General features: G+C 38.5%; 1 protein-coding gene and 1 non-coding gene across 2 annotated transcripts; one reads left to right on the plus strand and one right to left on the minus strand.

Annotated features, from left to right (window-relative positions):
• Positions 1 to 67,522: 67,522 nt before the first annotated feature.
• Positions 67,523 to 232,735, minus strand: LPAR1 (lysophosphatidic acid receptor 1). Its single transcript, XM_031014750.3, has 6 exons — positions 232,632 to 232,735; positions 230,587 to 230,666; positions 167,646 to 167,723; positions 166,246 to 166,393; positions 135,437 to 136,184; positions 67,523 to 69,982 (listed from the first exon to the last, which is right to left on the minus strand). The coding sequence occupies exons 4-6, from the start codon at positions 166,288 to 166,290 to the stop codon at positions 69,681 to 69,683; spliced, it is 1,095 nt and encodes a 364-aa protein (XP_030870610.1). The 5' UTR covers positions 166,291 to 166,393; positions 167,646 to 167,723; positions 230,587 to 230,666; positions 232,632 to 232,735; the 3' UTR covers positions 67,523 to 69,680.
• On the plus strand, positions 97,561 to 97,669 carry LOC115935961 (U6 spliceosomal RNA). The gene has a single exon (XR_004071544.2). It is a non-coding gene; the product is annotated as a U6 spliceosomal RNA (small nuclear RNA).
• Positions 232,736 to 288,358: the final 55,623 nt, after the last annotated feature.

Here is a 288,358-nt window from a genome sequence, read left to right on the forward strand (position 1 = left end):
ACTCCCAGGGAGAGCTACTTGCTATTCCTTCACTGCTTCCATTACCCAAAAGGGTATGATATTCTCCCCATTTTCTGTATTGCCTCACACCTAGGACCCTTCAAACCCACACCAATGACCTCTCAGGCAAATTGATCTATTCAGATAGCAGTTTACAGGGATAGACATGAGGCCTCTTGGCCCACCTGCTCTATACACAATCTTCTAGTCGACCATCCTGATTGACAACCCACAGTCCACCCCTGTCTCTGTATTTGCTGACTCAGAGCATGGAAACTTTATACATGTGAAATCACATCTCCCCTCCCCTCACGCTTGGCTTGTGTGTATTGCAAAAGCTGCAATTTAGTTTTTCCTGCACCTTGTCTTATCCATGGATAAGAACACTAAGATACTTTCCGCTTTTTGAATATTTGTCAAAGTGATGGCACTTGGATTGGTTTCAGCATGTACATAGATTGATTCTTATTCATATACATTTACTGTCATATTGGGGAAATCTTGAGGGGAAAAGAAAAGGCTCTTACTACCATGTTCATCAAGAGTCCTCTCTGGAATAGTTGAAATAGTTTAGGAGTTATCGGTTCACTCCTTCTTTGTCTTGCTTGCCTCCAGATTTCTTTCTTCCTTCTTTTCCTGTTTCTTAATGTTGGAACAGCCCACACCTCAATCCTTGGATGACATCTCCCTTTTATCTGTATTCATCCCTAGTGATCTCTTCTGGTTGCAAGGCTATAAATGCCATCTGTATGCTGAGATTTTTTTATTTTTAGTTCAAACCTCTCTCCCCAACTTTACACTCACATTTCTGACTGTATGTTATAGATGATAGCTTTAGATTCTCCTCCTCAGGACTAGGCTTTCTGCTTGATCTAGGAGCAAAGCTGAAAACTGCTATGGAGCTTGGTGTTGCCTTGATACCAAGGAGGAGTCTCAGAGCCTCTCCAATGCAAATACACACTTGCAGTGTCCTAGTGCTGCTGACTTACGTACTCATTCTAAAGAGGGTAGATTGTATCCATTTTAATAGCTCTCAATACCATTGCCCATTCCCATTACAGCTGGCAGAAATTCCCCAGCTGCAAATGGGTTGCATTTATCTGTTACCCATTCCTGATTTGCAGCACGATTGACTGTTTCCTTTTCTGCATGGTCTATGTGTCACTCCATGAGAATCCGGGAGAGGAGAACTCGATATGGTGCTCATTCCATCATTTTAACCAAAGTGTTCTTTACTGTGAAGAGGTATCCCTGTTAGAGTGGAGTCAAAGCTTTATAGCAAGTGTATTTCAGGTAACTATTCTTTTACTTGTTTCAGATCTATTTCAGTAGCACAGCCACCAAGATAGAACACTTATAAGCCCTTATTTTGGTATAGATCACCAGAGAAACCACTCACCACTCGCACATGGCCTTCAGTACTGAGTCATTACATATTGGAAGGTCAGGAACTACATCAACAGGAAAGACCCATTTTGGTGTGGGGGTCTGATATATTTGCCAGTACATTTCTTATCAGTACAAACAAAGATTTATGTGTGTCTAGATGTTTACCTTGCCTTCTAAGAGGTCGTGTCCTCTGAATGAAGCAAAATCAAGGTAAGCCTTTACATGTAAGCCGTTACATGTCTTCTTTACAGAATCCCTCTTAATTAAAAACTTCTAAGAGATTCAACAGGGTTAGTTTTTCTTACAACCTTCATCGTCAGACCTGTAATTATGCAACTGGCCAGCATTGCTCTTTCAAACCACGGTCTCTGGAAAGTACACACCGTATATAGCATTTTGCCCATAAGAAGAGAAACCACCTGTAGTATCTAAGGTTACGTCAGAGAGATGTTAACCACAAAAAAACCCAGACTTAGATACACACTATCATTTTCTGGGTGTGTTCTTGACCATTTAGAGCTGTGATTAAAATTAGAAGTGTTGGCACGACACTGCTTTCTGACTTACTTTTTTAGCCATGTTGACACCGTGGTGGTTAGTGTGATGCTCCTTCTTATTTCAATTGATGCTTTACTCAAGTATGGATGAAACATAATTTAAAGTCACCTCCACTTCTGCTATCTTGATTTTTAAAATTATTGGGATGCATTATATTTAAGAATCTTAAGACAGTCCATGAGTATTATGTATTTATCTTCTCTTCACTCGTTTAAGTCACTTTCTGACTCAGATCACCTTCTCAGGAGACTCTCAGCATCATTCTGTCTGACATCACTCAGTTGCTTTGTTTATGGCAACGTAAAAAAGCAGCCGCCCTAATTTCAGCCCATTCCCAGAGTACCCTCAGAAGTGACAGGTAAGAAAGAATAAACTGATCAAAGATGAGAGAAAGACTTACAGAGGGGTGACACTGAGAGAGCAAAAAAACACAAATAAATTTCATTTCTAAGAACAAAGCAAAGATGACCAGGAAATGCCTGAGGAAACACATTTTTTTTTTTTTTTTGGAGGCAGAGGGTGTTATATTCCTTTTTTTTCTTCAACTTTCATTCTAGATTCAGGGAGTACATGGGCAAGTGTGTTATGTGGACATATTGTGTAGTGCTGATGTTTTCAGTACAACTAAACCTGTCACCCAGGTTGTAAGCATAGTACCCAATAGATAGTTTTTCAACCCTTGCCTCCCTTCTTCAGACACCTCCCCCTTCTTGTATTCCCCAGTGTCTTTTGTTCCCATCTTTATGTCCATGTGTACTCAATGTTTAACTCCCACTTATACTTGAGGACATTTAGTATTTACTTTTCTGTTTCTGTGTCCATTTTGCTGCAAAGGACATGATTTTGTTCTTTTTGGCTGCATAGTATTCCATGGTGTATATGTATCACATTTACTTTATCCAATCAACCATTGATAGGCAACTGTGTTGATTCCACATCATTGCTATTGTGGATAGTGCTGCAATGAACGTATGGGTACAATGTGCCTCTTGGCAGAATGATTGATTTTCCTTTAAGTGTATACCAAAGGAAATGGGATTGCTGTATCAAATGGTAGATCAACTCTTATTTATTTCTCATTCATTTCTCAAATAATTTCTCAATTATTTGAGAAATCAAGGAGACACTTTTTTTTTTTGTTTTGTTTTGTTTTGAGACAGAGTCTTGCTCTGTTGCCTGGGCTGGAGCGCAGTGGCGTAATCTTGGCTCACCAGAACTCTGCCTCCCAGGTTCAAGCAATTTGGAGACATAATTTTTAAGACATTTTTAAATAATAAACCTCAAATATTTTAGGGAAAACAACTTTATCTCTGTTTCTATAACTGTCAACCTGTTTCTAATAAGCTTTGCAAAGCTATATGAAACTAGTTTTTAATTTTTGTATACTTGAGACAATTTTGGAAGAAAGTAGGTATCTACTCATCCAATTTCAGAGAACTCTGAGAAAATTTAGTTATTCTTATGAAAGATCTATTTTCTTATTGCAATAACTGTGAATTTATCTGGCACTTGCCCAAACTTAGCATTAACAGGTAATACATTATATTCATAACAGAACCTAGAAGATGATTCCAGAACAACACAGCCCTAAAGGAAAAATCATTAATTGTTTGACATAAATATTCTACACTTCAAAAATCTACACTTAGATTTTTTTCTAAGATTGTTTTGTATTATTTACTAACCTAACAGCTTTCCATTAACAATAAATTTAGAACTTTTTTATATTTTAAATATCAACGTGTGCATTATTTTGGTGATGACATCATAAATCATTAGATGTTGCATACATGTTATCAAGTGGATGTTGCGTAAGTGTTATCAAGACAGGCAGCAGATGGAGTGTTGAAATATATGGACTCAGGGCTGAGTTTGCTGCCTGTCAAATCCTAGCAATTTACTTAACCCCTTTGTGTTCAATTTTCCTCATTTATGAAATGAGAATGAGAATAGCACCAAGCTCATAGGTTATTGGAAAGATTAAATGATTTAATAAGTAGAAAAGGCTTAGAAAGGTACCTAATACGCAGTAAATACTTCCAAGGACTTTGCTAATATAATTGTGTCTAATTTTTTGCAATTATATAGAAAACTGACATACTATAGCTAAATCATTACACAGATCTTTTTACTATTTCCTGCAGATACAGTAATAGAACTAACATAATTAGGTCAGATGCAATAAACCTTTTTAGGAATTTTAATATATGTTACAAAATTACCCTCCAGAAATCTTGCAACAATTTACACAACCAATAGCAATGTTTGAAAGTGCTTATTTCTGATACTTCAGCTAATTTAGCATGTCATCAAATTCAATTCTTAGCCAGTTTGATAACTGAGAAACTTTAGCTCCCTGTTTAAATTTGATTTTTCTTTTAAATTCCCACAGATATTGTTTGCTTTTCAGATTTTTTACCAGCTATTTTTGGGCATTTTGTGAATTGTCAAGTATGTTCTACTGTTTGTCTTCTACTGATTGTCCTCCACCTGGACTGAGTGTGGATCCTGGAACAGTCTAGCTTTTCTTGGGAATCCTGTTACAATGTATGTTCTAGATCTACCCTCCATATTTATTATCTTTAGCCTCATTGTATACATTTTATATCAATTTCTTCTGAGATACGTAAATGTCTTAATCCGATTTTGTAACTCATTACATCTCCTATCTGCTTTTTACTGTTTTCATTGCATTATTTTTTATTTAATTATTTTTAATAGTAATACATTCACTTGGGTCAACATTCAAAGATATAAAAATCTACACAGTAGACTTCTACTTATAAGAAGAGGGGGTGGATGTGCTTTTTCCTCTTCCTTCCACTAAATACAACTAAAAACCCGAACATCACATAGAAAACCAACGTGGAAAAGTGGAGAGAAGTAGACAGTTCATCTAGGAAGAAGACAGAGTCAAGGAATGACATTCTGGTGAGCTCTCTAGGTTTTCTTTGGGCCTCAGCTATTTCAAACTTGAAGCTGAAGAAGCCAGCAACACAGAAACGCCAGCGGGCATATACCAAACACAAACAAACAAACAAACAAAAAGCCCCAACTAAAGCCTGCTATCTTTAGACAAAACACCAGGAAAAGGGCACCTAACAAGACAGAAACCTTTTAGACAATAATTGCTCTCTTCTAGCCAAACACTATGCGCACACACACACAACAAACAAAAAAAATGGCCTCACCTCCACCCACGCCAGCAAAGACCGAGTGTGGATCCTAGACTTCTCCCTCACCAGGTGTAATAAGGAGCTCAAACTTCCCACAGGTGTGAGTCAGAAAAGTCCTCTTCCACAACTCAGACTTTCACGCCTCTGAGCTCTAAATGCATATAGAGGAAATATTTAAGGCAATATATTATAAACATAGGAGGCTAAAGCGATATAAAAGGAGGTCCTTTCTACACTTTGTTTGAACTGGTAAAATGTCGACACTTGTAACTGTGATAAGTTACATACATACTGTATAATGCATGTATAATGTAATCCCTAGAGCAACCATAACAAAACTCCACAAAAAGATATACTTCAAAACACTATTGGTCAGGTGCGGTGGCTCACACCTGTAATTTCAGCACTTTGGGAGGCCAAGGCAGGTGGATCACCTGAGGTCAGGAGTTCAATACCAACCTGGCCAACATGGCAAAACCCTGTCTCTACTAAAAATACAAAAATTAGCTGGGTGTGGTGGCACATGCCTCCCAGATACCTGGGAGGCTGAGGCAGGAGAAAAGCTTGAACTCGGGAGGCAGAAGTTGCAATGAGCCGAGATCACACCACTGCCCTCCAGCCTGGGTGACAGAGCAAGACTGTGTCTCAAAAACAAACAAACAAACAAAACCCACTATAGATATATCAAGACAGAATTCTAAGAAATATTCAAGTAACCCACAAGAAGGCAAGAACAAGAAAACAGAAAAAAAAAAAAAAACAGAGCAAATAAAAAGCAACAAATAAAATGGCAGACTTAAGCCTTGACATAGTAATAATTACATTAAGTATAATTATCGTAGAATTTTAAATGTTTAGATGGGCTTCCAGTCCAAGATGGAGAGAGAGCATGTGTTTGCCTCACCACCTGGAGTCTCAATGGACTACGGATTTGGATAAATTTCTGCAAAATGGAAAACACATGGCGTCATGCTAACAGACAAGACTCACAGGAAACAAGAGTGATACAATAGAGGTAGAAACCATCTGTTTGGTTCTATCCTTGAGAGGCTAAATAGAGACTATTTCCCTAGATTTACTAACTAAAATACTATCACCTGGCAGGAAGCAGTGGGGGTTGGGAGGAGGGGCGGCAGTGAACTCAAAATAGATGATTACCTTTCTGGTGTCAGTGCCTGGTCCATACCCCTCACTCCTAGCAACAGTTCTTCTCTCCGTTTCCTTCCTTAAAATCCTCCATTAATTTTTTATTCATTCATTTGACCAATACTTAGTGATTAGCTACTAAATGCTAGGCACTCTCACAGATGCTGGGGAAATACTAGTGAACAAGATAAGTCTGATTTGGGGGAGTTTTAATTCTACTAATGAACAAATAATAAATATGAAAACAAAAATATAAACAGATCATTTTAAATAGCAATGAGTTCTATGAAAGCAGAGACATTGCAGGAATTAGTGTATATCCTTCCACCTGCTCATCACAAATAAATTCATTAGTAACTGCACTGCTACGACATTTCAAAGGCTGTTGAAATTCCACGTCTCCAAGGGCTGGAGTTCTCATTGCTATCAGCAAATGATCTGACTCCAGAATCCCAACCTTAGGGTATGCTTCCTAGGACTACTCTTAGCATACAGGGTTAGGTCATGTATTAGTCCATTCTCATGCTGCTAATAAAGACATACCCAAGCCTGGGTAATTTATAAAGGAAAGAGATTTAATTGACTCACAGTTCAGCACTGCTGGGGAGGCTTGAGGAAACTTACAAACATGGCAGAAGGGGAAGCAAGCATGTCCTTCTTCACATGGTGGCAACAAGAAGTACGGAGCAAAAGGGGAAAAGACCACACCATCAGATCTCATGAGGACTCATTCACTATCAGGAGAACAGCAAGGAAGTAACTGCCCCCATGATTCAATTACCTCCCACCAGGTCTCTCCCACAACACATGGGGATTATGGGAACTACAATTCAAGATGAGATTTGGGTGGGGACACAGCAAAACCATATCAGGTCAGGTTCTTGAAAAACCAAGCCTGAGATAAAGATTCCAGTGCAAGTGGTTTATGGAGGGAGTGCTCTCAGAGGAAATGCCTCCGGGAGTGATAGAAGGAAGTTTGGTTAGTGAAGGAGCTGGGCAAAGGTGTGTTATCAGCTGAAGTGTGACCTCAGCTTGCACTCACAGAGAGCTCTGGAGTATGAGTTATACCGCAAAGATTGTCCTACCCAGAGGCAAAGAAGACTGAACTGTTATACTCCTGCTTTGGCCTTTGGATATGAGCCACCCTGGGGCAAGGGCCAGAAGTGGGTAACCTCTCATGCATCTCCACATGAGACAGTTCCTATTGTTCAAAGGCAATCCTTTCAAGAAGGGTTTCTTAACTTCCCAACTTTCAATTTGGGAAGATTTCTTACTGTCTAGCTTATTTTTATAGACACAGTCATCTTATTAAATGATAGTGACACACTAGCCTTATATGTTGAAGACTTCCCTTAAAACTGCTAACAGATGTGGCATAAATCATTGTAACAAAATCAATTCTTTTTGGTTGATCCAAGATTCCATTTTCCTTCTCGTTGAAGAAGCAGGTGAACTTCAAAGGAAAGAACTAACTTTCCAAATTCAACTTGAGCTAGTTACAAAATAAATAAAACAGAAACTGCCCATTCTACCATTTTTAGGCAATAATAACAATACACACTTAGTCCACTAATTAAGTCTTCCCTTCAAGAAAGATTAGTAATTTATTTAGTAATTAATTACTAAATATTAAAAAATAATAATAATAAAAAATGTAATAAAATTAGTAATAAAATATGTGTGCCAGGTGCAGTGGCTCATGCTTATAATCCCAGCACTTTGGGATGCCAAGGCAGAAGGATCATTTGAACCCAGGAGTTTGATACCGGCCTGGGCAACATAGTATGACCCCATCACTACAAAAAAAAATTTTTTTAATTAAAAATTAGCTGGACATGGTGGTGTGCACCTGGAGTCCCAGCCACTCAGGAGGCTGAAGCAGGGAGATACCTTGAGCCCAGGAGGTCAAGGCTGCAGCAAGCCAAGATCATGCCACTGTACTCCAGTCTAGGTGACAGAGTGAGACCCTGTCTCAAAAAAGAAAAAAGATTTCTCCCAGGCTTTTGGAGTTCTCAGAGCGTCACAAATGCTAAGAACAGACAAGGAAAGAGGAAGAAAAAGTACAGAGAAACAATCTTCTATCCCCTTTAGTATTTGCAAACTATAGTGTGTCCCTTATTTGTTTCATTGTTATAATCTGGATTCTTGGCATTTAAGAAGAAACTGAGATTTTTCTGTAACTCTGATGAAGAACATTCCCGGAGGCCAATGTCTCTATGTGCTGGAAACCAGAAAGGGGAAGTGTCCCAGCTAGAGTCTGGTAAACCATAATTCTTCCTATTGTCAAGGATTTCACATCTTTGCTCACACATGGGAAAGTTCTCAAAGTAGATTTGACAATATTTCACAAATACCACAAAAGGACCATGCTCAGCAAAGACAATTCCAGGCTTGGCACTAAACAATGTAATCTATCAACTGGCACCAGTGAGTCTCACTTGGTGTGAATGTTCCACAGCACAGACCAGTACCACTCTTAGACTTGGGCAAGAGGAGACTAACTTGGGCACTGTGATTAAGAGGATTTCACTCTGGTCTTTCTCCAGGCACCATCCTTCTCATAGGGTGAGGGTCCCAGGGGCCAAAGGGCTATGCCTACCTAGAAACTGACTCACCTCTTTTAAACCATATTTCAGATATGAGGGGCCCCAGAATTTCAGCTCTGGCACTGGCCCTTTTCTAAGTCCCTCTACCCTTGAGTGGACAGTGCCTCTGGCAGTCATATCTTTAGGCTGGGGGTTGTCCAGGGAGCAGCCATTATAAGAAGAATGAACACAGATGTGTGCACAAGACCTTTCATGTGTTGGGCAAACTCAGGGTGGGAAAAGAGAGTAGAAGGGCTGTGATCCAGGGCCTAGCTCTTCCCACACCACCACACTTCAGCAGAGACCTCAGAAGAGTCGTAAAACTCTCTATATAAGTAGTATTCAGTTTAGGTAATAATTGAGTTACTATGTGGCAGGCACAATCAGGACTGGCAGGCACTATTCTCAGTATCATATATGTATATACAAATATATATATATAATATGAATTATAATATATTATATATAAATATATTCACTTAATTTTCACAATAACCTTATGGGAAATATGCTTACAGGGAGATTAAATAACCTGCACCAGGCCATACAGCAAGTGGTGGGCCCAAGATTTGATCCCATGCAGCCTGGTTCCAAAACGTGTACTCCTATTTCACCAAATACAATTTTGCATCCCTCTGTGAATTTCTAGATTAGATAAATTTGACGTGTATCACAATCTTCCTTGGAATTTGCTTTGTAAAAAAAAAAAAAAAAAAAACTAAACAAAGCAAAAAAACATGATTTTTTTTGGAGAAGGCAACTTGCTTAGTTAAAACAACAGGGTGGATCCGGTGCTGTATAGAGCAGTTTGCTGCGAGAACACACAGCGTAGGGAACTTAACCCAGACCATGGAATCAAGGGGCACTTCCAGAGGAAGACAGTTTCTGAAATAAGTCTTAAAAGATAGGTCCAAGGTAGGCAAGCAAATAAGATGAGAGCAGGACAGTCTATTCTAGCCTCTAGTAGGAGAACAAAAACAAATAGGAAAGAGGGCCCTTTATTTTTTTTTTCATGAATGGGATTTTATTAAAATTGTACATAGATCTCAAATTTAAATTTTAAAATGAGCATTTTTTTCTAGTATCAACATAGTTATTTTAAAAATAACTTGGAAGCCGGGCGCAGTGGCTCACGCCTGTAATCCCAGCACTTTGGGAGGCTGAGGTGGGTGAATCACGAGGTCAGGAGTTTGAGACCACTCTGGCCAACACAGTGAAACCCCGTCTCTACTAAAAAAAAGAAACAGAAATTAGCCGGCGCAGTGGTGGGTGCCTGTAATCCCAGCTACTCTGGAGGCTGAGGCAGGAGAATCGCTTGAACCCAGGAGGCGGAGGTTGCAGTGAGCAGTGATCGCACCACTGCACTCTAGCCTGGGTGACAGAGCAAGACTCTGTCTCAAAAAAAACCCTTAGAAAACTTTAATACAACTTTGTTATATATTAAATATTCACCTAAAATCTCAATCATTTCTCTCCCATCTCTCTCTGCTAGAATCTTGGAGGGCCCTTTATTTATAAGTAACTCACTGCAAAACACTTTCAAGACAAGAGTGAGGGGAAGGTGAAGAGGTCAGAGCTGAAGTGTTTATCATATCTCTAAGTCCATGGCTTTTAACCTAAAAGCCGCCTCTGAAAATTTATCTGGAGGAAATGAAAAACCTGTGTCACTACTCTGAAAATTCAGATTTTTTAAATATTCAGGGATAGATTTATAGAAACTTAATTGTGTATAACCTTACCTTGTGGGCAAGAAAAATGACTCTCAAAGATGATAAAAATCAGTAGTTGTTGAGAGTATGATCTTTTGATTCAAAGTAGAAATTCACTTTTATTATTAATCTTTATTGGGCCTACTCACTCCTGCCAGAGTGGGTCATGCAAAGGCTCCGGGGTCTTAAGCAGAGTACAGTATTTGGTAAGAATGTTCTAGGGTTTGGTTTACACTGACCGCCACTGAGATGCCCATTGCAAGTATATGTAGTCATTTGAAGTTTGGGACTTCTGCCTTGTCTATGCCACACTTGGACATTCAAATCATTACAGAGTCAGTCTAGGAACTCCTGTGCCTACAGTTCGGTCTCCTTAGGTGCTCTAAGCAACCATTTGCCCTGGGAGTCATGCCGTTTCACCAGGGCACCTAGAGAGTGGGTTCCCATCACCACTGGAATCCAAAGACCTGTCTCCTCAGCCTTAGAGAAGCGTCTCCATTCTGTTGCTACTTTTTTATCCTGCTTGTTTAAAAAAGGCATTTTCCTCTCCCTGGTTTCCCTTTCGAGACATTTAACATATTCTCTCCAATTGCTTTTGGCTTTTCTAAATGCCAAAAAGAAAGCTTGTATTCAAGCAACTCAGGCTTTAGGCACTGAAAAAACATCCATAGCAAAGGAACAAAGGCCTTAAAACTGGGAACAGGCCAGGCACGGTGGCTCACGCCTATAATCCCAGCACTTTGGGAGGCCAAGGGGGGTGGATCATGAGGTCAGGAGATCAAGACCATCCTGGGCAACATGGTGAAAACCTGTCTCTACTAAAAATACAAAAATTAGCTGAGCGTGGTGGCGCACACCTGTAGTACCAGCTACTTGGGAGGCTGAGGCAGGAGATTCGCTTGAACCCGGGAGGTGGAGGTTGCAATGGGCTGAGATTGCACCACTGCACTCCAGCCTGGTGACAGAGTGAGACTCCATCTTGAAAAAAAAAAAAAAAAAAAAAAAAACTGGAACAAATTCCAGAAGGACAAGCATCTCAAATATCTCTGTTTTCCAGCAGCAAAAATAATAATAATGATTCAACGAATGATTATATAGGATATTTGAATTGTTATACATTTTGCATCATTATAAATAACACTGTAAAAACTTCTTATATGGTATTTGTATTCTTGGGATACATTTCAAATAGTAGGAGCACAATATATCACTTGAGGTACCTGCTTACTTAAGCAAATGTAAGGTGAGGTCATTAATGTCATGACTGAAAGACAAAAGAGAAGCTTTTTGTCAGTTGCTGGAGTCCACTTTTCCCATGAATACCTTGTTATACTCTGAAGGTGTGACAGAGTAATTTTCAGGAAGCCATTGGTTTCCTGGAGGAAATTCAACTCCTCGTACCTAAGATTCAAAGTTAGAAGGACTCATCAGAATGGACTGAGATGGTCTCGTGCAAGTTCCCCTAGCAAGAAAGCAAGCAAAGCCCCCCAGAAACACTCACCAGAAGGGAAACGAAGTTTGGGATGGTACTGGAGCTCAACACAAGGTATGAAAATTGGGAAGCAGCATGAAGCTAAAGTAGGAAGCCCCTCTGGACAGAAAGGCTTGCTAGCCTAAGCCCTTGCCAAAGTACAGGCATGAGATTGGACTAGATAAGAGATCACTGCACAGTGAATAAGCATCCACCAGTGTGCATAGACCAGGTCTCCAGCAGCAACAGTGTTGTGGGCAATAACTACAGCAGTAGAGCTGATGGACTGATTTCTCCTTCTAGTTCCTTGTCTCCTCTGGGATGTTGAAGCACAGCTAGTCTTTTTTGCCTGGGGTCCTTGGACAATTGAGAATACAGAAGGAGAGAACATAAGAGGAGGAATTGGTGGGTGTTTGAAGTAGTGATTGAAAAAATTAGACATGTGAACATGCTTGTGTCCCAAGCTGGAAAAACAGGTCAATAAATACACATACTATCAGAGTCACAGTAAATACATGTACTGTCAGAGTCACAGATTTATTTACAACCAGAGAAAAATACAGAAAAATGTAGCTTCTTTGTTGCTTCTTCAAGTATTCTCACCTGCTGTGTAGAAAGGAAATCTATCTTTGAGCTTACTACAGTAAATTTGGTCCACCAACTTTATTTAGCAGTCCTTGTAGAAACTCAGTCATCTCCTATAAAATTCTGTGGCTCTCAGATTTTTAGATGGAGTGACACATCCTCTGTCCTTCTTCAGGATGGGATATGGGCAGTGGTAAAATGATTACCTCACCTTATGAGAGCAACAAAGAGGACCCAAGATTACATGCAGTGCCTCTGGATTCTTGCTGGTCCTTACAGCAGAAATCTTGTCTGTGTGTCTCCTTGACTGTGACCACTGAGGCATAGGCTACTGGTCACAAACTAGTATGTATGACCAGAGACCACAGCCAAAGGCATTTGGCCTTGTCCCAAAGTCTCTACCTCCTACCTAAGGTGTACAAAAAAATAAAATAGTTCAATTGAAAATAGCTGAAATATTGAGGGATATTTAGAGTACAAGAGTACTCACAGCAGTATTGCAATTACAATGTGTATATGAAGGCCTTATTGACTTGATTTACATTTTTTTCTTCTTTCAATATGTTCTAGTTAGTTGAACAGATTCCCAAACAACCCAAAATATTTTTGGTTTAAGTACTAGGAATTATACACCTTTCATGAATGAATGGTCAAACAAAATTCCTGCCACAGATAAGTTTTCCAGTGTTCTGACAAAAGGACATGCTATCAAGCATGTGTTGACAGCCATTACAATGACACTGTGTACATCTAGTCAAGATGTTTTTTCACTTCTCCAAAGCCGGAAAAATGGAGAAGGCTCCCACCAAAACTTCAAGAGAAGGGATGAAAGAGTTGCTCACCCTCCCTAAACTTTAAATTCAAAGAAGGGGGCAACTAAACTGAAGCTTTGTGTTGTTGGACAACCCCTGGCTGTGGACCAGCAGTGCAGGATGGGCAATTTGCCTAAGCAGTTGTGAGCCTGGAATCTCTTGGGCAGAATCATTGGCTTGAGAACAGTTTATCTCCAGGAAATTTCTTTGCTGGGCGCAAGTGGAGGGGGGCAGAAAAGTCTACTTTACTTGAGATGTTTCTCAGCAGATAAGTTTCCAAAAAATCCTCATTCATATCTAAATATGTCTTCTCTAGAGAGACTGAACAAGGTTCTAAGAGCTGTAGAACAGTTTTAGAAGAAAGTGCTCAAAGTTAGGCTAAACCTGTAATTCCTACAGGCAATTTGCTCCTGGAATAGTTAGCACCAAAATCACATAGGGGGTTTTATGGATGTGTACCTTTTGAACAGAAATCTTTAAAATTAATTCTTTTTTGTGTTAAAAAGGAAAACATGAATAGTAACATGCTATGATATAAAATGGACGATGTTACATATAAATTGATTTACTTATATTCCTTAACTTGAAGATTTAGTGCTTGGTAATCTTAATTTGGGAGGGGTTTATTGTGAGGTTTTTCATTTTAGATAAGCTTCCAGTTCAAGATGGAAGAGGAAACACATGTGTTTGTCTCAATACCTGTGGCCTCAGTAGACTACAGATTGAAAACATATGTGGAATATGGAAAGCAGATTGGGGTCAGGCTGACAGATAACAGAGCACAGGAAACAAGAGAACGAGGCAGTAGAAGCCATTCTTCATGGCTGAACCCTTGATAGGCTTCTGGCTAGGCAGAGGCAGGCATAGAGAGTAGAAAGGGAAACAGAAAGAGAAATCTCCTTCAGCCACTAGAATGCCTGCTCTGCTCAGCCAGCCCCTCTGTTCCAGGCCCCTGACTATACAGAATGATGGGTGGCACCAACATTTAACCAAAGTAGAAGCTATTCTCTAAAATAGTAAATAATTTATTTGGGTAGGATTATAGTTACCCTTGGTGATCCAGGTACTTCACAGAACTTCATAGGCTTTAGTTTAGAGAGCAAAAGTGATGAGCAAATAGTCAAATACCAAAATGAGGATTCAGGAGAGAGGCCTATTGAAGGAAAAATCTATAGAAAAAGCTCACAGCTGTGCCTGAGTTTCACCAACCCATTCCTTCACGAAGAGAGACTCAAGCATTAGCAGATAGCCAAGACAAATCACGACACCAATGAGAGGGATCAAATGAGCACATTACAAAAGTAATAATGACCCCGGAGGAAAAAGCAATTTTTCACAGAACTGAGAAGATCTAAGGAAAAAATTCTGATTTGTATTCTCAGGGAAGTTTGAGAGGATATTCAGATATTGCATCCAAAACTATAAAAACAGGTTGCTATAGAAAAGGAGAAAAAATAAGTTTTTTAAAAAAGTTTAAGTAGTTTAGCTAAAAGAGAAAAGTCAATAAGAGAATATATGGTTGTCAGCTGGGGTGGCCATGGAAATGCTTGAGTCACCCCTTCACCAACTACAGGCAGTGCAGCTTGCAGCTCTAGGAGAAGCTCCTTCCCTGTGCTTAAGGAGGGGAGAGAGAAGAGTAAAGAGAAGTTTGTCTTGCAACTTGGATACCACCTCAGCCACAGTAGGATAGGGCACTTGGCAGAGTCCTTGAGGCCCCCAATTCAGACCCTAACTCCTGACAACATTTCTGGACACACCTTGGGCCAGAAGGGAAACGGTTTCCTTGAAGGGAAGGACCCATTCTTGGCAGGATTCATCACCTGCTGACTAAAGAGCCGTTGGTCCCCAAATAATCAGCAGTGGCAGCCAGGCAGTACTCGCTATGAGCCTTGGATGAGACTCAGAGCCGTGCTGGCTTCAGGTGTGACCAAGCACATTCTCAGCTGAGATAGCTATGGGGAGACCCCTTCTACTTGAGGAAAAAGTAAAGGTGACTTTGTCTTGCACCTTGGGTACCAGCTGGACCACAGTGGGATACAATACCTCATGGGCTCCTGGTATCCCTGATTCTAGACCTTGGCTCTTGGATGGCATTTCAGGACCTACCCTGGGCCAGAGGGAACCTAATGCTCTAAAAGGAGAGACTCAGGCCTGGCGGCAATCACACAAGCTGACTGACTAGCCTTTGGGCCTTGAGTGAATATGACAGTAGCAAGGCAGCACTCAGCACAGGCCTTGGGCAGTGGCGACCCCAGTAGAGACTTCTCTGTTTGAGGGAGAGGAAGGCAAGAGTGGAAAAAACTGTCCTGTAGTTTGGGTGCCAGCTAATCTTCAGTAGAATAGAGAGGATCAGGTAGATTTCTTTTTTTTTTTTTTTTTTTTGAAACAGAGTCTCTCTCTGTTGCCCAGGCTGGAGTGCAGTGGCGCTATCTCAGCTCACTGCAAGCTCCTCCTCCAGGGTTCATACCATTCTCCTGCCTCAGCCTCCAGAGTAGCTGGGACTACAGGAACCCGCCACCGTGCCTGGCTAATTTTTTTGTATTTTTAGTAGAGATGGGGTTTCACCTTGTTAGCCAGGATGGTCTCAATCTTCTGACCTCATGATCTGCCTGCCTCGGCCTCCCAAGGTGCTGGGATTACAGGCGTGAGCCACCGCACCCAGCCAGTATCAGGTAGATTTCTAAGGTTCTCGACTCCAGGCCCTGGTTCCCAGATGGCATCTCTGGACCACCCAGGGCTAGGGGGAACTTGCCAGCCTGAATGGAAGGACACATGTTCGGCTGAATTTGCTACCTGCTGATTGTAGAGCACTTGGGCCTTGAGCAAAAGTAGGCAGTAGCCAGGCAGTGGTCACTATAGGCCTTGGGTGAGACCCAGTGCTGTGCTGACTTTAGGCCTGACCCCATGCTTTCCTAGTGGTTGTGGTCACAGGGATGACTATATCATCCCTCTCCCAGCTCTAGGCAGCTCAGCACAGAGAGAGACTCTGTTTGGAGAAAAGTAAGGGAAGAGAACAGGAGTCTCCTTGTAATCTAGGGAATTCTCTCTGATCTTACTCAAGACCACCAAAGTGATACCTCTACAAGTCTGCAAGAGCCACAGCATTACTGGGCTTGGGGTGTCCCATAAGGCAGATATGGCTGCAGTGACCAAAGACTTAGATCACAACACCCAAGTTCCTTCAAATATTTGGAAAGCCTTGCCAAAAAGGACAGGTTCAAACAAGCCCAAACTGTAAAGACTACAACAAATATCTAATTCTTCAATGCCCAGACACCGACGAACATCCACAAGCATCAAGACCATCCAGGAAAATATGACCTCACCAAATGAACTAAATAAGGCACCAGGGATCAATCCTGGGGAAACAGAAATATGTGACCTTTCAGACAGAGAATTCAAAATAGCTGTTTCGAGGAAGCTAAACAAAATCCAAGATAACATGGAGAAGGAATTCAGAATCCTATCAGATAAATTTAATGAAGAGATTGAAATAATTAAAAAGAATCAAGCAGAAATTCTGGAGCTGAAAAACGCAACTGACATGTTGAAGAATGCATCAGAGAATCTCACCAGCAGAACTGATCAAGCAAGAGAAATAATTAGTAAGCTTGAAGACAGGCTATTTGAAAATACACAGTCAGAGGAGACAAATGGAAAAAGAATAAAATGCAATGAAGCACACCTACAAGATCTAGAAAATAGCTTCAAAATGGGAAATCTAAAAGTTATTGGCCTTAAATAGGAGGTAGAGAAAGAGATAGGTGTAAAAAGTTTATTCAAAGAGATAGTAACAGAGAACTTCCCAAACCTAGAGAAAGATATCAATATTCAAGTACAAGAAAGTTATAAGCACCAAGCAATTTTAACACAAAGACTACTTCAAGACATTTAATAATGAAACTCCCAAAGATCAAGGATAAAGAAAGGACCCTAAAAACAGCAAGATAAAAAATAATAATAACATATAAAGGAGCTTTACATGTTAATAATAACATATAAAGGAACTTCAGTACATCTGGCAGCAAACTTCTCAGTGGAAACTTTACAGGCCAGGAGTGGCATGACATATTTAAAGTGCTAAAGGAAAAAACTTTTATCCTAGAATAGTATATTCACTGAAAATATCCTTCAAACATAAAGGAGAAATAGACTTTTCCAGAAAAAAGCTGAGGTATTTCATCAATACCAGACTTGTTCTACAAGAAATGCTAAAGGGAGTTCTTCAATCTGAAAGAAAAGGATGTTAATGAGCAAAAATAAATCATGTGAAGGTATGAAACTCACTGGTAAAGTTAGTACACAGAATGTCATAACACTGTAATTGTGGTATATGTTGAGTAGAAAGACTAAAAGATGAACCTATCAAAAATAATAACTCCAACAACTTTTCAAGACGTAGACAGTATAGTAAGATATAAATAGATATGACAAAAAGTTAAAAAGCTGGGAGATAAAGTTTAAGTATAATTTTTATTAGTTTTCTCTTTGCTTCTTTGTTTATGCAATCAGTGTTAAATTGTCATCAGTTTAAAATAATAGGTTATAAGATAGTATTTGCAAGCCTCACGGTAACCTCAAATCAAAAAAACATACAACAGATACACAAAAAATATAAGAAATTAAAACATATCACCTGAGAAAATCAGGTGTTCACTAAAAGAAGAACAGAAAGAAAGGAAAGGAGGAAGAGAAGACACCAAAACACCCAGAAAACATCATACAAATGTCAGTGGCATGGCATATGTAAATATCAGTATATCAAAGAGATGTCTGCACTCTCATGTTTATCGCAGCACTATTCACAATAGCCAAGATTTGGAAGCAACCTGTGTCCATCAACAGACAAATGGATAAAGAAAATGTGGTACATATACACAATGGAGTATTACTCAGCCATAAGAAGAATAAGATCCTGTCATTTGCAACAACATGGATGGAACAAAAGGACATTATTTTAAGTGAAATAAGCCAGGCACAGAAAGATAAACTTCACATATTCTTGCTTATTTGTGGGAGCTAAAAAAAAAAAACAAGAAAAACAATTGAACTCATGGAGATAGAGAGTAGAATGATGGTTACCAGAGGCTGGGAAGGGTAGTGAGGATGGTGCGGGGGAAGTGGGGATGATTCATGGGTACACAAGTATAGTTAGAATGAATAAGATCTAGTATTTGATAGAACAATGGGGTGACTATAGTCAACAATAATTTATTATACATTTTAAATAACTAAAAGAGTGTAATTTGATTGTAACACAGAGAAAGGATAAATGCTTGAGGTGATGAATACCCCATTTACCCTAATGTGGTTATTATTCATTGTATGCCTGTATCAAAATATCTTATGTATCCCACAAATATATATACCTACTATGTACCAACAAAATTTAAAAATAAACAAAAAGAATATATGGTAGATTGACTGTATTAATGATCCCATTTCTTCACCCTTCACTTTATCCAAGTCCTTCATTATTTAACTTCATGGCACTTTTCCTCTTTGCCTCTGAGCTCATCCATGTGAATGCCTTTAACCAATGATGCCGCAAATGTGACACAGGAAGAATCTAGAAAAGTGTGTTCCTTCTCTTTTACCTTAGTCATTGTTTTCTCGACATATGTAAGAGACACATGGAGTAGAGCCCAAGGGGCAGCCTGTAGACTCTCAAAGACACTCTCAAGCCTGACAGAGATCAGAACCACCTGCTCAAGTCTCAGCTAAATGCTCCCCTCCAGGAAGGCTTCCTTGTCCCCTCCACTTAATGAACCCTGCCTTGGGCAATAATCTCATTAATTTTATACTGCTGTGGGGAAAAGAAAGATCAGACTGTTACTGTGTCTATGTAGAAAGAAGTAGACATAAGAGACTCCATTTTGTTCTGTACTAAGAAAAATTCTTTTGCCTTGAGATGCTGTTAATCTGTAACCCTACCCCCAACCCTGTGCTCGCAGAAACATGTGCTTTGTCGACTCAAGGTTTAATGGATTTAGGGCTATGCAGAATGTGCTTTGTTAAACAAATGCTTGAAGGCAGCATGCTTGTTAAAATTCATCACCACTCCCTACTCTCAAGTACCCAGGGACAAAAAACACTGCGGAAGCCCGCAGGGACCTCTGTCTAGGAAAGCCAGGTATTGTCCAAGGTTTCTCCCCATGTGATAGTGTGAAACATGGCCTCGTGGGAAGGGAAAGACCTGACTGTCCGCCAGCCCGACACCCGTAAAGGGTCTGTGCTGAGGAGGATTAGTAAAAGAGGAAGGCCTCTTTGCAGTTGAGATAAGAGGAAGGTATCTGTCTCCTGCTCGTCCCTGGGCAATGGAATGTCTTGGTGTAAAACTCGATTGTATATTCCATCTACTGAGATAGGAGAAAACCACCTTAGGGCTGGAGGTGAGACATGCTGGTGGCAATACTGCTCTTTAAGGCATTGAGATGTTTATGTATATGCACATCAAAAGCACGGCACTTTTTTCTTTACCTTGTTTATGATTCAGAGACATTTGTTCACATGTTTTCCTGCTGACCCTTTCCCCTCTATTACCCTATTGTCCTGCCACATCCCCCTCTCCGAGATGGTAGAGATAATGATCAATAAATACTGAGGGACCTGTGCCAGCGTGGGTCCTCCATATGCTGAGCGCAGCTCCCCTGGGCCCACTTTTCTTTCTCTATACTTTGTCTCTGTGTCTCTTTCTTTTCTCAAGTCTCTCATTCTACCTGACGAGAAACGCCCACAGGTGTGGAGTGGCAGGCCACCCCTTCATACTGCCTTCACAGCACCCATTGTATTAGTCCATTTTCACGCTGCTGATAAAGAAATACCTGAGACTGGGCACTTTACAGAAGAAAGAGGTTTAATGGACTTACAGTTCCACATGATTGGGGAGTCCTCACAATCATGGCCGAAGGCAAGAAGGAGCAAGTCATGTCTTGCATGGATGGCAGCAGGCAAAAAGAGGGAGAGCTTGTGCGGGGGAACTCTTTATAAAACCATCAGATTTCATGAGACTTATTCACTGTCAAGAGAACAGTATGGAGGAAAGTTCCCCCATGATTCAATTATCTCCCACTGGGTCCCTCCCACAACACGTGGGAATTATGGGAGTATAATTCAAGATGAGATTCGGGTGGGGACAGACAGCCAAAACATATCACCCATCATTAATGAAATTATCTTGTTTATATCATTGTGCTCATGTTTATTGTTTGTTTCCTCTACTAGAATGAAAGCACCACTGGATCAGGGACCTTGTCCATATTATTCACTAGTCTTTCTCTAGCATCTACAATAATGCCTAGCCATTAGCAGGTAATTAGGAAGCATTTGTTGAATAAATTAAATTTGAATAAATTAAATTTGAATGAATTAAAAATGAATAAATGGGTTGGTGGAAGGAATAATTGGAATGAAGATTGGTATTAGGATAGATGATCAAAGAATTTACTAATTGATATGCCCCAGGCATGGACAGATTAGAAAGACTGTCATCCATAGAAGGCCTGGAGGCCCCCTCTTGCCAGATGACATTTTAGTGGACCCAAGGAAGACCCAGAGGATCCCTGAAATATTTCAACATTTTAACAACTGGTCTGTCCCCCAGTGCATACCATTTGAACACCACTCTGCTGGCTAGGACAACCATGTAATGTGCTATGGTAACAAAGTTTCACAGACTGGACAAATACATGAAATGGCTCATTTTTGAGTGCTCAGTAACACCATCTTAGTGCCCGCAAATCACGTATCTGAGGCTATGTAAAAATAAGACTGATCAGCTCGAATGTCAAGCTCTCAGGCATCTTTCTTTGCTTTGTGGGACTGAAATCATTTAAGGAAAGGAATGAGATCACTTACACTTTCTAAAGACTGAGGGACGCCCTGAGCTTCCCAGTTCTCCTACCCACATTTCTCTGAAGTCAGTGAGGCACTACTTCTGCTTGGCAACAAAGAATCTGCCTTCTCTTATTTCCCAAAGTCCCCCTTTTTTTTGCCAAGATAATCTTTCCCAGACAGAGGCATTCAGGAGAAATAGAAGTCTCCAGTCCCAAGAAATGGGGAAGGGAGGCGGGAAATCACACAGAAAAGGCCCTGGCGGTGCTTAGTCAAATGAGTTCAGCATTTGGATAGGGACCAGCAGCTGACACACATATGAGAAGATTAGGAGAGTATGTGTACTGAATAGTTCACCAAAACCAAAAAAATTAAAATTGTAAGGCTGTGGGAAAAAATACTAGTTATGAGAATAAAGCAATTAATTTTCCTTACAAAATATCTGTTAACCTCAATTGGCAAATTAACTAATCCCCAAAATAATCAACACTATAAAACTTCACTCGGTTGTTTGAGAAAGGAGAAAGCCTGTTAATCAGGGCCAATTTTTAATGGCTGATTTTTCTAAAGCCCTTTTAGTGCTCAAATAAGGGTAACTACTAAGAGTCTTTTGGAAAACTACTATCAGGAATGAATGAGAAACATTCTTAATGACTTTAGATTGTTATATTCATTAGTTGCTAGCATACTTAAAAGTAGATTATTATTATTGTATTAAGTATCCTGTCTTGTTTCTTAGAAATATTTTCTCTACACATGTTAATATTTTAAAAATCAGTCCATGCAATGATATGATGATTAGAACCATAAATAGTTTGGACACTAGTTAATGAAGCTTTTCATTTTTAGGAAAACAGCAGAATTATCTCAGAAAGGCTATCAGTGCATAGCTTTTAACTCTACCTCCTGCTGTCCAGGGATGTTAAACATTGGTAAACAGAAAGTGAACATAGAAGAAAGATTTTCTGATTGATGAGGGCAAGTCTTTCAAAAAGCATCCAATTTAAAAGATATCCTTTTCCTGGCCAAAAACCAAAGAAGTCTCTAACCCTCTCCCCCCACAATGTCAGTAATTTTTTAGACGGCATTTTTCCTCAGAATAATTAACATTATACAGCAGACAGAATTCTATCAACCCTACAATTCACAGATAGCAAAAAATAACCCTCCAAAAGCCAGAATAATGGAAAACATGGATGAAATCATAAAGTCACAGTAAGAAGTTCCATAGAGAGTAAACTGATTCCGTTGCAAGCCAGGGAGTTCTGTGAAATTATCTTGTGTTGTCTAAAATAGAGAAGTAACTAAGATAGGATATTCCATGCAACATGTTGTCCAGGGTAGAACAGACTAGTAGTGATCACTCCAGGCTCAAGATTTAACCAATAACCTAGTAATAAGGATGGGTAACTAACAATAGAAACACACCACAGAGGTGGCGGCGCCTGTAATCCCAGCTACTCAGGAGGCTGAGGCAGAGAATTGCTTGAACCCGGGAGGCGGAGCTTGCAGTGAGCGGAGATCACGCCACTGCACTCCAGCCTGGGCGACAGATTGAGACTCCAAGACAAAAAAAAAAAAAAAGGAACACACCAGGAGAAAACCGTCTCCCTTCTGGCTCCCCCATCCGTTGAGAGCTACTTCCACTCAATAAAACTTTGCACTCATTCTCCAAGCCCACGTGTGATCTGATTCTTCGGGTACACCAGGCAAGAACCCAGGATACAGAAAGCCCTGTGTCCTTGTGACAGGGTAGAGGGTCTAACTGAGCTGGTTAACACAAGCCACCTATATGCACATGGAAAGGGGTGGTGGTAGTTGTGATGACGAAGGCTACTAAACACAAGTGCTTCACTTTATTCCTTAGTTTGGGTTGACTCATTGAAGGGGGAAATGTTCCCTTGTCACTCCCACAGGGCATGCGATGTGGGTGTGGCTCGCTTCTTGAGTGCCCTGCTGCTCAAACCTCTAGGGAAGCACACACACCGGCAGGCCGTGGGGCTCCGATCCCACGGCAGTGTCTAGGGGTGAATGTGTAGGCTCCTGAAGCCCCAGTAGGCCTGTGTTACAGGGTGCTCTCTTAGTTTGCCGTCTATAGGTGGCTTGTGTTAATCAGCTCAGTTAGACCCTCTACCCTGTCACAAGGACACAGGGCTTTCTGTATCCTGGGTTCTTGCCTGGTGTACCCGAAGAATCAGATCACACGTGGGCTTGGGGAATGAGTGCAAAGTTTTATTGAGTGGAAGTAGCTCTCAGCGGATGGGGGAGCCAGAAGGGAGATGGCTTTCTCCTGGAGTTGAGGGGCTCGGGGGCCGCTCTCCTCCGACTGCCCACCGAACTCCACTGGTCCCACCGGTGGATGCCCGGCCGGCGGGCCGGTGCCTGTGTCTGTTCTATATGCTCTTCTGCCGACGTGCTCCTCTCAACGTCCTCTCAACGACCAGCTGCTTGCGTCTTCTTCCTCCAACGTGCTCCTCAGGACGTCCTGCCGCTTGTGTCTCCGCCTTGCTAGGGTGTCATGTTTTTATAGGCCCAGGATGGGGGCGTGACGGGCGAGGGTGGTCTTGGAAAAGGCGACATTAGGGCAAGAAGGCAGAAGTGCTAGTACTCACCAAGGTCTGCGGGGATGGAGCCCTAACCAGGGGCCACCCCCGTCTCTACCCAGCACTTCTGTTCCCCCATTCCTTATCATTTAAAGGGACCACACTCTTACCTTCCCAGCACTCCTGTATCATCGTTTTATAAAATCACAAGCTGAATCATTTGTCATTATAAGCCAAGAAACCTGAAATGAGAGCCAGCTGGTTTGCATCCTTAGTATCCTAGGGCAGAGACTGGTAGGCCCAAACCAGAATGATGCTTGAATAAATCCTATTTCTCTTTTAAGTACTCCACACCAAAACCAGTACAAAAGCTCCGTTCTAACACTTACCCTAATTATGGGGCTGGGTGGGGGGAGGGCAGAGGTCAGTAATTTATTCTGAGAATCAATGGAATTGATTTTGGAATCAATGGCATCAAAGAAAAAAAGGTTTTAAAAGTCACTAATCTCTGTATTGAAGCAGTAGTTTTAGACACTTCAGTGATAAAATGCCAGATACAGCTTACTGCTAAGCAAGTATGAACAAAGCCCAAAACTAAGATCAGACACCTGGGAGAAGACAGACAGAATGGCAAAGGGTAAACGTTGACCAAACTGAGGACAGGCTGAAGCTGAAAACTGGGAGCTCAGTACACCAAATGACTACACAGGAAGCCTAAACACCAGGGTCAAAGAGGAACATAGGTAGTCAAGGACATAGAATTTGGAAGAATATATGATGAGTATCCATGGCAAAAAAAAATATGAACAGAAAAGTACAGGTAAACAGAACCACAGGGGACAAAGAAATGAAGCTGAAGGACTAAGCTCTTGACACTCCTGGTATCCTGGTTCTAATCCTGTTTCAAAGCCCAGTTGTAACTCTGCTATTGGACTGCCTATGATACTTCTGCATTCTTGTAGTAAATTCTCCAATCCCTTTTCTTTGTTGTTTCCTGTTAATTGTAACCAAATAAGTTTTATTAAGATAGCATATGTACATTATAAAGATCTGGAAGCATGTTGCCAAGTAGTTCTCCAGAAAGTGCATGGGATTCATTTACCCAATGACAGGTGCCTGTTTCCCTCCATTTTTACTAACTTGATATTTTCATTCTTTCAATTCTTTACAAATTCTTTTTTATATTCTAATGACTGGTGTACTCAGAAATAGCACACTGTCGTTGCCACAGAAATATAGGAAGGATGGATACTACCAAGAGATCTGGACTCAGAGAACAGGGGCTCCTATTGATATAAATTTGGATTCTCTTCCATTGGAAAAAATGATGAGATCATTTATGGCTAAATATGGAATAGTAAGATCAGGCTAAGCAAGGGGATCTTTGAATGAATGGACAGAAGGATGGATAAGTTTGTGCTGCATCATAGTTGAAAAGGAACAGAGCATGGTAGATACCTTTTAGGTCTGAAGGAAACTGCCCAACCCATAAAGATTTCTTGAGGATCCCACTGGTGTCCAAAGCTGATCTATCTAAAGGACACCTAATCTACCACAATGTATTAATCATAACTTTACATAATAAGATGAGGTTTAAGAATTATAATGGAGGAAATTATCATTTTATAGAACTGACTACACTGCTAGCCAATGAGTAACTGAAGATTATGAAATATCAAAGAGTTCAGGTGAGTAGGTAGTTAAAAATAAATAGGTACCAATCAATATATTCTAAATAAAGCTTGTTAAAATATATATATTATGTTACTCTCAAAGTTACAAAAAAATCTGGGAATGATCCCACTGGTGAGCATGAAAATAAATGTGTAAGAAGTATGTAATTAGCAACAGCAACCCCAAAAAGCCCCCTAAATTTTAATTATAAAAGTAAAAGTGGTTTAAATAGAGAAAGATGTCTTGAGATGGGATAATTGATATTATTAGATGTATGTTATTTCCTGAACACAATTAAAATTCAGCAAAGATATATCCAGAACTTGACAAAATATTCATCTGGAAGAAAAGCCTATGGGGCTTATAAAAGGTTGGATTAATGGGGGGCACTTATCCAAACACATTTTAAAGATTACCATAAAGCTACAGTAATCAAAAAAGTGTAGTACTGGCAGTAGAATAAACAAGAAAAAGTCAATTTTTAAAAACAGATTAATATGATAAATCTGAAAGGAATGAAGTGTGATAAAGTTTGCATTTCAAATCAGTGAGAACAAGATGGATTAGTGAATTATACTTGGGAAAAAATAAGTTAGAACCATTATATATCTGTCAAGGTCAATTGCAAAAACCCGGTGTATTCATTAGCTAGTTTAAGCAGAAGGAAATTTATTACATGGTACTAAAGGGCTTATGGAATCATTAAGAGAAATGGAAAAAAAAAAAGAAAAAAGAAAAAAGAGACTATAGGCTGTACTTCCAGGAACAGCTCCCAAAGCCACATGGTAGGTCTGGGCTAGGAAAGTTGGTGCCAACTTGCTAAATTTCTTCTACAGTGGCTAGGTCTGAAGCCACACTGCCCTTGCTAGTTTCTGCACAACTCATTTGCCAAATCAAATCTCACTCAAGTACATTTGATCCACAAAATCTAAGTCACATCAGCCACACTAGTTACACAGATGTATGGAAACTGCAGGTTTCAGTTTTCCAGCCTGTGCAGTGCAAGGAAGGGCATTAGAGGGAGGAGGACTAGATGGTGAGCTGACCAATTTACACAAACCAAAATAATCCCCAGATACCTTAAATATAAAGAACCAAATAATAAAATAGAACAAAATATAGATATGTTTAGGCATTTAAACTGATATTTTTTAGTATTTGAAGTATTACGCTATATGTTAGTATGGTGTGTAATAACATGCATTGGAAACATCCTGAAGTTATCAGTATATAATTGCTTGTTAATTATGGCACATCACAGGGACTGTCACTCATTCTTTAAAAGAATTAGAGGATATTTAATGATACGAAAAGATGTTCACAATAGATCACTGATTTTTAAAATCAGGTAATACAAGTTATGGGGTACAAACTCATTTTGTGAATTACTCCTGTAAATTGTGTTATATTCAGTACACATTAATAGATATATTACATGTAATATACATTTTAATTTATAACATGTAACGAAACACATAACACACACATATATTTCTGGGAAGAAAGAGAATGAGAGTGAGAAGGAAAAAGGCTATAATAATGGTAACAGTGACTATTTCAGAACAATGTGGTTGTGGGTTTATTTGATTTCTTGTTTGGCTTATAATTTCTTAAGCAGATATACAATAATAGAGTATCTCCTTTGTTACAAGAGGAGGTTATTTTAAAAAAGCAAAAAAACAAAAGAACGATGAACCAATATAATTTAGAAAAAAAAAGATTTTAAAAAAATTTTAGAAAAAAAGAAATTTTAAATCCTAAATGAATGTTACCCAACATTTTTAATGAAAGTTAACGTTTACTAGAAACTTGCTATTTGACAGCCACTGTTCTTAGTGCTTTAAATGTATTAGTATATTTGTTTTTCATAACAACCCAAAAGGTAGACACTATTACTATTTTCATTTTACAATGAGGGAACACATAAGAGGTTACATAAATTGCCTGACATCATACAACTAGCAAGTGGTTGAGCTTACTACACAACACTGTTATAAAACCCAAGCTTTCAATCACAACATTAAATATTATCAATATTAATATTCTTAGCTAATATTTTTTGGGCATCAACATATAATACAATGCAACCATTTTTAATTGTACAATGCAATGGCTTTTGGCATATTCACAGAGTTGTACATTAATCACCACAGTCAATTCTGGAACATTTTCATCACCCCAAAAAGAAATCCCACTTCATTGAGCCCATCACCACCCCATCACCCCAGGCATCATACCAATACTTCGCTTCCATAATCTATTGTATTCTTGCAACAATGCTGTATGGTAGAAGCGAATAGCCCCACTATACAGATGAGAAAACTAAGGTAGAGAGAGGTCGAGAAACTTGCCTAAATTATATAACTAGTAAACAGTAGAATTGGGACTTAAATTCAGGCAATCTGTCTTCAGAATACAGTCTCCTAACTACTCTGCTATGCCACCACTACATTATATTACAAAAATGAAAGTTCATGAATAAGTAGAAATTACTCCAGGAATATAAAGATTGTTCAATTTGAATATATCTAGCAAAATGACATATCATACCAATAATAATAGCGAAAAAAATACTATCCCCAAAAGCACTCAGTATCTATCTCTAGCAGAAAAAAATAGATGGATGACCCCCACAAGTAAACAAGAATAGGAGAATGTGTACACGTCTATCTGAGATAACTGTAATTAACACCTAACATTGACACAAGAAAGACATATGTAAGTAATAAAAAATAAAACATATCTTTTATCATTACCCTAACTTAAATTTATTCTACATGTTTTAACTAAGGCAGTCGGTAAGTAAAAGGAAAAATGAGGTTTCTCTTTAAAAAGAAAATGCAAAATAATTATTTCTATATAATAGACTGTATCATCTTTAGTAATACAATATTTCAGTAATCCAAGAAACGGAAAGTCTGTGAAAAAAAAAAAAAGATATACGTGTGTGGGAGTGGCAATGGGAGTGGAAGGTTAGAGCTCAAATTCATCTTTTAGGCTGAACAGTCCCCATGAACTGGAAATCATTAAGTCCTGTTTCACCTCCCGAGAATGCATACCAGCTAAATTCTTTACATTCTTTTTTCTTGCCTATTTTGCCTGGAAAAATGCTTGAAACCACAATGTTGGACAGATAGTTTATTTTTGTGTGTCAGTATTTTAACTGGAAGGAAGAGGAGAAAATTTTTCATGGATCTTTAGGTTATAATGATTTGACCTTTTATTAGTTATAGGATTTATTGCCCACATGAAAAAAAAGGAAGAACTTTTGCAAAGGAAGAGTGGAAAAGCTAAGGGCCAATATCATGTATTCCCGTCTTCCCTGACCTACGATTCAAAACCTCCAGTAATGTGGAGAAAAAAGAAAGGCTCCAGAGTCCTTTGAAGTCTGTGTGACTTCAAGGAAATTACAGAATAAAAATGTCATGGAGCATCTTGCAGGCTGCTGGAGACCCCAGGGCTCTAGGCTGAAGGGAGTCTTCAGCTTTGCAGATCCAAGAGCCCAGATGAATCTGCTCAACTAAGGGCTATTCTGGGATGTCCAAGAGCTGTGACTAAATGAACTTACCAGATTTTTTTTTTTATATAAACCAGTCATTTATGCATCTTTACCAGCCTCCTTCCCACAGAGGTTTTGGTGGCTAAGATGTCAGCCCATTAATTTATCTTTAGAAATACATCAGTAGCTGCTGAGGTGCACCAGATGAAAACTGACTTGGAGTCAGAATCCCTGGTCCAAGTCTCAAATTAGTCATTTAAATATTATGTGTGATCCTGGCTGAGACACTTAGCCCATCACTCCACCAAAATTAGCTTTATCAATGTCACCAATAACCTGCTGGTTCCCAAGTACAATACACTCTTTTATTAAAATCTCACTTAACCTCTCCATGGCCTTGTACCCTACTGATCACCTTTCCTCCTTGAGTTTTCATGGCACCACCTTTCTGGTTTTCTGCTTACCTGTCAGCTGACTCTTCTCTTTATTCTTCGTCTCATCCTTTGCATCTAGGATCTGTCTTTCACACTCAACTATTTGGGTTTAAATCCCTTTCCTTGAGTAGCCTCATCCAGATCCATAGATTCAAGTCCCAGATATTTATCCTAAGACCCAGAACTATAGATAAGACATTTCCACCTGAACAAACCTTGGAGACCTAAACTCAACAGGCCCCAAACTGAACTAAGCGTCTACCCTTATGCCTTCCCCATACTGTCCAAATCAGAAAATTAACTCTTCAGGTGAAGTTGATGCTATTAATCTATGAATGACCCTTTGAGTAGCAAGTCTGAAAAGCAAGAACTTTTTTCATGACTCCAACACTAGATTATCAAGTCTTCCTTGTTTATAGCCCCTCACTCCGCATCATCCCCACCTCCATTGCCTTAATTTAAGAGGGAATGACACCTCCTTCAAAACAGCCTCTATGCTCTCTCTACTGATCTCCCTGACTGCTTGCTGGGCCATGCCAATTTTTCTTACATAGTCCTCCCATAATGACCTTTATCAAAGGCCAGTCTGAGACTCCCAAATGGCTTTTCCATAGCTCTAGAGTTATTTAAGCTTCTTTGTTTTGTACGCTGGCCCTTCATGGTCTGGCTTTTTGTTTTGTTTTGTTTTGTTTTGTTTTATTTTTTATTTTTTATTTTTTATTGATCATTCTTGGGTGTTTCTCGCAGAGGGGGATTTGGCAGGGTCACAGGACAACAGTGGAGGGAAGGTCAGCAGATAAACAAGTGAACAAAGTTCTCTGGTTTTCCTAGGCAGAGGACCCTGTGGCCTTCCGCAGTGTTTGTGTCCCTGGGTACTTGAGATTAGGGAGTGGTGATGACTCTTAACCAGCATGCTGCCTTCAAGCATCTGTTTAACAAAGCACATCTTGCACCGCCCTTAATCCATTCAACCCTGAGTGGATACAGCACGTTTCAGAGAGCACAGGGTTGGGGGTAAGGTCACAGATCAACAGGATCCCAAGGCAGAAGAATTTTTCTTAGTACAGAACAAAATGAAAAGTCTCCCATGTCTACCTCTTTCTACACAGACACGGCAACCATCCGATTTCTCAATCTTCTCCCCCACCTTTCCCCTCTTTCTATTCCACAAAACCGCCATTGTCATCATGGCCCGTTCTCAATGAGCTGTTGGGTACACCTCCCAGACGGGGTGGTGGCCGGGCAGAGGGGCTCCTCACTTCCCAGTAGGGGCGGCCGGGCAGAGGCGCCCCTCACCTCCCGGACAGGGCGGCTGGCCGGGCGGGGGGCTGACCCCCCCACCTCCCTCCCGGACGAGGTGGCTGCCGAGCGCAGACGCTCCTCACTTCCCAGACGGGGGTGGCTGCTGGGCGGAGGGGCTCTTCACTTCTCAGAAGGGGCGGCTGCCAGGCGGAGGGGCTCCTCACTTCTCAGACGGGGTGGTTGCCAGGCAGAGGGTCTCCTCACTTCTCAGACGGGGCGGCGGGGCAGAGACGCTCCTCACATCCCGGACGGGGCGGCAGGGCAGAGATGCTCCTCACTTCCCAGATGTGATGGCGGCCGGGAAGAGGCGCTCCTCACTTCCTAGATGGGATGGTGGCCGGGCAGAGACGCTCCTCACTTTCCAGACTGGGCAGCCAGGCAGAGGGGCTCCTCACATCCCAGACGATGGGCGGCCAGGTGGAGACGCTCCTCACTTCCCAGACGGGGTGGCGGCCGGGCAGAGGCTGCAATCTCGGCACTTTGGGGGGCCAAGGCAGGCGGCTGGGAGGTGGTTGTAGCGAGCGGAGATCACGCCACTGCACTCCAGCATGGGCGCCATTGAGCACTGAGTTAACCAGACTCCGTCTGCAATCCCAGCACCTCGGGAGGCCGAGGCTGGCAGATCACTCGCGGTTAGGAGCTGGAGACCAGCCCGGCCAACACAGCAAAACCACGTCTCCACCAAAAAAATACGAAAACCAGTCAGGCGCGGCGGGCACTCGGCAGGCTGAGGCAGGAGAATCAGGCAGGGAGGTTGCAGTGAGCTGAGATGGCAGCAGTACCGTCCAGCTTCGGCTCGGCATCAGAGGGAGACCGTGGAAAGAGAGGGAGAGGGAGACCGTGGGGAGAGGGAGACGGAGAGGGAGACAGAGAGGGAGAGGGAGACGGAGAGGGAGAGGGAGAGGGAGAGGGAGAGGGAGAGGGAGAGGGAGAGGGAGCGGTCTGGCTTTATTCTACCTCTAGACTCACATCTGCAATCCCACATCCCTTGCATCTCAATCATTACCTCGATTTTCCCAAACACATCATGCTGTTTCATGTATCACTGCCTTCCTACAATCATTTCTTCTATTGGAATGCCATTCCAAACCTCAAAGCTTATTCTTTTCTCATCCTTCTAGGATCAGTTCATTCATTCCTTTCAAAAGAGGTCTACCCTTTACCTGGTGTGATAGATTGCATTTGCTCACCACTCTCTGCCTATACATTTTTGCCATGGCTTCATCATGACCAAAGTAGACTTTCCCACCCTTGTGCCTTGCTGTGGCCAATAGCACAGAAGCGGAGGTAATAATGTGCCAGTTCCAAACCCTTTTAAACAAACTTATGACATCCCTATGAGAAGAACCTGTCTGAGCCTGTCTCAGAATGATCATGAGAAACACATGGAGAACTTCTCTAATCAGCTGACCCTCAGAGGACCAAAAGACGTGTCAGATAAATCCTTACTGGTATGTGCAGTTTTGAGGTGTGGTTGCTTCTTATGTGGTGTGTTGTATATTAACCAAAACATTTAGTGTAGTTTATTTGTCATCCTCTGTCCTCCCATAGCCACTCTGTATGCTTTAGGCCAGCTCTTCTCCAAGACAAACAAGGAAGCAAAACTGGCACCTTGACCTGCTGCCATTCAAACTTTAGTCATAGGGGAAAAAACATCCTCTCTGCTTTATGATAAAGTTTCTTTAAAATGTAATAACACCCTGCCTTGTACTATTCCTCCAAATAAATGAAGACTTCAGCCCTTCCCCTTAAGTTGTTAATTCTCTAACCAAAATAATTTTATCCTTGACTTTTACAAAACTGATGCCTACATATATATGCGAACCTTTATTTACTGATATGACCATCAAGTGAAGAAACATCTGATTTTCTGCCATGAACAAACCAACTTTCACCTTGTTTAATTCAGGGATCCCAGCTCTCTTAAAATCTGGAGTAACTTGAAAAACTACGCAAGTAGAAATAATTTTATTTTCTCAATGCATTTGTCTGAGTTTTGTTTTGTCTGTTTGTTTGTTTGTTTTTTGTTTTTGCCACGAGCAAAGTTTGAGGCATTAGGTGCCATCAAGGGCTCAGCATTCTAGAAGCCTATGTCTTGCAAGCGTGATGGTAGCTCAGGGATTTGTCTGTGAGAGAAGAAACCAGAAAGGCACTGTCTTGGGAAGACGCTAAAATAAAAAGACTGGCTCACAGTCCAAACTCATTGCCAAACCCAGAGAAATAGGCAGGCTGTGAATCCCACTATAAGTGCCAAGAAAGGCAATTTGGGTATCCAATTCTAATACTCATGAGAAGGTATTACTGCCGTTGTTTAGAGGACCATTCAGCCTCTGGCATAGGTGAGAGAGAGACAGGCTGACATGGAAAACCTCTATTGCAAAACTTTTCACATGGTGACACAGAAAGTTTGTGTATAATTCTTTTATGTTGTTTATACAAGACCAGCTTTTTGATACTTGTGTGGAGACATTACAAACAATGATTCTGAGCCTGACTGGGCTGTATGGGACATGCAAATGATACAATGTGAAGTGAAAAAACAGAAAGCAAAATTTTTTTGTACAATGTTATTTTATAACATATTCCTAGAAAACTGATTGATAGAAAATACATGCCTGACCAGGCATGGTGGCTCACACCTGTAATCTTAGCACTTTGGGAGGCTGGGGTGAGTGGATAGCTTAAAAGCCCAGGAGGTTGAGGCTGCAGTGAGCCCACTGCATTCCAGCCTGGGCAACAGAGTGAGACGCTGTGTCAAAAAAAAAAAAAAAAAAAAAAAAAACAGATAAGAAAATACATGCCCAGGCCGGGCGTGGTGGCCATGGCTCAAGCCTGTAATCCCAGCACTTTGGGAGGCCAAGGCAGGCAGATCACAAGGTCAGGAGATCTAGACCATCCTGGTTAATACAGTGAAACCCCATCTCTACTAAAAATACAAAAAAAAATTAGCCAGGCGTGGTGGCGGGTGCCTGTAGTCCCAGCTACTTCGGAGGCTGAGGCAGGAGAATGGTGTGAACCCGGGAGGTGGGAGCTTGCAGTGAGATGAGATCGCGCCACTGCACTCCAGCCTGGGCGACAGAGCCAGACTCGTCTCAAAAAAAAAAAAAAAAAAGATAATACATGCCCAAAGGGGTTTAGTTGACTGAAGATAAGAGATTTTTAAAAATATTTCTATTTTACAAAGCATTTTATGTAAGAATATAACTTTATGATGAAAAATAATAAATGTCTCACATAAAATAATATCTACAAACAAAAGCTGAAAATTTAAAAAGAAAGGTTTTTCAGTGAGTACTGAATGAGAGCAAAGCAGCAGGGAAATGTTGCCCAAGTATTCCTATAGGGATATTCTACCAAGGGGTCCACTATTCATTCCAGTCCATCACAGTTCCCTCTCCAAACTGGGTTGGAGACACATGAATCACTCTTTGGCTTTAGATTTCTAGACTCCACACAGACTACAGCCCTTCTGATACATGACAATTGAGAAGATTACTGTTTACTTCAATTATATGCCAGTTATATATACTCCTGACTGGTTTTCTTGATTGAACATAGACCTTGGTCATTTGCTGAAGAGTTAGAAATATTTTATCAGCAAACACACTTCACTTTTTTATTGACTGTTTGTATGCCTAGAAGAGAAGGCTCATTTTTATTTCATTTTCAGAGGATAAATTTTCAGACCTCATCTCCAAATTCAAGGTTTCTATCCTATTTGGTAGCCTCATATACAGCCTGTTCTAACTTTTAACAAACATGAGTGAAAACAGCTTGTCCCTATCTCTTTCCTATCTTATTCAGAATAACCCTTCAGACACTTGATGTTAAAACTATCCATCAGCTTTAATTATTCAAATTAACCCATCTTCTCTGATTAATTTTGGCTTTACCCCTGATGTTTTGTTTTACAGGAAAAAAAAAAGGAGGGGAGTTTTTTTCTGGATACCTGTGCATATCTCCTCATTGGTTTTAAATTGAAGACATCTAAAAGGAACACTCTGTATTGGTACAAATATCACCAGCATTGCCTGTACTGTAAAGCTGAATGTAAGGTGGGTGGGGAGGGGAGAGGAGGTAAGCAAAGACATCGTCCTCTACCAAAATCAATTTATCTAATAGGAAATCACAAATATGCATGATGTTTTGCAATACATACAATCTGTGTGCTGATAGGAAAAAAAGGCCTAGAATTAGAAATAATATGTTTATGGAATGACCAGCTTCTAATAACCAAGAAATCAGTATGGGATTCCTATAGGAATAACCAAACGGCAGGAGAGCTATTTAGAAAATATTCTGTTCGGATGCTAATGAAAGGGAATATACAGGTATACAGCTTTATAAAACAGTAAGACAGGGATATGCCCCTTGCTCTGCAGGGCTGACAGAATGATTTAAACAGGAACACTGGGAGTAGACTATTGGAAGACAGCATCAGGGACGGGATTGGTCAGGAAGAGTTTAGAGATGGGTTAAGATACTAAAATGGCGAGGTAAAGGTCAAGTCCTTTCTATCATAGAAATGGGGATGTCAGAGTCAGAGGTTCATGCACTGAGGCTTGGAGAGTCTATTCAAAAAGAGGCAGAATTCTGGACTCGGGTTAGGGATCAGCAGCGAGGGGGATATGGCAGGTAGAGCTGACACTCTGACTATTATGAATCACGGATACAGTGGGCCTAGCTCTTGGATGATGTCACATTCAAGGAAGCACCATCAGAAACAGCCAAAAAAAAAAGATTTTTTTTTCAATCTTCAACATGCAACTCTCAAAAACAACAAAAACAGTAAATGGCACATTCAAAACTCTTCCTTATATTCTCTCTGAGTTACTATAGAGACTAACTTCTTTTTAAAAAAAAAACAATTTTATTTTATTTGAAGTTCTGGAGTATATGTGCAGGATGTGCAGGTTTGTTACATAGGTAAACATGTGCCATGGTGGTTTGCTGCACCTATCAACCCATTACCTAGGAATTGAGCCCCACATGCATTAGCTATTTATCCTGATGCTATCCTTCCCCCGACCCCCTCAACAAGTGTCAGTGTGTGTTTTTCCCCTCTATGTGTCCATGTGTTCTCATTGTTCAGTCCCCACTTATAAGTGAGAACATGCAGCGTTTGGTTTTCTGTTCCTGTGTTGGTTTGCTGAGGACAATGGCTTCCAGTGTCATCCATGTCTCTGCAAAGGACATAATCTTATTCCTTTTTATGGCTGCATAGTATTCCATGGTGTATATGTACCACATTTTCTTTGTCCAGTCCATCACTGATGCGCATTTGGGTTGATTTCATGTCTTTGCTACTGTGAATAGTGCTACAATTAACATATGTGTGCCTGTATCCTTATAATAGAATGATTTATATTCCTTTGGGTATATACCCAGTAATGGGAATGCTGGGTCAAATGGTATTTCTGGTTCTAGGTCTTTAAGGAATCACCACACTGTCTTCCACAATGGTTGAACTAATCTGCATTCCCACCAACAGTGTAAAAGCGTTCCTATCTTTCTGTGGAGACTAACTTGTTATCTCTCTCCCCAGCCACCATGCTCCCTTCCCCATCAGCTATTCCTGTGCCTTTTTCTGTGTCCAGGAGCTGGTGGGGCAGAGAGAACTGTTCCTCAGAGGGCAGTGGATGGAGATTACCCCAGGTAGGAAAACACCTTTCTCTTGGGGTAGCTGGGATGCTTAAGTGACTTATACAGTTTAATAATTTTTATTATGTCTCTCTGCCCTCTAGTCAAAAATTACTGCCGCCCCCACCCCACAACATACACACACACATACACATACACACATAGAAAAATTCTTATTTTAAGTGGGGATCCCAGAAACTCTTTATTTACAGTCTAACTTCCCCACTCTTTTTCTTCTACTGGGGATACCTGTCATGGCCCTTGTGATTGTGCCTCTGGCATCTTCCAGCTGGATGACCACAGCCCCTTTTTATCAAACTTGACTGAGACTGAGGGACAGGCAAAATCCTGGGAAGCAAACGCAGTCAATTCCGTATTTAATCGGCCCTGACTTCATGAGCTCCATTCCGGATATTTGGCATGGAAGTGATGTTTCCTGGTAAGAGTCCTCCTGGTTGCAGACTGCCACTAGATGTCCCTCATCCCCTCAACCTAAACAGAGGAATGAGTCTTCACCTCACCGCAAGGTATGTGACAAGTAGGGGGAATGAGTACCTGGGTGGGCAGAACCTCCTCGTGAGTAATCAGAAGTGCAGTTCTGAGTCAGAGCCTGGCTGCCATACACGGTTCTTTCAGGGGCTCTGTCTTGAAGGAGTGGAGGGGAGCCTGCACCCTGTGTCCCAGCATTAAGTTCTGGACTTCATTCTGGAACGAAATCCTATGTCCAGAGAGCTTTTCATGTTGACTGCTTTTCCTCCTTAATTCTATTCTTCTTCACCAGTAGACAGACTTAGAGGGTCCTCAGAGTAGCAGTAAAGTTCTGGATGGGTTTGATAATTTCTGACTATAAACTGGCACCACATGAATTTTATCTGGCTGCTTTCTAGCCTCCAAGTTTCATTCATTAGCCCCTCAGAGGAGAGCTCTGACAGTGTAAACAAGGTGGATCTTCCCAAAAGTATTAAGAATTAGCATAGATATGAGTCCTAATCACTTTTCCTGTTGGTCAAAGGTAATGAGATGTTTCTGCTCAGAAAAGTCAGTCATTGAAAGACTTTGTCTGTGATCATTCCATTTGGGAGGCCCAGCACTCACACAAATAGCAGCGTTTCTCTGCCTCTGAACGTGACCTTCCTTATACATTTTTGTGACACATTCTAACCACACCCCTCTATCCCTGTTACATTATATCCAGTCATATCTCAAGCTGTTGGGGCAACTGGCCAGTCCCAAATGCCTCCAAAGCTGATATGCAAGTCCATGAAGTCCCTGTGTGTGTGTTGGGGGTGAGGGTTGGGGGTGAAAGATGAATCTAACTCCCTCTGGTAAAGGCAGGCTAAGCCTTGAACTAATCAAGGCAGGTCAGACTCTCTCTGAATTCCTCTCACAGCAGCTCATTGAAAAACGTTTCCTGGATGAATCCTTTATGACCCAAAGGGAAAATATTCCAAGGCTTTCCAAGAATATTCCAAGAATATCAGACTACTATCACAACTACCAAATTTAAAACATAATGAAGGCAGTAAACAATAGAAGAGATATTTCAGACAATCTTAAAGTCAAATTAGAAACTCAAGCCATACTTAAAAATGTTGGCATGTTTCCCTAAAATTTCCTCAAGCATGATTTTCACTGTTTCTCCCAAGTTTAACTGGACATGGTTTTCGGGGAAACAGGGAGGTACATGGAGAGTTGACATGGATTTCCTGGAATTAGATGGTCCATAGAGCAAAACTTTTCTCTTGTCTGGGGCCACCTGTGATAGCAAAACAAAGACATAGGGCTTATGTGAGAGTAGCCTGTTGATATGGTTTGGCTTTGTGTCCCCACCCAAATCTCATGTTGAGTTGTAATTCCAAATGTTGAAGGTGGGTCCTGGTGGGAAGTGATTGGATCATGGGGGTGGTTTCTAGTGATTTAGTACCATCCCCCTAGTGCTGTCTCGTGATTGAGTTCTCATGATACCTGGTTGTTTAAAAGTGTATAGCACCACCCCCTTCACTCTCTCTCCCTCCTCCTCCAGCTGTGTGGAGCATGCCTGCTTCCCCTTCATCTTCCACCATGATTGTAAGTTTCCTGAGGCCTCCCCCAGCCATGCTTCCAGTACAGCCTGCAGAACAATGAGCCAACTCAACCTCTTTTCTTATAAATTACCCAGTTTCAGGTAGTTCTTTATAGCAATGTGAGAATGGACTGATATACCTATCCATAAAGAATTTGGGATGAGATTTTCCTAATGGGTTATATGAGAGTTTCAGACCTTCTCAGAGTAGCAGTGAAGTTCAGCGAAGCCTAGTTTGAGTCATCTTGCAAGGTCTCTACCTGAGAAATTGGCCAGGGCAAGGGGACCTCAGTGATAAGAGCTCTGTAGTCTTAACCTGAGAAGCAGAAGCTGACGGTAAGAAGACATCAAAGGTGGCAGATGCAGACTGCGTTACTAATACTAGGGAGTAGTGCCAGATCAAAAATCCCCAGATAATCTGCAAAGAATTCATAAAAGTGACCCATGAAAGAAAAACAGTAATTGAGAACCTAACAGGCAGGAGGTTCCAGTGTTAGATTATGACACAAAAGCCACATAAGCCATTGCCCTTTTCTTTTAATACCTCTCACACTTCCACGATGCCCCAAAATCATGAAATAGCAGTCAGTGAACAAAAGAGCACAAAGGGAAAGACTCTTCAAAACTTTCAGGGGCATCAAAAAAAAAAGCAAAGCCTGAGAAACTGTCACAGTAAAGAGAAGGCTAAGGAGATATGATAACTGAATGAAATACGGTATCTTAAATAAAATTCAGAAACAGAAAAAGGACACTAGGAAAAACTAGTGAAATCTGAATAAACTGTGAACTTTAGTTAATAATAATGATCGATATCGATTCATTCACTATAACAAACGTACTATAGAAATGTAGAGTGTTAATAATAGTGGAAATCAGGTATAGGGGATGTGGGAACTCTATAATCTTCATAAGTTTTCTGTAAATCCAAAACTGTTCTAAAACATCGATTTTATTTTTTTTCAAAGGTAGATGAGGGATACCAGTTAAGAGGCTGTTAAATTAATTTAGAGGCTGATGATAGGAACTGGGACCAGAGAGGTAGCAACTGAAATGGAAAGCAGGTATTTGAATTTGAGTTACATTCTAGAAATAAAGCAGGCCACACTTGCTACAGGATTGTGTTGTGAATGAAGAAAAGGAGGTACTGAAGGTGCCTCTGAATATGGGGCTTAAGTGACTGGATGGCTAATAGGGTGTGTTTGTTGAGATAGGTATTGGGATAGGAAAAGGTGATGGTTATTTTGGGGCAGTGGAAGAGAATGGATGTGAAGTGATTTGTTTTAGATATGTTAGGTTTGAAAGGTCTATTAAACAGTAAGATGAAGTTGTCAGGTAGTTTGGGATTCAAGGGAGGGCACAGGGCTAGGCACATATATTTAAAAGACACGTTGGTATATTTAAAGTCCTATTATAATTGACAGAAATCAGTGAGACAGTATTTAGAAGAAGGCCCAGGACCAAGCCCTGGGGCACTATAATATTTAGAGATTATGAAGAGGAAAAAGAACCAGAGAGGCCGACATTGAAGGTGCAGCCATAGAAGTAGGAGGAAAACAATGGAATCATTTAATTATGGAAGCCTAGTGAAGGAGATGTTTGTCAAACCCATCAAATGCTGCTGAGTAAGTAAGAGAAGATAAGAGAAATGACCACCATATTTAGAAAGACAAGAGTGCTTTTAAGAGAGAGGTAGAAATAAAAGCCCAATTAGGGTGGATTAAAAAGAAAATTTTTAATGTCTTTTTAAAAATTTGAAAAGGTGGTGGCTCACGCCTGTAATCCTAGCACTTTGGGAAGCCAAGGCAGGCAGATCACTTGAGGCCAGGAGTTCAAGACCAGCCTCGCCAACATGGTGAAACCCCCTCTCTACTAAAAATACAAACAAATTAGCCAGGTATGGTGGTATACATCTGTAATCCCAGCTACTTGGGGGGCTGAGGCATGAGAATCGCTTGAACCCAGGAGGCGGAGGTTGCAGTGAGCTGAGATCATGCCGCTGCACTCCAGGCTAGGCAACAGAGCAAGACTCTGCCTCAAAAAAAAAAAAAAAGAAAGAAAAGAAAAGAAAAATGAAACAAAAATGGGTTGTAAGGAAGTGGAAATAGTGACTCCCAACAAAATCTGAGAAGTTCTGTAGCAAAGCAGAGAAACAAAATGAGAACCATAAGAGATAAGGTCAAATCTTTTATTTTTTAGTAAGCCAGAAATTCTGAAGGAAGTCAAAGAAAATAGAAAGCATAATACCAGAAAAGAAATAAGAATTCAAATCACTAAAATCTTTAAAACACTCTTAAATACCATAAAAAAGAAAAGAAAAGAAAAAACCCACAGAATTTTGCCATCCGTCTATGGACCCATGCAATTTTCTGCTTCCCTCAACACTGGGCTCAATCTAAGCTTTAGTGCTAAGCACCAAAGGGAATCTCTATCCATTTACTATACCCAGAGAAAAGCTTGTTCTCAGACTCCTGCAGTCAGTAGCTAGTCAGGTTGAGCCATCCTGGGGACCCTAAAAAGTGACATACGTTATTGCTGAAAGGGCTAACATCAGTTCCAGTATAAATCAAGCTTACCCTTCACTGATTAGAAAAGAAGAAAAAAGGTAGATTCATCAAAACACCTTGCTATAGAAAGGATCACTAGTTTAGTGTCAAAGTCCCTCCTCTCAGAGAAAAAGAGACAATAGAAAAAATAGGAAAAAAACTTTTCTAAAAGATCACAATGCATATTTTCAGTGCAGTTTGACAGGCTTTAGGGATGCATGAAAGTAATGTATATGGCTATGGGAAAGCAAGAAATCAGAGAATAGAATGGGTTCTTAAGGGAAATAATAATTTATAAAAAATGAATAAAAAAGGCCAGAAATAGCAGAATGAACACTATACTGCTGAAAAACAAATTAGAACAGCAACCCAGAAATTCACTCACCTATTCAGTAAATATTATTTAAGTACCTCCTCTGTTCTCTATTCTGGCTCATATGTAAGCATTTAATATATAATAACAAGAAAATAAATTGCAGTCCCATGGAGTTTTCATCCTTGTGAGAAATATTACAGAATTTGGTGGAGAAAAATACATTGATATAAATGATAAGAGAAATTGTCAGTAATATGAACAATAGATAAAGGTGATACTGTATTTATATAATTAGGTATTCCAGAAGAACACTAGAGAGCAAATGGAGGAAAGAATAGAAGAAAATTTCTCTGAGCTGCTTGAGATTTACAGCAAAAAGACTCGCTGAGTTCTCTGGAGACACGATAAAGTGCATTCAATTATATTAATATCAAATTTTAAGATCATGTAAATTAAAAACATTATTAGATATAGGAAGCATCACCATATAATGATATACAATTTAATTCACTAGGAAGATAATTTTAAATATGAATACTCCTCAAAATATATGAGGCAGAAATTCATAGACCCACTCCCAGAGAAAAAATGACAAATGCACCATCAAAGTAGGAGATATCAATATATCTTTCTCAATTGTAGATAGAAAAAGCAGAAAACAGCAAAATAGCTAAGATTTTCAAACATAATCAGCAGGACTGATCTAATGAAAACTTATAGAATTTTGCATCCAACCATTGGAGAATATTAGTTTTTCTCAAGCCTGCAAGAGACATTTAGAATACGGATACCAAGATAAAAACTCTTGGCTTCTGAATTCCAAAATAAAGATTAAATCCTACAAGATAATATACTAGACTAGCATCATTTATCACTGCTGAAACACTTAATGCTAGAAATAATTAAGCAATGTTTTAATATTTCTTAAGGAAAATATTATTACACAAGAACTATAAACTCAGCCAAAAAATGTTTGTGTAAGAGGAAAAATGAAATATGTTTTCATACATATAAGCAGCCACAAAGTATGCTTTCTGGGGAAAAAAGTCATTATGGAAGCCAAAAGAAAAATGATTCAGCATAAAGAGATAAAGAAAGAGGAAGATGCGAGAAAAAAAAAAAACTAACAAGCAACATAACCGGCAAGCTAGAGTTATCTAAGGACTTCTTGGCAGATGTTAGCAAAAAATCCTTCAAAGAAAAACATCATTAGGAAAAAAAAAAAAAAGCGGATCTGAAAATAAATATGGAGTTGTTTTAATAGATGAGGAATTTTAGAGAAAAGAATAGGAAGGACCTACAACTCTGGTAAATTTCTGAATCTGAAAAAGGGAAACACACACATATAATCTCATGATTAATAGAGCTTAAAATGTTTTTGGAAAATACTTTTTAAACAGACAACTTCAAAGTAACTGGAAAAAATAATTTCAAGATGGCAAATTAGAACAAAGAAAAACAAGGATGTACAAAAGCATAATAAAGAGAAATAAAAAAACAACTAAATAACCCTATTATGCAAAGCCTTATGGAATGAATAATAGAGCAAAAACAAGATTTCTGCTGTTTATAAGACATATGCCTAGAACAAAATAATGTAGAGTTGGAAAATTAATTTTAAAAGAGCAGTCTTGGAGATACCAATATTTAGAGAAATCTAAAACCAAATAAACAAAAAATGTGATTGCATAATAAAATGTTCAACCGATGTCAATCTAAGTCAAAAGCATTTAGATTGGCCAAATCACAATCATAATGGGAGATCATGAGAAAACTATATTAACTTCATAATTAAAGTAGAAGAGAATAAATTAAGATATATTAAATTAAACATACCATTTCCAAACTTTATAGAAAAGAAAATATAGACCTGCATGCCCAGCAAAGGTCTTACAAACTTTTCAAGTTTTAGGGATTTGACATATTAATTCTAAATTGTAAATGGAACAAATGTGTAAGAATACTTACAAAAATATTGACACAAAGGAATAATATGAGTTTCCATTTCACATATTAAAATATTTAGCATTATGATGACTTAAGAATTATATTAAATGAATGTAAAATTATAATATGTAAATTGTTAAACTGAAAGAGTTGAGATCAACAAGCTACTTTTTCTTTCTTCTTCTTTTTCTTTCTCCAGATGCACATAATCTGTAACACACATTTACAAATATTTTAAAATTCTGTAACTGGTGTTAAAAAATTGGCTTTTTGCGGGAAAAAAGATACATTTTCTTACAATATACTTGAATAAACTGCACTGAAATTGAATACTTAGTCACTAAAAATAATAGATGCACAAAATAAACAAAAAGAAAAGATAGTCAAATAAGTTTAAAAATCAGAGGGAAAAGTATGTCTAATCTTGTCTCAAAATTCAGAAACCATCAATGAAAATTACACAGAACTGATTAACAAAAAAATGAAAAATTTTTATGTAGCCAAAGACATTATATTCAAAGCTGAAAAAATATATAAGAAAGATGAAGAGCTAGTATGTTAACAAATAAATAGCTTCCAAATTAACAAAAACATCAACTCATAAAAATAAAAGATATGCACAGAAAAGAATAAACTTATGAAAAAGCCCTCAATTCCACCAATAAACAAAGAACTGAAAACTAAAATAAAAGTGAGAAATAATCACATACCAGTCTGGCTAAAAATCAAAAGATTGCTCATAACCAGTATTGATGAAGACATGGGAAAATGGTCTCTCTAATCACTAAAAACCTTGAAGGACATCCAATCAGTAGTAACAAAAACTGAATGTTCATACATGTAGCAGCAATTTCACTTCTAGAAATTTATCTTAGGGAAGTAATAATTGCACAAAGATATAGATTCTTATCTCAGCATTTTTTTAATAAGAAGAAAAAATTGGCCAGGTGGTGCATACCTGTAATCTCAGCACTTTGGGAGGTTGAAGTGGGAGGTTCACTTAAGTTCAGAAGTTCAAGACCAGCATGGGCAACATGGCAAAATCCTGTCTCTACAAAAAATACAAAAATTAGCTGGGCTTGGTGGCACATGCCTGTAGTACCAGCTATTTGGGAGGCTGAAGCAGGAGGATTGCTTGAACCTGGGAGGTTGAAGCTTCAGTGAGCCGTGACTGCACCTCTGCACTCCAGTCTGGGTGACACAGTGAGACCCTCTCTCAAAGATAAAATAATAAAATAAAATAAAATAAAATTATAAAACCTTAAATTGCCACCAAGGAAGCATTATTTTAATTACAGTACATGAACGCAATGGAATTTCACGTAGCAATTTAAAACCTGAGATGCATATATATGTGTATGTCTGCAAAGTTGCCCCAAATTTGTAAAAAACAAAAAACAGAAAGAAAACCAAAAGCATATTACAAAGCATATGTATGCCAAGATCCAACTTTTGAATGATGTTGATTATAGTTACATCTTTTAGGTACAATATTCTAACTTTATTGATTTAACTGAATTTAGCCTTCTTATAAAACCCTATTTCCATTCAGTGGTAGAAAGAAAAATCAATCTCACTCATGCAGGGTAACTTCGAAAATTATTTTAAAACTTGGTTTCTTGAAGGTTAACTTGGTTTCCTCTGAGAAACTTGCTCCTCATGCCATTTTTCTCCTTTATTTTATCTTGAGGACTCTCATTCAAGGCATCTGGGTACAAGGGAAGCTCATGGCTATTATAGTGTTGGAACAAGGAGGCTCTGGTTGGAAAGAGGATGCTCCCAAGGACTCCAGGCTTGTCCCATCTGGTTTAACAGCTTCTGCACTCGTGTAGCAGGTCCTATGTGGCTTTTGAGTGTTTGCAGGATGAACAACTGCTGTCTATGGTTCCTAGAATGCCCCTAGGCCCTGAGTTCCTATGAATTCCACCTTCCCTATCCCTGACCCCCAGTCTTGTCCCACCCACCAACAATCTCTCAGCATTTATGCAATACAACGTGTTTTTCAAGGAGATGATAGTGCCAAGTGGGTATTTTTTAAGAAATAAAATCATGACTCAGATACAAAAATAAAATGAATGCATATCAAAGATTTCGTTCAGCTCATTAATTAATGAGGGAACCAGTAAGATGTTACAATCCAGTTCAAAGGGAAATTTTAAGTACAGGGCCTCGAATTCTCCCCACCAATATTCAGATGATGTAGAGCAACTGCCACGAGGAGGCTCCAAAACACATTTGGGAGGAGACAGTGCTTGTCCACACAGCCAACCCCAGGAAATCTCAGAGTGCTCCCTGCCTTGAAGGTTTGCCTTAGTGTAGCATTTACTGAGCATTTACATATTGGAACATCATTTCATTATAAATTAATTTCCTTTTATATATTGTCCATTATATTATAATTGATTATACTGTTTTTTTAAAGATATGAATTAATTAGGTTGCATTATCTAAAAATCTCATTTCAGGATAATAATACTTTATTAAACAAAAACATTGTTAATAAAGGTAGGCATTGGCTCCAATAGAGGTGAGAGCCACTGTATTCCATTCCATTTCATCTTGGAACCTATGCTCTTGTCACTAAGGAGAGAAAATATCTCCAGTGGAATCAATGACATTGTGCTTTAGTTAGGTTTGACTTAACCATGATGGTGAGTCCTGAAACCCTTCCTCTTAAATGGCCTGGGTGGCCATTTGAGGCTCCCAATGCCTCATTAATGTCTATGGTACTTGAAGTTTATCATATCACTTTTGCTCCAGTATACTTTGATAAATTAATACAGGGAACAATTAGGGTATTTTTAACAATTGTTATTTTCCAAAAATAAAAATCCACCAAATTTATCCACATAATTCTGTATAGAGATATTAAAGCAAATAAAGTCAAATATAATAAAAAGAGGAAAAATTACGATCATTTGTAGACAGGATGATTACCAGTCTGAAAAGCCTAAGTGTAGTGGACATGTGCTGTTTTTACTGCCCAGTATCTTTTTTCTCTTCTTGAAAGTACCCCAATTACATTTAAATAATTACCTTTTTCCTTCTGGATACAAACTATGATCAGCAGCCCTGCCCTGCCCTGTCCTTCTCTAGACCAGACATTGAGATATGTGACCCAAGATATAGGTCTTGATTGAATCTAAATCTTGAAGAGAAAGTCAAAGAAACCAAAAATTGTTAGAATCCATCCATTTCCACACAGATATTCTGACCAGATTGTTTCTGCTAGAAGAGAAATTCTGTAATTCCTGCTACCCAGTTCAGTTCTTGTTTATTTCCAAGACTAACTTTCTAATCTTTTAATTAATTTTGTGAACTCTTAATTTTCTATCAATTAATTCCTTTTTTGTTTAAGTTAGTCAGGGTAAAATTTTATTAATGCAACAAAAGAACTCTAACTGATGCCTCAAGGTGATAAATTTAAAAGTTTGTTAAAAGAAATAAGAATGCTTACTATGGCGACCAATTTCAAACAAATATGAATGTTTACTATGGTGGCCAATTTCAAATACAGTTAATACTTTTTATACAGGAACAATAATCAGTTAAAGAACATAATGGGGAAAACGTTCTATTCAAATTATCAGCCACAATATAAAATACATAAATATAAACATTGTTTATTAATAACAACATTGTTAGGAAAAACATGAAAAAAACCTAAAATGCAACTGAAAGACCTAAACGTAACAAATAAAGAGAAAAACATACCAAGTATTTAGATGTCAATTCTTTTCAAATTATTCTACTATAAATGCAATTCCTGTAAACATTTCAACACAATTTCCATAAACATTCCTTTTTTCTCAGAATTTCGTAAAATAGCACAGGGAGAGAGAAAAATATAACTCATACCTTCTAAAAATGTAAATTACAAATGATTTCACATTTTTATTGTATTAAAAAAGTCGTTAGACTACTAGCAGGAAACATAGGTATATATTGACATAACCTAAGTGTAGGAAGCAAAATTTTAAACAAGCTATTGAAGCTAGGAAGTTCAAGTAAAAGATTGGTGTAATAAACACCATACCTTTTAAAATTATGTAAAGTGAAACAGATATATAAATAAATAAATAAATAAGCAAGAAAGGTTCATTTATTAAAAAGGAAAATGATAACCTTCATAGCACATATGGAAAAGTGTTAATATATGTACTACATGAAAGCTTTCCTATATATTAAGAAAAAATAAAAATATCCCTCGCCTAAAACTTAATTTTTCTTCTAATATATATTTCAAAATAATTGCCCCTCCATTTTCTCATCAAAATAATTTTCTGTTCCTCCTTGCCCAATGTGCCAATTCTCTTGCTTCTCTCAAACATTTTTATTGTATTTTCTAGAGCAGAGCTGCTCAAATTTTAATGTACACACACATAGCCTGGAGATCTTGTTAAAACACATGTTCTAATTCAGGAGGCCTGGGTCACCCCTGAGAGTCTGCATTTCTTACAAGCTCCCAGATGAAACAGATGCTGCTGGACTCGACTACATGTTTTAAAGATGAACACATTTGGCCATATCCTTCTTCATTTCTTCATTGAACTCCTCACTTTTATAAAACTTAAGTACATTAGGAATGGGAGTGGGGAGCTGATCATTGACATCCTCCTCATTCCCTAGGGCTGCTTCTAGACATGCAACGCTGCCTCCTTCTACCAAAACCTTCCAATACTTCTTGTTGCTATCATCTACTGGCCCCCAGGATGTGTATCCTTATCCCCCTGATTCATCGAAGACTCTGGCTCCCGATTCACAGGCTTCCATTCCACCTTAAATACAGCCAGCATCCTAACAGGACCTTCCACTTTAAGTCCAGCCAGCATCCTAAGTGGACCTTTCATAGTTCACATGGACTTCCTGGTCATCACTCCAGACATTCAGTCTCTCGATATTTTCCTCTCCATGAACCTTGTTTTCCTGTCTACCTGAACCACCAATTCTCCTCACACCTTAGAATCTGAAATGGTTCCACCCTCCAAATCTCTTTATGCAGATATTCTACTCTCTGAGCCAGACCATAATCTCCTATCATTCTAACTTGGTGGCTGAATTTCCCCCTAAAGGCTGGTTTCACGGACATAAGATCAGTGTAGTCAGTTGCACAGGGTTCCACAATTACAAGAGACTGCATGTGGTTTAGTGCTCTGCTATGGGTGTCCTGATATTCTTAATTTTTGAAGAATAGGCTCCACATTTTTATTTTGCACTGGGTCCCACAAATTATGAAGTTGGTCCTGCTTCTCCTATGATATGAATTTTTAAAAATCTGGATTCATTTTATTTTATTATTTATTTATTTATTTTGAGATAGAGCTTCACTTTTGTTGCCCTGGCTGGAGTGCAATGGCACAATCTCAGCTCGCTGCAACCTCTGCCTCCCGAGTTCAAGTGATTCTCCTGCCTCAGCCTCCCGAGTAGCTGGGACTACAGGTGCGTGCCACCACGCCTGGCTATTTTTTTTTTTTTTTAACAGAGACAGGATTTCACCATGTTGGCCAGGCTTGCCAACTCCTGACCTCAGGTGATCCATCCACCTCAGCCTCCCAAAGTGCTGGGATTACAGGCGTGACACCACACTGGCCTGTGTTCATTTAAAATACAGGAATAATATATACTCATTTTAACAAACTTTAACAATATGGAAATACAGCATTTAAAGTCAAACATTCTCCCACCAATTACATTCCATAAAAGTAAGTACCATTAATAATGTTCTGTATCTTTACCTTGTCTGTCAGTCAGGACAGGGTGCACATGTGTGCAGGCATATATTTTTAGTATACTTTCATTATTAAATAATTCATATCAAATATATTTTCTGTAATGTGTATCCTAGACATCTTAACATATCTGTTCCTCTGTGTCTACATTATACTTTTTAACTATTAAGTGGTATATTTCATTGCATGACTGCACCATAATTTATTGTAGCACCTGGGATGTGTTAGATCCAGACAGAGTAGATTCAGATAACTTAGGACCTCCATCATGAACTAGGAAAGTAAAACAAGAAAAAAAACAACTTCACTCAGTCACAAAATAGAATATATTTTCATCTCCAGTGAAATGCCTCTATTGAGTGTAGAACCTGCCAAACTGCTCTATACAGACCTCTTTACAGAGTCCACACCCAGCCCTGTACTTCAGACCTGCACACTTGCAGAAGAAATCCATGTCAGGTAACAATACCAATCTACCTGGACCCTTACTCTTAAATATGAATGAAGAACTCAAGGTCATCAGGTATTAAAGAAAAGCAAACGATGTGGAAAAGGAATAAGATAAACACACAGAACTGACTGTGGAGAAAACAGAAATAATGTAAAAAACAGATTACTACTACCTATATTTGCTTTTTGTTTTAATTCTTTATCTTATTGACACTTTCATTGCATTGGCCCTCTTAGTTCCTCCTTATTCATCAGCACTTTTCTGCCTTCACTTTAACCCTTGTTAGCTTAGAATTTTTCCAGTTGACTATTGCTGTGTAATAAACTATCTCAAAATTAGTGGCATAAAACATCAATCATTGTATTATGTTCATGATTCTATGTTTCAGCATTTTGGGAAAGGCATAGTAGGGATAACTTGATTCAGCTCTACTCTCTCTGGGGACCTAGTTGAGTGACTAGAAATGGAGGGCCTATTTAACTGGGCACATGTGTCTGAGGCTTCATCTGATAATGTTCTATATCACACTTCTGATGCCAAATATGGGAGAGGACTTCTCATATCAACTAAGTCTCCAACTCTGTCTACACAAACTTGGTGTCCCACAATTCAGTTCATTTCTGACACTAACTACAAAGAGTTAGCACAGACTCTGCTAGGGCTCAGTCTCACAAGGGCTGCATCAGTTTAGACACCAATCATGTGTCTAAGCCACCTATACTTTTGACCAATAGGCTATAAGTCAGGGGGCTCACTCAACCTCTTCCTAAGGTTTGATAATTTGCTATGATAGCCCATAGAACTCAGGAAAACAATTCACAAATTATTACTGGGCTATCATAAAGGATACAACTCAGAAACAGCTAAATGAGATAGATGTATAGGGCAAGGTATGGCTGCAGGAGCTTCCATACCCAGTCTGGGCACACCACCCTCCAAGCACTTCATCAATAGGCTCACCAACTAGAAGCTCTCTGAATTCCACCACTTGTGTGTTTTTATGGATATTCTATTATGTAGGCATGATTGATTAAACCATTCACCATTGGTGATTGAGCTCAATCTCCAGCTCCTCTCCTCTCCCTGGAGGTCTGGAGGTGGGGGCTAAAAGTACCAACCCTCTTATCACATGGTTAATTTCTCTGGCAACCAATCCCCATCCTGAGTATCTAGGTGCCCATCAAGAGTCACCACATTAGCATAAACTCAGGTATAGTTTAAAGGGGCTTTTTATGAATAACACACGTCACTTCTCTCACTATCTCACAGGAAATTTCTAGGGCTTTAGAAGCCCTTAGGCTAGGAACTGAGGATGAAAATCAAATATAAATTTCTTATATCACAGCTGTGGCTATTAGCTGGGTTGCTTGGTTTTCTTCCTTATGGTGTCTACTGGAGCTAGAAAGTCTAAGATGACTTCTTCACTTAACTTGCCTGACTGTTACTCCTTCACAGGGCCTCTATGTCCTATAGAGTAACCTGGATATCTTCCAGTGAGGCTCAGAGCTAAGCCCATAACTGACACAGCACCATTTCCACCACAGAATCCAAATTAAGCCCTTCAACAACACTCCTGCCCCTTTCATTAACATATGCTCTTGATTCACATTTCTGTCTTTTTGTGTCACTTGTTGGTATCAATTAAATTATCTGCCTTCTTTGGCCTACTCTGAGATGCTGCATATTTTGAAGGAAAAAGAAACCATAACCAGAAAACTGGTGTACTGTTACTTTGAGAACTAATCATGATAATGAAACTAAACAAAATATTTCAAATCTTCATGACAATCCTACAAGGTTTTTCTAGTCAAATCACTTACAACTGTCTTCCATTGTCTTTATTCTTCTCAAACCTTATGCTCCACAAAACGTCTCACCTACTAATTGACAGGAAAGATAGAAGTCATCAGTGGTGAACTATTCGACTTTACATCACAAACTCTACACACCTACTTGCATCTTACCTAAATAAGATCATTTATTCTACCTGTGCTTAAAGTCATTTTCTCCTCCTAATCAACAATTTTATGATATTGTGTAATCCCCAGTTGTGTCATCAATTGTTTCTTCCTACCAGCATTTAACTATATTCGAATCACAGATAGATAGATAATCCATCAAACACCTGTTTCTTTCATTACAACCATTTTTTCTTCCTTTAGATATCAATCTTTTTAAAGTTGGCTATATTTGCTGTTTTCAATTTTTCACCTTTGATTTACATCACAACTTAATTCAATCTAGATTCTTTCTCCTTAATTTTTCTGAAACTTTTCTCACCAATGACAATTTTGTAGGTAAATCCAGAAGCTATATTTTTTCTTATCTTGTATAACCTCTTGGGAACATTTGACACGATGGGATTCCTCTTACTCTCTTCCCCCTTTTTTGCCACTGTGATAACTTTCTTCAGTCTTTTTTGATGAATTCCTTTCTAATCATAAATGTTAGCAATTCTCCAGGGTTGCTCTTGGCTTTTTCTTTTCCTCTCACTCTGCATGCTTTCCTTGAGAAATCTCAAACACGCTCATGTTTCCAGTGCCATCTATATGCCAGTTATAGATTTTTATTTCAAACTTACTCCTTTCTTCTAAAGCAAGTCCTGTATGTGCAATTGCTACAACTCAACTTCCTACACAACCTCTTTTCTTGGATGTTCCAGAGATACCTACTACCATACACATCTGTAAATGAACTTATATTCTTCCCCCCACCCTCACCCCAAATCTGTTCATTCTCTAAAATTTCCCATCTTAGTAAATGGCAACACTACCCATGCAATTGCTTAAGCCAGAAGAAAGAGGATTTTCCTATTTTTTCATTTCTCTTATAAACTTCATTCCATCAATCACTAAATCTTCGCTGGTTTTACCTCCTAAATATATCTAAAATACACCCACTTCTTTCCATGCACACCACCAGCACCTCGCTCAAGCTAACTTCATTTTTCATTTCAGATACATTAGTAGCATCCAATTGCTCTCCTTCCAACCACTCATGCCCCATCTAAACAGTTATCTAAATAGCAAGTTTTGAAATTGCCTATCTCATCATTTTTCTCCCTATCTTGAAACTTTTGAGTGGCTCGTTGCCTTCAAGAATAAAGAAAAAAACTCTTTAGCATGAATTATAGAGTCAGCCTAATATACTTAAGAATAATTATCCCAACTCCAGCCCCTGTTTTACATGCTCCACATATGTAACCATTCAAGTCCTTAAATACATGCTTTAAAAACTTTACACATGACATTACATTTGCATTCCCATGTGCCCCTTTCACCTAAAAAACTTCTACACAGTCCTCAGCTGTAAACTTTAAAATCATTTTCTCAGGCAAGCCTTGTTTGCAACCCCAACCCCATTCTTAGACAAGGTTACCTCATCCTCACTTGCAATAATTACTCACCTGGCTGATCTCATTTCGCAGAGGTCAACCCACTCTCTCCTTTCCAAGAGTGTAAAAAAAAATAATAATAAAATAATTACTTTCCCAATGGATGTCCTTTCTAGACTGTAAGCTCTGTAAGGATAGGTGCCATATGTTTCTCATTTTACCACTTTCTCAAACATGCAGCATATGTTTAGCACAGCTAAATAAATGCTTCACTAGGAACCACAGAAACATTCAAAAGAAGTTTGAAAAAAAGAAGGTAAAGTATGATTCTATTTTTGAAAAACACAAGTAGAGATCTATCATAGGCTATAACGAATGTATAAACAGAAATGCACTCAGCTGTGATTAACAGAAATGTGAAAAACACATTAGTGATTTTACTTTTCTTATAACATGAAGAACATTAATGTAGGGAGTCCAGAGCCTGCACAGCTGTCACAAGATAATTTGATCCATCACGTCTACATTCCAGAAAGAAGGGGAAGGGCAAAGAGCAAAACAGTATACATCATCCGAGTTAGCCCCCTTTAAAGAACTTTCTTAAAAACTCTACCTAGCAGATTCTCCTTAAATCTCAAAGATCTGAACTATGACACATGACCAACCTTATCTGTGAGGAAGGATTAGGAATTTCTTAGCAAAGGAGATAAATAAATGGATACTGGGTGGACCACTAGCGGTCTCTACCTCGACTGTAGAGGTAGAGATTATACCTCAAATGCAGCCCAAAATTTTATATAAAGAGTAGTTCTACCATAGCTGGAAAACCACAAGTGATATTTATTTTTTATTTTATTTTGAAAACATTTTATTATTTTGCTTTCTTCCCACTTTTACATTTTCCTACATTGAACAACTGTTATACTTGTAATCAGATGAAATATTATATATGAGTAGCCAGAACTATTATACTAGAGATATAAACTAATTCAGAGGGATTAGTCCTACCAGATATCAAACAATGTTTTAGGCTGGGTGCAGCGGCTCATGCCTATAATCCCAGCACTCTGGGAGGCCGGGGCATGTGGATCACTTGAGGTCAGGAGTTTGAGACCAGCCTGGCCAACATGGGAAAACCCCGTCTCTACTAAAAGTACAAAAATTAGTGGAGCATGGTGGTGCACACCTGTAGTCCCAGCTACTCGGGAGGCTGAGGCAGGAGAATTGCTCTAACCCAGAAGGTGGAGGTTGCAGTGGGCCGAGATTGTGCCACTGCACTCCAGCCTGGGTGACAGAGCAAGACTCCATTCAAAAAACAAACAAACAAACAAAAATAATGTTTTAAAGTTTTCATAAACAAAATGAACAATAGTAGAAAATTGATCACTAGTACCAATAAAAGTTTCCCAAAACAAATATATATGTATGTATGTGTATATATACATGTTTGTATACACACACATACACACACACACATATATAAATATACTATAAGGCAAAATTTTAAAAATAGTTTATTCAAGATTGATAAGTATCTAAAGTATAACAATCAGAGCTATGAAATTTTAGAAAAATAAAAGAGTTTTTAAATTATCATGGAGGGGAAGAGGCTTCTTTAAACAAGACAAAAAAAAAAAAAAAGCAAAACAACAGAAGCCATAAAGAAAAGATTGATGTGTATCTAAACAAAAACTAAAAACACAGTCAAAAGGTGTGAAATTTGAGAAAATATTTGCAATATTTTAATAGACAGTTATTTCCACTAATATAAAATAGCTTCTATATAAAAATGAGGAAAATTTTGAAAATACAATAGGAAACATAAACCTGGAGCCCAAGAGACTACACAGGATTAGAGATAAAAATTTAAGAGTTGTCAGTGTACAGGTGTTTTTAAAATCATGGAACTAGATGGAAGTACATAGTAAAAATGATAGAAAAAGATGAGAATAGGCATGGGAATGAACTTCAGAGGGCTCCAGCAGAGGAAACTATTCAAGATATTAGAACACTGATGGTTTGGCTGTGTCACCACCCAAATCTCATCTTGGATTGTAGTTCCCATAAAGAACTCCCACTGAGAGGGACTCAGTGGGAGGTACTTTAATCATGGGGGCAGTTACCTCTATGAGTTCTCGTGATAGTATGTAACTTTTCATAAGATCTAATGGTTTTATAAGGGGCTTCCCCCTTTGCTTGGTTCTCATTCTTCTCTTTCCTGCCATCATGTGAAGAGGGACATATTTGCTTTCCCTTCTGCCATGATTGTAAATTTCCTGAGGCCTCCTAATCCAGCATAACTGTGAGTCAATTAAACATCTTTCCTTTATAAATTACTCAGCCTCAAGCAGTTCTTTATAGTAGTGTGTGAACAGACTAATATAGTAAATTGGTACCAGGTAGTGGGGTGATGCTGTAATAATACCCAAAAATGCAGAAGTGACTTTGGAACTGGGTAACAGGCAGAAGTTTGGAGGGCTCAGAAGAAGACAGCAAGATGTGGGAAAGTTTGGAATTTGCTAGAGACTTGTTGAATGGCTTTGACCAAAATGCTGGTAGTGATATGGACAATAAAGTCCAGGCTGAGGTGGTCTCAGATGTAGATGAGGAACTTGTTGGGAACTAGAGTAAAGGTCACTCTTACTACGCAAAGAGACTGGCAGCATTTTGCCCCTGCCCTGGAGATCTCTGGAACTTTGAACTTCAAAAGAGATGATTTAGGGTATCTGGCAGAAGAAACTTCTTTTTTTTTTTTTTTGAGATGGAGTCTTGCTCTGTCACCAGGCTAGAGTGCAGTGTTACAATCTTGGCTCACTGCAACCTCCACTTCCTGGGTTCAAGCAAGTCTCCTGCCTCAGCCTCCAGAGTAGCTGGGATTAGAGGCATGTGCCACCAAACCCAGCTAATTTTTGTATTTTTAGTAGAGACAGGGTTTCACCATGTTGGCCAGAATGGTTTTGATCTCCTGACCTCATGATCTGCCCACCTCGGCCTCCCAAAGTGCTGGGATTACAGGCATGAGCCACCCTGTCCGAATTCTGGCAGAAGAAATTTCTAAGCAGCAAGGTGTTCAAGAGGAGGCAGAGCATAAAAGTTTGAAAAATGTGCAGCCTGATGATGTAATAGAAAAGAAAAACCCATTTTCTGGGGAGAAATTCTAGCTTGCTGCAGAAATTTGCAAAAGTAAGAGAAGTCAAATGTTAATCACCAAAACAATGGTGAAAATGTCTCCAGGGCATGTCAGGGACCTTCCCAGCAGCTCCTCCCATCACAGGCCCAGAGGCCTAGGAGGGAAAAATGGTTTTGTGGGCCAGGCCCAGGGCCTCCCAGCTGTGTGCAGCCTAGGGACTTGGGGCCCTACATCCCAGCTGCTCTAGCAGTGGCTAAAAGGGGCCAAGGTACAGCTTGGGCCATTGCTTTAAAGGGTGCAAGCCCCAAGCCTTGGCAGCTTCCACATGGTGTTGGTCCTGTGGATGCAGAGAAGTCAAGAATTGAGGTTTAGGAACCTCTGCCTATATTTCAGAGGATGTATGGAAATGCCTGGATGTCCAGGCAGAAGTTTGCTGCATGGGTGGAGCCCTCATGGAAAACCTCTGCTAGGGCAGTGAGGAAGGAAAATGTGGAGTCGAAGCCCTCACACGGAGTCCCTACTGGGGCACTGCCCAGTGGAGCTGCAAGAAGAGGGCCACCATCCTCCAGATGACAAAATGGTAGATATAGTAGATTTTGAACTTGCATGTAGTCTGTAGCCTCTTTGTTTTGGCCAATTTCTCCCATTTGGAATGAGTGTAGTTACCCAACACCTGTACCCTCCTAGTATTTAGGAAGTAACTAATTTGCTTCTGATTTTACAGACTCATAGGTAGAAGGGATTTGCCTTGTCTCAGATAAGACTTTGGACTTGGACTTTTGAGTTAATGCTAGAACAAGTTAAGACTTTGGCAGACTGTTGAAGGGCATGATTTTGTTTGAAATGTGAAGACATGAGATTTGGAAGGGGTCAGGGATGGAATGATATGGTTTGGCTGTGTTCCCACACAAATCTCATCTTGAATTGAAGTTCCCATAATCCCCATGTATTGTGGGAGGGATCCAGTGGGAGGTAATTTAATCACGGGGGTGGTCACTCTCATGTTATTCTCATGATAGTAAGTTCTCATGAAATCTGATGGTTTTATAAGGGGCTTCCTCCTTCACTTGGTTCTCATTCTTCTCCTTCCTGCCATCATGTGAAGAAGGACCTGTTTTCTTACCCTTCTACCATTGTTGTAAGTTTCCTGAGGCCTCCCCAGCACCTGTGGAACTGTGAGTCAATTAAACTGCTTTCCTTTATAAATTACCCAGCCTTGAGCAGTTCTTTATAACAGTGAGAGAAAAGACTAACAAAAATACCAAAGAAATGATCATGTGAAATTTCTAAGCCAGAGTTGTAAATGACGGACTTCAAGGCTGCTACTGGTGAAGAATTAAGGGAAAGCAAGAAAAATGACATTGGAAACTAGAAGGAAGGGAAATCCTTTTCAGGTGGGGGCATAAAGTTTAGCAGTGCTGACACCTACAGTAACATGGAAAGTAAAAGAGGTACCTATAAACTGAGTGGTTTTGCTAAGGAAATTTCCAAATGGGGTGTTGGAGGTTTTTTCTACCTGCTTTTTGCCATTTATAGTAAAATGCAAGAGAAGATAGAAGAGCTAAAGAAAGTGCTGTTAAATATAAAAGATCCAGGAATTGTTTGGTTTGAAAACTATCCACTTCCAACAATGGAAAATGATGCTAAGTAAAAAATAGCTTCAGGCAAAGAACAAATTGAGGGCGATTTCAAGAAAACATGATCTAAAAATGAAGCTAAGTTTGTGACTGTAAAACATTTTGTTCAGATTTGGAAAAGGTCTAAGTTGATGCCTCCAAGAATCATTCGAACAGTAGGGCTTCTAAGAAACTAAAAGATTCTGTTTCTCAACAGCTTCAGCAAAAGCCAAAGATAAAAAGGTCTTATTTCAAAGGGATCTGTTATTTAGTGGTTGACACTTTTGTTTAATGGAGTAAACCTCAATAAAACTCATAGAAAACCCACAATATTTTAAGGTAAATATATTATCAGAATCATTGTCAGGTTTAACTGAAGTAGACACAGCAAAATGCAAAGAACGTTTGAATGCCCAGACTTCTACAGTCTGAAAGCAGGCTAAGAAAACAACTTAGTAGCAAACACAAGCTAACTTTCATACAGAAGACAGGAAAACTAAAATGACAAAACAAGAACTCAGAATGTGGCACTAATAACCATGGAAAATCATTACCAAGTTTTAAGTTATAATCAAGGAACTGCCAATAGCTCTCTTGTTGGATAGCATAATGGATTCCCTACTTGTGTCTTCCATTTCTCTCCTTTATTGAATGTCTACAGTGGCTCTTTTTATGCCTGTCCCATCAGTTATTTGATTTGTTGGAGATGGGGTTGGGGGTGTGGGCACAGATAACTATTTCTCCTTAGTTCACAGGTCTTCATATTGAGAGAAACCCTGTTGAGCGGTTGTCCTTAAGGAACCACAGTCAAAGAGCCTCATCCATATGTAGAAACACAAATGGGTAGATCTTGTACTTTGATGATGCTGTAAAAGGAGAGACTATTGGGTACCCTGGGAATGGGGAAGAAGTATGTTTTGCATGTGGAGAAACATAAATCACTGGAGAGCAGAGTGAAAACTGCTGTAGCCAGAATTCTAGATGGCACCCAGTGATCTTTGCCTCCTGGTATTTCTGCCTTAGGGTGATTCCCCGCACACTGAATTAGAGCTGACCATGTGACCAGTGGAATATTATGGAAGTAATACAGTGTGATTTCCCAAATAGCTTGGGAAAGACACAGCCACTTCTGCCTTGGTTTTTTTGGATTACTAGCCTTGGAGGAAGTGACAAAGGCTCTCTCCTTGACTAAGCTCTACTCTAGTCAGGCTCCTCTGAACCCTACTCTTAACTAGGCCTCACCCTATAGACATGACAGATTCTTAACACAAATGATTTCACCCACCATCACCACCATCCCCACAAACACTAAGAGACCTGGACAACCATGTAGACTTTTCAGTTTGGCTTCTTTTATTTAGTAATCTACATTTAAATTTTCTCCATGTTTTTATATGGCTTGATAGCTCATTTATTTTGAGTGCTAAATAACATTCCATGGTCTGGATGTGCCATAGTTTATCCTTTCACCTACTGAAGGACATGTTGATTGTTTCCAAGTTTCAGTAATTATGAATAAAGTTGCTTTAAATATTCCGTGCAGGTTTTTCTGTGGACATAAATTTTCAACACATTCAGATAGATACCAAGGAGTATTATTGCTAGGTCATATGGTAAGAGTATGTTTTGTAAGGAACTGCCAACTATCTTCCAAAGTCGCTATACCATTTTACATTCCCATCAACAATGAAAGAGAGTTCCAATTGTTCCACATCTTCACCAGCATTTGTTGTTGCCAGTATTTTGGGCTTTTTTATTCCCTATTAGTTATAGTTATATTAGCTTATTAGTTCTAGGAGTTCGTCAGTTTCTTCAGATTTTTTAGGCAATCACTAAAGTCAGTTTTATTTTTCCTTTCTGAAACTTATTTCCTTTTCTTAACATATTTTATTAGATAAGACTTCCAGTATGATGTTGAAAAGGAATGGTGAGAGGGGATAGCCTTGCCTTGTCCCTTATCTTAGTGGGAAAGCTTCTATTTTCTCACCATTAAGTATGATATAAGCTGTAAGTTTTCTGCAGATGTTCTTTATCAAGTTGGGGAAGTTCCCTCTCTATCCCTAGTTAGAAAGTTTTCATCATGAATGAATATTAAATTTTGTCTAATGGTTTTCTTCATCTATTGATACAGTCATGTGATTTTCCTACTTTAGCCCATAGATGTGATGGATTACATTGATTTTTTTAATGTTAAATCTGCCTTGCATGCCCAAACTAAAATCCACTTGGTCATAGTGTATTTTCTTATACATTTTTGGACTCAATTTGCTAATATTCTGTTGAGAATTTTTGTATCAATGTTCATGAGAGATATTGTTTTCATTTTAATAATATCTTTGGTTTGGGTATAGGGTAATGCTAACTTCATAGAATTGAGTTAGGAAGTATTTCCTCTGTTTATGTCTTTTGGAAGAGATTATAGAGAATTGGTATAATTTCTTCTTTAAATGTTTGGCAGAATTCTTCGCTAGGAGACCCACATGGGTCCAGTGCTTTCTGTTTTAAAAGGTTATTAATTACTGATTTAATGTATTTAATAGGTATAGGTTGACTCAGATTATCTTTCTTCTTGTGTGAGTTTTGGCAGATGTCTTTCAAAAATTTGGTCCATTTAATCCAGGTTATCAAATTTGTGGACATAGAATTGTTGTTTATAGTATTTCTTTATTATCCTTATAATATTCATGAGATCTGTAGTAATGTCCCCTCTTCCTTTTCTGATCTTAGTAATTTGCAGACTTTCTCTTTTTTTCTTAGCTTGGCTAGAGGTTTATTAATTTTCTCTCTTTTCAAAGAACCAGCTTTTAGTCCCATTGATTTTTCTCTATTGACTTCCTATTTTCAATTTCATTGATTTCTGTCTAATTTTTATTATTTTTCTTTGGCTTACTTTGGATTTAATTTGCTCTTTTAAAAAAGTTCCCTAAGGAGGAATGTTATTGATTTTAGATCTTTCTTCTTTTCTAGTATATGAATGCACTGCTACAAATTTCCCTCTAAGCACTGCATTCATTGCATCCCACAAATTTTGATGTTTTATTTTTATTTAGTTCAAATTTTAAATTTATTGAGATTTCTTCTTTGACCCATGTGTTATTTAGAAGTGTGTTGTTTAACCTACAAGTCTTTTGGGGTCTTTTGGCCAAACTACTTTTTAATTAAAGAAACTTAAAAGACTGATAGTATCCAATACTGATGAAGAGATGGGTTAAAAGGTAGTCTCATACACTATGGTACTATAAACTTGTACAGTATTTTTGGAGTGCACTTTGGTATGCTTTATAAAAAATAAAAAATTAAATGTCCATTTCCTATAATCAGGAAAAGGCAAAAGTCAATTTTAATGCTCATCAAGACTGAATACTATTTATCAGTTGGGATAAGCTATGTTGCAGTAGCAGATGAATGACAAAATCTCACTGAAAACAGAGCACGTGCTTATTTCTTGTGTAAATCAGAAATTATCAGAGACAATTCTCAATCAATTTAGAAGTTTATTTTGTCAACATTAAGGACATCCCCTGAAGAAAGGAACACAGAAATCACAGAAACAGTCTGTCCTGTGTGCCTTTCTCCAAAGAGAAAAAGGCTTCAGTATTTAAAGGGGAAACGCAGTTTGGAGGGGAAAGAGAGAAGGTGTGGTCACATTACTGAATCCACGTGTTGCACGAGAAAAGGAGCAGGTAGGGGAAAAGCCAATTATGTATTTGTCTGGTGCTCAGTAAATCAGCACTTTACATAAGATAAGGTGAACATAGAGTAGCTACCTGTGGAGATATCTGGCCTTTTATCTGCAGCTGTGTGCTTAGGGACAAAAGGAAAAGCAGTTTCTTGCATGACTTAGATTTCAGCTGAATTTTTCCCTTTTGGCATAGTGATTTTCACAGTGAAATTTTATTTTCCTTTCAGACTTGATAATGCTGTCCATTCAATATGAGACATCAGGGAGTTTGCTCTACATAGTCACTCAAGCTGATGGGGATGTCACTCTCTTATTCTGCCGCCTCTATTTTAGGCTTTTGGAAGGTGGAGGGGGAGAGAAAAAAGATCTGAAAAGTAGCACGGGGTATTTTAGTTCATCAAGTCTAGAAATGACAGATGTCACATCCACTCACAGCCCACTGGACATAACTAGTTGCACAAACCTGCCTAACAGAGTTGTAGCTTTCCAAGAGTCCAGGAAGAAGGGGTAAACAAAACATTGATGACCTGTAATAATCTCTACTTCAACTGCAGAGCAAGGCAGACACATACTTAAACCTTGGATGGATATCTATAATGTATTATCAAGTTAAAAATCAAATACATGGTACATAACCTTATTTTGTTGAAAAGAAATAGCTTCACATGTTTCTGGATAATACATTCAGATATTAAGTTCTGCTTTTTTTATTTCTCCTTGTTTTAGCTCATTCCCTTCTTCTTATTCAAGCAGATCAGAGGCTGTGTGCTTCTCATCTTGGGGAAGAATATAGCAAGATGGCAGCAGAAAAAAATCAGACTCCAAAATCTAAGTCTTCAGTCCAGGGATATATCCTGAGCTTCAAGTTTCACATAGCCACCTTCCTACCACAAAATTCTCATTTGAAGGCTCTACTCATTATCTTTTCTCTGTAAAATTGCTCTTATGTTCCTTATCTCAACGTATCACATTCCCATCCATCCAGTATTCGAGGTCATAACTTGAGAAAACATCTTTATCCAAACAATCACCGTGTCCCAAACACCCCTGAATCCATTCATCTCTGCACCTCCATTGCCACCTTCATCTTTCGTCTCAGTTAATGTGACAGCCTCTGATCCTATCTTTTGCCTTCAGTCTTTCTTCTCCAATTTATTCTGAAGTGTAAACCAGATTGTGTGGTTTTTTTTTAAAACTTAAATCCTTTAGCTTATTTCCCACAATTCTCAAGGATAAAATCACTTCCAAAATCACTCAAGTCATCACGCCAGCCTGCCTTTCAAGCCTCATCCTCACAGTCTATACCTGCCCTTCTTTCCCAAATGGCATGCTTTCTCTAAGCATTTACACATCTTGTCTGAAATTCCTATCTGCATATGCTAGATGCATGCCAATTTTTCTAATGGGTTGTTTTGATGTGAACTGATTACCAGAGTGAGTGCAAGTTCAAGAGCTTGACAGGGGTACACCTCTGTGCAACTCAGGCTCAAGGTGAGTGGCTTTGACAGGACAGTTCTCATTCTAAGACAGAGCATTCTAAATTATCCTTTCAAAGATAGTTCCTCTCCCTATCTTCCACCATCCATTTTATTTTCCTTTAATTTCTATGCCATGCCATTGTTTCCTTCATAACTCTTAATACAATTTGTACTTTTATTTTGAACTTATTTTCTTCTCCTTCGCTGCAACTAAGTTCTATTAAAGATCTTGCTTATCACATTCACAGCAACATCATAAGAGCCTGATACACAGAAGACTCTGAAAAAATATTTGTAGATGAATAAGTCAAAGAATGAGTGGTAGATAGCGATAACATCAACTATCACATCTAATTATGGTCATAAAATTTTCACTTAAGAACTGTTGAGTGACACCATATTTCTAGTTTTGTTATAGTCATTGGTATAATAAAAAAGTAATGGAAAGCACAAGATTATCTTACTCTCAAATATTAATAACTTGTTTTCTAGCTTGGAATATAGGCATGCCTGCAATAATATGAACACCGCACAGCATAGTTCATGCACCTGTTAATGACATCATGTTTTCTTCTCTTACTTTTACTGTGCTAAATTCTTTGAGGGATTAAAAAATATATAAAACATCATACCTCTTCTCAAGGAACTCATAATTTGTTTGGGGAGCCACAATAGATAAATATATATAAGGAATTATCAATTACAATATAAAGAATATGTAATTAGCCATCAAATAATGCTATATACAACAAATATTAGACCCCCAGTTTTTTCTTTGAGACTGTTTCCTCATGTGTAAGAGTTATCACAAAGATCAAAATACAAATTATATGAATGTTTTATGTGAGCTATAAATCCCATTACCCACGCAACACAGTAGTGCTATCAAAATTTTTCCCAAAGCATAGCAAAATAAGTTGACTACTCAGAAAACACAGACACATTGGTAGAACATATCATCGAAGGATTTAAGCTTTTTTTTTTTTTTTTACATTATTCCGACTTAATTTTAACTGTAATATTCTTAAATGTGAAGGAAACCCTTTATCAGGATTGTGGAATTAAAGAGCATTTCTTCATTAAGCATGCCTTTACTTGTAGTTCACACATTTCATTTACATAAACAAGTGCTAAGTACTACTCAGTACTATATGTTCTTCATAATAGAAAATACAAAGATTCCTTTCATGAAAGATCCGAGTTAAAAGATGCAAATTATAAACAATGTCACACATGAAACAAAATGAAGTCTGGCTTTCCTGATGCCAAAGAGACGTTGAGAGTTCCACAAAACAAACAGAAATGTAAAATCACAGCCGGGCATGGTGGCTCACACCTGTAATCTCAGCACTTTGGGAGACAAAGGCGGGCGGATCACGAGGTCAGGAGATGGAGACCATCCTGGCTAAATGGTGAAACCCCATCTCTACTAAAAATACAAAAAAATTAGCCAGGTGTGGTGGCAGGTGCCTGTAGTCCCAGCTACTCAGGAAGCTGAGGCAGGAGAATGGTGTGAACCTGGGAGGTGGAGCTTGCAGTGAGCGGAGATCGCACCACTGCACTCCAGTCTGGGCAACAGAGCAAGACTCCATCTCAAAAAAAAAAAAAAAAAAAAAAGTAAAATCACTTTGTGAATGTCTGTTTATCAGGTTGTGTGCAACAGATTATCTGTGGTCTAACTTCCAAACTGTAGGGGAGACTTCCACTTTCTACTTTACTCATTTCTGTGTTCCTTGAAATATTTGTTTGCGTGGTTTCTCTCTGGACTAGATATAGTCTATAGTTCATGTGTATAAAGACTCTCTCTTCCTGTCTGTTAACTCTAGGGAAGTATCAGCACCACACCCATTGTTACAGAGAAGTCTTATGAGTTTTAGCATGAGAAAATTATCAAATGTAATTGAAGAAATGAGGACTAGATTAGTGAATGCTAGGAGTCAGAATGGGGGTAAGGGAGTTGGATTAAGCTATAAATTGCAACATGAGGAATCTTTGTGGTGATGGAACTGTTCTATGCCTTGATTATATCAATGTCAACTTCCTGGTTGTAATGTTATGCTATGGTTTTGTGAGATACTGGCCACTGGGAGAAACCAGGTAAAAGATATACGGAATCAGTCCATATTATTTCTTAGAACTGCATGTGAATCTACAATTATCTCAAAAGGAAAGATTTAACTGGAAAGCGACAGTAACAGTATAAGCAATTAAACAGAACATGAACCCATGAGTTCATATGGGTATAAATGAGTGAATAAATGAGAGAAAAAGTTTCTCACAGAAGAATGCTAATACGTTTTGAAAAGAGAATTAGAAATTCATCATTTGGCAACTATCAGAATAATGATTAATTCACCCAAGAAATATCAATGGATGCTAAAACTAGACATTAAAATTTGATGAGGAACAGGATACTCACATAGTCCCAATTACCTCTCTACAGGGTGCTTATTACAAAGGAAAAAAAATGATTGAGGGTATGTGTGCAACAGGTATCTGTTTTCTTCACAGTGGCAAACCTAGTAGACATCACCTTAACTACATAATCAAAGTACATAATAGGACAAATCAACATGATGTACTGCTTGATGGGATGTGGTCAGAAGAAACACAGCAGAATTTCTCTCTTGTTTTGTCAAAGATAAATGATATATATACCATTGAAAATGTCAGACAAGCCAAGTTGAGAGACATTCTAAAAATGACCTGTGATCTTTAAGTGACAAAGTCATGAAGGTCAAGAAAAAACTAAGAGACTGTTGAAGATTTAAGAAGACTCAAAGAGAGATAATACAGCCAGCCAGCCTGGACTAGGTTATTTTGCTATAATGGACATTATTGGACAAATTGATGAAGGTTGAATGGGATCTGTGAATTAAATGATAGTTCCTGCATCAATGTTAATTTGACTTTAATAATTGCATTGAGGTTATGAAAGAGAATGTCCTTATCTGTGGAATCACATAAAAAAGTATTCAGGGCTGATGGGGCATCATGTTGGCAATTTATTCACAAAATCTGTAAATTTGGTTAGCTTTTCCGTAAGTTCCAAAATGCAAGTTATCTTTAGCATAAAAAATTGGGTTGAGAATTCTCTCTGCAGGCTAGAGCTAGACTAAGGAATCTTGTGCCCAATTTCTCTTTCTTCCTCTTCTAATGAACATCCATAATCAAATGAGGATAGCATGATTGAAAATGGAATCTTTTTTTTTTTTTTTGAAAATGGAATCTTCTAAATCAAGGATTGGAAAATTTTTTCAATAAAGGGCCAGAGAGTGAATATCTTAGACTCTGAGGGCCATTATAGACTCTGTTGCAACTACTCCACTCTGCGCTAGTATTTAATGGTACAAAAGCAGTCATAGGGAATTAATAAACTAATAAGGATGGTTGTATTCCAATAAAACTTTATTTATGGACATTGACATTTGCATTTCTTATAATTTTCATGTGTCACAAAATATTTTCCCAACCATTTAAAAATGTAAAACCTGTTCTCAGCTCATAGGTCATACAAAACTAAGTGGATTCGACTGATGTGCCTTAGTTTGCAAATTCAGCATATTTTCAAATGGTCATTACATGTCACATCATTAAAGTTCATATTCAGAGTTATAAAGCTCATATTCATAGACTATTTGCTAATAATTTATGATTTAAGTTTATAATTTAATAATTTGTTGATAGTCCATGAATATGAGCTTTATAACATTAAGGGAAGAATTAGAGAATTTGCTGTGTAGACTACACAAGATGCAGGTGAATGCTAGAACATGAACAGCCCTTGCTTAGGAAGATTAACAATACATCCTGGCTCCTAGTTATATACATCTCTTCTATCATGCAGTGTCTAACCTCATTCACAAACCACCATTCTAAACCCACAAATAATCCCTAATTCTTATGGGGTTTGGAATCAGGTGAAGCTCAGTTGATATGAAACAATTAGCACTTTGTTTCAAAAGCTCTTTTCATTAAAATGTTCTGTTTACTTTGTTATAGCGAAGGGATGTGATAAAAGAGGTGTTTCTACAGTTTTTACCTAGCATGAGTGCACACTCTGGATTTTAAGGGAAGGAGCTAGAAGCAGTATATAATATTTCGGAAGTTGAGAGAATTCTGGAATAAATTGGAAGATGAACAGTGGAACCTAAAACAATAGCTAACTGGGAAGGAGAAAAGGAAGGCTGATAAGATTCATTAATTATACATTAGTTGCGGTTTTAGGTCTTGAAAATTATGGTTTCACTAATTTAAAAAGAGGAATATGTGAGGGGTGGCTAATTTGTAAAGACCAGTTCAAAGATATTTGATTTCTAACAATCTCATAGCCACCTAAAATTAAAGGTTCAGAATTCTCTTCCAAATTCTCATTGAGACATTCACTTGAATAAATATTTTCTCTTTTTCCAACACCTCAGTGATATACTGAAAATGTTATAATGGTTATATCATTGGAAGATATATATATAACTTTTATCTTGTTGGTTATTAAACCTATAAGTAGAAATACCACTGTGACTTTATAAACTAGTGAGAGTGTTTCATAAAGTTGTCAAAATTTTTTGTAAAATCAGAGTCTTTCAAAAGGAAACCCACTCTAACAGTTATCCTGTTGAGGTAAAGTACCATCTTAATAAATTGTCTCCTCTCAAGGAACATAAACTACCATCTCCCAGACATTGGCAAGATTTATTACTCAGATTGAAAAAAAGAAGTTGTGGGCTGGGGGAGCACATGGTTGCTCCGCCTCAGGGTTAAGCAGCCCTTGTTACAGAGAAATAAAGGAGGTCACAGTGGGAAAAACACCCATGCAATGCAAGCTGGAAGACTCTCGAACAAGAGAAATAGCACTGACCAGAACCACACATTACCAAATGCTGATTGAAAATGATTTATTAAAGTCCAATTAGTATGCTTTTCATTTCAAATAATCCATATAGCCTCCAGAAAAATATGCACATGTGTAAAAGTCCACGTTCATTTCTTTCACTTCCAATATAAAGTATTCTGTATTTTGTATAAAGTATGTGCAAACACCTTTCTGCTAATTGGGTCCCCACATTCTTTTCACTACAGGTACTTTACAAGTCTGCCCTCTGCTCAAACACTAACCGTGCACTGACATCCTCCTTCCTAGACAGCCATTCATCTCCCGGACTTCTTTCTCTCAGACATCCTCCTGACCTCCCCTGACCTGCTTCACGACTGTGTTACCTCACTGGTTACTTGTTACAGCAAACTGATGCAACTACTAGTCTACCTGGACAACATATTAAACAGGTATCACCTAATAGGGTGGCAGCCTATCGGGGTGATTCCTGGCGAATACACAGTAACCAACCACATACTGACACACTCAACCCATTTGCTACAGATGGACCCACACTAATTGATATGACAATCCTTTATTCACTCGGCACATTTGGTTTCTTTGCATTTTCTTCAATTTTACATTGCAGGTGTGGCTACCAAGAGCTGGATAACGAGTACCTCAAACAAAGTTTGGAATTGTGAGATATATTGGGGTACCTTGATTCTTGAGACAGTTGAATTCTTCTAGTTGATCTTGTTATATTAAAAAGTCACTCTCAACTAAAGTGACCACTGCATTTCTTTTGTAAAAAGGTCATTTGACTGGCTTTTCCTCACAACTGCCACCCATGCAGTACAAAAGCAGGAAATCCCTTTTCATGAAAGGTGTAAGTACAAGATGACATTTCACATTTTTTTAAAAAAAGAATCCTTCATGGGAATATATCCTAATAATCAATTATATGGAGACGGTTTTATGTACACCAAATTTCTGCAACTTTATAATAATGAAAATTAGAAACAACCTAAATAGTTAACAACATGGGAATAGTTAAATAAACTGAGTTGCATCCATTAAATGGAATATAATATAGCCATTAAAATTATGTTTTTGTAAAATTTTTAATGCCATAAGAAAATGTGGCAATTTTGCAATGAAAAAGATCTACTTATAAAACTGTTTACAGTATGACTCCAATTATGTAAAAAAAGTATACAATACACATATAGGCATACATGGGGGTTGCTTTTTAAAGGTGGTTACTTCTGGGTTGTGATATTATCAGTAATCATTTTTGCTTTTTTATACATTACTGCATTTTTCAAGTCTTCTATGATGAGTATATTATTTTACAAAGACTGAAAATTTTCCTCTGATATACTGGTAATTAGAATGTACTTGGGTATTTTAAATATATGGGAACAACATTACAGTGCTTCATCTTCTATGACTTTTTTGGAATACATATCACTTTGGTAACAAACTTACATTCCCTGTTTTATACTTGTTACAACATTTTAATTAAACAGTTAATATTGTGATTAGAGCATTGTTTGCTTCATGACCTAAACAAATACTGGCTTTGAAGTCTAGGTTCTATTTCCTAGAAGATTTAACATTAGTATCCTTTTAATCTTTTTAAGTAAGGCATACTGCATACATACATTACATGCATGCTTTCTAAACAAAAGATAATTCCAACTTACAGTTTTCCTATGTAAGGGAAAAAATGGAATTATGGTAGTTTAAAAGCAGTCCATAGTCTCATCCATCACAAACATGCTGATAGGCATAAACGTGTTTATTAAGTGAAACGTATCCTTTAAAAATAAAAAAGGGAAGCCTGTATATAAATGAAGTTGTGGATTCAACTAGTCAGAATTTATTCTGACTTGCACCAAACCACACAAAATCTTTTAAAAGTCTAGTTAGTGTAGTCTAAATGGACACTCCAGAGTCTGTTCTTGAATTCCATTGCAAGAGTTCCACTTCCTACTTTCAGAAGGGATGGGGATCAAGATGAGGGTTGTCACATAAGCTAATTTTCAATATATATCAAGTCTTGTGGGGTCCAGGAACAAATACTGTCATTGGTTAGTGTTTAAGTACATGAGTTGACTTTTCTCCTCTCTCACACCCCACCTTGCCCTGGCAATTGGGTAGGGGGAGGCTGTTTATCCTCCAAGAGAGGACGGCTGGTTCCTCATCTCAGTTTCCGTTCTAAACCACAGAGTGGTCATTGCTGTGAACTCCAGCCAAGATGGTGTGGTTGAGGGAGGAAGCCGAGCGGTCTGAACCTTCTGTGGGGCCGGTGGGGTTCTCACTGCGCTGGCAGCAGAGGATCTGCCTAAAGGTGGCGCTCATTTCTTTGTCGCGGTAGGAGTAAATGATGGGGTTCATGGCAGAGTTGAATTCAGCAAGGAGAAGGAAGAATTTCTCATAGGCCAGCACGTTGCACTGTGGACAGCACACGTCTAGAAGTAACAAAACCAATCCAGGAGTCCAGCAGATGATAAAGGCCCCTACAAGGACAAGGATAGGGATCAGAAGGATTTTTAAAAAGAGAATGAAAAAATATTATAAAACATGCGACCATAAAGTGAAATGATTTCAGTTCAATATAAAAATACTGAAGTTGGAAGCCACCATTGTCGCAAATGAAATACTCATTTCCTGAGAAAATCAGAAAAAATTTAACGATAGTCAACTTAAAATTTTATTTCGGACGTTACTAAAATCAAGTAATTATGAGACATTGATGATTATTATTTTGAGCAAAACACAAAGAGTTTGATAAGCAATTGAGATATGAAAAACTGCATTCAGGAAACACTTCACCTCACATAACAACATGGTTTTTAATAGCAGTGTTATTTTCAGGCAAAAGATAAGCACGAATGATAAGTGTCCTTTAATGTTTAATTAAGGCATAGTTTCTGGATTCAGGTTGTCTGGGCCCAAATCCTTGTTTGACATGTAATAAACCGGGTGAACTTAGGCAAACTACTTTCTTTCCTTAATTTTCCCATCTGAAAATGCAGATGATTATATTTACACCTCATAAGGTTTGTTGTATGGATTAAACAAGTGTTAAGGAAATAATCACTCAATCTGTATCTACAATAACAATAATAATTATTACCTGCTGAGTAGCATGGGCCTGTTTGGAAATTGTGATTTTCAATGACAAGATCTATGTTTTATTTTTATTCAACAACTACCCACATAGTGCTGTCCTATATGCTTTACCAGTAATAACTTATTGAATTTTCACAGTAGCCATATGACATAGAAACTAATATCCCCATTGTACAGATGAAGGAACTGAGACCCAGAAAGTTTATATAACTGGCTCAAGGCCACAGTACTGGAAAGCAGAAAAATCCCAGAGTTTCTGTTCTTAGAGGCTGCCTCCAGAGTTCAAGCTCTAGAAAATATTACATTTCTATGTCTTGAAAATGATAACATTAAATATTTTAAACCAAATTTACTATTTCAGATGTTTTACTAATTTAGATCAACTTTGTTCTCTTTCTTCCCCCAATTATTCTGACTCATTACAATTTTACTATAACTGTAAGAGGAATGAAAATATAGATGAGATGCTTAATTCTATTTCATTTAGTTTCTGAAATCACTCATTATTTGGATCCCAGGAAAATGGAGGTTGTAAAATAGCATTAAATCCTACCACTGTGTTACTACAGACTCTGCTGGGGATCTTCTACTGAAAGAACATGAGCCAACAGCGGTGGGCACCACTGTGTCCCATTACACCTCACCTAATGGGCCCCATATGTGTAATCAGGCAGGCTACATATGTGTAATCAGGCAGAGCGGAAGTAGGAGCAATCCCAGAAGGGCATTTGCATCTTCAGATTTAAATGGCGCTGGCTTTGGTGGATGCAGGCTTGGACTGGGGTCATGGATTTGGTCCAGCCTCAAGGAATTAGTTTCACAAAATGTAAACAAATGAGATTTAGTCTCCAAACAGCCCACTTTTGAATCTGAGCTTTCTTTTGTGAAACTTTTCAGCAGGGAAATGAAAATAAAGGAGAAAAGCACCCCCATAAAGCTCTTTGTTCTACAACACAAATGTGTATTGGTTTTAAACTGCTGTTCACTTTGAAGATTGGCCAAGGTACTTCATTTTCTAATAAATACAACACCTTAGACTTTCCTTGGAGAGAAAAAAATATTTCAAATATCAGGAGATAATAGCCAAGGAGCAATTTGAACTTCAATAAAAATGTTAATAAAGCATTCATTCCAAGTCCTTGAATTTCCTTGCTTGAAAATCACTCAGAAAGCTAAACATAAAGGAAAATCAAAGGAATGCCTCTTGGGTTTCAGAAATAATGCATTATTCATTGAGAAGCCAGGAAGGGAATTATTCTCAGGATGGAAAATGCTTGGATGGAAAATGCATGGTCCCATTATGCCATTTACTTGGAAACTAAAAACACACAGTCCCTTCATGAATGGAACAGCATTCTTTCAAGTTTCCTTTCCCCTTCCTTTTATCAAAGCTCTAATTGAGTTCAAATTCAGAACTTGATTAGACACAAGGAACATGCATCTCAATAGCTAGATTTTAAATTAAATGATCTTTTTCTCCTTCTGGGCAACAGAAGGGAATATCTTTATTCTCACATACTTAAGCTGCTTGACTTTGTTCAAAAGTGAGAGAATTCAAATACTGTCATTTGTTGTTTATAATTTCTTCCCATGTTAAAATTTAAAAGGTGTAAGATCTTTCCAGAAAGAGCCCATAAGCCTTACTTTTAGACCAAGAAATGCAAGGAACCCTGCTAGACTGAAGGCAGGAAGTGGGAAACACCACAGCCTGACACAGGAGCTTCTATGTATGGATGCTTCATTGAGGAACCTGGATTCCTCTCCTTTTTCTTCTTCACTGAAAGGAACTGGTTTTTGTACTAGGATTAGGCCCAACCACACAGTCCCAACACTCTGTGTTTGGATCTTCAAGACTCAATCCAATAATTTCAGTGACTCACAGTACAGGCCTCCGAAATCAACATCTAAAACCAATCATATGGAAATTCTGCGCCCCCCTCCCCCTCCTTTCTATTTCACAGAGGCCTCAAGGATCAAATTGACCAAAAGATGAGGATGCACTACAGAAGACAAAAATGGGGGCTGGAAAATTGCAAGGGATGAGGTTCCTAACCCACAATGAATGGATATTCTGAAATAAATTTTGCTCAAATTAAGGATTTCCCCTTGAGCTTCTGAAAACAGTAATAAACCACACCTAAACCCCTTTAATAGTAAGGAGCTAACCATAATTCAATCAGGTTACAGGACTTGAGATGTGCATTGTGGACCCCATCAACATGTAATCTACAGAGAGTTCAGCGTACACCTGAAAGGTTGATAAGAGTTAAAACACCTCCATCTCAGCACCTCTGAAGTGGAGAAATAATAGCTCCCTGCCTCCTCCACATGGCACAGTGAGGATCAAACTGAGATACAACTTGTAAAAGCCCTCTATAAACTGTGCATCTACCTGACCACCATGACTTACGTGAGTGGCATGCTGGTGTTGCAGAGCCCTAGGATAGATTCTCCAAGGGCAGAATGTGAAAATGTGTTTTGGACAAGAAAGAGCTGGCATGTCAAAAGGCTCTGAGACAATACTATCCTGATTATAGAGATTCCTAGGACTTGCAGTTGGGTATGAAGAAGATAACAAGAGGGAATAGAGAGACAACATAGGGAAGCAAATCATTTTGGAGGTTCTCATGGGTCAATGCCATCACCTACCAAGATGGGGAATGAAATATAGTACTCAGTAGTCATAGTGCTTTGAGTAATTTGTATATTTCCAGCACATTTCTGATAGAAGAATCCCACAAACCCAGGCACAACACTGATGAATGGTATGCAACAGTATGAAAGTAAGAGGAAGGGCCCGGTGTGGGAGCTCACGCCTGTAATCCTAGCACTTTGGGAGGCCGAGGTGGGTGGATCACCTGAGGTCAGGAGTTCGAGACCAGCCTGGCCAACAACGGTTAAACCGCATCTCTACTAAAAATACAAAAATTAGCCAGGCGTGGTGGCGCACACCTGTGGTCCCAGCTACTTGGGAGGCTGAGGCAGGAGAATCACTTGAACCCAGGAGGCAGAGGTTGCAGTGAGCCAAGCTCACACCACCACACTCCAGCCTGAGTGACAGAGCAAGACTCCATCTCAAAAAAAAAAAAAAAAAGGAAGAAGTGTGGTTATTTATTGTAACATCAGAAACAGAAATAGCAGAAGATAAGATGTCCAAGGTCACAAAGGTCTTGTATATCTGGCTAAGATATTTGAAATTTGTCCAGTCCAGCATACATTCTCAACCCTAGCCACACATTACAATAGTCTGCAGAGCTTCTTTAAAAAATAAAGACCTTCACCCACACCTCCCACTATGGGATTGTAATCTCATTGGCCTTACTGGTCAGATTTTCATTTAAGTCACAACATTGGTGACAGAGTGGAAGAAGAAAATAAAGTAAAGGCAAAACTATTTCCAAATTCCAGAAGAGAGATAATGAAAGCCAGAATCAGGACAGCAGCACTGGGAAGAGATATAGAAGGACTGGAGAAGTATTTAGGAGACGGACTCCATGAGATGGATGAGACAGAGAAGTCTAGAATGACTTCTAAATTTTCACTTTGGTTGAAGGAGGAAACACAGGAGAAAATGTTTACTGATGTTTTGTAAGGGAGGTAAGGAGAAGAAGACAGCTGATGAGCTGGGTTCAGTATGTGTTTAGTTTGAGGTACCTGCAAGACATCTAATGGAAATGCCTTAATTACATCTAAATAGGCTCATGGCAATTTGTGTCATGGGAAACTGTCTCACAGCATGCTGAACAAAAGTGGTTATATTGTCCCCTGATTTGCCAATATTACAAGTAACATGGGGAGGATATTCAAAACAGATCTGTGGGTTGTTCTTCCTTGAACAAGCTTTATTCCTCCCTGATGCATCTGTCAAAGCAATCTGTGAGAACCCCAGTGCCCACAAAGATGGAGGGAGAGGTGCTGGAATGCAGACGCAAAAGGCAGGGAGGAATGAGGCTGTTTTGGAACAACAGGTCACAGCTGCAGATCGAGATCATATTACCACACCTTCCCTCAAATCTACCCAACCTCATCAGCTGAATAATGCTTACCATCTGGTCTCACAATTACAGTCTTTTTTTCTAGAATGACTTTTTCCTAACTAGTTGAACTTTGCTTACATATGGAATGCAAGAACCAAAGTTAAAGAGGAAAACAGTCCTTGCCAGAGAAGACCTCTAGAGACAGTGTCCAAGATTTTTGATGAAAAACACAGAAAGCGTTTCTAGTCTGGCTGGCAAAGTTGTGTTTTTACAAAAGAACCAGACATCCCACAGATCCAAAACAAGTCAAGGTAAATCAATTCTACAACAGCACTGTGCCCAAGGTGGCCTCACTCTTCTTGTTTTTCAAATGAGGATCCCAGAAACAGTCCCATCTCAGAGACCTGCGGTGGGAATCAAGGGAGAAAATAAGTGAGTGCCTATGTTGCTTTTTCTGTTTTCCCTAAATTGTTTATTCCCTCAGGTCAGGCAGCGTGGTATCCCAGAATCTAATCAAATTTTAGTTCATCTCTGTAGTTACGTTGTGATTTCTGCTATTAAGGTGCACACATAATACATAGTTAGCTAGGAAATCCTTCAATGCTATGTATCTTAACAGAGCCTATGTCAGAAAAAGTGGCCACAGATGCAAAGTTTATTCTTCCTCAGTCTTGTAGCTAAGGGTTCATTATAATGGGGGTGTATGTGGATGGCTTTTTGAGATTAACGCTTTTTCTAAAAGAATAACCCAGATTAATTAAAAAATCTTTTTTCCTGACTATTGAAACTATATAATTTAACTGAGATATCTCCACAGTATTATTGTTCTATATTATTTCCACCCTGATACCAATTTTACTCCATCTAGTTTGGTGTTCAACACTGCCATTCCTTCCTGGTCACAGCACATGTTGCATACATCTAAAGTTTCATGATTTCATTTATTGTATGATGTGCTCTAGTATTTTCATTACTCACTCTTGAGAGCAACATTTGTCTTTTAGAGAAGGATAATAACACCATACAGAGCTCTAAAGCAGAGCAGAATACTCCTTATGTTCTCTTTTTAACATTCCTGGGTGACAGTTTTAGCTTCATTAGACTCTCCTGATCACCACAATGCTACTTTCCTGTACCCAAGAGAATGCCAAAGCTGCCTTCCCTCTGGTGTACTCTCCTTAACATTAAGTAGTGTGTATTGTGCACGTACAAGTTCCATACCCTACAACAGACTCTAAACTCTCATCTTGCAATTGTACCTTGGAAAGTCCACATTGAAATGACTTGTATGCTAGTGCCATTCTTACAGACCATTCAGGTGCTGAAAAGCCAGGTAAAACCACTTCTCCACTGCTACCACCCTAGCCAAGTGAGCAATACCTTTTATCTGCCAATTGCAACAGGCTCTTAACCAATTCCTCTTCCTCCACACTGCTTCCCTAAAGTCCAGCTTGTACAAAACAAGCATAAATCAATTTGCATTAAGTCACTCTCCTGCTTAAAACCCTCCAAAGTCTTCCTACTTGAAATCCTTACTGCTATCCATAATGCCCTACACATGACTGGCTGTGCTAGTTTCTTGGATCTCATCTCTTTCCACTCGCTCCTCATTTACGAGGTTCCAGTCACACAGACCAAACCCATTTCTGTCTCAGGATCTTTGCATTTATAGATCCATCTGCTGGGATTACTCTCTCTGCAGCTTTTTATGTCTATTTACTTATTAAATGTCGCTTTCTTAAAAGGCTATCCTTGGTTATCCTAGCCAAAGCAACAGCCCACCACTATCACCACATTCTCCCATTTTATTATAATCACATGATGATATACCCAAATGATATATCGTTTATTTATACCCAAAATTATTGTATTTATTGGTTTACATGTTTATTGTTTTATCTTCCCTCAACAAGAATATTAACTTCATGAAGGAAGGAATGCTACCTCTTTCATGTCTGTATCTCTGGAATCTAGAATACTGCTTGGCGACAGCAGACACTCAGTATCTTCCTTTGGATGAATTAGCAAGTCATAGCTAAGCGCCTAGTACATATATCCCAAACAAGAAAAATTAATAAGTAGAAATGTCATTAAATTATGGGTGGAAAATAAACATTAACATCTACCATGTGTAAGGTCTTTAAATGGATGCTATAGGACATTCAAAGGGGCATAAGGAAGACCCTGGAAGACCAAATTCTAGAATGGTGGAACAATTCCTACACACTTTTGAAGGTTCAGAATTTGTATCCTATAATTTTAACCTGTATTACCTGGCCAAATTATTTTTAAGTGTGAGGGTTTTTTAAATGAGTGCACAGCTATATAATAAAAGTGCAAGCACATTAATGAGAACAAGCAGCAGCAATTTCCGGACAACTTCTGAGATGACAGGCAGGAGGAAGGAGTAGGCGACGGTGCTTTGGTTATATCTACAATTATTTTCAGAGACCTGAAGCAAATTACGCAAAATGTTAGCATGTTTGATTTTAACGTTTGGTCATTAGATGATTGTCATATTACTTTTTGTGTTTTTTATATATTTGACTCACTCATATTCAGATATTTATAAATTTAGAAATTTTAACAACAAGAAACTAGAAGTCTTGATTTTTCTTAAGTAAAAGGTAAGAAGAGGAGGCAGAAGAGTAGAAAGTTTGCTAAAAGTTTTGTCTTGTTTGGGGGCTACTGTAGAAACCGAATTATATCTTGAATTTTATTTTATTTTACTTGAGACTGAGTCTCACTCTGTCATCCAGGCTGGAGTGCAGTGGCATGATCTTGGCTCACTGCAACCTCTGCCTCCCAGATTCAAGCGATTCCCTTGCCTCAGTCTCCTGAATAGCTGGGATTACAGGTGCACGCCACCATGCCTAATTTTTGTATTTTTAGTAGAGATGGGCTTTCACCATGTTGGCCAGGCTGGTCTTGAATTGCTGACCTCAGGTGTTCTGCCCACCTCGGCCTCCCAAAGTGCTAGGAATATAGGCATGAGCCACCGTGCCCAGCCTATATCTTGAATTTTTTAAAGTATGTTTTTAAAATTTAAAGTTAGCCACTATTAAAAATAGATATTGGATGTACCACTCAAACCACTAAAGAAACAAAGAAAAATTTTTCAAAAAGGAAGGAAGAACAAAACAGTTTGAAAAGAAAACTCAATTTATCAAAAGGTAGGAAAAGACAGAGGAAAAAGCAAGGAAATGCACACACGTAAATAAAATGTCAAGAATAAGCCCAAACATGTGACTAGATATCATAAATGTGATGCCCTTAATTCTCTTACTAAAAAACAGATTCAACACCATGACTTTTGAACAGATTTTTGTTTTCCCTTGAACTTCTAACTGCTTTTTCTTTTTATTCTCTCTCTTTTGTTACAGATAAGAAACACATAGTTTATTACAGCAGAAGCATGCCACAGATGTATTTCCAACTTTTTAATTATACAATTTATCCCCAAAGACATTTCCTGCAGCCCGCTGACTTACTAACCCAATCGAACCCATTGATTTCTAGGCCTGCTTCTCAGCTTCCATTGAGGGCTGCTTATTTTACATACCTAGGTGGCACATTGTTTCTTCTAACATACATCTTTTTTTTGGAATCTCTTTTCTTCTCCCTCCCCCACCCCCATTTTCTAGAGTGTATCCATGAGCATTCTTTCTAGAAAGTTTGCATAAGCTTAAAATCATTTTCTCTCAGAACACTGTCTTCTAGTATTTAGTCTTGCAGGTGAGAAGTCTGATGTATGATTCCCATTCTTTTTGTGTAAAACACCTGCATAGTACAGGTCCTTACTTACTAGCCAAGCTTTGTCTTGCACTGCATGTCTGCTTTCTGGACATATTAGTTTTTCCATTCCTTTCAGTCTATCACAATCCCCCTAACCATGGGCCTTTGTACGTGTTGCTCTCTCTTCCTGGGATGTTACCTGCTCTCCTCGCAATCTAATTCCTACTCACACTTTACTTACCGTTACTTCTGGGATGCCTTCCCTGATTAAGTCAAAAATCCCTTTGTAATATGCTCTCAGCACTATAAAACACTCCATGGTAGAAGTTATCACAGGTGTAATTTATTTTTATTTATAATGTGATTATTGTTTACTTCTGTCATCAGACTATTTTTACTCCACTGTGTCTATATTACCTAACAAAATTTTTGGCATATAGTAAGTGCTCTATAAACATTTGTTGAATGAATAAAAAAAATAAGTGAAAGAAAGAACAAGGATCTGGCTAGCTAGCTACCAACCTAGGCCATTAACCAAATATTTTTCTCATCCTCTCCTACCTGAAACTGTCACAATGTCTTTCATTAACTTTGGGAGATCACAGATATCACTAGAATATGATGTCTTGGCTTTGCTCATAATTCTTGCTTGGCCCTTGATTGGCAATTTTATCTATAGTCTCACATTCGTCTTTAGATTAAGGCAATATCCTATTACTTTGAGTAATTTTCTTTCCATTGTTTCTGTTCATTTGAGACTTCTTTTACAATGAGTGTTGGATATTTGGGAATCTACATTTAAAAACTGATGGATCCTTGACGTCTCTTAATTTTTCATTTGTATTTTTAACACTTTACTTTTTATTGGTATCCTGGGTGATATCGTGGACTTATTTTCAAGGTCAAATATTTGATTTTTAGCTATATCCATTTCACTACTTGGTAGTGACTTTTGGTTTGTCTGTTTATTAGTAATGGATAAAGGAGGGCAGGCGATCAGATTTTTTTATTTTCAGGAACACTGTTCTCTGAATGATACTTTTGCATAGTAATATGTACTAATTTAGTCAATACAGTATCTTCTTGAATTTGTGAAGCTATTAATTAGAGTTTATTTGACGTTATTTTGTGTTTCCTATACTATCTATCACTGTTTCCATGTAAGATGTTGCTCTACATTCAAATGCAGTGGGTGGGGGGTCATCATGCTTCAAGGAATGTCTATTCATTATGCAGGAAACATTCCTGAATAGAGGACCCTCTTAATTTGAGAAGACAGCATAAAGAATTGCCACCAAAGTCAGCTTTTCCCTGTACCTAAAACATTTAGCCATGCCCTCTGAGTAGGCAAAATGCTAAATGAGATAATTACATGGGGAGAGATGTGTTCCTCTGAATGTTCTTATCTACAAATAGAACAAATAAAGTCAGAATAATGTTCCAAAAATACGGAAGCAGCACAACCACCTAATTAGATCCAGGATGTATGCACACATACTTCACTGCCAACGGTAGCTACTATTCTCAGGAACAGAATGTGACCCCTGAGGTCTATAAGCATACAAAAAAGGAAAGGCTTTAATTTACTCACAATCAAACAATACAGTCTAAACCTTAAGATGGGTCACTGCCTCTTCCTTTTTTCCTAATTCTTGTCTTTTGATTTCTACCCAGCTCTGTCTTAGGGTGAAGTAACTAAGGTTAAGACTGACTTACTAGGCCGGGCGTGGTGGATCATGCCTATAATCCCAACACTTTGGGAGGCTGAGGCGGGTGGATCACCTGAGGTGAGGAGTTCGAGACCAGCCTGACCAATATGATAGAACCCCATCTCTACTAAAAATACAAAATTAGGCTGGGCGTGGTGGCTCATGCCTGTAATCCCAGCACTTTGGGAGGCTGAGGCGGGTGGATTGCCTGAGGTCAGGAGTTCAAGACCAGCCTGACCAACATGGTATTACCCTGTCTCTACTAAAACCACAAAAATTAGTCGGGTGTGATGGCGGGTGCCTGTAATCTCAGCCACTCCGGAGTCTACGGCAGGAGAATTGCTTGAACCTGAGAGGCAGAGGTTGCAGTGCGCCAAGATTGCACCATTGCACTCCAGCCTGAGCAACAAGAGCAAAAATCCATCTCAAAAAAAAAAAAAAAAAAACACTTAGCTGGGCATGGTGACACATGCCTGTAATCCCAGCCACTCAGGAGGCTGAGGCAGAAGAATCACTTGAAGCCGGGAGACAGAGGTTGCAGTGAGCAAAGATTGCACCATTGAACTCCAGCCTGGGCAACAAGAGCGAAACTCCATCTCAAAAAAAAAAAAAAAAAAGACTGATTTACCAGAGCATTATTACCCATCAATAACCAAAGGAAAAAAAAAAAAAAACAATGCTACTCCAAGGCCTACAAAGAGATTATCTGGTAAGCCCTTACAATTTTCAAGTCACTGATATTATTTTAAACTTGTAAAACTATATATATACCCATATGTATGCATACACATATAACACATACATAACATGCATGCACTATGCACACTCAGGATCCTCAGTCTTCACTTTGCTGTATCATAAAAAAGACAGTAAGATTTGTTTTCTTTTACATAATGTGCACTATGAGACCCAATCAAAAACAATGGTACCACATATATTCTTCACATAGAAAATAACTCACAGTTCTCAAAATGGTTAAATCTATTTTGCCTCGTAAACTAAGTGACAAATTGCAAAAGTTTTAAAAAGCAAAATTTCCCCCTTATTTAAAAAATAATAAATTGTAAACTTCACAGAAAATCAATGTTGTCAACTCCAGACCAACACCATCTAACTTAGAAAGTGATACTAAACTAATTGCATGACTGTGGTCCAACTGTTACTAAGGTGATTTGAATAATATTTATCCCTTTAAAAGGATAAAGGAAATTCCCCTTAGAATCTTTCCCTAGCAAAAGTTCAACATTAACAGGAAGTTTATAATTGGTTTTGCAACATATTTAATTTTTTCACTACAAATTAAGATTCTCCCAAAATAATATAAATCTAAACAAGTACTGAAATCTGGCTGAAAATGCTCATAGAATGTAGCTGATGACAAAATCCTGTGGATTTTTTTTCTTTGCAGTTCATGAATCACAAGATATGTATTACCCAAGACACAAACTTCAAGGATAGAGAAACGTAATGGAAATTTTATTTACAATTCATTTTCTTACTATCAAAATGGTGAAAATATTAAAAATTTAATCTAAAAGCGAACTCAGAAACTTTGTGAATTATTTACATAACCTAAAAATGTTTATATTTATATAAATATAATTTTTAATAGCCAAAAGACATGAAAAGAAGAACAGTATAAACTGTAAATGTGGTCATTGTCATTCTTTTTGAGATTAGTTACATCTCCTATAGCTGCCAAATGCCCTGGATTGATCTTTAGGAAGCACAGATTCTTGGCAGAGCAGAAAAGAGGTACGGTCTGTTCTAATATGATAGCTATGTGTCTAAGATATCTCTCTTTATCAAAAACTTTTTCTAAATTAAAAAAATCCTTAAAGTAAGGTTATAAAAACAATTATTCAATTGGGAAGTGGGTGCTTCGGCTACAGAATTCCAGATTCACAATCATAAGCATACTTTTTTCTACATAAATTTCAATTATTTTAAGTACAAGTGTAGAGTAAAAAAGCTAGCTGATAAAATTGACAACACCAAGTCTAAATATCACAAAGCAAATTCTGACTAGCCCATAAATCCTAAGCAAAAGTCAATCAGTTCTAAAGCTGTCTAAATAAACTGCAACAATATCGCTGATAGAAACTTATCCTATAGATATATTTACACACAATACAATTATGCATGTGCAAAGATTTGCAGTATTCTTTATTTTAAAAACTGTAAATAACTTAAATAAGCATAAATAGAGAAGTAAAATAAGGTACACTGCACCCACAAAGTAGAATCCTATTCAATTCTATCAGTTTAGATATTCTGCCTTTACTGATACCAAATCATCAGATGCCCTACAGTAAGCCTTAATGGAGGATAAAAGTCAATGCCTCTAACAGTGTTTAGAACAACAAATCATAAAAATGATACTTTAAACATCTTATTTAAAAATATAAATTTGTATTCATTTACCAATGTTTTGACATAGAGTCAAGGCTTTTTATTTGAACACAGGTGCATTGACTGGAGTTCTGTGTCATATTCGAAGCAAAAGCAACCCCAATTAAGCATCCCATACTACTTCCAATTTGGCTCCTCCAGAATAGAGTCATAACTTAAAATTCTTGCAAAGCCATTTCAGTGAAAAACCCTGTGGAGTGTTTTTATGGATTCTCCAAACTTCGACAGTTGTTTTCATCAGTTCTTTTTTTTCCCCCAGTTTACCTTAATTGAATGTTAACAAAGCATTCACCTAATTTTCATAGAAACGATGTCTTCTTTTTGTACTTATTTTATTAGACAATGTAATTATTTAATTAGTTATGTGACTAGGGATGCAGCAATGAACCCAGCAGAAAAAAAAAAAAAAATCTGCCTTCACTGAGTTTAGGTTCTAAGATAAATGAGAAAGACAGTCAACAAAATACAAAATAAGTAAGATACAGTTTAGAGGGGAATAATATTTGGAGACTGTGGAAGAGCAAGTGTGGATACAAGAAGAGCAGCTAGAAACTCACGCAGTAAATCAGACAAGAGATAATGGTGGCTTTGAATATGGGAAGGTGGAGATCATAGACACATTTTGACCATACAGCTGATATATATGGCTAACAGACTGGATACTGGAGAGAATGAGAAAAGTCAAAACTACCTGAAAACTGAAAAAATTAATTTAGTGGCAAGGAGGTCACTGATGACAGTTCAGTGGAGTCATGAGAACTCCTGACTTGGAGTAACATCGAGAGAGCAGGAAAGAAACTGAATACTGCAAGGATATACAACTATTTGAAGCAGTTTCACTGGAAGAGAATAGAAAAGGGGCTATGGGCATGAATTAGTATGTTTTACAAAACTATTTTTAACACATTGGCCGGGTGCGGTGGCTCTCGCCTGTAATCCCAGCACTTTGGGAGGCCGAAGCGGGCAGATCACAAGGTCAGGAGATCGAGACCATCCTGGCTAACAAGGTGAAACCCTGTCTCTACTAAAAATACAAAAATTAGCCGGGCATGGTTGGGCGCCTGTAGTCTCAGCTACTCGGGAGGCTGAGGCAGGAGAATGGTGTGAAGCCGGGAGGCGGAGCTTGCAGTGAGCCGAGATTGTACCACTGCACTCCAGCCTGGGCAACAGAGTGATACTCTGTCTCAAAAAATTAAAAATAAATAAATAAATAAATAAACACATTAAGTTGGTGAAAAGAAAAATCAGGTAAGAATAGGTGCATATACTCAGTGTGTATATGTAGATACACACATGCCCTCCCACACTCACTTATGCTTATATATGTAGATAATTTTTTAAAATTCTAAATCAGAAATTAGTATTGCCATGGCTAAAGATTGAGGTGAGAAGGTAGATTCACTGTGTATTTTTCACTACTAGAATTTTTGTCACAAATCATTACTTTAAAATTAATTGTAAAATTGTAATTGAGTTTACAACTGTTAATAACAACAGGATACCAGCTGAGCTGCTGGAAACTCAAAGCAGCTTTAGGTTTGTTTGCTGTACAAATAGCATATCGTGGTTACAAAATAATCACTATTGGTTCTAGTAATACAAATCACATACCCTAATTAAGTGATTGCGTTATATCAAAATGGAATGTCTAACAGACTAGAAATCCGTTAACAGCACAGTTTTGCATTCAGAGGCCAAAATATTTTTACAAATGAATACAAATAATGAGAAAGAAATGAACCATGCATTTAACTCAAGAAGTTGAGCAAAAATATATAACGTCCCCAAAAGCAAAAAAGAAATTAAAATATGTTACTGAAATAGTAAATAAAAAAGAATAAACTTGATTACGACAACAAATCTGGTATTTAAAGAAACAACTAAAGAGACAAATGTCTTATAAATATGACCAACAAAATAAAAACAGATTACGAAGAAGAGATAACCATAGATGATGAAGTTCACACAACTAGAAGAAGTTACATGAAATTATTTGCCAATAGATTTGAAAAAATGGCTAAAATTGATGTTTTTCTAAGGAAACAAACTATGACAACTGATGTAATAGTTTGAAAATCTGAATATGCCCAAAACAAAAAACGTAGAGAATATAATCGTTAAAAAAGTTCCTTCACCCCCCTCAAAAGGCACCATATTCAGATGGATTTGTGGATGAAATTTATCAAACCACTAAGGAACATATTACTTCCTATGGAATTTATATTGTTCCCCAAGTATTAACATTTAAAAAAATTCCAATTCATTCTAAGAGACTAAAATAAACTATAAAAAAATAGACAAAATAGATCTCCCCCCTACAAAACTACAGATTAGTTTTTCTCAATGGGATTGGAATTGGCTTTGGGGATGAAAAGCTTCTTTGTTGCATGTAACTGTTCCATGAATTCCAGGGTCCTTAGCACCCTGCCCATTGTGGCCAGCAAAAACTACTCCCTCACATTCCCAAATGTCCCTGGAGAATAGTCAGCAGGAAGTACCACCTTTCCTTGAGAATAACTGTATAGACCAGTCAACTTTATGAATATAATCGAATCTGACATTATATTAGCAGAATGCTATGATACAACCAAAAAGGGTTAATACTAGGAAATCTCTTAATGCAATTCACCACACTATTAAGAAAAAATATTAGCACCAATGACTTGCCTGGTAAAATTCAACATTTACTTTTTTAAAAGGAAGATAAAACACCACCACCAACAAATCAAAATATAATTACAAGTACAACACTTAGTAATCTGGGAATAGGGGAAAACTACAGAAAACTTATTAGAAACCAACAGAAATCTTATTTAACAACGATATACTAGAAGTATTCCACTAATATAAGGGATAAGAAAAGGATATCCATTTGTACTGACATTCTAGTCAATGAATTAAGCTGGAAAAGAAAAAAATTGATAAACAATTGAAAATAAGTTGTCCTCAGATTGCCTGCTTGTTAATAGAAAAACTAAGATACCTGATAACTATTCAATCAACTATTAGAAAAAAATTTGTAACACAGAAAAGTGGGCATATATAAGGTACAAAACTAAATGGATTTCTTATAATAAATATTTGCAAGATAATCATCATCTAGCAAAAGTATGTTTATTCTTCAATAAAGAACATTACATAACTTTTAAGAAAAAGTACCTAAATAAATGTAACTAGTACCATATTCTTGAAGGGGAAGATTCAATACTTTTAAAATAGGAATTCTTTCAAAATTAGTTTGTATATTAAACGCATTTGTGGGGGCAAGTTAATGAAAGGGGATTATCTCATTAAAACATGCTATAAAGTCACAGGTTTAAGCTAGTTTGGTACTAGCAGGAGGATAAACGAGATTAGTGGCACACATTAAAATCTAAAAACGGATCTCTGCATAACAAAATCTAACACATATTTTAAAACATGAAGAAAAGATCAAATGCTCAATAAAGTGTCTTGGAATAATTTGACTTTGGGGTGAGGGAGGGATATAAAAGTCAGATTCCCATTACATATCAGTACAATAATAAAATGAATAATCCAATTAAAATGTAAAATAGTTTAATAGATGCTTCTCAAAAGAAAATGTATAAATGGTGCATTAAGCACATGAAAAGGTGATCAGCTTCACTAGTCATCAGGGAAATGCAAATTAAATCCACAATGAGATACGACTGCACACCCACTGAATGTCTAAAATTTAGAAGAGTGACCCTAGCAAATGTTGACTTGGATATAGTGGAACTGAAACTTTCATCACTGCTGGTGAAAATGTAATATGGTATTAATTATTTGGAAAACAGTTTGGCAGCTTCCTCAAAAGTTAAACATTCACATATCATATGACTCAGCCATTCTACTCAATATTTATCCAAGAGAAAGGAAAGAATATGTCCACACAAAGATGTGTAGGAAATGCCCAGAGCAAAATATTTGTAATAGTCAATAACTAGAAACAACCCAAAAGTCCATCCACAAATCAACAGGTGAATATACAGTAGTATTTCCAATCAATGGAATACTAGTCTGTAATAGAAACAAACTATCAATATATGCAACAACATGTTATATGTCAATTATAGTTCAATAAAGTAGGAAAGAGAGAATGACAGAGAGAGAGAGTGAGGAAGAGGTTGACCAACACTAGAAAGGCCAGCACCAACTATCTTTAGTTTCTTCTTCTAGTTTCCTGTAGAAAGTAGCTCATAGCTCAGGCCGGCACGGTGGCTCATGCCTATAATCCAAGCACTTCGGGAGGCCGAGGCAGGTGGATCACGAGGTCAGGAGTTTGAGACCAGCCTGACCAACATGGTGAAACCCCATCTCTACCAAAAATACAAGAATTAGCCAGGCGAGGTGGCGTGTGCCTGTAATCCCAGCTACTCGGGAGGCTGAGGCAGGAGAATCGCTTGATTTTGGGAGGCAGGGGTTACACTCAGCTGAGATCATGCCACTGCACTCCAGCCTGGGTGACAGAGTGAGAAAGAAAGAAAGAAAGAAAGAGAGGGGGGAGGGGAGGGGAAGGGAAAGGGAAAGGGAAAGGGAAGGAAGAAGGAGGGAGGAAGGGGAGGAAGGGAAGCAAGGAAGGAAGGAAGGAAGGAAGGAAGGAAGGAAGGAAGGAAGGAAGGAAGGCAGGAAGGAAGGCAGGCAGGCAGGCAGGCAGGCAGGCAGGCAGGCAGGCAGGCAGGCTCAAAAACACTCAATAAGCTTAGTGATGAAGGCTTCACCCTTACCGGGGAAACCCATGATTGTCCAGCAATATCTGTGGCTGGGTGGTTGAGTCTGTTGATCCAGGGATGAAATGTTAGCAAGCGCTTTGGCTTCAGAACTAAAGCTCATCAGTATTAAATGTGTTATTCTGATCTTAAAAAGAATAGGTAGCACAGTGGGAAAGTTATAAAATGCTCTTACTAGTGACATAATGGTAATAAATAAATGGACACACTCATATACTGTTGATAGAAGAGTCATTTGACCATCTTTTTGAAAGGCAATTTGGCAATATCTATCTAAATGTACAATGTCCTCTTTTACCTAACAATTCCATTTTAGAAATGTATCATCCAGATATACTTGAAGAAGCATATAAAAATACAACCACATAATGTTCAATGAAATATTTATAACGGTAGACAATTAGAAACTATATCAATATCCACTGATAGTATACATAAGTGGAGTAGTAAGCAGCCATTAAGCAGATTGGCACTGCTCTATCATATTTACCCACATGGGAAGATATGCACATTACATTAAGTCTATAAAGTTACCTCATGTACAATAGGTCACTTATAAAATTGCTATAGGTACTTATATGCATACATACCCTATGTGCATTACAAAAAATGTCTAGAAGGATACACACCAAATCATTGGCAGTAGTTACCTTGAGGAACCAGAGGCAGTTGCATGGACTTTGAATTTTAATGTAAACATTGTTTTTGTAACTTTTTTTGGTAAGAAACATGTTTTTCTAAGCCTGTCCAGGACAGGGTGGAAACTGATGGAAAAAAAGTCCTGGAACCCACTGGGACACAAACGTGGTCTCCATTCCTGCTCTCATCCAGGGCAAGTGTTTGTAACCAAAAGTGGTATGCGACTATCTGTTTCATGCACATAATCTTCCCACCTGCTTACACGTGGCCTCAGTGTGCTGGCCTGCATGATGTCCATCTACTATGCTCCCTGGTCTAAGCAGGAGGAAAAAAGAGGAAGGACAGACAGTAGACTTTGATAATGATATTGATGTAGATAACCAACCCTAAATTATTACTTTTCTTTATTCTTTGGAAATGCTTCATTAGAATAAATTAGAAATGCTTCAATGGAAAGAACTTCATTAAAAATGTTTTTAAAATAATAATAAAACCTTTATTAAACATTATTTACCAGTTTAAAACAAAACATGTTTTTCTTTAATAATTAAGGAAATGAATGACAATATTCACATGGGAACTTAAGAAGCTAGTTAGTGGGGAGGAATAAAAATAGAGATACCTTGGAAATAAAATTTATTTTAATCTCCGAGGCTGGGTAACTTGGAGGACTTTAAGGGTATGTATTCATCTTTTATAGGAGGAAAGAGACAGACAGACCTGAGGTCAGATACTGTTTCTTTTCCTTACTGCATATGGGACATTGGACAAGTTATTCACTTTTGCCCAGCCTCAATTTCCTTATCTGTCAAATGGGGATATGATCTACTTTCAGCACTATTGTGAGGACTGAATGAGACACTGCAAGTGGAATACGAAGCACAGGGCCACCTAATGGGTTCCCTTCATTTCTTTCCTTTCCTTCTTCAGTGAATACCCAAAGGATAAGCCTCCAAGAAATGTGGATATTTTGGGTGAACTGTTATTGGTTCTCCTAACCTAGAGATAGCAAAGCGGGAAGCTGTACTCCCTACTATGCCATTACCATAGTCACAGAGTGACATCAGGCTGTCCTTTAATCTGAAACAATTCTGAAGTAACCCATCAGCATTTCTTGATGACTTCTTGAACTTCAGAGTCAGTCCCCTTTTTGCTTAAAATTAAAAATAAGGGACAGGTGCAGTGGTGCACACCTATAATCCCAGCCTTTTGGCAGGCTGAGGCAGGAGGATCGCTTGAGCCCAGGAGTTCAACACCAGCCTGGGAAACAAGGTGAAACCCTACCTCCAGAAAAAGTAAAAAAAAAAAAATCAGCCAGATGCAGCGGCGCACACATGTGGTCCCAACGACATGAGAGGCCGAGGTGGGGGAATTGCTTGAGCCCAGGAGGTCAAGGCTGCAGTGAGTTATGATTGCACCACCGCACTCCAGCCTGGATGACAAAGCAAGACCTAGTCTTAAAAAAATAAAAAAATATATAAAATGAATATTTGCTTTTAATTTCTTAATTTTAGACCCAATCTCATTTGAAAAAGAATTTGAGGTAAGAGTCAAGTTTAAAAGTTTAAATGGTCCTTTATTTTACTATCCTTCAAGTAGAGGGGAACAATTTCTAAGAGGAATGGACTATCTCAGCCTGCTAAAGTACCACATTCTGGAAAAGAATGAAATCCTTCTGGCTTTAGAGAGCCTGGGAAGACAGGGTGTACTGGACGCCCCACTCTGAGCATGCTCAGAGCTGCATAGCCAGAACAGCTGCTACAGCCAGGCATAGCCAGCAAAGGTTCTGGGTGGCTGGCTCCAACCTCTCCTCTCCTGGCCACTAGGCTGGGTGGGCTGCACAATCAGTTATTGCAGCATGGGGCCCCCTAGTCAGGGCCTAAGGCAGAGGCCAGATCTTCTTAGCTGAGAAACTAGGGGAGACCCACTTGTTTTTTAATGACAGGGCCTGACCTAGTTGAGATGTTTGAGGAAAACAGATAAGCCAGGGAGGGAACTCTTTAGGGAGTGAACACACAGGCCTCATATTTCTATTTTTCACAGGTCACAGTTCGGGAGGGTGTGTTGGAGACTTATCAGACAACAGCACTGACTGGGGGGTGTTCGGAGCTGGATGCACTCTGGCCACCTCGGTAAGATTGGACCCCACCCTCCAGAAACAGCTCGGCAGCTGGGCAAAGGCCAGCGCTGAGAGAATTTCATTGCAGAACAGTTCTGGCTAAAAAACAATAAAAATAATTTTCCTAAGAAATAAAGTAGCAACAAAAGAGAACCAGATGCAGCCCAGAGGGGCTTCATGTTGGCCCCGTGTGAAGAATGGAAAGACAGCCTTTGGGACACCTGGGCATTTCTCTTGCTTCTCATGCCATTTACCCATCCATTTCGTATTTATTTCTTAGTCAAAAATCTTAATCAGATCAGGCTTACAGAGTGAAAAATGTAGGGAAGATGTAAGCTGGGTCAATTCCTTTGTCTTCCTTTAGCTGTAAACCAGTAAAGTGCTCGCTTCCAGTTTAGATCAGAGGGAGAAATGTACTTGCTCCATTTAATCCAGGTATATGATGCTAATGAAGAACCTCAAGTCCTGCTCATAATTATTCTTGTTACCACGACAGATTTTTAACTATGCTGCATACTTTCTAGGGCCCTCATTATATTTTCAAAAACATTGCTGACAATTTTCTTTTTGACAGTTATTTTTCAGACTCCTGCTATTTATTCAGGTCATTTGTGGCCTTTTGATTTTTGACTATGTAAAGTTTTGAGATGCAATTACATCTTTTAAATGTATTTATACGTTATCTCTTTATAATGCCTAATTAAATTTATCAGGGGCAACCCACACTTGAAACATTTAAAAGGCATCTCAGAATGTTTTTTATTTGCTTAGTCTGATTGTTACTGAATTACACCTTATTTTGTGTTTTGCACTTAAGTATTTGATTTTTAAGACATTCCCCATTGTACTACTCCATGGTATGATCTAGAAAGTAACCCTACACTTAAGTAGGCAAGAAAAACAAAGGAAAGGATCCACAAGAATAGTACACTAAGGATTACCCATAGTGAGGTTACTAGATTGAAGACTAGGATTTAAGCACTGTATGAACTTGTAATAAACACATAATACACTGAAGCATGACTTAAAATTTGGGAGGGGGTGAGTTAAGTGACTTGTATTTGAATATGCAACTATTTAGTGAAATCTTTTTTTTTTTTTTTTTTTTTGAGATGGAGTCTTGCTCTGTTGCCCAGGCTGGAGTGCAGTGGTGTGATCTCGGCTCACTGCAAGCTCCGCCTCCCAGGTTCATGCAATTCTCCTGCCTCAGCCTCCCGAGTAGCTGGGACTACAGGCGCCTGCCACCACACCTGGCTAATTTTTTGTATTTTTAGTAGAGATGGGGTTTCACCGTGTTAGCCAGGATGGTCTCGATCTCCTGACCTCATGATCTGCCCACCTCGGCCTCCCAAAGTGCTGAGATTACAGGCGTGATTTAGTGAACTCTTTAATCAGACAGAGAAATTTATTTTCCTGAATCCTGCCTTCCTACCTGACATAGTTTGGCTCTATGTTCCCATCCAAATCTCATCTTGTAGCTCCCATAATTCCCATGTGTTGCAGAAGGGACCCCATGGGAGATGACTGAATCATGGGGGAGGGTCTTGCCCGTGCTGTTCTCATGATAGCAAATGGGTCTCATGAGATCTGATTTAAAAACAGGAGTTTCTCTGCACAAGCTCTCTCTTTGCCTGCCGCCATCCATGTAAGATGTGACTTGCTCCTCCTTGCCTTCCTCCACAATTGTGTGGCCTCCCAGCCATGTTGAACCATAAGTCCAATAAACCTCTTTCTTTTGTAAATTGCCCAGTCTCAGGTATGTCTTTATCAGCAGTGTGAAAACAAACTAATACAGTACCTTTCAACCCCCTTAGCATGCTGGAAAAGTTCTTATGCATCAGAACTACAAACACATCTTATAGGGAGAAACTTTTGCATCCATTCATCTGTTTATCTGAATGTGGAACAGTATTTAGCTTCCTCTTCCACAAGTTAGAGGCATCTGTGTTCTTCAAATCATAGCATCCTTACTAAGCTCCATCACTCTGTCTTTGAAGATAAAACAACATAAGGTAAAAGGAAAAAGACAACTGGAGAACTAATTCTAGAAAGATAGGGAGAAACATTGAAAAGTAGAAAAAAATAACTAGATATAGACTAAAATAAGGCCTTTGATTTTTTTTTTTTAATGAGCAGATATCTATACTACTGTTGTCAAGGATCATTGTCTCTGCATCACTTTGTATTGTTGAATTTTCATTATTTGGGGATTATTTCATAAGGGATACATAAAATCCTCAAACACAGAATTTCTGTAGGAAGGAAGAAAATATTTAATAGCAAAAACAGTGAGCTCAAGAAACCCTAGTAATTAGAATCATAGTCTTGACAAGTCAGATTTTCACTGGTCTTCAGATACGTATTTGAAGAGTTGAGAAAACTAGTGACTCATTTCTGTGACATTGGTGCCTCTGGGAATCCAGTGAAAGCCACAGCTCTATCCTGAAGTGTAAAAAGGACCTTAAAACAACACAATGCTTACAATTTCAAGCAATACAAACCAATATTTCTGGACCAAGTTATTTTTTCCAGTGCTAGTTTTGCTTTTAGAAATTAAAAAAAATGTGTCTGTTGGACTTTTCCCAGTAGCTTTGGAATTACAAAACTATTTTATCAGAGAATTAATATAACTTAGCACTTTTATTCATCTACATATGAAGTAAAAACTTTTTTATGTAGATTACTGTGTGCAAAGAAACATGAATTTAAATCTAACTTTTGTACTAGTATTGTAGTGACAGCTTCCATCCACTTACCCATCCTTTTCTCCAGACAGAAATAGTCTACAGAGAGGCAATATGAAACTATAAGAATGCTATATTTAGAGTGGGAGAACCGGATTTAAAACGTTTCAAAAGTTGCAAGGCCCTCAAGGGTCATCGGGTTTACGGCACACGTTCACGAGATGAAGACAGCTATGTTTAAAAGCAAGCCTCCAATATTGTCCTTTCCACAAAACATGCAACGGTTTGATCTTTTGACTAGCACCAACTTCTCTAGGCCTCAAATTCCTCATCTATAAAATGAAGGAGATCACTTACAGCCTGAGAAATCTCTGGCTAATTAAACTAGAATTTTAAATTTGCTCCTTTTCTGTAGCAGTGAATTCTTATTTTTGCTGTAAGATGCAGTATTCATAAAATCAGGCCTTTCACGTAATGTGTGTCACCTTAACTCCAAAACATCCTATGAGTGTTTTCACTGCATTCGTGCAAAGAAAAAAAATGAGATAATTCCTTGTAGTTGTAACCATCATATAAAGTAACAGATTTTGATAAATACCAAAAACCTGATAATCCCCTTAGGTTCCTTGGACAAACATCGGCTAATTCTTTTTTAAAAATACAACACAAATTATTCCATTACACAAATGATTGCTCTGGAGAATTAATGTTAAGAATGGAATGTTAAGAATGGAAATACTGGCTACATTTTGTTACACATCAAGAATCAGAATATAGGATACTTAGGATGAGTTCTCTTCTTCACACTGTGAAATCATTAGGAAGCTTCAATTTACTACGAAATTTCTAGATATTTGAAATGGCTATCTTTTTTCATAGTTGACACTCTAGGAAATGTTTGAATTAAATTACAAAGTAAAAATGATGGCAGCCATCCATTCAGTTAAAATGAAAATTATCTACATCAAGAATTTTCAGAAGTTCATTCGATCCATAAATAATATCAAGCAGCTATTTTGTGCAATGCAATGTAGTCAGTGTCTTTGGGAGAATATAGAGATGAAATAATACACAGACCTGGCTTGAGGAGACTAGAAACTGAAGCTGGGAAGAAAGGCATTTATGTAGCTAAATGGGAACCGTAAGTGCAGGGAGTAGCAAGGGAGGAGAAAGGAAATGACAGGGAGAGGAAGAAAGCAAGAGAAAGTCACCTAGACCAGTGCTTTATCAACTTCAATGTGTACACGAATCACCCAGAGATCTATTAAAATACAGATTCTGATTCAGTAGGTCTGGAGTGGGACCTGAGAATCAGCATTTCTAACAGCTGTCAGGTAATGCTAATGTTACTCATCCACGTACAGTACTTTGGGTAGCAAGAGTATGCTTTGAGTATATAAATCAACCTAGCTCAGAATTTCTCTATTTTGGCTAGATGATTCTTTCTTGTGGGACTGGTCATTCCATTGTAAGATATTTAGCAGCACCCCTGGCTTTTGCCCACTCAGTGCCAGTAATACACCACCCCCATGCCCCCCATTGTGAAAATCAAAAATGTCTCCAAACATTGCCAAATGTTTTCCTAGGGGCAAAGTCAGTGGTGTAGATAATGCTTTTACATAAAAAGTTATATGAGACAAATAGCAACCCTCTTAAAAATAACTCACTTATTTGTATTCGTTTTCTATTTCTGCTGTAACAAATTATCACAAAACTTTGTGACTCAGAATAATCCAAATTTATTATCTTATAATTCTAGAGGTCAGAAATCTGATGTGAGTCCTTGCTAGGCAAAAATCAAAGGGTTAGCAGGGCTGTAATTCTTTCTTTAGGATCCAGGGAAGAATCAGTTTCCTTGACTTTTCCAGCTTCCAGAAGCTTCCACTGCTCATGGACCCTTCCTCTTTCTTCAAAGCCAATGATCCAGCATAAAACCTCCCTATCTCAAGGCCTTTAACTTAATCACATCTGAAAAGTATCTTTTTGTTCCAGGGATAAGGATGTGAGCATCTTTAGTGGTCCATATTTCTCACTCCCATCATGTTAAAATAAAAATTACATTTGTAAATGATTTCATACCTAGAATAATTTAAGATAAAGTTTCTCCCCCAAAATCCTAGAGAACAGGGATTTTCTTCTGTGCCGCAAGTACTTTCCTACCTGAGAACATTTCATAGCATTTCTAGTCACACATAAATTCATCTAAGGAAGAACCAAGTTTTTCTACTTTTAATGTTACAGTTTCTGGCACCATTCCCAAGCTTTCTTGACCCTGTTGCTATCACTAGTATAAAATTACATTTTAAATGCCCAACAAATGAGGAAATATGATTCATTTCTGAATCTTTGGGTGTTTCCTGAAATTTAAGAATTCCATTTGTATTTTATAGAGTTATATTTACTACCTTAAAAATTTTCTTTTAGATTTATCTCAAAAGTGAAGGTAGTATTTGGCTACTTGAACCCTCATCCAAAACCTTCATCAGCACCTTCCCTGTGTTTTTTAGATTTTTGCTCATATGTGCCAAGGGCTAGGGCATCTTAAGTTACAGAATACTTAGTGACAAATTTAATTGAATCTAATTATCGTGCTGAAATGTTTAAAACAAATCTTTTCTTCAATCTGTTCCTATAAACTGCTCTTTAGAGTGAAAGCATGCATCTGCTCAAAGTGATTCTGAGATGGGGGCGGATGAGTAAATAAAGCCAGATGGCATTTACACTTACGGTTTCTTTCCCTTTTTGAGTTTGACATATAAGATTTGACTAACTGTCTTTAAAAGCTCATTTTTCCCAGCCTGTGAAGTTAAGCTTGGTGAAGTTGACAAGAGGCGATTAGGAGGAAGGCAGAAGGAGAAGTCGAGGCCTAAAGATAGAGTATTTGTTGACTCACGTTCCCACTACGATAAGAGTAGCAAAACTGAAAGTGAGGCTTTAACTCTTCCTCCACGTTCCTAAAGATATAAGAGCTTCAGCTCATTGAAGCCCATAGAGGCAGCATGTATTAGTCTGTTTTCATGCTGCTAATGAAGACATACCTGAGACTGGGTAATTTATAAAGGAAACAGGTTTAATGAACTCACAGTTCCATATAGTTAGGGAGGCCTCACAACCATGGTGGAAGAGCAAGGTATGTCTTACATGCAGCAGGCAAGAGAGAGTGTGTGCAGGGGAATTGCCCTTTATAAAACCATCAGATCTCGTGAGACTTATTCACTATCATGAGAACAGCATGAGAAAGACCCACCTCCATGATTCAATTACCTCCCACCAGGTACCTCTCATGACATGTGGGAATTGTGGCAGCTACAATTCAAGATGAGATTTGGGTGGGGACACAGCCAAACCATATCACAGCATGATTACGAAGTAGGGGGAAGAGAGAGGGCAGGTAGACTGCATTTCAGTTTTGTTTACAGGGAACTATGAAAGGCAGAAAAATAGAGAACTTTCTACTGAAACAAAGCCACTAACTAAATTCATTTTTTCTATAATGAGTAGTCTTAAGGGTCTTCTCCCACCCCACCTCTACCCAAAAATAGTCCCTGCACAAGAATTCTGGACTGGACAAGATGGTACAGATACTTTTTCCCTGTTCCTCCCAGCTAAGTATAAATATAAACCCTAGAAAAAAACACAAAAGGAAGCCAGAAAATTCTGAAAGGTGAAATGGTTAGAGACCCTACAACTAGAGGAATGTCATAGTGACAGGTCTTACAACCCACAACCTCACAGAAGGTCACCCAAGCCCAGTGTTTCTAGAGCCTCAATCTAGTAGCCAGCCCAAATAGGCTCATTCCCACTCAGACCAAAGGGGAGTCCCAATGATACTACCAGGCTGGCCAGCGGTACTAGCCAGGGAAAATGGAGCAGGAGCCATGCTGATATTGTTTGGCTGTGTCCCCACCCAAATCTCATCTTGAATTGTAGTTCCCATAATCCCACGTTGTGAGGGACCTGGTGGGAGGTTATTGAATCATGGGGGTGGATACCCTCAGGCTGTTCTTGTGATAGTAAGTTATCACGACATCTGATGGGTTTATAAGGGGCTTTTCCCACTTTGCTCAGCACTTCTCTCTCCTGCTGCCTTGTGAAGAAGGACGTGTTTGCTTCCCCTTCCACCAGGATTGTAAGTTTCCTGAGGCCTTCCCAGCCATGTGGAACTGGGAGTCAATTAAACCTCTTTCCTTTATAAATTACCCAGTCTCAGGTATGTCTTTATTAGCAGCGTGAGACTAATACATCTGCTGACCATAAGAAGACAGGAAAGCACTCTCCTTACTCACCAAGCCTAAGACTCCCTTCCTCCAATGAGAAACAGCAGGTGGCTTGCAGCACTAGCAAAGGGGATCCTGCAACAAAAAAAGGCTCCACCTGGGAAGTGTTTTCCTTGGAGAGAGGGGCGGTCCTCAGCACTAGTGCCTGTCTCCAGGATATCTGTTTGTATTCCCTCTACCTCCATCAGAGGCATCATGAGGCTCTACCGATGAGCTCCACCCCTTCAGGTAGCACCAGCAGACGCCAGGAGGAACCCTAGCAGCCCCAGATAAATCAAGAAGACCAAAATAGCACCACAAAGTATCTGAAAATGTAATTGTCATTGGACGCACAGCCCACAAAATTAGGCCAGGATTTTCTTGCTAAACCTAAATGGGATGACTGCCTACTAAAACAAAAGATTTAAATCGGACTCTGAGTCTCCTAATAGCATAGCCAAATTCCAGGATAGAATGAAAAATTACCCAACAAACCAAAAATCAGGAAAATCACAACTTGACTGTGAAATGACAACTGACACTAATCCAGAGATGAAACAGAAGAAGAACTTATTGACAAAGATTTTAAAGCAGCCATCCTCAAAATGGTGTAATGAGTAACTGTAAATTATTTAGAAACAAATGAAAAAATAGAAAATCTCAGCCAAGAACTAGAAGTTATAGAAAAAAGAACCACGGTGCTCACAGTTCAGCAGCAAATACACTAACATTGGAACAGCATAGATAAGATTAGCATGGCCCCTGCACAAGGGTGACATGCAAAGTCATGATGCATTCCGTATTTTTTGAGAAATTAAAAAAAGAACCAAATGGAAATTATAAAACTAAAAAGCACAACAAATATAAACTTAGCGGGTTCAATAGTAAAATGAAGGTGACAAAGGACAGAATCAGTGAACCTGAGAACAGATCAACAGAATTACCAAATTTACTCACTATGAACAAGAAGAAAATAGACTAAAAACCGACAAATAACAGACCCTCAAGGACTTGTAGCACAATAACAAAATGTTCAATATTCACATAATCAAAGGTCCAGAATAGAGGGAGAAAAAGAGAGTGGGCTTGAAAAATTATTTTTAAAATAATGGCTTAAAATTTTCTAAATTTGGCAAAAAAATATAAATCTACAGATTCGTAAGCTGTATAAATCTCAAACAGGATAAACCCAAAGAAATCCATACCAGGACATTTCATAATTAAAATTTTGATAAGTGAATTGCAAAAAAAAAAAAAAAAAAAAGGTCTTGAAAGCACTGAGAGAGCAACAACACATTACCTATTAGGGAACATCAACTCCAATAACAGCAAATTTGTTACCTGAAACCATATAGGCCAGAAGGAAAAGGTGCATTTTCCAAGTGCTGAAAACAAAGAATTGTCATCTTCAAATTCTATATCCAAGAAAACTATACTTCAAGAATGAAGGGAATATAGAAACAGATGAAAGAAACAAAAAGACTGTGTTGCTGGCAGACCCTTTAAAAATGGCTAAAATAAGTTTTTTGAACAGAAAGAAAATGATGGAAGATGGAATCATGGAGCATTAGGAAATAAAACAACAAAACAAGCTGCAATATGGCTACATACGATAGATGATTCTCCTCATGAGTTTCATAAGATATATTAGATGACTTAAACATTATAACACCATCTGATACTCAAGACAATAATATTTAAAAGTGGGAAACATAAAAGCATTTAAATGGAAATAAGGCCCCCACATGTCACTCAAAGTGGTAAAATGTTGATATCAGTAGACTGTGATAAGTCACATGTGTATTGTAATGAGAGAGCAACCAAAAGGAAAACTATTCAAAGAGGTATACTCAAAGACATAATAAATAAATAGAGGTATAATCCCAAAAGTCCTCAATATCTATTTGGGATTCTGCATATCAAATGACTCAATATAAATAAAAGTATTAAGTTGTTCATGGCAAAGTCCTAGACTAGGAGCTACCTCATTCTGAGACAGAACTAGACTGGAGCATGTTTCTGACTCTTAACTAGGAATCAGGATCACCAGAAATTCCTGGACCTTAACTGCCACATCTGTGAAATAGGAGTGGCTGGAGAAGTAGGTCTGACGGACAACCTGGACCACACCCAGTGATAATTCTATACATTATTACAGGTTTTAATTCTTCTCATCCATCCCATGTTATCCCTTATGATTCAGATGTCTTTCAAAGTGCTCTGAAAACTGTAAGAAAGTTCACAATCCAAAGAGGATATTGTATGACACACTCCAAGCTCTCACAAACCCCAGAGTAGAGAGGAGAGGAAGTGACAGAAGGAAGACACTTCAAATGTAGCATAAACCTACTGGAGCATGGACCATTTCCACTTAGAGGAATTATTCATTTCTTTCCCACCTCTGGTAGGGAACACCAATAAGCAAAGCAGGGTCAACTATTTACTGCTGTTCATTCGGCATCCTTTTAGATCAACTATAGCAAATCCTTGGAACTAAAGGAACTATATGAAAATTGGCTGATGCCAATCATGGTCCACCAACTTAACATGCTCTCACTTCTTCCTCAGTTTACCATGCTATCCTATTCCAAGTCTGCATAGGTGGCAAGATAATTTGTCCTTGAGAAGTGCTAGGTCATATATGGATGGTTGGGTACACTGGACAATGAAATGCATTTAAAACAAAATATGCCTTTGCTTTTTTTTTTTTCTTTTTTTTGCAGAAGGAGTCTCACTCTATTACGCAGGCTGGAGTGCAGTGGCATGATCTTGGCTCACTGCAACCTCTGTCACCCAGGTTGAAGCGATTCTCCTGTGTCACCTTCCCCCAGCAGCTGGGATTACAGGCGTGTGCCACCACACTCAGCTAATTTTTTATTATTATTATTTTTAGTAGAGATGGGGTTTCACCATGTTGGCCAGGCTGGTCTCGAACTCCAGACCTCAAATGATCCGCCCACCTCGGCCTCCCAAAGTGCTGGGATTACAGGTGTGAGCCATGGCGCCCAGCCTGCTATGTTTTATAAATAAGTATAAACACCTTAATTGCACCATTTACCATAAAAGTTAAAGGGCTTGCATTTTCTTATCAGTAATATGTAAGGATTTAAAAGGCTCTATACATTTCCTCAGTCTCTTATGTTCTATGGAATTATTTTCCCTAGACAGATAGTGGTGAACATACCTGGGCTAGAACATGCCAGTGTGTGCACTTGCTGGCTGAGTGTCCTGGCTCAATACCCTGAGGTTCAGTTTCTTCATTTGTGAAAAGGATATGGTAATACCTAATTTATAGCAGTGCTATAAGAACCAAATGAATTTCTGTATTTCAAACACGTGACATGTAATAAGCTTTCTACAGTAGCTATTATAATCCAGGAGCATGCTCTTTGTCAGAAACTTTACCATAGGTAGCAATGGATTTGGAAACAAAGTAAAACATTTCAAGAAATCAGATTAGTAAAGGTTATGGCACAAAAATACGTCAAGTTCTATGGACAAGATAGATGTTACCTCTAAAGCCAAAATTCTCCCTGCTTATGTTTGGGACTTCTAAGATCCCTGGAACTCTAGAATCAACCTTCTGACTACATTGCTGGTCCATTCTCTGTCTTCTATTATATGTAGGACAATGTTAACCCTTCCCAACTTGGTGTAATGTGTTTCATTAAAAAAAGGAAAAAATCCTACTTCTTAATTTGTATAATATAATGTTGACACTGGTGATGTTTTTAAAAAACTTATTTCAAGCCATGTGTTCTTTTGGTGAAAACTTCTGATTAAAGACATATAATCATTAAGAGTATCATCTCCATAATTTTAGCCTGTGCTAGAAATGCAAGCTCGTCTTTTCATTTTTTAGTACCAACCCAACACATGCCAAAATGGTCACCTCAAAATATTATCTAATAAAAGTACATATTCTGATCATTGTGTGGTAGAATATTTTTTCATATTAAAATATTTTTCTTGGGTTTGACTCTTACACTTAGGGAAATAAAATGCTTCACAACAATAATACTATTATGGCTCATAACCAGTTATCAAAATACTTTTAAAACAGCTGATTTTCTTCTAGAATGAAATTTTTTAAATTAAAATGCTTTTCCATATAAAATGCATATAGACAGCAAATATAAAACATAACAAATATATCACATAAAGTAAATGAACTATATATTTACTTGTAAAACCAAAGTTTCTATGGAGTGACATTGGATATATATGCTTTGAAGGCCAACTTAAGGATAAAAGAAGTTTCTAAAAATTATGATATAAAAATCCTTTATTGATTCAAAAGGGATTCAGATTAACATTTTAATTCTGTAACTTAAAAAATCTAGAATTAAGAACAAAACAAATTCTATGAATGTACATTTTCTGGTATTACTACATGCAGCTAATTTCAAAAGTTGATATGTATTTGAAAAATGTTAAAAATTACACTGATCATATTATCACTTTAACAAAAGGGAGAAAAGGATAATACTACCTCTGAGAAAGGACTAAATCTTATTTAAGAATTTGATGGCCCTAATGTCACAAACAATAAATATTCCTTATAATATTCTGTCCGGCAAAAAATCAAGAGAGGAACAGAGAGAAACTAAGATGAACAGAAATGTATGGTGAACATCCTAGAATGACTCACTGGAGACTTGACAGGCCCTGAGCCACTGATGGTTCTAATATTCTTAGCTCTGTAAAAAGGCAAGGGGTAATCGTTCTTGGTCTTTAATGGAACAGACTCTGGTGAAAGAAAGGGAACAGAGAATAAACTGTAAGAATAAAGACACACAATCACCTCAGCCAAAATAAACAGGTTACCTGTAAAGGGAGCATAATCAGACTGACCCCAGACTTTTCTGTAACAATGTTAAACATCAGGGTCCAGTAAAGCAACATCTATATGAGTTCACAGGAACTGTTTTGATTCATTAATTCTATATTCTCTCTTGACATTCACATGTCTGGACAACAGGAAAATATCAGATAAAGGATATGTGTTGTCTTTGCATGGGAGACTACAGGTTACTATTTTCTTTCTTTGATTCTTAATATTTCCCAATATATCTGTACTAATCATATGTTATCTTTATAGAAGAAAATAATTTTTATTAAAAATAATGCACAGATTAAAACAGAAAAAGCAGGAACTACAGAGAGCATAAGGATGGCTTACTATTCAAAGAACAGTAATTTGATTTACATCGGTTTAATTGTTCTAAAACTTTCACATCAAAAAAGAAAGACTTAACCTTTGACAAAACACACACACACACACACACACACACACACACACACACACACACACACACAGCTTTTCTGATTTCAGGGAAAAGCTAAAACAGATTCATAAGAAAATTACACTACAGAAGATGGAGGCTAAGGCTTATATCCAACCCAAATAATTCTGCTTCTCATCAGTTGCTTCTTGTTTAATTGTTCTTTGGAAATAAATAATCAGTGTGTTTTTCTTTTCTTTTTTTTCCCTTATGCATATTTTAGGAACATTTTTCTATTTAAACTAGGAACGAAAGTATTATTAATTTTAAATATCTAAATGTTTATAAATAGTAAGCAATTTTAAAATATTTTACTTAAATTATTTTAAAATATTAAGACATTTGTTTAAATGTTTTTATAATTCATTAATGCTAAATAAACTATTAATAAATTAATATTAATTAATATATTATAATTAACTATATATTAATAAATTGATACTGTTATTGTCTAGATGTTATTTTATTAAAATTTAAATGTACTGAATTATAATTATTTTCATCATAAAGTATTAAAACAGAAAATTAATACTGAAATTAGTCTCTTATCACATATTATGTTCAAGAGAAATCAAAAGGGAAATATAAAGTAAAATAATCTTAAAGGAAAAATACATTTTAGTAACTGCATTGAATGGAACATTCTGGTCTTTCAGAGAGATTCATTAGTTAGTGAAGTTACCTAAGCACTGTGAGGAAGTACCTTTTCTTCTGTGGACCAGAAATTCCCTGACATGAATACGACTTCCTAGGAGGCCTTGAAAATGCAAAGGGCCAGCTCTTGGAGTTGCCCTTGCTGGAAAGAACTATACTGAAGGGAAAGGGCAGGTGTGACCAGCATCCTTTCAGAAGAACTGGTCTGGTCACATAGAGAAAAATGTTCAAGGAGTCTTATAGTTTCCATTTCAGAAGGGACACAAGAACTACCAATCAGATGCCAGGGTAGTATTGAAACCAACCCCATCGTTCCATAGACTGTTCTTTTGGATAAACATAGAAATTGACCTTTTTTGTCTTAAAGCTTGAAACTTATATTTATTTTATCTGAGTTCCTTTCTTGGGAAAGGACCTTCAGGCCTCTCAAAAAAGTATCAAAGAAGTGAAACTCACCAGATCACTGTACCAAATGCCATATCCCTCACTCATCATGATTGCTTCATTGCCCCTCCCTAGTTCCTATTTCTTACACATTGTGACTATTTTTTTCCCTTCTATATAAACCCGTGGTTTTAGTCAGTCAGGGAGATGGATTTGAGTCTGAGCTCCCATCTCCTCAGCTGCAGCACCCAAGAAAAGCCTTCTTCCTTGGCAATGCTTGGCATCTCAGTGATTGACTTTCTGTGCAGTGGGCAGCAGGACCTAGACCAAACCCCTGGTGTTTCAGTAACAGTATAAGTTACGTGATCCTAGCACCTTCCTGTACAGGCACAGCTCATTTCATTGTGCTCATTACATTTTTTAGAAACTGAAGGTTTGTAGCAGCCCTGTATCACACAAGGATAGTGGCACCTCTTCTCCAGCAGCATGTGCTCACTTGGTGTCTGTGTCACATCTTGGTAATCCTCACAATATTTCAAACTTTTCATTATTATATCTGTTATGGTGATCTGTGATCAGTGATCTTTTTGTTTTGCTTCATTTATTAAATAAAGTATTTATTTATTTATTTAGAGACAGGGTCTGGCTCTGTTGCCCTGACTAGAGTGCAGTGGTGTGATCTTGGCTCACTACAACCTCTGTTTCCTGGGCTCAAAAGTGATCCTCCCACCTCAGCCTCCCGAGTGGGACTACAGGTGCCTGCCACCATGCTTGGCTAATTTTTTGCATTTTTTGGAGAGACAGGGTTTCATCATATTGCCCAGGCTGGTCTCAAACTCCTAAGCTCAAGCTATCCACCTGCCTCGGCTTCCCAAAGTGCTAGGATTATAGGCATGAGCCACCACATCTGGCCCAAATGTTATTTTTAGAGCAGGTTAGTTTCACAACATAACTGACCAATAAGTGCAGAGAGAAAATTCCACCTAAGACTTTCATAGCTGGAGAGGAAAAGTGAATGCCTGGCTTCTAAGCTTCAAAGGGTAGGCTGACTCTCTTGTTAGGGGATAAAGCGGCTGGTGTGTCTTTAAGCAGAAGCCAGTGCTCATTTACCATTCCAAAAATCCTACAGCCCTTAAGAATTATACTAGATCTACTCTGCCTGTAGTCTATAAATGGAACAACAAAGCTTGGATAACATCTGTTTATATCATGGCTTACTGAATATTTTAAGCCCATTGTTGAGACCTGCTAAAAAACAAAGATTCCTTTCAAAATATTACTGCTCATTGACAATGTACCTAGTCACCTAAGAGCTCTGATGGACATGTACAAGGATATTAATCTTGTGTTCATGACTGCTAACCCAATATCCATTCTGCAGCCCATGGATCAAGGAGTAATTTTGACTTTCAAGTCTTATTTAATAAGTATATTTTGTAAAGCTAGAGCTGCCATAGATAGTGATTTCTCTGACGGATCTTGGCAAAGTTAGTTGAAAACTTTCTGGAAAGAATTCACCATTCTAGATGCCATTAAGAACATCCATGATTCATAGGAGGAGGCCAAAATATCAACATTAATAGGAGTTTATAAGAAGTTGATTCCAACCCTCATGGATGACTGTGAAGGGTTCAAGACTTCAGTGGAGGAAGTTGCTGCAGATTTGGGAGAAAGAGCAAGAGAAAGAGTTAGAAGTGGCACGTGAAGATGTAGCTAAATTGCTACAATCTCATGATAAAACTTTAATGGATGAAGAGTTGCTTCTTATGGAGGAGCAAAGAAAGTGGTCTCTGGAGATAGAATATATTCTGGTTGTCAGTGTTGAAATGACAACAAAGGATTGAAATATTCCATCAACTTAGTTGATAAAGCAGCATTAGGGTTTGAGAGGATTGACTCAGATTTTGAAAGAAGTTTTACTGTAGGTAAAATGCTATCAAACAGTATTACATGCTACTGAAAAATATTTTGTGAAAGGAAGAATCAATCAACGTGGCAAACTTCATTACTGTCTCATTTTAAGAAATTGCCACAGTCACCCCAATCTTCAGCAACCACCACTGTCATCAGCCAGCAACCATCAACATCAAGGCCAGACCTTCCACCAGCAAAAAGATCATGACCTGTGCAGCGCATGGTGGTGCACACCTGTAATCCCAGCACTTTGAGAGACCAAGGCAGGTGGATTGCTTGAGCCCAGGAGTCTGAGACAAGCCTGGGCAACATAGCGAGATGTCATTTCTACCCAAAATACAAAAGCCAGGCATGGTGGTTCACACCTGTGGCCCAGCTACTTGGGAGGCTGAGGTGGGAGGATTGCTTCAGCCTGGGAAGTAGAGGCTACAATGCACCAAGACTGTGCCACTGCACTCCAGCCTGGGTGACAGAGGAAGATCCTATCTAAAAAAATAGTGGAGGATTTGAAAAAAAAATTAAGAAGCAGACTTAAGATACCTTAATTTTTTTAATTTAAGAAAAAATATTTTCAAAAGATTATGACTTAAGGCTCAGATGACTGTTAGCATTTTTAAAGAAATAAGCTGTTTTTAAATTAAGGTATGCACATACTTTTTTAAGACATACTACTATTGCACATTTAATAGACTATATTACAAACATAACTATCATATGAACCAGGAAACCAAAAAATTTGTGTGACTCACTTTATTGCAATATTTGCTCTATTGCAGTGGTCTGGAACCAAATCTGCAATATCTCCAAGGTATGCCTGTATCTTTCCCATATGCTTATTTCCCAATTGAGATCAGAATTAACACTTATAATACAGAAAAGGGCTGGGTGATCGTTTTAATGGCCAGCCGGAAAGCAGAAAGGCTAGGGAGACAGTATTTCAGTCTAAAGAAAACCTAAAAGGCAGAAACCCTTGGGTGATAGGAAGTGAAGGTAGGTAGATAGAAGAATAAACATCTGGATTACTGAGGGCTGTGGGAGGGAGAAAGGAAAGCACAGTATCAATGCAGAAACAATGTGACTACATCACAGTTTTTAAATACTTAATAATAGAAAATGGAAAGAAAAACAACTTCTTTCTAAGCACATCCTACTTTTGACCACCCATGTGGCCAGATCTCTTTGCTGTGACCCTCTCCATCATCGAGGTGACTAGAAGTACTTCACATTACAGAATTGTGCAACTTGTGAGCTTGAACATTGCCAGGAATCTCCACCTCTTAAAGACAATTCTGATTTCTTTACAAATGCAAATATTTGATCCCTGACCCAGAGATAGAATACAAAACTTTAAAACTCTTATCTTTTCCTGACAGTTTTAAAAAAAGAATTAGTAGGGGGCAAAGACCTTTTGGCTGACTACAGAGTTTTCTCATTTTTTTCTTCTAAAAGCAAAGAGAGAAGAGGAAACACCAAATGAGCTTCTCCTTTCACAATAAAACCCATTTTCAGACATTCGTCATTCTAGGAACATTGAGATTTTATTAATGGAGATAGTGTTTGGATATTCAGGCTTTCATCAACTATAGAAGCTGGCATGGTCTAAATTTGAACAAACTATTGAAATATAGCCGTAAGTTTCTTGTTGGAGACAGCATCTCCATATTACAGTTTTTTCATGACGCAAACAGTGTCCAAGGAGAAGGGCTAGAGATTCCATTCTAAATGCCACCAGGACACTCTGTTCTTCCTTCTTCACCCTCCAGATGAGAAGGGTTCCTTTCAGTTCAAAGGATGCTAATCTTGCCTCTCTTGGGACTGTCCCAAATAATAAACAGGCTGACCTTAGCTAAACAGAGCAACTGGTCAAACCTGGGAAGATCAGATTTTCAGCCTCAGAAAGCACTGTCATATGAACAAGGTTGGGAGGTTAACAGCATTAAGCCAGTTACTCTTTAGCACATCCTATGAAGTGGTGTCATGTGTGCTATTTGTGCCATTTCCCAGAGGAGGAACTTAAACTTGAAAGTAATTGACTTGTCAAGCTCCATTCAAACTGAAGTCTGTATTCAAATCCAGATCTTCCATTATATTCCCTGACCTAGAAAACCATCTGGGATATAATAGATACCATCTATCTAGGAATCTAGCTATGTATCTACGTAGATACCTCTTGTTTATATAACTGAGGCGTTGAGCTGTCTGACTCCAAAAGTGTTTTTCTGCCAGACCATGCTCCATAGAAAGTACAGACTTTTAGAGCATCTGTTAGATTAAGTACAGGTTTCCAGCAGGTAGTATTTACCACTACTACAAGTCAGCCAAATCAGAAAGGTTCATTATCCTAAAAGAAATTAAAATCAGTGCCAACCTGTCATAATATACATACACACAATTTGTTTCTAAAAGTCTCTAAATGAAAGTTTTGCAAAAGTATTGATGAAAGGTATTTATATATATATATATGTTTATGTACACACACATATGTATCAAGTTCATTTTAATAAGTATATATATATCCATTTTTAGCTTTAGATATTACAAAACTATGTAATAATCAGAGCAGACCAGCAGATAAGCCTAATTAAGTATGCCCACAAACAAAAAGCACACTCTGAATGGAACAAACCAAGTGAAGTGGAGTTATGGAAAATAAGACTAAAGGACAGGCTACAATGTGATTTTGGAAGGACGAGAACATTAGGGTAAGAGATTTCTGCTTTCCTTCTTAGGCAGTGGGGATCTATTTAAATTGTTGAGTAGGAAGATCAAAGTGGCTATTTTGTAGAATGTAGATGAAAGGTTACATGCTCAAAGAGGAGAGAACATCTAAGAAGTTCAATGGGTGCCTACTATATTTTTCCACAAGAAAGCTGGCTATTACCAGACTGTATGAACAAGACACATCCAAGCTTGACAAGCATCACTGACTTATTTTTGGCAGGCGATTTGGGGCAAAAAGAAGTTCCCTCATTGCTTTTTTCCTTTGGTTCCTGTCCTCAAAGGATGACAGCATCTCAAAAGGCAACTCTTCCCAGGAGAAAGCAAGCTCTACACCCAAGGACTTACAAACTCCTTTGCCTGATTCTAATCCTGTTTCCCTTTGTCTTATGTAGCTGTCTCCCTAACTTTTAAACCATTTTATCACTGTGTACACAAATGTCTTTGTGTTAATCTGTTTTCATACTGCTAATAAAGACATACCTGAGACTGGATAATTTATAAAGAAAAAGAGGTTTAATGAACTCACAGTTCCACATGGCTGGGGAGGCCTCACAATCATGGTGGAAGGCAAAAGGTACATCTTACATGGCGGCAAGCAAGAGGGAGAATGAGAGCCAAGTGAAAGGGGTTTCCCCCTGTAAAACCATCAGGTCTCATGAGACTTATTCACTACCACCAGAACAGCATGGGAAAGACCCACCCCCATGATTCAATTAACTCCCACCAGGTCCCTCCCACAACACATGGGAATTATAGGAGCTACAATTCAAGAAGAGATTTGGGTGGGGACCCAGCCAAACTATATCAGTCTTTAATAAATGTGTTTCCACAAAATCTCTAGAACAATTCTGGTTGTGAGGATAATTCTTGGTTTCCTTCTTTCCCAGGCTGAGAGTCTTATCGAGGAAGGCAGAATGCTGATACTGACATGGAAGATGCCTAGTACAGTATGCAGAGACAGGCTTCTTTTTATCTCTTTTCACTTCCTTTCTTCATTAAAGACTCAAGTGGGGGAAAAAAAGCTTATTTTGCTTGCTGAGATGATACTTCTGTGTTTTACTTTTCCTGCTTCAAAATTAATGTCTTAGCTCTCGAGCTAAGTCAACTGCTAATCTCATCCTCAAAAATGAAACCTACCCTTAGTTCTAGCCACTTGGCTTGAAAGAAACTTGAATAAAACAGATTTCACAAGTTAAAAAAAAAAGAATTTAATGATCAGAATGATAGTGAGGGCCCCTCTGTGCAAGCTGCATGCACATGCAGTCTAGGAGGTCTCTCATTTAAGATGCAGACATTGTCCTTAAGGATAATTTTGATGGTTTTTAAACTCCCTGTATAATTGTACTCTCTAAAGTGTGCTTATGATTCATAGTTTTTCTTTATCTTCTTTCATTTTAAAAACAGTAATATTTATTGCTATTTTATGATGATGAGAATAAGAAGTACGTATTGTAGAATATTTGAAAATGAATATACAACAGGTCGGGCATGGTGGCTCATGCCTGTAATCCCAGCACTTTGGGAAGCTGAGGCAGGCAGATCACTGAAGGTAAAGAGTTGGAGACCAGCCTGACCAACATAGTAAAACCCCATCTCTACTAAAAATACAAAACTTAGCCAGGGGTGGTGGCATGTGCCTGTAATCCCAGCTACTTGGAAGGCTGATGCAGAAGCAGAAGAAGAATCACTTGAACCTGGGAGGTGAGGTTGTAGTGAGCAGAGATCACGCCATTGCACTCCAGCCTGGAGATAGAGTGAGACTCTGTCTCTCAAAAAAAAGAATATATAACAAAAAGTATCTGTAATTCCATCTCTAGAATTTAATCTGTGAACATATTATTCAAAATGTGTACATGTGTATATACACACATACATATGTCCACATGTGTATGTACACATATAACCACAATCATATATTTGTACATACTCATTTTTCTTAGAATAAATTTCTGGAATTATGAAGATGTAAATGGATATGAATGGTTTAAATTCCTTAGATGTAGATTTTAGCTATTTTTCCATGTTATCATCAAAAACGAAACACTGACTACCCTGAGAAAGAAGAAAAATTGAACAAGTGTGCCTTCTTTTCCTCTCTTGCTTACTTCTGAGTGTCTTACTTCTTACTTCTGTCAATATAATAAGTTATCAAATTATCAATATGAAAATCATGGTAATAACATGAATGACTAAAATCAAACAAACAGGTAAGTATACAGTGATATAACCTTATGGTAAAATGTTAGATGTTAAATTTCAAGGATAAGGGAATCTTGAGTATGATATCAATTATATAACACTACTGTATACATTTAAATGCATGTATACACACATGTAGCATGCAATAGCCAGTATCTACTGAGGTCTGTCATATAATTGGCACTGTGCTAATAACCTCATTGAATATACTTCTCATGTAGTCCCTGGCAATAACCTTATGAGATAGGACTGCCTGTATTTTACAAATGAGGAAATTGAGGTTCAAAGAGGTCAAGAAACCTCTCTGGGCAATACAGCTAGGAATGATGAAGCTGGGATCCTACTCTAAATCTGGATGCCTCCAGAGGCCTTTGTTCTTAGCCACTATGCTATATTGGCACAAGAAAAAAATACACTGGATGGAAGTATGTCAAAATGGTGGTGGTCAAGTTCAGAATCACTTTTGTATCCTTACTTAAATGATTCTGTATACTATAAAACATTGACATATGATACGATTTACTTTTATAACCAGAAATAAATTAATGAATAATAAGTATTGCATGCAGGCTTTGTGACTCAGACCCAGGTGGCCTGGATCACTCAGACCCTCTGTAGGAAGACCATTATTATTATTATGCAGAAACCCTTGGGTTGGCCATAATTTTTTTCCTCTTCTTTCTTGTAGCTGAGGTGGAACAGCCTCCTAATGGGGCAGATGTCTTTTTAAAGTCCTCCAGTTTTCTCTAGAGAATGCTAATTACTCCCAAACCACCCCCTAAAAAAACTCCACTGACTTTAACTAGAAATTATAAAAAAGGTATATCCAGATGTTAGCAATAAAGATAATATTTTTTAAACTTGGAAAAAATAACTGTAACAATATACATGGAGAACTATATAATTCATTCTTTTGGATAGGCCAAAATAAAGTCTTTTTTTTTTTAAGGTTGTTGAGGGCAGATACAGCAGAATAACTAGTGCTAAGTGTGTATACTGTCAATATTGTAATAACTTTGTAGTTGGAAGATAAAATAACTTCTTTTCAAATATAAGCTAAGGTATGAAAAACAAAACTTTAAAATGTTCTTGGCCGGGTACAGTGGCTCACGGCTGTAATCCCAGCACTTCGGGAAGCCAAGGCGGGTGGATCACCTGAGGTCAGGAGTTCAAGACCAGCCTGGCTAACAAAGTGCAACCTCGTCTCTACTAAAAATACAAAAAAAAAAAAAAAAAATTAGCCAGGCATGTGGTACATGCCTGTAATCCCAGCTACTTGGGAGGCTGGGGAAGCAGCATCACTTGAACCTGGGAGGTGGAGGCTGCAGTGAGCCGAGATTGTGCCATTGCACTCTAGCCTAGATGACAAGAGCGAAATTCCATCTCAAAAATAATAATAATAATAAAGTTCTTAAGCTTTTCAGGGGCAGGGCAATACGTTTTTAATAAGACTAAGAAACACTATGCTAAACCTGATTCTTGAGGGAGCCAACCAATATATTAGAAAGCCACATGACTGGGCTATATCTTTAAGCCCCACAGAATTGCTTTCATTGAACTGCACTTTGGTTACAGACCACCAACCTTCACTGAGAAATGATATGGCATGACTTTATGGGACATGGTACTGAATGTGCCATAAAGAATGTAGAGCTCTCCAGAACATCACATCATAGCTGATGCATCCATCACAGAGCAATACCCAAATGAGAAATGTCTCTTTGGACTCAGTACTTAGAAGGGTTATTTCTCCTGATTTTACTTTATGGCCACCAAATCATGAATCTTATTGTGTTTTACATCTTCATTAACTGCTAGAAAGTATGTCTTTACCTGACTCCATGTCAGTTTCTTAGATTTCTTTTTCCCTTTCCCTCCTTTTTCTTGCTTATTTTAAACTCAACTTTGTCCTCTGAACTGAATGCATCCTTTTAAGCTGTCTTAAATACTTTGTTTTGAGACTGGGTCTCGCTCTGCCACCCAGGCTGTAGTACAGTGGCACGATCACGGCTCACTGTAGCCTCCACCTACAGGCCTCATGCTATCCTTCCAACTCAGCCTTCCAAGTAGCTGGGACAAGAGGCAGGCACCACCATGCCCAACTAACTTTTGTTTTTTGTTTGTTTGTTTGTTTGTTTGTTTGTTTGTTTGTTTGTAGAGATGGGGTCTTTCCATGTCATCAGGCTGGTCTCGAACTCCTAAGCTCAAGCAATCCATCCACTTTGGCCTCCCAAAGTGCTAGAATTATAGGTGTGAGCCACTGCACCAGCCAAATCCTTTTTTAAATAAAAGATTAAGTATAAATAAACAGGCACATACTCTGTACACTTCTGTAAGACTGTTTATGTAAGACTGCTATTGGACATAAGAACCACCCAACATGAATGAAACCAGCATGTTTCCTATACCAAAAAGAAAATAAATTTTCATTTATATTTTAACAGTGAGATTGAAACAATCTAAGGTCTCTCACCCACAGGCCATTCTGCAGACACTCAGGTTACAATCTGAACCCAACAGAGCAGCTGGCTTATGTACAGGCTCATGATTACATCATGATTATGTGTTTCCATGCCACTGTGTTCAGGAAGTAAGCGGTCTGGGTATAAGATTTCTAGCCATCCTTGAGGTGAGTGGACAGAAGGAACTGTCAGGTTAGAGATGCAGCATTTCAAAAACAAGCAGAAAGGATGAAGGAAGGGGAAGTGAAGGAACAGGTAAAGAGATATGAGACTCAGAAAAGAGTAATGTCTCTGTAGCCAAAATTAAAGAAAACTTCAAAAAGAAAGTACTAGATGATACATTCTTTAACAGATGACCAATATTCCTGGCACAAACTTTTTAAAAACTAAGTATACATTTAAATACATAACATTCCATCCTTTAGCCTTCAACCTAACAACATCAATTCCTTTAAAACAGCATTTTTGAAAAGCTGGGTTTTTTTTTTTTCCATCTGTACTCGAAATGGTACATCTATGGTGGACACACCCTAAGATGTTCCAAAATGAGTCACACTCTTGTGTAGACCCCCCTCCCCTGGTGTGTGAGCAGAACCTGTAACTTGCTTCTAGCCATAGAATACAGTTATAGGATGCCACTCCCTTGATTAGGTTCTGTTAAATAGCAAAAGTGAAGGGGTTTTGCATATGTAATTAAATTGACAATAAATTGCTCAAAAGGGAGATTACCTTGGGTCAGTTGGACTTACTTAAGTGAGCTCTCACAGAGGCCAGAGACTGGAACAAGTACAGATTTCTCTCTCTCTCCCTCTCTCTCTCCCTCCCTCTCTCCCTCTGCCCACCCCCTGCCTCCGCCCATTGCTGGCCTTGAAGATGCAAGTTGCCATGAATTCTACAGTCACAAGGAAATGAATTCTACCAGCAACCTAAGGAACTTGAGGCAGATCCTTCCCTAGTCGAGCCTCCACATGAGAATGCAACCCAACTGGTATGCAGACTTCAGCTTGTGAGACCCCAAGCACAGAACCCAGCTAAGCATGCCTGGACTTTTAACCTACAGAGACTGAGAGATAATTCATGGGTGTGTTTTAAACCACTAAGTTTGTGACAATTTGTGATGTAGCATAGAAAATGAATACAACACCTAAAGACAGAGACAATTTGCATGGGAATTGCCTTTTAATCCACTAAACAGAAAAAAATGTAATGGAAACTTCAGACTCCTCTCTTAACTTCTCACATCACTTAGCCAAGTTCTCCCACATTAGATGTTCCAGATACTTAAACTAAAGCAGCTGTCACCATATCCAAAATGCTTCGCTGGAGAACCATCACATGACACCACTGTGGGAGTTTCAGTGCTTGCTGGCCCAAGGAAATCTGCCTCCAATAAACCAGGAAATGTTTAACCCAGACAGCCTGTAACTTCCACAATTTTCTAATCAGCCACCAGAGAGTCCTCTTTAGATTGTCATAGTGACTCAGCACACACACATCAATGCCTTCAACCCCAAAGCTGCACATCTATGTACGTAGTTGTTCTCCCTTCACCTACTTGGGCATGAAAATCACCAAATGAGCACAGAATCAGCAAACTTTGTATAGGCCACAAAGGAGGAGGCAACGTTTCATTTCCATTTTAGCACTGAGATCAAAACACAGCCAAAGGCCAGGCTATTCAGCTGAGACTTGATTCCATAATAGCATGTTCTCTCTGCCCTGCACAAAATTATACCCTGATTATGTATTTCCATGCCACTGTGCCCAGAAGGTGGTTAGGCAGCAACAGCTCTAGCATGGGTGGAAGGTTTAGGCATCTGAATATTTGGAAAAGTAGAGAATGGGGGGAAGGGAAAGTTTGTCTCTTTTTCTGAAGCATTTTTCTGTCAACTGGAAATCAAACTTACCAATGCTTACATTATACTTTTCTGAGTGATGAATACAATGCTTTGGATGCATAGTTCAAGTAAGGTCGATAAGCAATTTATCTTTTGAAATTATTTCTAATGAGAGAGCACTGGCAATTTTTTTCAACTGTTGTGATTTTTATGCACTAATTAAAATCATTATAATACTTACATATACTAGACACAGCAGAAATAGCAAATTTTCGTTGTTTAAAAACACATCAGAGAATAACAATCTTCTTTTCCTTTTTGTCTTCCCTTCCTCTTTTGTTTTTACCTTTTGAAATACTAAAGGCAACAAAATAGCAAGCAATGAGCACCAGCATTGAAACTACAAGTCCTAGGTTAGGGTATGGGGTCTAGCAAACACTTAATTTCCTTCAGTAATTCACGTCATCTCTCTGAATCTGTTTTATCATCTCTAAAATGGGTACAACACTATCTGCACTATCATACCTATAATTTCATAAAAATCATCACAGATAATATGTCTACAAAGATATTGTAGTATATATAAACCAAATGTGGCCAGGTGCAGTGGCCCATGCCTGTATTCTCAGCACTTTGGGAGACTGATGTGGGAGGAATGCTTGAGGCCAGGAGTCCCAGACCAGCCTGGGAAACATAATGAGACCCCATCTCAACAACAACAACAATTTTTTTTTTTTTAATTAGCCAGACGTGATGGCACTTGACTATAGTCCTAGCTGCACACGAGGCTAAAGTGGGAGAATCCCTTGAGCCCAGGAGTTTGAAGCTGCAGTAAGCAAGGATCGCTACTGTACTCCAGCCTGTGTGACAGAGCAAAACCCTGTTTCAAAAAACAAAACAAAACAAAACAAAAAAACAAAAAACAGGCTGAAGTAGGAGGATGGCTTGAGACCAGGAGGTTGAGGCTGCAGTGAGCTGTGATCTAGCCACTGTACTCCAGTATAGGTGACAGAGCAAGACCTTATCTCAGTTTAATTAAAGGAAATTATATGAATGTATTTTTCCTTTCAATATTTATGTTTCCTCTCATGAACTGACAAACTGAACTTTAAGAGCCAGTAGTTTATTACTCTGTTCCTAAAGACATTAAAATAGTTAAAAGTAAATTACGAAATTACTGTCAGAAAAATATAGTAACAGTTAACATTTAATAAATGTCAGACATTGACTAAAGGGCATCACATAACTTTTCATTTGATTCTCACATGAAGGAAGCCAATTATCTCTATTTTACAGATGAGGAATCTGAAGTTTCAGGAAGTTAAAGAGTAAGTAGTAAACCTATGATAAAAAAAATTAAGCAGGTTAATCCGGAGTCCACAATTAACCACTCAACTGTTTCAAATACATTTTCCGGGTTGATACTCCAAGAAAAGGAGCGATGAGATGTGGTCTCAGCATACAGGTGGTCTTGTTGTTATAAAGCAGAGTGTTCCTAGTGAGCTAGGAGACCTGATGTGGAGGACAAGCCCACCCACATTGCAGGGAGACCGCCACAGACAGAAGCTAATGGCCAGCCACATGAAAGGCATGCCATTAGGGCAGGTTATGATGGACGTAATGCTCCCTGGAGTTGTGAACTGAAGAAGTCCTGTAGAATTTAGAACACATCGATTGACCTACAGCCAGCTACCAAACCACATCAGAGCCTACGGGGCTGCATCTAGGTCTGCAAAGGTCCAGAAGTTACAGAGACTGCTGCTGCTTGATGGTGAGTATGCAGAGAGCGGACCTGAGCAACGGAGAAAGTAACCAGAGAGCTGGAACCAAGAAATAAAAGTAGGAACTGGGGAAGAAGAGTCAATGAGACGAAAGAAAACAAAACTGAAGTAAAGCCAGAAACCAGAAATACTGTAAGGCTCTGGTTCCCAAACTGTGCCCCCAGGAACCTTGGGGTGCCACAGTGAATTCAGAGGAATGCTACTAGATATTTTTAATTTGAGGGCAGCTAACACTCGACATCTCTCAGACACCCTCTGAACTACGAGCTTGAAGTAGTTCAGTGCTTCAACATTAGATGGCATTACATTCCTTTCAATGACATCATGTCCTTGCAATATGATATCTGCTATAATAAAAATGAAGTGTAAACATAAAATTCAGTGTGGAACAGAAAATGAAGATGGTGGTTTCCAATCTGAATTCAAGTTTTGAAAAGTTGTGCACTGCCCAACAGGTGCATACATACCTTAGTAAATATGAAGGATTAGATAAAAATGATAATTCTTTCAATTTATATGGCTTTGTTTTACAAAATGGCTACTAATTTATCAGGACCTATATACGTATTAAGTTGAATTAACTAATTAAGTTGAATATACTTATTAAGTTGATTTAATAAATGAAACTGTTAGGTATTTCTTTTAGCTTTGGGGCACTGTAAAAAAACTGAGACAGTATGAGCACTGAACTGAGACGTCATGGGAATATTACTTAGGGATTAAAGTTGTCTAGGGAAGACAGAAAAGTAAAGGATCTCAGCAGTGAGTTGCATATCTGTTCTCAAGGTCTTATTATTATTATTATTATTATTATTATTATTATTATTATACTTTAAGTTCTGGGGTACATATGCAGAACGTGCAGGTTTGTTACATAGGTATACACGTGCCATGGTGGTTTGCTGCACCCATCAACCCATCACCCACATTGGGTATTTCTCCTAACGCTATCCCTCCCTCAGCCCCCCAACCCCCAACAGGCCCCAGTGTGTGATATTCTCCTCCCTGTGTCCATGCTTTGACATGGCAACACCACTCAATACAAAGGAGACTTGCCCCACTGAGTCCTAGAAGCATCATGGGTCCTGACCCTCGTGGTCTGGTCCTGCTCAAGACATAATAAAGATCTGCCACAATGAGGATTAATTCAGGGACTTTAGATTTCAACACGGCAATATGATAATCTGATGAAAACAAGTTATGTATCATGTATTTTATAATAGTACCTACCAAGTACTTATAAACTTGGCATCTTATACAGACGGTCCCTGACTTACAATGGTTTGATTTAGGATTTTTTGACTTTATGACAGTGTAAAAGTGATACACCCATTCCTTAGAAACTGTACTTTGGGTACCCATACAACCATTCTGTTTTTCACTTTCATTTCAGTATTCAATAAATCGATGAGATATTCAACACTTTATTGTACAATAGGCTTTGTGTTAGATTATTTTGCCCAACTGTAGGCTAATGTAAGTGTTCTGAGCATGTTTAAGGTAGGATAAGCTAAGCTATGATGTTCCAAGGTTATGTGTATTAAATGCATTTTCAACTTACAATATTTTCAATTTACGATGGATTTATGGAGATGTAACCCCACCGCTAAGTCAGGAAACATTTGTGTAATAATCTTACTTAACCGTTTGAGGTTTTACTGTTTCTGCTGTGTCTCTCATTTAACACGCAAGGAAACTGGAGCTTGCAGCAATTGGATACATTGCTCAAGTGGACTCTGCTGGTATGCAGTAGTGTCAGGATGAGAATCCAGGAAGTTGGGACTTCAAATGTAACACTGTTAATCACCATGCTCTTTTTCAGCTGTTAGGCCTTTAGATTTCTAAAGAAGTAAATATACACTAGACTTTCACATGGAACAAAGTACTTCAAAGGAGTACATATATTTTTATGTGGCCACATACATTCCTATTTTTGTTTATCTTGGTTTCTAAATCCTTAAAAAGTTTCCATCTCTTTTTTAGGTTTGCTAATGTTTATCATCATGAATAAAGATAACACAAATGGTTGTAACATAGTGCCATTAAAAAAAAATCCAATATTGTCATGAATGTGACAAAAGACTCCCAATCTCCTTGTGATAAATTGGCACAAGCTTTCTGAAGAACATTTAACAATAAGTCATTATGATTCATTACTCTGTGAGGAAGGAATCATAAGAGATATTTATCTTAATGTTATTATAATAGCAAAAAAAAAAAAAAGAAAACGTAAATGTCTAGTGATTATATATTTCATCATATGAATGTACCGAACTTTGGGTAGAAAAATCACACTTTCAAAGATTACTTAATGGCATAATAAATGCTCAAGACAATCTTTTAAAGAATCTATAAAGTGGTATGCATTATATGAATTGAATAACTATTAATTAGCAAAGGACTAGAAAGAAACAGTATATTCAACTTAATATTTTGGTTAATTATGAAAGGTAAAATTCTAAATGATTTTCTTTTTTTCCTTAATGAATATGCATTAGTTTGCTAATCAAAAAAAGAGTAAGCTGGGTGTGGTGGCATGCACCTGCAGTTCTAGCTACTCAGGAGGCTGAGGCAGGAGGATCACTAAAGCCCACTGAGTTCAATTCCAGCCTGAGCAACATAGCAATACACTATCTCTTAGAAAAAAAAAAGAGGAAATGTGATGTGATTAAAATAAGATTCAGTACTTAACAAGGTAAATGCAGTCTAATACTTCATTCCCTAAACATCACCTATATGTCAACAGCCAAGTCATACATAAAATTCATTTACATAAAGCTTTCCTGATTTTACTTCCAACAAGATAGTCTCTCTCCTCTAAATTCTCATACAGCTTTATTTGTACTTCTTTTATGGTACTTTTGTCACCTTTTGCCTTTCTCAATAATTATCTATGTATATGTGCCATCCTTCCTACCAGACTATAGGCATTGGCATGTCACGGCCAGATTTGCTTCATAATTACATCTGCCATGAGTCTGACTCCCATTCTCCCTGTATTTTAGTCATATTTGTAAGTGAATAGGGATTATACATTTTGGTATTTGTTTTCCCATCACACAACAGGCAATATGCCACCCACGCTGAATTGGTTTGTATATAGTTGCAGTGCTCTTTATGGCACCCAAGGAGACAAATAGGCTTAGTGGATGGCACCCCAAAATACAGTTTTTTTTTGAGATTTTGGATATAGATATAGATATATGACATAATATATATTTAATTTTATATATATAAAATAGTCCATATATCTAAAGATTGTCTGGCCTCTTGGGGGATACATTGGGCCGCGTATCCAAGATGCTTGAGCAGATGCTGAAAAACCACTTATCATTGCTCCCATATAGACAATTCAAGCCTGGCTTTGGAAGATTGTATGAACATCATATTCCTGATAGTCTCATAATCCTGATAGATGACAGTTTATAGAATCCTGCTGGGATTCTACATCATTGATTGAATGAATGACTAGAGGATGAATTTCTGGATAAATATACAAACTAACGAGTGGAATTCCCATATAGAACCTTCAGATCACCTTGTACAGGCAGAGAATGGGAAAATGCCACTCATCATTATACAGGCCTATAAAAGAAGCTAGATAACTTCAAGGAATGACCATCCTGGGAAGGCAGCTCCAACCACTAATCACAGCAGGCCACAGGTGGCCCTTTCATGTATGTGAGCCACAGGTAAAGTATGAGAACATTACATTCACCGCAGCATGTGCCAGGCAGCATGCTAAGCACTTGAACAAATCTAATTTTCTCAACAATCTCCTCATTTGGGAGACAGTACTCTACCCAGTTATAGATGGGAATAGAAGCTCAGAAGGGTCAAATATACTGCTTTAGGTCACACAATTAATATGTCATCAGAACTGGTTTTTTTTGTTGTTGTTTTTGTTTTTTTGAGTTGGAGTCTCGCTCTGTCGCCCAGGCTGGAGTGCAGTGGTGCGATCTCGGCTCACTGCAAGCTCTGCCTCCCGGGTTCGCGCCATTCTCCTGCCTCAGCCTCTGCGCCCGGCTAATTTTTTGTATTTTTAGTAGAGACGGGGTTTCACCATGTTAGCCAGGATGGTCTCGATCTCCTGACCTCGTGATCCAACGCCTAGGCCTCCCAAAGTGCTGGGATTACAGGCGTGAGCCACCGCGCCAGGCCCAGAACTGGGTTTTTGCACACAAGGACGTGTGAGTCCGATTCCCAAGCTCTTCAGATTATACCATGCTGAGTCAGGAAGAAATTAAAGCCTATGAACAAGCAAATGATTGATTTACCCTTTTTCTACAAAAGTTTCCATGCAGACACATACAATTGTATTAGGTTAATGCAAAAATAAATAAACATTGTTGCTCCATCCTCATTCTTGGGGGAAACAAATGGTTTCTCCTCAGGATAAAATAAAATCATATGCCTACTTGAAACATTCTTAGATACCCCATAATTTCTCAAGATACCTTTTAGTAGATCAGGTGATTTTCAGACATTAATTTACAGGTGACAAATTTTCCTAGGGTGATAAAACTAATTAGTGTGGATGTTTCAAATATTTTGAGAGGAAAGTCTATTTAGTGTGAAACAATCTATTTTCTTTCATAGCTCTTCAAGAGCCAAGAATTTTGTCCTAGTGGTTTTGTGTTTTTTTTCCCCTAACTCTCCTTTCCTTTCCTTTTCCCTTCTGATCCTCTCCCCTGTAAAGCAAGTGTGCAAACTCACATGCCTGGGGCAATCACGGATACTCACAGTACCAAAAATGTACCCATTTCAGTGGAAAAGGTGAAAAGGGTTTTAAAATTGAGCAAGGACAGGTTGAATGCCATGTAATTTAAACCAAAGCCAGCAACTCCTCACACGGTCATTGTTGAAGGTTTGTGTGACGTAAGTACTGATGCCTGAATCCCAACACAAAGATTCTGCTTCAATAGTCTGGGCTGAGGCCCAAAAATCAGCCTTTAAACAAGCATCCCTGGTGACTCAGATGCAAGGTAGCCCTTGGACCACACCTGGAGAAACACTGACGTAGCGAAGTCCTTCATGGTACAGATAAAGAAGTTGTCATAAAGGTTAAGTGGATTGCCCAAAGTCAATCCAACCAGTAAGTTGCAAATCTGGAATTAGAATACAGCTAACGCCTTTGCAACTACACTACATCACATTTTTTACTTAGCATTCCACACTTTTTTTTTTTTTAATTTGGGTCACTGCTCTATAAGTAGCAGCTGCGAAAACATTCATAGCTTACATTTGTGTGGCACTTCCTATAAAAAGAGCTCTCACATTCATTATCCAATATGATCCTCACAAAAATATATTTTCTGTATTTGGCAGATGAAGGGGCTGAAATTCAGAGAGATTAAGATTCTTGCTCAAAGTTATACTCAATTTGGGACAAAGTAGGACTTAATGAGTTCTGAAAACTAGTAAACACTCAAATGTTAACCATTATTATATTTTCTTTTTAGAAACTCTCAAAACTAAAAATATTGACCTAGGAAAAGTTAAGAAAAGTAGGAAAAATTGAAAACAAAACTGAAAACAGCCAAACTGCACGCAATAGTTTATTACATATTAGAATAAATTTGATTTGATTAAAAAATGAATCAAATCTTTTTTATAAAATTTAGCTGTAAAATAAGGCCAAGGAAAAGTAAACGTGAGAGGAAAAATAACTCACAATAGTAGATGGTTTAGTTACTGCAATTTGGTATGTTAAAAAACTAATCAATAAGTTAAGCCTTCATACACAAATCTTTGACATACACAAAGATTTTAGTCTTCTGAAAATTTTAGCTATATCTGAAACTTGTAGCAAACTAGAAATATTTTAACTGTGCTATATGTTGAAGGGATTAAAGTGAATTAATAATATATACTCTAGAAATGTCTTCTCAATAAAAATCAATGTTACTGTAATTCTGATTTAAATATCCATATTTATAAAGATAGTACAAAAATGTCCTCAAAGTTTAATCAAAACAATGGGTCAAAATGTCCCATGATCTCAATAAGCTTCCTAGTAATAAAGCTACATCTGTTACTATTAAAGTTATAAATCAGTAACTGCAGAAGGACAATACATTGAACATGTAATATTTTATAATTTAATGGTAGTAAATCAGTTATATAATATAGGTAGAGCAATACATAGAAATGAATATTTTTTGTTTCTGCTTCTCATTTTAATGCTTTTTAAATTTACAAATGCTTTCAGACAGATTTCTTGCCTTAAAGTATTAATACTAATTTAGATTGAACTGAAGCATTAAGAAATTCCACTAAGGAATTATGTTAATGTTACTATCTCACTATGCTAATATAACATAACTACAGTTAGAATTACTCAAATTTTGTTTCTATAGCATGCTCTGCCACTCTAAATAAGTAGTTCTCATATACTGGTACTCTAGAATATCTGTATGGTGCCTTAGAAATAGTGTTTTTAATTAAAACATCTTCACTTTTCTTCCAGAACATTAGAATTTGCCAAATGAAACAAAGCCAGTGCTCGAATCTCTACCGTCTGATCGTTTTATACACATGCACACATACATATACACACACACACCTTTTAAAGAATGTCTAAATACAGCTTCTTTTGCTTTAGTTCAGAAACTCACTCTCACTGATTTCAGCTCCTCAATTTATAGCTTGGCCTTTCCTCTCAGACTGGACCAATATACAAAGGAGTACCACGTGCTTGGCAAGGTTAGCAAACCCAATCCCTTCAGCATAAAATGGTGAATTACTTGCTGGCTACAGCAAAAGCTTCTTGACTGTTCACTTCATCCATCTTTTCTGCATGTTCTTTAAGGCTAGGCTCCTAAGTGGCTACCTTCTCTCTCCCAAGAGAAAGGAAAATAACTTGAGTGAATGAGTTCATGCCTGCAATATAAATATGAGAAGCTTTTTGAAGCACAGAAATACCTGTTTAGAATGAACTCATGGAAAACCCAACTTAAAATGCAGTGTTCTTTGTGTCAACAAAAGTCTACTTGGGCAGAATAAATAAGTGAAGCCATGAATTTCCAGTCTCCCAATGCCAGATTAAATCCCATTTCTTCAAAAAGACCCTGTTATTGCTGTGTCACCCTATTAGAACCCCATATTTGCTTTGGATCATTATAATAACTCCTCTATGGGTGCAGGAGCCCTGCCAGGGTTTAAGTAAAGCCAAGACCACATTCAGTCTAGACACTATCATCTTCACTAAAATACATGAACAGAAAGTAGCTTCTCAGAGGCACAGGCTCTAATTAGGCCTCAAAGAAAAAAAATATCAAAGGTACCAACAGAAGAAAAAAATTGTTTATATGAAAAAAACAAATTTCATTAAAATGCTTTTTTCAAAGAGCATGACAAAGACTATGTAACAGAAGGGAAAAATTCAATTTTGACACAGAAGTTTACAACATTACCTGTTCATAAGCAAGCAAAATTTCTGAGAAAACAAGATTCTATAAACTGAATACAATCCTTTATTTCAAGGCAACTCAAAATAAAATGCAGAAATAGTAAATAAGTGAAACTTCTTGTGTAGTTAAATTGAACTCCAGGATAATATGGAAGCCTATAAGACAAAGGAGAAAATCCATGTAATATGGAATTGATTGCTATCTAAAATGCTGTATTTCCCAGCCAATAATGTGTATGTGTGTGTGTTATAGTTGCCAGATAAAACACAAGATACCCAGTTAAATTTTAATTTCAAATAAAAAAGAAGTATTTGTTTTTTAGTATAAGTATATCCCATGCAATTATTTTTATTGGCTAAATTCGGCAATTCATGTGTGTGCCTCCTATGTTCATTCTCATTTTTTCAATCTGTATCAGGAAATCAGAAATGATGCTTCGAGTTGCAAAGAACGTAAACCCCTCAAAAATAGAACTATATATTTCCAGATGAAACAGCTGCCTGTGAATTCTGCTGCTGTAACAATAACAAAAAACACCTGAAGACATTCTGAAACCTCAACCAGGCCATTACAGACTGTAAAATACCATAGAAAATTATATTCTCGTTATGTTTCAGGTATAGGTGTCGACTTTTCCTGGCAATGATCTTTCGGATCCTGAAACACATACACGTCACTGTCAATCCCTTCTTCTTCTCCATAGGATGTTAATCTGACATATAGAAATGAATCCCTTTCCACCGGACGTGGTGGCTCACGCCTGTAATCCAGCACTTTGGGAGGCTGAGGCAGGCAGATTACCTGAGATTGAGAGTTCGAGACCACCCTGACCAACATGGAGAAACTCCGTTACTAAATACAAACAATTAGCTGGGTGTGGTGGCCTGTAATCCCAGCTGCTCGGGAGGCTGAGGCAAGAGAATCGCTTGAACCCAGGAGGCAGAGGTTGCGGTGAGCCGGGGATTGCGCCATTGCACTCCGGCCTAGACAACAAGAGTGAAACTCCATCTCAAAAAATAAAAATAAAAATAAAAATAAATTAATCCCTTTCCTTATAGGTCAGTAACCATTCAAAACCCATTTACTTCATAACCAGTTTGATGATGTCAAATTGCTATCTCTAGTCAATTAAGAAAGTGAATATTGGGCCGGGCTTGGTGGCTCCCAGCACTTTGGGAGGCTGAGGTGGGTGGATCACCTGATGTTGTGAGTTCTAGACCAGCCTGACCAACATGGAGAAACCCCGTCTCTACTAAAACTTCAAAATCAGCCGGGCGTGGTGGCGCCTGCCTATAGTCCCAGCTACTCGGGAGGCTGAGGCAGGAGAATTTCTTGAACCCGGGAGGCAGATGTTGCGGTGAACCGAGATCGCGCCACTGCACTCCAGCCTGGGCAACAAGAGCGAAATTCCGTCACAAAAACAAAAAAAAGGTGAATATTATGCCAGTGCAAAATGCAGCCAGAAAGTTATAAGTAAATATTGTCTGACAATCCTGGAAGCTTCCCTTTCCACTCTAAGGATTTATACAAGATGTACATGCCTAACAACGGCTATTGTCATAGCTAAGTGAAATACTAATTACAATATAAGAAAAGTAATTGACTATTTCATTCAATTCAGGGTATAAAGAATATCTAATAGAAATAATTCCTTTGCCTAGGCTGACTTAGCAAACTTCTATATATCATCTAAGATGAAATTCCGACATCAATTTCATCTTGAAGTCTTTTTCAGACATTGCCCGGTGAAATACAGCATTCACATAGCACTTTACCTATTTTGTCATATTATATTGTGTTTATTTACCATGTTATATTGCACTTATTTAAATTATCTGTCATTATCTGCTACAATGAGAGCTTCTTGAAAGCAGGATACATATTTTTGTTGATCTTTGCAGTCATACTCATTAACAGAGAGTCTAGAAGACTTCAATGCATGTTTGCTGACAAAATAAACTACTATTAACAAGTTTGCAAAAAAAATTCTGATGGTAGTTTCTTTTGCTGTGCAGAAGCTCTTAATTGGATCCCATTTGTCAATTTTGGCTTTTGTTGCCATTGCCTTTGGTGTTTTAGACATGAAGTCCTTGCGCATGCCTATGTCCTGAATGGTATTGCCTAGGTTTTCTTCTAGGGTTTTTATGGTTTTAGGTCTAACATTTCACTCTTTAATCTTGAATTAATTTTTGTATAAGGTGTAAGGAAGGGATCCAGTTTCAGCTTTCTACATATGGCTAGCCAGTTTTCCCAGCACCATTTATTAAATAGGGAATCGTTTCCCCATTTCTTGTTTTTGTCAGGTTTGTCAAAGATCAGATGGTTGTAGATATGTGGCATTATTTCTGAGGGCTCTGTTCTGTTCCATTGGTCTATATCTCTGTTTTGGTACCAGTACCATGCTGTTTTGGTTACTGTAGCCTTGTACTATAGTTTGAAGTCAGGTAGCATGATGCCTCCAGCTTTGTTCTTTTGGCTTAGGATTGACTTGGCAATGTGGGAAGTTTTCACTGGAACTTAGCCTTAAAAAAAGTCCTGAGAGGCAGGAGTTGTAGCTGCTTAATTATAACGACCTTATGGCAAATATTCCTTTGAATGAGATCCACTATTAAATCGCATTGAATTTTTGGCTACCTGGGTATATTACTATCGTAACTAGGCAACCTGTAAAACTCCCAATCCAGAACAAGAGGTATATTTCATGTAGTCATTCAACAAATATCTGGAGTGCCAGGACCTATTCTAGGTGCTGGGAAGTAAGATAAAGCCCTGGCATCATAGAAGAGCCATGATGATTCTTCACAGAGATTCATGAGGTAGCAGTGAGAGATTAGGAGTTATTAATAAATAGCATTTTCTTTGTAAGTAAATGACGATGAATCCCAGACTAAAGGATTCATAGATGGTCAAACTGTGAAGCTAGGACCGGCTAGAGAACAGCAATCACGTCTCATGACCCCAGCCATTCGTCATTTCTTCCATACATGCCAGACATGGCCCTTCACTGCTGATCAAAAGGAAACAGAATAACAGAATGGTGCCCTAGATCAGGGGTTCGAAATCCCCAGGCCATGGACCAGTACCAGTCCATAGCCTGTCAGGAATCGGGCTGCACAGCAGGAGGTGAGCAGCAGATGAGCAAGCATTACTGCTTGAGCTCTGCCTCCTGCCAGATCAGTGGCAGCATTAGATTCTCATAGGAGTGTGAACCCTATTGTGATTTGCAGATGTGAGGGATCTAGATTGCGTGCTTCTTATGAGAATCTAACTAATGCCTGATGATCTAAGTTGGAACATTTCATCCCTAAACCATCCCCCCTCCTCCAACTCATCTGTGGAAAAATTGTCTTCCATGGAAGTGATTCCTGGGGCCAAAAAGGTTGGGGACCACTGCCCTAGATGATGCCTGGGCTTTCAGCTGTGCCTTAAGTACTGCAGATCCATCTGAGGGAGCTCATGACTTTCTTATAGATATTGACAAAGCGGCCTGTTACATTCCAAAGTTCATTTTAATAGTCAACACCATTTAACCAACTCTGAAGAGTTAGCAGGTCAAAACTATTAGCATCTCCTGTGATGCTAACAGGATTTTTCATACATAGGGCTGAGGCTCAACAAGTAGGGTGTAGGCAAAGCTGCAGTAAAAGCAAAGGCCATTCATTCGGGATAAAAATTTACAGAGTATAATTCGAGCCAACAGCTGCTGGAACACAATAGTAATTTCATACTATGTCATAGAAACGAAGCACCATCTCAAACATCAAATTATACGTGGACTTGGTGTGTAGGTAGATGTGAATGGATGTGGGTGTGTCAAAAAAGAGAAAGGGAAAGAAAAAGGAGGGGAATTCTCATGAGGACACAACCTAAGAGTAATGATAATACTTGCTACCATTAAGTGTTTTCTGTAAGCCACATGTATGTGCTTTACATAAATCAGTTCATCTAATGCTCACAACCACTTGAGAAAGGCCCTATGATTCTTACTTTGTTAATTCTGAAACCAAGACTCAGAGAGGTTAAGTCAGTTATTTGGGACTATGGAACTCGTAAGCGAGGAGCCAGGATGTGAACTTCAAACTCTGGCCTATCTTACTCCAAATCTAAACTCTCAACCCCTAGGAAACAGTGATTCTCAGTGGTCACCACAATTCATTTAAGAAATCTTTGCATCATTTATTACCTTTAACGACAAGGAAAAGTAAAAATGACTTTCCAACATTCATATTTGGATGAACAAGAGTCTCGGCCAGACAAGGCCTGAATCACTCTCAACAGACCTAAAATAAGAGCTTCATGTTCTGGTTCCTCTGTCCACACTTCAAAAGGAACTCTGTTAGGTTCATGTGGTATTTTTGGTTTCTGTTTCTGTTTAAACGTTTCTTCTGAGAAAAAATATTTGAATGGAGATGGGCAACAAAAGGGTATAAAGAGCTGGTGTTTCAAAGTTGTTTTCTGTTTTGACCCAAGCCCAGGATGTGGGGTCTGGGAAGCACTGTGGGACTTTTGCAAGGACTGTCTCCTGGCCACCACCCATGGTGCCAAGCAGCCTAATGGCTGGCCAAACAATCGAGGCTCTCATGGATATTCGCTCAGGTTCTTCCTCAAAGAGGCCTTTACAGGGATGCCACTGGGACCTGAGGAGACATGGGGTAGCTTTAGTTCCCCTTCAGAGTAACAGAATGTGTAGCTGGTCACCTGTGGCCAGGGAATAAGAGACTCTGTGTCCACTCCCTGCCCCTAGCAACAGGACCAATTGGGAAGTCTTCCCTTCCTGCCACATGGCTCTCCCACAGGAAAGTAAAGCCCCCAGATTCATCTCTTTGAGAGGATCCTTTATACACTCGCCACTCCCTTTAATGGGGGATAGTGCATCTAAAAGCTTATTATTAGAGAAGGTAATGGCTGGTCTGAGTGCAGGGACGTGTACAACTAATTGATTATAACCAATTACAGATTTCTTTGTTCTTTCTCCACTCCCACTGTTCTACTTGACTAGCCTTGAAAAATAAAAAATAAGGTGGAATGCACTGTTCATACAAAGAAGAATCAGAGTCCCTTATTTTTGTCCCAGTCCCCTTTCAAGCTTTCCTCTAGAAAGCTCTATATGGTTGATCCACAGTAGTTACTGTCCTTATAATTTTATTTACAGAATAAATAGAATCCTAAGTAATCTTGGAAATCAAATTGGTCACCTTATCATACAGAAAAAATTAACACACAGGGAAAGTAACTTGCCCAGAATCATCCAGATAGTTCTTGTCAAAGAGTAGATTCCAGAGGTGCCCTGACTCAGTGAATATAAGTGAACACACACACACACAGTGAGAGAGAGAGGAGAGGAGAGAGAGAGCACAAACTTAATATAAAAACCAAGTGGAATGAAAAATAGTAACATAATGCTGTTGTCAAGAAAGCTAACAGGATGCTAATATATGTGAAAAGCTACTATATGTGATGCTAATAATGTACAAGCGATTCAGTTTCAGATAACTTTTTTCAAGGTTTAATTAGGGAGGGAGATTACCAATTGGTTATAAGAAGACCTATTCAAGGAAACTCTTCCTGTGAGAACCAGTTACCTTCACAGCCACAATGTTTACACCTCATCCTGGCTAGCCACATAAATACATGGCCGAAGTTCCCAAAAAAAGATGAAGATGGAAAGTGTGGATGGGACTGAACAAGGCAGGGGCAGTAAAAACAACACCTTAGTGGAAGTCAGGAAACTTGGATCCTGGCTTGGATCATGAGCTAACTAAGACCTGAAGTTCTCAATTAACCTGGGGGTCTCGGTGTCTTCATTTGTAAGATGTGGGAGTTGGATGATATAATTTTTAGGGATCCTTTCAAGTTCTAAGAATTCTAAATCTGGACCGACTCCAGCCTTAAAAAAAAAAAAAAAGCCAATTATACACAGTAATACAAGTCCAGTGTTGAAAGCTGCATTTGAAAAGCTAAAAGAGAACCTAGAAAAAAATATTGGCTGGGCATGGTGGCTCACACCTGAAATCTCAACACTTTGGGAGGCTGAGGTGGGCAGATCACTTGAGCTCATGAGTTCAACACCAGCCTAGGCAACATGGTGAAACCCTGGCTCTAAAACAAAAAAAAGAAAAAACAGAGAGCAGAGCCTCGGAAGAGGGTGACCATTCATCCTAGGTTGCCCTAAACAGTCTTGATTTACTCCTGTTATCCCAGATTCCCAACAGTTAGTGCCTGTTTTCACTCCCAAAAGCATCTCAGTTTGGATGATACATTATGTGAGGACTCTGCCTATAAGGAGTTGGTGTTCATTCAATCTTGGGGAACCCTTCACCATCTCCCAACTCCCACAGACAGAAGCTCAAACTTCTCAGTATGTTATAAAGGTTTTGACCCTCTTGTCAAAACTCCATCTACTAGATGCTAATCACACCTGACTACTTTCAGTTCCTCAAAGGTGATCATCATTGCTCATGAACTGGTCACCTTCTCCTCCACCCAATGCTACAGTAAGGCAAGCTCCTCTACATCCAGCAAGACTCAGCTCAAGATTGCCTCCTCTGGGAGCCCCTCCCATCACTCCACTCGTCATCACTCTCTGCCCATACCTCTACTAGCACATGAACCCGAGTGCTCTGCAGCTCTTTTTTAGTCTCCTCTACTACATCGTAAGCTCTGTAAAGAATTTTTTCTCTTATCCCTTAGCACACAATTAGCACTCAACAACATGCTTGTTGAAGTAAACTGAAAAGAGAAGCACATATAGATTTGCTAATAGGATAGTAGCCAAATTAAATCTTTCATCAGAGTGAACAAGAAAACAATGGTCTTAAACTTATCTGACTCCTGCCACTTTCGTCACCACTGGTGACAGTCACCATGGTATGTGAAGAGTCAGTGTCCTGTGGCCAAAAGGCATGGTCTACAAGAATCTGACAGCTGATTTCCAGTTCTGCCACTTACAAAAAGAATGATCTTAGACAAGTTACTTATCCTATCCTAATTCAGTTCCCTCAACGTAAAATGAGGAAAATGTAACTCCTTGATGTAAGAGTATAAACAACACAGGAAGAGTAGGGCCGCATACTGACCCTAGTACAGAGAATGTAAGACATAAGGAGTAATTTAGCTTCCATGGTGATCGTTTCCAACCAGAACAAACTAGAAAAACAGTGTCTCCCTCTTCTTCCCAAAAGACGTAAGCCACACCTGGATTCATTTTACTTTATGTCTCTCCCCAGGACTCAGATGTAAACACTTCACATCTTAACCATGATTTTCTCTTTTCAAATTCTGGATCTCCTCCTCTCTAAGTATCCTGGACAGAAGTGTCATCACAAAGAATACAGCCAAAAAGGAAAGGACTTATAATTCAAGACATGCCATGGTCAAATAAGGAAGAACATCTTGACGGCCACTCTGACTCAATAGTGGAAACGACTCAGAAGGAATTCTTGGTAAAATGTCAAGTAGGGAGACTTCAAGCCTAGGGAGGGATTACATGACTTTATGCTAGGGCAATGAACCTTCAAGTTAACTATACCTTGAACAAAATCCTCCCTCAATCAGAAGCCATCAGTTAGTGCTGCTGCAACACGAAACAGTGGAAAAGGGTGGATGAAATGAGGGTCATCAGAAGCAAAAGGAAGAAAAGATTGCTCCCTTAAAAGCTTTCTCTGCCCAGAGAAACAAAGCCCAGTCAGCACAGCTAGGCAGTTTCAACAGAAACAAATGAGATCACAGTGTTTCAATTTAATAGCACACACTGCTTGCTGTTCAAATGTTATAACTAAATACAGCATGTGCTGCTAGTTGTTTTGATTAAAGGGAAGTAGAATAACATGGAGGGGAAAAACACATGGGTTCTGAAACCCAAGTGCCCAACCTTGAATCCCAGCTCCTGACCTTGAATCCCCGCTCCTGACCTTGAATCCCCGTTCCTATACTTCCTAGCTGTGTGGCTGTGGGAGAGTTACCTAACCTCTCCTTACCTCAGTTTTTATCATCTGGAAAATAAGGATAACAAATCAATAACAGTACCTATACTCCATAGGGTTGTAATTTACAAATACTAATTTCTAAGGTAGCACATGATTTATGCCAGATAAGTATTTCACAACTAAAAATAATTATTAAGATCCAGTACTCACTCAAAAGCAGCTTAATACAAGATCATGCTTAAAAACCAGCCATTGGTATTGCCCATTATTAATCTCAAAGATGACTTTATTTTAATATAACTTGACTCATAACAAGTCAGTTGCTGACCAACAAATTCTTCTTTTGATCATGAAGACTGAATAGGTCTAAAACCCAGGGATCAATTTGATGAAGTGAAAATGGAAACTGAGTAATCATTCCCAGAATAAATGGAAGTAAAACAAACATATTATTTACTGAGCACCCATTGTACCCAGGAGTTTTCCAGGCTGTTGTATTTTAGAAGGCATGGAACATAAAGGTGTCGCTAGGTTTGGCTCCCACATAGCTGAATAAAGTGGCATTTACTGTAGTGAATTCACTAAGGCTCTGGTCTTCAGTTTTGAAGGCAGAGAAACTTGGTTTTGTCATCACATGCATTCCCTCAGCATTTATTGACTACCTACTTTGTACCAGATAGCCATGACAGGCAATGTGGCAACGTGGAGAAAACAAACAATCATTACAATCCTGCCTGCCCTCACAAACCTGGCAATCTGGCAGTGAAGACAAATACTAAAAACCAAATGTACACAAACTAAAGTAAAATAACCAGATTATCAATGGACTAATTTACAAAGAGAAGAACTTCGAGTAGACCAGAATTCTTGTTCCTACTGAAGTGGGAGACCAGCAGGACTTGTTTTCACAACGCTGCTGATCAAAACAGGATGTAGCAAAGAAACCAATCCAAACCAGCAAGGACCAGGAATCATAATACATTTGCATTAGACATTCCTACCAGCACCATGATGGTTTACAAATGCAATGGCAATGACTTGGAAGTTAACCTTACATGGTTTCAGGAACTCACCACCCCTTTTCCAGGAAGTTCATGAATAACCTGTTTAATTATATTTAACATTAAGAGTGGGTGCCCAGGCATGGTGGCTTATGTCTGCAATCCCAGCATTTTGGGAGGCCAAGGCAGGAAGATCACCGGAACCCAGAAGCTCAAGACCAGCCTGGGCAACATGACAAAACCCCATCTCTACAAAAAAAAAAAGAAAAAAGAAAAAAAAAATCTGGGTAGCTGGGTGTGGTGGTATGCACCTGTAATCTCAGCTAATTGAGAGGCTGAGGTGGGAGAACTGCTGGAGCCTAGGAGGTCCAGGCTACAATGAGCCAAGATCATGCCACTGCACTCCAGCCTGGGTGATAGAGCAAGACCCTGTCTCAAAGAAAAAGAAAAAAGAATGGGTATAAATATAACTAGCCAGCAATCCATTAGTGCTGTTCTGTGCTACCCTGCCTATGAGATAGCCCTGCTCTGCCTTTGGAGTGGTCATTTTGCTGTACACTGTTACCCTAACAAACTTGCTTTCTTTCACTGTTGGTTCACTCTTGAATTCTTTCCTGGGCAGAGCCAAGAACTCCCCCAGGCTGAACCCCAATTTTGGGGTTTGCCTACATTATGACAAGACCAACCCATGTCTCCCATGTAACCATGCCTATCTAAGGATGGACACTTACAGTTCAAATAGGAGAGCATACTGTAGGAATGGCATTAGGCACCACGCCTTGAAAAACATCTGTTAGGATTGTGACTTCCCCATTCTAAACTTTCCAACCACTCCCTGCCCACATCCTGCCCATTCTCTTATTCTCGCTACTTTTCTCAAAAAGGCTACAGTCCATTTAATTTCTGTTTCCTATATTATAATCTTATTCCCATCTTTCTTCACCAAATACCTTCAACTATCACCGTGACGGGGTTTTCCATGTTCTGAAAGTTCTTCCTTCTCACAGCTTTAAAAATCATGCTCTTTATTCCAGAGATGTCAACTGCATTCGATCTTTGTGGAGTATACTAGTTTAAATATTATTTCTGTTATTTTAAAGTTAGTGGTTGTGCAGTGGTAGTAGTTGGGCATGGGAAAGTGGCATTTAGGGCAAATGTACACTGAAACACTAGCTCCTATAGCCTCAAAATGATTATTTCAACCTAAAAAACAACCCAATGAGGCATAAAAGTATGTGAATCATTCAGTACATTGCACACTGGAATACACAAGATATTATACAAAGGTCAAAATTAAAACAAGAACTTGGCAGGTTAATAGTCCAAGTTCAGTAGTCATTTGCTGCTGGCAATTCTGCAAACTATGAGTAGCACTTGTTGTAATAGAAAAAGTTCATGCATATAAAAAATGTCAACCAACATTTAGGTCATCAGCAAATAAATATTTGAGTCAATACAGAAAAAAAGTCTCATGTTATTTAACGTCTCATGTTTTATTTCATACAAAAATAGCATCCATGGTAAACAAAGATGTGTTTTATCCACATCATGGAAAATGTGGCCTTGTGGCACAGGTGTGCTTAAGGTCCTGTTAATAAACATACAGAGAAACCATTTTTGTAGTTCTACTAATCTTCATTGGATGCAATAAGACAATCTCATATCTGAGGTGATGGGGTCCTCAGTGTTTCAGTTAGTTAGGCAGGGTTTTAGGTGTGTCAATGATCCCAAGGCTTAGTTGCTATTCTCACAGGTCTACAAGAGGGTCAACAATGAGTATAGCTGAAAATGATGTCCATGATGCATTCATCCTAACCAAAACAGATGAGACCTATGCATCAATCTGAATACTACTTTATATAATGATCAGCAGGACCCTGTCTCCTTCCAGTGGCTAAAATTAAGGTAATTCCCAGAGTTTCAGAGAAGCCACATAATCCCATGTTACATTTACCCAAAAATGCTATACAAATTGGAGCACAGAGAATTATAGGAACTTTCCACTGAATTTCTGTGGGGAAAGAGGAGGTGATAAAATGTTTTTTTTCAATTTCCACAGGGAAAGATGAAATGATAAAAGGTTTTCAAAAAAGATTTTTTAATGTGATCAAACGTTAACCTGAATATAGTCTATGGAGAATGTATAATTCCATGGGGTAATTATTTTAAAAAACTCTCACTCTACTCTAAGCTCCAAAGGAAATGTCTGTATCTCTCCTTTTCATGGGTTTATCTCCAGGAGCCAGGACAGAGCGTAGAACATAGTAGGTGCTCTTTAACTACCTTCTACACACATAAGTGAATATATTCTTCTTGATCACTACTATGAATTTTTCATCCAAGAAAAACAATGCTTATTTAAAAGCAGAAGGTATTTGAGTCTACAAATCTTGCTCTTCACCTTGAAATATGAATTAACCTCCATTACTACAAATAGAAAATTAATAGAAAAGAAGGAAGTTTTCATGAAGATGACTGTCAGAGAATATCATTAATTCCAATCTGTTTTGTTCAGTAAATCTATATAAAACCTTGATATACTACCTATAATGTAGTAACAATTACAGAATAGACTAACAAAAATAACTATATATGGAAGCATATTCATATTCTACAAAAGCACTTTCTGTCTGAAAATATGTAATACAGAAACCACAATGCAAAAGTTTCACAATTTAGGCTGTAAGAAAAATGAAATGAGTTTGACTGGTAATTCTGGTATTTTCAATATTAGATAGCCAAACTCTTCAATGACATCTTTTACATCATCATCATTTATACTGCACCACTGGGACCCATGTTTCCCTAACGCTAATTCTATAATTTTAGGAAGACTCATAAGCTGACATTTAATATAAAGGTGCCTCATCCCCTTGTAATTCCTGGTGAATTACCTGGTGAATATTCATACTGTTGGTTACCTCTGTCATAAAATAATGTGGTTTATGTTAAGTCACTGAGAATCTATAAAGTAAGTTACAGTCAAGACAGAACTTACCAAGCACAATGACCACAGTCTTCAGAAGACTCATCATGGTATCCCGATTCCGCCGGGGTCCAGAACTATGCCGAGACATTCTCATAGTCCTCTGGCGAACATAGCCAAAGATGTGAGCATAGAGAACCACCATTACCACAAAGGTCACCAAGTTGAAAATGGCCCAGAAGACTAAGTAAGAGTCACTGTAGAGGGGTGCCATGTTGGAACAATTTTCAATATCACAGATACAGTTCCAGCCCACACTGGGTATAGCCCCCATAACGATGGCCATAGTCCAGATGACCACAATGACCACCACTACCCGCCGGTTGCTCATCCGTGTGTGGAGCTGCATGCGGAAAACCGTAATGTGCCTCTCGATTGCAATAGCCAGTAAGTTGGCCACAGATGCCGTCAGGCTGGTGTCAATGAGGCCCTGACGAAGGAGCCATGTGCTAACAGTCAGTCTCCGAGTATTGGGTCCTGTGTTGAACATGAGATAGAAGTAGGCCAACCCAGCAAAGAAGTCTGCAGCAGCCAGATTAGCCATTAGGTAATAAATAGGAAAATGGAAGCGGCGGTTGACATAGATTGCCACCATGACCAATAGGTTGGCCAACATGATGAAGATACAAACAGTGATTCCAAGTCCCATCACCAGCTTGCTGACTGTGTTCCATTCTGTGGCAAGATGCTTTCCACTTCGGTTATAAAAGAAGGCAATGGACTCGTTGTAGAAGCACTGTGGTTCATTCATGGCTGTGAACTAAAAGAAAAAGGAGAAAAGATGATGAAAAAGAAGCCACAGGTCCAAATTTAAAGCTTATATAGATAACACAAGACTTTTATAGTACATGCAACAGAAAAACAAAAGCAAATAATTTGAACATTTGATCCTGCATACCATCTTGTGATTATGTTGAAACTCCAAGGTTTCTCACAATATTACTGTCCTTAAGATTAAAGGCAGTTGGAGTTAAATAAATGACAAGGTCTCTGCTTAGTGGTTTTATGTCATTGAAGTCTACTACAAAAGCCACATGGCCAAGAAATCTTGCTTAAAATACATGAGACAGACAAAAATTTTGCAGAACATTGCAATTGGAATATTTACCATAGTAAAATCTATTTGACCTGTTATTTAGGGAATCTGTAAACACAGTTGGTTTCTAGATAGGGTATCATTGCCCTATTATTCTGCATTTCTATTCTCACACAGTATGTTCCATGTGGGACAGACATTTTGTAATGCAGGTTCCCACAAGGACCATCATTCCAAACATTTCAAACAAGTCACTGTGCAGCAAAGCCAGCATTTGCTGCTCAACATTCCTGTGGTCAGCACTGCCTACCCCCACAACTCCTTAAGCTCAGAATAGGACTCGTCAACCAATCTATGACATTTGAGAATTTTTTTTTCTTTTTTGGAGGACCCAACGTAACCTCCAAAGAGTAGGTGACCCTTTGACAATGTTCTACAAGTAAAATATACTTAGATTAGATGCAGCATATTTTTTAAAGTGTGGAGTGAAAATGCTTTATAACATGTTTACTTATTCTTCAACATCATTGATAAGAATATATTTGCTTATTATTTACAATAATTATTCATAATAATCACTTTAAAAAGGATTGAGACAGTTTAAAACAGAATAATATATATTTATGTATATATCATAATATATAATATATAATTATATATAATTACTATAATATGTAATTATATATAATAATAATATATTTAAACAAAATTAGAAAATAAGTAACAAACTAGAAATTAGAAAAGTACACATCACATAGAGTAAGTCATTCTTCTTGAAGCTCTAAGCTTACCTGGGACCCCTAAAATTAAAAAATATATCTTGAAGACAGTTCACATTCTACTTTTTCATTTTTATTTTGCTTTGAATCTAATAAATTACCCAAAACATATGACACTTTTAACCACTATTTTTTATCAAATATTCTACTGAATATCCATAGGTTGTACACTAAAACTTCCAAGAACAACGTGAAATACTTAAGTGGTTAGTCTTCTGACTTACCCAGGCATCTAAAGTCTCTTTCCTTAACTAGACTTTAATAGCTTTTAGATTATGCTTCAAATATTATACTTAATACATTGTATAATTATTTATCTCTTTACTTGTCTGCTTCTTAAAGAGATCACAGTCCAGGGCACAGTGGCTCACATCTGTAATCCCAGCACTTTGGGAGGCCAAAGTGGGTGGATCACTTGAGGTCAGAAGTTCGAGACCAGCCTGGCCAACATGGTGAAACCCCCTCTCTACTAAAAATACAGAAATTAGTCAGACATGGTGGTGGGCACCTGTAATCCCAGCTACTCAGGAGGCTGAAGCAGGAGAATCGCTTGAACCCAGGAGGTGGAGGTTGCAGGGAGCCAAGATCATGCCACTGCACTCCAGCCTGAGTAACAAAGCAAGACCCCGACTCCATCTCAAAAAAAAAAAAAAAAAAGACAAAGTTGATCAAGCTGTTTCCCCACTGGACATGTTTTAACGGCTTATGAGTGCACGTTAGATAAAAGTCTAAACTCTTCAATCATCTTATCAGACCTTACTTACCTGCCTCTCCAGCCTCAACTCAAGATATTAATGACTCCAAACTCTCAGCTTCAGCTCTATTTAATGTGCTGTGCTCTCTCTCTCAACTCTGGTTCTCAACAGTGAAAACAGTGGTTTCTTGTATCAGAATTACCTGAGAGTTTGTAAAACACTGATTGCTGACATACCCCGCAAGAACTTCTGGTTCAGTAGATCTGAGGTAGGGTCCCAAGTAATGCCAAGGCTGCTGGTCCAGGGAATCACTGTATCATAATTGCTTAATTATCTGTTGATCCCCTCTACACTAGGCTATGAAACCCTATAAATGCAGAGATTCTAGCTTGCTTATTCATTGTTGTATAGTATCCAACTGTTCTATGGACTACATGCTAAATACATATTGATTTCCTTAATAAATTAAAGATATTTCCAAAAATGTTTAAACTTTACAAATTTTCTTTCTGCAAAGGATATTTAAAACTTTGTCAAGACAAATATAAAAGTCTGTTCTTTTCATTAGTCTCTATAACCATCTACCTTCTCTGAATCAAGAAATGTTTAAACCAAATATCAAGCGTATATTATTTCACAGCATTCCAACTTCTGAACACCAAGTAGCAACAAAGGTAAGCAGAGATATATGCAGCTTCTCAGCCCTTCCCACAGAGAAAAACGATAAAGTTAAGGATGGCAAAATTAAAAAGTATAAATTATCTCTTTAAGCCACAATGTAAAAAGATGAGTAAAACTGACAGATTTTCTCTAAAGGTAGAGAAAAGTGCCCTGTCCTATGCCATTTCTTTTCTCTCAACAATTGACTGTAATACCATAAAAACCATACATATTTAATGATAAAACTTAAATGATTTTTGAAACTCAATTTTATCATCTGTGAAATGAGGAAATTGGACTAACTTATACATAAGGTCTAGTTCAGATTTAAAATCCTGTACTGAGAGGATTCTGGAAAAGAACCCTATATTTCATGAAAATTAGCAGCTAAATATTGAAAGAGTAGAAAATACACCAGGAATTTAAAATTGGGAGTGTATAATATGTCTGAGAAGAAGTGAGAGGAATTTCAGTTAGTTTTATGACAATAGGACTGAATTGATAGAGGAATTAAACCTCCTCTCTTATTGTCTGCAGAAAGCAACAGGTCAAAAGAATAAGCAGTGGAGACCCTGAAAGCACCTCCAATGGCAGTGAGAAGGGCAGTGTGAATGGGCTTTCCTACTTCTTCAGGAGCCGACAGACTTAGGCAGAAAACCTACATGGTTCAGAGAGAATCCAATTTAACTGCAATTGGACTATAGGCCAATAAGATAGTCAGGGCTATAATGACAGAAAAATAATTATGGAACATAATGGGGAAAAATGTAATCAAAGGAGGTGGCCACTTATCTCTTGCCAAAGAAGAAATCACCTCCCACTGAAGCAGATGTATGGGAGGGGAAAAAAAGAAGAGATAGAAAGAGAAAAAGATTAAATGATGGGACATCTCTGATTTGTGTCCTCAATGTGTTTTGTTAAGATAGTAACATTGAAAATAGAACAAGCCATTATGAAGACAAAAGAAATCAGTAAAAACATCACAAAAATAGTTTTTTATTGCTACTTTAACAAATTGCTATAAATTTAGCAGCATAAATATACAAATTTATTCTCTTACAGTCCTAGAGGTCAGAAGTCCAAAATAGGTCTCACAGGACTAAAATCACCGAGAAGGCAAAGCTCTTGTTTCTTTCCAGAAGCTCTAGGGGAGAATCCGTTTCCTTGTCTTTTCCAACTTCTAGAGGCTGCCCACATCTCTTGGCTCATGGCTACCTGTCATCTTCAAAAGCTAGTAATGACTAGTCAGGTCTTTCTCACATGACTGACACTCAATCTTCTTTCTCACTCTTCCACATTTGATGACCCCTGTGATTACACTGAGCCCATCCGAAAATCTAGGAGAACCTCCCCATCTCAACATCTTTAACTGAAACACATCTGAAAAGTCCCTTTCTCTATGCAAGGTAGTAGCCACAGGCTCTGAGGATTAAGTAATGGATATCTTTGGAAGCCATTATTGTGCCTATCAGAACAAACTGAAAAACAATTTCTGAATTAAAAATGGCAATGCAGGTAATGAAAGGAAGTATAAAAATTCCAGAAAACCGAAATGGCAGGTAGAAGACTTAGGAAATTCACCCAACACTCAGAAAAGAGTCAGAGATGACAAGAACAAAAGAAAAGAAGGCACATATAGGAAAAAAATTCAAGATGCACCAGGGGTCCAAGAAAGATTAGAAGGAACCTGAAAAACACAGCTCCAAACAGAAGACAAGTAATTGCCTAAAAAGAAAGGTCTCAGATTAGTGATTTAAATTTATGTAGATTACAAAACAAAGTTAATTAAAAGCAACTAAAATGTAGGTGTATCTTGATGAGATTTTGGGATCTCAATGGTAAAGAAAAATTGTAAGAGTTTAGAGAAAAAAAGTAACAAGTCAAATATCTAAAGACAGAGAGAATCAGAACAGACCCATTATACAGAGAAATTTTTTGAGATACATAGCCAATTACATTGATGTTTTCATACTAGGACAATAAAGAACAGTCACAGAAATGTGAGTATTCAGAAAGAATGCCATCTACATTTCATCTACACTTCCTTCGTAGAGAAAGTGTATATACTATTTAACTCTTGAGAAAAGAAAAAAACAAATACACACACACACACACACACACAGACACACACACAATAAATACAAGACCCTGGCAGCAAGCATTAAAACCCACAGAACATGATTCTAAATAATTGTTCTTCATAGGGTTATAAAACTTAAAGCAAATATCAAAAATAATTATTGAAAGAAGCTATACCTATTAATAAAATAGCAATTTAATAATAATCTGGGATTAAAATTACTTACTGTGTAGATAAAAACTTGAAATGGGGAAGCAGAATGTAAACATATTAATTTTCTCTTATTACTCAAGTAAAAATGAGATGATTTAAATGTGACAAGTTTTCAAAAATAAATTTAAATATGCTGATTCAAAAACCACTGAACTGAATAATTAATACACTAAAGCAGAATGGCAACTTTTTGTATTACTGGAGAAAAACAGAGTGCAAAATAGGAGGAAAGCATAAGCAATACACAGAATGACAATTTTGTAAAATTTATGTAGGTGAGATTATAGATGATTTTTTCATCTTTAGAAAGTAGCTCATATTTATTGCAAGAAATTTTGGGAAGAACAAAAATACACTCATACCAAGTCCAATAAGTACTTTTCCAAAAAGTTCATTATAAAATCCAAATCACCATAATTAGAAACTTCTCTGTAATACGAAGTTATAGAATTTCACCCTGCCCAAGAAACAAAAACATAAATAAGATAGCATTATTCCCAAATTCAGTTGTCCTCAAAACTGAAAAGAGAAGTTCATATTCATGCCCTTTTCTCACCCATCAATTATTTTGTCTTAGGATGATAGGGTTCGAGGGAAGTGATCTCACTGGCTGCTCTATAGAGTAGATGTTACAAATCTCAGAAATTTACCTCACCTTATTGTGTGATCTCAAAATAAGTTATAACAAATCTGTCAAGCCTAAACGCTAAAGAGTTACATATGGTGTTTACCTTCACCATGCAATTCATTCATCCATGCACACATTCTTGAACGTTTATAGGATACCAGGTTGGGCATGGCACTGCATTATGCCTTCTAGGAGTACGACTGATGCACCCAAGTGCCTGGCATGGAGCCACTCACAGTACATCTGATGTGTTCTTCCATCTCTTGAAAGACAATTACATACTCATTATCCAAGAGGAAGAAGGAACAGTTGGCATAAACTCACATACTAGTAATGACACCAATGTGATTTAGTATTTAGATATGAATGTAAATATGTACTCTACTGAGATACTCTAAGGGAGACTGTAATCTATGCTGATAAAGAACTAGTAATAAGATATAAATCAAACCAACTTACTTCCTCCACTTCTGTTAAAATACAATAGAGTGAGCCGGGGCGGGGGCCTGATTTGTAGCTTTGGTTAAGCAGATCTCTTTCTGATTCTCATTTTCAACTAGCTAATTTGTTTTTCAATAAGTTCCAAAACTGTTCTGAATCTCAATTGTCTCATTTGTAAATTAAGGTAAGGATGACCTCTAAGACTTTTTACATTCTTATTCTTAAATTCAAAATAATCAGGCCTATTTTCTTTCTCCAAAAAAGATGAGAAAAGAGACAGCATAGAATTTAATTAAATTCCATTAAGTCTCTATTAACAAGAAAAAAGTCCTCACCCTTGTTAGAGCTTCAAATTGGACATTTTAAAAAGTGAGATGTTTTGTCACAATAACTAGAAAATGGGCCACAAAACAATACTGATATCCACTAAAAATGATTTTAAACTAGAATACTTAAAATCGCTGAAGAATATGCAACTAGTAAATTTTAGGAGGTTTATCTGAAAAAGTACATAAAATGCTACTTCTTATAAAATAATAATGTATATCAATGTGATATACACATATGCAAAAAGAAACTGTGCAACACATAAATTGTAAGTTAATAAAAGTACTTTCTATCTATTATAGTCCATTGTCTACCATGCTGAGAAAAGGTACACATCATCATACTTGTCAAATTTCCAAAGAGAATTCTGTGTCAGTCCTAAGAGGAAGGAATGGAAAAATTCACTAAAAACACTAAGATGTGCTGGATAAAGTATAATAAATAGTCCTTAGATGCACTGCTAAGCTAAGAGGGAACTTAAGCCAAGGTGAAAGGCTGTCCAGGCAGCAGACCGTCAGAGATCATGAGGACAGGGCTTTAACACTATTGGGAAACAGAAGATGAGCCCTTGGGCTTGACTGAGGCAGTGAGTTGGAATTGAGACCCAGCCACCAAGCTAGCAGTCTCTAAGATCTTCGTATCGTTAAGTGTGTAGATCAGGAAAAAAAAAAAAAAAAAAAAAAAAAAAGATATCCCTACTTGCACTGGGAAGAACAAGGAAGTTTTGTCAAGCTCAGGATCCAGATTGGAAAATAAATAAAGAGTCCCTTAAGAAATCATGACTCTAGTCCCATAAATCACACAAGGCTGGGATTTGAACTTAGACTACCTGTCAAGTCTGAGAACCCTCAGGAGAAGAAATTAACACAAACCAAGGTCCTGAGTTGGTGATATCCCCATGCTCCTCTCACTCACCACCTAACACTAGCGAACACCAAACTTCTCTGCAGGACGAGACCTCAACACAGCCAGCCACATGGGATTCTCTCAAACCAGCCCCACTGAATATAAACTCATCTTCCAAAAGGAAAAAAACACAGGAGGATGCCACATGTGAGAATCCCCAGAACAGTCCACAGCAGGATTAGACCCAAGAATGTCAGATAATAAATGATTAAAGACAAAACGGAACTGACTGCATTCTCCCTTTTCCACTTCTATTGGTTCAAGAGTTATACATTGTTTCTATTCTTTAATGCTTAGTCTTAATATTTTAACACGCACACTTGACTAGAAGTCTGAAGGTAATCCTCTTCCCTTGATATGTTTTCTCTCCAGTGCCTCCACTCCCATCTTACATGTTACTGTGGCTCAACATTCTACTTCCATTTGTTCTGAAGCCTACCTAAAATTACTTGCTATTACTTATTTTCCCAGTTTATTTGGTTACCCCATAAGAAGCCAGTAGAATCATCTTACAAGAACAAACAAGGAGAGTAAGAACAACATGAATTATGAGTTAATCTAATTTAAGACCATAAATGAGAGTTTCTAAATAAAATGCAAGTAAATCAAATATGTATCTTCAAGATACACACAAACACACAGAAGATAGGGTGTGTGTATATATGACTAAATGGGTTGTACGTATATCAATTTCTTACGACTAAATAGGGTTTACTCCAGAATGCAAAGATGATTTAACATTTTAAAATTTTGGTTACATAATTAACCACTCTAACAAATTGAAAGAGAGAAAAAAAGCCAATGATCATCTCAAAAGACATGGAAAATGTGCTTGGTAATTTTTAATACACTTTCATGATATTCTGACAATCTATAATTAGAAGATAATTAATTTCCCTAACTTATTGAAAAGTAGCTATCAAACATGTACACTAATTGTCATATTTAAGCATTCACTTTCAAAACATTCATATCATATTTAAATATGACATTCATGTCATATTTAAGCATTCACTTTCAAACAGAAACAAGGACAGGCGTGGTGGTTGATGCCTGTAATCCCAGCACTGTGAAGGGCTGAGGCAGGTGGCTCACTTGAGGCCAGGAATTTGAGACCAGTCTGGACAGCATGGCAAAATCCCATCTCTACTATAATAAAAATATGAAATTTAGCTCGGCATAGTGGTACATGCCTGTAATCCCAGCTATTTGGGAGGCTGAGGCATGAGAATTGCTTGAACCTGGGAGGCAGAGGTTGCAGTGAGCGGAGATAGCATCACTGCATTCCAGCCTGGGTGACACAGTAAGACTCTGTCTAAAAAAAAAAAAAAAAAAACTGGAAATTTTTAAAAAACCTTATTTTTAACCATACATAATATAATCAGTTACACAGAAAATGCAAGACACCTATAAACAAACTGTATTAAGAGAGTTTAACAAATTTTCTGAATTAATCATCAAGCCATATGAATCAACTGCTCCTATAAAAATACCAGAAAAAAAAATTCTAGTTATTATTTCAAGAAAGAACACATTTACAGTAACAAGAGCTCTAATGTATCTAGGAATAAGTCTGACTTTACAAAAGCATACAAGCAAACCTAAATAAATGAAGAAATAAAATATTTTGTGAATAGAGATGTAAAGATGTCAATTTTCCCAGTATCAATATATAAATTTAACATGATAAAACTAAAATCCCAAAAGCGTTTCTCATGGAACTTGACAGACTCCCTGAACATTGATATGAAAGCACAAAAGAACAACAATACCCCAGACAACTAGGAAACTAATAACTAGATGCGTTATTGAATACTACATTTTAAAGTGATGGTAGTTAGGACATTGTGATATTGGCATAGAAATACATGGATAGCCCAATGGAACAGAATAAAGAGCCTGAAACACACATATTATAACTTGATATGAGAGATATGATTTTACCCATCAATTGAGAAAATGACGTATCTGTTCATTCATGTAATAATACTTAAAAACTGAATATTTATTTTAAACACAGAAATCCATTTCAGGCAATATGAAAATACACATATAATAAAATATAATTTTAAGAAGAAAATGAAAAAATATATTTATAAGCTCTGAAGAGGGGAATATTTCTAAATATGACCAAAAAGCATCGATAAAACTTGACTAATCAAAATTTTAAGACTTCTGTGCTGCAAAATCTAATGAGTGAAAAGAAAAACTAAATTAGTAGAAACTTTAGAAACACACATAAGAAAGACTTTCTCTACAGTGAAATGTAAAGACTTCTTACAAGTCAAAAAGGGAAAAGCCAAACAATCCAACAGAAAAAGGGGCACCGATGTGGATAGGCAATTCACAGAAGAGAAAACCTTAAAAGCCAATAATCACAAGAAAAGAAAATTACATTTACAGGGAATCAGAGAATTAATTACAAACTGCAGTGAGATCCAATTTATTTCCATCAGGTTGGCAAAAATTACCAAGTTGGAAAATGTCAAGAGTCAGTGAGGTCAGTCCTACAGTGCTGGTGAAAGTAAAATTTAGTACAATAGCTTTGAAAAAGAGTTTGGCAAAAACTATTAACTATGAACACGTTCATACACTAGATCAAAAGATTCTAACCCTAGTTTAAAAAAAAAATCACACATGTGCCTAATGAGAGACACATGAATTCCAATTGCCACTCTTTTAAAATATCAAAAGCAACACAAATATTTATCAACTGGTGAAGGAATAAATCACAATATTACCAGAAAGATATAAAGCAGTTAAAATAAACAAAGTATAGCTTTAAATATACTAATGACTGAAGCAATTTGCACAAGGATGCATGCAGTACATTATTCTTGTGAATATTAAAAACTTGCAGAAGCCAAGACGGCTGACTAGAGGCATCTGGTACTCACCTCCTCCACAAAAAACAGAAATAGCAAGTAGATAATCACACTTCAAACAGACCACCTAAAAAACAGTACTAGAATTCAACAGAGAAGTGACAGGAAACACCTAAGGCAAGGAAGAAGAGGGAAGCAAGACAGCCTGCTGTTCTGGGACTGGCGAGAAGCCTGGAACAGCTCTTCGATGTAGGGAAAGGGGAAGTGACCTCCAGTAGTCCACAATCCCACCACAGACTCCAATCCTAGCCACAGGAGAGCCCCTCAACCCAAAAGGGCCCTGAAACTGATGTAGGGAGCTGCCTGGAGACCATGCAACAGCATTACTTCAGAGACGGAGCTCATGCCAATTCCCACCTTCCCCCTCACCCTCTAGTCCTAAGCAGCTACAGCAAAGCACCACTTTGAGAACCCAGCCCCCACCAAACTGCATCTACCCAAGGGGCCCAAGACCCTCCTTTCTCCACATATCTGAAGCTACACTGACACCCTCTGCTTACATCTACCACCACAGCTGACTGCCATTGGCAGCAACTCTGCTGCCCACAATAGCAGGGCTATAACACACTTAAAAGTGCCCTGAGGAAAGGCTACTCTGCTTATAGCTGCCACCTGGGCTGAAGCATGTGCTCTCCAACCACCTGTCTATGGTTGCTGCCACTGAAAGCAACCCCGCCCTCCCCAGCAGTAGGACCACAGCACAGCCATTGCCACCCCCACCAAGCATTCCACCGCAGAACTGAGGATCACCCCGCCCCTGCCTACCACAGCTAGCACCAGCACACAACACTTGGGAGCCTGAGGACATGTCCACCTGGCCCAGCTCCACTGTCTACCTCCAGTGCTCAAGCATGCCATCCAGGGGCCTTGGGATCACCCTGCCCCAACCACCACCACTGGCACCTGAGCACACTTCCTGGGGATCTCAGGATGGGCTCACCCAAACTGCCACTATCACCTGAGTTGGCACACAGATGTATGTGCCACCTGCAGGCCTGGCGACTGGCCCTCCCAGCCTGTTGCAGCCACTGTCAACACAGTATGGACCACTTGGATCCCACAGGGTTGCCCCATCACTAATACTGCTATCTCCCACACCACACCTGACACTCAGAGGGACCTAAGGACCTACCCACATGCCTGGCCCACTCAGGCAAGCCTGGAGGCTCAAGAATCAGCCTGCCTGGACCTCTTACACTGGTACCAGCATACACCAAGAACAGGCATGCTCAGCCTGCAACTGCCACTACTGAGGCTCAGGACTGACCCATCTGACATCCCCGGCCCCAGCAAACCTTTGCCACAGCCTCCACAACCAACCACACCCAAAGCCACTTAAAGAATTACAGACACATAGTCCGGGCGTGGTGGCTCATGCCTGTAATCCCAGCACTTTGGGAGGCCGAGGTGGGCAGATCACCTGAGGTCGGAAGTTCAAGACCAGCCTGATCAACATGGAGAAACCCCAACTCTACTAAAAATACAAAATTAGCCGGGCATGGTGGCACATGCCTGTAATCCCAACTACTTGGGAGGCTGAGGCAGAAGAATGGCTTGAACCCAGGAGGCAGAGGTTGTGGTGAGCCAAGATTGTGCCATTTCACTCCAGCCTGGGCAACAAGAGTGAAACTTGGTCTCAAAAAAAAAAAAAAAAATTACAGACACTACTAATGCATTTACAGCCAAAGAAATTATATGGAGACTACACTACTTCACATACTCAGAATCAAAACCAAAGTGACCTACACAACCAACACCATAGATACATCTTCAGGAAAACATCCTCCCCTATGAAAGTAAATTCCCAAAACTGGAATAAGAAAATTTTATATCAGATGTGCAAATTATCAACATGCGAACAAAAGAAACACAAAAAAGCAAGGAAATATGACACCTTCAAAAGAGCACAATAATTCTTCAGCAATAGACTTGAATGAAAAAGAAACTTATGAAATCCAGGACAAAGAATTCAAAATAATAATATTTAAAAAAACAGTGAATTATAAGAGAATTCAGATTAAACAATAAAAAGAAATCAGAAAAGCAATTCAGGATATAAATAAGAAATTTAGCAGAGACAGATATCATTAAAAAGAACCAAACAGAAATCTTGGTACTAAAGAATTCACTGAAAGAAATACAAAATACATTCAAAAAGCTTCAACAACAGACAACAGACAAGATCAAGGAGAACAATTTCAGAATTTGAAGACAGGTCTTTTGACATAACCCAGGCAGACCAAAAGAGAAACAAAAGGATAAAAAAAGAATGAACAAAGCCTATGTGACATATTGGACACAATATACTGATCAAATATTTGAATTTTACATGTTCCAGAAGGCAAAGAGAAAAATGAAAGGGATAGAAGACCTATTTAACAAAATAACAGCTGAAAATTTCCCAAGTCTAGCAAGAGAATTAGACATCCAGATATAGGAGGCTCAGGGACCCCCAAACAGATACAACCCAAAAAGGTCTTCTCCATGGCACATAATAATCAAACTATCAAAAGTCAAGGACAGAGAATTATAAAAACCACAAGAAAAACAAAAAGCATCAAGTCACTTATAAGGGAACCCTCATCAGACTAACAGATTTGTCAGGAGAAATTGTACAGGCCAGGAGAGAATGGGATGGGATGACACATTCATTCAAAGTGCTGAAGGAGGAAAAAAACAAACAAACAAACAAAAACACTGCCAGTAAAGATACTATACCCAGCAAAGTTATCCTTCATAAATGTAGAATAAATAATGTATTTCCCAAACAAGCAAAAGCTGAGGGAATTACCACTAGACCATACCTACAAGAAATGCTTCAGGGAGTCCTACACTTGGAAGTGACAGGATAATTTCTACCATCATGAAAACATACAAAAGTGTAAAACCCACTGGTAGAGCAAACACACAAATGAGGAAGAGAAAGAACTCATATGTTACCACTAAAGAAAACCACAAAACCACAATGATAAACAATAAGAAAGAAAGGAAAAAGGATACATGAAACAACCAAAAATCAATTAACAAAATGACAGGAATAATCCCTCACATATCAATAACAACCAAGAATGTAAACAGATTAAACTTTCCACTTAAAAGATACAGCCTGGCTGAATGGATTTAAAAACGTGATCCAACTATATTGTTACCCACAAGAAACTCATCTCATCTGTGAAGACACATGTAGACTGAAAGTAAAAAGACAGAAAAAGATATTCCATGCAAATGAAAACCAAGAATGAACACAAGTACCTATACACATGTCAGATAAAATGGACTTTAAATTAAAACAGTAAAAAGAGACAAAGAGGGTCATTACATAATGATAAAGGAATCAATCCAGGAAGATGTAACAATTCTAAACATATACACCAAACATAGAAACAACTAGATGTATAATATTATTAGATCTAAAGGAAGAGACAGATTCCAATACAATAATGGTTGGTGACCTCAACACCCCACTCTCAGCATTGGGAAAAAAATTAACAAATAAACATTGGATTTAAACTACACTTTACACAAAAATGGACCTAATAGACATTTAGAGAACATTTCATCCAACTGCTATAGAATATACATTCTTTGTATCAGCACATGGAACAGTTCCCAGAATAGACCACATAAAAAAGTCTCAACAAATTTAAATAAAAATCATACCAACTATCTCCTCAGACCACAATAGAAAAAAAAAAACACAAATCAATTACAAGAGTAACTTTGGAAACTATACAAATACATGGAATTAAAAAAAAATACTACTGAATGACCATTGGGTCAAGGAAGAAATTAAAAAGAAAATCAAAAAATTTCTTGAAACAAATGAAAATTGAAACACAACATACCAAAACCAATGGGATACAACCAAAGCAGTGCAAAGAAGGAAATTTATAGCAATAAATTCCTACATCAAAACACTAGAAAAATTTCCAATAAACAACCTAAAAATGTATCTCAAAAAACTAGAAAAGAACAAAATCAAGCCCCAAATAAACAGAAGAAAAAAAAGTAATAAAGATTAGGGCATAAAAAAAGGATGAGTTCGTGTCCTTTGCAGGGACATGGATGAAGCTGGAAACCATCATTATCAGCAAACTATCACAAGAACAGAAGACCAAACACTGCATGTTCTCACTCATAAGTGGGAGTTGAACAAGGCGAACACATGGACACCAGGAAGGGAGCACCACACATGGGGGCCTGTCGGGGGGTTGAGGGGCTGGGGGAGGGATAGCATTAGGAGAAATACTTAATGTAGGTGACGGGTTGATGGGTGCAGCAAACCACCATAGCATGTGTATACCTATGTAACAAAACTGCACATTCTGCACATGTACCCCAGAACTTAAAGTATAACAATAATTAAAAAAATACTATGTGTAGTAGGGAATAAAAGTTAATATTTTAAAAATAAAGAAAGAAAGATTAGGGCAAAACTAAATAAAATAGACTTTAAAAGACAATACAAAGGATCAACCAAACAAGAAGTTAGTGTTTTGAAAAGATAAACAAAATTGAACTAACTACTAACTAGACTAACCAAGAAAAAAGACAACCCAAATATAATTAGAAATGAAAAAAAAAGCAGTATAACTGATACCATAGAAATACAAAAGATCATCAGACTATTATAAACAACTATACACTAGCAAACTGGAAAACCTAGAGGAAATGGATACATTCCTAGAAACATACAACCTATCAAGATTGAATAAAAAAGTGGAAAACCTAAACAGACCAACAATGAATAATGAGATTGAATCAGTAATAAAAAGTCTTCCAACAAAATAAATTCCAGGACTAAATGACTTCACTGCCAAATTCTACCGAACTTACAAAGAATTAACACAATTCTCCTCAAAGGATTCCAAAATATCAAAGGGGGGGGATTTTTCCTAATCCATTCTACAAGGCCAGCGTTACTCTGATATCGAAACCAGAAAAGGATGCAACACAAAAAGAAAACTGCAGGGCTATATCCCAGATGAACATAGATGGAAAAAATCCTCAACAAAATATCAGCAAACTGAATCTAATAACACATCAAAAAGATAATATACCACGTTGGGTTCAGTGGCTCATGCCCGTAATCCCAGAATTTTGGGAGGTCAATGTGGGAGGATCACTTGAGCCCAGGAGTTCAAGACCAGCCTGGGCAACAAAGTGAGATGCCATCTCTACAAAAAAAAAAAAAAGGCATAGTAATGCGCACCTATAGTCCCAGCTACATGGGAGGCTGAGGCAAGAGGAACCCTTGAGCCCAGGAGCTATGATTATGCCATTGCACTCCAACCTAGGTGATAGAGTGATACTCTGTCTCAAAAAAAAAAAATAATAATAATAATAATAATGCACCATGCACCATGCACCATGATCAAGTAGGATTTATCCCATGGATGCAACGATGGTTCAACATATGCAAATCAATAAACACAATACATCATATTAACAGAATGAAGAATAAATACCATATGACCATCTCAATAGATGCAAAAAATATTGATAAAATTCAACATTCTTTCATGACAAAAACTCTCAGCAAACTAGGCATAAAAGGAACATACCTTAACCTAATAAGGCCTATATATGACAAATCCACAGCTAACATCATACTGAATAGGGAAAAGCTGAAAGCCTTTCTTCTAAGAACTGGAACAACACAGCATGCCCACTTTCACCACTCCTAGTCAACATAATATTAGAAGTTCCAGCCAAAGCAATCAGGCAAGAGAAAGAAATAAAGGCATCCAAATTGGAAAAGAGGAAGGCAAACTGCCCCCCTTTGCAGATGACATGATCTTATATCTAGAAAAATCTAAAGACTCCACCAAAAATCTCCTACATTGGATAAATTCAGTAAAGTTGCAGGATACAAAATCAACATACAAAAATCAATAGTGTTTTTACACACCAATAATGAACTATCCAAAAAAGAAATAAAGAAGGCAATCCCCTTTCCAAAGCTACAAAAATAAAATAAAATACCTAGGACCAAATTTATCCAAGGAGGGAAAAGACCTCTTCAAGGAAAACTACAAAACACTGATGAAAGAAACTGAAGAGGACGCAAATGGAAAGACATCCTATGCTTATAGATAGAACGAATTAACGTTGTTAAAATGATCACACTACCCAAAGCAATCTACAGATTCAATGCAATCTCTATCAAAATACCAATGTCATTTTTTACAGAAATAGAAAAAACAATCCTAAAATTCATACAGAACCAAAAACAAGCCTAAATAGCTAAAGCAATCCTGAGCAAAAAGAACAAAGCTGGAAATATCACACTATCTGACTTCAAAATATATCACAAAGCTATGGTAACCAAAACAGCATGGTATTGGTATAAAAACAGACACATAGACCAATGGAACAGAATAGAAAACACAGAAATAAATCCCTATATTTACAGCCAACCTATTTTTTGACAAAAGCATCAAGAACCTACACTGAGGAAAGAAACCCTCTTCAATAAGTGGTGCTGGGAAAACTGTATATCCTTATGCAGAAGAATAGAACTGGACCCCTATGTCTCACCATATATAAAAATCAACTCAAGATAAAGACTTTATTAAGACTGCAAACTATAAAATTACTAAAATAAAACATTGGGAAACACTTCGGGGCATTGATCTAGGCAAATATTTTATGGCTAAGACCTCAAAGGCACAAATAAAAACAAAAACAGGCAAAAGGGACTATTTTAAACTAAATGTTTTAAAACAATCAATAGAATGAGAGGAAACTGGTTGAATGGGATAAAATATTTTCTAACTATTCATCTGACAAGGTACTAATATCCAGAGTATACAAGGAAGGAACTCAAACAAGTCAACAGTTAAAAAAAAAAAAAAAGCAAATAATCTCATTAAAAAGTGGGCAAAGGATATGAATACACTTTCTCATAAGAAGACATACAAATGCCCAGTAGGTATATGAAAAAAAATGCTTAACTTTCCTAATCATCAGGGAAATGCAAATCAAAACCACAATAAGATATCATCTTACCCCAGCCAGAATGGCTATTATTAAAAAGACAAAAAAAAAAAAATGCTGGCAAGGATGCAGAGAAAAGGGAACTCTTTTTTTTTTTTTTTTTGCATTTTTCCTTTTATTTATTTTTTATTTTTATTTTATTTCATTTTTTTAATAGAGAGACGAATTTTTAAATAAGGAAAAGGGAACTCTTATACAGTGTTGGTGGGAATGTAAATTAGTACAGCGACTATTTAAAAAAAACAGTATGAAGATGTCTCTACAAAAAAAAAAAAAAAACAACAAACCACTAAAACCAGACATTCCATATGATCTAGGTATCCCTCTACTGGCTATTTATCAGAAAAGAGAAAAAAGAAAGAAAGACAGAGAAGGTAAGAAGGATGGAAGGAAGGGAGGAAGGGAGGAAGGGAGGAAAGGAGGAAAGGAAGAAAGGAGGAAGGGAGGAAGGGAGGGAGGGCATCATTTCAGCACTTTAGGGGGCTGAGGCAGGCAAATTGCTTGAGCTTAGGAGTTCAAGACCAGCCTGGGCAACACGGTGAAACCCCGTTTCTACCAAAAATAAAAAAAAATTAGCCAGGCATGGTGGTACACACCTGTGGTCCTAGCTACTTGGGAGGCTGAGGTGGGAGGATCACTTGAGCCTGGGTGGTGGAGGTTGCAGTGAGCTGAGATCACAACACTGCACTCCAGCCTGGGTGACAGAGTGAGACCCTGTCTCAAAAAACAAACAAAAAATAAACAAAAAAAAGTAGAAGAGGAAAAAGATATCAGTATATCAAAGGGATACCTGCATTCATGTGTTACCACAGCACTATTTAAAATAGCAGAGACACAGATTCAACCTAAGTGCCTATCAATTAATGAATGGATAAAGAAAATGTGGTATATATACACAATGGGATACTATCTGGTCATAAAAAAGAATGAAATCATGTCAGTTGCAGCAACATGAATGGAGTGGGGGGCAATAATTATATTAAGCGAAATAAGCCAGACACAGAATGATAAATATCCCAGGCATGGGATCTATGAACATAGGATTAAAAAAAATTGATCTCATGTATAGTGAATAGAATGGTGGTTACCAGAGGCTGGGAAGGGTAATGGGGAGGTGAGGATAAAGAGGGGTTAGTTAATGGGCACAAACATACAGTTAGATAGAAGGAGTAAGTTCTAACATTCGATAGCAGAGTAGGGTGGCTATAGTTAATGAAAATGTATGGTATATTTCCAAATAGCTAGAAGAGAGAACTTAAAACGTTCTCAACACATTGATATGGATAGGAACACATGGATGTGTTCCCAACACATCTCAACAGAAATAATAAGTACATGAGGTGATGAATAGCCTGACTTGATCATGACACATTCTATGTGTGTAATAAAATATCACATGTACCCTGCAAACATGTACAAATATTATGTATCAATAAATAAACCTGCAGAAGCCTACTATATATTTTTTATGTTTTTCTCACATATGTATACATTCACAAACACATGCAGAGAGATGATAAGTATCAATTAATGGCCTGGGCAAAGAGGAGGCTAATGGAATTAGGAAGGAGTAAAAGGGCTCCAACTTTATCTGTAATTACTGACTTGTTTTATGTATTAAGTCCCAAAAGATCTTGAAGAAATTACATCGAAATGTTAACATTTTACAAAGCTGGGTAATGGCTATGTTATTGCATTATAACTCCCTGTATGCATTTCATTTTGCTTAATTTTTTTTTTAAAGGAAAGAAAGAAATTGAATTCAGTCTGAGCCATTAAGAGAGAGAGGAAGAAATGGGAGGGAATGTTAATTTACTCATCCACAAAACAAAGAGAAAAAGATCACCTTTTATATGTTGAACATTGAGAACTCTATTTCTGTGACATCTATTCTCCCGAAACTTTTAGTCAGGTAACCCAGAAGACTTGAACCTTCATAAACCAAATGCCAGCTCTAAAATGTAGCCTTACTTCAACTGACAGGTCAAAACAATATAATAATTCATACTGACAAAAATGAAAAATTATTTTCCATTAGCCCATTTTGCTGAAAGGCTAATAACAATATATTTCCTTATAAACTTATTCCATTTCAATTTTAAAAATGGAATTTTGTATCTATTTTAGTTTTTATTATCTTCTACTACTTTCCATTATTGTCCTTTTTTATTACAAAACAGCTTATCTCTATAAACTATCTTTTTACTGTGATGAGCTAAGAGACAGCAATAAACTTATACAATTTTTAAAAAGCAGCACTTAATATTTTAGATACTGAGAGCAATTCATTTATAACCATTTTAAGGGGGAAAAAAAAAGCCAAATGTGCTCCTAAGACTCCTATGAGTAAATGTATTGTATTAGTCCATTTTCATACTGCTATGAAGAAATACCCAACACTGGGTAACTTATAAAAAAAAAAAAGAGGTTTAGGGCCAGGCACGGTGGCTCACACCTGTAATCCCAGCACTTTGGGAGGCCGAGACGGGTGGATCACCTGAGGTCAGGAGTTCAAGACCAGCCTGGCCAACATGGTGAAATCCCGTCTCTACTAAAAATACAAAAATTAGCCAGGTGTAGTGGCACACACTTGTAGTCCCAGCTACTTGGGAGGCTGAGGCAGGAGAATCGCTTGAAACGAGGAGGCAGAGGTTGCAATGAACTGTGATCATGCCACTGCACTTCAGCCTGGGTGACAGAGCAAGACTCTATCTCAAAAATAAAAATAAAAAAGAAAGAAAGAAAAAGAGGTTTAATGGACTCACAGTTCCACATGTCTGGGGAGGCATCACAATCATGGCAGAAGGTGAAGGAGGAGCAAAGGCACATCGTACATGGCCGCAGGCAAGAGAGCGTGTACAGGGGAACTGCCCTTTATAAAACCATCAGATCTCATGAGACTTATTTACTATCATGAGAACAGCATGGGAAAAACCCACCCCCATGATTCAATTACCTCCCACCACGTCCTTCGCACGACATGAGGATTATGGGAGCTACGATTCAGGATAAGATTTGGGTGGGAACACAGTCAAACCATATCATGTATATTCGTGATACATCATTTGAAAGAGTAAATACCATGGTGTAACTGATGACTATAATCCTCACAATCATTTGCCACCTTGTTTCTCCTGCCTTTTCTTTCTCCACTGCCATAGCACTGAATTCCCCTCTGCAACTTCAGTGTCGCCCTAGTTTTCCAGCTAGTTTTGAATGAGACAGTGGAATGATCTATGGCTAAGTCTCTCCATCTTGACCTATCTTACATAAGTGGGATCTACATCTGACCATGACAGCTCATTCCTAAGTTCCCATCAGTCATCTCTACACAATCCAGCATGTCAGAGGTGAGCCCTGCACTATGACCTGTGCCATTGAGCTGGGATGCTTCCTGGGTCTTCTCCTCCACTGTCTTTACCAGGTTACTGCAGTAACCTGATCAACCACAATTAAGGTAATACTAAACAGAGTTCTAAGTATGCAAAGCCCTGAGAGTTGGGGCCTACACCTGCTCCACTCCAAAACCTTCCTATGCTTGGTGGTGGAAACTCATCTAAGTGCAAATGTTTGATATCACCTGCTGGACATTCTGACTTTGAAATCAGCCACCTAGTTGACCAACACACACACCCTACTCTTCTTCCTGCAGGATTGGAATTCCTGCTACTAAAGGTTGTCTGAATCATTGAAAGTTGCTTTATTTCCAATCTATGCTTTCAGAAACTAATATGCTCCATGGCCCTCTAATAAACATATTCTCTCATGCTGAGAAGCAAGTATCAACCCACTTTTGCTTTTCTCCTGGCCTGAGCCTGCCTAACACAATCATGTACGAAATGGGATAAGTTTAACTTAAGGGCAGCTCTTAAGTGATGTTATGCAATTACCAAATGGCAGTATTAATATTATCACACAGCAGGGAAAGGTTGATTTTTTTTAAATGACAGTCTTATTAAGGCAAGGTACAGATCTTAAAAGACAGAAATCCCCTGGACTCTATAATTATGATTTTCTCAGGTGGAAAAAAACAGCAGGCCATTGTCCCACCTTAGTGTGTATTCACAGCAAAGCTGCAACAAAAGTTCAAAGAAAGACAGCTGGAGAATCTAGGGGTATGAAAACGAGATTGGGCAAACAGTTCCCTAATGGGCAAGAAGTGAGAAAAAGCCAGACCCACTTTGAAAGATAAAGGAGTAGCTCCATTAACCATTAAAGACGAAACCAATTAAAAAGGATGTATTAGAAAGAAAAATAAACAAATGTGAAAGGTGTCTTATGTGGTTTACCCTACGTGCCCCTGTACAATTTCATCTTATGAATAGAAAATTCAAAATGGGCTTTCAGATTCCAAAATAATATCTCTTCTCAAACCTTATCTGAGTTTATAAACACAAAAGGAGGCACAAGATGAATTTAAATTGCAATATGGGAACAAATTTAACTTCTAATAGAAACATGGTTCAAGATGAAGTCAGAAGTCTCAATGTTTATCTCCACATGCATTTATTCCTGGCAATACGTTGGAGTTTTCCATAGAGTGTTTATCCAACGTGGCCTTCCTTTGATGGGTCTTCTGGCATACCACATACACAGACCATATGTAGTGGTTACCTCTTTCTCCCTGTAAAGAACTTCCAGAATTTACCTAATGTCAAATGACGAGTTAATGGGTGCAGCACACCAACATGGCGCATGTATACATATGTAACAAACCTGCACATTGTGCACATGTACCCTAAAACTTAAAGTGTAATAAAATTTAAAAAAAAAAGAACTTCCAGAATAATCATGGGGAAAAGGGAAAGAACTAACATACGTCAGGTATCTATCAAAAGGCTGATACTATACAAAGCACTTAACAGTTATTTTTGCCATTTAAACTTGTTACCACACTGTATGTTATTTGAATTCTAGAAATTTTAAAAAATAAAGCTGAAAAAGACCTATGTATTGAAGATCCCCTAGTTATGGTGTATAACGGTCTAGATTTGAACCAAAATCCACCTGGGTCTACGCCCATGCATTACCTTTTCTCAATTCTAAGTTAGATGAAATTATCGTGTGGCACTGGAAACACACTTCATACTGCAATTAATTGTTCACATTTTAGTTTGAAAGAAAGCACTATCAAGATAATCTGTAATCCCTTACTTCAGAGACTCATAATTTAATAATTGTAAACATTGTATGAATTCCCTTACTCTGGAGCCTTCTGTGTGTCTCATTTTTGTATTCTTCAGTTGTGAAATATTCTAGTTATAATTTCAATCTGTTTTCTCACTTAGAAAATAAAGAGAGGAAGTGGAATTGCCTTTTTAAACCTTAAGAGTCATTGAATCATTTTATGCAGAAGAGTAAACTGATCTAATCAATGTTTTTAAAAAATAAAAATAAATAACCCACTAACTAGAACACATTTTAGAAAAGCAACTGAAGAAACCTGAATATGAATTGAGTATCAAGTGATATTAAGGAGTTATTTATACTTTTGCTAAGTGTGATGATGGCAGTGTGGTTATTTAAGCAAATTATTTTTTAGATATGCATATTAACATAAGGGGATTTTTTAAAAGATGACAATGCTAGGGATCCTAAAATACTTCATCGCCCAAAAAAGGAGCAAGTGAAGCAACTGTGTCAAAACGTTATTACTGAATCTAGGTGTTGGCTATATTGAGATTGTTTTTTTTATTTTTGTGAATGTCTGAAAACTGCCATAGTACAAAGTTCTATCCAAAAAGACGAATCTTTCAGCCTCAGAAAAAACAACCCATTTAATGTGAAATTCAGTTGCTTTGATAAAAAAAAATCCACTTTCTAATAACAGAAATAAAACGTTCTAAAACACAGATTTTGAAAATACATATTTTGTTGAGAGTACCTATTGGTAAGGATGTCCCAAAAAAAAGTGTCTTCCAAAAGACAACAAACAGACACCAATCACTTTTTTTTTTTTTTTTTTTTTTTTTGAGACAGAGTCTCACTGTTTCACCTAGGCTGGAGTGCAGTAGTGCAATCTCGGCTCACTGCAACCTGCAACATTTGCCTCCTGGGTTCAAGCAATTCTCCTGTCTCAGCCTCCTGAGTAGCTGAGATTACAGGTGCACGCCACCACACCCGGCTGATTTTTGTATTTTCAGTAGAGATGGGGTTTCACCATATTGGCCAGGCTGGTCTCAAACTTCTGACAGGTGATCCACCAGTCTCAACCTCCCAAAGTGCTGGGATTATAATAGGTGTGAGCCACAGCACCCCCGCAATCACTTTTTATCAGAACACTGAATGAGAATTGGAGGAACAATCTCTTAACTAAGATATTGAAAATCTACCCAAATTCACATCTTCAATGAAAGCTACAGGAAATCACTTGGAGGGATCAAAATATCTTCATGTTCTTGGCTTAAAACCAAAATGGTTGTGAACAGGCAACCTACAGAATGGGAGAAAAATTTTGCAATCTATCCATCTGACAAAGGTCTAATATCCAGAATCTACAAGGAACTTAAACAAATTTAAGAGAAAAAACAACCCCATCAAAATGTGGGTGAAGGATATGAACGGATACTTCTCAAAAGAAGACATTTATGTGTCCAACAAACATATGAAAAAAAGCTCATTATTCCTGGTCATTAGAGAAATGCAAATCAAAACCACAATGAGATACCATCTCACACCAGTTAGAATGGTGATTATTAAAAAGTCAGGAAACAACAGATACTGAAGAGGATGTGGAGAAATGGGAACACCTTTACACTGTTGGTGGGAATGTGAATTAGTTCAACCTTTGTGGAAGACAGTGTGGTGATTCCTCAAGGATCTAGAACCAGAAATACCATTTGACCCAGCAATCCCATTACTGGGTATATACCCAAAGGATTATAAATCATTTCTACTATGAAGACACATGCACACGCATGTTTATTGTAGCACTATATTTACAATAGCAAAGACTTGGAACCAACCCAGATGCCCATCAATGACAGACTGGATAAAGAAGATATGGCACATATACACCATGGAATACTATGCAGCCATAAAAAAGAATGAGTTCACGTCTTTTGTAGGGACATGGATGAAGCTGAAAACCATCATTCTCAGCAAACTAACACAGGAACAGAAAACCAAGTACCACATATTCTCACTCATAAGTGGGAGATGAACAATGAGAACACATGGACACAGGGAGGGGAACATCACACACCAGGGCCTGTCTGCGAGTGGGGGAAAAGGGGAGGGAGAGCATTAGAACAAATACCTATTGTATGTGGGCTTAAAACCTAGATGATGGGCCGGGCATGCTGGCTCACACCTGTAATCTCAGCACTTTGGCAGGCCAAGGCGGGCGGATCACTAGATCAGGAGTTCAAGACCAGCCTGGCCAACATAGTGAAACCCCATCTCTACTAAAAATACAAAAATTAGCCAGGCATGGTGGCACACGCCTGTAGTCCCAGCTACTCAGGAGGCTGAGGCAGGAGAATCGCTTGAACTCAGGAGGCAGAGGTTGTGGCAAGCCAAGATCACGACATTGCGCTCCAGCCTGGGCAACAGAGTGAGACTCCATCTCAAGAAAAAAAAAAAAAACCAACCTAGATGATGGGTTGATAGGTACAGCAAACTACCATGGCACATGCATACCTATGTAACAAACCTGCATGTTCTGCACATGTATCCCAGAACTTAAAGTAAAATATTTTAAAATAAAATAATTTAAATTCAAATAAATATAAAAATAAAAATTAAAAAATAACAAAATGGTCATGTAACAAATGAGAGACAGAATGATACACCATGAAAAATACTGATAAAGAAGACTCTTTCCTTACTGGAATCACAGGTGTGAGACCTGAATATCTTTTAGGTTTTCAGATACCTATTCTGGCCTCTAATATAATCCTAGGTTTAAGAGAAGCCAAACTGCTCACTCTGGTACTGAACTACTGACTCTTTCATGAAAAATGAAAATGAAACTTTTAATCCAACTTCTATCCACAGTAACCTGATCAAGCACAGGGTAATGCTTAACACAGTGCTAGAAACAGAAAATGGCTCTAGAGAGCTGCAAGTTTGTTTGGTTTCCTACCCCATCCCCATGCCCCCAATATCCACAGGATACGAACACATTAACTCAACCTAATGATGAACAGGTTCCTGTCTGCAAATACATCCCAGGAGTTTCCTTTGGATAAGAAAACTATTTTTCAGTGTCTGGACCAGCAGAATTATAAATCGGTTACAAACACAGCATCTTCTTGCTGCTGCTAGTCCAGTTTCGTCTTAGTATTCATCACCTAGCTTTGTAAGAGCTAGGTGCTCTCTCAGCATGAGAAAACAAAAATCTGTCTCAGAGTCAAGGCAGGGGTAAAGCAGAGAATACAAACTTGCCCCACTTCAAAAAACAAGGCATATCTTTCAACTAACTAAACAGCAATCCCAGCAGGCGTGACAATGCAAGCTTTCTTCCCTATTATTGTTTGAAACAATCACAAGCTATTTGTTCATATTAATTCGTTTATATGTAGTATTAGGCAGCCTTGATTAGAAAAATGCTCTTTGTTACCCAATGAATAGAGTAACAAACAAAACCAAAAGCTTTTTTAAAAAATTGTTGTTTTGGCCTTAGAAAAGGATTTTCAGGCCTTTCACACTTGAATGTGGATTTATCTTTACAAGGTCCCTGAATTCACTGGAAAAGAATGCAAGTTGATGTGCCAAACAATACCAGGCTAAGGTGACTGAGTGAGCTGCTTATTATGCTTGCCGAAGAAGATGCTATATCTAAATTATTTTTACCTTCTTTGAACTTGGGCAAAACTGATAATAAGAGAGAAGACATCAGTAGAAGCTTCGGGGCAAGGGCAAGTCAGCCTTGGACTAAATTTCACTGTACAAATTACATGTGAGGAATTGACATATAATTAGGAGGCCCATCATTGGCCAAAGGATCCTGGGAACCAAGTGACCCAATGGTCTGCATCTCTCCAGAAGAAGCTGTCTATCTCTATGACCTAATGTCCCAGTGTATAGCTGACTCCTTCCCCGTGGGCTTAGTTCCCCAACCATCAGAGGCTGCCACTATTCCCAAAATACAGTGAGAATAATGCAACTACCCTGGTTAAGGTTAATTAATAAACTTGCTCAATAAAACAATTATCGAAAGTCAGAACTTGAACCCAGGTCTATTTCAAAGGCTGGGACCATTAAGCTAACAAAGACTTCTTTTAAGATCAATGTTAAATTCATTAATACGGTTTGAAAGACCCTGTAAAATCTCCAATTTTATAACCTAACCCATTTATGCTAATTCTAGCACTTGCCAATTTCTGCAGTGTAACTATTCCATGTGGCTGATTTCAAGCTGCTGGCATGAAGTCAATTGGCTCGCGAAATTCCTGAAAATTTAACAATCTGCCTCTGTGAGTTGGTATAGGTGGCTCTAGGGACATCACTGTTTACAATCTCATGCCCCACTGTAGTGCAACCATCCGAAACAAAATTCTGAATGCTTTGCTCCCTCTCTCTCTCTCTCTCTCTCTCTCACACACACACACCTTGGGACACTTGACATTCACCTATGCTTTTTCTTCTCCTTTACCAAAATAACTCATATTAATTTGTCCTCAGCCTAGTGGTCTTCCTTCAAGAAGCCTTCCCTGATCCTCTAAATCTTTTCTTGGGTCTCCACTTTCCTCCCAGAGCACCCATACTTCCTGTATTTGTGCAATCCTGCATGGGTGACAAAGCGTTGTAACTTTTTGTTTTATCTGTGTATCTCCCACTATATCTGTAAACTCTGGCAGGGCAAAACTTATTTCTCTTATTTATTCTTGTATCCCCCAGCCCTGCCACAAGGCTTGCTGAGCAATAATAACAATGCTTGCTAATATGCACTGGGCAATATGTGCCCAGAATATGTGCCAGGCACTATTCTGAGTTTTATAGAAATTATTTCATTTCCGCCTTAAAATAACCCTATCAGGTTGGCTTCATTAATGCTATGCTCATTCCGTGGGTAAGGAAATAGAGGCACTAAGAGGGTGGATACCTTCCCCTCAGGCTCAGGTAATTAGTAAATTGAAGCAGGGTGACTGGTGAGCCTATGTGCCTCCCTCAAGAAACCAGTGTTTCTTGGTCATATTTTTTTCTCATTAGTGATCCTTAAGGAGAAAAATTAATTACATTTAAATTTTTTCTAATGAGAAAAAACTAAATACTAAGGAATAAGATTTTGTTGGATAGAGGTATAAGCTCTGGAGGGATTTTTTTCATCTCCCAAAACCCAATTTTTGTCCTCTTGGGGCAATATAACTATGTTAAGAATGTATGTTCTAGGACTTTCATTATCCATTTCCATTAATGTACCATATACTTCTCCCTAAAAATACACAGTCTTGTTTTAGAATTCTAATGGTATCTTCCCATAAGTACTATTTTGCATCTTGCTTTCTTTTTCCTCCATACGATATCTTGGAGTAATATATAGCTGTGTAGACATCCTCATTTTAAAACTACTGAATAGTGGTCAGGCGCAGTGGCTCATGGCTGTAATCCCAGAACTTTGGGAGGCCAAGATGGGCAGATCACCTGAGGTCAGGAGTTTGAGACCAGCCTGGACAACATGGTGAAACCCCGTCTCTATTAAAAATACAGAAATTAACCAGGCATGGAGGCACACGCCTATAATCCTAGCTACTTGGGAGGCTGAGGCAGGAGAATTGCTGGAACCCAGAAGGTGGAGGTTGCAGTGAGACAAGATCGTGCCACTACACTCCAGCCCGGGCAATAGAGCGAGACTCTGTCTCGGAAAAAAAAAAAAGAAACAAATAAATAAAATGACTCAATAGTATTTCAATCATGTCCACATTCCTGAATTCATTAAGTCTTTCTACTATTGGATATTCACAAAATTTTGTACTTCTTGGTTTGCAACCAATGCTTCAATGAATATCTTTATACATTCCTTATACACTCCTTGGGCTCATGTGTGAATGTTTTTCTAATGTAGATTCCAAGACAGGAGCAGGGCATGTGCAGAAGTGTATAATTTTAATAGATACTGTTGAATTACCCTCCAGAGTGACTGTACCAATTTACTTTCCCACAGAGAATTTACAAGAGTACACATTTCCCCCAGTGATTGTATGAAATAGAACCTCTTTCTCCTGTGGGCAGTGTTAAACATTTTAATTAAATGAGTCATTTAGAGGTATTTCTATTCCTCACCAGCTGATAGGAGCTTGTGTAACAGAGAAGATATATAGATATGAAGATGCTGTTGGAAATGCTGACAGATGACAGCAGCAAACCGGGATGTAGAAATGCTCTGTCTAGAAAACCTGCACTAGCCTAACTCACTTCACAAAAGGACTAAGAAGAGTCATTACATGGGAACAGCTGCAGTGGACTTTGAAATGGTGACCTCAGGTAACAGGCACTAAATCTCTTTGCCCATTCTCCAAGTCTCTCAGACACCAAAAAAGTCTATTGAAGATAAGGGAAACCAAACACCCAAAGTAAATGAAGTGTTGAAAGGACAATGGTCCACTTATCAGAAAGAGGAATGCGTTATGACGATGGTAACACTAAACATTCTGGAAAATAATACTAAAGGCCTTAGTACTTTATTCTTTATTCATATGATATGAATAAAGGGCTTTATTCATATGATAAAATCCCAAGGTTGATAACAATGATGACATCCCAAATGGTGTTGAGGAGAAAACACTATACTATATGAGGGAAAAATGCCCCTTGTTCTCCTTTTTCCTTCTCCTCCTTCTCTCCTTCTCTCACAAACACACAAACCCCTACTTAAAATACATACAAAATTGAATAGCCTGCAAAATCATACTGAAAAAAACAGTGTGGAACAACGTTCTGTATCAAGTTCAAATTTCAATCAATATGGCTCTTTCTTGAAAGTATGCTTTTTTCTTCAAAGTTGCCCGAGGCCGGGCACAGTGGCTCAGGCCTGTAATTCCAGCACTTTGGGAGGCCGAGACAGGTGGATCATTTGAGGTCAAGAGTTCAAGACCAGCCTGACCAACATGGTGAAACCCCATCTCTACTAAAATACAAAAATTAGCTGGGCATGGTGGCGGGCGCCTGTAATCTCAGCTACTCAGGAAGCTGAGACAGGAGAATCGCTTGAACCCAGGAGGTGGAGATTGCAGTGAACCAAGATCATGCCACTACACTCCAGCCTGGGCAACAGAGCAAGGCTCTCTCTCAAAAAAATAAATAAAAATAAAGTTGGCCAAAAAATGATTGTCACAAATAAGAAAGGAGGTCACACTATAGAAAGAAGATAAATGAAGAGTAAATGGGAAACTACACTTGCTGAGCACCTCTGTATGCCTCATGTATATGAACCATCATTTTATCCATATAACCATCATGTGAGGAATGATTACATGAGAGGAAACTGAAGCTGAGAGAAGCTGGCATGACTAAGGCTCTTTATCCTGCAATCAGAGGAGCAGGGATGTGAACTGTGGCCTCATGACTCCAAAGTCTGTTTCCACATTGTACCCTGCCACCTGGTGAATCTGAAAGAGTCCAGCAAATGCCTGATTAAATCAGGCTGTAAAATCATCTGAACAAAGACCATGTCCCTGCCGTATTACTGCTCTTCACTGGACGGAAAAAAATAACTCATACGATTGCTGCTCAGAAGTTTCTGGAATTGCATTTTGTTTTCAAAGTTCCTAGAACAGGTCAAGGCAAAAGAGTAAGTATAGGAGGAGGACAACAAGACAGCCCTCAGAAAACTTGTTATAAAATTAGATCCATTCTGATATATTTCATTAAACCCCACCCCACCTCCCGGCCCACAAAAAAGCCAAGAGAGGAAAAGCAGCAGGGTTTACTACTGACTTACTTTGATTTAGAGTTTGATGCCTATAATGACAGTCAGACATCCTAAGCACTGAAAACCAAGGCCTCCTATGAACAGAGGCCATTTCACTAAAATCACTTGTTCATTGTTCCAGCTGCTTCCTGAACGAAATGGCACCTCACTCACAAAAGCACCATTATTCGAATACACACCAAATGATAGCGAGAGAGATATACATGATCCCTAGAGTCAAATACACTTCCTGAAACCCAGTTTAAATATTTGACAAACTTATGATTACCTCAGACCTCTGCTAGTTTGAAGCCCTTACCTGGGGCTGTGAAATTACAGGGATGGAAGTAGAGATGGCAGCCATGACAGCTCTGTGGTTGTAGGTGGTGAACACGCCCCAGAACTACGGGAGACAAATTTTCTTGTTTGCTGATCAGATCGAAGTCATGCTAGGAGAAGCTGTGTACCTGGAAAACAACAGGAAAACCCACATTTAGCATAAAAGGACTAGCATATGAGTGTGAAGTACCATTGGCCAAAGGAGGTAAGAATCCCTAGACGTCAAGTGTCAAATACTAGCTTAATGCAAACAGAAAGCCAGTAGGGAAAAGCTAAGGTCTAAAAGCCACGACTTCTGTGCTATCTGTCCAAATACTCTTAAGTTGAGGAATTTTCATAGGTTTGAATCCAACATCCCAGCTAGATGTTTTGGGAAGACAGTTTCAAGTTGCAGAGCTGGGGAGGGTGAGTTGGGGGAAAAGCCATCCTGCCATTAAATAATAAAGGAATTGAATAATCCACAGTGGAGAGCTGACGGCTTACATAGAGGGCAAAGAGAATGCAGTAACCACCCCCACTTATCTGAGGAGTGGATTCTAAGCCCCCCAGTGGATACTTGAAACTGGATAGTGGGTCAGGTGCGGTGGCTCACGCCTATAATCTCAGCTCTTTGGGAAGCCAAGGGGGAAGGATTACGTGAGGTCAGGAGTTTGAGACCAGCCTGGCCAACATGGCAAAACCCCATCTCTACTAAAAATACAAAAATTAGCCAGGCGTGGTAGAACATGCCTGTAATCCTAGCTACTCAGGAGGCTGAGGCAGGAGAATTGCTTGAACCTGGGAGGTAGAGGTTGCAGTGATCCAAGATGGCACCACTGCACTCCAGCCTGGGCGACACAGTGAGACTCCTTCTCAAAAAAAAGAAAAAGAAAAAGAAACTGTGAATAGTACCCAACCCTGTATATAACAGAGACAGCTACTGAGTGACATGTACAGGTAGCACACACAGTGTGGAATCGCAGCACAAAGGGACAAATCACATGGACAGTATGAGATTTCACCCACACTATTCAGAACGGTGTGCAATTTACAACTTGTGAATTGTTTGTTTCTGAAATTTTTCATTTAATATTTTTGGACCAAGTTTGACTGCAGGTAACTGAAACTGTGGAAAGTGAACCTTCAGATAAAGGTAGACTACCATAATACCATCAAGTGATTAGACAGCACCCAGTCCAACCCCACCTATTTGCAGAAGAAAAAATTGAGGCTTAGAGAAGAAAAGGGACTAGAGTCACACATTTAATGGTAGAACCAGGACCACAGCAGCAACTCCAGTTCCCAGGCCTATATGAAACGTAACGAAGTGAATGTGTTCCCTGCCTATATCTCCTCAAGGAACTTAGTTACCGCTTTTAAGACTAAAGAAAGGCAAGATACCTGATGCTGTAAGTGTCAGTCCTGAGAAGTCAGGTACTCAGATAGGTGGATGGGGAGCTTCATAAATCAGACGTCCACCTGTGTGAGAAAGAGAACACTTCTAAAATCCTTTTGACATCCTCAAAGAGAGGATGCTAAATAAGCACAAAGTATAACCAAATCTCTTATTCACATGTTCATTAAGAAAACTCAGAAAGATGCTAACTTCCCTGTAGTAAATCACAGCCCTAGTTCTGTCCAAAGGCTGATGTGACTCTTTCCACATTGCAATTTAGTCCAGAAGAAAAAAATTTTTCATTTTAAGAAAATAATTTTTAAAAATTCTTTTATTTTTAAGAAACATTTTCATTTTCCGGTGATGTTCATACTCCCTAACAATATCTTTTCTTTTATTCAAAAGACGTTATTGGCTGGGCACAGCAGCTCAGGCCTGTAATCTCAAAACTTTCGGAGGCCAGTGGGGGCAGATCATTAGAGGTCAGGAATTTGAGACCAGCCTGATCAACATGGTGAAACCCCATCTCTACTTAAAATATAAAAATTAGCTGGGCGTGGTGGCACACACCTACTCAGGAGGCTGAGGCAGGAGAATCACTTGAACCCAGGAGGCGGAGGTTGCAGTGAGCCGAGATCATGCCACTGCACTCCAGCCTGGGCAACAGAGCAAGACTCCGTCCCCCCAAAAAAAAAGTAAGGCTAAGCCAACCTTGCCTTTAAGGAGCTTTTGTCTGTAAATATACTTTCTAGTTTCACCAACATGCAAGATGATACCTGAACACTTTTTAAACTATTGGGAAATGATACATTTCATAATAGTAAAAGTAATGAACCAGATGTCACAAGATCCAAGTCTTGCACAGCAGGAACTGTGGAGTTGGACATTTAATCCAAGTCCTTTGCCCCCACATCCCATGGTGCTACCCTATATTAGCTCAGGGATACTGGGCAAATGAGGAGCTCAGAAGTGCTGCTTTTCTAAGAAATAATCTAGGTTTGACAGCAACTTCTATAAGCTTAAATTTTTAATTGCTACATTTTTGTGCAGCATCCTTGATACTACAGTTTCTATCACTTTAGGTTCTGGCTGCTTAGAACTGTAGAGCCTTCCTATTTTCTTCTCCCATTACAGCAATTATTTTCATTCACAAATAAGTAGTAAAGTTCTCAAGTTATCTTGTCATGACATTCAACACCGAATTCCACAGCTGCCCTGTGACAGTACTGATATTCTCCTTAGTCCCAGTTTTAGGAACAAATGAGACTTGTTTATCACACTGTGAAAGTAAATAAGCAACCCAGGAGAAAAGCATATGTATACAGGACCTTTCTTTTTTCAAGATGACTGCTAGAGTGCCAAACCTACCCAAGAAAATTACAGGAACCCCAAGGTGCACTGTTTTACACTGAACTTATTCCTGGCACTATTTTTTGCTCACTCCTACTTTCATTTTTGCTTTCTCCTTCTCATGTATTTATTATTCCTGGCATTATTTTTTGCCCACTCCTACTTTCCTTTTTCCTTTCTCCCTCTTATGTATTTATAATTCACATTATCTTGTTCTATGTGACATAAATGAATATATCAATAATATAACTAAAAAGCAAAAAAATCAAGCACATAAGATTCCATTCTTAAGGACGCATACTATACGCTCAGGTCCAATATCATTTCACTAAGCTATGTCATTAAGCAATATAACCTTAAAATATTTTCAATATTCAGAATATAGAGAGTTGCCTGAAAGGTAAATAGAGGCACCTAGCTTAGAGTAAGGAAAGTGATATAGAAATGGATGAGATCCCCCAAACAAATATGTCATATGGCGTTATTACTAACAACAGCAGAGGGAAAGATGGGAGACTGGGATTTCATGAAAGGCCACTGGATGCTGAGCTTTGGAGCAGTCATTTCCCCGACAGTTTGAGGCAGATACTATTCAGTTATTTTACAGAGGAGACATCTGAGGCTTTGAAAGGTATTGTGAGGTTATGCAACATACCCACAGTCACACAGTCAGGAAATGAAAGAGCTGAGGTCTGAACCAGGGCCTATGCTAAGATTCATACTCTTTCCACAGGCCAATACTCCATGTGATCAAAGATTAAAAAGAGATGGAAAGCACATGGAATCTTTAAGCAAAAATGTCAGATAAAAAATGGAGAAAGTAGGATGAAAGTCAGATGACCTGCAGAGTAACCCTGAGACAGAGAACCTTGTGCTCCTCTCATCTATATAAAATTTTAATCATTTAACCCTCCTTTGGATGTTTCATTTCCTTGAGATGCCTAATAAACATGACAGATTGTTAGTTTCACATTTTCAAGAAGAAAATAAGACAGAAAATTAACTGCCTTCTCCTAAAACATGCGACACGTCTAATTTTGTTGAACCTATTCACACATTACAAGAACGCTTTATAAAATAGTGTACGCTTACTTTGCCAAATACAAGGGCTAAATGACATAACTTCAAAGGCATAAATCAGTTTTCCCTTGGGAGTGAAGTCTTAAAATTATATCATGAAATCTATTTACTTCTCAACTTATTTACAAAACTGCACAAATCATGGGGGAACTAAACAAGACAAAAAAGACATTACCCTAAGTAATCATGCCATACAGTATCTAGCTGAGTAAGCTGGCTCACTTTGACAGATGAACCCCCGCCTTACCAGAGCCCCAGACTGTCAACTAGAGAGTTGCACAATAATTTTTAAAGAAATACACCCCTGGCTGGGCGCGGTGGTTCACGTCTGTAATCCTAGCATTTTGAGACGCCGATGTGGGTGAATCACGAGGTCAGGAGTTCAAGACCAGCCTGGCCAAGATGGTGAAACCCCGTCTCTACTAAAAATACAAAAAAAAAAAAAAAATTTAGCCAGGCGTGGCGGCAAGCGCCTGTAATCCCAGCTACTCAGGAGGCTGAGGCAGAGAGCTGCCTGAACCCGGGAGGCAGAAGTTGCAGTGAGCCGAGATTGCACCACTGCACTCCAGCCTGGGCAACAGAGTGAGACTAAGAAATACACCCCTCCGAACTCTTCCAAGTATTTGGATACCTGTCCTGCAACTCTTCCAACCTGCCACCAACCTAACTCTCCATTTCCTTTGCTTGAGCTTCAAAACTGTGTTCTAGCCACAGAAAACCATGAAGCAATGTGGGTTTGCCCAGCTGACATCAGGCTCTCCAACTGCCCTTGGAGCATTACTGTTGCCTCTTCTCTTCTTTCCTAGTTGTCTCCATTTTCTATTCTCCTAGGCATCTCTTCTCATCTATATTTCTCTTCTCAAAACCATAAAATTACTTCTAATGCCTCTCACCTGCAAAAGATGAGCTTTGTCATCTATTTATTTATTGGATCATTCACCCATTCCTTTACAATCACTGGGTCTAAATTACCTCAATATCCCCCCTATGATTCAAATCACATATATAAAATACAATTTCCAAATAAGAAAGCTATAAGCTTATTTCTTTGTGCCAGATTACCAAAGAAATGACCAGTTGATTATAACAGAGGAATATCCTGAATCAGCCCTGGAAACTATAAATAGATCTTAAACGTCCAGAAATATATACTTGAAAGAATCAACATGGGAGGTTGACAAAAGGACTAAAACACGATATCCTCTTCATGTGAAACTGCAACTGCACAACCAGAAAATAAGCAAATGAGAATCCACTAAACCCATAATGATACCCCTAGTTCAGAGCGATGGGGGCTGAGGGAACTAAGCCCAGGAAGACTTGGGGTACATTTAAAACACACTAACTCCTTTAAAAGGGTTCCTGGCTTCAGAAGCCAGCCAAGCAAGTAACCTCTGGCTGCATTTACTTCTGGCTGACAGGTGGCCATGATGACTACCACAGAAAACACATGGGAAAAAGATACTCCCAGCTGGCTCCTGGCAAGGGCAGCCATGCCAAGTGACAATGACCTTGCTAATTACTGAGTGCCACACCAAATACCTAAAACAAAGTCTTTGGTTTGAGGCAAACTTCCCTTTGATTACTTCTGGAGCTGATGCTGGCTCTTTTCCCAGGCCTCACAGGAATATGAATTCATAATTGGTAAATTAATCTCCTACAAATGTAACCTTTTTCCTTTGTCTGGACTTGAGTCAAATAGTGACTCATACAAGTTTCTTGAAAGAACACAGGGTTACTAATGCACGCGGGGCTTAAAACCTAGATGATAGGTGCATCAAACCACCATGGCACATGTATACCTATGTAAGAAACCTGCATGTTCTGCACATGTATCCCGGAACTTAAAGTAAAATTTTAAAACAGAAGGAAAGAAGGAAGGAAGGAAGGAAGGAAGGAAGGAGGGAGGGAGGGAGGGAGGGAGGGAGGGAAGGAAGGAAGGAAGGAAGGAAGGAAGGAAGGAAGGAAGGAAGGAAGGAAAGAAGGAAGGAAGGAAGGAAGGAAAGAAGGAAAGAAAACAAGGCAATACCCAATACTGAATATGCATTGACTTCCCTAAGGATAAGCAAAGGAGAAAAATCTAAATCCACCAGGCAAATAGAACACATTGTGGTTCAAAAAAGGGGAAGATTCTAGAATCAGAGCAAATATTTATTTAAGAAATAGATATACTATATAAAAGAGAAAACTCTATTAACAGAAAATTTCTAGCTCATGTTCTTAAAATTCCAGGGGACATAGTAGAATCTTTGCACATAGAGCAGGTAGTCATAGAAAGAAATATGAGACCAGAAAAGAGTTTGTGCTAACCAGAAAAGAAAATCTGAATTATGAACTTGAATAAAAGCAACCAATGAAGCAGAAAGTAGAATATTTTTAAAAAGCAAAAAATAAAATTAGCGATGCAAAAGATAAAACAGACTTCTCAGAGGTAGCTGGGGGAAGCTACGTGGGTAAAGATTTTAAAGCCTTCATCCCCAAAACAGAATAGATGAATGAAAAGCAATAAAGGAGGAAAGAAGAAACCATCAATGCTGAAACCTGGAAAGGACAAATTTATTCTAAAAACTTTAGAAAACTATTACAGATATACAACAATTTAGATAAAATGGGGAAATTTTTCAAATTATGTATCATTCTTCAGAGAGCCCTATAGTCTGATATAAACAAAATAGAAAAAATTCCTGAAGCCCAAACCTGGAGGAACAAGATGAGATACAGGCAGTTCAGAGCTGAAGCTTGTCTTCTTTCTTATTATCTCTTCTGCCTATCAGAGCTAAATAGCATCTGAAGCCAGTCTTACATCATCTAAGGCCTGAGACGGAAAGGTTTTTCTCTCTGGAATCTGAGCAGATGAATAGGTTTAACAATAGTAACATCGAGAAGAATATATTGCACTTATTCAAACAAAAACAGGATGCTTAAAAAGTGGTAATTCAAAATCTAAAAAAGTTTTTCCCACAGAAGTAGAGAGCAAAGTGGTGGTTACCAAAGGCTGGGGTGGTTGTGGGGAGAGGGAGTTGGGAAGATGTTGATCAAAGGATACATATTTACAGTTAGACAGGAGATCTATTGCAGTTAGGAGGAATAAGGTCAGATCTATCGTGTAGGACAGTGACTATAGATAATGATGATACATGGTATTCTTGGAAAATGCCAAGGGAGTGGATGTTAACTGTTCTTACCGCAAACAAATGGTGGCTATGTGAGGTAATGCATTTGTTAATTAGCTAGACTTAACCATTCCACAATATATATATACTCAAAACATCATATTGTGCATGATAAATACTTATAATTTTATATGTCAATTTTTAAGAATTTAAAAAAAATTCAGTAGACAGATTGGAATATAACTTTAAGGAATGTGCCCAAAATGTAGAGTTAAAAAAAAAAAAGTAAAGAAGACTAGAACAGTAAAAATGAGAAGGCTACAAAATGAGTCCAGCAGGTCTAATAGCCAAATAGAATTCCAGAATAAAAGAGTAAAGGAAATGGGGTGGGAGTGAAGTTAAATGACTAACTCAAAATATTTCCTAAAACGTAAGGTCATAACTGTGTAGACTGTAAGGGCCCACTGAGTGCCTACCTGCCCATTTCATTTGATTTCAATATGCCCACATTAAACACAGCATCTGTCATCATGAGTTGTGTTTTTTTAACTGTAAGGATATTAAAAAGGTCTTATAAAATATCAAAAAGCAGGTGGGGAAGCTCATAAGCAAAGGATTAGGAATCAGAAAGTCTCTGGAGTTTTCAACAGCAACCCTGAAAGCTAGAAGACAATGAAGCAATGAAGAAGGCAGTTGACAACCTAGAATTCTATTGGCAGATGTTCTTCTGCAAAACAGGGAGGAAACTAAGAAAAAGACAGGCATGTGATACAGGAAACAGGAGTCCAATACAAGAGAGAGAAAAAAAGGAATTCCTGGCATAATTGTAAAGGGAAATCCTTGGGTGATAAGCCAGAAGACTCAAGAAGTAGTATATCAAGAGGAGATTTGGATAACCAAGAGCATTTAGGACTGAATGAGTAAAAAGCACATAGAAAACTAAGCAAACATCAAAAGAACAATTAGTTTAAATAGAACAAAAAATTTGCAGAAGAGGAAAAGGATTCATAGAATTCTACATGGCTCAGGTATGAACAGCATTAACAAGGTCATCATCCTATTAACACTGAATAATGGCCTAGTCAAAATCATGACCTAACTATACTAAGAAAAGGAGGTTCAGGATGGGAGTATGTGAATGGTACACTTTGCACATGGTACATCTATAAATATTCCAAACTAGTAAGATAAAAAGAAATAAAAACCTTAGAATTCCACAAAGTACATATTTCAAAACATATCATTCACAATTTTAAAAATTTTCAAAAAGAAGTTAAAAAAAATCTTACAGATTCAATGCAAATATTAAATGAGGCTGCCAAAACAACTGAAAGTGGTAGCTCTGGGGAAGGTAAAATTGTAGGAAGCAAGCAAGGACTCCTCTTTCCTGGCAAGCCTCAGAGCTATTTGACACTTTGAATTACATACATCCTGTCATTTGTAGCAACATGGGTGAGCCTGGAGGACTGTATGTTAAGCGAAGTAAGTCAGGCACAGAAAGATAAATACTGCAATGTTCTCGCTCCTATGTGGGAGCTAAAAAAGTTGATCCCACATAAGTAGAGAGTAGGATAGTGCTTACTAGATACTAGGAAGCCTAGGGGACAGGGAGGGATAGGGAGAGTTTGGTTAATGGATGTACAAAGTTATACCTAGATAGCAAAAATAAGTTCTAGTGTTCTATAGATCTGAAGAGTGACTTATAGCAAACAACAATTTATTGTATTTTTTCAAATAGCTAGAAGAGAGGACTTTGACTGTTACCCATATAAAGAAATGATGAAGGTTTGAGGTGATGGATATGTTAATTGCCTTAATTTGATCACTACACATTGTATATACATGTATCAAAATATCACACTGTATCCCATAAATATGTACAAATATGTCAATGAAAATGAATATATTTAAAGATAATATAGAGGAACAAATCCCAAGCATCATTTAATTTCTTCTGTAAATAACTCAGCATAATACATATGCTGTAAATAACTTTATGTTTACATATTTAGCTGTTTTGTCCTTAAAAGAACTCTTTTATAAGGAAACTACCTTACCATCATCACAGTTAAAAAATTAATCAGAGGTACTTGATATCATCAAATATTCAGTAAGTTCACAATCCCCTGATTTTCTTATAACTTTTAACAGTTTGGTTGGTTGAGTCAGAATTCAAATAAAGCACATACATTTCTTTTCTTTTTTTAAGAAAAGGAGGAAGAGAGGCAGTGCTGCATAGTAGTTACAAGTACAGTACACTACGGAATCCAACTGCCTAGGTTCAAATCCTTGTCCTGCCAGTGTGACCTTGGGCAGGTTATGTCATGTCTCCTTGCCTCAGATTTCTCCTCTGTAAAATGGGTATAATAATAGTAAGGCTGCCACAAATGACTATAAGAATTGACTTGATTAATGTACCTAAGACACCTGGAGTAATACTTATCATACTGTGAACAATATAGTGAACATGGTAAAAGTGATAGCTAACATTGTTTGCCAAATAAAGTATCTACCTATATATTTTTAAATTATAAACATTTACAAGTTTGATTTTAAAATTTTTTAAGAAAATAAAAAAAATCATTGCAGAAACTAAAAATTTAAAACTACAAAAGACAGAAGTGCCACTGCAGAAAACCAAGTTGATGCCATGGAAGTCTGGCTTGGGAAAAAGTACATGTGCTTACAATAATGGAATTTACTAGATTAATTAGAAATTATGGACATACAGAATCTACAAATAAACAAATTTACAAGAAGAAAACAACCTCATCAAAAAGTAGGCGAAGGATATGAACAGACACTTCTCAAAAGAAGACATTTATGCAGCCAACAAACTTATGAAAAAAGGTTCATCATCACTGCTCGTTAGAGAAATGCAAATCAAAACCACAATGAGATACCATCTCACATCAGTTAGAATGGCGAGCATTAAAAAGTCAGGAATCAACAGATGCTGGAGAGGATGTGGGGAAAATAGGAATGCTTTTACAGTGTTGGTAGGAGTGTAAATTAGTTCAACCATTGTGGAACACAGTGTGGCATCTCCTCAAGGATCTAGAACTAAAAATACCATTTGACCCAGCCATCCCATTACTGGGTATACACCTAAAAGATTATAAATCATTCTACTATAAAGACACATACACACATATGTTTACTGCAGCATTGTTCACAATAGCAAAGACTTGGAACCAACCCAAATGCCCATTGAATGATAGACTGAATAAAGAAAATGTGGTACATATACACCATGGAATACTATGCAGTCATAAAAATGGATGAGTTTATGTCCTTTTCAGGGACATGGATGAAACTGGAAACCATCATTCTCAGCAGAGTAACACAAGAAGAGAAAACCAAACACCACATATCCTCACTCATAAGTGGGAGTTGAACAATAAGAACACATGGACACAGGGAGGGGAACATCACACACTGGGGCCTGTCAGGGGGTGGTGGACTGGGGGAGGGACAGCATTAGGAGAAATACCTAATGTAAATGACAAGTTGATGGATGCAGCAAACCAAAATGGCACATGTATACTTATGTAACAAACCTGCATGTTGTGCACATGTACCCCAGAACTTAAAGTATAATAATAAAAAATAAAAATAAAAAAATTTAAAAAGAAATTATGGATATAAATCACAGAACATAAAGATTCAACATAATCGGCATACTTGAGAAAAATAAGTGGAACAGAAGTTACTTAGCAATAAAAGTAAACTTTCCTAACTCCTACAACTCAAAATCAAAAACAACAAACAACTTAAAAATTGGGCAAAAGACTTGAGTAGACACTTCTACAAAAATGTATGTACACACACACACACACACACACACACACACACACACACACACACGGCCAAACATGAAGAGATGCTCAACATCACTAATCATCAGTAAAATGCAAATGCAAATCAAAATAGTAAGATAACATCTGACACCCATTAAGATAGCCATTATCAAAAAAAGAAAAGAAGTATTAGCAAGGATGTGGACAAACTGGAACCCAGCACTGCTGGTGGGACCAAAAATGGTACAATCACTATGGAAAACAGTATAGAGATTCCTCAAAAAAATTTAAAATAGGATTACCATATGATTTAGCAATCCCACCTCTGGGTATATATCCAAAATAATTGTTAATGATCTTTCAAAGAGACATTTGTATACCCATGTTTGTAGCAGCATTATCTACAAGAGCCAAGAGGTAGAAGCAACCCAAGTCTTCAACAGCAGATGAACAGACATAAACTAAATTGGTATATACATAATACATACAATGGCTTATCATCCAGCCTTCAAAAGGATATTCTGGCATATGCTATGACATGGATGAACCCTGAAGACATTATGCTAAGTGAAATGAGCCAGTCAAAAAAGGACAAATACTCCACATATATAAGGTAGCCAATAGTCAAATTAATAGAGACAAAGTACAGTAGTACTTGCCAGGGACCGGGGGAGAGGGATGAATGAGAAATTGCTGTGTAATGGGTACAGAGTTTCAGTTTTACAAGACGAAAAGAGTTCTGGAGATTGGTTGCACAACAGTCTGAATATATTTAACACTGCTGAACTGTACACTTAAATGGTTAAGAGGGTAAATTTTATGTTATGTGTATTTTACCATAATTAAAAAAAAGTGTGACAAATTCCAGGAAAACTATGAAGTAAATGATAACTGAAAAACAGGTTTAAGTTAATAAGCTTTAAAAATTAAAAGAAATCCCATTAAAAAAAATCAAATGGGGAAAATAAATCAAATCATAATGGGAAAAAAATGGGCTGGACACAGCCATTAACCTCACCCCAACAAATAAGATGAAGGAATAAATTTCAAGATTTTGTCAGAAATATGGAATGACTCAAAAATTCTACAGCCAATCAAGCCTTTGTTTACCTGCAATAACAAAAACAAGCCACTTTTAATATTTTTATTTTTAATTTTTGTGGGTACATAGTAGGTGTATATATTTGTGGGGTATATGGGATATTTTGATGCAGGCATGCAATATGTAATAGTCACATCATGGTAAATGGCGCACGCATCACCTCAAGCACTTATCCTTTCTTTGTGTTACAAACAATCCAATAATCCAACTATACTCTTTTAATTATTATAAAATATACAATAAATTTACCCTGTTATGCTACCAAATACTAGATCTTATTCATTCTATTTAACTATATTTTTGTACCCATTAACCAACCCACCTTCCTAGCCCCTCGTAACTATCCTTCTATTCTCTGTCTCCATACATTCAATTAATTTTTTTAGTTCCTACAAATAAGAACATGCAAAGTTTGTCTGTGACTAGCTTACTTCACTTAACACAGTGACCTCCAGTTCCATCCGTGTTGTTGCAAATGACAAGATCTTATTCCTTTTCTGGCTGAATAATACTCCATTGTGTATAAGTACTACATTTTCTTTATCCATTTTTCTGTTAATGGACACTTAGGCTGCTTCCAAATCTTGGCTATTGTGAACAGTGCTGCAATAAACATGAGAGTGAAGATACCTCTTCAATATGCTGATTTTCTTTCTTTTGGGTATATACTTAGCAGTGAGATTGCAGGATCATATGGTATAATTAAGATATATTTCTCCCTGAAAAATTTGTTCAATGACATAATACAACTACTCATATGACAAATCAAAATAATGTGCTCAGGAAACCTTTGGCAAGAGCAGCTTGTCAATCCAGATAAGCACAGAATACCTGTGATAATAATGGTGACAAAAAAAAAGAATGCAGTTTTACCTAATAGGAAAAAAAAAGCTATACAGTTGAAATACGTGTAACTAATAAGCTAAGATGAAAACTCCAGAAAATCACAAGAAAAAGGAGAGCATTCTTCACCTTTTGAGAAAGGAGCCAATCAATACTGTTTCATTTCTAAAGTTGATAAAATCAGAATTTCCAGTTTAAAGAATCAAAAAGAAAAAGGAAAGGGGAAAACAGGATGACAGAGACATGGCCATGCTAAACTTTTTATCTGGGTTACTTATCCCTACCACTGACTCTATCCCCTTCACTGACAGTGAAGCAAATGGTTCAGCTGCGATGAAGGAGGCTATGGGTCCATTTGCTTCACATGCAGATTCAGAACAAAGAAATCAGAAATGCATTTGAGAAACCAAATGACTACCTTATGTTTTGTTTTAAAATACCATCGCCACCTGTGGCTACAGGCTGCTTTCCTCTCTGTGGCTACTTTCCTCTCTTCCTCAAAGTGTCAGGCCTAAGATCTTGCTTCAGTGTACTCACAGGATACAATATATTTCACGTCCATAAATCCTTTTCCACAAATAAGATCAGTCTTTTCATTTGCTTCTCCAGCTTTTCAATTAGACTTTTTATTTTCAAATTGGTCTAAAAGTCTATCATTTTTTCTACAGGGCACAGAGCTAATGCATTCCAAGGAAGAAATACAACTAGCCCATCCTGCGCACACTGACTGCAGAGAGAGACACACAATTAACACAATTGTGCCTTTTTACATGTATTTTATCAGGTCAGGGTGGGCCAGGTCAGGTATTCTAGAAGCTGGAGAAACTGGCCAAAACTTATATAAGTAAACACTGTCTTAATTTCAAAGACTGTATTCCCAGCTTTATAGTTTTCACTTTAGAAGTTGTCCTGATGGAGAGGAATGCTATCCTGACACTTACCAAAATAACCAAGAATTGTAAAATTCAAATTACGGAGATTACTATCTCAGAATAAGTGTCACTATGAAGGCAAAGGATATATTGGCCAAACTGTTTAGCCTCAAGGTCAAGATAGTTTGTGTTACAATGCTTAGAAAATGGGAGAAAATCTCTACTTAGAAGTAGTAAATCAGGAACGGCCTGGAACTACAGATTTCCGAGTTGGAGAAAATTGAGCTCAAGGGAGTGTGATCACTCATGAAGACAGAGAACAAGAAGAGAAGGAATGAGATCTACATTTTAAGGGGAAATGAGGAGGATTCCACAAAGAAGACTGAAAAAAATCCTCTTGAAAAGTAGAACTCTACTCTGAGTAAGAGACAGACTTCATTCTGCCCTGTTTCTTTCCAGAGTCATCTAAACTCTTGATCTTCTTAGTGTGTGCATGCCATGACCCTCAGCCATTTGCATAGGGACCTAGAGCAATGCAGATATAAATTTGAATTAGGATTTCCACTTACAGGAGAAGCACCCTATAGGGTGGATACATTTCTACTGAGGGCACCACTGTGCCAAGCTGGGGTGTTTTCAGTCCGTAGTTTTCAGAACAAGGACAATTACAACCTCTATAACCAAGCTTCGGGCAGGCTAGACTCTTCCAACCACAGATGAGTCTTGAAAAATATTTCATTCTAAGAGTAAGTGCATGTTTCTAACATCAGAAGTAATTTTCAGCCAAGTGTGGTGGCTCATGCCTGTAATTCCAGCACTTTGAGAGGCCAAGGCCAGAGGATTGCTTGAGCCCAGGAGTTTGAGACCAGCCAGGGCAATATAGTGAAACTCTGTCTCTACAAAAATTAAAAATAAAACAAAAATTTAAAAAGTTAACTATTCTAAGAAAAAAAAAAAGTAATTCCCAAATGGCCTAAAATAGAAGGAATGTGAATATATGAAGTGAAGGGAAGAAAATTAGGGAAGAAAAGAGACCAATGGGGGTGGAAACAAAGTGTCGAAATAGCTAGTCAGAATATAGAAGTCTGTGGCTGTGGTAAGTAAAGTGATTCAGCCCTGAATAACAGTGTTCAACAGCAGAGAGTTCTCTTAACAGAGACATCTTCCATTATTTAAGGTTTCAAGTAGCTTAAAATTCAAGCACCTTTGGGAGAATGAATCAAAATCGATACTGAGTGCTTGAATGACTGTGATTTAAAACTGCCTCAACATAAGAAAGTTATCCTTGAAAGATGGTTTTCTGATGTGTTTGTATACAAAGTAGGAAAATAGGTGCTCAAATGTATTTCTGGTATAGGTGAAACTGTTGTAACCTTTCTGGAATGCTAATATTAGGGAAATGTGTGTATATGCATGGTTTGCATCAAGATCCTAAAAAGTGTGCTGAATCAGAAGGCATGTAACTCCACCACTAGGAATTTATACTATGGGAAAAACATAAAGGACAAAGAATTTGCTACAAGGATGCTTAATGCAATATCATGTATGATAGGATAATTTTAGGAACAATGTAAGCATCCAGTAATACAGTATTTGGCAACCTTGTTATTAAAACTACATTTACATGCAATTCAACTATTATATATCTATTCAATTATTATGTTTAGTCTATATAATATATTGCATATATAATAGGTATTATATTCAATTATATGATACATATGTTTATATAATATATATGTTTATATAATATTTCAACTCCCAATAATTTCATCTCCAGTGCCACCAATAACACTCCCTACTCCCTGGCCCCCTACCCACCAAATTATTCTTTAAAAACCTCAGTCTCCAAATTTGGGGGGAGACTGATTTGAGTAACAAAACTCCATTCACCCATTCAGCTGGCTCTACATGAATTAAACTCTTTCGCTATTGCAAGTCTCCTGTCTTGATAAATCAGTTCTACCTGGGGAGTAGGTAAGGAGAACCCACTGGGCAGTTACACCACAGACAGCCCTGTGGAACCTGCTTATATATATATAAAGTTGGCCCTCCATATCTGTGGCGTTCGCATACCATGAATACTGTATTTCTGATCTGCATTTGGTTGGAAGAAAATATGCATATAAATGGATCTGCATTGTTCGTGGGTCAACTGTACATGTAACTGGAGTCCCCAAAGCAAAAAGGGAGAGTGAAAAAACAAGGCTAAAAATAAAAACTATAAACCCACAGACTCAATAAGCTCAATGAAGCATGAGCACAGGAAACAAAGAAAAATGCACAATCAAATTTACAAAACCATAACAATAAAATCTTTAAAGTTACTGGATTAAAGAAAAAAAAAGACACATAGATAGAGAGGAACAAGGATAAGAATGACAGCAGATTTCTCATCAGAAACAATCCAAGCAAAAAGACAGGCGATCAACATCTTTAAAATAATGGGAAGTGGGGGGAACTATCAATCTAGAACTTTATACACATTAAAAAATGTTCAGAGGTGAAAGTAAAATAAAAACATTTTCAAACATACAAAAGGTGAAAGAATTCATCATAAGCAGACGTTGGACCATAAGAAATGTTAAAAAGAAGTTCATCAGACAGAAAGAAAATTATACCACATGAAAATATGGATCCTCATAAAGAAATGAAGGGTACCAAAAATATTAATAGTAATAACATGGATAAATATAAAAACCATTTTATTATATAAGTATCTCAAAAATATAATTGAAAACAACTCAGAGAAAGAAAAATATTTGCAAATCATAAGGGACTTGTATCCAGAATAAAGAACTCCTGCAATTCAATAATAAAGAGACAAGCTAATTTTAAAATGATTAAATATCTGAATAGATATTTTTCTAAGAAAACAGACAAATGGCTAACAAGAATATGAAAAGACACTGGATATCCTTTAGCCATTAGGGAAACGAAAGCCAAATTCACACTTCATAACTACTAAGATGGCTATAATTTAAAAGACATAATAACAAGTGTTGGTAAGAATGTGGAGAAATTGGAACCCTTATACATTGCTGGTGGGAATATAAAAGGTGCGGCCACTGTGAAAATCTGGTAGTTCCTCAAAATATTAAATAGCATTTTCATATGATCCAGCAATTCCACTCCTAAGTATATGCCCAAAAGAACTGAAAATATGTATCCACACAAAAACTTCTCCAAGAATATTCATAGAAGCATTACAGAATCATCAAAAAGTAGAAATAATCCAAATGTCTATCAACTGTTGAAAGGATAAAGTTAAATATGGTATTTCTAAACAATGGAATATTATTGAGCAGCAACAAAAAAGGAAAGAAAGATACATACTACAACATGCAGTATTGTGCATTTTTTTCTAAGTGAAAAGCCAATCAAAAAAGGCCACAAATGTATAAGCCTGTTTACATGAAATGTCCAAGATAGGTAAATCTATGAGAAAGAAAGTAGATTCGTGTTTTTCAGGAGTTTGGAAGAGGATAAATAGGGAGTGATTGAAAACAAACATGAGGTTTCTCTTGGAAGGATAAACATTTTCTGAGCTTGATTGGAGTGATGATTGCACATTATCTATCTATCTATCTGGAGACAAGGATTGGCTATGTTGCCCAGGCTGGCCTTAAACTCCTGTGCTCAAGTGATCCTGTCTCTGCCTCCTGAATAGCTGGGAATATAGGCACATGCCACTGCTGCAGAACTCTTAATATATCAAAAACTATTGAATTTTAAATGGCTGGCTTTTATGGTATTAAATTATACCTCAATAAAGTTGTTCTAAGAAGATAATGAAAATAATAACAATAGAGTTTATTACAAAAGTTTTAAAAAGCAGGGGAGTAAAGTAAGTATACTGTACTGTTGTGAGGTTCTTGTACTATACATAAAGGGGTACGATGTCACTTAAAAGTTGCCTACAATAAATTAAAGCCTACTGCACACACTGAATCAACCACTAAAAACAAAATAAAGAATTATGACTAATAATCCAACAAGAAGATAAAATGAAATCATAAAGTATACCAAATCCAAAAAATAGAACAAATGTGACAATAGACAAAAGCAAGATGATAGATTTAAACATAACCATATGAAAACACATATATATACACTCATTAAATGTAAGTGGTCTAAACAACTCAATTAAAAGGCATAGATTATGAGACTGGACAAAAGAGCAAGACACAACTATATGCTCCCTACATGAACCATACTTTAAACATGAAGACACAAATAGATTAAAAGTAAAAGGATAAAAAAACGAAATACCCAGCTAACACTAAACAAAACAAAGCTGAAGTACCAATATTAAAATCTAACAGAGTAGATTTTAGAGCAAAACATATTACCAGGGATTTAAAAAAAAAAGGTTATTTCATAATGATAGAGTCTCTTTATCAAGATGACGTAACAATCCTAAAAGTGTATGCATCTAATTACAGATTTTTGAAACATACGAAGTAAAAACCAGTAACTGGATAAATAAACAAATCCACAAATATAGCCAGAGATAAATACGCCTCAGTCATTAATTGACAGAACAGAAAAAGCAGTAAGGATATAAGAGACTTGAACAATACAAGTAGTCAACTTGATCTAATTTGACATTTTGAAAAGACTCAACCCAACACCAGACTACACATTCCTCTCAAGAACAAAAGAAATCTGTACCAATATAGACCATATTCTGGGCCATAAAACAAGTCTCAACAAATGTAAAAGAACTTGAGTCATAAAAAGTCTGTTCTCTGACCACACTTAAATTATCAATAACAGAATGATCTCTGGAAAATCATCAAATGCTGGAAACTAAGTAACGTATCTGTATATACCGTATAAATCAAAGAAGTCAAAGGAGGTAATTAAAAAATCTTTTGAATTGAGTATTTTGAGTTAAATGAAGATGAAAACAAAACATATCAAAATTTGTGGGATGTCACTAAACCAGTGCCAAAGAGGAAAATCATAGCATTAAACACCTATAATAGAAAAGAAGAAAAGTCTCAAATAAATGACCTCATTTTTTACCACCAGAAACTAGAAAAGGATAATTTAATTAAAATCAAAGTAAGCAGGAAAAAATAAAATAGTAGATAATTATATAGAAACTATAAAACAAATCCAAAAGATGTTTCTTTAAGAACATCAATACAATTGCTAACCCTCTAACCAGATTAGTCGAGAAAAAAGGTGAGAAGATATAAATGACTAATAATAAAATTGAAAGAGGGGTCATTACTATTGTCCCTGTCAGAGACATTAAAAGTATAATAAATGATTAAGACAGTGTAGTATAGCCTTTTCTCCACTTTTAAATATGAAGTCACAATTTTAAAATCATGGTGGAACTATTAGATATCCATAAGCAAAAATATAAACTGAAAAAACAAACTGATTCATACCTCATACCATATACAAAAATTAACTGAAAAGGGTCATAAACCTAAATGTAAAACTTAGAACCATAAAACTTCTAGAGGAAACCATAAGAGAAAATCATTGTGTACTTTGCGTAAGCAAAGTTTCCTTAGATAAGATACCTGTGAGCCAAAGTAACAAATGTAAGAAGACATATTTGCTCATTTCTGCTTGTCAACATACTTTCCCAAAGCCCCTGACTCTGTGACAATGTGTAGCTCTCCAGAAACGTGCATTGAAGACAAAACAGAATAGAGAACAGGGCCTCCCAACCTCCAGCTCTTGCCTGAGTCACTGTATTCCTTAAAAGATAAATGGCCCTAGTCCTTGCCTTTTCCTACACATAAGAGAACACCTGACAGGGTTAGTGATTACACTTCTGTAATCTATAACTAGATAGACTCTTGCACCCAAACTTTGATGTGATTTTATATGTACTGAACCTGTATATAAACTTTGAGCTGAAACACTATTTTGGAGCAGTCTGATAGAATCTTTCTGGTTTGTTTTGTTGTTGTTGTTGTTGTTTGGGACAGTTTCACTCTTGTTGCCCAGGCTGGAGTGCAATGGCACGATCTTGGCTCACTGCAACCTCCGCCTCCCAGGTTCAAGCAATTCTCCTGCCTCAGCCTCCCAAGTAGCTGGGATTACAGGTATGTGCCATTTGTATTTTTAGTAGAGATGGGGTTTCTCCATGTTGGTCAGGCTGGTCTCAAACTCCTGACCTCAGGTGATCCGCCCACCTCGGCCTCCCAAAGTGCTGGGATTACAGGCGTGAGCCACCACTCCTGGCCAATAGAACCTTTCTGAAAGACTCCTCCCAGGCTGTAGTCCTCAGTCAGTCTATAGCTCTCAGTAAGACTTCTGGATAAAACTAACTTAAATTCTTTAAAAGCTTGTTTTTTTTCTTTAGTCAAAATATCAAAAGCAGGACCTATAAAGAACAAATGGAAAAACTGAACTTCATTTAAATTTACTTTTTAAAAGACATTGTTAAATAAATTAAATGGCAAGCCACAAACTGAGAGAAAATACTTTCAAAGTATATGTCCATAAGGAACTTGTATCCAAAGCATATAAGAAATTTCAAAATTCAAAAAGGGGCAAAAGATTGGGACAGTTTACCAAAGATAATATACGGATGGCAGATAAGCATAGAAGAGCAATTAGGAAAAATGCAAATTAAAACCACAATGAAACACCACTACATGACTATGAGAATGGATAAAATTGAAAAAACCAACCATACCAAGTGTCAGTGAGGATTTAAAGAAGCTGCAACTCTCACACACTGATGTGGGAATGTAAGATAGAATCAGTCTGGAAAATAATCTGACAGTTTCTTTAAAAGTTAATTATCCAGTTCAGCCATTTTACTCCTAGGTATTTACCCAAGAGAAAATAAAGTATTTGTCTATACAAAGACTTGAGCACAAATGCTTCTAGTAGTTTTATCTGTAAACAGCCAAAAACTGGAAACAGCTCAAATGTCCATTCATAAATGAATGGACAAATTGTTATATATCCATAAAACAGAAGACTACTCAGCAATAAAAACAAATGAACTACTGATATGTATAATACTATCTATCACTCTCAAAATAAGCCAAGTAAAAGAAGCCAGACAAAACACAGCACTTACTGTATGATTCCATTATATAAAACTGTAGAAAATGCAAACTAATTTATAGTGACCAAAAGCAATTAAGTGGTTGCCTGGGAGTATAAGAGCAGAATGACATGAGGGAAGGATTTCAAACAACAGGAGAAAAGTTGAAGAGTGTTGGATATGTTCACCATCTTCATTGCAGTGATAATTTCGAGAGTATATGCATACGTCAAAACAAATCAAATTGTATACTTTAAATATATGTAGTCTATGTTATCAATGAAAAAATTAAAAGAAAGCATAAGTCTTAAAGAAAAACGCTATTTTACAACTTTTTAAAATGTAATATTTAAAGAACATTCTCCTTAAATGGAAAACTCTGGCATACAAGAAAATATGACCACTAACCACAAACTAATTTTTTTTAATATACTTTAAGTTCTAGGGTACATGTGCACCACGTGCAGGTTTGTTACATAGGTATACATGTGCTATGTTGGTTTGCTGCACCCATCAACTTGTCATTTACATTAGGTATTTCTTCTAATGCTATCCCTTCCCCAGCCCCTCACCCACCGACAGGCCCCCGGTGTGTGATGTTCCCCTGCCTGTGTCCATGTGTTCTCATACCACAAACTAATTTTTAAAAATTATTATGGAATAGTTTTTAAGTTTTTTCCTGGCTTTTATACCCTTGATCTCTTGATTATAGGCTGTTTATTGTGTAGAATGTTCCTCAGTGGCTCCAAGGGCAGCGCAACGCAGAGTGTCAGAGTCTAAGTGATGTGAAGAGGATGTCCCCATGGGAAGGCAGCCCAGAGTTTGTGTCAAAGCCTGAAAGGTGAGGGGTCAACCAGGAGAGAAAGAGAGAGGTAATCCAGGAGAGAAGGAGAGAGGTTTTCAACAGAAATAGAAATAAAAACAGTTATCAATGTGTGTGTTGCACAGTGAGAAGCCTGGGAATAGTGATATCCCAATAACAATGAGCACACCTAACACTTACATCTTCGTCTCTTAATACCATTCTCTACAGAAAGGTGCCAGGCTCCTTGGAGATATGCCTGTTCCTCAGATTAGGGAAATACACGATGCCTTGGTTACCTTGAGCAGACAGTTAAGACAGCACTTAAAAGAATTATGCAGACATGTAAAAAGGACAAGGAAACTAGTTTGAAAGGTACTCACTGGTCTAATTATTTCTAAGTTTGAAAATGAAAAAGGAATCCATAAGTTCATTTTAATACAAATAAAAGTTTGACCAAAAAATTGATATTTACAGAGACTCAAACACTTCCCTAGAAAATACTTACCATAAAGTGCAAAATAATAACTTTACAGTAAATAAGTCTGGAAGACATCACTTTAATCAAGTGATCAAAATAACATCACCAATAATGGAGCAAATCAACAGTGTGTGCCACCTGACGAAATGCAATGAGAATATCACTTCTGTCATGTTCCTGCCAAAAGTTTGAAATCTGAATTTAATCAACAGGAAACATGAAACAAACCCACTGAGGAACATTCTACACAATAAACAGCCTATAATCAAGAGATCAAGTGTATAAAAGCCAAGAAAAAAGTTAGAAACTATTCCATAATAAAGCAGACTTAGAAAAGACGTAATTATAAATGCAGTGCAAGATGATGAGCTGGATCCTTCACTATCAAGGATATTGTTGTGACAATATGGGAAAATTTCAATGGGATCTGATAATTAGATGATAGTAAGATAACATGGTGAATTTACTGATTTCAGTGGTTGCTTTTTGACTATGTTGAAGAATGTGCTTGTTTGTGAGAAAAACAGAGTATTTGAAGATGTTAGCGCATCAGTGTAAACAATTCACTCTTAATTGACTTAGGGAGATAAAAGGTTCTTCACACTTTTTTACTGTACTTGCAACTTTTCTATAAGTTTGAGGGAGGCAGAGTAGAGGAGGAGGAGAGGAAGGAGCAGGGATAGAAGGAGAAGCAGTCATCTTACATAAAATAATTTTAAGTGGAAGAGAGGGTTCATGTGTCACTACTAACCATAAGAATAGACATCCCCAAGATCTGGCTAGAAGTGACTGTTACAAAGTACATGACTACCCCAGACACACATGTGCCTGATTTTAGAGAAGACAGGAAAAGATGTCTCAAACAAATCACAAACTCTAAGAGGCACGTTGCCAAAAGTCAAATAGGTCTTCTGAAAAAGGAGAAGTCTAGACCACAGTCAACAGTGCAGGCAGCATCGTATCACCAAGTTTAGCTGTGTTTTCAAAAAAGCTAAAGAAATATCATAGTATTAGAAAGACACATTTATGTTAAAGACAAAGGCAGATGCTCCAGCAATGTGGCCCTAAGTACTTCTGTTTCCAGGATACATGTCACATGAGAAATGTGACGAGGTACCATGTTCTTTGAAGATGGTACATTATGAAATTTCTTCTGCCTACCAGTGAGACTAATCTCTTCCAGATGTTGTTTGGCCCACAATGTGCTATTCAAATATATGAAAGTTTTGTTTATTTTCAAAGTTTGAGAGCCAAATAAGAAACCCAGTTTCCTTCACCAGCCTCTAATTAAACTGGAGATAAAAGCTTAAAAAAAATCAGTATATAACCTAAGTCTAGACTTATACATCCTGCCTGAAGTTTTGAGGTGGGGAGGCGGAAGAAAATAAGACCTGTGGAATACAATCCTAATATCTACTTCAGCATGGGAAAACTAATGAGACGCTTAATTTCATTTCCTTTCCTGCTCCCAGCATATTACCATTCTTCCTCATTGAAAACCCTCTTGGCAATACAGTAAATATAGAGGGGAATCTAAAGAAAACTAGTATTGTACTAGAGGATGAATTATTCCCAGCTGGGTCGAGGATATGTAAATACTCTGGCTTCCTGAGAAGTCACATACGTGATTTTACCAACTTGAGGGGGCACCAAGAAAGAGCTGGCCTCATTCTTTGATATACAATTCTATGAATAGCATCTCAAATGTTACCACTCTGTTGAAGAAATCAGGAAGTGAAGCAAAGGGAATTAAGTGACTTTTCTCTGTTCACAATGATTTAGTAACTACGAAAATCACCAAAAAAGGGGGGTCCCCTCTCTAACTTATGTGAGTGGTTAACTCCTGTTTTCCTGTTATGAAAGGGTTTAAAATATAATAGCGGACACTTTTAAAAATAATGGCTGAAGTCTTTTATCAGGAAAGCAGCAGAAAATGGAAGGGAAAAGGAGCCTCTTTTTTAATAAACTATGAGGAGATAGTAAAACCACAAAGTAGCCACAAAGCCCCTATGTCTGAGACATGACCTAAAAACCAACCGGAGACCTAAAAACAGCTGTGAGGCCCCACTTGAAAGACTTCTATCTGCTAATGGGCCTGAAAGATGCTGTCCTACATGTCCAGAAAAACACAGTGGGATAGTCCAAATATGTAGAGAATGGAGAATGTCACACAGAAAACTTCTAACTAGTGTGAAAAGGGATTTGATGACCACTCCAAGAGATAAGGCACTATGACATTAGAAAGGGAACTCTGGGCTGGGTGTGGTGGCTCAAGCCTGTAATTCCAACACTCTCCGAGGCCAAGGCAGGACAATCACTTGAGACCAGGGGTTCGAGACCAGCCTGGCCAACATAGCAAGATGCCATCTCTACTTAAAAAATAATAATAAATATAAAAATATTTTTTAAAGGAAAGGAATTCTGATACAAAAGGAGTCCGCTTACAAAAAAATAAGTTTTACTAAACCGATATTCCCTAAAAAATCTGGGAGAAGAAGAAACAACCAGACTCAGTGGCTGTGGGTGCGACCTGACCAAGAATTTCCTGGGGCTTGAGAAGGAAGCATGTGCCAAAGGGCTGAGGTTACAGTGACTGTTGTTTTAAGCCAAGTCATAGCGATAAAATGAGCAGGTGGCAAGTCTCTAAATCTTTTGTATTCCCAGATTTCCCCATTTTACAGTAATACAGTGCTGGGGGCAAGGGATAAAATGTGATGCGTTCAGCCCATTGCAGAGAAGTGGCTCCAAGGGTATAATTTTAGATTTCTAAAAGGCCACCTCTCCAAAGAACTACCCCAGTTTCTTTTGGTGGTAGCTATGGAGGTAACTGAAGTGACATACAAGGACCCTTCTCCTTCTGGGGTCTGATGGTCTCGTTACAGAGACTGATCTCTGATCCAAGTTACATGAACTCCTCTCAGCTGGAATTCATAGCACCACACTGATTTCTTTTGGCCCCAAGCCCAAATTGCAGCTGTTTGTACTTATTCGTGGTATGGTGTATTTTGAAACAAAATGAACCAGATTTTTCCTACTGCCTATGTCAGTGCCTGGTATTGGGAAACATTAACTCTTTCACAGTGAGGCTACCAACAATTGTATTGTGTCTATGAAAGGAAGGATGATATAAAGAAGACACTGACCCCAAGCTGGGAAAAAGTCAATCAAGCAGCCCATTTCAAAGCAAAGGGCAGATATTCCATCATTTACTTAGTTTTGGGGCCCCATCTACTTCCAAATAAGTTTCAGATAGGTTACAGAAGATTATAAAGAACAAGAGTCATGGATTAAAGTAAGCAAGGGAAATAGGTATTTCAAAACTGAGTGCAAAATTTTACTCTGAGCTCTCTGGTAACCAAAGCAAAAGGGAAAATGAAGAGTTGCGTATTAACTATTGAGAGAGAGAGATGTTATTTGCTTCTACTAATTCCTAGTAAGAGTTATCAAATGGTATAAAATATACAAAAATATTAATATGGCTATTTCTTCTCCTATCAACTCTCAATGAAAGCTGAAGATAAAAATAAATGGTTCTTGGATGGTATAGCACCCATGAAACTTAAACACAAAACAAAACCAGACTTAAACAAAACTTAACAGAGTTTTTGATTTAGTAGAAACTAGACATCTGTATTTTTTTAAGTCTCCTTAATTCTGAAGCATATGTCTGATTGCATGCCATTATCTTAAATCAGAGTTCTTCACAGATACTTAGACTAGAACAAACGTATTATATTCTACATTTATTGCTATAAGTGATCTAATATGATATAAGGTGAGCAGAGCAAGCTTTACTGCAGAATATAGTAACACTGAGTCCTGTGTCTTCTCCAAAGCTGGTGCATAAGATGCTGTGCGAGAGAGAACCAAGAATCTGTATTTTAACAAGCACCCAAAGTGGGTCTAGGTTGAAAGCTAGGTGTGTTAACTACTGCATTACACCAGTGGTTCTCAAACTGTAATATGTGGCACACAGAATCCACTGGAGGGCTTGTTCAAACACAGATGTATGAGCCCCACCCCATTGCATGTCTGATTCAGTAGGTCTGGGGTGGATCCAAGAATTTGCATTTATTAACAAATCTCCAAGTGATGCTGGTGCTGCTCATGGGGCCACACTTTAAGAACCACTCACTAAACTGTCCATTTAAAAAATCAGTGGCCTCACATGGCCTTTAATAGAACTGGAAATAATAATTTAAAATAATATATAATTCAAGACTAAAGTCTCTGATAAGTGTCTGAAGTGTTCAGTATTGTTGATTAGAAACAGTTTTAAGTGTTTTTAATACCTGGCAGAAAAGGCAAATTTGGAATTTTATTAAATAAATAAATAAATTGGGCTTTCATCCAAACTGAAGGTCATTCCACCTGGTCAATTATAAGGACTGCCAGAAATATTGTTTCAGGAGAGAACTTTTGAATTATTCAGTAAAGACTGTAACTGAAACACCGTGGACCAGTGCAAAAAAGAACTGAGGGCAGGTGTTACCATTTATAAATCTTGGACATTAAAAATACACACACATGTTTAATGAAACTCCTAAGAGCATGTTAAGTTTGAGAACTTCATCCCGGCAAGCGTCTACAAGAATAAGGGAGCTGCAAATGTACCTTCACATTATATGACTTGATCTGTAGCATAAAGCTATTAGTGTACTCCATCTGAATCTGAATTTTGGAGGGTGTCGCCCAAGGCAACAGATTTAGTTTTGACAAAGTCAATAGCAAGTTCTTCTTAAAGAAAAGAACTGGCCAAATAGGTCTGAGGATTCTTAAATTCATTTTCTGTTCATGAGCATAAGATCACACCATAGCTCTACCAGAAAGGCAATATCTAATGCATAGATAGATTTCTTAAGTTATTAAATCATAGATTCAAAAGAAGGCATAAGGATGTGGACACAGGTGGGTTTTATATCATTTGGAAATGGAACTTGATCTGTCAAAAGATAACTCCTATATACTATGTTATTCTCCGGATGGCTGTATCAATCCTCTTAAGAAACATTAAAGTTTAAAATCTTCGTGATCAGTCAGCTCAACCCAGAGACATTTTATTAAGATCAAAAGCTGTACTGAAATTAATATATCCCGCACATGGTCATAAAGTGACTTCTGAATAAAGATGATGTCAGCCCCAACTCCCCAATATGTCCACACCCAATTTCCAGTCAAAATACAAATGAAGACAAAAACTCAAAATAGCTCTGAAACCAAGAATAACAGCCAGCCATTTATAAGAACCTGGGAGTAGTATCTATTAAGTACAGTGCAGATGGAACTGAATTAAAAGCAACCGGTGTCCAATGAATGCTTTAATTGCTAAAAAAGAACAGCTAGAAATAAATTAGAAGGTTCAGACCTCCCCCACCCTACCTCATTTTCCAGAATACTGGAATGAGCAGGAATGAGTAGCAGCAGCATCCCCACACCATGCAGCCCTGCTTTCTAAAACAACCAGACAGCTATCCACTTGTCTTAGTTAGTTCAGGCTGCTATGAAAGCTACCACAGACTGGGTGGCTTAAACAACAAACATTTCTTTCTTACAGATCTGAAGGCTGGAAGTCGAAGACCAGGGTGCCAACAAAGTTGGGCTCTGATGAGGCCTCTTCGGGGTTGTGGTCTGCGATCTTCTCAATTTAGCCTCACAAGTGGAAACAGGGCTAGAGAGCTCTTCTGGGGTCACATTTAATGAAACTCCTAAGAGCATGTTAGGACAGGGTCTTGCTGTCACCCAGGCTGGAGTGGCACGATCTACCTCACTATAGACTTAAACTCCTAGGTTCAAGTGATTCTGCCACCTAAGCCTCCCAGGAAGCTGAAACTACACGCACACACCACCACACCAGGCTAATTTTTTAAAATATTTATTAATAGTAGACACAGGGTCTTGCTGTGTTGCCCAGGTTGGTCTCAAACTCCTGAGCTCAAGCAAATCTTCTGCCTCAGCCTCCCAGAGTGCTGGGATTACAGGTGTGAGTCAACACACCGACTGTAGGGTCTCTTTTATAAGGCCCCTAATCTCAGTCATGAGGGCGGAGCCCTCATGACCTAATCACCTCCTAATACCATCACCTTGGGGACTGAGATTTCAACATATGAATTTCAGGGAGACACAATCTTCAGTCCATAACACTGCTATTCTCCCTTTCTCTTACCCCTTTCAGAAGCTCTGTACAAAGAAGTTTTTTCATAAATCAGTAAGCACAATAAACAATCTACTGGTTGGTTCATGGCCTCCTGAATATGGGAGAACAGTAGTCCAGTTCTAAAAGAGCTGGGTACAAGAATTCTAACATGAAAAATTTCCTTGTCACTAGCCAAATCTCTTAGTATTGACTTGTGACTAGGGAAACAACAGGCTCCACTTTGATCGGGTGACTTCTTAGGGGCATGGGGCCAGGGTTTTCTCCTGTTTCAGCAGTCAGGGTCCAGAGCCTCCAGAGGTAGTCACCAGGATCACCCTTGTCAATGGTGCCAGCTGCTCGCTTGCACAAAGGCATCAGGCTAAAAGGAGAGCCATGGCTGCAATCCAGCAAGGACTGCTCTACTCCCCCAGCCACGTACCTCAGTGTGAGCTGTGCTAGCCCAAAAGAATAAGCCTTCTGAAACCAGGCAGGAACCTGTGCAGCTAGTAAATGGGGCATGGTTAGAACTCCAAAGTCTAGGCCCACATTGTCCAATATGATAGTTGCTCTCCTACGTGCACAGTGCAGAAATACAACATTTTCCTTTATCACAAAAATCTGTTGGACAATGCTGGAATACTGTCCACAAAAATTACGAAGTGGAAGGAAGCTTTGCCACTTTTCCATTAAAATGGAAATACTCTTATTCTCTCCTACAAAATACAGTCTCCAGAGAGGTCGGTCATTTTGGAGTCAGAATTAAATCTAACTAAATGCCTCTAAAACAATGAAAACATTAAGACAGCTAGTACACTAAGCTCATAATAACCCCTTTTGTTCACTGCATGTTTCCTATGTTTTAATATGCTAAAATCAAACACATGGAAATGCCGAGCTGTTTTAAATAATACTCCTCAAAAAGGAATAGGGTTCTCTTTAGAAGCATTTTCTTCAATATCAGGAATAACAAGAATCTCACTATTACTCCTGCTATTCAACACAGTTCTAGACAGCCTAGTTAATTCAATGAAACAAGACAACAATAAATAACATGTAAGGAGTGAAAGAGTCAAAACTGCCCTTATTTGCAATCAAAATGATTATTTAAATTCAAAGCCCAAGGAAGTCTATAGATAAACCTGCTCCTAAATTTCCAGTGAAATGCTAAGGACCAAAATAGCCAAGACAAATTAAGAGAACAGAAGTAGAGGACTTGACCTACCAATGAGTAAGACATACTAAAAGCCATGTAATGAAGGTAATGTGACAATTGTTCCAGGCTAGACATTCAGAGGTACACAAAGTTTCAAAACAGTCTTACATAAATGATACACATGACATTACAGTGGGGACATAAAGGGACTGGAAAAAAAATGGTTCTAAGGCAAAAGGAAAAATATACCTAATCAGACACCCCAACTTCATATCATACACAGAACTAACACCCAGATGGACTAAAGGCCTGAACATAATTTAACTGGCCTAGGGGAACTCCAGCATCATGCTGGTCTCTTATTTCCTTTTAGCTTCATTTCTGAACCCTTCTACTGTTATACTGTGCTAACAATCTAATGTAGGGAAAGCTGCCTCTATTTCCTGAAATGATACAGAAACAAGAAGTTAAAAAGACCGTGCTTGAAGATCTCTTTTATACCTAAAACTAACCACTGGCTTCCTTCCCCTCCAAAGAAAGTCATGTAGTGTTCCTGATTCAGCAGACAGATTAAAAGCTCAATTAGAATTCTATTTTTAAAAATAATACACACAGCTTCTGAAAGAACATACAAGATGCCGACTAATAAATACCCTGGATAAAAACTTCCAAAATGACTAATAAATACCCTGGATAGGAACTTCCATATAAAAATTCATATAAATGTAGCCAACAAATGCAGAATAAGACTTAGCTTTTAACATATGCTAACCTTCTTTGGAAATTAAATATTTTACCTGGAAATAACAGTGGTTTTTTAAAGTTCTATCTTCAGACTTTCTCCTTGGTTTATAGCTCTTTTTACTTTATATAACACTTACATGTTTCAGCTGATTAATAACAACTATGCAGGAACATTCAATTCCAGAGGCAATTTTAATGTAGTCATTGATAAAATACAAGCTATCATAATAAAACTGTTTAATTTACTTAAAAAAGGAATGCAGTTCTAATCACATATTCATCTGTTATACTTTTCTTGTAAATTTCCCTTCAGAAACCAATTTTAAACTTCTAAACCACCTCAATCTGCACACTTAACAGTAAATCACGGTAATATGTGTATGTATTCTAGCTCTCTGGAGGCAAAACAAGCATTTAATTTTAACAGACACTACTCATGGGGTGCCAAAGTTAATCACACAAAACCAGAAGTGTGGCTCAATGTGGGAACATATTTCTGAATGAACTTATCATTAAAGATAGAAAAAGTGTCCCAGAATGTAAACTAATAATGGGAGGTAATGAGGATGAACACAGTACAATATTCATTGCTGTTTGAGAGCTGAATAGGTAGGTATTCTCTTATTCCTAATCGAAATTAGGATAAACCAAGAGACCTAAAACTCCAGAGATAGGATTTTTCCTGCTAAGGCTAATGGAACAAAGCAATTAACAACTTTCAGTAAAAGAGGAATGCAAGAACTATGCTCTAGAAAGATGTGTCCATCAAAAGTCGAAAGCGCTGTAGATGTAACTTCTCTTTAAAATATGAAGGGAGCCAGGCATGGTGGCTCACACTTGTAATCCTGGCAGTTTGTGGGCCTGAGGCAAGAGAATTGCTTGAGGCCAGGAGTTTGAGACCAGCCTGGTCCACATGGTGAGACCCCATCTCTACAAAAAAAAATAAATAAATAAAATATGAAGTGTTGGTTACAAGAAACCTAATTTGTATACCCAGATGAGAAATTCTGGGAATCCAGGCAGATCATCAGGAGCCCATTTGAAATGGAAATCCCCTGATCCTGTGGAATCAACTGTAAATTAAACAGTTTTATTACGATAGTTTGTATTTTATCAATGACTACATTAAAATCGCCTCAGAATTGAATGTTCCTGCATAGCTGTTATTAATCAGCTGAAATGTGTAAGTTTTATATAAAGTATTTAAACCACAGAGATTCAGTCACAAACAGAGAAGGCAGGATTATGGCTGTCCCTATCCCTGGAGTTTAGTAGGCAAGCCAGAACACTCCACGGTAAGACAGAGTCAACACATGCACCCTCGCATCTCAAGTAAAAGCAGGCAAGAGTGAGACCAGCAGGGTGGCACACAAATCTACTTAGAACCCATTCTCTAGGGACAATGAATGTAATTTGCTTAATAGAGTGAACCACAAATCAAAAGAGAAAGAGCTATGTTGGGTGCTAAAAGTGTTACAAATACATAGGCATCCCTGAGGATGCCCTAAAGAGTTTTCTTATTTGGAAGGAAAATCTCCTTCTTTTTGGGGAGGGTAAGATAAGTACAGTGAACTATTATTTGGGGGTCAGGGACTAAAAAGTAGTGGCTGCAATCACAGAAAGGGCAGTCACCCATGAGCCAATGCAGTGTGGCCAGGTCAGAAGCTTCCTCCTCCACCATCCCAAGGAGCTGGACCATGAAAACCAAACCATTCTTTGTGGGAGTTAAGGGGAGATGGTGCAGCCACATATCCTAGGAATTATTCCCCCAAACCTCCAGCTGTATCTCAGATTTATATGGCTCACAGAAACAAAAATATAATGGTAACAATAATTGGGCTCAGAATTCATAACTCAGAAATAACTGAATTTATTTGCATATGTCTTGGACCACTATTCCAACTAACATGTAATATTCATACTCTTAGTAGTGTCAAAGTCACATTAACTATTTCAATGAAGTTCATCCCAACAACTCGGACTTAAGAAAAACTAATCATTCCATGAGGGCATAATCAAGGCTCCATCCTTCACCCAGTACACAGCTGCCATAGTTCTTTGTGCTCATAAACATCTGTGAAATGCATGTCTTGATCCTCCAGTGATAGTCACCATCACCAATTTTGGCTAACAATGACTTTGCAAGATATCTCTCCCATTCATCCTAGTCTTCAATTGGCCACATCTTGTTTTGCACTGCAGTTTACTTCATTCAATTATTCTCTCTTCTGTGGCTTCAGTTTTGTTCTCTCCTCATTTCCCAGTCCTCAGAATATAAACATGCTAGATTTCCTATTCAAGAAAGAAAAAGTACTCCCTTGACCCCAACTTCTTCCTTCTCTCTTGTCCCCCTACCCCATCCTCCCTTTTCAAGGCCCAGGATACTGAAGAAACTGTGCTTATTGCTTTTACATTTTTACATGATGAACCATGGCTTCCTCCACCCCAACTCAAAACCTTAAGATCACTGACCTCTAAAAAGGTTCTTTCTCTGTCCTCATCTTACTTGACCCTCTGTTGGCATTTTGCATCATTAATCACTCGTTTTAATTTTGCCCTACTCACAACACCATGCTCCCTTGATTCTTATCCAACTTTGTGATAGCCTTTTCTCAAGCTTCTTTGCAGGATCCTCTTCCTCTGATGACTAGGAAATGTTGGCTTACCCCCAAGCTCTGTACTTAGCCCTTTCCTATTCTACTTCTGCTTACTTTCCTTAGGCCATCTTATCCATACCAATCAATTCCACAGACACTTATAGTCTGGTGATACTTAATTATGCATCCCATTCCAGAACGTAGTCCAACATTCCAACTTAATAGATTCAAATCCATTCTTGGTTGAGCATTGTGGCTCATGCCTGTAATCTCAGCACTTTGGGAGGCTAAAGTGGGAGGATCACTTGAGCCCATGAATTTGAGACAAGCCTGGGCAACAAAGTGAGACCCCATCTCTACAAAAAACAAACAAACGTAGCTGGGTGTGATGGCGTGTGCCTGTGGTTCCAGGTACTCAAAAGGCTAAAGCGCGAGGATTGGTTGAGCCCAAGAGGTCGAAGCTGCAGTTAGCCATGATTACAACACTGTACTCTAACCTGGGTGACAGAGTCTCAAAAAAAAAAAAAAAAAAAAAAAGGTCTCTAGCTCTAATCTCATTTCATTTCTCTCTGTCTCTCTCCAATTTAACCTCCTGCAATGATCTAACAAAATTGTGGAAATCCTTTCAATTGTTAAGAATTGGGAGGGAGGTGGGCCAGGTGTGACGGCTCATGCCTGTAATCCCAGCACTGTAGGAGGCCCAGGTAGGTGGATCACTTGAGCTCAGGAGACCAGCCTGGGCAACATGGTGAAAAAAATTAGCTGGGTGTGGTGGTGTGTGACTGTGTGGTCCCAGCTACTCGGGAGGCTGAGGTGAGAGAATTACCTGAGCCCAGGAGATGGAGGTTGCAGTATACTGTGATGGCACCACTGTACTCCAGCCTGAGCAACGAGTGAGACCCTGTCTCAAAAAAAAAAAAAAAAAAAGAAGAAGAATTGGGAAGGAGGAAGCAAACTTCAGATTCCTTTGTACATTCCCCAAGACCTCCCCTGATCCAGCCTCTGCCTCATCCACTAGCAAGTCTTAACATTATTTACCAACAAAACTACCTGGAGTTCCTAGAAAACATCATGTTACTTCATGCCTTCCATATTCTGTTTTCACAATTAAAATGCCTTCTTCCACTGCCTATCCACAAGGTGAACTCCCTTTATCTTTCAATCTTCCAATGTCCAGCTGATGTCTCAACAGTCTCCTTCTTAATCACTACCACACACACATCATCAGCAGTGCGTTGGTGTGCCCTGCTATATGCCATCACCTCTGTACCTTGCACATAAGTCATAACATTCATCACACTAAACCCTATTCAGTTATGAGACAACTGCTGGACTTTGAGCTTCCTGAGGATAAAGCCAGCACTATAATTATTTTTTTATCCTAATGCTCAGTGTGCCTGGCAATATAGACAGTGCTCAATAAAGGGTAATTGAACAATAAAAGGAGGAATTAATGAAGGCATATAGCCACTAGAAATGAAAAACGAACTGAAGAATTGGTTTGCCCAAAAGCACAAGTATTCTAACACAACTATTTCCTGTCCAATGATTTTCTTCATTCATGCATGCATGCAAAAGGCTGTACACAAGACACAAAGTGCTGGTAATATAATCTTCCCAGCTTTCTCAAGTCACTGAAAATTCTGATGATGCAAGAGCCTTCCCAGTCAATCCCACACATTCCATTCCCAATGGCCATTAGGAAGAAAAAGAAACATACAAAATGTTGGGGAAATGATCCCTAAAGGTTAAGCATTATAATTAACTTTCTGTCTTGGCACATCCTTTAACTTATTCCTTCTTCCTTAACACACGCACCTGCTTGTTCCATCATGAATTTGGAGTTTACCATTGCCTGTGCAAACATCTATATTACCAATTCCATGCCGTGGTAATTACATATTCAAAAGTTACAGACTCAACACACAAAAAAAATCCCAAATAATTTGGGTTGATCCAAATCACACCTCCAAATAGGTACACAGGCAAGCCAACTCAAATAAATTCACAGGGGCATAAGGTATAAATCTTTACAGCACATAAACAAATGTTTATGCATTAGAATTGAGTATGAAAAATAAAGCCTTAAGAGATCTAGAAGAAAATACAGTAGAATGTTTATATAGTCACAGATTGAGAGGAGGCTATTTTAGCATAAGGCCAAAGAAAAGACTGATAAAGGTAACTACCTAAAATAGTTTGGATATTTGTCTCCAACCAAATCTCACATTGAAATGTAATCCCCAGTGTTATACCTGGGGCCTGATGGGAGGTGTTTGGATCATGGGGACAGATCCCTCATGAATGGTTCTGGAACATCCTCTTGGTGGTAAGTGATCTGAGTTCTCTCAAGATATTGTCATTTAAAAGTATGTGTCACCTCACCCCAACTAACTCACTCCTTCTCTCCCTTTCTCTCTCTCTTTCAGTGGTGCTTGTTTGCTCCTGTTTTCACCACATGAGGTGCCTCCTCCCCCGTCACCTACTGCCATGACTGTAAATTTTGTGAGGCCTCCCCAGAAGCCGAGCAGATGCCAGCACCATGCTTCCTGTAGAGCCCGCAGAATTGTGAGCCAATTAAATTTCTTTTCTTTATAAATTACCCAGTCTTAGGTATTTCTTTACAGCAGTATAAAAATGGCCTAATGCACTACCTAAACATTTAAAGCTTCATTATATTAAACAAATGCATATTTGAAAAAATGCTTTATATCACATCATAAACTGTTAACATTCTTAAAGTTTTAAAAACGAAAATTATATGTATTAAATATATAGCTTAAACAAGTAAATTTTTAGATGAGCATCCTAATAGAAAAATGGTTGATAAACATCCACAAGAAATTTATGAGAAATAATACAAATGATCGATGAGCATAAGAAAAAATTGTGCCTAACTTAAAGTGATTAAATAATCTAATTTTAAAAATAAAATGCCATTGCCCCCAACACATTGATAATCTTTCTAAATTTATAATATTCAGTTTAATGAAGTTGCTGCACTTTCGAGCACTGTGATCAGGGGTTTCAGTATGGAAAAATCTCATCCTGTCCCTGAAGGATGATTTTGGCAATATGTATCAAAAGCCAGACAAACACACCCTTTGACCTAGCAATCCTACTTCAAGATGTTTATCATTGGAAAAGAATCAACAATCTGTGCTAACATACCTACTGAGGACGATCATTACAAAACTCTACCCGTGAAATTGAAAGCAACCCTAAGGTTTCGAGAAGTGGTATTAATTTAAGATGCCGAGCGCGGTGGCTCACACCTGTAATCCCAGCACTTTGGGAGGCCAAGGCAGGCAGATCACCTGAGATCAGGAGTTCAAGACCAGCCTGGCCAACATGGTGAAACCCCATCTCTACTAAAAATACAAAAATTAGCTCGGTGTGGTCGTGGGCACCTGTAATCCCAGCTACTCGGGAGGCTAAGACAGGAGAATCACTTGAACCTAGGAGGTGGAGGTTGCAGTGAGCCAAGATTGTGCCACTGCACTCCAACCTGGGCAATAGAACAAGACTCCGTCTCAAAAAAAAAAAAATCTTATTAATAGCAATATATTTGAAGGACAAAATATGTCCTACTATTTTAAAAGTCACACTATAGACGTCTTTTCCCAGAATACTAAGAGCAAAATACAGTGAAAACTCTTCTAGCACAAAAACATGTAAAACTGCTGTGTGTGTATGCATACACAAGCACACACCTCCACCTCTGTAAATGTTTACCCAAGTTGGCAAAAGTCATGAATCTCCCAAGAAGCAAAAGTAATCAAGAAATCAACTCAGAAAAGAAAAAAATAACAATAATAAACTAGGGAGTCTGTCAGCCGATTATATCCCAATAATCCCAGGTGACCTTGAGTTTTGGCTTTTAAAAGTAGAAATCAAGTGAAAAATGGAAGTCAGATCAAAGACCTCTGCAAAAAGCTGGGACATCCTACCCTTAACAGCTGAACTAATAGAAAAAATACTGACCCAAGTCACACAGGGAGAGGGTCAGAAAATGTGACTGTCTCACACATGGATCTAGGTAGGAAAGAGTCGCCCCTGAGAATTTATATCTGGACACTTGCCCTTAATAAACTGGGGATGACCTGAATTCATACTGCTGGTGTAGCCACCCAAAAACCTCAAGCTAATAATTCAACCTGATGTGGACATGGGTTGAGAGTGCCTTTAATGCATCAAACAGAAGAAAACACAAATTCTTTCTGAACTGATTCACCTTAAGCTCTCAAAGAATTCCCAGAGAAAAAGTTCCTAGAAACATGAGCTTACATTGGGAGAATGGGGAGTGGGGTGGGATCGCAAAGCACATACAGAAACAAGTCAACATTTACAAGAGTCATCAAAAAGAACAAATAGCCGAAGCAGACTTACAAAGTCTACAGATGCTGGGATTATCCAATACAGACTATAAAATAAAAATGTTTAATAAGTTTAAAAGTAAAAGAGGACATATTAAAGGATAATATATTAAAAATGACTTACAACTTTTAAGAAGATGTAAACAGGGTTCCTAAAATAAAAATAGAAACAGGGTTCCTAGAAATATAAAAACACAGTATTTCCAATTAGATATTCAGTAGGTGAGTAATACAGCTGATTAAGTGCAACTGAAGAGATAATTAGTAAAGTGGACCATCACTACAAACGAATTACACAGAGGCACAGATGGGAAATCTCAAAGTGAGGTTTAGAGTCAGGAATGAGATTTAAAAAAAAAAAATTCATACCAAAACAAATTTTATTGAGCATTTATTAACACAAAAATGTTTGATACATTCCTAAATATTTTTTAAAAAGCCATAAAGCAATATATACTTGTGTCATTTTTATTTTTTGAAAAGTGTGGGGTTTACAGACATAAGTGTACATATTTGGAAGAATTGGTAAAAATGATTGGTTTATGTTTGAGTGGAAATATTTCAGTCCATTTTTTGTTTACATTTTTATATTTTCCAGGGGTTCTGAATTATATATGAATCACTTTTATAGTAGAAAAAGTTATTTAAAAATTAATAGAAAATAATACTGGGCATATATATATCTATTTGAGTATACGAAGGGACATATACCAATACTGTTAACAGCTGCTATTTCTAGTTTTTCAGAATTTGCATGATTTGGATGATCTTTACCTATAATTTCTAATCAATAATTGAATAAATTATATGTCTAAATATGGAGGGGAAAAGACTTGGTACTTACAAACATTAATAGAGATTTTATTATGGATGCTAAGTTACTATGATTTTTATATTTTACAAATTCTCATTTGTTTTTGTTGTTTATATAGTTTACACTTTACATATTTTCATTTCTCATTTCATAATTAGGAAAAGATATAGATAGATAGATAGATAGATAGATAGATAGATAGATAGATAGATAGATAGATACATAGATAGATACATAGATACATAGATAGGTCAGTTGGCCATAGAATTGTATACAAACCTTTGTGCAAGAAAATCCCACTTTAAAATTGAAAACAAATATGCAATATATCTATATATTTATATACAATGTTTTCAGAGACTTACAATGTGACAGGAAAGCACTGCCTTTAAATGTTAAAATTTTAAAACACAGAACAAAAATACATTCAGCTCTCATAAAGGTCTTGCAGGGGAATAACAGGCAGAAATTATAGGAGAATGTTAACAGTGGCTGTTCCTGGTGTCCTAGTTCCCTTCTTGCATTAATATCTGGGGAGGGAGAGAACAAGAGAGCCAGTCAGAGTTTCTTGATGTTAACATACATCTGGCCTCAATTTTGATTCTTGGGAACCAGAGCAGTGGAAGCAAGAGACCAGGAAAATAAGGTAGGGGCTAAAACCACCTATCTTAAAACATGTTAAAATGTACAATCATTGAGGTGAATTAGAGGCAAAAAGTCAACATTCACTACCGCCTTTCAAGATAAGGGAAAAGGACCAGTGCAACCAAGAAAAGAGAAAAGCCAATAATACTTAGCTGTTGCCGTTTTTCTTAATGACATAACAACCCACATCAGACAAATTTTTTTGGTACCCTACCCTTGAACTGGAAACCACAGATTTTAATCTCTAATTTATTTAGGAATAAAAATTCAGATCACAGGCAACACACTTCCATGTGACTTTAAATGTATATTATTAGCTAATGATAGGAAAACCTCACATTGCCCAGTTGAGTTCACATAAAATGTCATGACTTCCCTTCTCCTTCCAGAAACAGATCTCTGAAAGTAGATCCCTAAAGAAGAATACCAAATATTAGCCAGAAACTTAATTTATTCTATCCCACATTCCTCTGATCTTTGAAAAAGTGATTCTGCAGTGCTTTCCAAATTCACAGCAGACACAATGTATGAACATCAAATCATCAAAGACAGTTCAAGAGAATGCCCACTCTTAGAAACACTACAAACTAAAACTTAAGAGCTTCTACACCTGCAAATAATAAACTTCAAAGGCAATCCAAACTATCCTGGCATTTATCATTTGTGAGCATAAGTGTATGTAGTGGGTGTAAGTCTGTGCTTGGTTTTAATAATCAATTGACTGATTATAGTTTAACTAGTCTTATTTAAGCCTTGAATTCGTGTAGAGTGTCTTAAAGCTATTTTAAGTGTGTTGTTCATAAAATTTATAGCATCTCATGATCGGAAGAAAACTTCTGAGGTCATCTAGTTCTACATCTTATCCAATCCTTTAGTCACTGCAGAATCTATTCTCTATGTCTGCTGGAACACTTCCAATAACGGGAAGCTCACTGCCTTCCAAGGCCAGCCATGAAATCCTTGGACAGGCAGTTTGCTAGAAATTATCTCTCAAATGTAGTTCAGATTATCCTAACTGAAAAACCCATCCTTGGGACCCAGCTACTCTTTTGTAACCAAACTGAATCCCGTTCTTTAAACACTTCAAAGCTTACCTGGCCGATGAAGATAGAGATCAGATTGTCTGTTTCTTTCTTTCCTCTGTCTCATAATTCTATTTTGCAGATCCTTTACAACTTCTTTCCACTTTTCACTGAGAACACGACAGCTGATTTATTCTATCCTTCAAGGATGACACCTAAAACACAATATGGTACCCTTGCTGGCTAGTTCTGACCAGTCCAGAATATGATGAAGCCCACTTGTTCTTAATGTTTGGATATGAGGTGTTTAGAGAGCACATTATAATGGAAAAAAAATGTCTACAGTTTGATAAAACAGTCATTTCAAATTGGCCCAACTTTGAAAAATGCTGCTACCATGAGATGGAAAATAATAATAACTGAAGTCCCCAAATCCACTGTTTCTCAAAGAACATGTGGCCCACCAGTTGTCTGTTAAAAATGCAGAGTCTCAGCTAGGCACAATGGCTCATGCCTGTTATTCCAACACTTTGAGAGGCCAAGGCAGAAAGATCACTTGAGCCCAGGTGTTCAAGACCAGGCTGGACAACATAGCGAGACCGTGTCTCTACAAAAAAATTTTTTTAATTAGCCAGGCATGGTAGTGCACATCTGTGGTCCCAACTACTCAGGTAGCTGAAGTAAGAGAATTGCTTGAGCCTAGAAGTTCAAGACTGCAATGAGCAGTTATCATGCCACTGCACTCCAGCCTGGACAATAGAGCAAAACCCTGTCTCAAAAAAACAAACAAACAAACAAAAAATGCAGAGTCCTGGATCCTTCCCAAATTATCTGAATTGTGAACACTGTGAGCAGGCTGAAAACTCTGCATTTAAATACACATCTCTGGCATTTCTGATGACAGTAAACAGTGAAAACCAATGCCTTACCCTATGCTTGCCGAATTGTTATTGTTTTAACAAACACAAACATGCACATGCATGTACGCGCGTGCACACACACACACACACATACACACTCAGTATCCTGGCAGTCCGCAAAAGCAGAATTGAATCTGGGTTGGCCTCAGTTGATGGTAAAGCTAGGATTAGAACAAGACCCTGGTAATCACATCTTTCAGTTCCAGTGCAAGCTTGTCCCCTAAAGAAGAAAACAATATCTGGGATGTGGTAGGAGGATGAGACAGAGTTTTAAATGGGGCTGATGGGGCAAAATAAAGAGCCTAAAATAAAGCAATTACTTCATTCACACTTGATCCTTTGAGGTTGGTGGTAAAAAACTAAGAAACTGTTCAATTGAGAGAAATATGCCAGAAGAGAGGAGAGGAAAAGGCAAGGAAAGAGAGAGGAGAGGAAGAAGGAAGGAAAATTTCGTGTAATAGTAAGCGGGAATTCCTGTGACTGGACAGGGCAGACCAGCTGGATTCACCCTGTAACTTTGTGAAAGGTCTAGAATTTCACTCTTAAAATTTTAATTTTCAAATTTTCTTCTGTTAATGTTAAGCTTTATGTGATTTAGAAAATGTTCTCCCCTAAATAAGCAAACTCGTCATGAAAATCGCTGATATCTGCATTTGCTGCAACAAGAACAACAAAAAATACATTCAAGGATTTTTTTTAATTCCAGGATAAGGATCAAATTTATTTCCTCATAGAACAAGAAGACACTCTAACAATGAAGGCCAAAAGTGCTTGTAAAATCCTTTTTGCTGTTGGGGTCGTAGTTTTAAAAAGTACACTTCATTCCAGTTCTAAATACACACGCAAACTACAGACAAAACATCCTACCACAAAACTAAATCTGAAAATGTCCAGGACCAACCAATCCACAATAAAGAGGTTAAACACCAAACCCAAAATGGTAAATGTAATAACCATGACCCTCACCATGTGGTAAGAGATGAATCCAATTAATGTTACCTTAAAAAGAACTTAAGTAACTCCTTCCTGTCCTAATTGCCCATTATAAGCCTCAGAAGCCAGCTGTGTGGTAGAGACAAATCAGTGACATTCAGCAAAGCATGTTCCGACCAAAGTACCACTTTACCCTGTGTGAACTCTATGAAACATGCGTTAATGGATTCCAAAGGCATTTAAAGAGGCTATAACCTGTCAAACATTTACAATTACAATGGGATCAATAAAAATGGGATTGTTAGATGGCATTTTTCAGATTGCTCTATTCTGATTCCAAAAAGAAAAAGAAAAAAAGGGTGATCAGGGAGCCGTGACACAAAACAATGACATTTTGTTAAATCCTGAGGCTGGAAGAAACCTTAAAGGTTATCTAGTAAATTTCCCCAACCTTCATTCCCTCTTGCAAACAACTCAATCATCAAGCAAGTCATTATCAAGGGCAATTTCATCACACCCAACAGTCTGACCTGTCAAGTTAGTTTCTGAATTGACTATACCACTTAGCCCCTCATCATTCAGAATTGCCTGTGACACTTCAAAATCCCCCTTTATAGCTGAAACTATGCATCTATGCAGCTGTTTGTGCTCATACACATTATTTCAGCCCTCCAAAATACCCAGCCTCCTGCTCCCTCCATTCTTTCCTGTTCACCAGCCCTATCCAAGGTCAATTCTCACAATGCCCAGCCTAAATACCATGGTCAGCCCTCTGGGCTCCCCTCACACCAGCCTGATACCTCCCATGCTCCTTTCTGCCAATCTGCCCTTTGACACCACAATCATGATTAAACTCCAAACTGCCTGTTCTGCTCCCATTCACAACCTCCAGAGGCCTTGTGGGGAAAACTTAAGGACAAGGTAAAGCTGTCACTATTAATGAATGCATTCTAATCTCAGGTGAGCCCACAAAGAGAAGCCATCAGTGCTGCCATTTCTCTCAGCGCCTCTTCCAAGCCTTAAATCCCCTAAAGGAACTCCCCAGTTTGCACATCCATCATGGAGAAGTTGATGGACATCAGGCAAGAAGCCCCCCAAACTCCCATCGTTCCCATCCTTCTCTCTCTCTTACCAACCACCACTTGAATGATCCGAGCCATCCTTTCGGATCTCTTCTCTACACTTACACTAGACCCATCCTCTCAACCTTGGATCACATTAGAATGACCAGGTGTCTGCCCTGGCCTCTCTTTCAAAGACTGAGTCATGGCCTGAAGTGAGCCCCCTGCACACGGCATGTTTCAAAAGCTCCCCCAGGTGTTCTTAAAATAAGCCAAGGTTGGGTACTACTGGTGAAGACAATTTTATCCATGCCCATGATTTTAAATACCAAATCTGGAGTTCTTTTCTGGGCTGTGTTCTCACACATCCAAATGCATTATAGAACCACCACCACCACCCTACATACTCCATAGCGTTTGCAAACTCAACATGTACCAAACTCTTCATCCTTCCTGTTCTAGGCTAAACTGTGTCCCCCCGAGAAATTCATATGTTGAGGTCCTAACTCCCAGTACCTCAGAATGTGACCACATTTGGAGCCAGGGTCTATAAAGAGGTAATTAAGTTAGAATGAGGTCATTAGAGTGGGCCCTAATCCAATATGACTAGTGTCCTTATAAGAGGAAGAAAGTTGGACACAGGCAGGTACAAACGAAAAACCACATGAAGACACGGGGAGGAGACCATCACATGCAAGGCAAAGAGAGAGGCCTCAGAAGAAAACAGTCCTCACAATTCTCTATGACTTCCAGCCTCCAGAATTGTGAGAAAATAAATTTTTGTTGTTTCAGCCACCCAGTCCGTGGGACTTCATGGCAGCCCTGGCAATCTAATATAAATACACTTCCCATGTCCTTGTTACTCTCTCCTACTTCGTCTCATTCAACGGTATTGTCAGCCATTCACTATCACTCCTCTCCCTCCCTCACCCACCATATCTATTCAATAGCCAAGTTGCATCAATTCTTCCTCCTAAATGTCTTTCGTATCTACCTTCTTCCCTCCAAACCCACTGTTACTGCCTTAACTCAAGCCCTAATTATCTCTCTTAAGATATCTCAGTACTATACGATCTCAACTTATAGGTAGAATCTTAAAAAGTTGAACCAAGAAGTAGAGGGTAGAATGATGGTCACCAGAGGCTGGGGGCAAGGGATGAAGAACAGTGGGGTGGGAGATAGGGAGTTGTTGATCAAAGGGTACAAAGTTTCAGACAGACAAGAGGAATAGCTTCTTTCTGAGATCCACTGCACAGCAGAGTGGCTAGAGTCAATAATAATGCACTGTATATTTCAAAATAAGAGTAAATTTCAAATGTCTCACCATAAAAAATTATATAGGTCAGTGAAATGGAGGAAAAATAAAGACGTTTTCATAAATAACTTTTTTTAAAAAGCTATTCTAGTCCCTTCTACCTGCAACTATTTCTCCTGGGTGTTTGGAGAATAACCTTCCTAAAACAGAAATCTAGTATGGCAATGATCTGTTTCAAACCTTCCCATGGTTCCCCATTGCCCCAAGGCCAGCCTCCTCATGCACGGCAAACTGAGTCCTTCAGGTACTTCTGGCTTAGGCTATAACTCACCTTGCTTGTTAAGCCCCAGCACTTTGGATCTACTCAGAAATCCCCTAACATATAATGCTAATCCACACAGCTGTCTTTGCATATGCACTTGGCTTTTCCTGGAATACCCTCCCTTGTCCAAATTCTATGCCTGGCAAATATCTACTCATCTTTCCAGTCACAGCCTTTCAGTGAAGCCTTTTATGGGTCCTAATCCCCACCCAGATTAATCACCGCCTTCTCTATGCTGCTTCTGAACTTACATATACATCATTACACTGTGACCATATACCAGCAAATGTCACAAGCCCAAATACCCACAGGGACCAACCAGGTATCATAAATACATGAAGCGCCAATGAAAACAGATCTTCAGCTTCCATGATACAGAAACTACACTTGCACGAGGAACAATCATAATGCCCACCTGTCTATGCTGACTTTTAAAACTTGACCTGAACAAATATACTGTATGTGGGGCCAAATTCATTTAGCACATAGACTTCCAGTCTTGCAAACTCTGGCCAAAGGCATCAACTGTCAGAACCTTCATTTCTCTTCCTTCTACTCCCTGAAGTAAAAAGACTCCACAAAATCCGTGCTCATAGGCTGATCTTTGTTCATGCTATTCTCAGTCAAGCCAATGCTTAAAGCACAGTAACCCACACTTAACTGACCACAAAGAGAGGATGCAGTATTGAGCTTAATAACCTTGAACTTACTGCTACTCAGTTCTTATCAAAAATATCCTTTTGCATGAAGTAATATTCATAGGGAACATCCTGAAAAGTATCTAATTCAGCACTCCACAAAGAATGTGGAAAGTCTATGCTTGGACAGAGCCAGCAGTGAGCTGCTTGTCTGAACTGTCTTGCTTTGGCTCTTACAGAACGGCTTTTCTGAGATAAGCAATTGGCATTATGCCATTAACCTACATTGAGCAATACAGTTTTTTTTAACCCTATTGTCACATTCATTGTAAGATTGTATTTGGAGACACGACTCAATACATTAAAGTATCTAATGTTTGGAGAACCACGGATAAAATCCTCTCTCCTCCCAGCACATGAAGAGTTCTCCTCCCAGCACATGAAGAGTTGTCCCCTCTGGTTAGTCCTTATCTTCATGGGCTTTCTGGGTAACACAGCTCATTGAGTCCCCCCTTCATGTCAACTATGAGGAAGAACAGCAAAATGCGTGGCCCTTTTCTAATACATGAATAGCACCCTAAGGTGGGCCCTTGGTCTTGGTCTCTGCTTAAATTCACACTCACTTCCTCTTACCCCATTTCCTTCCTATGCTTATTAAATTTCACTATATTTAGTAGGAAAATAGACATGCAACTAACTTATAACATTGCATTTATCACATGGTACCTTCATTCAGTTCCCATCCCTCGAGTCTGAGTTTTTTGAAGGTGGGCCTCCATCACTAATTAGATGTCAAATTTAATTGGATTACATGTGACTACTTCCAGTAATGGGTGAAATTGCAAATCTATTACCTCCTAAGGAAGCTCACTTTATTTCCCCAAGGCACAAAAGTGGTCCCTGACTGTAATATCAATGGCATCTAGAAGAAAATTAAGCTTATGCGGGTAAATATGCAAAATACACACTAAACCAGCACAGGTATAATTACCATTTAGTTTTTAATTCTTTGCTATTCATTTTTAGAGCACTTGCTCCATTTTCTAGTAGTTAACCAGTTATTTCACAGAAGTATACTCATCAGGAATACCCTACCATCAGTTGATGCAGTGTATACAGTTAAAAACAAAACTTGGCTGGGCGCAGTGGCTCATGCCTATAATCTCAGCACTTTGGGAGGCCGAGGCAGGCGGATCACGAGATCAAGAGATTGAGACCATCCTGCCCAACATGGTGAAACCTATCTCTACTAAAAATACAAAAATTAGCTGGGCATGGTGGCACCTGCCTGTAGTCCCAGCTACTAGGGAGGCTGAGGCAGGAGAATTGCTTGAACCCAGGAGGTGGAGGTTGCAGTGAGCCGAGATGGCGCCACTGCACTCCAGCCTGGCGACAGACCAAGACTCTGTCTAAAAACAAAAAAAAACAAAAAAAACAAAAAAAACCTTTTCACAGCATATTAAAGGACATAAAACTAAGAGAAGCTTGAAACATAATGTTCTCTGTTAGAAGACAAAACTGTGGATGAGTGAAAGACATGACCACAGTGGAGAGAACATCCACCAATGAGGTCTAGTCAATGTCATCCAGGACAGATTATTATTATAGTTTCCCATTGCTCTAATCATTTCACATTTCACTTATACTAATTTCCATCTTTAAGTTTTTCTCAAACTCTGCTGGTAGGAGTATGAAGCATTATCATTGTTTTGGAAATCAATTTAATCATTTCTATCTCTAGCCATAAAAATCATCCCTGCCTTTTAAGGCAACAAATTATATTACCAGGAATCTACTCTAAAGAAATTACCTGAAATGCAAAAATAGGCTTGCAAAGATATTTACTGAAGTGAGTTCACTATAACAGTAGCTGAATGGAATTAACATCACTTCCATTTACTGCATACTATTAAGAGAAAGGACAAAGTACTGATTATGCCCAGTAGGATTCCAACTAGATAAAATTTACAGAGAAAATATTAAAAGGGAATATCCCATAAACTTGACAATGGCTATCTCTAGGTGGGGAGTATGGGTACTTTTTCCTTCTTCTTCTTTATATTTTTCTTTGTTTTCTAAAATGAGCACAAACAGGTGTTACTTTTGAAAGTTAAGTTTTTAAACTACCTTTTAAAATCTACTTGGAAACCAAATGATATTACTTTCAAATCAGTGATCTCACTCTTAATCAGTCTACGGAAATTACATAAAAGTTGTTGAGTATAATACTTTTTAAAACAGCAAGTACAAAGGAAATAAAACTGTGTAAAAATAGGGCAATGGTTGAATGAACAGTTTAACAGCTTAATGAACTATTATCAGGCTATTAAAAATATGATTCAGACTATATCGCCTTATATAACAGTGTGTTAAAAAACAATCAGTAGAAATAAAAACACACATTTGTTACTTCTAGGTAGAAGTAGACCATAAAATAGAACATAATGGAAATAGGCCATAAAACTAACATGACTAAATAACAAATACATTCATTAGGGAACTGCAAATACAAGTGGGTTTGTTTATTTAAATATTGCCATAATGTGATTTCAAAAATAATTTTTTTAATGTTTTTAAGAATACACTAAGGGCCAGGTATGGTGGCTCACACCTCTGATCCCAACACTTTGGGAAGATTGCTTGAGCCCAGGAGTTCGAGACCAGCCTGGTCAACATCGCAAGACACCTTCTCTATTAAAAATAATAATAATAGAGATATATTTTAAAAGATAGTAAACAGTATTTCATATAAAAACAATTGGTTTTAAATAAGTTGAACAGTTTTAAATACTTTAAGATGTGTTCACTGGAACATTTTTACTCACTGAGTCATTCTGCCACTAAAACGGGATGAAGAAGGAAAAAGGAAGAGAGTTAGGCAGGTAAATGATAGTGTGTGTTTTCTGCTGAACGGCTACTGGACAGAGTTACTTTTATTCCCTACCCAAATTAGTGGAATGTTGTATTAGCTTAGACTGCCATTAAAAAGTTCCTTGGGAGGCCGAGGCGGGCGGATCACAAGGACAGGAGATCGAGACCATCCTGGCTAACATGGTGAAACCCCGTCTCTACTAAAAAAAAAAAACATACAAAAAATTAGCCGGGCTTGGTGGCAGGCACCTGTAGTCCCAGCTACTCAGGAGGCTGAGGCAGGAGAATGGCGTGAACCTGGGAGGTGGAGCTTGCAGTGAGCCAAGATCACGCCACAGCACATCAGCCTGGGCGACAGAGTGAGACTCCGTCTCAAAAAAAAGTTCCATACGTTAGGTGGCTTAAATGACAAAAATTTATTTTCTCATAATTCTAGAGGCTAGAAATGTAATACAGGGTGCCAGCATGGTTGGTTTCTGGTGAGGGCTCTCCTTTTGGCTTGCAGACAGCTGTCTTTTCACTGTTTGCTCACACAGCCTTTCCTTGGTGAATGTGTATAGAACCAAAGATCTCTCTCTTCCTCTTCCCATAAGGCCACCAATCCTATCAGATTAGGACCCCACACTTACAATCTCATTTAATCCTAATTATCTCCTAAAAGCCTTATCTCCAAATACAGCTACACTGGGGGTTAGGGCTCCAACATGAATATTAGGGAGAAAATCCAGTCCATAGCAAATGTTAAATATGTTTTATAATAAATCTCTTGTAGAAAGAATACATTTAGTCATGAGACCTCAGCTAATTCCTGCTCCTAGAGAAACAGTATTCAACAAGGTTCTTAATCCCTGAATCAGATGAGAATTTGTGATTTCGAAGCCCTCTACTTTAAGATGACCAAACACTTGAAGAGAAGCTGGGACTTTTTCCCAAGGTCATGGTGACTAAACGAGTGTTGAGATTCCCTTGAACAATAAGCAAAGTTCAACTGATGCTTCCAACTCTGAAAATAAATTTCTCCTGGGAGCTTTAGACTTTTGTCTACACCACTTCTCTCTTAGGGCTATCCAGAATGCCTTTTATGGAATTCTAGGCCAGGCATCTACATGCTCTGTGCCTCTTCCTGGCTTTGTCTACCTTGAACCTACCCTAACCCCATGACCCCAACCCCTTCAGACCCAACCTGTTTCTAGTACTAGCATTGAGCACCTGTGCCTAGTACCTGCTTGGACCTACACATTGCCAAACATTGCCTGTGCCTGTGTGACCTGCCCCTGCCTTGTCTCAGATCAGGAGCCTGGAGTCCTGGCTGGTTTCCATATAATAATCAGCTTAAGAAGATATTTAACAACAAATAAAAAAAATCAACTGATGAATCAGCACCAAAACACATTAAGTAAAATCTCCAGAGTTACCTGGACTTCCTGAGTAAATATTTTACTATGAATGAGGAATTCAGCAGAGTTCAGACAAACAGAAAAAGCATGCATCTCATCCTTCTTCCCTCGATTTCTAAACAAAAAATAAGAACGAGTGTAATAACATATTCACGTTACAATAAATGAACTTGAAAGACTGAATATATTGAATTACAAAAAATAATGTTGAAATGTATTTGAATCAAATGATTTAATATACTGGTAAGAAAAGCTGAGTTGATGGGGGAAAGGGAAGACGCTGGTCAAAGGGTACAAACTTCCAGTTATGAGTAAGTTCTGGGGATCTAACGTACAGCATGGTGACGATACTTAATAGTACTCATTTCACAGTATATATGTATATCACTATCATAAGTAGAACTTAAATACAGTTTTGCTTGTCATTATACATCAATAAAGCTAGGAGGAAAAAGAAAAGATAAGCTGAATTGCCAAGTACCTTTAATTCTCTTTCACATAAGCCCATTTCTTATAAAATATTCCTTAAACTTGGTGTAGTCATTAAAATTGAATTCATCTTCAATATGATTCCTTAGCCCTTTAAAATCTTTTTAAAATAATATCACCCTCATCCAATGGGTTTTTATAAAATGTGGATTATATATAACTTAGATGCTGCATATTTCTCCAAAGCAAGCATCCAGCATATAAACATAAGATAATCATATTTTTCCATGTTTGCTGAATCTGAAAGGATAAAAAAAATTAATTCCAAGTGTTGTCGAACTGCAAACTATGATATAAAGTCTTAAAAGATTTAGGCCAGTTGCCGTGGCTCATGCCTGTAATCCCAACACTTTGGGAGGCCCAGGTGGGTGGATCACCCGAGGTCAGGAGTTCAAGACCAGCCTGACCAACATGGTGAAACCCTGTCTCTACTAAATATACAAAAATTAGCTGAGTGTGGGGGCAGACACCTGTAATCCCAGCTACTCAAGAGGCTTAGGCAGGAGAATCGCTTGAATCACCCGGGAGGTGGAGGTTGCAGTGAGCAGAGATCCCACCACCGCACTCCAGCCTGGGTGACAGAGCGAGACTCCGTCACAAAAAAAAAAAAAAAAAAAAAAAAAAAAAAAGTCTCAAGAGAATTCTAATCCTTACCCATTCTTCCATGTTGTAATGAGAAGCATTAGTAGTGTTGCCCAATGTGAAGGAATTAGTGCCACCTGAGCGTGACCCCACAAAGACACAGAAAGATGCAAATACCTGGAGTTCTCCCAAGCTTGGCCTGAGCTTGTCGGACTAGGTTAGTTAAATGGTGGGGTGCCAAGTCTTTAAACAGCCAGAGCAAAGTTGAAAATAGAAAGCATAAAGGCACTTAATACTAATAATAGGACTGGGAGAATGATTCTTGCAAACTGATTTCAAGTCCTCCATTTTAAGACAAGGTTCCCAGGGCCTCAAAGGTTGGGTATTGTCAAGGGTACCATGCGCAGCAATGGAAGAACCGGCAATTGAATCATGGTCTCCCATCTCATGTGGTCTCCAACTTACTTTATGGACTTCTAATTTAAAATCTTTCTTTTAAACTCTTCAGTTTTAAAAGAGGGTGGGGGGAATGAACACTAAAATCCTACCAAGGTAAAAAGAAAAAACAAAAATCCTAGCGCAGCAATAATTCTTACCATTATATTCAAATCAACAAGAAGCAATGAAATACTCACCCAACCATCTGATCTTCACTTACAAAAAACTTAACTTCAGTGTTATCATTTCTTACAAATTATGCATAGTTACTAAATTGGTAACTATACTATATAAAAGTATTTTTTAATCCAACCAAATCTACTTCTCCTGCATATCGAACACAACTTTGTACAGCTCCTCATACAGAGCAAGCCTTCAAAAAACCCTGCTATTGCCGGGCGCAGTGGCTCAAGTCTGTAATCCCAGCACTTTGGGAGGCCAAGGCGGGCGGATTACGAGGTCAGGAAATCGAGACCATCCTGGCTAACACGGTAAAACCCTGTCTCCACTAAAAATGCAAAAAAAAATTAGCCGGGCATGGTGGCGGGTGCCTGTAGTCCCAGCTACTCGGGAGGCTGAGGCAGGAGAATGGCGTGCCCGGCAAGCAGAGCTTGCAGTGAGCCAAGATCGCGCCACTGCACTCCAGCCTGGGTGACACAGCAAGACTCCGTCTCAAAAAAAAAAAAAAAAATTTTCTCCCATGTTGTAGGTTGCCTGTTCACTCTGATGGTAGTTTCTTTTGCTGTGCAGAAGCTCTTTAGTTTAATGGGAGATATACCTAATGCTAGATGACGAGTTAGTGGGTGCAGCGCACCAGCATGGCACATGTATACATATGTAACTAACCTGCACAATGTGCACATGTACCCTAAAACTTAAAGTATAATAAAAAAAAATAAATTAATTAATTAATTAATTTTAAAAACCCCTGCTATTTAGCAATATACTATATTGCTCTAATACAAAACTACTTCAACAAACACCAACACCCATCTCCCCCAAAAAATCCTTGACATTCCTATTTGACTTTTGTCAAGTAAGAAAAAAAAGCCACAAACAGGAAGGCCTACTAAGTATCACAAAAAATGCCAACTCATCAAAGAAGATTGCCTTCCACCTGTCTTTCCCTTTCGGTTTTCTATTTTGCTTCTGTTACTATTTCTTCCATGACTCTGCAATCCCACGCACACACCCCTGCTCAGTCCTTCACAGAGTTAACACATTCTCATCTGCAGACCTAACCAAATGTCAGTTCCCCAGGGAAATCCTGAATCACCCCCAAAGTCAGATGAGGTTCCCCATTTAATCGCTTTTGCTCTTTTCCCCCACAGAATTTATCATGCAGAGTATTTATACATTTGGATGATTTTTTTTTGGTTCATATGCTCCATCCCACTAGACTCTATGCTTCATGCCACCAGTGATAACGACTGCTTTACTCATCACTCTATTCCCAGCTACTAGCAAAATAACCGATACTGTATCTAACAAATGGATGTTGAAAAATGAATGAACCTGATTTTAGACAGCACAGCAACAGACTAGATCAGTGTCTTTCAAACTGCAGTTCATGACCAGATAAGTGTTTTCAAAATGTATGAGTTATAACCAGTACTTTTTAAAATGAAAATGAACAAATTATCATAGGAAAAAATAGAAAAGAAAATGTCAGAGTTTACTATGTGTAGTAAACTATATACAACTAATGTCTCATTCAAATGTATGTACAAACATTTCTAACTATGGGTCATGACTAAAAAGTTTGAAAGCCACTGAACTAAATGTCCCAATAAAACTCATCACAATTTCCAGTTAAAATGCTCAAGAAGGTGAACACAAAGACAAAAATTGGCAATAGCACTAAAAATATACGAGGAAAAAGCAGCCAAAGTCAAGGCATTATTTCCACTAACTACATAGTACAAAAAATGGGTAAGAAGCATGTTCTTGGACCATATGCACAATGCATACCACACCTTTTGAACTTCAACAAGATAGATTCTCCAACAAATGTAGAAAAAAATCCTGAGTTGAACTCAGGAAATGCAGAAGATGCAACTGGCCAGATAAATCTGAAGGGCGTAATATTAGACTGAACCGTACAAAACTACCATTTTATAGGTCAAGAGCAGTCAAATACCAGCAATCTCATATGATTCAACTTACCAATGAAGATAATGAAAATGGCAGCTAATACGTTCAGTGTGCTGGGCATCATATATATATTTTTATATATATATACACACACATATTTATATATTTTTATATATACATATATACATATTTATATATATATTTATATATACATATATACATATTTATATATATTTTTATATATACATATATACATATTTATATTTTTATATATACATATATACATATTTATATATATTTTTATATATACATATATACATATTTATATATATTTTATATATACATAATTATATATTTATATATACATACATATTTATATATATACATAATTATATATAGTTATATATATGGGAGTGTGTGTGTGTGTATATATATACACACACATATATATACACACACACTTTAAGTTCTGGTATACATGTGCAGGTTTGTTACACAGGTATAAATGTGCCATGCTGGTTTGCTGCACCCATAAACTCGTCATCTACATTAGGTATTTCTCCTAATGTTATCCCTCCCCTTGTCCCCCACCCCCCAACAGGTCCCAGTGGGTGATGTTCCCCTCCCTGTGCCCATATGTTCTCATTGTTCAACTCCCACTTATGACTGAGAACATGCAGTGTTAGGTTTTCTGTTCTTGTGTTAGTTTGCTGAGAATGATGGTTTCCAGCTTCATCCAAGTCCCCACAAAGGACATGAACTCACCTTTTTTATGGCTGCATAGTATTCCACGGTGTATATGTGCCACATTTTCTTTATCCAGTCTATCACTGATGGGCATTTGGGTTGGTTTCAAGTCTTTGCTATTGTAAATAGTGCTGCAATAAACATACGTGTGCATGTGTCTTTATAGTAGAATGATTTATAATCCTTTGGATATATACCCAGTAATGGGATGGCTGGGTCAAATGGTATTTCTGGTTCTAGATCCTTGAAGAATCACCACACTGTCTTCCACAATGGTTGAACTAATTTACACTCCCACCAACAGTATAAAAGCATTCCTATTTCTCCACATCCTCTCCAGCATCTGTTGATTCCTGACTTTTTAATGACTGCCATTCTAACTGGTGTGAGATGGTAGCTCATTGTGGTTTGATTTGTATTTCTCTAATGACCAGTGATGATGAGCTTTTTTTCATAAGTCTGTTGGCTGCATAAATGTCTTCTTTTGAAAAGTGTCTGTTCATATCCTTCGCCCACGTTTTGATGGAGTTGTTTTTTTCTTGTAAATTTGTTATAAGTTCCTTGTAGATTCTGGATATTAGCCCTTTGTCAGATGAATAGATTGCAAACATTTTCTCCCACTCTGTAGGTTGCCTGTTCACTCTGATGATAGTTTCTTTTGCTGTGCAGAAGCTCTTTAGTTTAATTAGATCCCACTTGTCAATTTTGGCTTTGGTTGCAATCACTTTTGGTGTTTTAGTCATGAAGTCTTTGCCCATGCCTGTGTCCTGAATGGTATTGCTTGGGTTTTCTTTTAGGGTTTTTATGGTTTTAGTTCTTACATTTAAATCTTTAAGCCACCTTCAGTTAATTTTTGTATAAGGTGTAAGGAAGGGGTCCAGTTTCACTTTTCTACATATGGCTAGCCAGTTTTCCCAACACCATTTATTAAATAGGAAATCCTTTCCCCATTGCTTGTTTTTGTCAGGTTTGTCAAAGATCAGATGGTTGTATATGTGTGGTATTATTTCTGAGGCCTCTGTTCTGCTCCATTGGTCTTTATATCTGTTTTGGTACCAGTAATAGCCTTGTAGTATAGTTTGAAGTCAGGTAGTGTGATGCCTCCAGCTTTGTTCTTTTTGCTCAGGACTGTCTTGGCTATACGGGCTCTTTTTTAGTTCCATATGAAATTTGAAGTAGTTTTTTCTAATTCTGTGAAGAAAGTCAATGGTAGCTTGATGGGAATAGCATTGAATCTATAAACTGCTTTGGGCAGTAGGGCCATTTTCATGATATTGATTCTTCCTATCCATAACATGGAATATTTTTCCATTTATTTGTGTCGTCTCTTGTTTCCTTGAGCACTGGTTTGTAGTTCTCCTTGAAGACATCCTTCACATCCCTTGTAAATTGTATTCCTAAGTATTTTATTCTCTTTGTAGCAATTGTGAATGGGAGTTCATTTATGATTTGGCTCTCTGTTCGTCTATTAATGATGTATAGGAATGCTTGTGATTTTTGCACATTGATTTTGTATCCTGAGGCTTTGCTGAAGTTGCTTATCAGCTTAAGGAGATTTTGGGCTGAGACGACGGGGTTTTCTAAATATACAATCATGTCATCTGCAAACAGAGACAATTTGACTTCCTCTCTTCCTGTATGAATATCCTTTATTTTTTTCTCTTGCCTGATTGCCCTGGCCAGAACTTTCAATACTAGGTCAAATAGGAGTGGTGAAAGAGGGCATCCTTGTTTTGTGCCAGTTTTCAAAGGGAATGCTTCCAGCTTTTACCCATTCAGTATGATATTGGCCGTGGGTCTGTCATAAATAGCTCTTATTATCTTGAGATATGTTCCATCAATACCTAGTTTATTGAGTGTTTTTAGCATGAAAGGGTGTTGAATTTTATTGAAGGCCTTTTCTGCATCTATTGAGATAATCATGTGGTTTTTGTCACTGGTTCTGTTTATGCGATGGATTACGGTATACACCGAACCTGCTTTGCATCCCAGGGATGAAGCCAACTTGATTGTGGTAGATAAGCTTTTTAATGTGCTGCTGGATTCAGTTTGCCAGTATTTTATTGAGGATTTTCGCATCAAGGTTCATCAGGGATATTGGCCTGAAATTTTCTTTTTTTGTTGTGTCTCTGCCAGGTTTTAGTATCAGGATGATGCTGGCCTCATAAAATGAGCTAGGGAGGAGTCCCTCTTTTTCTATTGTTTGGAATAGTTTCAGAAGGAATGGTACCAGCTCCTCTTTGTAACTTCGGTGGAATGCAGTTGTGAATCTGTCTGGTCCTGGGCTTTTTTTGGTTGGTAGGCTATTAATTACTGCCTCAATTTCAGAACGCTCCACCCCAAATCAACAGGCCAGGTGCGGCGTTCATGCCTGCAATCCCAACAGTTTGGGAAGTCAAGGTGAGAGTTTGAGACTAGCCTGGGTAATAAAGCAAGACCCTGTCTCTACTCAAAAAATAAATAAATAAATAAATAAATAAATAAATAACCAAACATGGTGGCATGTGCTCACAGTCCCAGCTACTCAGGAAGCTGAAGCAGGAGGATGGTTTGAGCCCAGGAGTTTGAGGCCACAGTGAGCTATGACTGAGCAACTGAACTCCAGCCTGGGTGACAGAACAAGACATGGTCTTTAAGAAACAAAACAAGAAAAATATTTTGGGGAAACAGCAGAAAATAAAAATAGAATTTTTTTTTAAGTCTTGTCCTCATCTAAGAAGTCAGAAGAAAAGTGCAATGGAGAAGAAAATATCAGGCAAGCTGGGTGGACAGGGAAGGTCACACAATTTTAAATGTAGTGATAGAAAGCCTTAACTCAAAGTTGACCTTTGAGTTAAGACATGAAAATAATGAGAGCAGGCATGTGGATACCTAGGAAAGAACGTCCTAGGCAGAAGGACAAAGACCAGGAAACCACAGTCCACTGTGTGGATAAGCTCAAAAATGGAGATCATTTGGAGTAAGGATAGAACTCTGGGAACATCAACACTGAAATATGGGCAGAGAAGCACAAGTCCTCAAAAAAAAAAAAAAAAACAAAAAAGAAGCAAGCGGAGAAAGGGAATGACTAAACATAATTAGGTATGTTTAATTAGTCACATACACATTAAATAGTGTGACTAATATGTAGTCATTAGAAATTAAAAATGAAAGATTTTAATGGCCTGTGTACATACTTATGATACAAAGGAGAATGCTGTTAAATATTCCGTAAAAGCAAATATTTTTAAAACTGCAAGAAATTATCCCAAAATGGAATAAGAATTTTTTTTTTTTTTTTTTTTTTTTTGAGGCAGAGTCTCGCTCTGTCACCCAGGCTGGAGTGCAGTGGCACAAACTCAGCTCACTGCAACCTTAGCCTCCTGGGTTCAAGAGAGCACATCCAGCTAATTTTTGTATTTTTAGTAGAGACAGGGTTTTATCATGTTGGCCAGGCTGGTCTTGAACTCCTGACCTCAAGTGATCTGCCCACCTTGGCCTCCCAAAGTGATGGGATTTCCAGCACGAGCCACCATGCCTAGCAAGAAAGTCAATCTTAAGTGATGGAACTACACATGAATCCCTGTACATTCCACATATTTTAAAATGAGCATATACTGTTTTTTCCCATCAAATTGAAATGAGTATAATTTAAAAGAATCATAATGGCTTAGAAAAAAGAAAACTAAGAATAAACTTGTCTTTTTTCTATCTTGCATGCAAAAAGGCATGCCAATAAAATTATCTAAAGTGAAAATAAATTCTTAATTAGAAAAAGACTTTTTTTTTTTTTTTTACCAAGTAAAGGACAAACTTGTACTGCATCCTACTTTTTAGTAGGCAACTAAAGCTTAAAATTATTTGATCAGACTTTTAAAACCTCTATGACAAACCTTTACGAGTTTCTCAAAGCGTGGTCTTTAGGCTACTGAAATTTCCAAAGTTCTTCTGGAAGGTTTACCTTTTATATGACAGCAATATGAGACTCACTGCCACTAGTCCTACAGTAAATTAAAACTATATCTGCAACTTCCCCCAGACATCAAATCACCATCTAATTATTGTAAGGATTTTTTTCCAGATAACAATAGCTGGAATGGGCTGTTTCAGGGATTTTTTGTTCACCCCAGTGGGATATTGTTGAAATTTGCACCATTTCCTTCCTATCTCCCCAGGACCACCTATCAAGAGAAGCCATAGTAAACGCTCAACAAATGCTTGATAACCCATAAAACTACTTTAATCTGCTAAAGAAAAATAACCTAAAGAATTGAAATAAGCCTTGTCCTTGTTAAAATATATCAATCTTGTCACTCTAAAAGTGCTCTCCAGCTTATCACACACATTTTACTGGCATTTACTTCTACATTTAGCAATTATGCCTGAATACTGCCAACTGACTTCTCAGCTAAACTTCAAACTCAAATTGCCAGCCACCAGCTGAAAATCTCTGCCTGCATGGTTTTAGACATGTCTAAAACTAACAAGCCTCACTGCAACAATCATCATGCTCTCATGTCCTGTCTGGTAATGGCATCAACATGCCCTTTTTTGTCCGCAGTAGTCTCCAGTACCCTTCTACCTCCACAAGCTTCGAGATTGGTCCCACCACTTCCTGCCACAAACCGTCAATTCCAGGCACTCCTCCCCAAGCCTGTCACTCACTGGGTCTTCCTCATTACTCTTCTGCATGGAATGAGCTCCACAGACCATTGAGGCTGGCATTCTGCTGCAAGTCATTTCCCTCCTCTAAGGCTGACTTACCCTCTCCATCCTCAGATATGCAGACAGCTCTTTGTTTGAACCTTGGTTTACCGTATTCATCACTACCTACCTGATCTTAATCATTTGAGTCCATATCGCTCCATGTTCATGAGCTACTCAAGAGCGGGGACCATACTTTCTTAATTTTTTTTTAATTTTAGTGTCCTCAGGCCAGGCACGGTGGCTTGCGCCTGTAAACCCAGCACTTTGAGAGGCCGAGGCGGGTGGTTCACTTGAGGCCAGGAGTTCAAGACCAGCCTGGCCAACACAGTGAAACCCCATCTCTACCAAAAAATACAAAAAAAATTAGCCAGGCATGGTGGTGCACGCCTGTGGTCCCAGCTACTTGGAAGGCTGAGGCAAGAGAATTGCTTGAACCCAGGAGGCAGTGAGCCAAGATCGTGCCATTGCACTCCAGCCTGGGCAATAAAGTGAGGCTCTGCCTCAAAAAAAAAAAAAAAAAAAAAAAATTTAGTGTCCTCAGCCAAACTTAAGGACACAGAAGTTCTCCAAGATATCAGCTGCATGAAACTAAATTGACAGCGTCTCAAAGTGACCAGAGAACGGATTGTGCTAAATCTGGAAAAGTCAGTCATCCTGCCCTAGCCTTTGAACCTTTACTTCTCTGTGCCTAGTCAGAAAGTAAAGCAAGCAGTTCTCTGTGGAACTACAATAAATAGTGGGTACAGAATGAATGCCTCACTTAGTTGACAATAATCCTTCTCCCCACAATCGTAGTCCAAGAAGGCAAAGCATCCCCTTAACAAAAGGCAATTCTGTTTCAGTTGTGTTATTCTCTTAGTAAGAACACACCATCCTTATCATCTGCTGATTACAGACTTCCAAGGCGGGGGTGCTCACTGAATACTCCTACAATGAAACCTGCCTATAATGAATAACTCTACCTATCTTCTCTGCTCCAGAAGTGGTTGAAAGGCCTTTCATCCAGGCCTTGTTTTCTACCTAACAAAAGGTTCACAGATGCCAAACATGTGCTCCAAAATGCCCCTCCTCCCGTCGTCTGAGACCCAGATGAAGCAGGGTCCTTGTGGCAATAATATTCTCTGCAATGCTTTTTGTCGTCTTGGTTGTCACACAGCTGGAAATAGTTTTCTTGTTCCCGTTTATAATAGCCAGACATTCATTATCACTCTGACAAGAACTCTTGAGTGATGTCATGCTGCACATGCTGCACCAGTTCAAGAAGGGCCCATGCAGGCTCTTCCAGCTTCAAACTTCTCACTCTTGATGGCAGCCTCAAGTATAGCCTCTCTAAAGCAAAAGAAAATGGAGGCAGGCACAGACAGATACACACACAAACATACATATGAGTATGTATAAACATATCCACACTTATCCCACACACACATAAATATACATAAATATTAATTTTTGTAGGTTTGTATAAGTAAAAGGACAACTATGGAAGGCTATGGAACAAACTGATATCAGATGGGTAAGGTTAAAGTGGCAGAGAGAGATTTTTACATTTACTTTAGACACATCTATAGTGTTTGAATCACTGCAAAAAAAAATTTTGTAAATGAATGCAGCTACCCTCTCCTGGTTGGGATGCATTTTATTGTGTTTGTATCCCTGAGTGACTTCAAGATCATAAGTGAAATACATTAGTGAAGCAAAGCACCATGACAGGGTGACTTCAAAATAAGTATTAGCCAGATGCGGTGGCTCACAGCTGTCATCCCAACACTTTGGGAGGCCAAGGTGAGAGGATCCCTTGAGCCCAGGAGTTTGAGAACAGCCTGGGTAATGTAGTGAGAGCCCATTTCTTTAAAAAAAAAAAAGAAAGAAAGAAAAAGAAAGAAGAAGAAAGAAAGAAAAAGAAAAAAAATAGCCAGGCATAGCGGCACACACCTGCGGTCCCAGCTACTTGGAAGGCTGTAGTGGGAGAATAGCTTGAGCCCAGGAGGTCAAAGCTGCCATGAGCCAGGATTATGCCACTGCACTCCAAGACCCTATCTCAAATAAATAAAAAATAAGTCTGACTTTCCACAGGCACTAGATTTGAATTATTCTAGAAAGCAAACTACATACTGAGCAAAGAATCTCAAACACAAGTTGGGTTAAAAGTAAGAATAGGGAAAATGAGATGGAAGCAAGGCAGGGCTACAGATAAAACACAGCTATGTCTATCTCTAGACTTTAAAACAGATAAATCCTAGCAAAATATTTCAAGCATATAAAATGAAAAGGAGATTACCAGGCTCTGTGGTCTCCTTCCCTAAAAGGGAAGGCCAACTCACCTCAAAGTATTGAGACTACCTTGGAGAAAATGTTCCTAAAATGGAAGAATAACAAGATACATATGCCTGAGTTTGAAGGCATTCTAAAAGAACTTCTCTTACTAATGTCATATGATAGAGGGCAAGCTCCATGAGAGAATGGGTCCATCCACATCTTGTTTCCTGCAGTGCTATCTTCCCAGTACAGGGTGGGTACAAATGCCTACTGAATATGGAAGAAAGAGTAATATAAAGGATTAAGGAACACATAGTAAATGAAAACTAGAATTACCAACCAGATATCAGTTCTTATTCTTATTTTCCAGATGTAAAAAGAGAGGCACTTTGACCTACCCAGGAGTAGCAAAACTGGAGACAGAAAGCCTCTTGATCCCTTTTTTACCTCTTCTAGGCTTGGTTTATCTCCCAGGATCCTTCCAGATCCTAACCTTCCAGGAGCATTCCCTGACCTCCACCACCTCACCGCTGAGGGTCAAGTGCCCCCGCTTGGTGCTCCCGCAAAGTCTTCTCTCTCATAACACTTGTTACACTGAATTGTAATTATCTGTTAATCGTGTGTAAGCTCCTCCTGGAGGGTGGGAATCCTGCCTTATTCACACTCACCCCTAGTAACTAGCACAAAGCCTGGTATATAGCAGGCAGTCAGTTAAGTGCTCCTGAGATGGGGGAAAAAAAGTTTCCTCTGCCCCTGAACCATTTCTCCCTCCAAAGACCCAGGAATATCCTTCAATTAGAGCAGAATTTCAGAATCAGGGCAGTTAAGGGTCGGTCAAAGAGAACCACCTAGGCATAGGGGAAGAAAATTTAGTAGAACAGATCGATATAAAGTCTAATCTAGAGCATTGTTTAGACACATAAGTTAATGAATATAGGGACTTGCTATAACAGGAATGGTTCACAGTAGCAATCTCAGCAGAGCAAATCCTAAACTCTAAGAAACATAGCACACATAATGGCCATAACAAACAAAATTTCCTTCAACCAACAGCTGGAAATCTCACCCATGGCCAGGTATTATTAGTCAAAGTTTTTTCTTTTAGAGAAAAATGCTGGTTTTGAAAACATTTTCCTTTATTTTCATAATACAACAAACACAGCTTGCCCTGCCTCATGCAGGCTTATTGCATGTTTGTTTTAGCACTGGACTAAAGTTAAGGGTCTGCCCTGTCATTATATCACTTTTTTAAAACAGTATCACAAAAATAAAATAAATTATAACCTAAATCCATGAATGTAGTAAAATAGTTCTCTTTCATTTCTGGAAAAAAATAATTACAATTTTACATGGACTTCAGGGTTAAAGTTTCTATAGCACTGATTAGATGACAGGGACATGCAAGTATTAAGACAATATTCTTTGGCCCAGCCCCACAAGTTGATAATACAACAACAACACTACTTTGAAATCATACTAACCTGCTAAAAAATGCCAAAGAGTTTAAATAAAATCATCACCACCACCATGCCACCCCTCCTCCTCTCCTACCAAAAATGTATCCTAAAATAAAGTATACTAACCTTGGGCTTCTCCAACTTAATTAACTTAATTTATTAAACATGCCAAACATAAGTTCCCTTGCAGAAGATAAAACAAACCGCTGGGAAGATCATTCATTAAATTGAATTCACAAGGTAATTGAAAGAAATTCAGCCAGCTTCTTTTTCTTTTTCTTAAGTTTTTTGAGATGGAGTCTCACTCTGTCTGCCCAGGCTGGAGTGCAATGGCACAATCTTGGCTCACTGCAACCTCTCCCTCCTGGGTTCAAGTGATTCTCCTGCCTCAGCCTCCTGAGTAGCTGGGATTACAGGCGCCCAGCATCACACCTGGCTAATTTTTTGTATTTTTAGTAGAGACAGGGTTTCACCATGTTAGCCAGGCTGGTCTCAAACTCTTGACCTCAGGTGATCCACCCGCCTCAGCCTCCCAAAGTGCTGGGATTACAGGCATGAGCCGCCGTGCCCAGCCTCTTCTTTGTCCTGTCTGTCTCCTGGGTACCCTAGCATCTCCAGATTCAACAGCAATTCAAAGACATCCAAGTCAGTTCCACCTCTGACATGCAACTGAAAACCAATGTATATCCTCCTGTGACACAGAGGTACTGGGGAGCAAGTGTGAACCTATAAAGCTCCTGAATACCTCTCCCAAATGGATCTCACAGAGTGAAGATAATGAGTTAAATGCTTTAGCTCTAGGGATTTAAAATATATAGAAAGCAAGTTACGTCTACTGGAAGTTAAACTTAAAGAATTCTCATGGTTATGTCATCTCTCACTGCAGTACCGAGTGTGCTACTTGGCTTCCCTCTCTCCTTCCATCTACTGCCTTGCCCTATCATTTACAGAGGCATTAATGCCGGTTTCAAACTAATAATAATTCTTTTTCTTCTGTGCTGCAAATACCCAATCACTGTGGTTAAATACCATGTATAACATAAACAGGGTCAAGAATGCCAGCTGCCAGAAGAGTCATGTTTAAATTAGCATTAACCAGCAAGCCCTTCCCTAAACAAAAAAGAGAGGGGAAAAAAAAATGTTTTCTTGGACAGCTCTGTGCCTGCAGAATGACTTCAACCCCACATGTTCAAAAGGCTCCACAAGGTCCAGCTATAACACAATAGCATCATTAATTTTTACTAAATTAAATTTCTCAAAAGTATAAAGCACTATCAATTTGCGGGGAGTAGGGAGGAAGAAACTACTTATTAGTTTATTCTACAACCTTTATATAATTTGAGTAAACAGGCAATAGTGTCTTAAAACGTAGCAGCCATAAGTTACACGGATTGTAATGGAATAAAAGCCCAGTCCTCCGTCCATCATCGCACCCCTCACTCTGCCCCAATATGTGTTACTCAGTGTCTTTCCACATCTTGAGGTTATGTAATACTTCCTCCTTGCCTCCCTATCCCCATGTAGCACAACTCCTTAAAATAACATCAGAGGTCCCCCACAATTTGTCCCTTCGTAACTTTCCAGCCTTCATCACCCCACACTCTCACTTTGTCTTCATTCCCCCACCATTCATCTTTTAAAAGATATGTTATTCTTTAAGCCACATTTATAAAGTCGTCCCCTGAATCAAAACGTAATTCTCCATTCCCTGGCATGCCAAAGTTCTTGGACTCTACAGCTACCATCCAGTTACACAACACTGCATATACATATTCGGTATGAACCGTGAGGCTCACTGCATCTTTCCCCCCTGTGTTGCAGTTCTTTCTGGAGCTTCCTTTTCACCATCCTTGCATCTACCACATGGAAGGAATTCAATAATTGTTTGCTGAAATAGAATTACCTCCTTTTCTCTCAACTTTCTAAGACATCCATAATAGTTTTCCCTAAGATTTTTTTTTTTAAGAGACAGAGTCTCTCTGTCACGCAGGCTATAGTGCAATGGCACAATCACAGCTCACTGCAGCCTTGAATCCTGGGCTGAAGCCATCCTCCCTCCTCCGCCTCCCAAGTAGCTGAGACTACACGCACATGCCACCATACCCAGCTAATGTTTTTATTTTTTTATAGAGACAGAGTCTCACTATGTTGCCCAGGTTGGTCTCAAACTCCTGGCTTCAAGCGATCGTCCTGCCTCAGCCTCCCAAAGTGTTGACATTACAGGCATAAGCCACCACACCTGGCCCAGGATATTTAAATAAGAGGGTAACATGATATGTAAAAATAAGAAACCAAACAGTAGTATGATGCTGACTTAAGGCCAGAGAAGACTATTGGACTTTAAACCAAGAGCTTATGTTTAAGTTTTTATTACATCACAGTTCAGCTTTTACAATAAATAATGTTCCTCAAGGGTGTAGGCATATTGATACCAAAACATCAAAGAAAAGGAAGACAGGCCACACATCAAGCACAGACATTAAAATCTTGACCTCAGACTAAATTCTGAAAGTTCTGTTATCTGCTGAATACTTGGAGCTTCCCAGTGAAAATGATACAGTGTATTCTGCCCAGATTGCAACTTTCCATACTAAGCATTTGAAATGATTCTTGGCCCTAAATATCACTTACTTCAGACTGAATGTCACTGTGTATCAAAAACACTGAGCAAGTGAGATTTTTATTCTTTGAATGTTCCAGTAGGTCACTAATGGAATAGATTCAGTAAAACCTTGCAGCCTACGGTATAATTTGAAACAACAAAAAAATCAAATCACTTTTTGGAAAATATTAGGTTTGAACAAAAATAGAAGTTTCGAAAGGGCTGACACTTACATTCTTACCTCTGTTAGTTCTTTCCCATCACTCACAGGGAGAATGAAATCCATGCTGAGTGCCCACAGACCTGGGCAGGAGCTGTTCCCTTGAGAGACAATGATGCAAATGAGTCAAGTGATGCCTAGTAGAAGTCAGACTGCAAGGATCACCTTGACCTCACCTTAGTGCATTAGCTAAGCAAACTCACAAGCTTTAAATAATAAAGGTAACAAGAGATTGATCTGGGTGGGGGGGAAGTATTATTGAGTCCCTTGAGGAAAGGAAAAAAAAAAAAAAAAAAAAACAGAGGAAATGAGCTCCCAGCTCAAGAATTTTTCTCCTCCAGGCATCCTCTGTTGCTGGTTTTCTTCCATCTTCCTGGCCCTCTGGACCTCTCACTTCCGTCTCCTACCTTTTCCTACTGCTCTAACATAATAAGATAACCTCCCACCGGTTTCTCGCTATTTGGGAAGCTGGAAGGAACAGCAACGATCACCAACCCCTTCCATTTTCCGGATGGGGAGACGGAGACCAGGATCCGAGCTGACCCGACTGGCTGAGGTCGCGCCGCTAGGGGACGTGGTGTACCTTGCGGGCTCGGATGATGACAACCCAGCCTTCCCTCCTCGCTCCTCGCCCGTGCCTTCCTGCCTCAAGCTACCTCCTTCTCTTGCCACTTGGTGTTTTTATCCTCAAATCAGACAAGTATCAAGAAAAAAATGCAACCTTAATATACTTACAATGCTGATTATTATTCATAATTTTGCATTTGGGGCAATTATACTCGCTCCTACTGGGATATGGAAATCAAGGGCAGAAACAACGAGGTGACATTCTACCTCCCTGTGTATTTTAATGATGTTTAGTTTGGTTCAAATAACCATACCTCTAACATACACCCTTTTTCCTTGGGACCCACTCTTCTATCTGGCAAGGGAATAACTTCTTAAAAAACTTCGCATTTTCCAAGTGTACAGTCTCCCCTTAACCAGAACTGCAGACTCTGAATCACAGACCTCTGGCTTACCAGTTATGCTTAGCTGAGCAAACACACTTATGCAAATACGTGAAAAACAAACTGTTAGAGCCTGAAGGAATAGAGGATTTCGCTGTGATCATCATTTACGTTTTCAATATTTATGTTTACCAATATCTATCTAACCCCATAGGAAACGACGCGTCCATAGTGAAACAAGCCAGCACCCACATTTATGAAAAAATCCACGGATTTCAACAAAAATGAAGAGAGGAGAGCAGAAGCGGAGAGCCACAACCTCAGGCCCCAGACAGCAGGCAGCAGCAAGTCCTGAATGCCTTCACTCTTAACATTGCAAAGACCAAATGGCAGCAAAGAAAAACAAGAATAAACTTTAAATCCATTCACCACAAAGGAGTCCTACGCAAGTCAAAGGAGCCGTCGATTTCAAAACCATCAACTTTCAAAGCCAGGTCCCTCCCTTGCCTTACAACCTCCTGTTACTTGCTAAGCACGTTTGTTAGGCGGCTGGACAGAAACTTAGTTAAAAGTCCTCAGCCCGGTGGTGGGGGACAACCGAGTCGTCAGTGGGAAGCGAGAGGTGCGGGAGCCCCAGGGGCGCAGGGACCCCTCGGAGGTGCACGTCCAGCGGGACGAGGTTTTGGGAGAATTTCGAGGGCCCCTCGCAAGCCCTCCCGCGCACCCACCCCGACCCAGGTAACCGGAGGCCACCTACGTGTCACTTGGGCGGGCCCCGGGGCGCACTGACCTGGCGCGGGACAGGAGGGCCGGCGGCCCGGGCGGCTGCGGCAACTTCCCTCCCGGGGCTCGGTCCGCCGCTGGGTGCGGGAGGCCAGGGAAGCCTCGCCTCCTGCAGGCCGGCTCGCAAGAACGCACGGCCACCCACCCGCGCCGCGGCCCAGCGCGCGCACCCACACTCTCACTGGCACTCGCACGCGCGCCCCCAACCACAAAGCCCGTCCGCGGCGGGACAGTGTGAGCCCAGCGCGCCGTGTGGCGGGCCGAGCAGTCGCCGCGGCCTCTGGCTTCGCGCCCAGGGGGCGCCGTCCCCACACGCTGCGCCGGCCCCTTTACCTGTGCTCGCTGCCGCCGCGCGTCCCTCTCCTGCCGCCCCCGGGCTGGCTTCAGGCCGCGCGCCCAGTCCCGGCGGCCCCCGCCCCACCGCCAGCCGAGCCCGGCCCTCCGCCCGCCCCTCGGCAGTCGCCCAGAGCGGGGCCGCCCCCTGCGCCCACCCCGCCGGGGTCCCGTGCTCGGCCGGGCGGCGGGGAGGGCTCCGCGGCTCCGGGCCCTGGCCGCCCCAGATTCGGCCCGCGCTCCGCAGCGGGGCTGGAGACGGAGTCGCCACTCGGGGAGCGTCAGCCGCCAGTCGGCCCCTACTGCCCGGCTTTGGCGCGCTGGCAGGAGGAGGGGGCGCAGAGGGAGGGCCAGAGGAGCAGCGCCGACGCCAGCCTCCTCTCTTCCTCCGCCTTCCTTCTTTTCTGCTTGTTCCACGTAGCACAAGTCAGCAACACCCGAACCCCCAGAGTCCGCCCTCCCCGCTCCCAAGCTGGACCCCTTACCTGGTGTAGCGCCCCTGACCTCTGCGCCCCCTCCTCCATTCATTGGCTCGACAGCCCACGGTGGTGGCAGGGCCGGGGCTGGGGGGTGGCCTTAGCCTCCCATTCATTATCTCAGCAGCCTCCCCCGCCCCACCCCCGAGCCGACACACCCGCAGCGGGAGACCCGTGGCCGCCAGCTCGGGTCCCACCCCCGCCCCTCCTGCGCTTACCCCAGCGCCGGACAGCTGGCAGGACTCCGGTGGACGCCCCGGCACGGGGCATTTTCACGTTGTCGCTCTCCTCTTCCCACTCGAAAAGCTCTGGAAAACATCGCGGGGCCCGCAAAACCCCCGAAATGTGGTCTCTCTTTCGTGGCTCACTTTCTAAACTTTCCAGAAGGCGCAAAGTTTCTCCCAGCGCCGCCCTGCACTGGAGGCTGCGAAGAACGCAGAAGCGGCTTTGCTGCTAGGAAGGTGCATACGTTTCTAGTTCTGATTTTTCACTTCACTGGATCTGTAAACCAAAGCAAGTGTGTCTGCTTCCCTAGTTCTCCATATCCATGATTATAAATTTATCTTCCGCTTTCCCAGTGTAGCTTTGCAAGTGTAAACTATCAATTTTAGTGAGACTAATTAAGGGCGGGGACTGCACACCTGGAGGTGTGGGTGGGAGCGGCGCGGGACTAAGGCCTAGGGAACATTCTCAGGAGAGTGGCAGCCACAGGGATTCGCCCAGGTCTTAAAACAACACCCACTCGATGGGGTCTCCCTAGCCACGCCACCTCACCACACCCATCTCCCACTTCTGGCTTCCCAGGATTTCCGGAGTGATCACAATTATCGGCCTCTCGCTCCACAGCTAAGGCCACCGCATATCAAAAATAGCAGCGTGTGAGTAAAAGTTTCATGAGCCCTCGCCTTGAAATGGCACAGAGGACACAGCACACCAGCAGTAAGGCATGGGGACTCGGCAGGACTGATCTGATTGAGAGAAACGCAGGACAGCGAGGCGGGGCTGTGTTGGTGGTGGCCACCAGGTAACCGTGGGCTTTGCAGAAGAGAAAGGTCACTGCAAACCGTAGCTGGACGGAAACTTTTCAAGCCTCGAGTGAGTTATGCTGTGACGGGACCATGACCATCTCCCACCGGTGACTGCTTAGAACCTTGACCAAGCTCGTGTGGTTTTCACAGGATGCTCAGGGCTGAGTCCTGGCTGTAAATAATTTACTATCTAAAGCTGTTTCCTTTTAAAAACAATGGTTCTAATCTTTTTTTAAAAAAAATCATTCAAATCTTTTTTAAAAATCCACTTTAAATAACTTTGCTTTCTATACCTTTCCTACGAATATATGATTTATTTTATAACAACCTACTATGTGAAAAAATTGAAATTTTAGTACATGCACAGTGCTAATATGTTCATGCACAATGCTACTTATGTTTGTGTACAGCATGCAGAAATGTGTATAGATATGTATACCCATGAATACAAACCACTCCCTTATCTCACAAATAATGATAGGGGTTGATACCAAACTATACGAAATATTATATTGGGATGAATAGGCAAATGTTCACTATAAAATCTAAGTATCATAAAAAGTATATATTGGTAAGAAAAAAATATACTCGAAAGAGGTTTCCATATATTTTTAACCATAGCTCTACTCAAGTCAAAAAATCACTTATTAGCTAATTTTCCCGTCTCTTTCTTCCTATAGACTGTACTTACTATCAGATTTCTTAACACCAATACTTCTATATCTAATATAAAGACATTTTAAAATTAATTATTTCCATGTTTAGCCTTTCCCCATAAATCAAAGGTAAAGTAAAAGGAGTTTCTTACCTACCACTCAACTTGAATATTTTTAATATGTTGATTTTGTCTCTTACCTTCTTAAGGAATACAGTTGCTTCTGTTTTGACTATCTTAACTACTCTGTGGCCCCTTCTAATATCAAATTGGGAGGCCTGTCCGTACAAGACATGTGTATTCAACAGTAAGTTATTTGCTATAAAATACTTCATTTCCTCTTTATTTGGTCTGCTGTGGCCTGAAATGAAATATAGAACAAACTGAAAGGTCTGCCTGGACAGACCTGTCTTCCTGACAAGCGTGGACCTGTCTAAATGAGACAGCTTCTGCAGCCAGCTTTAGATCGATAACTTTAAAATTAAATGTAGGTATGTACATCCAGTAGAAAAGGACAGAGAAAATGAAATACAATACAGAATTCAGTTCAGCATCTAGATTAATCCATAAAACCTAGCTCATTATGTTCCAAATGAGCTACTTTTCTCATCTGTAGAATGGAATAATGGTACCAGTGCAGTCATTTATATGGTTCCAAGTTGTCTTTTATCAAAGTAAAATAATATATTTGGGTGGGCTTCTGAAGACACTAACATTGATGATGAGGTTTCAACAGGAACAAAGAATACCTTGATAAATTTTCTTGAATGTTTTCTCCTGTCTGTAGTCCTCTTGTCATTCAGACATTCCCTTTCTTGGAGAGTCATCCTGATGCTTTCTGTCCTAACCTTTCTCTCCTCCCCTCTGCCAAGCAGTATTTCTTTAGATTTGTTTCTTCAAATGACTTCAGCAGAGGTAAAGACCCAAAGACAGCTGGCGCTGTCAAACATGACAAAAAATATACTTAGCCACAGTGGCTCATGCTTGTAATCCCAGCACTTTGGGAGGCTGAGGTGAGAGGAGCACTTGAGCCCAGGAGTTCGAAGCTGCAGTGAGCTGCCATTGTGCCACTGCACTCCAGCCTGGGCAACAGCCAGGCCCTGTCTCTTAAAAAGTTTTAAAATTTTTAAATATATATGTATGTTCAGCAAAATGAAACCAGGCATGGTGGCTCACACCTGTAATCCCAGCACCTTGGGAGGCCAAGGTGGGCAGATAGCTTGAGGCCAAGAGTTTGAGACCAGCCTGGCCAACATGTCTGTCTCTACTAAAACCCTGTCTCTACTAAAAATACAAAAATTAGCCGGCATGGTGGTGCATGCCTGTAGTCCCAGCTGTTGGGAGGCTGAGGCATAAGAATCTCTTGAACTTGGGAGGGAGAGGTTGCAGTGAGCAAAGATTGCACCACTGCACTCCAGCCTGGGCAACAGAACAAGACTGTGTCTCAGAAAAAGTTCAGCAAAATGAAACATTGTGATGGATATTTCAAGTTCAGGTTTTACATTAATATCTGGAAGGACACCATAGACTTTGTCAGACTATTGATATAAGCTAGTGATCCAAGGACTATAATTTGAGAAGCATTTCGGGTGGAAAAATTGGCTGTCACTGCCTTTGGCACTATTATTTGTTCAAAAGGTTCCCCAGTCATGGCACACTCATGGAAGAGTTCTCTCTTCCTCCCTCTGTTCGCTTCCGTCTGGCAAAAAGCTTTTGAAATTTTCTGTTCGAGAGTAATTAAAACTATCAGCAAAACGATCTGTTGGAAACTTTCCCTCCAGTCTATTAAGGTAGAGACTGATTCAAAGACAGTATGTTGGTGAAACAATACCCTGAGAGAACTCAGCCTTTTCCGGAAAGTTTTGCAGATGCCTCCAGGCATAGTTTTCTTCCTCCTTGAAATGGGGTATTTGTGCCTCTCCAGTGTTTTTCCCCTTGGCTAGGGGGGGAAAAAAAAGCATTCTCCTTAGGAAACCTTTCTATTTTAAAAGGCCAGCGGCAAAGGTGGGTGGGGCAGCCCAATTTAGTAAAAAGTAATAATAATAACACTCTTCAGAGTGCAGGTGGCATAAGGAGACTCCAAGAATGGAGAGAATTTGGGTTTGCGTGCAGCAGCCTCCTTCAAGGACTAGGCTGCAATGAAAGCCCCAAACAGAGTAACTCTGTGTTCACCTTTTTCTTATCACATACATCTGCATGAATACTCTGGGTAACATCAGAAGTAGGTCAAGGCTAGCAGATCCTTTCTCTGTAGTCTCCCTCATCCAAAATAAAAAAGGCTTAGATCTAAAACAGAGTGAAGAAAGAAAAGGAAAGGAAAAAAATATATGTGTGTTATATATACAACTATAAAGCTAAAAATGGATCTGGATACAAAGAAATCATAGAAAGGGTCAACAAAACAAAAACCTAGTTCTATAGAACAATAGCAAAATAGATAAATTTCTGGTAAAATTGACAATGAAAAAAGAGAAAAGAAGGCTATGAATATGGGGATTATAATTACAGTTTCAGTAGAATTTTTTAAATCCTAAGAATACTATGAACATTAAAAAACTTGGCTGAAATACTTTCTTCAATAAATTAATTTTTAATTCAATAAAAGATGAAAATTAAAATAATACATGATTTTACATTTTCCTTTGTTGACAAAGATTTCTTTTAAATAATGATACTTGAAAAATAGGTATAAACTCATGCAAACTCTCTGTAATGTAATTTAGCAAAACAGTACAGTTACATTTTGTATGATTTTAATTGAAGTACATTTATTTAAGACGGAGTTTCACTCTTGTTGCCCAGGCTGCAATGGCACAATCTTGGCTCACCACAACCTCCACCTCCCGGGTTCAAGTGATTCTCCTGCCTCAGCCTCCCGAGTAGCTGGCATTACAGGCGTGCGCTACCATGCCCAGCTAATTTTGTATTTTTAGTAGAGACGGGGTTTCTCCATGTTGGTCAGGCTGGTCTCGAACTCCCGATCTCAGGTGATCTGCCCACCTCGGCCTCCCAAAATGCTGGGATTACAGGCGTGAGCCACGGCACCTGGCTGAAGTACATTTAAATGTATGATAAACATATCAAGAAAATTTTACTTTATGTGCAAAATTTTTAAATAATACAAAGCTCAGTATTTTTAAAACTTGAAAAACAGCAAAATTACAGAGCTGAAATACATTTTAATAAATTGTAAAATTGCATTAATTCAAAAATAATACAAATGTATTTAAAGCCATTAAATAATTTAAATTCTTATTTCTAAATAAATATGCAAAAAAGTTCAAAGTTTTGGTTGGTAAGACTTACCAAATCTTCATGGACAAATAACCTCTATTCAAATGGTTGCAAAGCATAGAAAAAGAAAAAAAGCACCCCAGTCCATTATGAGCTAATAAAATTTTGATACCAAAACCTGACAAAGCCATAGAAAAGAAAATACTAGACCAATCTAATAAGGAATAAAAAATGATAAATTCTACATATAGTATTATTAAACCAATTTCAATGTGTTTTCACAATATGCATAATAAACATATTGGGTTGATACCATAAATGTAAAGATGGCTTAATATTAGAAAATGTGGCTGGATGCAGTGGCTTACACCTGTAATCCCAGCACTTTGGGAGACTGAGGTGGGCAGATCACGAGGTCAGGAGTTCAAGACCAGCCTGACCAACATAGTGAAACCCCATCTCTACTAAAAATACAAAAATTAGCCAGGCGTGGTGGTGCACGCCTGTAGTCCCAGCTACTCAGGAGGCTGAGGCAAAAGAATCACTTGAACCTGGGAGGTGGAGGTTGCAGTGAGCCAAGATCGCACCCCTGCACTCCAGCCTGTGTGAGACTCCAGGGGGAAAAAAAAATATATATATATATATATATATACACACGCACATATATATACACCTATATACGTATATATATGTACATATATACGTATATAGGTGTATATATATACATACATATTTCATGTTCAGGAAATTCCTCCCTATTACTACTTTGCTAAGATAAAAAAATGCGTTGTGAATTACTTTACATTTTCATATATATATGTATATATATGTACACATATACATAAGTGTACATATATACGTATATATGTATATATGTATATGTGTAATATATACGTATATATGTATGTACATATATACGTATGTATATATATGAAAATGTAAAGTAATTCACAACTCATTTTTTTATCTTAGCAAAGTAGGAATAGGGAGGAATTTCCTGAACATGATAAAGAGTTGCTACCAATAACCCAACTCCAGAAGCATTATTTTTAATGTTAATTCATTCAACATTTTTCTTTCAAAATTGGCAACAAAACAAAGATAGCTTTTGCCATCTCCATTCAACATTGTACTGAAGCCACTTGTCAATATAATAAGACAAGAAAAACAAATTAGAAGGTATGAAAGTTAGAAAACAAGAAAAATGTGATTTATAGGTTATATAGTTTTCTGCTTAAGAAGTTCAAGCAAATCCAATAAAGTATCTAATAAAGAGAGCTTAGCAACATTGTTGAATATGAGATCAATATGCAAAAAAGCCACACCCCCTTAGAAAAAATAATTTTTGAAAGGTCTCTCACACATATTGATACAGAATGGCTGAGCTCCTGGCTAAACACCACCCTCAAGCCTAGAACCCCTAACCTAAGTGAAAACAGCTGATCCTGAAGGGCTGGGCTTCTGGCTAAACCCCACCCTCAAGCCTGGAACCTTGGCCCTAAGTGAAAACAGCTGACCCCATTTTTCATCCCAAATAATTGCCTTTTGGCCCACCCTGCCCCCTATCCTGTGCCCATAAAAACCAGACCAGCTGGCAGAAAAAAAAAAGGAAAAGAGAAGCACAAGCAGCTGACTGGTGGGGATACAAGAAGCCAAGCAGCAAGCAGAGAGGCAACTAAGCATCAGAGGCTATGGATAAATGTGGCTAACTTCAGAGGGTGCAGTTTCAGAAGGGCGCCCAGCAAGAGACAGCTGGTCTTCAGGGAAAGATCACCTTTTTCCCACACCATCCCCTTTCCAGCTCCCCTTTCACCAAGAGCCACTTCCACTGCTCAATAAAGTCTTCTGCATTCATCTTTTAAACAGTTCATTTGACCTGATTCTCCCTGGACACCAAACAAGAACTCAGGGTCAAAAAGGGCAGGTGCAGGAGGCTGTCACCCTGACCCTTCACTGAGCTGTTAACACTTAGCCATCCATGGACTGCAGGCTGAGTGAAATGAGCCACTCCATTCCTGTCCACGAAGGGGGTCAAGGTCAAGGGAACAAATACCATCTCAATATTAGCAACAAATTTTTTTTATTTTTTTATTTTTTTTTGAGATGGAGTCTAGCTATGTTGCCCAGACTGGAGTGCAGTGGCACTATCTCGGCTCACTGCAACTTCTGCCTTCCGGGTTCAAGTCATTCTCCTGCCTCAGCCTCCTGAGTAGCTGGGATTACAGGCATGCACCACCATGCCCAGCTAATTTTGTATGTTTAGTAGAGACGGGGTTTCACCATTTTGGCCAGGCTGGTTTTGAACTCCTGGGCTCCAGTGATCTGCCCACCTTGGCCTCACAGAGTGCTGGGATTACAGGCATGAGCCACTGTGCCTGGCCCATATTAGCAACAAGTCTTTATTATAACTTTAATGAAAACTAACAGGAAAGTACAGTGCCTATACGGAAAACTATAAAACTTTATTAAAATACATAAAAAGGCCTGAATATGCACCGTGTTTGTGGATGCAAAACCTCCAATATATGTAATGCAATCTACTCAAAATTGCAATAGGGTTTTTCACAGCCCCTGACAACTTGATTCTAAAATTCAAGGGTAAGCCTAATAAGCCAAGAATAATCAAGAGAATTCTGGAGAAGCTTAAGGAGGGAAAATTTTCCATCCAGCTATCAAGATAATCTAAGGCTTCTTTCTCAAATTAAAAAAAAAAAATAATGTGGTATTGGTGCAGTGGCTGATAACGTAGTGAAAGAGAATTCAGAAACAACTACATGTAAATGTCCAAGTCCATGTAAATTCATACATCAAAGATGATTTGCTTAAAACAACAAAGCTGAAGGCCACCCTACCCAACTTCCAACTATACAGCAGGGCTACGGTAACCAAAACAGCATGATACTGGTACAAAAACAGACACATAGACCAATGGAACAGAATAAAGAACTGAGAAATAAGACTGCACACCTACAACTATCTGATCTTTGACTAACCTGACAAAAACAAGCAATGGGGAAAGGATTCCCTTTTCAATAAATGGTGCTGGGATAACCGGCTAGCCATATGCAGAAGATTGAAACTGGACCCTTTCCTTACACTATATACCGAAATTAACACAATATGGATTAAAGACTTAAATGTAAAACCCCAAACTATAAAAACCCCTTGAAGACTGCCTAGACAATATCACTCAGGACATAGGCACAGGTAAAGATTTCATGATGAAGACACCAAATGCAAAAATTGACAAATTGGATCTAATCAAACTAAAGAGCTTCTGCAGAGCAAAAGAAACTATCAACACAGTAAACGACCTACCGAATGAGAGAACATTTTTGCAAACTTTGCATCTGACAAAGGTCTAATATCCAGCCTCTGTAAGAAACTTAAACAAATTTACAAGAAAAAACAAGCAACCCCATTGAAAAGTGGGCAAAGAACACAAACAGACATTTTTCAAAAGAAGACATACATGCAGCCAACAATCATATGAAAAAAAAAGCTCAACATCACTGATCGTTGGAAAAATGCAAATCAAAACCACAATGAGGTACCATACCATCTTACACCAGTCAGAATGGTTATTATTAAAAATTCAAAGAATAACAGATGCTGGTGAGGTTGTGGAGGAAAAACAAAAACAAAAACAAAAAAAAACAGCGTATACACTGTTGGTGGGAGTGTAAATTAGTTCAACCATTCTGGAAGACAGGGTGGCAAGTCCTCAAAGACCTAAAGACAGAAATGCCATTCAACCCAGCAATCCCATTACTGGGAATATACCCAAAGGAATACAGAAATCATTCCATTATAAGGACACAAGCACACATATGTTCATTGAAGCACTATTCACAATAGCAAAGACATGCAATCAACCTAAATGCCCATCAGTGACAGATGGGCTAAAGAAAATGTGGATAAAGAAAATGTGGTACATATACGCCATAGAATACTATGCAGCCATAACAAGGAATGAGATCTTGTCCTTTGCAGGGACATGGATGGAGCTAGAGGCCATTATCCTTAGCAAATTAATGCAGGAATAGAAAACCAAACACCACTTATTCTCACTTACAAGTGAGAGCTAAATGATGACAACACATGGACACATAGAGGGGAACAAAACACACTGGGGCCTATTGGAGTGTGGAGGGTGGGAGGAGGGAGAGGATCAGGAAAAATAACTAACAGGTACTAGGCTTAATACCTGGGTGATGAAATAGTCTGTACAACAAACCCCCATGACACAACTTTACCTATGTAACAAACCTGCACATGTACCCCTGAACTTAAAATAAAAGCTAAAAAAAAACATGTGTTGTTGCTTAATAAATGATGCTGAGATAATTGGCACTTTATATACAGGAAAAAAATCAGTTCTCTACATCATGCTATTTTTTAAAAGGTTGTTAACCTTTTAAACATAGGTTTTGACATAGGGATCCGATAGTTCTTCCTCTTTAAGAACCGTTAAAAAATAGTGTGACATAGGGATCTGATATTTTTTCCTCTATAAGAACCTTTTAAAAAGTAGTGTGATGTAGGGATCTGATATTTTTTCCTCTATAAGAACCTTTTAAAAAGTAGTGTGATGTAGGGATCTGATATTTTTTCCTCTGTAAGAACCTTTTAAAAAATAGTGTGACGTAGGGATCTGATATTTTTTCCTCTACATAAAGTGCCAATTATCTTAGCATCATGGCACATGTATACCTATGTAACAAACCTGCACATTCTGTACATGTATCCCAGAACTTAAAGTATAATTTTTAAAAATTAATCAATTAATTAATTAAAAATTACTTTGTTATATATGGGTATTAAATAAGTTTTTTTAAAAAAACAAAAAGTTCTTAATGAATTAAAAACCTAAATTTGCAAAGTGAAATTTCCAGATTTTTGGAATATCTTCATCACTTCAGGGTAGAGAAGAATCTCTTACAAAAGACACAAAAATACCACAAAAAAATTGCTCCTTTCTTTCACATAAAATGTGGCTTGTTCTAATATGCTGGATTTTTGTGAGATCTAGTAGCTCATAGGATGTCGACCTCAAGTTCTGCAATGAGTGTTCCAAGGAATATGAACAGTATTATGTCATCCTGTGCAACAGCAGGATTTTCCTACATTATGTGTATTTTATGTCATTTTTGTGTTTTGCCTTGACGGCCCAGTATACCTTCTAGGGCAAGGTGGAAGCAGCAGTGCCCACATGCCCTTACAGCAGGCTCTGAAACATTTCTGGGTATAGACCTGTCCCTTTGAGAACCTAATCAAAGCTGTAGATAAATATAGAATATACATATTGTAGGAGAGGCCTCTAGTGACAATATCCATTCTTGCCCTCTTGGACATCAGCTTCTTTTGGAGATAGTTGAGGACATGTAACAGTTCTCTCCAGTCGAATGTGAGCATAAGTGACTTCTGCCAGTTCTGAGACTACCTGTAAAATCCTCCCATGGGTGCTCCTCTGTGCTGTGAGTCCCTTCTGGCTAAGATGGTGATGCCCACACCAACTTTGGAAGCCAAGATAATAAGCAGCCATAGTCCTGACACCTAAGCATCCATGTAGAGTAGCACCTCTTTGCCAACATGGATACCCACTATGGATTCTTGTATGAAAAAAGAAATTTCCTTGATCCATTAAATTGTGAGAATCTTAGCTTAACTAATGCATATATTCACCCACCTTCTGAACTAATCTCAGGGGTTCAATGACACCCTGTAGCCTAGATCATGGATGGATCAGAGAAAAGGAGAGACTCAAATGTACTGCCCCTAGAGTGAGTACTCACTATAAGTGGACAAGTTAAAGAAGTGACACCTTTGTAGAAACTGCTGGATTAGGCACTGATTATATTTAACTGAATGGCTCTGCCAAACCCCTGCATTTCTCAGAGGCCAACATATACTCTGCCAGATACAGAAACAGAGTACATTCCAGTGATTATTTTTTTAAAGACACAAATGGAAGACCAGTTAGCACTATCAGGAATGGACTACTGATACACACAATATGGGTGAATCTCAAAACATGCTGAGCAAAAAATGACACAAAACAGTACATACTACATGATTTCATGTTTATAAAGCTCTAGAATAGAAAAAACTAATCTATGATGAAAGAAATAGAGCATTGATTGCCTTTGGGGTGGGGATTGACTGAAAAGGCACACAAGGAAACTGCAGTCAGGGAAATATCCTGTATATCTTGCTTTGTGCGGTGATTGCAAGGGTATATGTATTCCACTAACATGGGTATATGTAACCACCACACAAAGCAAGATGCAGGACATTGCACTGAACATTTAAGATTGGTAGAATTTAACGTTCATAAATTACACCTCAATAATATATTTTTAAATGCAAATGAGGCAGGTTGTGATGGCTCATGCCTGTAATCCCAGCACTTCGGGAGGCCAAGGCAGCACATCACTTTAGGCCAGAGGTTCGAGACCAGCCTGGCCAACATAGCAAAATGCTGTCTCTACTAGAAATACAAAAAATTAGCTGGGTGTGGTGGCACCACCTGCAGTCCCAGCTACTCAGGAGGCTGAGGCAGCATCGCTGGAGCCCGGGAGGTGGAGGTTGCAGTGGGCCAAGATCACGCCACTGCACTCCAGCCTGGGTGACAGAGCAAGACTATGTCTCAAAAAAAAAAAAAAAAAAAAGGCAAATGAAATTATTGGGGTCTATCCATACAATAATATTTCTAAAACAAACTATTATGGAATAATGTTCAGCCATTAGATCCTTTGGGGGCTACTGTTGTGATTAACCACATATTATCACTATAACACCTAACAGCAGAAAGTGATTGTACTCCTAGGTAAAACCAAGACACACGATAAACATGTCCTAAGACAAATTATAAGAAACAAGTTAATAGTTTGTTCCTATGCATAAAGCTTGTGCTTTCTCATAGATAGCATCCTAATTCCATGTAACCATAAAATATACTTTGATAATCAGTGTGTATAGTTTTTCTGTCTGTAGTGGGATAGAAAAATTAATTGACAGGACTCTATTTTGAGATTCTTATTCCATATTGTCTTCTCCCTGTATTTCCACTTTTCCCTCTCTCATTGTCGAATAGTAATATGCTCTGTGCTTATTGCTCAGGAAAGTACATGACAGGACAGAGAACAGAAGAGCCAAAAATCTTTACAGAAAGATTAGGAGAAAGGGATTTAAAAAGTGGCATGAATAGACCTTAGTTCCCCAGACTAAAAACAGATATTCTACAAGTGAAAGAGTGATAAACAGAGGTCTGTGTATCCTGAGAGCAGACAGCTCATCTGCCCTGCTTCCCAGCAGTGAAGCTGGGGAGACAGCAAGACCCTGGAGAATAAAAGACTTCAAGGGATAGGAATTCTTAGGTAGATGTGCCCTAGAATAGCTTAGTCACAGATGCTCATGTCCCATGAATGGCATAGTGGCAATGGACTTGGGCAAATGAAGTAGCAAAGTTAACCTCTAAGGACCAAAACTAGCTGGACCTTCTCCAACATGTTGCAACTACAGAAAACTCTGGAATGCTGACTGACCTGGGTAGGTATGTGTAACTGTTCCCTAAGAATGAAAGAAAACTCCAAAAGAGCTGAGCTCCTGTTTTCCCACTAACTCTGAAGAATAAGGGTACCAGAGCAGGAATTTAATCTGAAATAAAGAAAAATACTCTTGTATATCTAAGTTTATTGATGGGGATTCAAATCTACTGTACTGGCCAGGTTCAGTGGCTCACACCTATAATCCTGGCACTTTGGGAGGCCGAGGCAGGAGGATTGCTTGAGCCCGGGAGTTCAAGACCAGCTTCGTCTCTATTTTTAAAAATAATTTAAATAAATAAAAAAGGAATAAACCCACTGTATTCGTTTGATAAGGCTAGTATAACGAAATATTGCAGACTGGCTGGCTTAAGCAACAGAAATTTATTTGCTCAAAGTTCTGGAGTCTGGCAGTCCAAGTTCCCGGTGTTGGCAGGGTTGTTTCTTCTCAGACCATTCTCCTTGGCTTGTCTTCTCCTCGTATCTTCCCTTCATCTTCCCTTGGTCTGTGTATATCTATGTCCTAATCTCCTCTTTTTATAAGGATATAAGTCATATTGAATTAGGACCCATCCGTATGACCTCATTTACCTTAATTACTGTTTTAAGGACCTATCTCCAAACACAGACACATTCTAAAGTACTGGGCTTTAGAATTTCAAAATAGGAATTTAGAAAGGGAAATGTTTCAGCCTATAATACCCACGAAGTGTGGAGTCCTCATCCATGATTGCCAGGAACCCTTGGGCACCTCATGTCTGCACCATGGAAAGACTACAAATCCTAGAGTAAGAACCACTTTGGTATAAGACAGTTACAACCTGGAGAGGATTACTATGCAGACAAGAGGTGACCTTGCAGAAATCACTGCTAATTTGCAGAATACAAATTGACTGTAATGAGTTTGAAACAGTAACAGAGCACACTTTAAACCCCTTGGGAAGATGCAATATGATCAGAAGAAAGAAAGTGATAGCACTTGAACGTTACTAGGATTTGCTGATGAGGATAATTTATTTCCAATTTCTAAGAAAATACCTAGAAAGGAAGGAGTATGAAAAGTTATCCTTAAAACCTTTTTCTGAGACTTTAGGTTTCTGAAAGATTAACAATAGAAATTACTGGACTTCTTCCCAGAGAGAGATCTGCACTGACTTGTAGAAATTTAGATTGAGAGAGCATGGATCTGACCATTAGGGACAAGTTTTGGCAAGTGTATTAAATTGAGTACCATAATCAATCCCAAGATGAACCTGAATGAACATGATCCTCCCCATCTATAATTTTTTTTTTTTTTTAAGGACAAAGTCTCGCTTTGTTGGCTAGGCTGGAGTGCAGTGGCACAATCTAGGTTCACTACAACCTCCGCCTCCCAGCTTCAAGTGATTCTCCTGCCTCAGCCTCCCGAGTGGCTGGGACTATAGGTGTGTGCCACCATGTCTGGCTAATTTTTGTGTTTTTAGTAGAGACAGGTTTTCACCATGTTGGCCAGGCTAGCCTCGAACTCCTGGCCTCAAGTGATCCACCTGCCTCAGTCTCCTACAGTGCTGGGATTACAGGCGGGAGCCTGGCCCCCGCTTCCATAATTCTTCCAACAGGCAAAGGAGAGGAAAGAGGTAGAATTGCTGCTTATCTTCTCAAGCAGGAACACTGAGTCAGCCTTTGTTAGCAGCGCTACCAGTGCTAACACAATGAACAAATGAATGAAGTGGCCACCATGGCAAAGAGAGAGGCTGCACGGACCCAAGAACATGCATTTCCACTTACCAAAGCTGATCTAGCTAGTGTTATTTCTGAGCGTTCAAACTGCTAAAACAGAGACCAGTTCAGCCCCTAGATTCCTTGATGAGACCAACTAGCAACTTGGTAGCAAGATTGCTAGGTTGGGCCTCTTCTTTCTGGACAGATTAGTAGTTCATTTCCTTGGGAATAGACATCTAGTCTGTATATGTCATTTCCTTTCCTGCCCTTGGGGCCTCAGCCAGTATCACTATCCAGGGCTTATGGAATGCCTGATTCATAGGCATGGAATACCATGCAACATTCAACCAGGGCATTTAGTTTACAGTGAAGAAGGTGCATATGGGCTTATCACATACTGCACCATCCAGAAGTTTCCTACTAAAGGATGGAATGTTTTGATGAAGACGCAGCTAAGGCACCAACTTGGGACAGTGCCCTGCAAGAATACGGAACTGTTATTCAGGATGCAGTATATGCATTGGATCAGGGATGTTTATGCAGTGCTTTGCCACTAACGCGAAAAATACATGGGTCCATGGACCAAGAAGATGGAAGCAGAAGTGACCCCACTTATCATCACTGTCAGTGACTCCCTGTGGCACTTTGTGCCCCCCTTCACACAACTTTAAGCTCTTCAGGGTTAGAGGTTCTGCAGTCTTGCAAAGTTCCCATTGAACTACAAGCCATGGTTGTTGTCTGGGCAAATTGTGGTCCTTACACCTAGAAATCAGCAGACAAGAAGTGCAATCACCATCCTTTCAGGAATAATCCACCCTGATAATTAACAGGAGGAGATAGGGCTGCTGTAATTAAATGGGGGCAGGAAGGAAGATTTATGAAACTCACAGGACCCACTTGGGTGCTTCTTGGTACTTCCTTGTCCAACTATGGCTATGAATGGACAAATATCACAACTAAAGAGGAGTACAATTACAAAAACACAGATCTGTGAGGAATGAGGATTTGGGACACACTGTGAGGTACATTAGCAAGACTGGCAGAGGTGTTCACTGAGGGTTTACAGAATTAGCATGTATAATAAGGGAATAAGAGGGTGAGTACTATTTTTGGTCCTGAGACCAACTATTGTGATGAAGCCTGACATTCATCCTGCTAGTCTTCCTCTTCTAAGTTTTCCTGCAGGCAAAGAGGCCCATCAGACACTTGGAGGTGCTGCTACCTCAACAAGTTTGGGGAAATAGCTCCACACGGAGCAAGGGGTGGACTATTGAAGACATGGAAATGTGCCATTCAGATCCCTTTCAAGAAAACACACTGACCAGCTTCAAAGAATGTAGTTAGCTAATAGCCCATGGTGTTTAGCGCCTTCAGGGTCCTGTGTAGCTTTGGAAGTGGGTTCATATTCCTCTCGGGGCATCCTTTCAGCCAATGAATGAGCAAAGAGGTGATAGCTGAGATTATGCTCTTCTCATGGTGTACCATGCCCAGTGACTGAGCAAGGGCCTAATAAGAAGCTTCTCTAATGGGCCACCTTTTTCCCAAGATCCACGTCGGGATAGCAAAGACTTTGTAGGGTCTGCATCATGATCTGATGGCATCCCCTGCCCTATCCTGCTTCTCTACCTTTTCCTTTCACAGATGTTACTCCCCAGTGAACCCTTTGCACTCCTAAATCTCCCCCATCTACTTCCTGAGAACTCACCCTATAACAAGTCTTTTCCATAGCTACTATTCTATTTATCTTTAAATAATTTTCATGTAATAATCTTTTTGTTGAGATTTCAAATTGCCTGAACTGAAATTGTTAATGGTATTTGCTTACTGTATTTTACCCATTTGTTTACCCTAGTACTGTAGATACTTTTTAAAAAAATAATTTGCAAAATCAGATCCAGGATGTATTTATCAATGCTGTTCATTTTACTGTTGTGTATCTCATTAATTATTTTGCTTACAGTCAAATCCTTGGGTTTAACTACTGATTTCCTTGGGTTTATGTTGTTATCCTCTTTCCTTTCTGGTGCTGAATGCTCAGTTTATTTTTTTCTTCCTTTTTAATAATTATCTTTATTATTTACTTACTGGGACAGAGTCTTACCCTGTTACCCAAGCTGGAGTGCAGTGGCACAATCATAGCTTACTGTAACCTCGAACTAGACTCAAGCAATCCTTCCATCTCAGCCTCATGAGTAGCTAGGACTACAGGCATGTGTCACCACACCTGGCTAAATTTACTTTTTAATTTTTTGTAGAGATGGGGTCTCACTACATTGCTGAAGCTGGTCTTAAACTCCAGCCTTGAAGCGATTCTTCCTCCTGGGCCTCAGAAAGCACTGGAATTACAGGCATGAGCTGCTGCACCCAGCCCTTAATACTACTTTTTAAATGCTCTCAACTTGGTACACAACTCAGTTGCTTGGGCTAATCTTCACATTTTTCAACAAGGCCTGCTGGGTGGTTGCTATGGTCTGAACATTTGTGTCACCCACAAATTTATATGTTGAATTCTAATCACCAGGGTGATGATATCAGAAGGTAGAGCCTTTGAAAGACAATTAAGTCATGAGGTCTCTGCGCTTATGAATGGGATTAGTGCCTTTGGAAAAGAGGCCTCAAAGAGATGCCCTGACCCCTTTCACATGTGAAGACACAGCAAGAAGGTACCATCTGTGAACCAGGAAATGGGCCCTCACCAGACACCAAATCTGCTGGTGCCTTCATCTTGAACTTCCCAACCTCCAGAACTGTTTTAAATAAATTTCTTTTGTTTAAAAGCTACCCATTTTAGTGTATTTTACTATAGCAGCCCAAATGCACTCCAGCAATGATCTATATTTTAGTCTCAGCACATCTTTAAATGTTTTTTTTCTCTTAAAAAACTATGTTGGAACTAAGAAATCCCTTCAAATCTGCACAAATAGGTCTTTGTGTAATAGGATTATAAATAAGTATATAAACCTTCATAAAATAGGTTCAGGAAAGTTTTCTTCTACCATATATTTAATTGTTGCTTTTGTTCATTTCAGTCTCCTTCAAGAACAGCCTTATCCATATATTGGCTCTGAGATCTCTGTTCTCCATTCAGTCAGTCACTTGTCATTTTTATCTCTTTGCCTTTCCCCACTGCATCCTAGGAGAGCTTATAAACTGTAAAATCCACATTGCTATTATCTAGAACATTTTTCTCTTCAATTACTCCAATATAGATTTTATTTAGAATGCATTTTAATTTTTCTCGCATGTCTCCCTTTTGTCTTCCATTTTCTTTTTCATCTTATCTGGTTATCTTTTTAAAAAAAATCTCTCATGCTGTTAACATTTTGTACCAACCTACCCTTTTCACAACCTGCCTGTTCCAATTTCTTTAAAACCACTTTTTTGCACTCCATTAAATATACCTACCTCAGTATCTAGCACTTTCTAGTTGTACAGTAAATATTTCTGGAATGAATTAATTTTAAATGAACAATTGAACCTTAGACTGTAGGTCAAGTTCCATAGTAAATGGAAAAGATACTATGCTAACAAAATTGGCAGTGCATCCAAAGGAAAACGAAATGTCTTTGCTTTTTGTGTTCCAGTTTTATCCAAAGTCCGTTTTTAAGGTGTAGTTTAAAAAAAGCATCCAAATAACTGATTATCATTAATACTGGATCAAGCCTATGTAATAAGGCACTTCTTTAAAAAAAAAACTGCCTTGAAGAAAAGATTTCTTTCTGAAACATTGAAACCTCCTTCTGCTCACTTTCTTGCACTCTATGAATATATTTGAAGCTTCTTCTTTTTGTGTTTTGCTGGGAAAGGGTCCAAATTTGAAATATTAACAATAGCACAGTTTAAAAAAAAAAAAAGGAAAGAAAACTTTTTTGGTCATTTTAACCAGCCACAAGTGGCCAGGGTAAACTTCCTTCATGAAAGCTTCTTGCCTAGAGGTGGAACTGGGTCATTATATCTGTACAATAACCACCCCTACAAACAACATACGAATGCCAGATGGTTGGAACTGTTCCATTAAGAAACTGATGTCTTCATTGTTTGGAATTTGATTTTGTAGCTTTCTCCATATAGTGATTTGATTGCAGCATTTGGAAGCTTTGAAAGCTTTCCCATAAATTATTCCACCTCTTGAATGTGAAACTAGGGTAGGCTCATTAGCCTGTTTTTCCGTTAGTATGCTACTTCCACCTTCTTACTCAGAAGTGGATAATTTAGGCAGAATTCACAAAAAGAAAATCTGGGTTTTATGCTTTGGTTGTTTCTTCAAGGGACTTACTACTGCATATTTCTCTCACTTTAAACTTTTTAATTCTTTTATTTTATTTTATTGTTACTGTTTTGTAGAAATAGATTCTCTCTATGTTGTCTAGAGTGGTCTCAAACTCCTGGCCGCAAATTCCTGGCTTCAAGCAAGCCTCCTGCCTCAGCCTCCCAAAGTGTTGAGATTACATGCATGAGATTGAGATTACACTTCACCCAGCCACTTCTTTCACTTTGTTCATGGAATATTTATGTAGGAATTTTCATGAAAAATAATATAATAATCACTAACAAAGTTCTTAGTATGTCCTTACCTGGCTCTTATATTACTTTCAGGTTCTTACACTACTCTAAACATTTTATACACATTAACTCCTATGAGCATCACAACTCTGTGACATGAATACTGTTATTATTTCCATTTTATTGAAGAATAAGGAATACTGAAGTCAAGCAACTTACCTAAGATCAAGTAGGCAGTAAGTGGCAGAACTAGGATGTTGATACAGTCTGTGTTCTTAGCCACCTCGCCACACACCACATTGTGGAAGTCCCAACTAATCTATCTTGTTCAAAAGAACAATGGTAAAACAAAATTCTCTGCTCCCCACTTATTCCTCATCAATATGAACAGAGCCTTGGCATTAGTGTAATAAATGGCGTGTCTATTCCAAGCCTTAGAGAAAACCCCACGGTATACAACCACCTATCAATAGGTTCAGTCTTTAAAGAATCTTGGAGAGCCAACCGGGCGTGGTGACTCACGCCTGTAATCCCAGCACTTTGAGAGGCCAAGGAGGGCAGATCACGAGGTCAGGAGATCGAGACCATCCTGGCTAACACGGTGAAACCCCGTCTCTACTAAAAATACAAAAAATTATCCAGGCGTGGTGGCAGGTGCCTGTAGTCCCAGGTACTCGGGAGGCTGAGGCAGGAGAATGGCATGAACCCGGGAGGCAGAGCTTGCAGTGAGCCGAGATCGCGCCACTGCATTCCAGCCTAGGCAACAGAGCGAGACTCCGTCTCAAAAAAAAAAAAAAAAATTCTTGGAGAGATCCATTATTCTGTTCATTAAATAAAGGTTTCTTATCCCTAAAATTCTTTACAAACTACCTTGCTATGAATCTTTGTGTACCCCCATTTTCTTAAAGTGAAACATGAAATTTAAAAAAATATCCATCTGCAGGAGAAACGAAGTGTGGCATGAAGTTACAGAAAATGGAAGTGACCTATAAAATCAACACTACAAGGAGTTTTACAACATGGTCATGATTGTGATATTACTCAGGATCAGTAGGTCCTAGGGGAAAGACATATGCTTGACCTGAAAGTGAAAGAACACGGGGACATGATAACCACAAACACTTGGAATAAGACACTGCAAGAAGACGACTCAGGGAAACTCAGTAGTTTAAAGGGCTCTAGAGAACATCCTTATTCAAAGGCAAGTATTTAAGAGTCATCCTAAGATTAGCCAGATTTGTCAACTCCATAGGCAAATGGATGAGTGGTGGACATTTGTTGTTATTTTGTTGCCTACCATCCAAGCTCCCTTCTGCTAACAGAACCTTGATTTTCCTTTCAACTACTTTGTGTGATGCTAACCTTTTGCTCTTTATGGGTGCCTATGATGTGGATGATGTGGTACTGGTCATTCAGAACATTCAATGTGATCATGGAATTGAAAAATTCTAAGATGTACCAATGATCCAGTCAGAGCCAATGCTAATGATCTTGGGTACTTTCACTTGACCTGATGAGAAAGTGGTATATTCTCTTTTCTTGCTAGAATTAGGGCTGTTGAGGTCAGGTGCAGTGGCTCATGCGTGTAATCCCAGCACTTTGGGAGGCTGAGGCAAAAAAAAAATAGCCAGGTGTGGTGGCATGTGCCTGTAGTCCCAGCTACTCAGGAGGCTGAAGTGGGAAGATCACTTGAGCCTGGGAGGTTGAAGCTGCAGTGAGCCATGATCATGCCACTGTTTTCTAGCCTGGGCAACAGAGTGAGACCCTGTCTCAAAAAATAATGATAAAATAAAATAGAATTGGTGCTGTGAAACCAAAAACTTGAAATGTTGGAGACTGCCATGAATGAGAACTTGCTAAAGGGGTAAGCCAACACTCAGAAAAGTAACATTAGGAGACATATCCTGATGACCTATTTTGAAACCCTGGATCAAGGTGTATCTCTTGTCTGTTCTGTGAACTTTTACACTGCATAAGCCAATACATTCCCATTTTTATTTCAGAGTTTAAAATTTTCCCTTGCTATCCAAGGAGTTCCAACAGAAGGAAGAGAACCAAGAGTCCCTGGCCCCTTTGGGGAGAATTTCTCCATCTTCCTTTGTTAAGGGAAACAATGGAGCACTTGAAGAAGGCTCTGGAGAGAACAAGAGTTGGGATTTGAGGATATCCCTGAATAGACTTTCTTCATTTAGGGTATTTAAATAAATAGCTTAGATTGCTACCTTTTAGAACATCAGAAAAAGTATTCTGCACTTTTGCACAGAATCTTTGGGGATGAAGGGAAAAGAAAATTATTTCAACAATTTAAAAACCAATTAAGTTTTATGGTGGTAAAAAAGAGGTTCCATTTGTGCGCCTGCACCAGACTTCAGAGACTCACCTTTTGGCTTGTGAGCCACATAGATGACTTTGGGCTCTTAGAGAAACATTATGACCTGGCTTTACATACTTTTAAAGAGATCTGTTACCTATCAGCTTGGTGTGGCAGACTGCTAGTGGTCACCAGAAATCTTTTCTTCTCCTCTTCCCTAGTAGTGGAATTTTAGCTAGGCATATGGATATTCAGTTTTAGCCTCCACTTCCCAGCCTACTTTGCAACCAGTTATGGTCATGTGATTAGTTCTTATCAATGGAAATGGAAGAGGTGTGTGAAAGAATGTGAGTGGAAGAGATGTCTGCAGCAGCTTCTGTATCATTTTCATGAAAGGAAATTGCTTGCCCTTCATCACTGTACTTTCTCCTTCTAGCTTGATCTAATTTCAGCCAGTTAAAATAACACCATAGGGATTGAAGAAGCAACAAGATGGAAGAAACCGTGTCCTCAAATGACTAACTGAAGATAGGAGAGCTGCCCCACCAACCTGGACTACTCACTACTAGACTGTTACTTGACAGAGAAATAAATCGGTATATTATTTAAGTCCCGGTATTTTGAGGTTCTTTTTTTATAGCAGCTTAACACCCATTCTAATACTCCCATTTTCTGAATCTTTCACCACAGCCTTCTCTCCTTTCTCATAAAAAGGGCATGAAAGAAGGGAAGAGTCCCACCAAAGAGTATTAAACATAATCCAACCAGATTGTTAAGGAAGCCCATGAAGGGAAGGGAAGAGAAGGGAAGAAAGGGCGGGAGAGGAAGGATGGGAAGGGAAGGAAGAAATGGAGGGAAGGGCCCCACCAAAGAATATTAAACACAGTCCAACCAGATTTTTAAGGAAGCCCACGAAGAGAAGGCAAGAGAGGGAAGAAAGAGGGGAGAAGAAGGGAGGGAAGGGAAGGAAAGAAAGGAGGGAAGGGCCCCACCAAAGAATATTAAACACAATCCAACCAGATTGTTAGGGAAGCCCATGAAGGGAAGGCAAGAGAAGGGAAGACAGGAGGGGAGAAGAAGGCAGAGAAGGGAAGAAGGGAAAGGAGGGAAGGGCCCCACCAAAGAATATTAAACACAATCCAACCAGATTGTTAGGGAAGCCCACTGGTGCTGATCATTCTAATCCTCATTCGTAAGTAAGTGGTCAGTGAAAAATCACCAGATGAAAGAAAAGAATCAGTCACTAGAAGAGAAAAGGAAATTTTTTTAAGATCAGAAAAAAATGGCCTCAGTGGAAACAATGGTAATGAAGAACCCTAAATAAGGCCTCTAAAAATTTTGAAGTGGCATTTCCAATAAAATCTATTGGATAATGCATAAATACAATAAAAAACATGCTTCCATTAGAATGTATTAGAAAGTAGTAATTGGAAAAGAAGAATGAATTCTAATAGATTTAAAAAACATGACTGCCAACAAAGAAAAGCAAAACCAATTAAGTAGCAGAAGTCTGGAAATCAAATTAATGAGTTTGAGCCACGGGTATACACTGTTCTTCTCCTAGAACAGAGTATGACCATGGCAGCATTGTGATGGTATCATGAACATTTAGTTAGAAGACTTGAGTTCAAATCATAGCTCCACTCCTGTTTAGCTATTTAGCCTCATACTGCTTTAGTTAACCTTTCTAGGTGTCAATTTTCTCACCTATTATATTGAGCTAGTAGTGCCCCTGTTACTGGATTGCCATGAGGATTAAATGAGGTAATTTATGCAAAATTCTGAAGGTCTGACATAAAATACTTAACAAATGTTAGCTATTGTTATTAATATAAAGCAAAGATATGGGAGATCAAGTGCTTTATGGCAACTGATATGGGGCTGAGTATAAATTTTCTCATTTTTCAAAAGTGGGTAATTAAGGTTGACAGCTGAAAATAAAGAGCTTCCAAGTGTGCACTTTCTAAAGAGAGATGCTAAAAAGTGGGGGCAGACTTACAAGCTGTAATAAGAGATGGCACAATATGTCCTAGCTATTAACAACACTTTTCCCCCCAACCTCAGTATATAATAAGAGAAAGTAGAAAGGTAAGAGTTTTCAGAAAGTTCATGTAAATGACTACACGTGCTTCTCACTGATTATACATACTACCTTGTGAAATCACTACTAAGCCATGGACATAGCAGACATAGCAGGGAAAGATGATGTTTGTATCTAACTCCTGTTCCACCTGATTCTGGTCCAAGATGTTGATGAAACCTGGAAAATGTAAAATAAATAAGAGGCTACCAGTGAAATGCACCATTCATTGTTAAGTCCAAGGGCTCTCTCTTGACAACTCACTCTGGGACAGTTTTAGGTGAGGAATTTAAAGGGTGGAGTAAGAAAAACAAAATCAGAAATAGAGGTGGACCTTTAGATTAAACAGAATTTAAGGGACATATTGGCCAATTTCAATGCTTAGACATTAGTTGGATTATGATACAAATAAATTATATTTTGAAAAATGAGCCAGACATGATGGCTCCCACCTGTAATCTTAGCACTTTGGGAGGCCAAGGCTGGTGGACTGCTTGAGCTCAGGAATTTGAGACTACCCTGGGAAACATGATGAAACCCCATCTCTATAAAAAATACAAAAATTAGCTGGGCATGGTGGCATGCGCCTGTAGTCCCAGCTACTCAGGAGACTGAAGTGGGAGGTTGGCTTGAGCTCAGGAGACGCAGGTTGCAGTGAACTCAGATCATGCCATTGCATTCCAGCCTGGGCAACAGAGAAAGACCCTATCTCAAAAAAAGTAAAAGAAAAAAGACAGACAATTGGAATATTCGAATTGTAATTGAGTACTTCATGATATTAGAAACTATTATTAATTTTTAGGTGTGATAACACTATTATAGTTATGTTTTAAAAGAATTCTTTTTGAGATATTAACTGAAATATTTAAATGTAAAATGATATGATGTCTGAGATTTCTTTCTAAATAATTGAAGGACACATGGATGGTAGCAATAAAAACAAGTTTGAACATTTTTTTAAAGGTTGAGTGAATTTTAAAAGTCTGCTGTTTTTAAGAAGCGTGCCTAGAATGAAAAGAAAACATAAGTTTGAGAATAAACAGGATGGGAAAGTACTAAGCCAATGCTAATTTAAAAACTCATGGGTGGCATTATTATCAGATTAAGTAATATTCAAGGAAAAAATTAAATGAGGTAAATCTGGACAGTTCATAGGAATACACGACATAATTTATCAAAAAGGTATAGTAGTGAACCTTTGAGCTTCAAGCAATATTGCCTTAAATTATCTAAAGCAAAAATTATTAGAAATACAAGGAGATTTTAATACAGTAAAACAAAGTGCAAACCAATCTGACATAAGTATAGATTAAAATGTTTTAAAGGCAACATTATAGAGTAGACTCCATTATTATGAAATTTAAAAATAAGTACATAAAATTAATTTTAGGTGTTTAAAAGTGACTTGTAATTTTATTCATAAATCATACCAAAATGTGGTATATTTTTAAAAAGACATCTTAATAAAGGTAGTAGAGTCCCATTTTAGACCTTGGGGATACGACAGTATACAAAACACAGCTCTCCCTCAAGCTTCTGTTTTAATGGGAGGAGACAGAAAATTCACTAATAAGCAATATGTCAGGTAGCAATAAGTGTTGTGAGTGCTCATTTTAGATAAAGTGATCAGAAACAAGCTTTTGTAATGATGGCCTTTGAAGAGAGACCTGAGGAAAGCAGATAAAGAGGTCAGGAAGGGACAGGAGTGCACATTCCAGGTAGAAGGGAAGGCAAGTGCAATAGTCCTGAGATGGCAGTTTGCTTCCCTTATTCAATGAACAGCAATGAGGTCAAGGTCATAGCTGGAGAGAAAGGAGTAAGGGAAAGAAGGCTGGGAGAGGAAGTCAGAGAAGGTTGGGTGTGGTGGGAGTTGGTGTGTGTGTTGTGGTAGAGACCACAGATGGCTTTGCAGCCCGTGGGAAGGACTTTGGATTTTCCTCTGAATGAGACGGTAATCTGGTAGGTTCTGGGCAGAAAAATAACATGTATTAAAAGAACAATCTGCCTGCCGTGTTGAGAAGAGACTACCAGGGGGCAGGGAAAAGGAGACCATTTAGGAGGCTACTGCAATTGACCAGACAAGAGATGGTTGGATTCTGAATATATTTCAAAGGAAAAACTAAGAGGGTTTGCTGAGGGATTGAATATGTTAACATAAGAGGAAGACAGAGTAAAGATGATGCCAAAATTTTGCCCTGAACAACAGGAAGAAAGGAAGTATTATTTACTAAGATGGGGTACTGCAGTGGTCATTCATGAAATAAATACCTACATTACATACAAAGGCATTAGAAAATTATATGATTGATTTTTTTAAAAATCTTTTGATTTGGGGATGGCTTGGCATGACACCACTGGAAGAAAGCCTAAAGAAAAAGACTGATAGATTTAAATTAAACAACAATTTAAAATGCCTATAAATGAAAACAAGGAATGTTTTTTAAAAATTATAAACTGGGGAAAATATGCAATATGAAAATTATTTTTTGAACTATTTTAACGTGGTTTTCCTTTTTTGAGGATCCATCTAATTTGGGCGATAGTCAGGGATGATTAGGACTGTTAACAGCAGGAGCACAAGAGAAAGAAAGGAGTCAATGTTCAGCTTCTGACTGTCAAATGGCTTTGACTGGCGGGAAGGGGATTTCCTAAATTATCTGAGTTCTCACTTACATAATCACTAGTTTGATCGTAGAGTTTCATTACAAGTATAAAGTAGACAGCACTCAACAAAGCCCCTGCCACATAGGAAAGAGTGAAAGTCCATCCTTTCTTTTTCTAGCAGAGTTTTGAGAGAAAGGAAAGGATGAAATCAGACACCAGTGTCCTCACTTTCCTCCTCTTAGAGTAGAGGAAAACACCCAGAAGAGAAAAGGTGTCAGGGAAACTGAGAACCCTGGAGCTCATGGAGTGCTTTCTTGGGACTAGGGGAACCCCCAACCACACTTGAGCAATGTGATGTCCAACAACGTATGAGAGTTGTAATACAGCACTGGCCGAGAGAGTGGCTGGATAGATGGCTTCCCACATTTGTGTGAGCCATACAGGGGCACCTGACATTAGCACATGCCTTCCCGTGGAGGACATAAGGACACTGAGGAGACTGGCAGACCAGTGCACGTGAATGCTGTTGAAACAAAGAGGCTGCAGTGATGAGATGTGTATAGGTTATTCCAAGATCTTGATAGTCTAAGTAGAGTTCCCTCCAGAATGCAGACAATAGGTTGTCTTTTCGAAGACTCATGTTTTCATTTTTTTTCTGTGGTTTTATGGACATTTTAGTGAGACATGTGAATCTGCTTCAGGGAAGAGTATCCTTGTTGGCACACCAAAAAAAAAAAGAGACTAGGATAGCTTTACCCACCCTTACTCCAATACCAGTAATCTCCATCACCCCTTATTCTTTGAGAGGAACAGCTGACTTTCTCAAACTTAGGTAAAGTGCTGTGTGAATCCAACTTTAGGCTTCCTTCCAACACTATTGCTGCCTCCAGGTTTTTTATACATAAAAATTTTGTAATCATCAGTGGCTAACCATGTACCATTTTCATCTCTAAACCCTTAAAACAGGCACTTGAGCTTTGAAGTTTTCTTTTTTGAGGCAGAGAATAACAGGCTTCCATCCTTCTGTTGGTGAATTTTTTGATCCTATCTCTTCTGCAACAGGTTTGCTTCAGCTACATTGAAATACCATCTTCCTCTCTGGGAATAAGGACACTTATTTCAATCAGTCATTTACTTCTGATGGTACTTTCTTATGATTTCTCTGTTGTGCAGTAAGTATCTCAAAGAGAAATGTTGGAATATGTGACCATGTGATCAAGAAATTTAGCCGTAAGTTCTAACTTAATGAATGCCTTAACAGCAACATGGTCGTCTTCTATTTCATTTTGGTAGGCAAATCTAGACGTTATAATCTAAAATGGATCTCTGTAGCTACTCACTTCCTCTTTCAACCCGCCTTCTCCCACATCTCATTATTGTTACTTTTGTTTTGCTCATTAGACACTTCTCTCCCCATGTCCTCTAGTTCCATCTGAAATGTTCATTCTTTCTGTGTATGTGACTTCATCCACTGCATATAGCCTGTCTTCAAGCAACCTCTCCAAGGCTCCATTACCTGTATGAACTGCTTTTCAACACTAGTATTACTATTAAATATGTCCTTGTTCAAATGCAGATTCCCAGACCCCAGCCCCATCCCAACAAATCAGAAACTCTGGGCAGGTCCTGGGAGTCTGCGTTTCGTAAGTTTTCCAGATGATTATGATAAATACTAACACTCAAGAACAACTGACCTACGAGCCTGGGCATCATGGTGAAACCCAGTCTCCACAGGAAATTTTTAAAAAGAAAAATTAGCCGGACATGGTGGTGCACATCTGTAGTCCCAGCTATTAGAGAGGCTAAGGTGGGAGGATCGCTTGAGCCTGGGAGGTCGAGGCTACAGTGAGCCAAGATCACTCCTCTGCACCCCAGCCTGAGCAACAGAGCAAGACTGTTTCAAAAAAAATTTTTACAAAAAGAACTACTGACCCAGAAAAGAGGCTAAAAAAAAATACGTAAGGTCCTTTTGTCCTCTCGATTCTTGGTTATTTGGTTCCTTCCTTCTTTTCTCCCTTCCTTTTTTCTATCCTTGGAACCTAATGGAACACACTGGGCTCACTTTCTGGGAGTCTTTCTTCCTCTTTTCCCCTCTTTCTTCATCTCTCTTTTCTCAGCCTCTCCCCATCTCCTCCTTTCCTGGTCTCCCCCAAATCCCTGCACCACCACCCCTGCCCTGCCTTGGCCTGGCATTTAAGCGCATCATGGCAGTATGCTAAGCATTACAAGTATCTGATATTCTTTATTTTAAAAAAGAAAAGAAAACTAACTTGTGCAAGAGCTGCTGGATCAAAATCTCCCTTGAGCTTTGGACACGTAGACTACAGAATACAGAATGGTAACGAGCCAGGAAACCCGAAAGTAAGCACAGCTGGGATCCATAAAGTCCCCTCCCCTCTTTGATTCAGAGAGAAACATTAAAACAGCTGACCTCTTGCTCCAGCATTTCTTTTCTATCATCTGGAATGTATGATAAATAGATATTTAAAAGCTGACATTGTCCTGGCACCTTTATCCTTCACCATAATTTTACTAGCTCATTATCTTTCAAGAAAGCTTCCATCCTATAGACCTTATGAAAAAAGGCTTAAATATTCCATGTGATACTAGAGTTCTGTGTTAGAAGAGTATGGACAAAAATCTTTTTAAAAACTGTCAGCTGCAGAAGTGTAATACAGGCAAAGACTGTGGTTGTTTTATTAAAAACAGTTAAAACGCAAGTAATTAGAAGGTTGTGGTCCTTTATTGCAATCTGTTACTGAAAAGTTACATGTTGATGAAATTATGGTTAGTAAAAGTATACTTAAATAGTATTGCCAGAGTCTGTAATTTAAAGAAATTGTGTAGTAATTTTTTGGTCAAGTAATTAATTCTTTTTGACACGAAAATATCCATCCTATTGTGTCTTATTTTGTAAATTAAGGTTGACAAAAATTTATTTTTCTTAAAATACAGGCATGTCTTTCACTGAGTGTTTTGTTTTAAAGGTTGAGATAAACACAAATGCTGCAAGTATGTTTACGTTGTATCAGAAACATGTTAATTATATGTAAGTTAACTCATGAGTATCACAGCTTATAAAAAACATTATGGGGAAAGTGGATTGAAAAATGTTAAGTTTGCTTTAGAGTTGTCTCAGGTCATGAGACTTCGTGATCCAGAAACTAGATACTTCTTTCATGTGAAAAAACTGTTTAATCATCCTCAGTTGGTTTTTAAAATAACGAATTCCATTTTTATTTGCAAAAGTTCACAAAGAAACCCATTTGATTTACTGAATTTAAATAATTTATAGACATAGCTTTCCTAGAGATAGGAAGGAAAAAAATGTAACAACAGCACCCACTGAGAATTATCTTCCAAATACCGCCTCTAAGTCTGGACTTCAGATCAAGATCTGGCAAACACACAGTACTGAAATTGTCAGCTCTCTGAAATAATCACAGCTCACTGTCAGTCAGAGGTTTTGCAATTGAATTAATGCACATTTCTCTCTTACGCAGCAATTCCCCTTTAATTCTTAGTTTTCTCACTCGCTTTTAAAAGAATTTTATTTCTGCCTATACCTCTCTCAGCTGTACAAATCCACAACAGGAAATATAGTTAAGGCACTGAGACTAGTAGGGAAAAAAAAAGTGTGTATATGAGAAAAAGAAGAGACAGGTAAAGAAAGCATCAACTTCTGAATAGCTTCAATATGCCCATCCCAAGTCTGATAAACATCCCTTTCATATTAAATATTGGCTGGAAGTACTTTTACATAAAGGAAAAGAGAAGACCTTTTTATGGTTTTGAAAGGTGATCACAAGATGAAAGCAGCCAGGATCGAAGTTCCTTGACTGGAATTCCACCAACACAGATGGAAAACCGGTTGTTGTGGGACTTTTTGTGTTTTGTTTTTTGTTTTTTGTTTTTGAGATGAAGTCTCACTCTGTCACCCAGGCCGGAGTGCAGTGGCGCAATCTCGGCTCACTGCAACCTCCGTCTCCCGGGTTCAAACAATTCTCCTGCCTCAGCCTCCTGAGTAGCTGGGATTACAGGCACATGCCACCACGCCCAGCTAATTTTTGTACTTCTAGTAGAGACGGGGTTTCACCATGTTGGTCGGGCTGGTCCCAAACTCCTGACCTCGTGATCCGCCTGCCTCCGCCTCCCAAAGTGCTGGGATTACAGGCATGACCCACCGTGCCCGGCCAGAAAACCCATTTTTTAAAAACTCAAATATATTCACAAATAAAAATAAGCCACTGGGTTTTAAGAGCCCTGGCCTGTGTTATGTGGAACATCAGGAACCAATTAAATTGCTCTCCGGTTCTTGTTTATCCTAAATAATACGGTCTTTTCCCTCCTCTGATTATACCAGCTTGTGTCCCTGTGGCAGGGATCTATTCTCTCACTCTTTACTAAAACCCTTTCTCCATAGCACATAAGAGTTGGAAAAGATCGAAAGCCTGCATTTTATTATGCTAAGGAAAACTAGCTAAATATCCATCTTATATCTTGTAATATTTTCTTCTGCCCCCAAAAGACAATTGGCAGTTGGTTAATGAGTTGGTGCGTTTGTATGTGAATCACCATATCCAACCGTTGACAATGATTCTGTTTTTCATTTGCTTAAACTTTTCACCTCCCTCCTGAGCTTATAATGGAACATATTCTTCATGTTCCGCTTTTAGTTTTCCTTTTTTAGGCTTGTGCGCATGATTAAGTTCTGAAGGGTAGAGAGCTAGACTTCGTGCCTTATTGTGAAATATGGACTATCAAGTGACATCAATCCTTCCATTTACTGTTTGAGAGCACACCACTCAGCATGTCTGTTTCTTGTCTGACCCCTGGGACCACAGCCTCAGTAAGGGGTACTATGTCTCATGTCTGCCATCAACAAATTTACATATCTGCCCCTAGGGTATATTCCTAGGAGCGGGGTGGATATTACCCATTGGAAAGAGCTACCACTTAAGTTCATAAAACCACAAGTCACATGGCTCTTGACTTGCACAATACGCAGGCACGGTCATCCTTGTATATTTTCCTATAAAAAACAAATGGAGAAAGAGAAGGAGTTTGAGCCAGTGCCCTTTTGCATCTGTCCAGCGTGAATAATACCACACGAGTCTCAGAGTGCTTAGATAAGCTTGACTTCTCCCAAGAAAAGAGACTTTTTGAAGCTTCTATTCTGTGTGAATCTGAATCAGTGAGCTCAATGTTTAATGTCTTGTTAATGTCCAATTATGCCAGAAAATGACAGTTGAAATATTATCTCAAAGTTGGAAAAAATAGCTTTCATATTATAGCCACAAGATTCCAAAAGCTTAGCTCCACCATCCCAGTGGCCCATCAAGAAACACTTTTTCATTAATAAATACTTACACTGTTCTACTCAGATCATCTAAGTGCCTGTCCTTTCCTATTATACAATATCTTACGGTTTTTTTTCTATCTAATTCGACCACCGGATTAAATTATGTACCTTCAGGGACAGTTGATTGGTCATCTGCCTTGCTGTCTCCATGATAGGGCTACTTTTTACACATTTCTAGGAAACAGAAAGGAATAGTTGCCTTTTTAGAAACTGCCTAGTGATGTGGCATCACCAGATCTATTCAGGTTACCTAGTAGACATCATTCAAACTTGAGTGGTGACAAAGTGTAATTGAGGTGGGGGGGAGGCAGGTATCAAACCAGGGAAATAAATAAAACCCCTAAATTTGGCCAAATCTCTTCATCGAAGATGACACCTAACCTGTAACCCTCAGTGTTCTAAACTATTAAAAGGATAGCAGAAAATTAACATCCACTGAGTAGCTACAATGTTCCATACACTTCAGAGAATTGCTTCAATTTTATTCACACAAAATTCTTGCAAAAGACTTTCTGGGCCGGGCGTGGTGGCTCACGCCTGTAATCACAACACTTTGGGAGGCCGAGGCAGGCGGATCACGAGGTCAGGAGATCAAGAGCATCCTGGCTAACACGGTGAAACCCCATATCTACTGAAAATACAAAAAAATTAGCTGGGCGTGGTGGCGGGCGCCTGTAGTCCCAGCTACTCAGGAAGCTAAGGCAGGAGAATGACATGAACCTGGGAGGCAGAGCTTGCAGTGAGCCGAGATCACGCCACTGCACTCCAGCCTAGGCAACAGAGCGAGACTCCATCTCAAAAAAAAAAAGAAGAAGAAGAAGACTTTCTCCATATATGCATGAGGAAACTGGAGTAGGGGGACAAAGAGAGGAAGAGGAAGAGAGGGAGAAGAAGGAGATAAGAAAGAAGAGAGGAAAAGAAACTCCAAGAAAGTGAGCCCAGTGTATTCCATTAAGTTCTAAGAAAAGAAAAAGGGAAGGGAGAAAGGAAGAAAGGAACCAAATAACTAAATAGGTTAATTAATTTCTCCAGGGCCTAAAGGTGGCAGGGCCAAGATTTGCATCTATATGAACTGGCTTCAAAGGTGTTGCCTCCCTGAAAATACCTGTACAAAAATGTTATGCTCGGTGCATAGTTCATGCTTGGTAAATGTGCTTTTTCCTTCCAAAGTCCCTTTGAGCTTTGAAATACAGATTCTATTATAAATTCTAAGTTTCAGACCTATTCATTAATGCAAATCACGAAGTTCACTGTGCACATATAGCTTGGCACTATCTGCTGAATTCCACTTTTAATTCTCACCATGCTACTCCCTCTTTCAACATCATCATTTCTCTCAGACTAAATTTCTTGTTACCCTCATATTCCATTGTTCCCACATTTCCATCTTTGGCTTTAGTAAGGTTATGCTCTACCTTTAATACCATTTGCAAGGTTCTGACCCATTTTTTGTATGCTAAGAGCTCTTGAAATTTCAGCTTTTGTTAGAGGTATTTTCTGAAAAAGTTAAAATAAGGATAGTAATTCCTTGATGCCTTACCACCTAGTTAACAATTTATTTTCATTAAGCAAATTATATTCAGGCTGGGAGTGGTGGCTCACGCATGTAATCCGAGCCCTTTGGGAGGCCGAGGCGTTCGAGACCAGCCTGGCCATCATGGCGAAACCCTGTCTCTACTGAAAATACAAAAATTAGCCGGGCATGGTAATGCACACCTGTAATCACAGCTACCTGGGAGGCTGAGGCACAAAAATTTCTTGAACTTGGGAGGCAGAAGCTGCAGTGAGCTGAGATGGCACCACTGTACTCCAGCCTGGGCGACACAGTGAGACTCTGTCTCCAAAAAAAAAAAAAAAATTATATTCAAATGAAATAATGCGATATGCTATATATACTATGATGTATGTGTATATACCATGTATGTAGTGTAATATATACCATTAATATTATAATATATACTATCATAGTATATTATTCTATATAGAATATGGAATATTCTATTTTATTTAAATATAATTTGTATAAGACATATACACTAATTTGATTAAGATATATATAAAATATATATATATATACCTTGTGAGCTACTTTGTTTGGATTTCTGTGTTTGTGGGTGTCTATGATAATGCTGTTCTCTCAGGCTGATGGTTCATGAATGTTTATGAATCTAAACAGTTACTGTTAAAACTGAAATAGTACCCTGGTTTGGACATACGTTGTCATAGTATAGCACTATATTCTTCTACATGCCATAGAATAAAAATTATCATCTTAATACGAGAGATAGTTTGATTATAATAATTTAATGTCAATATTTGGGGAAACTCCTTAGGTGGCCAATAGGCTTTTTAGAAGAGACATATTAATAATCAAACTTAAGTTGTTGGTATTGCTGTAAGATAAATATCTTTCTTTGCCTCACAACTTCAGGAGAGCCTGCTATGCACATATTAAGGGGAGAAAGCAAGGTTGTCATGGAAGAGAGAGAAGAGATCAGCCATAGGAAAAGTGATGCAGTCAATCTTGGAACAAGAAGTAATCTTGAGAATATAAGTGAAACCATGGGCTAAAATCTGTATTTCCCAAGTCCTTGGGATATGGGCCATGAGTTGAGATTCTTAGATTTTATGTAAGTTTTCAAGGACAAGGGGACAGGGGTAATTCCTTTTTTTATTTTAAGTTCCAGGATACATGCACAGGATGTGCAGGTTTGTTACATAGGTAAACGTGTGCCATGGTGGTTTGCTGCACAGATCAACACATCACCAAGGTGTTAAGCCCCACATGCATTAGCTATTTATCCTGATGCTCTCCCTACCTCCACCCCCACCAGCAGGCCTCAGCGTGTGTTGTTCCTCTCCTTGTGTCCATGTGTTCTCATTGTTCAGCTCCCACTTATGAATAAGAACATGTGGTGTTTGGTTTTCTGTTCCTGCATTAGTTTGCTGAGGATATGGCTTCCAGCTCCATCCATGTCCCTACAAAGGACATGATCTCATTCCTTTTCATAGCTGCTTAGTATTCCATGGTATATATGTACTACATTTTCTTTATCTAGTCTATTATTGATGGGCATTAGGCTGATTCCATGTCTTTGCTATTGTGAATAGTGCTGCAATAAACATATGCGTGCATGTGTCCTTATAATAGAATGATTTATATTCCTTTGGGTATATAACCAGTAATGGGATTGCTGGGTCAAATGGTATTTCTGGTTCTAGATCCTTGAGGAATCGCCCCACTGTCTTCCACAATGGTTGAACTAATTTACATTCCCACCAACAGTGTAAAAGTGTTCCTATTTCTCCACAGCCTCGCCAGCATCTGTTGTTTCTTGACTTTTTAATAACCACCATTCTGACTAGCATGAGATGGTATCTCATTGTGGTTTTGATATGCATCTCTCTAATTATCAGTGATGTTGAACTTTTTTTCATATGTGTAATTTCTGCTGTTATTTAGGTCATATTTATTTCAAAGCATTCTGGGTATGAACCAACAACATCTTTAGGGTAGTATAAAAGACAGAAGGTACTACTGCAGCATTGCTAAAATGTTTCTCTTTCTTTAAAAAATCCTCTTGTTCTTCTCTCTAGTCTAAGTCAAGGGTTGACAAGCCATGGCTGGTAGGCTAATTCTGGCCTGTGGATTGTTTTTGTAAACAGTTTTACCAAAACACAGCCACTCTCACTTATTTATATATTGTCTGTGGCCGTTTTTGCACTACAATGGCAGAGTTGAGTAGTTGCAACATAGACTATAAGGCCTGCAAAGCTTAAAATATTTACTGTCTGGTCTTTACAAAAAGTTTGCTAACCTCTGCTCTAGATCAATTATTCACAAACCTGATTGTGCATTAAAATCCCTTAAGAAGCTTTGGAATAATACCAGCTCCTAGATCCCAACCACAGAGATACTGATTTAACTTGTTCTAGGGTAGTATTTAGACATCAGCATTTTCTGTAACCCTCCAGATGATTCCACTATGTAGGCAGGGAGAATCATTATTCTAAATATTTTTTAGCTCACTAGTAAAGGAAAGTTGAAGGATCATCTTCTAATTGCATATATTCCAGATTTTAACTAACCAACAAAATGTATATTCAGTGACTTTATTTGATCAATATAAAAATCTGGAAAGGGATTTTTGGACTAATAATTCTTTTCTCAATGGCCACAAACCAATAAAATGCTCCATTTTCATTTAAAACACACATGCACAGTCAGTATAGGTGGCAAGAATTTCCTCTTCTGCTGGGAAACATTCTCAGGTTCAACCTGCTACCAAGACTCAGATATAAAGCAGTTTCCAAATATAGGTTGAGGGTTCAAATTGGGCAGCCAAAAAATTACAAACATCTGCTATGATATGGTAAAACAAATTATTACGAAAGGAAGAGAAAGAAAAAAACAAGTTCAGAGTTACTCTTCTACCTAATAAAAAAGAAGCATTTCTAGAATTCAGATTCTTTTTGAGTAAAGTTCAAAAGAGTGTAACATTATAATATGAATTCATTTAATATTTTCTAATTTCAATATCTAACAACTAGTTCATGTAACCTACATTTTCTAGAAATTGTTAACATGTAAAAATCACATCTCCTGATATGATCAACTTAAAACTGTCTAAATTATTTTCTTGCTTGATGGCAGAGAGTCTCTTCAATAGAAACTTCTCTTCTATACCAAAAGCATCTGTGTTATGTCATTCTTGAATTGCCATAAAGAAATACCTGAGACTGGGTAATTTATAAGAAGTTTAATTGACTCATGGTTCTGCAGGCTGTATAGGAAGCATAGTGCCAATTTTAGCTTTTGGGGAGGCCTCAGGAAACTTCTAATCATAGCAGAAGGTGAAGAGGGAACAGGCATCTCACATGGCGGCAGCAGAAGCAAAAGAGAGAGTGAGAGGAAGTTGCCACACACTTTACAACAACTAGATCCCACAAGAACTCACTATTGCAAGAACAGCACCAAGGGGATGGTGCTAAATCATTTGAGAAATCCACCCTCATGCTCCAATCACCTCCCACCCAGCCCCCTATCTCCCACTCTGGGGATTGCATTTCAATGTGAGATTCAGAGGAAACACATATTTAAAGCCTATCAGCTTCAGGATAAAATAGTCAGACTTAAAGATACTTCCAAAAGTCTAGGTTATTCTGACTGAATTAGCACCATGAGTTTCTGAGTATGATCTTTGAGAGACTTTGATCATATCATTGCTTTTGGTCTTTCCTAGTCCTATACCCCACTCCCAGTGAGTGGCCTGTGGATAACTATGAAAGCACATATACACACACTTCATAAGAATAATAAATAAATTTCAGAAACAGTACAGTCTAAATCATATTTAGAAAAGCAACATTTTCTTAAAGGTTACAAAATCTGCAAAGATCCAACTCTATCCTCAATGATGTCAAAAGGAATAGCAGAGTATTGGCCAGGCATGGTGTCTCACGCCTGTAATCCAAGCACTTTGGGAGGCCGAGGCAGGTGGATCACTTGAGGCCAGGAGTTCCAGACCATTCTGGCCAACATGACAAAACCCTGTCTCTACTAAAAATAACAACAATTACCTGGGCATGGTTGCACACACCTGTAATCCCAGCTACTTGGGAGACTGAGGCACGAGAATCACTTGAACCCAGGAGGTGGAGGTTGCAGTGAGCCAAGATAGAACCACTGCACTCCAGCCTGGGCGACAGAACGAGACTCTGTCTTAAAAAAAAAAAAAAAAAAAAAGGAATTGCAGAGTATTTTAGTTCCTTGAAACTACATGGTTTCTCTCCTCTCCAATCCAGAATAGGGTATTTGTGGTGGTCTTCCCATAACAAAAAAATGTTTGCCTAATTCCCACCATACACACACACACAAAACCAAAGAACTGCTGGAAGTTTTGAACTGACAGTGTTTTAGTCAGGAATCAAGCCCTGGAACTATGGGATTCCTTCCCTCAGCAGCCTTTCAGCAAGAAATAACTTTTAGCCATACTCTTGGCCTGGAAAGGAGAGCGAAAGCCTGATATGAAGACAGCAGATGATTTTTTTTCTCCTTACGTAGCAAATCTCACAGGTTGTCACTTCTTTCCCCCCTGTTAAGTGTATTCTTATACCAAGACATTTATTTCCCCACAGGTCTATATCCCTATTTCCTCCCACAGCCATAGAATGTGTAAGAAAAGTAACTTTCTCAAATTTGACCTGTGCTGCTATGATATTCTTGTTTTTCTACTTCCACCATTTTACCTAGCAGTTATTAGAATTTGTTAGTGGGGAAGACAGTAAAAGTATGCTTCTGGTAGGATGGAAAGGAAATCCTACAACTCTCTCTGGACTGTCCATGAACTGAAAATTCTCCAAAAGATGTCTACTTTTGGTTATTTTTACTTGTTTTTAAGGATTCCATCTCTGTTGCCCTAAGGGAATAACATTTATATTGATCTTTTGAAAGCTGTGATTTAGCTCCCACCCTAAGCTGAAGAAAGGAAAAGAAAGAAAAACAAAGGAAACCTGGAACCTGTTGGTATTTTTCTTTCTTCATCAAATTTTTCTCTTACTCACTTCCTCTTCTTGTTTACTGGGGATTATAATCCAAGCCCTGCCCACGGGGACTGGTCCTTGACTACAAGAGACAGCCCTGCACTATGCACATTCATCATCACAACACCAAAGAATCATTAGATGTGGCAGGGCACAGTGGCTCACGACAGCGGCTGTAATTCCAGCACTTTGGGAACCCGAGGTGGGTGGGTCAGGAGTTTGAGACCAGCCTGGTCAACACGGCAAAACCCCGTCTCTACTAAAAAAGTACAAAAATTAGCCGGGCGTGGTGGTGGTGGGAAACTTGTAATCCCAGCTACTCAGGAGGCTGAGGCAGGAGAATTGCTTGAACCCTGGAGCTGGAGGTTGCAGTGAGCCGAGATCACACCACTGCACTCCAGCCTGGGCAACAAGAGTGAGACTGTCTCAAAAAAAAAAAGAATCATTAGATTTTTAGAGTGAGTTCCTCTTCTTAGTGTAAAGGCATCTCTCTATTTCCTGAAAACAAAAAATGCTAAATCATACCTGAGAGTGAACCCAGTCCTACATACTTCCCCAGGCCGAGTGCAGTGGTGGCTCATTCTTGTAATCCCAGCACTGTCGGGGCTGGGGCAGGAGGATCACTTGAGGCCAAGAATTTGAGAGCAGCCTGGGCAACATAGTGAGACCTATATCAAACAAGCAAACAAACAAACAAATAATCCTCAACTTGCTTCTACAAAGCTCTTTTACTGCAGAGAGTAAGAATCTAACTTTCTCATCCCCAGTCTTATTCTCTCAGAGGCAGATCATGGGGAAATATTAAAGACAGTCCTCCTTTGCTCTAGGGTAGAAAATCAGGACACATCAAAATCTCACTACTAGGAAACTTTGGTGGGGCAGCGAATTCTCTGGATACTTTCAGTTTCAGATACCAGATTTAGTAGGGAGTACTCTTGTGTTGTGGGAAGAGAGTAAATTTTATATTAAAAACTATTCCAATGCACATAGTCCTCATTTGAACGCTCAGATAATTTTAGATTATTTCTAAATTGGCATTTACAGTGCATGTAATTCCTAGCTTATCAATCATTGTCCTCACTATGACAAATTTACTTTCCACTTACTGCTGTTTCTCTTAGTGACCGGTTTTTAGCAATGATGTATCTACTTAATTCTTGTTTATATAAAATTGTTGTCATCTCTAATAGAATTATTTCACAAGCTAGGAAGGGGATGGGGGAGGGTGAGATAAAGACAGATTGATTATTGGGTACAAAAATACAGTTAGATAGAAGAAAGAAGCCTACTGTTTGATGAAGCAGTAGAGTGACTATAGTAAAAAATAATTAATTGTGTATTTCAAAATAGCCAGTAGAAAATAATTAAAATGTTCCCAACATTAGGAAAAGAGAAATGTTTTAGGTGAAGGATATCACAATTACCCTGATTTGATTGTTTTATATTATATGAACATATCAAAATATTACATACACCCTGAAAATATGTACATTATGTATCAATAAAATAAAATAAAATAAAATAAAATAAAATAAAATAAAATGAATTTTCTACAGGTTTTTCAGAAGGCAAGTAACTATCTTAAAGTGAATGAAATAACATGGCTAATTCTAACATTGACTAGTTATGTGACCTTGAAAAGTTATTATTCAAAATGCACTTCTATTCATTCAAAATGGATGTGATAAGAGTACCTACCCCACAGTGTTGCTGTGAGGATTATGTGAGGTGACATATATGTGATACTAACTAGCATATAACAGCTGCTCAATAAATATAGTTTCCTACTCAGCATTTTGGGAGGCCAAGGCAGGTGAATCACCTGAGGTCAGGAGTTTGAGACCAGCCTGGCCAACATGGTGAAAGCCTGTCTCTACTAAAAATGCAAAAATTAGCCAACTGTGGTGGTGGGCACCTGTAATCCCAGCTACTCGGTAGGCTGAGGTGGGAGAATTGCTTGAACCTGGGACGTGGAGGTTACAGTGAGCTGAGATTACATCACTGCACTCCAGCATGGGCAACAAAACGAGACACCATCTCAAAAAATAATAATAATAAAATAAAATAAATAAAGTTTCTTTTCAAGATCTTTGGGTGGTGAAACCTTTTGTGACTCCTCTGTTTCCCACTGGGCATCCCACTGGGCTGCCACTAGTTGAATTTATTATCTGACCTCCTTAAATCTCTTGACTCATTTATTCATTCTCAGACCTAGAAATGTGTTTTTACTCTGCCCCTCAAGCCCATAGTTACCCTCCCAGTGTCTTCAAACTTTTGCTGTCACCACTGTGTTAACATCATTTCCACAAGTTCCCTGTGGCCACTACTCCATGCCCCTCAACATCTTCTGCTTGCCACATTTTCTAACTCAGTAAACTTTCTCATCCTCTTTTGGGGGAATTCCTGGCTTTAGACACAGTCAATCTGCCCTACATAGCATTTCCTATTGCACATACCTATTACAACTTCTGCAGTTCAATTTCCAGAGAGGAGGTGGGGGAAATGTGGCCCTTAGGGAAACAAAAAAGAACAAAGAAAAAAGATAATGTAGGCAATTAGGGGAAGCTAACAAGTAGCTCAATCTAGTTGGGAAACCCTATATATTGGGAGCTAAGTGCAGTGTTCATGGAGAACCAAGAAATCATCTTCATTCTCCACTCCAAGTTCTTCTCCAATTTCAGCAATATATGGCAGGACTTTTTGAGTTCTTACTATGTGTGAGCCACTAAGTATTTTACACAGATTATCTCATTTCCTTTTAACTAATTCTAGAAATAGATACATTTATTATCACATCCTTATTTTACAAATGTTGAAATTGAAGCTTAGAAAGATGCTCAAGGTCACACAGCCAGGGACTGACAATCTGGCTCTAGCACCTGTTAACTACCCTCTGCTCTACTCTCAAAGGTCAGGGTTAACTACAGCTTCCAGGCTAAAAGAAGGTAATCATCTTACCTAACCAGCTTTTTTTTTTTTTTTTTTTTTTTTTTTTTGAGACGGAGTCTCGCTCTGGCGCCGAGGCTGGAGTGCAGTGGCACGATCTCGGCTCACTGCAAGCTCCGCCTCCCGGATTCACGCCATTCTCCTGCCTCAGCCTCCCGAGTAGCTGGGACTACAGGCGCGTGCCACCATGCCCCGCTAATTTTTTGTATTTTTAGTAGAGACAGGGTTTCACCGTGTTAGCCAGGATAGTCTGGATCTCCTGACCTCGGGATCCGCCCGCTTCGGCCTCCCAAAGTGCTGGGATTACAGGCGTGAGCCACCGCGCCCAGCCTTACCTAACCAGCTTTTCTTTTTTTTTTTTTAATTTTTATTTTATTATTATACTTTAAGTTTTAGGGTACATGTGCACAACGTGCAGGTTAGTTACATATGTATACATGTGCCATGCTGGTGTGCTGCACCCATTAACTCATCATTTAGTATTAGGTGTATCTCCTAATGCTATCCCTCGCCCCTCCCCCCACCCCACAACAGTCCCCAGAGTGTGATGTTCCCCTTCCTGTGTCCATGTGTTCTCACTGTTCAATTCCCACCTATGAGTGAGAATAGGTGGTGTTTGGTTTTTTGTCCTTGCAATAGTTTACTGAGAATGATGATTTCCAATTTCATCCATGTCCCTACAAAGGACATGAACTCATCATTTTTTATGGCTGTATAGTATTCCATGGTGTATGTGTGCCACATTTTCTTAATCCAGTCTATCATTGTTGGACATTTGGGTTGGTTCCAAGTCTTTGCTATTGTGAATAATGCCGCAATAAACATGCGTGTGCATGTGTCTTTATAGCAGCATGATTTATATTCCTTTGGGTATATACCCAGTAATGGGATGGCTGCATCAAATGGTATTTCTAGTTCTAGATCCCTGAGGAATCGCCACACCGACTTCCACAATGGTTGAACTAGTTTACAGTCCCACTAACAGCATAAAAGTGTTCCTATTTCTCCGCATCCTCTCCAGCACCTGTTGTTTCCTGACTTTTTAATGATTGCCATTCTAACTGATGTGAGACGGTATCTCATTGTGGTTTTGGTTTGCATTTCTCTGATGGCCAGTGATGATGAGCATTTTTTCATGTGTCTTTTGGCTGCATAAATGTCTTCTTTTGAGAAGTGTCTGTTCATATCCTTTGCCCACTTTTTGATGGGGTTGTTTGCTTTTTTCTTGTAAATTTGTTTGAGTTCATTGTAGATTCTGGATATTAGCCCTTTGTCAGATGAGTAGGTTGCGAAAATTTTCTCCCATTTTGTACATTGCCTGTTCACTCTGATGGTAGTTCCTTTTGCTGTGCAGAAGCTCTTTAGTTTAATTAGATCCCATTTGTCAATGTTGGCTTTTGTTGCCATTGCTTTTGGTGTTTTAGACATGAAGTCCTTGCCCATGCCTATGTCCTAAATGGTAATGCCTAGGTTTCCTTCTAGGGTCTTTGTGGTTTTAGGTCTAACATTTAAGTCTTTAATCCATCTTGAATTAATTTTTGTATAAGGTGTAAGGAAGGGATCCAGTTTCAGCTTTCTACATATGGCTAGCCAGTTTTCCCAGCACCATTTATTAAATAGGGAATCCTTTCCCCATTGCTTCTTTTTCTCTGGTTTGTCAAAGATCAGATAGTTGTAGATATGCGGCGTTATTTCTGAGGGCTCTGTTCTGTTCCATTGATCTATATCTCTGTTTTGGTACCAGTACCATGCTGTTTTGGTTACTGTAGGCTTGTAGTATAGTTTGAAGTCAGGTAGCATGATGCCTCCAGCTTTGTTCTTTTGGCTTAGGATTGACTTGGCGATGCGGGCTCTTTTTTGGTTCCAGATGGATTCACAGCCGAATTCTACCAGAGGTACAAGGAGGAACTGGTACCATTCCTTCTGAAACTATTCCAATCAATAGAAAAAGAGGGAATTGTCCCTAACTCATTTTATGAGGCCAGCATCATCCTGATACCAAAGCTGGGCAGAGACACAACCAAAAAAGAAAATTTTAGACCAATATCCTTGATGAACATTGATGCAAAAATCCTCAAAAAAAATTGGCAAACCGAATCCAGCAGCACATCAAAAAGCTTATCCACCATGATCAAGTGGGCTTCATCCCTGGGATGCAAGGCTGGTTCAACATACACAAATCAATAAATATAATCCAGCATATAAACAGAACCAACGACAAAAACCACATGATTATCTCAATAGATGCAGAAAAGGCCTTTGACAAAATTCAACAACCCTTCATGCTAAAAACTCTCAATAAATTAGGTATTCATGGGACGTATCTCAAAATAATAAGAGCTATCTATGATAAACCCACAGCCAATATCATACTGAATGGGCAAAAACTGGAAGCATTCCCTTTGAAAACTGGCACAAGACAGGGATGTCCTCTCTCACCACTCCTATTCAACATAGTGTTGGAAGTTCTGGCCAGGGCAATTAGGCAGGAGAAGGAAATAAAGGGTATTCAATTAGGAAAAGAGGAAGTCAAATTGTCCCTGTTTGCAGACGACATGATTGTATATCTAGAAAACCCCATTGTCTCAGCCCAAAATCTCCTTAAGCTGATAAGCAACTTCAGCAAAGTCTCAGGATACAAAATCAATGTACAAAAATCACAAGCATTCTTACACACTAATAACAGACAAACAGAGAGCCAAATCATGAGTGAACTCCCATTCACAATTGCTTCAAAGAGAATAAAATACCTAGGAATCCAACTTACAAGGGACGTGAAGGACCTCTTCAAGGAGAACTACAAACTACTGCTCAATGAAATAAAAGAGGATACAAAGAAATGGAGGAACATTCCATGCTCATGGGTAGGAAGAATCAATATCATGAAAATGGCCATACTGCCCAAGGTAATTTATAGATTCAATGCCATCCCCATCAAGCTACCAATGACTTTCTTCACAGAATTGGAAAAAACTACTTTAAAGTTCATATGGAACCTAACCAGCTTTTCTAAGACTTGAGGACCCTGAGGTTCTTCCTGGTGCGTGTTAAGGAGGCCGGGAAAAAGGACCTGGCAGAGATAAGAGTTATTGCCCTAGCTCCAAGGCACCAAAATTCTTCACAGAATTAAGAAAATAATTATTATCACTATTGAACATCAACTACTTAATGGTGCTACACCAGGAACTTTATTTCATTTCATTTTTACAATAACCCTGCCAAGAGTTTATTCTTGTCTTCATTTTACAATGGAGAAAACTAAGGCTTAAAACAGTTAAGTGACTGAGTAGCTGGGCTGAGGTTTAATTGAGATCTCTCAGACTCCAAAACCCTTCTTTCTAAGATACTGTCTTGTAATTTTTTTTCTTTTAGAAAAAAAAAATATGTATTGCAACTCTTCTTGTCTGTAGCTCATGACTTATGACCATCTTTAATTCTGCATGAAAAGATTAAAATGATAGAGATTAAAGTGATTCAAGTAATCAATTTCTGATTATCTCAAATTGCCAAGAGTAGCTAACTTATCCCATTAACCAAGACCTTTTCCCTTTTCCAAGAAAAGGGATAAAATAAACACATTATTTTATCTTTCATTATGTGGTTTGCAACTCCCAGTGAAAGAAACTCAGCTGTAAAATTAAAAAACCACCAAAAAAGTGGATTGCAAGGAAGTTCTGGAATCTATTCTTTTTAACAGGTAAGAAAAAGGACAAAGATCAAAAACTGGGCTAAACAACTAAAAGAATGTTGGAATGATCACATTCAATGGAAAGAAAACTAGGGTTTGGGTTCTAGTCCCAGTTCTACACAAGCCATGTATTCTTGAATCAGTCTCTTTACTTCTCTAAGACACAGTTTCCTCAACTATAAAATGGAGCCAATGTCTGGCTTGTTTAAACCACTGGGTTCATGAAAGAATTAAAATAAGAGAAGGTTCCGTAAAGTGTTTTACAATTTGCAAAGTTCTATTCAAATATTGTTCCATCATCCTCATTGTCTTTGGAGTCAAATAGGTGAGAGTTTAAGCCCTAATTCAGTCATTATCAACTCTGAGATATTGGGCAGCTCACTTAACCTCTCTGTCCTTTTGGTTTCATTTATAAAATGAGTAGTGAATATTTGTTACCTATGTTCAAAATACAATCCATCCTTCTTTCAACTAAACATTATTCATAATTTTAGTTCAGGTATCCACTCTTCCATCATGGGGTTCAAATACTTTAGGTCACTTGACTCCACCTCCAGTTTCAAGAGCAGGCCTTGATAGGATTAAACAAATTAGGGAATATAGTTCACCTTGCCAGAGTGATTGGTTTACAATTAGTAGTCTGAACACCAGAGAGATTGGTTCGGATATAAGCATATTAATTACCCCACTCTGACCAATGAAAGGCGATGGAGGTTTTCAGATGAATGGGAGCTTTAGAAAAGAAGATTTCTAGCTCTTGTGATTTGGTACCTAAAAGTAAACTTTATATTTTCATCCTTGGCCATGGTGGGGTAACTGGTACCAGACTAGCCCTCCCACTGTAAACAACTAGAAAACTGGACAAAATATATAAAACAACTATTTTTAGATATTATATGACAGGCAGCACAAGACTATGATACCTGAAAGAAGAGAAACAAATGAGTGGAGTCCAGTGATTACCCCAGCTTTCTGCATGAAGACTCAAGGAGGGGGAATCCAAGCACAACACAGAAGTCTTTTTTATTTAATTTAATTTTTATTTTATTTTATTTATTTTATTTTATTTTATTTTATTTTATTTTATTTTATTTTATTTTATTTTTGTAGAGATGAGGTTTCATCATGTTGGCCAGACTGGTCTCAAACTCCTGGCCACAAGTGATCCACCCACCTCAGCCTCTCAAAGTGCTGGGATTATAGGCGTGAGCCACTGTACCCGGCCAGAAGTCTTAGTAAGTTGAGGACACAGAGATCAGAGTTCAAGGAGGCCAAAATGGCTAAAATTTGTATGGAGTAGCAGAAAAGAATAAGTTTCATAGAGAAATTGCTCCATAAATCTTAGAATGTTTAACCAAATAATAAGCTGTATATTTATAGGATGAGACTAAACAAGACCAGCTACTAGAGAAATAAAACTAACGTGCAGCTGTAAGTTAAACCACCAGAACTTTCAGTATCGAGGGATATTTCAGTTCTGACCAACCCAAATGGAGACACATCACTGAACACTCAGAACATTTATCAGAATCTGCACCTTATAATCAGTACCCCCTAGAAATGGGGTTAGTTACTAGAGTAAATGCTACCTAAACATGCTCCAACAGGGTTTTGAAAAGATCAATGCCTTGAAAAGATCAAGAAGATCTAGAAATATTTGTTACCTTCCAGAATAAAATCCAGCATTGATTAAAGGGAGGCAGCAAGGTCCAGACACTCAACAAGGTAATAATCACAATGTCCAGCATCCAATAAAAAATTACTGTATGTGCTCAATGTCATTAGTCATTAGGTAATTACAAATCAAAACAGCAATGAGAGAGTATTTCATACTCAACGGAATAGCCCTAATAAAAATATATGAAAAATAACAAGTATTGGCAAGGATGTGGAGAAATCATTGCCAGTAGAATGTAAAATGATACAGCCAATATGAAAAACATTTTGTTTGCTCCTCATAAGTTAAGCATAGAATTGCTGCATGACCTATCAATTCTACTCCTAGGTTTATAATCAAAAGAACTAAAAATAGGTGTTCAAACAAAAATTGTACATCAATGTTCATAGCAACATTATTCACAATAGCAAAAAGGTAGAAACAACCCAAATGTCCATCAATTGATACTTGCATAAACAGAATATGGTATATGAACACAATGAACTATTATTCAGCCATAAAAAGGAATGAAGTACTGATACACACTACAACATGAAAACTTGAAAACATTATGGTAAGGGAAAGAAGACAGACACAAAAAGTTACAATAGTACAGAATTCAATATACTGTATATGAAATATTAAGAATAGGCAAATCCATAGAGAAAGAAAGCAGATTAGTGGTGGCCAGGGAATATGGAGAGGAGAGAATCAAGAGTGACTGCTTAATGGGTATGGCTTTCATTTTGCTTTTGTTGCCTGTGATTTTGAGATCTTGCTCATAAAATCTTTTCCCAGACCAGCGTCCTGAAGCATTTCCCCTGTTTTCTTCTAATAGTTTCATAGTTTGGGGTTTTATCTTTAGGTATTCAATCCATTTTGAGTTGATTTTTTTATAGAATGAGAGATGGGGGTCTAGTTTTGTTCATCTGCATATGGATATCCAGTTTTCCCAGCATCATTTATTGAAGAGACTATCATTTCAGAATATATTATGAAATCATAACGTGTGATACCTCCAGCTTTATTCTTCACCCTTATGATTGATTTGGCCATTCATCTTCTTTTATGGTTTCATATGAATTATATAATTTTTTTTCTGTTTCTGTAAAATATGTATTTTGGAATTGGATAGGGACTGCATTGAATCTGCAGATCACTTTGGGTAATGTGGACATTTTAACAATATTAAGTCTTCTAATCCATGAACATGGAATGTCTTTCCATTTGTTTGTGTCTTGCTTAATTTCTTTCATCTCTGTTTTGTAATTTTCAGTATATAAATCTTTCACCTCCTTAGTTAAGTTTATTCTTAAGTATTTTCTTCTTTTCGGTGCTATCATAAATGGGATTGTCTTCCTGAGTTCTTTCCAGTAGTTCATTGTTAATGTATAGACAGGCAACTGATTTCTATTATCACACTTTTTAAAAATTATTATTATATGTGTCAAGAAGTATGGAAATTCTTGTTGTTCTTCTTCTTATGTGGAACTTTTATTACAAAACAAGTTTAAAAATATTAGAAAATAGAAACAGACCCAGTGTTACAGCAGCCCGGATAGAAAAAAAAAAAGACAAAACAGACCCAGGAATGAAAGAGATTATAGAATGAGCAGACAAGGACATAAAAACAGCAATTATAACTAACTATGTTAAATGACCATATTAGTAATATGTGGCTGTGTAACAAATTAGCCCAAAATTTAACAGTGCAAATAGTAAGCATTTATTACTTTATATTTTCTGAGCATCGAGAATCCAAGAATATATTAGCTGGTGGTTCTGGCTCAGAACTTAATCATTTTAATAATGTAATATGATAAACTTGGCAGCAAATTTAAAAGACAGCAAAATATAAAGGGCCATAAAAGTAAACTTGATAAATATGCCAAATGTGGTATTAACTGTAAAAGATTTTTTTGGTTTTTACATTTCTTTTTAAAATAATTGGGAGAATTCTTCCAGTTGTAACAAATAGTTCCCATTGAATGACCCTTCCTCCCGAAGAAAACAAACTATAAAACTTGTAAAAATACAAAAGTAAACCACTGGGAAGTGTACAGAGAAAGATTTTGGTGATGAGGGCACATTTACTTGGAGGAGGGGAGATGAAGAGCCTCATGAGCCCAGTCATGCATCATTTAATGATGGAGATACCTTCTGAGAAATGCATCGTTAGGTGATTTCATCATTGTGTGAACATTATAGAGTATACTTACATAAACCCAGATGGTATAGCCTATTACACACCTAACCTATATGATATAGCCTATTGCTAGTAGGCTGCAAACCTATACCACATGTTATTGTACTGAGTACTATAGGCAATTTTAGCACAATGATAAGTATTTGTGTATCTAAGCATAGAAAAGGGATAGTAAAAATATGGTATTATAATCTCATGGAACCACTGTCGTACATGCAGTCTGTCATTGACTGAAACGTCATCATGTGTCACAGTACTGTATATTATATTTGCATCGCCATGTCTTTTAGCCTAGGTTAAGTGCAGTCTACATAATGTGCTAAATGACACTGAGGGTAACCATGAAAAAACTGTTATCTTTCTAGCCTGGGAACCATAAGAGTAAAGCCAGGAAACTGTGTCCACTGAGGAGAGTGGAGGAAACTTGGGAGGGAAAGAGCTAGAGAAGGGATTCTAGAACGTTTTTCTACTCAAATCATTTACTGACTCCTAAACTATGCATATGCAGAACAGATTCAAAGTAGCTCAGCTTGGGGACTACTAGAGGTGGGGAGGTAGGATGGCAAGGACTGAAAAACAAACTATTGGGTACTTTGCTCAGTACCTGGGTGATGGGATTAATTGTACCCCAAATCTCAGCATCACACAATATATACAGGTAACAAACTTGCACCCCCGAATCTAAAAATAAAGGTTGAAATTATAAAACAACAACAATAACAACATAGCTCAGATAAATTTGAAAGATCTGAACCAAAGACTAGAGCTGCTATTCATGAAACAGTCTGCAGTTTGCACACAGCAAAAAAAAAAAAAAAAAAAAAAAGACTGGCAAACACAAAGGAAAAAAGCCAATCATCAGAGAAAAATAACAGAATCCAAGACTTCCACAAGCTTCCAAAAGTCAACATTAATCATATATAAAATCCAATCCAAAATTACCCATAAAACAAAGAACCAAGAAAGTGGAACCTGTAGAATAGGAGGAAAAAAAAAACAAATCAGATCCCAAAATGAGCTAGATGTTGTAACTAATACATGGATTTTAAAATGGCTATTATAAATATCTTCATGAGGTAACATGGACATATATATATATAAACATATATGTATATATATACATATGTTTACAATGGATAAAAATCTCAGCAGAGAAATAGAAAATATCAGTAAAGCAATGGAAGCAAGAAGAAACAAATGGAAATTTTAGAACTAAAAAATACAGTGTATAAAATAAAATGTTCACTTGGTAGGCTTACCAGATGAGTGGAGATGACAGTAGAAAGTAAGCAAATTTGAAGGTAGAGCAGTAGAAATTATCCACAGTGAGGAACAAAGAGAAAAAAATTAATTAAAAATGAACAGACTCATGGACCTGTTAGATGATACATGGTTGTATATGTTATCGTAATATGGAGAGGCAGGTGAGAAAAAGAGAGAAAGAGAGAGAGAAAAGGAGGGAAGAAGAAAGGGAGTGGGGAGAGAGAGAGAAAGAAAGTGGTACAGTGGCCAGAAATTTCCCAAATTTGAAGAAAGACAAAAATTTGCAGATACCACACACTCAATAGACACCAAGCATGATCAACATAAAGTAGCGCTGAGGCATATCAGAGTTAAGCTGTTGAAAGCCCAAGATAAGGAGTAAATATTTAAGTCAACAAGAGAAAAATGTCATACTACACACAGAGGAATAAAAAATCCAAACATTAGATGACTTCTCATTAGAAATTGTGAAGACTAGAAGAGAGTGGAACCATGTCTTTAGAATATTGGAGAGAACAGAGGAGCCTGTCAACCTAGAATTTTATATCTATGAAAAGTATCTTTCAAAAAATTACGGTAGAAAAAAGATAGGTTCAGATAAAAGAAAACTAAGAAAATTCATCCCCAGCAGATCTGTGCTACAAGAAATGCTAAAGGAAATTCTTCATGTATCTAAAGAAAAACAGGTCTTTTGCATTTGTCTAGTGTTATAATCTGTATCTTAAATAGCTTTGTGATTAATAAAGAAATTGACTGGGCAGTTTCTTTTGAAGGGGAATGATACTACATTGAAATCTGCATCCTCAGAAAAGAATGGAGAGCATCAGAAACCGTAAATATCATCTGGACAAATGCAAAAGACCTTTTTTCTTTTTTACTATTTCCTCTTAGTTTGTTCCTTCCCTCCTTCCTTTTTTTCTTTCTTTCTTTCTTTTTTTTTTTTTTTTTTTTTTTGACAAGGTCTCATTTTGTTGCCGAGGTTGGAGTACAGTGGCACAATCGCAGCTCATTCAGCCTTGACCTCCCAGGCTCAAATGATCCTCCCACCTCAGCCTCCCAAGTAGCTGGGAATACAGGTGTGCACCATCACACCTGGCTAGTTTTTGTATGTTTTGTAGAGATGGGGTCTCACCATGTTGCCCAGGCTGGTCTTGAACTCCTGGGCTCAAGCAATCCTCCTGCCTCAGCCTCCTAAACTGCTGGGATTACAGATATGAACCACCATGCCAGCCAATTTCTTTATTAACCACAAAACTATTTAAGATACAGATTATAACATTGTCTTATCAGTTTTGTAATATAATCAGATGTAATATATTTAACAGTTATAGCATAAATGATAGGAAGTACATAGACTTTAAAAGCTTGCAATATTTCTATATTTTACATGAGTTAATACATTATTAGCCGTAAGTGGATTGTAAAAGTGTGAAGAGGTATATTGGAATCCCTATAGTAACCACTTAAAAATGACACAAAGTATAGCTATTTAACCATGACAATAAAATGGAATTCTAAAAAAAAATTAAAATAAGCATGATCCAAACAAAAAATGCAGAAAAGAAGAAACAGAGAAACAAAACCAGAGAAGTCATGTAGAAAACAGAAAATACAATGGTAGACCCAAGCCAATCATATCAATACATTAAATATTGAAACATAAACATTCCAACTGAAATGTAAAAAATGTGAGAATGAATTAATCCAAAAACAAGACCCAGCTATTTGATGTCCACAAAAAAAACACTTTAAACATAAAAACATATATAGGTTGAAAGTAAGCAGATAGAAAAGAATGTATCACACAAACAGTAAACATTAGAAGGCTGGAGTGTCTACATTAACATCCAATAACATAGGTTTCATGACCTGGGATATAGAAGAACATCTCATAATGATAAAAGAGTTGATTCATCAGAAAAGCGTAAGAGCTATGCACGTGTATGCAGCCAGTAATAGGGCTTCAAAATACATAAAGAATGAATAGACAGTTTCACAGTTATGGATTTTAATTGCTACAGATATTGTTAGAGATTTTAATTGCTGACATACCTGTCTCAGCGATTGATAGAACGAGACATAATATCAGCAAAGACATAGATTATTTGATCAACATTATCAACTGATATTTCTAAAACAATACAATCAATACCAGTAGGATATACATTCTTTTTAGTGTACATAATTATTAGAATAGACTATACTTAGAGCCACGAAAAGAATTTTGATACATTTAGGCCAGGCGCGGTGGCTCACGCCTGTAATCCCAGCATTTTGGGAGGCGGAGGTGGGCGGATCACGAGGTCAGGAAATCGAGACCATCCTGGTTAACACGGTGAAACCCCGTCTCTACTAAAAATACAAAAAAATTAGCCAGGCGTGGTGGCGGGCGCCTGTAGTCCCAGCTACTCAGGAGGCTAAGGCAGGAGAATGGCGTGAACCCAGGAGGTGGAGCTTGCAGTGAGCCGAGATCCCGCCACTGCACTCCAGCCTGGGTGACTCCATCTCAAAAAAAAAGAATTTTGATACATTTAACAATATTAAAAGCACAAAGAGGATTTCTCTGACCATAATGGCATTAAATTAAATAAAAGAATAAAAAAGAATTAGATATCTAAGACATCCAACTAGGTGAAAATTTTAAAATACACAATAAGTAATCAATGAGCTGGCCATGCATGGTGGCTCACGCCTGTATTCCCAACGCTTTGAGAGGCCAAGATGGGAGGAGCACTTGAGCTCAGGAGTTCAAGACCAGTATGAGCAACATAGCAAGAACACATCTGTGATGGTTAATACTGAATGTCAATTTGATTGGATTGAAGGATGCAAAGTATTGATCCTTGGTGTGTCTGTGAGGGTGTTGCCAAAGGAGATTAACATCTGAGTCAGTGGGCGGGGGAAAGCAGAGGCACCCTTAATCTGTTGGGCACTATCTAATCAGCGCTGCCAGCAAACATAAGCAGGCAGAAAAACATGAAAAGGTGACACTGGCTTAGCCTCCCAACCTACATCTTTCTCCCACGCTGAATGCTTCCTGCCCCCAGTACATCAGACTCCAAGTTCTTCAGTTTTGAGACTTGGGCTGGCTCTCCTTGCTCCTCGAGCTTGCTGACAGCCTATTTTGGGAACTTGTGATTGTGTAGGTTAATACTTAATAAAGTCATATATATATATATATAAAAAATAGATATTCTCTCTATGTATGTATATATGTATATATATGTGTATATATGTATATGTGCATATATATATATATACATCTCCTATTAGTTCTGTCCCTCTAGAGAACCTTGACTAATACAGACTTTGGTACCAGGAATGGTTTTAGAGGAACAGAATATTAAGGATGGAGTTCTTTCGTTGGTTTTGGGATTTCTGGAGTTGGCTGCTTAATACAATTAGACCCAAAAATGTTAAGGATTCTACTTCTAATAGTATGGAAAACCCTGATAGTCCTTGGCATAAACTGTTTAGAGTTATGCAAAATAAATGCATTTGACACTCCTGATTCACCACTCATGAGAGACAAGGAGTTTAGTGACTCTATGCTTAATAACTTTGATCATATGTGGAGAGCCAAGGTACGTAATGAAGCTGGTTGGTTGCTCCTAAGTTCAGTGGACGAAGTGATAAAAGAAAATGATGAACTCAGGGATTCTGTCTCCTGGCTTCAGAAGCAGATACTGAGCCTCAAATCTGCCAAGATTGCCCTGAGTGAGAATCTTATCTCCTGTAGAGAAAGAGCTGAAATTGGAAAAACAGACACAGCTCTTATCATGCCAGTGGCTGACCTGCAATGAAAGGTGCATCCACAGCCTTGCCAGGTAGCTACGATTAAAGTGAGGGCATTGATTAGAAAAGAATGGGACCCTGCAACTTGGAATGGGGATATGTGGGAGGACCTTGATGAAGCTGGGGACGCTGAGTTTATAAACTCTGATGAAACTTTTTTGCCAAAAGAAACAGCTTCCCCATCTCCAGTAGTGGCAACATCCCCTCCCCAACTCGTGCTGCCATCAGCCTTTCCACCTTTGTCTGAGGAGATGAACCCTGCTCTGCCAGAGGCAACGGTGATGGCCTCCCCTGAGGCAGTTGCCAGGCAAAATAATATTGATTCTCCTCAGGTGCCACCCCCAACTCCCCAATTCTGGTACCAATTTACTGTGTTAGTCCATTTTCATGCTGCTGATAAAGACTTACACAAGAATGAGAAGAAAAAGAGGTTTAATTGGACTTACAGTTCCACATGGCTAGGGAGGCCTCAGAATCATGGCAGGAGGTGAAAGGCACTTCTTACATGGTGGCAGCAAGAGAAAAATGAGGAAGAAGCAAAAGTGGAAATCTCTGATAAACCCATCAGATCTCATGAGACTTATTCACTATCATGAGACTAGCATGGGGAAGACTGACCCCCATGATTCAATTACCTCCCCCTAGGTCCCTCCCACAACACATGGGAATTCTGGGAGATACAATTCAAGTTGAGATTTGGGTGAGGACACAGCCAAACCATATCACCATCTCTATGGGAAAAAAAAAAAATTCTTTAATTAGCTGGGCATGGTGGAGCATCCCTATAGTCCTAGCCACTCAGGAGGCTAACGCAGGAGGATGGCTTGAACCCAGGAGATCGAGCTTATAGTGAACTATGACCATATCATTGCAGTCAAGCCTAGGCAAGCAAGATCCTGTCTCTGGGAAAAAAAAAAAAAAAGGAATCAGTGAAAGAAGAAATCACAAAGGAATTATATCATAAAATAATTTGAATTGAATGATAATGAAAATACAAGATACCAAAATTTATGGGATAAGATAAAGCAGTACTTGGAGGAAAATATATAGCTTTAAATGCCTATATTAGAAAAAAAAAAGACTAAAATTGATCATGAGTGACCACCTTAAGAAATCAGAAAAAGAGCAAAATTAAGCCCAAAGTAAGTAGAAGAAAAAAATATAAAACAATGAAAATCAATGAAAGAGAAAACAAAAAAATAGAGAAAATCAGTGAAATTAAGAGTTGACTTTTTGTAAAGCTTAGTAAAATTAAGAAGCTTCATCAGGCTGATCAAGAATAAGAGAAAATACAAATAACCAATATCAGAAGAACTGAAAAAAGGATATCACTATGAATCCTACTGACATTAAAAATAGAAATCCTCAGGGCCTGGCATGATGGCTCATGCCTGTAATCACAGCACTTTAGGAGACTAGAGATTTGGGGATCAATTGAGCCCAGGAGTTCAAGACCAGCCTGCACAACATAGTGTGAACCCCGTCTCTATGAAAAATTTAAAAAATTTTCCAGGCACGGTGGCAAGCACATGTAGTCCCAGCTACTTGGGGGACTGAGGTGGGAGGATCACTTGAGCCCAGCAGGTCAAGTCTGCAGTGAGCCATGATTGTGCCACTGCACTCTGGATGACAGAGTGAGACTCTGTCTCAAAAATTGATGACGAAGAAGAAGAAGGAGGAAGAGGAGGAGGAGAAGAAGGAGAAGAAATCATTAGAAATTGCTTATGTCAATAACTTTGACAATTTAGCTGAAATAAATGAATTCCCAAAACTGATGCAAAAAAATGAAAATCTGAATAACTATTAAAGTTAAATTCCTAATTAAAAATCTGATGTAAGTCATTGTTTAGCCTTTATAGAGTCCAACATCTATGACACATACATACATGTGTGTACATACACACATACATGATCATACATGTCATATACAATCCACTTCTGCATCTACAAGAGATGGTAACAGGATTGCATATATCACCCTTCCACACCCCTATAAGGGTGCCCCTGAACACCAAGTCCCCAGAGGTTTCTCCAAAACCTCTCTCCAAAGCTGTCCATGACCACTTTAGCCCACGGGGGTGACTCCCTCACTTATACTTGTTGCACTCTCTCATCTTTTCAAATATGT

Source organism: Gorilla gorilla, chromosome 13, assembly GCF_029281585.2.
Source record: "Gorilla gorilla gorilla isolate KB3781 chromosome 13, NHGRI_mGorGor1-v2.1_pri, whole genome shotgun sequence".
Taxonomy (NCBI): Eukaryota; Metazoa; Chordata; class Mammalia; order Primates; family Hominidae; genus Gorilla; species Gorilla gorilla.

Coding starts and splice junctions, on each gene's coding strand:
- LPAR1 (XM_031014750.3), bottom strand. CDS start 166,290: ATGGCTGCCATCTCTACTTCCATCCCTGTAATTTCACAGCCCCAG. Junction 136,185..166,245: donor CTGTAATTTCACAGCCCCAG/GTAAGGGCTTCA, acceptor TTTTTCTTTTAG/TTCACAGCCATGAATGAACC. Junction 69,983..135,436: donor GACTGTGGTCATTGTGCTTG/GTAAGTTCTGTC, acceptor TTGTCCTTGTAG/GGGCCTTTATCATCTGCTGG.